Raw genomic sequence first — 236,787 nt, forward strand, 5'->3', positions numbered from 1 at the left:
GAGGTGTGCCTGGGTGGTTCAGTCAAGTTGGTTAAGCATCTTGATCTCAGCTCAGGTCTTGATCTCAGGGTTGTGAGTTCAAGCCCCATGTTGGGCTCTGCTGGGCATGGAGACTACTTAAAAAAAAAAAAAAACCCAACGACAACAACAAAACCATAATGAGATACCACCTTACACCTATTAGAATAGCTAAAATCAAAATACAGAGAATAACAAGTGTTGGTGAGGATGTGGAGAAAAAGGAGCTCTCATGTACTGCTGGTGGGAGTGCAAACCGGTATAGCCATTGTGGAAAACAGTACGGAGGTTACTCAAAAATTAAAAATAGAAACACCATAGGGTGCAATAATTCCAGTATTTGGTATTTGCCCAAAGAAAATGAAAACACTAATTCAAAAAGATGTGTGCACCCCTAAGTTTATTGCACCACGATTTAAAATAACCAAGATATGGAAGCAACACAAGTGCTTCCTAGCTGGAAGTCTGTATCTCCCACTCCCCTTCACCCACTTTGTACAACCCCTCCTTCCCCATGGCAACCATCAGTCTAACTGAGAAATACAAATACCATATGATTTCACTCATCCATAGAATTTAAAAACATAAATAAATGGACAAACAAAAAGCAGAATCAGACCTGTAAATACAGAGAATAAAATGATGGTTGCCAAAGGTAAAGGGTGTTGGGGGGGGTGAGAAAATGGGTTTGCGGGGGCATGAGAGATGCAGGCTTCCAGTTACGGAAGGAATAAGTTACGGGGATAAAAGGCGTAGCATAAGGAATATAGTCCACGATATTGTAATTGTGTTGCATAGTGACAGATGGGAGCTACATTTGTGGCAGGTATAGCATCACATAAAAACTTGTCAAATCACTATGTTGTACACCTGAGACTAATGTAACATTGTGCGTCAACTACACTCAAATAAAAAAGAATTTTTTTAAATAATGATTTAAAGAACCTTCTCACCTATGTTGAAAAAAAAATACCTTTAAGAACTTTACGCCCATTTACACCTTCAGCAATAGAATAAAATATGCCTTTCCAGCCGCCCCTTCATGGGCACTGACTATTAGAGTCATTTTGAATGACCTGTTGTGCTAACTTGTAAAGAAAAAAAAAATTGCTAATATATGGTTTAATTTGTGCCTCTCTAGCTTACTAGTGAGAGTAAACATTTTTCACATATTTAAAACAAAACAGTAAGAACATGATCATGGTGATGGTAATGATAAGAAAAGACATTAATATTCCAACATACCAGACACAAGTCTAAGTACTTTATGTACAGTAATTCATTTACTTTGAAGCACACCACTGTGAGATGCCTGCTGTTATTATCCACATCTCAGAGAGGAGGAGACAAAGACAGTACTCCCATGAGATCACAAGGCTAGATGAAACCTGGGGTTCAAGTCCCCTGAAGACTGGCCCCTCATGGGTGGTAGGCTGCCTCTCTCCTGTGGAGGTTGGGTAGAGCATTAGTCAGAGTTACCGAGGAAAAGAACACAGGCTTAGCAACCTGGATTCAAACACCCATTAACTAGTGATGTGACCTTGGGCAAGTTATCAAACTTCTCTCCATATCGATTTCTATGGCATCAAATGAGACAACACTACCTGCCTCGGGCCACTGTGAGGGTCGGAGATAATGTGTGTAAAGTGCCTGGCACATGACTAGAAAGAGGGTCTGGGAATGCCAGGTTAAGGAAGTAATATCTAATTCAGTACATGCTCTTAAAGGCCTTCTGCAAGTGGCAGGATTGCAGCTGAGCTCTAGGAAGAATCATTTAAAAGAGTTTATTAGAAGCACAGGCTCTTAATTGGAATGTTCTGGACCTTGAAGGGAATTTCAGACTCCTAGGTTTAGCTCATCAGAAATTATGGGCAGGGGCGCCTGGGTGGCTCAGTGGGTTAAAGCCTCTGCCTTCGGCTCAGGTCATGATCTCAGGGTCCTAAGATCGAGCCCCACATCTGGCTCTCTGCTCAGCAGGGAGTCTGCTTCCCCCCTCCTCTCTCTCTGCCTGCCTCTCTGCCTACTTGTGATCTCTATCTGTCAAATAAATAAATAAAATCTTTAAAAAAAAAAAAAAAAGAAAAGAAATTATGGGCATATCATCGAGGAATTCATCCCATTGAAATACATGTGCACTGAAGATAACTATGCAAGGGCGTGATATTTATAAACAAACAGAAACAACTGAAACATTTTTTACTTAAATAGAAGATCCAGGTTATATAAATGATACAAGGTATATAATAGAATGTTACAAAAGACATTAAAAATACTATTTTGGAGGAGTATATGAAGACTAAATGCTGCAGTATAGTCCACTAAAAAAAGAAGCAGATTGTAAAAAATATATATATTGTTTTATATATATATATATATATATATATATATATATAGTATGACCACATAAACTCTCATATATCAGTCGTACATGTCCATAAAAAACCTGAAAAGCTATAAAACAATGCTAACAGTATTCCTTCACCACTGGAATGAGGCATTTTTGTTTTCTTCTTTGTATACTCTCTATTCTCCAAATTTTCTGAGGGAACATTTATTTCTTTTTATATTTTAAAAAGGAATTATATATTTTTATATATGTTTAAAACCTTGGGTAAATAGCTTTGATTAGGAAATTTTTAATTACAGTAATAAACCCACGTGACGGAGAGTGATTCTGAAGTACCCGTCTGGTCAACATGGCAGGTTACCAAGGGCTTTGTTTTGTTTTCATACTGTTGTTAACAGCTAGCTTTTTTGTTTTTAGGGTAAAGCTTCAGAATCTGAAATAATTTAACATAAGCCCGACCACATGCAAACGCCGAGATCTTTTTTCTTTGCTATAATTTTTCGAGAATGGAGGTTCACATCCCAGTGAATCAGGGAGGCGACGGGCGTCCCCAATCAGTGCATTGGTGTGAAGAGACTTTCCACATGGGCACGGTGAAAGGTTGCAGAAGAGGCATTAGTTCCGTTGAAGAGCTAAGGGGAAGATGCGGGCTTCATCTTACCGCTGACTTTCTTTCTGTTTCGGAAAAATCTCTGTGTCACAGCAAAAAAAAAAAAAAAAAAAAAAAAAAAAAAAAAAAAAACATTAAATCATTAAAGTCTGTGCGCAAGGAGCTGAGGAGAGGTGTTTTACGAACACTGTCGTGACTATTAAATCCATTTTACTGTGGACTATGATTTTATTTTCTTAAATTCACGGTGACATGCTCCTTTGACTCATGTAGGGGGGCAGGCACATTGCTTTATGAGGTAGTTTCCTGGTTTAAAAAGTGCCCTGGAGGGCGCCTGGGTGGCTCAGTAGGTTAAAGCCTCTGCCTTCGGCTCAGGTCATGATCTCAGGGTCCTGGGATGGAGCCCTGCATCAGGCTCTCTGCTCAGCAGGGAGCCTGCTTCCCGCTCTCTCTGCCTGCCTCTCTGCCTGCTTGTGATCTTTCTCTGTCAAATAACTAAATAAAATCGTAAAAAAAATAAAAAATAAATTTAAAAAATTTTAAAAGTGTCCTGGAACCAAAAGGAGAATGATCAGCGAAGGGAAGTTCGCCTTTCTGGAAAATAGTCCCAGCAGAGGGGCCATCTCACAGTTAGGTATGCATGTGTGCTGAGGACTCAGCCTAAGAAGGAGTAGAATTGTCACAATGAATGACAGTGTGTGTGGCAGAGGATGGGAGGGGGGGTGCAAAAGAGTTGTGGGGAGGCGAGTTCCAAGGGAAGTTAGCACGATACTATACGTGGCTGTGCGTCAAATTTCAATGAGACCGAGGGCAGTGATTATAAACTTTCACTGGAGTTTGAAATGCTAACGTTCATTTGCTCTTTCTTAGGTATCTCTTCCAGTTGTAGGTATATACTGGGTTTCATTAAAGCAAATTTGGGTTCATTTCTTTTAAGGTTTTCTTTACATCCCTTGATATAATTTAAGGCACTTTGGATGCCAAGACTGGGTTGGTCTGGGCTGTTATATTTGGAAGCAGTGAGTGAGGTCATGTGGGGATGTCATCAGTCACACCCAGCATCCTGAGGAGCGCAGAGGACTGAAAACAGAAGCATCTCAGCGAAGACCAACCTCAGGCAGAGGAGCTTGGGGAGAAAACCGAAATGAAGCAAGAGGTGAGAGCAACCCAGGATACAGGGAGATTAAGAAAGCCAGCAGAGAAAGCCTCAAGAAGAAGGAGTGATTGAAAACGTAATATGACAGACAGAGCAGCTGGAGGCTGAAGGTAGAGGCAGCTCATGAAGCTGGAGAAATTCTTAGCAGAAAAGTGAGGGCAAAACTAATGGCAGCGTCCGCTGAGCTGTGACAGGGGGGACATGAAACATGTGTCATGCATTTGTGTATGTGTTTTCTAATCAGCTTTACTGAGATACTATTTTATAAATAATAACACATACCATTTCAAAGCATGCTTTTTGATGAATTTTGGCTAATGTATACAGTCGTAGAACTGCCATGCTATGGGACAATTCCATTATACCAAAAAATTCCCTTGTATTCCCTTCAGTCCATCCTGTTTCTACCGAGGTCCCCCAGCAAACACTGATCTACTATGATTTTCTGTCACTATAGTTTTGCCTTTTTAAAGAATTTCGTGTAAATGGAAGTATACACTATGTAGTTCTGCTTCCGGTTTTCTACACTTAGCATAAGGCTGTTGAGATACACCCTTGGTATTGTGTCTCAGCTATTTGCTCATTTTTCCTGCTCAATACTATTCCCTAGTATACCAAATAATATATTGTATTTCTAATATACCAAAAGGTGCTGACCCATTCATCAGTCGGTGGCTATTTTGTTGTTAACAGTTTGGGACTATTATGAATAAAACTGCTAGAAACAAATAAGAACATGTGGACATACATTTTCATTCCCCTTCGGCAAACACCAAGTAAAAGCAAAAGATTGGGGCGCCTGGGTGGCCCAGTGGGTTAAAGCCTCTGCCTTCAGCTCAGGTCATGATCTCAGGGTCCTGGGATCGAGCCCCACATCGGGCTTTCTGCTCAGCAGGGAGCCTGCTTCCTCCTCTCTCTCTCTGCCTGCCTTTCTGACTACTTGTGATCTCTGTCTATCAAATAAATAAAATCTTTTAAAAAATAAATAAAAGCAAAAGATTTTTAGGCATAAGGTAAGTTTATACAACTTTGTAAGAGATTTCTAAACTGTTCATCAAAGTGGCTATATCATTTTGCATTCCCACCAGCAATGGGTGAGAGTTCCACCAAAAAATGGCAAGTTTTAGCAAAGTTGCCATGCATCTTTGCCAAAACTTGATATTGACAAGTTCTTTAAATTTAGCTGTCCTAATGAGTATCTGGTAGAATGTCATTGGGATAGTGATGTTTATTTCCCTAATGACAAATAATGTTAAACATCCCTTTATAGGTTTATTCATATACCTAATTTAGTGACATGTCTGTTTAAAATATTATCTACATTTTAGTTGGGTTGTCTTCTTGTTATTGAGTTGTGAAAGTTCTTTATATGTTGTTCTAGATTCAAAGTCTTTATCAGATACATTTTTTTACAAATATTGTTTCTCTGGCTCTGGCTTGTCTTTTCATTTTCTTATAGCATATTTTGAATAGCAAAATCTCTAATGTTCATGATGCCCAATGTATTGATTCTTTCATGTCAATGATTTTCTGCCTGTTTCTTTTCTCTTGCCTTTCTAAAATTCCCATTATGCTTATATTCATATGTTTGACAGTAACCCACAGTTCTCTGATGCTATTTACTTTTCTTAATTTTCTTTTCTCTTTCTCTCTTTTTTTCTTTTCTCTTTCTCAACCTGAATAACCTCAATGGGCTTACTGTCAAGTTTGCCCAACTCAAATTTTTAGCAACTCAAATTTGCTGAATTTGCTGTTGAGTTCCTCTTACCCTTCATGTTAGGCACTGTACTCTTTGACTCCAAAATTTCTAATTTCTAATTGAGCATATATGCATATATAATTTGTAATAGATATATATATATATACATAATTTATAAGTATTTTATCTTTATTAGTATTCTAATAAAGTATTCTCTTTGTTGAGGCATTATTTTCATACTTCCCTTTATTTCTTTAGATATGATTACTTTTAGTTCTTTGAATTATTCAAACTATCCGGCTTGAAGTCTTGTCTAGTAAGTCTAATGTCTCTACTCCATGTATGGTCTCTGAAATCTTTGCATGAATAACTTAGTGCTCAGCTTATTGGAAATTTCCTGAAATGCTTGGAACCAATGAGTTTCCCAGTCTTTGTTGTGGGGCTCTGTGTATATAGGGAGGTACACATACGACCCTAGTCAGTCTATATTTCTACCCTGGCCTTCACTTATTGCTTGCACACAGCTTCAAGGTCAGCCAGAGGTGAGGGTGTAAAGCCTTCTCAGGTCCTTCCTGAGGATCCTCATGGCCCTGGGCATGAACATAGCCATAGTTATACTTATGAACTTCTAAATTCCCAAGCATATCTCAGAGCTTTCAAATCTTCCTATAAACATCTCATTTCCCAATGCTTATTTTTAAGCTTTTGGGTAACTTTTGTTTTCCCAAAATGCTAATCCATTGCTTCAGACAGTTGCAAGGTTAAGCAATTGCCTCTGACTGTTTCCAACAAACACCCCTTGAGAAAAGACTTTTCACGTTTTGGCAAGCTCCCAGTTAAGTCAAATAAAGAGAACTCTTGAGAGTAGTCTCTTTTAACGAACCACCAAATGGGTCAAATAATGTCAGTTCTCTGGGAAAGGGGCTTCAGGGAGTTCTAATCTGGTTCTGCCCCCTCTACTGGTTAACAGGCTGCTGATTTTCATGTGACTGGTGAGCTGTTTGTTTTCAAAGCTACTGCAGAGTTGGGGAAATGGGCATGGAAATAGGACAAGTTAAAACACCACAGACCTCAACGTCCTTACTGAGATTTAGCTGCTTTGCTTGAATAAAGACTCCCCAGTTTGTTCCAAGGTTTTGGGTAACTTCCAGAGATCAGAAAATGTTAAACTTCACTGATTTTTTTTTTTCCCAGTGGTCTCATTGCCCTAATGGAAGAGGGCATTTTCAGAGGTCCATACTCTGCCATTCTTGCTGAAACCCTGTCCCTTTGATCTTCTGTCTATATACAAATACCACACTCTCTTTAATACTGTGTCTTTATAGTAAATCTTAAAATCAGGTAGTCTGAGTATTCCAACTTGGATTTTTTTTTTTAATTTCTTTTCAGTGTTCCAGAGTTCACTGTTTATACACCACACCCAGTGTTCCATGCAATATGTGCCCTCCATAATACCCACCACCAGGCTCACCCAACCCCCCAGCCTTTTCCCCTCCCAAAATCCCAACTGGTTTCTCAGAGTCCTCAGTCTCTCATGGTTCATCTCCCCCTCCAATTTCCCCCAACTCCCTTCTCCTCTTCATCTCCCCATGTCCTCCATGTTATTCTTTATGCTCCAGAAGTAAGTGAAACAATATGATCATTGACTCTCTCTGCTGGAATTATTTCACTCAGCATAATCTCCTCCAGTCCCATCCATGTTGATACAAAAGCTGTGTATTCATCATTTCTGATGGAGGCATGATACTCAATAGTGTATATGGACCACATCTTCTTTATCCATTCACCCGCTGAAGGGCATCTTGGTTCTTTCCACAGTTTGGTGACTGTGGCCATTACTGCTATGAACATTGAGGTACAGATGGTCCTTTTTTTCACTACATCTGTATCTTTGGGGTAAATACCCAATAGTGCAATTGCAGGGTCATAGGGAAGCTCTATTTTTAATTTCTTAAGGAATCTCCACACTGTTTTCCAAAGAGGCTGCACCAACTTGCATTCCCACCAACAGTGTAAGAGGGTTCCCCTTTCTCCACATCCTCTCCAACACACATTTTCTACTGTCTTGTTAATTTTGGCCATTGTAACTGGTGTAAGGTGTGTAACTCAATGTGGTTTTGATTTTAATCTCCCTGATGGCCAACAATGATGAGCCTGATGTGGGACTCAATCCTGGGACTCGAGGATCATGACCTGAGCCAAAGGCAGTTGCTTAACCAACTGAGCCACCCGGGCGCCCCTTCCAACTTGGATCTTATTTTTTAAAATTATTTTGGCTTTTCTAGGTCATTTGCATTTACATATAATTTTAGATTTGGCTTACCAATGTTTACCCAGTGAACCTGCTGGGATTTTTGATTAGAATTCTCTAAATCTATAAATCAATTTGGGGAAAAGTGACACTAAAAATATTAAGTCTTCCAATTAATGAATATATCATCCCATTTATATAGGTCTTCTCTAATTTTTCTCAGCATTAGTTTTTTAGTGCACAGATCTTGTGTATATTTTGTAAAATATATCACTAAATATTTTTTATGTAATTACAAATAGTATTACATTTTTTAATTTAATTGTTCATTGTTACTATGAAGAAGTACAATTGACTTTTGTATATTGATATTGCTAAACCCACCTAATAGTATAGCTACCATTTTTGTAAATTCATTAGTATTTTATACATGTACATGTCACATCTGTGAATATCATTAGTTTAATTTTTTGCTTTTGAATTCTGTGCACTTGGCTTTTTTTTCTAATTCATAGAATCAGTGAATGCCTCCAGTACAAATTGAAATGGAAAAAGCAAAAGCAAACATTCTTGTCTTGCTCTAGATCTAAGGGGTAAAGCATCTGTCTTTCATCACGACATATGATGTTGTAACAGACTGAGAAAATTCCCTTCCATTTCTAGTTTGTTGAGTTTTTAAAAATCATAAATAGGTATTAAATTTTGTCAAATACTTATTTTTGCAATTGCTGAGATCATCATATGGTTTTCCTTTTTGAAATCTGTTGACATGGTGAATTACATTGATTTTTCACTTGCATTCTTGGTACAAACTCTATTTGATAATGATATATTCTAGAGTATGTTACTAGACTTGCATTCTTGGTACAAACTCTATTTGATAATGATATATTCTAGAGTATGTTACTAGATTTTAATTACTAAACTTATGCTAAGAATTTTTTTCTATATTCCTGAAGTATCTTAGTCTGCCATTTTCTTTTCTTGTAATATCTTTGTATGCTTTTGTTATCAGAACAACGTGGTCTCACAGAAAAAGTAGGAAAATGTTCTCTCCTTTTATTGTCTTGAAGAGTTAGTATAAAGTTGGTATTATTCTTTTTAAATGTTTCATTGAAATCACCACTGAAGCCTCCTGGGCCTGGGGTTCTTTTTGTAAGAAGGGGTGTGTGTATGTGTGTGTGTGTGTTTTAAGAATTTATTTATTTTTTTTAAGTTTTTATTTATTTATTTGACAGAGAGAGAGAGAGCACACACAAGCAGGCAGAGCAGCAGGCAGAGGGAGAGGGAGAAGCAGGCTCCCCACCAAGCAGAGAGCTGGATGTGGGGCTCAATCCCAGGACCCTAATGATCATGACCAGAGCTGAAGGCAAACACTTGACCAACTGACCCACCCAGACGTCCCTGTGTGTGTGTGTGTGTGTGTGTGTGTGTGTGTGTGTGTTTAATACATATACTCCAGTAGTATTTTGCACTGACTTTTGTTACAACCATTAGCTGATACTGGGGTTTTTTTTGTTCTTTGTTTTTGTTTTTGTTTTGTTTTGATCTGGTTTTGGTTCTAGAATCCCATCTAAAGTACCACATTAGCTCTAGTCATCATGTCACCATAGGATTCTTTGGGTTGTGACAGTTTTCAGACTTCCTTTGTTTTTGGTAACCTTGATGATTTTCATCAGTACTGGTCAGATAGTTCATAGAATGTCTCTCAATTTGGGTTTGTTTGAGGTTTTTTCATGATTACGCTGGGGTGATGAGTTTTGGGGAAGAAGACCACAGAGGTAAAGTATCATTCTCATCACATTATTCCAAGGGTACATGCTACATGCTACATAACATGCTATTGATACTATGACTATCTAGCTGAGATAGTGTTTTTTAGGTTTTTCTACCCTAAATTTTCTTTTTTTTAATTCTTAGGAAGTTTGAAACTATATGTTTCTTAAAGATTTTATTTATTTTTTTGACAGAGAGGGAGAGCACACACAAACAGGGAGAGCCACAGACAGAGGGAGAGGGAGAAACAGGCTTCCCCCTAAGCAGGGAGCCCAATGTGGGGCTCAATCCCAGGACCCCAGAATCATGACCCGAGATGAAGGCAGATGCTTAACAGACTGAGCCACCCAAGGTTCCCCTGGAAGTTTTAAACTATATATTTAAATCCATTAATAGATATGGGGTTATCTAGGTTCTCTAGGTTATCTTCCTAAGTGAAGTTTGTTTTTTCAACAAGGCTTGTGTCCATTTTATTTAATTGGTTGACTTTATTGACATAAATTGTTCTTACCCTTCCCTTACATCATCTTAATGTTTGCAGAATCTGGAATAGTGCTCCTCTCTCATTCCTAATATTAGTAATTTGTGTTTCCTCATTGGTTTGTTTCTTCCTTTAGCAGACACCGAACAATTGTGATATATTTCCTTTTTTGGGTTCAAATATTTTCTAATTTTCCTGTGACTTCTTCTTTGGCTCATGGGTTATTTATAAGTATGTCATCTCATTTCCAAATATTTCCAAATATTTTATTGGAAATTGACCCAAATTTCCATCTAGTATCATTTTCTTCTTCTTGAAGAACTAACTTCCTATAATATTTCTTGTAGTGCAGGTTTGCTGGTGATAAATGGCTCAGCTTTTTTTTTAACCTGAAAAGTTTTCATTTCCATTTTACTTTTGAAAGTTATTTTTGCTGGGAGTGGAATTCTAGATTGACAGGGTTTTTTTGACAATGCCATCCCATTGTTGTCTGGATTATATAGTTTCTGGCAGGAATTTTTTCTGATATTCTTGTTTTAGTTTCTTTGTGTTGTTTTTTTCTGGTTGGTTGCAAAATTTTCCCAGTATCTTTGGTTTTCAGCAATTTGATTATGATGTTCCTCAGTGTCATTTTCTCTATGTTTCTTCTGCTTAGGTTTTGTTAAAATTCTTAAAGCTGTGGTTTATAGATTTATCAAATTTGGAAAAGTTTTGACCATTATTTCTTCGATTGCTTCTTTTCCTCTCTCTTTTCCCAATTACGTGTTTATCAGACTGCTAGATATTTTCTCACACATCACTGATACTCTTACTTCTTTTCCTCAGCCTTTTTTTCTCTCTGTAATCAATTTTGAGGAGTTTCTACTGCTATGTCTTTACTTTTACTGATATTTTCTCTTGCTGTTTTTAATCTACTATTTATTATAGTATATACTTTTTATTTCAGATATTGTATTCTCCATCTTTAGAGGTTCTATTCAGGTATTTTTTTAAAAAATCTTATTTACTTATCTGACAGGTACAGATCACAACTAGGCAGAGCAGCAGGCAGAGAGAGATGGGGAAGCAGGCTCCCTGTTGAGCAGAGAGCCCAATGCAGGGCTCAATCCCAGGACCCTGGGATCATGACCTGAGCCAAAGACAGAGGCTTTAACCCACTGAGCCACCCAGGCTCCCCCTATTCAGGTATTTTTATATTTTCCATTTCTTGCCTCATCATGTGTGCTTTTTCTGTCTTCCTTGAACAAAGAAGTTTATTTATAACAACTATTAATATCTTTGTCTGCTATTTCTATCATTTCTGTGTCTGTTTCTATTGATTTCCCCCTAATATTCGTTCATATTTTCTTGCTTTTTGTATGTCTAGTAATTTTAATTACTTAATTAATTTTAATTAATCAAATTTAATTAATTAATTAATTTTGGGGATGCTGGATCCTCTTGTATTCCTTTAAAAAGTGTTGGGCTTAGTTTTAGTAGGCTGTTAAGATACTTGGAATCTCCTTGCTCCTTTCAAGACTTGCCCTTTTTTTGTTTTGTTTTGTTTTTAGGACAAGCCTGTGAAGGCTTTAGTTTAAGCAAATCTATCCCACTACTAAGAAAGGATTTTCCTGAGGGTTCTACCTGATGTCTGGTGCAGCACTACAACATCTCTTCACTCTGGCTAGAGGGAACACATGTTAATCCTATCCATGAGTGAGCTCTAGGAATGTTTGGCCTTCTGTTTTTCAGAGTGTTTTTCCTCCAAAATTCAAGTAACTTCCTTTCACACATGGGCAGGTCAGTATTCACGGAGAGACTTGTTCCTTCTAGAAATATCCAGAATTCCTTGTGAAGTTCCTGTTTTCCCCAGTATTGTATCCCACAAATTCTAGCCACCTTGGCCCCCAAGTCTAATCTCTTTTTCCTCAACTCAGAGTGATCACCAGACTATTTAGGAACCCCATCCCAGCCATACAGCCAGGAAATTGTCTCCAGACACTAACGTGGAGCACTTACCGGGCTTATCATGTCTGTTTCTCTTCTCTCAGCAGTTCAGTCATGTACTGCCTGTGTCTAGTATCTGAAAAATTGTTTCTTGTAATTCTGTCCAGTTTTCTATGACCTTTCGTTTAAGGGAGGAGGGAAAATTCAGTTCCTGTAGTCGATCATGGGAAAAGCAGATTTGTATGATATTCTTTCAAGTTTTGTGGTGAGGGAGGGGAAAAAAGGGAGTAAAACAGTAATTCAAGGGTTATACAGAATCCAGGGAATCTTTTTCTTTAGGTTGGAAAAGATACTTCCTCTCACACACAAGAGAAAATGAACAAAGGATAAAGACCATTAGGACTAAAGTTTGCAATTAAAAAGAAAAAAAAAAACAACTGTTTTTCTATACTTTCACAATATTTCTGATACCAAATGTGTGGTGGGCGTTCTCCCTACATCAGACAAATCTTACAATAACTACCTCGAGTTAGCACAGACCCCACCAGTTAAGGGCTCAGTCCCATAAGACTGTCACCTATACTAGACATTAACCTCCAGTCACAGTCTGTAACCTGTACTTCTGACTAACCAACTATAAATCATGGTCCCCAGGACTCCTTCCTTGGGTTTAACAACTTGCTAGAATGGTGTACAGAACTCAGAGAAATGTTTACTTATATTTTATGTAAGATACAAATCAGGAACAGCTGACTGGAAGAGATGTATAGGTCAAGGTCTGGGAGTGGGGCTGCTCAGAACTTCCACACCTTCTCCAGGTGCACCATCCTCCTAACACCTCAGTGTGAACTTGGCAGCTCTCTTAACCTTTTGGTTAAGCTTGTTTTGTTTTGTTTTGTTTTGCAGAGGCTTTATTACATGACATGATAGATTAAAGCATTAGCTGTTAATAATTAGCTCACCCTTCAATATCTCTCTCCCTTTCATGGAAGTAGGGAGTGGGGCCAAAAGTTCCAACCCTTTTGTCATAGGTTAGGTTGTCCTGGTACATGGTCTCTCACACTCAGAAACATTCAGAAAACCACCTTATTTTCGTGTGGATTACAGAAGCTTGTCATGAACAACAGAAGATAACTATTTTCATCTTTGTCACTCCACTCTTGAGCTGAGATAAAAACCAAATATTATCACGAAAGAGGCTCCGATGACTCTTATCACTTAGGAAATTACAACGGTTTTAGGATCTCTGGTCAGGAACCACAGACAAAAATATGTATTTCTTATTATATCACAATGTCACAGCAACATTGGGTAGAAAGTTTCAAGGAGCTCATTTCTGGAGACACTTATTTTCTCTGAAATGTGGGAAGTTCAGTAATCCAGTAAAAATGATGTACACCTTGGAAAATGGGAAGATTTAAAGAATAGCTGGTAGGAGCAGCTGGGTGGCCCAGTTAGTTAAGTGTCTGCCTTCGGCTCAGGTCATGATCCAAGGGTCCTGGGGTTGAGCCCAGTGTCCAGCTCCCTGCTCAGTGGGGAGGCTGCGTCTCCCTCTCCCTCTGCCTCCTGCACTAGTGTGTGCACTCTCTCTCTCTCCCTCAAATGAATAAATAAAATCTTAAAAAAAAATAAAATAACGAGTAGCTGGTAGAGGCAAGGGGGTAAAGTAGAGTTAATTAGGGGGAGAAAAAAAGACAAGTGACCAGATTAGAAGACCCATACATTTGTAACAATGCTGATCTGGAAGAGAGGTAGCCTGAAGGGCAGGAGTCAACCCCATCGGAGACCCTTGACCACGAGACCACTGCTCACCACAAAAGGTCCCATGTTCATCGAGCCTTATCGAAAGTCACTCCTCTAGGCTCTGTCGGCCACTGGAAATCCAAGCAAGATTGACACCCCAGAGCTTAAACATCATCAGTGCTGTCTTTCCAGCCCCATTCCTCAGCCTGGCTGGAAAGCCTTCCTGAAATCCTTGGCTCTTATTACTCCATTAAAAATAGAGAAGAGTTCATATGTGGCCAGACACTGAGGTCAGAACCACGCCGTTAACTCTTATGAAAGAGTACCACAGGGTGGACACTCAGAGCTTTCAAAGAGGCAGTGTTTGAACAGGGCAGTTGGCTTCACCTGTAATGACTACAGATGAGGCCCTTTTGCTGTGTCTTATTTGCCTGTCAATCATGGCCAGCTCTAGATTTTGGATTTGCCTATAGTCTCAGCTTATGACCCGAGTTTTGCCCAAATGGTTTATGTCAAGTGTGCTAAGTGACCCCAGTCAGGTCCCCTTTCTTCTTCCACTTTGCAAGTAAAGGTTTCACTTCACACTCAACTGGATATCTTAGATTTTGGATAAATTAGTAACAAATACTCTTTTCTATGAGTACACATAGTCCAAAATAAGGGTTCCTAGCTTTGCAAGTAGATGTAGGCTGATTTTAGCACACCCCCCCACCTCCTTGACTAGTCACCCTGGTACATACAGGGTGTGTACCAGCTGGCATGGTACCCTTGATCTTCTTACCTTGGTTCCCTGACTTTTCTTTTGGCATTAACAATTAATAGCTCCTTTGCTGTCACTATTGTTAATTGATAATGCCTTCCAGGCTGGGTCCTGGACTCTGAATTTGCTGGATTTTATAAGTCAGTGCAGTTGCCCCCCGAGGTTGGCTTCAATCCCACCCAGGCAGGTTATACCTGCTGGCTATTTGCTCCCTACCACTAAACCCTGAAACAATGAAGGTCAAGACAAGGTGATGTATTCAGAGAAACTACTTTTCTGTTGGGTCATGGAATCTAGTGCCACGGTCTGTTAGCGAGGTTGTTTAAGGTGAATGGAGTTTCGGGAGCCCCTTATGGGAATAGAGGTTTGGTTTCCCAGCCACCCCAATGAAGGAGGCTGTCAATGTACAGGACCAACTGGGCCTTCTTTTTTTTTTTTTTTTTTTAAAGATTTTATTTATTTATTTGACAGAGATCACAAATAGGCAGAGAGGCAGGCGGGGGTAGAGGAAGCAGGCTCCCTGCTGAGCAGAGAGCCCAATGCGGGGCTCGATCCCACGACCCTGAGATCATGACCTGAGCCTAAGGCAGAGGCTTAACCCACTGAGCCATGCAGGTGCCCCCGCAGCTGGGCCTTCTATCATTTCACATTCCTGCTGGTCGCTCCTGTTTCCAGAAGAACGTGGGCCACACTCTTCAAACTTTTCAAACTATTCAAAATGCTCTCCAAACTAAGCTGATAAGCTGGCATTTTGTTTTGACCCCACACCTGGATGCTACCAGACTGACCCTGGGCCTGACCTGTGAGATATTTTTAGGAAGCTCTTTATTGCGGGTGGGGTCTGGGCACTCTCTTGACTTCAGTCTTGGGGATCTTCTGCTGTTCCTCGGGGCTGCTCCTGGAGCGTGAGACGCATGAACACAAACTGTGAAGTGGTTCATTGAGAAAGGTTTGGTAGGAGAAGAGTCTGAAGCTGATGGCCAAAAGGTGACCTTGAAATGGGCCAAGGCAGTATTTCTCAAATTATGTTGTATGAAATGCTAGCACTACAGGCATTTAATGGGTAAAGAAAAAAATTGTCTGGACACATATACTTGAGAAATCTGGGATTAGAGGCAGCTAAATGGGTTCCTTTGTTGCAGGACTTCTCAGGGCTTTTATCACGCCAATGTCTGTAGTATACGTGCAAAGGAATTCAGAGTAAGGAGCATTTCCCAGACTTACGTGATTACGGAGCATTGCAGGATACAGGGACGTCGGTGTGTGGATTTTGTCTTCTGTCTTTCCCGTTGCTGCTCTCTCTGGGATTTTCAAGAGGGATTGTGGGCTTTCAGAGGTGAAGAGGAAATGCCTGAGCCCCTCTGCAGTCGTGCCAGCTGCATCTGAAACTGAGAAATAATTATGGAAAATGCCTGCTGATTATGTCTCTGAATCCAGCCCCTCCAGCCCTGAGACCTGATTGATTTCTATTTAACATTCGGCATGTGGTTTTCCTGCTCGGCTTTCTCAAACCTGCCTTACCAACGCTGTTCCTGAAATATGCTAATAATTTCCTTTGAAACAACTGGCCTGCTCATTTAAAAGTGACAGGCTTTCTCTTTCAGCCCTGCTACTGAGTTCTCTTTGATGAAAGGTGTCTTAAAAATAAAGTCGTCTTCTCTGTTCTCATCCTGACATGAATGACTGAGGGAAGAATGTGACAGGGAGAAGTTTCTCAATAATGACCCACCACCTCTATTTCAAACTGCTTACTTAGTTGATCCAAGGGGAGAGCTTCTTTCCACAGCAAAACCAGGCCTTGACCACTCTCCTATCTGACTGCTTTTAGTCTTTAGTGATCAGGGAAGGGCATCTGCTTGTCGGGATGAAGATTGTCCATGGTGACCGATAAAAGATGGGGTAGAAGCCATAGCAATGGGACAAAGAGGACTTGGCAAAAGCCAGAGGCGTGAGTCCCCAGCACCTTGCAGCTAACTGACTAACTAATCCATGCGTAAGCAAAGAGTTGAGCTGTTCATGTTTTCATAGGGCAAGTTCCCACAGAACAGAGATTCTGGTAGACCAGGACAATTCCATCTAGGAGAAGATGGAATTGGGGACTTTGAGGAGCTCTTCATTCAGCAGCCGCTCTCTGCTGTCAGGAGCAAGGCAGCGAGCCATGGTGGGGGAGGAGGACACTGACACGTGTGAGCGGGGCCTTGACCTCTCTTCAGCTCACAGTACAATCAGGGAGATGCATAGGGACGGAGAGAATCATCATAGGTTAACAATGTATGACACAGGTGAGTGTCCCGCAGCAGGTGGGCAGCAAAGAGCCCAGAGGAGAAAGAAGCCCTGCATGCTGGGTCTGCAGAAGGCTTTGTACAAGAGTCACGGTGACCTGAAGCTTCAGCTTTCACGGGCAGCAGAGGCAAGGGCCCTCCCGGACGACACTTGCTCCGGCCTCTGCAGCCTCCACTTCCCCCCACCTTTCCATTTCCTAACAGAAAATCGATTTAATTCTGAGTGTGTCCTTCTTGCCAGCATAGTCCTTGTCCTTTGGGAAACATTTAACTCAACGGAAGCCAATTGGCACCTTCTGTTCCCAGCCATGTCACTCTTGTGGTGGGGACTATGGCCTGAGTCAGTCCAATCAGAGTGATCTCCTGGAGTCTTGCTTGGGATTCCAGGGCAGAAGCACTCTCCCCCGCTAGACACCAGTGAGCGAGATCCACAGCCCTTCCTGCGCGGGCGCTCACCCAATGGCCCAAGGGGAGCCACCTGAGCCGGACAGCTGATTGGAGAAATACACTAGGATTTGATGCCATCGAGCCTCTGATCAACGAAGTTTGACAGCCCTGTGTCCTGTCAGTGGCTGAGCTTCCTCTAGCTAGATCGGGAGAAGTGACATGGAGGAGAATGTTCAGAAGCCCAGAGAATGGCTGGAAGGAGGCTCTAGGTTGCCTATATAGACACACAAACACACACACACGCGCTCCAAAACATACATGCGTGCATGCACATACCGTCTCACAAACACACATATGTGCGCACACTCACAAACACACACTCACACACATGTGCACACACACAAGCTCCTCTGCAGAACCAGTATGAAAGAAGGTGCTGCCATCTCTCCCCAGGCCAGCAAAGAGGATGCCCCAGCCCAGCCCATTTCTGGATGTAAGCAGCATCACATGGGGTGACCGATTTGGTCGGGTTTGCCTGGGACTTGGCCAATTTTAGCATTGAAAGTGTCATATACCCTTTTAGGACCAGGCAAACCAGTAGGGCTGGTCACCCTACTTCCCGATCAAAGCTTCAGGAGAATGCAACCGATTGGCAGAACCCATGCTACCCAGCAGCAAGGGGGCGGGGCCTCCCCATCGACAAAGTGGCGGTTGCCAGGTGGCCAACGACCAAAATTCAGGGAGGTTGTTGACGGGGTTTTGAGCAGCTGAGATGACAAACACACTGGTAAGCCACTATCGCCAACCTTGCTGACATAATTAGCCATTTCTAATCAGACTTCTAACTTTCAGCCAGAGCATCCTGCCTGATCCAGGGGGCTTCTAGCAGCTTCTGTGAGCCCTTGAGCTAAACTGGGAGTGAGCGCCCTCATGTTATTCACAAAGGTGTGGGGCCATATGTCTGGGGCTTCCTGCACAGGACTACAGATCAAGCATGTTTTGGCTTGAGGTGTGGGGGACAAAGGAATGAAAAACTGTAGAATAGATCGAAGGGAGAGAAACAAAATTCATTGTCTTTGTTGAATGAAACAATGGATTTAACTTATCAACCTTGATGACAGTGAGCTGCGCTACCTTGCTGTGAATATGGTCTTTGGACTCTGGCGCCAAGGTCCAGGCTAGAAGGTAATAAACCTAGATCCTGAATGTCTTTCTCCATGAACTCCCGAACAAGCAAACAAGGGTGTAGAAGATGGTGGTTTCACTAATCGTTTATAAAACTGTCTCCACTTCAGCATGTGGAGTTCTGTCAACGTCACTTACAATTGATGCTGGAATCCATGTGACAAGTCTCCAGTGGGGCTGGGCTGCCAGCCAGCTGGCCTGTCCCACAGCAATGCCCAAGTAGAAGAATGGGCTTCCCGCACCTCCACCCACCATGGCAACTGAGAGCCACAGTGGTAGAGCAAGACCCCAGAGAGTGTCCTGTACCTCCCTTCGGGGGCAGGAGAGTGGAAGGACAGATTAACTCTGCTCTTTGCAAAATCCTTCCCCACACAGTGTCTGGTAAGCCCCAGGCAAGTCTCAGGTAGCCCAGAGAGGTAGGAGGACAGGTATAATGATAAAATTCCAAGGAGTGTGGCTCCCCTATGGTCTCATGGTAAGTAGGACAAGGCCCCGGAAGAAAAGATTTGTCACCTGTGGCTCTCTGGAAAAGATTTGTCACCTGTGGCTCTCTGCCTTGGATGGATGAGAGAGGCTGAGAGCAGCAGCAGAAGTAGTCTTATTTGTTAAATGTTGATCATCAAAAACAAAGCAGTAATTTTAAAAGGTTTAAATAGTTCCACAATTCCTGTCTTTGGGCAGAATCATTTCATTCTAGACTGGATTGCTTTCTGCATTTAGGCTGAACTCGATAGACACAAGCTGTAGGGTGTTTTTCCTCTTTACTCTGCACAGAAAAAATTAAGTTGTCTGAAGTTGCCAGATGTATTCGAGGCCCGTGAAAAGAACAATACCACAATAAGTAATTTGTAGCAGCCCCTTGAAAGTGTCTAAGCCTCATTCAGCTCCCTACTGTTCTGCCTCATTATACACAGTCACACTCAACAGAGCAATACCCGGGCTGAATTGTCCTTCTTTGGGGAAATCTCACTTTCTTTCTTGTGTGTTCCTGATCCTCACACTCCTGTAACCTTCACACCCAGTCTGGGCTTCCCTTGTTCTCATCTCATCGGACATGGGGCTACTTCTGGCTTTCTGCAAGCCCCCAGCTCTGACTCCTCCCTCCCCACCCAGCTCAACTCCCACCCCGCACCTTCTCCACGAGCCGCCTGGGTGGGCCTGCGCGGGCCCTCTCCACCGGCAGCCTGGAAGGGTTAGCCATGGTGCCCCACCTGCCTCCAGGCCTTAGCCATTTGGCGAGGGAGATACACTTTACTCAGTCCAGCAAAATCGAATGTTCAGTTCCTGGGGATCAGGGGTGGAACCTCAGAGAGTATCTCTACAATCTGTAGGTGGTAGGCCTGGGAAGACAGAATGCAGATGCTTTAGAGAGAAGAGAGAAGCAAAGAGCCAAACTGGGGGCTCTGGGAAGGGGCAGGGAAGCCAGTTCTCATGGAAATCTTAGTTCTGAGAACCAGTTCCTTTGGGGTCTGGCCACATTTCCTGATCTTCCTTTTTGTGCTTTAAAGCAGAAAGGTTTCTGTGGATTACACCCCTAACCATTGCCACTCTTGACCTCACTCTTAATTTGTTGGGGACACTTAGCTGACAGTTTCTGCCCCTAGCTCTACGGCAGCTTTATTCTGACGCTAGCTTTACCATCTCGAGAGGAAATATGATCTAATCTAATCTCTATGTGTTATGGCCTGAATCATGTCTAAATGTACTAAAATTTGTACACTGAAGCCCTAATTCCTAGTTCCTCAGAATGTGACTGTGTTTGGAGTCAGGGCTTTTCACGAGGTAATTAAAGTAAAACCAGGTCATTGGGCTGGGCCCTCATCCAGTGGGACTGGTGTCTTTTTAAGAGGACATTAGGACGCAGACACACGCAGAGGGAAGATCACACGAGGACATAGGGAGAAGCCAGCCATGGGCGAGCTGACAAAAGAGGCCTCAGAAGGAGCCAAGCCTGCCGACAGCTTGACCTTGGACTTCCAGCCCCCAGAACTGTTGCTGAATGACTTGTTGAAGCCCCAGGTCTGTGGTGGTTTGTCATGGCAGTCCCAGCTGACCAAACACCATAGATGTTCATCTTGGCCTAGTGCTTCCTCACATCCCCCTCAGGAGGCCAATCTCCACCCCTTGAAGGACTTCCTGGCCCGGAACTTCAACTCACATGGTGAATATCTCTTGCTGAGGCTTTCCTGCCCTCATCTCAACCCTCCACTTCCTTCCACAGGCCAGGCATCCCTTCCAGCATCTCTCCATTCACTTCTAACTCGTTTCCACTCCTCCCACATGTCAGGGACCCGCCTACCACCGTTGCTGTCTCAGGAAAGGAACAGGTGAGCCCCAGAGTGTGCTGAGGCCGATTGCTCCATCCCGGGGAACCCCAGGGGCCAGACACATCAGAGGTCTAGGTCCTGGCTGGATTTTCCAACAGTGGGGCCAAACAGACTTGGATACGCTTGTCCCAAGACAAGCCAGTGATTCAAGAGATGAGGGTTTGGACAGGAGAAACAGGGGAGTTTATTTCAGGTGCCAGCAGCCTGAGGACATGGCAGGCTGAAGCCCTTACCGACCTCCCTGTCTGCAGGATGGACACCTAGACTTTTCTGGGAGAGGCTCAGGGGGTATGTGCGAGACAGCAGGCAGAGAGGGTGTGATCACGGCTGTGGGGCAGGACGAGTTCAGCCCATGGTCATGGCAGGGAAACGGACATGGGGGGGGGGGGTCTTCCATGCATTTCATTGCTATCAAGGCTTATCTGCTCCGGAGGCTGGGACGTTCCAGTCATTGCAAAACACCTTCATGGATGCATCCAGAAAGTGTGGCAAGAAGCAAGCACGAGGTGTTTAGTTAGTGCGTGAGTTAATCAGTCTGGTCTGTTTGTGGTTTTAACCTTGGGGTCCAAGATCCAGCCAGACTCAGATCGGCTGAGCAGGCGTCTGTGGCCTCACCTGTGTGATGTCCTTTCCTCAGCAGTCCCCACGTGGTTGACAGTGACGGGCGTTTTCACCAGATGGCCTGCCATTTCCTCAGACTCAGACTCACCTCGCCGTCCAATCTGGTCCCCTTCACAAACTTCGTGTCCTCAAACAGTGTCCGTTTCTTGATCCCTATCTCTCTGGTCGCCCCATTTCTTTGCTCCGCTTTGTAGCAAAACTCCAGAGAGCCCACTCAGTTCCTGCCGTCTGTTTCCCTTCCTCCCGTTCTCTTTATGCACGTGTTAGACTTACAGGGTATCTTACTGTGTTTGATTTTTACGTATCGTTAGAGAGACCTCTGTCCCTGGCCTGCCTCTTGGTGTTGTCCAACGTGTCTCGGCTTTACACACCCTCTCCACACCCAGGCCCTCAGACGTCTGTCTTCCTGTGCCTCTCTCCCACACTCCAGGCACGTGCCTCTAAACTGCCTCTCGACTTCCTCCCTTGAGAGTCCCGACGATGGCTCAGACTCTACACATCCTGCCATGAACTTGTGATCATGATCGTCTGTCAAGAACCAGCTCTGGCTGTCACCTTCCTTTCTCAGCCGAGGCAGCTCCTGACTTGCAGGGACTCAGGGCCAAGTCCTTGGGATCAACCTTAGCTGCTTTTTCCTCCCATACTCCGCCTCCCACCTCGCAGGAAAACTTGTTGGTTCTACCTTCAAACTGTGTAGGGGCTGAGACTCTTGCTTCCTCCACTGTTCCTACCCTGGTCTGAGCTACCATCTCTTCTTGGGCCCTTCCTGAAAGATCTTCCTGCTTCTGCCCCCGCCCCTACCTGCCCCCTACAAAAAAATTTCAGCACAGCCATCAGTGCCACACACCATGTCACTCTTTTGTCCCAGCCCCCCTGCTAGAGGCTTTTTGTTTCTCTCAAGAATAGAAATAAAATCCTTATGATAGCCCATGGGACCTTCCAGTCTCTACTCACTGTGACCTTTGGCCCATCTGTGACCTCTTCTCTTTCACTTTCATTTTGTTCCAGCAACACTGAGCCCCCCGGTTCATCTCACAGGCCAGGTTAGCTCCTGCCCCAGGCCTTTGCACCAGCCATTCTGGCTCCTGCTTGCGATCCCCTTCTCTCAGGTACCTGTTTGGCTAATTCTCCATTCTAGGCTTGGATCTCACGTGTTGCACGGGGCCTGCCTGACCGTCCCCAGTGCACGCACATCACCTACTCTCCCTTCCCTTGCCCTGCTGGCCTTCTGTCTGGGGCACCTTCTACCTCCCGGTGTACTGTTTACTTATTGATTATGTGCAATGTCTCGTGCCCATCACTTCCCTTCCTGGTCTCATGGCTCTGCTGGAATAGAAACTCCAGAGGGAACCAAAGTCTGTTCTGTCCCAGATATAACCCAAGTTCCTAGAAGAGTGCCTGGCCCCAGGCACAGGCCTAATAGATATTGGTGGAAGGAAGAAATAGAATTCTCCCATAAGGCCATCCACCATTGCCCTGCATTCTCTAAAGTGTGAGGCTTGGGGGGCATCTTTCACACGGAGCCTCCTTCCCTTCGGAAACATCCTCACGCCCCAGGTCCCATCTGCCATGCCAAGGTGGCAAACAGTCCTCTCCACCCAGCACATCCTGGAATCATCTATTAAATTAACCTTTTTGAACACCCTGTTTTGGGTCGATCTTGTTCCCCGCCACGGCCTGTTGGACCAAGTTTGATGTGGGGCTCACACAGAGGCCGGTGTCCCTTCTCTGACTTCTCATAACTGCAGTTGAGGCCAGCTCTTGATTTAAGGATCTCCTGATCAGTAACGAGATTAAGCACAGTGAACCTTTTTTCACTTGGAAATCCAAAAGAGACTTGGGTCGAAACCTGGCTTGCTCTCAAGCATGTATATTCTATTTTAAATTTTCTGTTGACCCCTTAATTGTCCACACCCCACATTTTGCCGGTTTATTTACAGCCTTCCTATCCCTTCCATGGGTGCATGCTCTGTCTTTCAAGTCAGTCTTTCCTTGAGGGCAAAGGCTGTTTTATACAGTGACACCTTGATTAGAGATTCCTCTGGAACAAGGATCATTTACTCAAAGTCAACTGTGTGCAAAAGTGAAAACAAAACATCTTCATAAATCATTCTAAGCAGAGCTGCCTGCCTACAGCTGCGTGTCAAAAATACTTCAACGTGGTTTCTGTTTGTCTCTGTGGGTGCTGAGGTCGACAGGGCCCATGGCTGGGGCTGTCAGCAGCCGGGAAGGTTTTGTCCCTGAACCTGCAGTCTTTTCCCTCCGTCTTGGGCCTCGGCAGCGCCGTCTTCAGGCTCCTTGGGTGACTTTTCAGGACGTACCCGCAGCTCCTGGCTCCCACTGCCCCCTCCGGAGAAGATGGGTCTAGGAGCCTGTCCTTCCTGTGCACTGATGAATGGTTGTATACATGACACCAGACGCTATGAGGTTATCCTCTGTGTTCCTCCTCAGCATGGTCCAGGAATCTAGAACAGAGGCTGGCACCAAACACAGACTGGAAAATGTCTTTGTGGAACACGTGACTGTGCACTCAGGAGGAATTTATGCTTTGAAATCTTGATTCCCCCCATTACTCAAAGAAATGTTCAGGAGTTCTCCATTATCTTCATGGAGAGAAATGTGCTCCCTCCCTCTACCCTTTGAAGCAAAAATACCCCTGAAATTACTACTAGGCTTGTTAAATGGATCCCATAGCTGGTCTGGCCTGCCCCAAGGTGACTTCCTCACCTCCTGCCTTCCCTGCTCCTTGCTGGTCCCTGGGGCTGTGTCCTTCTCTCGCGGACCATCCTCCTTGTGTCTATGGGGTGTTTAGGCCTCCCTCGAGTTCTCTTCTGCCCTGGCCCCCCTGTGTCCCTCATCCCGTTTGAGGTAAGACCTTACTTCCATTCACCCTGAATGCTGACCCCGCTTGGCTCTCATCGACTTTCTTAGGATTTCCAGACACTGATGTTTCCAGAACATGTGGCCCTATTTGGGATCTGGTCCAGGAATTTTCTTAGTATAACCTCTCATTTCTGACATCCTGGAACATCCTGTATTGTTTCCCTTGCCCATGAAGTTTCTGACAAAGACATTTTCCCTGGGACTGAGACATCTATGCTCACAGAGGTATAACTTAGGTGTTTTTTTAGAATCTCCCAAGGAATTAGACCCAGAGCAAAGCAAGTTTCATGACACGGAATTTAATCATTAGGGCCTCAAGGACAGGAACCCCATAGCATACGACTCCATTTCCCTTTCACTGTTTAGGGAAGTTGTAGACCCAGCACAGACCTGTAATAAACACCTGCTGAATAATTGATTGAGTGACATCCAGCCAAGCATGCCGGATGTTTCTGTCTGGCTACGATGTCTGGGATTTTTTTTTCCCCCAGGAAAAATTGTGATTATTTTCACAGCATTTATTCACCAGTTCTCCCTCATTTGTTCTTTTTCCTTTCCTTTTCTCCCAAGTTTTCATTTGAAAAATGTTAAATAGAGACAAAGCTGAAAGAATAGAATAACCTTATTTATGCTTGTCTCTTGGATTCCACAATTAACATTTTTCTACATTTGTTTTTTTTATCTCTCTCCGTGTAGTTCTCTCTATGTATCATAGACCTATCTACACTTGTATTTTTATAACTCTCTCTATAAATATAAAAACTTTATTGTTGGCTATTCTGAAAGTCAGTCGCAGACATCATGACCCTTCACCTTCTCAATGTTACCTGCATTTCCTAAGAATGAGGACACTTTCTATATAACCACAACATTATCACAGCTAAAAATTAATAATCATTTTGAAATGGAATCCAGTGTCCTTTCTTTTCTTCTCAAGCTGGAGATGTTTGCTTTTGGACTGCATGATGACCCTGCTTTCCAAATCTGAATTCCGGTCCTCGTTCCTTATGGATGCCTTGGGTTTGACAGGTATGGTAAGGTGCTATAGTTCATAGAACTATATGAACTATAGTTGGTGATAGAGAGCTGTTTGGGCTCCAAAGATGGGTTGTTTCCAGAACACACCATGTCCATCCTCAAGCAGGAGCCGGGGTAGGGTTTTTTGGGGGACACTGAGGTCTGCCCTGGGTCCCAGGGCAGAGCTCCTCTGCCCATACAGCTATCCACTGTATGATCTCTCCCTTTTTTTAATCTGTCTCTAGCCTCCTTTATCTCTTGTATTGTGGAATAAAAACACTATATACAAGGCTCTTGGCAATTCTGATTCAGTAGGTCTGGGATGGGAATCTTAGGAAATTATATTTTTACAAAGCTCTCCAGGATTAGAAATCTGGCAGGGGGAAAAGGGGAACGGAAAATCCCCCATTACATGGTCTGCCTACACAACACTTCTCTGTACATCTTATGTATGTGTGTTTGTGGGTTTTGTAAGATGACTCCAATTATCTTTGGAAGTGAGTGGAGTAGAAACTATAAATAAATCAGAGACTTCCTCAGAACATCCACGCGCACCGGAGCCAATCCTGGGACGCTGCTGCTGGCGTGGGCAGGCGGCAGCGGGGGCAGGTGGCGGGAAGGCTGGGGACTTGGGGGGAGGTGACCTGGCTCTGACCTTGGTGCTGCTGTCTGCTAGCCGAGGGATGGTTTGGGATCACTTACCTGAATTCTCTGAGCCTCAGGCCATCCTCCAAGATGTGCAGAGTACTACCGGCCTCAGGAGGAACCCGATGGGATGGTACGTGTGAAAACACTGAAATTCACAGCAGGAGGCTAGTTGAGCTGAAGATAGATTCACTCGGGAACCCAGATCTATCTGGGGGACTGCTGGGGCAGGCACACTGGGGGTTCATTTACCCAATAAACTGAGAGGCCTCCCGGGAAGAAGCTATCACAAAGGAAGAGGTGGAGGGGGAGAGACATCTGAGCTTAGGGAAGCATCTGCCCTTCATCCAGAGGGTTCTCCTGGCTGTCTGGGACACAGGGAGGGACAGGCTATCATACCAGAGTGTACCAAAATGAAAGGAACTGGGTCTTTATTATCCCTGGGGAATGTGGGCAGGGCAGGGGGCCAGGCAGCCTTCAGTGGACCTGACCCTGGGTCCCTGCTTCCTGGGGCGGCTCTTCAGGTTTTGGGCATTAACAGAGGTCATACTGCGGGGGGCGCCAGGGGCACCGCCATGGAGAGGGTGGACAGGTTTTCTGGGAGTCTTGGGTAAAGAGATGTACAAAAGGGGGAGCTAGGAGCATGAACAGCACCTCTCAGCCGGTAGCAGAGCATTGCCAGAGAGAACAGGAATGACTACGGAGGACTTGGAGGGGCTGGGGGTCACTTCAAAGCCACCAACAAGAATTCCCTTTTATAGGGCTGTTGTGGGGATGTTGTGTTTTCCCCCAGATCCCTGTGGCCTACGACCCCAAGCATTTTGAGGGGGGAAAGAGCTATGCGGGAGTGAGGGACTATGGTGCTGACATCCCAGCTCTCGTTGGGAGCTCCTTTCCCCAGTCTGGAGCACGAGAGGCTGGGACGAGGCCCGGGCGGAATGATCCATGAGATGAACCGTGAGAATCAGGTGTGTGAGCAGCCCAGGTGGCCTGTTCATCATCCTCAATGGCCTGACATTCCCCTAATGTGAGGTGAGGAGCTCCGTGTGCACAAGCCCAGGAGGCTGCCTGGAGGCTTCTGGGGATGCTTCCAGCAGTGTGGGCTGCAGGGCAGGCGAGGGAAGGAAGTGGTGACAGGAAGTAGCTGGGCGGTCCCTTAAGGCAGAGGCTGGTGAGGGGGCGAGTTTCACGGAGCATTTATGGAGACTGAGAGGAAGTCAGTGATTCTTCATCCTGATGTTTTTTTTTTTTTTCCCTGAAGTATAATTTCATGTAGAAAGCATATCATAGGTGTACAACCCATTGACCTTTTCCACATACAACACAGTAGGGAACCAGCACCAGCACCAGCCAGAAGGTCTCCGGCATCCCCGCAAGCCCCTGCTGTGCCATTTTCCTCAGACCCATCCCTATCCATCCAGGTGACCCATTTAGCCTGCGGTGCAGCCAAATGTTTCCTTGTCACTCACATGCCCAGGCTCTGTGGCCCTTGAAGTTGCTCTGGGCGAGGAACAGTCAACGGTGTTGAGCCTCCATATAAAAGTAGAATAATAATGGCATTTGCTTCATCGGGCTGTTGCGAAGATTAATAATAATCACATAAAATAATACACGAACGGCATTTGGAACAGTGCCTGGCATGTAGTAAGCACATCGTTAATGTTTACATTTTTAGGCAATTGAATTCCTTAACTTAAATCACGGTGATGAATTATTTCTCAGTCTTGAGGCAAGTGAGGAAATTTCTGGAAAGACGGTGGCAGGTGGTCAGCACATGTCTCCACGGGGTATGTGGGGTTTTGAGCTTCTGTCACTAAGAGTGGCACCTTTGAGGGCCAGTAGCCCTTGACTCACATAGACAGAAGTGTTCTGCTCCAAAGTGTCCCTTCCCATTAAAGCCATCCTGTGGTGGGTCTTGGGACTCTGATGGGACCTGAACAGTGTTCTTTAATCTCACCTTTTGACAAAAACCCTCTGTGTAAACACATTTCAAATTTGGGAGTGGGGGAGAAAGACTTCTGAGAACCCAATCTTAGCGTTTAGCATTTTGGTCCTACTGACAGCATTATAATTTTGTTCTTCTGTTCTCTCTTAGTTGCGTATTTTGCCCTCATTCAAATACTGGAGACAAAGGGAAATGGAGCCATCAGATTATTAAAACGGTTCCGTGGTATAAAGACACAAATATCATTCAATTGTACAGGGTGCCTGATCTCTCTGATGATAGTAACAGGGACGGTGAATTAGCAGGAGAAATATCTAAGCTTTGTTTATGTGTTGCTACAAATATGTAGCTCTTTGTGCTGTACTATACAGTCAAGAAAAAGGCTCTAAGGGCTTCCAGCATGAAAAGATTACCTTGCTAAATGGCAGTCACTGTTCTGTACATGCCAGGGGCTGAATGAAGGGCAAGTCCGTGCTCCTGGAGACTTTGCTACTCAGCTCATTTCCTATAAAAATACAGAAACCATGCACGTGTGGCTGAACATGTGAGTGGAGGCATGGTAGGAAAGGAAGAAAACATAAAAGGAATGGAAAGAAGGAGTTACATGTGTGCCAGCTGCCTAGGGAGAAGAGATGCGAGGGTTGTAAGAGAGTTAGCCAATCAACGTTAGAGATTCCGGGCTTCTCACCTTCCCCTAATTTGCAGAATAACACTAATAATCAGGGTCCATGCACTGTAAGTTAAATTACTTTTTAAATAAAACAATACTAATATCAATAATATCATCCTTACGGGAGAGTCGCAAAGGTAATTCCCATATGCGCTTTACCCAGACTCACTCCTTCCTAATATCTTGCCATATCTGTTGCATTAGACCTTTTGAGAGTAACTTGCCCCTTGAGCCTTTGATCCTTCAGCTCATGTTTCCTGAGAACGAGAATCTCCCTGTGTGAGGACAGTGAGGTTATCAGCATCAGAAACTGCAATGCTGGGGCGCCTGGGTGGCTCAGTTGGTTAAGCGGCGGCCTTCGGCTCAGGTTATGATCCCGGCGTCATGGGATCGAGTCCCACATCGGGCTCTTTGCTCAGCGGGGAGCCTGCTTCTCCCACTGCTTCTCCTGCTGCCTCTGCCTGCCGCTCTGTCTGCCTGTGCTCGCTCTCTCTGACAAATAAATAAATAAAATCTTAAAAAAAGAAAAAAACTGCAACTCTGGGTGATATGCTAAGGCCTGCTATAGCAGGTAACACGATACTCTCTCCTAATCTACTGGAATCTAACGAATCCAGTTTCGTTAATTGTCCTATCCCCATCCTCCACGGCATTCTTCGGTCCCCGACTCAGGATCACATACTGCATTTAGTTCTCATGTCTCGTTCCGTCCATTAACCTGCAATAGTTCTTCACCCTTCCCTTGTCCTTCATCATAGTAATGTTTTGGCAGAATACAGACCAGTTATTTTTTACAGACTGTCCCTCAATTTTGTTTTTGTTCCAACATTTATTCATTATTAGACTCAGGTTATGAATTCTTGGCCAGAATACCGAAATACTGATATGTCCTCCTCGGGGCATCTGCAGACACAGGCTGTACGTCTGAGTCTCCTGAGCGATGGTCATCTCGATCACCTGGCCAAGGTATCTTCCTGTTTCTCCTCTATCCAGTTACTCAGTTCCCCCTGCAATGAATAAATATCCTATTGAAAGGTATTTGAGGATGCTGGAAATATCTTCCTTCCCATCAAACTCCCCTTTCGCCAACCAATCGCTATTGCGATGGTTGCAAGGGGGTGAGTTTCAGTTTTACCCTTTCCTTCACATTTACTGGTCGGCATGGAAACAAAGATCTTTCCTATCTCCTTCATTTGGTCATCTAGTTATTATCAGCGTATACTCAAAGATTCCCAATTTATTTAGTATTGATTTTGATACATATATTTCTAGATTTAGCCAGTGGGGGCCCTTCAAGCTGCCTCCTGTGATGGTTTAACATTCCTCTACTACTATTTCTTACTTACTATGACAACAAGGTCTTCTAGGTTCCTTCAGACCTTCGAGGCTCTGGTCATTGAATCAATGATCTCTCCAAGCAAACCTCCTTATGGTGGAGAATGGTGTTAGAGACCAACATCTTGTTGCAAGATGTGCTCATTGCTATTGAGGTATCATCTTTTCGGTGGACAGGTCTAGGGAACATACATGAGTGTGTATATGTATAAACATATGTATATATTTACAGCTCATACTACTAATTCTGATTCCAAATCTACTTCACAGGAATCTTTCTTGCCTTCCTCACCCTTTCCTTGTCTTTCATTATACATCATTCCATATCATATTCCCTTTCTTCCACAGTGAATATCCTAGCTTCCCAAAGCAATACATTTTCTTACATGTCCATTGCACAATATGCATGAAACATTTTTTTTTCAAAGGTTTTATTTATTTATTTGACAGACGGACATCACAGAGAAGCAGGCAGAGAGAGAAGAGGAAGCAAGCTCCCTGCTGAGCAGAGGGCCTGATGTGGGGCTCGATCCCAGGACCCTGGGACCATGACCTGAGCCGAAGGCAGAGGCTTAACCCACTGAGCCACCCAGGTGCCCTGCGTGAAACAGTTTAATTGCCACACTGTAACACTATGAAAATCACATGAAGAAGAGTTCAACAATTGTTTGAAGTTCTTTCATTCTCTAGGCTATGGTTCTATGGCCCAAGTAATTTGTTCAAAAGGTGGGTGTGTTAGATCTTTTACCCCCGCTGCAAGTGTGGTAACATTATTAATTTGCAGTATAGTTGGGTTCAGGTCTTTCTCTTTGGATTACATTTTTAGGACCCCCATCTTTGTTGATTTTATTTTATTTTTGGAGGCCATTAACATGTTTCCAAAAGTCAAACCTAGGAAAAAGAAGGTGTCACCCCTTCTATCCTCTCCACCTTATCCTCTTGCCCTTTACGGGTATCTCATTTCATTGTTTTCTGGTAAAACATTATTTTGTGTGTGTGAATGTGTGTGGATGTGTGCATGTTGCCCAAAAAAGCAGGCATTTGTATGTTCTCGTGTTTTCCCTTATTTCTTACAAAAATAGCATATAATTTATACTCTGTCCCAGTTTTTTTTTAAAATTTAATATCATACCCTGGAAGTCACTCCATACCTGTTCACAGAAGTCTTCCTTATTCTTTCTTACAGTCCAGCCAACAGTGTTTTGTTAAGCTTTTGAATTTTTGCCAATTTGTGGGGGCTAGGGGTGGGATAAATAGTGTCTCTGTAGTGTTAATTTGCAAGTCTACTATGAGTGAAATGGAATACCTTCTCATATGTTTACAGACTCTTCAGATCTTTGCTGTGAATTGTCTTTATATGTGTTTTTGCCCTTCTCAATGTCTGAGTTCCTTCTATGTTAGGATACTACCCCTTTATCTATGATGCATGTGGAAATATTTCTGTCCAATTAGTCATGTCTCTTTTCAAAGTGAGGTAAAATATAGATAACATAAAATTTACCATTTGAACCACTTTTAAGTGCTCTGTGGCATTAAGAACTTTCACAGGCTTGTGCAACCGTCCCCACCATCCATCTCCAGAACTTTTTCTTCTTCCCAAGCTGAAACTTTGTACATAGGAATTGTCCTGCTCTAGGTACCTCATATTAGGGGGTTCTGTAGTATTTGTCTCCCTAAGACTGGCTTATTTCCTTGGCCTCACATCCTCAAGCCCCTGTGACTTCAATGACTTCAGACCACCACATCTAGCATCTAGCACCACATCTAGACCACCACATTATTATTTTTGGACTGCCAGGTCTGAAAGTTACAGTGACCTCAGATTTGTTGCTACACACAATGGAAATAGACTTCTATTGACTTTTTTTTTGTACCCCCAACACTGTACAAAGTTTAAACTCTATCATATGGCCCTTACTCTACAACATTAATAATGGTTTTACTCCTCTGACCAAATCCTAACTGACACATACTTTCATTGGGACTTGATGTTTTAGTTATAAATTGTTCTTCAATGTTCTACTTTAATATTACAATCACAGTTCCTGCTTTTTTTAGATTTTGGTTTTCTTTCCTTTTTTTTTTTTTTTAAGATTTATTTATTTATTTTGGTGGGGGAGGAGCAGAGGGAGAAAATCTCAAGCAGACAACCTGCTGAACACAGAGCCTGACAGGGGGCTCCATCTCAGGACCCTGAGATCATGACCTGAGTCTAAACCAGGAGTCTGACACTCAAGTGACTGAGCGACCCAGGAGCCTCTAGATGTGGGTATTCTTTTATAAACAGATTTTAAAATCTTTTTTTTTTTTTTAAGATTTATTTATTTATTTGAGAGAGGGAGAGAGATAATGAGCAAGGGGAGGGGCAGAGGGAGAAGGAGAGAGAATCCTCAAGCAGACTCCCCGGTGAGTGCATGGTTTGACTGGGGGCTCAATCCCAGGATCCTGAGGTCATGACCTGAGCTGAAATCAAGTCAATGATCAACTGACTGAGCCACCCAGGCGCCCTTTGAAAATATTTTAATATGTAAATTAAACCCTTTTGTAAATGATATTATAATATGATTTAGTCTCAGCTCTGTCATATTATTTTCTTTGACAATTGCCACATGTACTATACTGTACTTACTACTCTTCTTCCCCGCCCCCCGCCCCCCCCCCCACTATCTGGTATGTATTCTTTGCTATTTTAAAATTTTTTGTCTTATGGTTTTAGAATAGGGTTTCTGATTTTGGAGAATATATATATTTTGCTTTGTGGCCAAGTTTTATATTTTTATATTACCCTTCCTTCCTTCCTTGTTTCCTAACCTTTCAACATTTGGCTGTGAATTTTATAGGGTCTCCTTTGACTTCCATTTACTGCCTGTTTAATAGTCAATGATATGATTCTGTTTTCTCTTTTCTCTTTCCCTTCTCCTTCAACTACTTTTAGCTGCTGGTGTTTTACTTTACCAGAAAGTATAATGTCTACATACTATTCTTCTGCCAATTAAATATATAAATGGTCTCCATCGGTCATTTTGTTGGTTTTTCTCTGTTTTCTCTTGGATGGGGGGAATCTTACTCCCCAGGAAAGGCATATACTGGTCTCTGAATTTTTGCACCCAGTTCCTTTCTGTGTGTTTATAGCTGCACACAAAAATCCTTGGCTGATATTTTCTCGCATTGAGCTTCTTGGTTCTTGTAAATGGTGCTCTGTTGTTCCCTGGCTTTGTGTAATGTTCTTCAGAAGTCTGATACCAGCCCAAATTTGTGATCTCTATAAGTAATTTGATCTTGATACCTTTAAAATCCAATAGTTTTACTAAGATACGTCTTGGAGTTTTTCAGGGTACATGGAAGTTACTTCTGATATACAATTTAGTTTTTTTCGAATTCTATCTTCGAATTCTCTTCCAGGATTACAGAATTTCCCCGTTTTAATTTTATAGTTGACATCACTGTATAAACACCATAGCAGTGGTACAGCATAATGACTTGACAAACATATATTGTGAAATGATGACCACAATAAAGTTAACATTCATCACCTCGTGGATAAAAAAAGAAAAAAAAAGTTGTTTTCCTTGTAATGAGACCTACTCTGTTAATAACTTTCAAATGGGCCAAGCTGTATTATCCATCATGATGTAGTTACATTGAATATTCCATCGGAGATTATAGTTTTATTTATTTATTTATTTATTTATAAAGATTTTTATTTATTTATTTGATAGAGAGATCACAAGTAGGCAGAGCAGCAGGCAGAGAGGGAGGGAAGCAGGCTCCCCACTTAGCAGAGAGCTCGATGAGGGGCTCGATCCCAGGACCCCAAGACCATGGCCTGAGACAAAGGCAGAGGCCCAACCACTGAGTCACCCAGGTGGTCCTATTTTTCTAAATTTTTTTAAAGATTTTTATTTACTTATTTGACAGACAGAGATCACAAGCAGGCAGAGGCAGGCAGAGGCAGGCAGAGAGAGAAGGAAGGGAAGCAGGCTCCCCGCTGAGCAGAGAGCCCGATGCCCGATGCCCGGCTCGATCCCAGGACCCTAAGATCATGACCTGAGCCGAAGGCAGAGGCTTAACCCGCTAAGCCACCCAGGAGCCCTGAGGTTATAGTTTTAATACTAATTCTGCTTCCATGGTGCTTCTGTGTTGAGGACTCTGGTTATAGGCGTTTTGGTCCTCATTTCCATTCATTCCAACCACTTCTCTTTGAACACTTTGCTTCTTTCTTTAAGTTATTTTCAATGTCTTGATTATTTTCTTGCCATTCTTTAGTGTCCTTTTACCTATTTTTATTTGACTCTATTCTCCCATGGGCACTCTGTAATTATTCTCGGTCTTTCAGGGAGTTCTGTCTTATTTTCAACTTCTTCCCTGAATTTGATCAACTTTTGTTGCATTTCTTCCTGTTTGTCTAGTTTGTTCTTAGTTTTTAAATTTCTCATTGTAGTTGTCCCTATGTGTGCGTATATGTACGTCTGGATGTGTGCACGTGTCCACATAATGCTTTGGTCAGTTTGGTGGTTTGCTGGGTGGTGTTACAATTCCTCCTGCTTCCTGGTTTTAGGGGTGTGTGTGTGTGTATTTTCATTAGCCGAAAATGCTACGATTCTTTTTTTTTTTTCCCATCAAAACAAATGTGATTCCTTTTTCGTTTTTATTTTCTTTTAATGGTAGCTTCGTATGCTGCCAATCAGATGCTATTCTGTTACTGGGAATTTTGACACAGGGCTCCCAGTTCAGGAATGTTCTCTTCTATCTGTAGAGTGAAGTGCAGTTTTCAATAGGTCACGGTGTCTGGGGGAGGGACTGGCTGTCTTTTATTTCTGCAGGATCTTTAATTTGCCCTTTTTACTTCCTTCTATCCCTTCACTGCCAGGCCTCCAAAGGGCATTACTCTTTCTTTATTTGTTTGACTCTTCCCAGAAGCAAGGCTTCTTCAAGGCTGCCACCTCCTGTCCCATTCTCTTTCAAACCTATTCCCTGTTAAGTACCTGTGTTCTGTTTTAGTTCTTGGTGTTGGACTTTCTCTTTGTAGAGGTTTTAAGCCAGGACTTCACTTAAGTCCTTGGCAACAGCGGAGGGAGCTCTGCTGGAATTTGATGTCTTTTCTTTCTTCTACTTAAGAAGTAATTAGAAGTTCAGTTCCTGGCATTCCCTCTCCCAGTAGTGCTGAAGGCTTATTGGTGTTTGCATTTTGTTGAAGATGCGAGTGGAGATTCAGATTCATGAAGCTGCCATCATCCTCCAGACTGGGAAGCTCCTGGAATCACTTTTGAAATACCAAGTGCCAAGCAACATTTACTTTCTTTCCTAGGAGCACGGGAAACTTTGAGTGTGGCAAGGGCATCATCAAGGTTACCCAGATTCTGTTACAAGACAGATGAGTCTCCCTGAGATGCTTCTGTGTTAACTCTTCTTTCTTCTTTTAAGAAAGCAACACATTAAAAGGGAAAGATTGAAAAATATATATATTGCGTCCCTTCTTCCCCTTTCATGATTAAAAACAAAATAAAACAAAAGAATCCTGCTATTCAGAGCTGTCCATTCTCGGAAAAATATTCTCTGGACTTCTCTTATTCTACCTGGAGGCTCCCACCTGTGACTAAATAATCACATGAAATGGGCAGCTGGGGATCAGGGATGTTTTGCTGCAAGATTAGTAAGAAAACTGCAGCGAGCAGCTGCGAAGTCGGGTCCGGCAGGCGGGTTTGCAACCAAAACGCTCAGGTGGGCCGGCCGCTAAGGGTCCGAGTCGGTCCCCAAGACCCCGGACCCAAGAGGTGACAGCCTAGGCGGGGCGGCGCGCGGCAGCCTTGACCGCCAGGGTCCCGGGTGCGTGTGCACGTGTGTGTGTGCGCACGTGTGCGCGCGCTCCGCCCGGCGCCGGGCAGCCACCTGTCACTCAGGGGCCGCGGCGGGGAGGACGCAGAGGGGGCGGGGCGGCGGCCGGGCTCCCGGAGGCCCTCCCGGCGGAACCCCCGCGTGCCGCAGCCATGGAGACGCGGTAATCCCCTCCTCCGGCCCGCGCCTCGGCCCCCGCAGCCGCCGCCGATTGGTCGCCCTTTGCTCCCTGACCCGCCCGCCGCCTCCGAGGCCGCCGCTTCCTGCTAGGGCGCCGCGCCGCGCTCCCGGCCCGGGGCGGAGCTCGGGCGCTGGGCGCGCGCCGCCTTCGCCGCCGCTGAGCAGCTGCCCGCGCCGGAGGAGGAGCCGCCGCCGCGCCCTTCCCCTTCCTCCGCTCCTCCCCCGGCCCGCTCCCCGCCCGCGCCGGCCCCAGGCAGCACTCGCGAGCAGCGGCGGCCGCGGCCGGCGGCCGAGAGGGGAGAATGCGGCGGCGTTCGCGGATACTGCTCTGCTTCGCCTTCCTGTGGGTGCTGGGCATCGCCTACTACATGTACTCGGGGGGCGGCTCCGCGCTGGCCGCGGGCGCGGGCGGCGGCGCCGGCAGGAAGGTGAGTGGGGCGCCCTGCCCGGGCCCGGCCCCCCTCCCCCGCCCGACTCCGCTTTCCCCGCCGGCCCCTCCCGCGCCGACGCGCCCCCTGCCCGGCTGCAGACCCCTGCTCCGACGTGGCCGGCCGGGCGCCGAGGGGCTCTGCTGCCCCTCCTGCTGGCCTCTGCCCGGACCTAGGCTCGGGCCCCCGCTCCCCTCCTCGGGCTTCCCAACCGATTCGCCAGGGCCAGGGGTGCCCCCGGCCCCTCTACGCTCGCCCGGCTCGGGAGAGGGCGACCCGGCGCCGCCCCGCAGGGGCTGGGGACCCCGGACGCCTTTCTCGTCGCCCCCAGTCCCCCTCCGCAGACGTCCCCCTCTGTCTGCTCCACGTAATTGAAGTTGAGTCCTGTCCGGCCGCCGGGAGCCCCGTCCCCTGCAGCGGGAAGTTTCGCCGCGGGGGTGTTGGGACCCACAGAAGGGGGTGGGCAGGAGGGGAGGGAGAGGCGGCCGCCTTTGCGAAGTGTCAGGTACCGGAGACAGGAGTCCAAGTTTCTTCGCCGCCCTTTGGTACAAGCCGCCGCAGTCCTCACCCTGTTCCCCCTCGTCACGGGGAGTGGTGGTCCCGGGCAGGCCGGGGACGCTGCCCCTTTCTCTCCGTACGCTACCTCTGGGGGCGCGCTGGGGGGTGTGCGGTGGGGGGTGTGCGGCCGGCCCCGGGCGGGACTGAACGGACTCCCAGGGCGGGTGCAAGCGGACGGCCAGCGCGCCTCTGCGCGGGGAGTGAAGCGGGTCGCGGACATCCCGAACCGCCCGTCCTCAGCATCTTCCCTTCTCGTCCGGGTGTTACGGCCGGGTCCGCTCGGCCCCCGCCGCCCGGCCGTGGCCCCCTGCCCCGCTGCCCGGTTACGCGGGGCCGGTCCCTGGTCCATAGCTGTGCTTGGAGCAGGCTCCCAGGGGCCGAGTGGTTAGGCCGTGGGGACCGTGCAAGCCACCGGGACCGCCCAGGAGGAAATCGAGCGGCCAGAGACGCCCCAGCGGCAGGGTTCTGCGGTCGGGCGCCCGCTGGGAGCCCAGGGCTTTGGCGGTGCACATGCCGCCCGCGGGGTTGAGGTGTTTGGTGGGGAATCGGCTTTGAAAGCCGCGTTATCTTTTCCGAAATCCTGTAACCCTCATTACTGTGACGTTTAGTGGCTCGGCAAACCCAGGAAATACTGAGTTAATGGAGGTGGACCGCGGGTTGGGCTGGGACTAGGGAATGGTATTCTGGAACAAGGCAGACGGGATTGACAGTATGAACAGACTTCCTAGCCTGAGAGTCAGAAGTCGAGGCTTCTTCAGGGATTTCCCCCCTGGTTTGTTTCTTTCTCTTACTCTTTCATTCATTCATTCATTCATTCTCACCTGAAGGTATTAGATGAGGTAGGTATCTTGTTTGAGTCCTGGGTTTGCTCTGTCTGGCGGGGGCAGAAATGAAAAGTCTTTCCATGTGCTGGATTGGCCTAGCTTAGTCCTGAGCCAGCAGTGTGCTCTTAGCCCATTTTTTTTCTTTCCTTTTTTTAATGCAGGGAACTGCTGTCTGTGTACCTGAAGTCTCTTGTTTGCTTTTGAAGGGCAGCGAGCAGGGCATCCAGTAGGAGCAGTGCAGCCCTTTGAAAACTACGGTCATGTTAAACTGGAATTATTCTCAAAACTTTGCTTTGCAGAAAAATGGGCCTTGGCAGGTCCACATGGCCTGGTGTGCCGGTAGGACCTGGCAAAGCCTTCTGCCTTTCATGCAAAAGAAAAACAAATAAGCCACACTGGTATTTCTCTTTCCTTGGTTTGGCACTTGCATGAGTACATGTGCTTAGACATAGCAACAGTGTGGCCTTAGCATCCAGAGAGACTGATTTCTCCCTTGTGGGCTTCAGCTGCTGGGTTTTGAGGGGTCCTCTGTGTTAACCCCTGAAGTGGTACCCTTAATTTAAAAAAAAAAAAAAATGCAAGAACTCTTTGTGACCTAGTGGCAATGGGAAGGTACAGAGATCAGGTAGGAAAAAAAATGCATGGGCAATGAACAATTATACATGGAGTGGTGACTTGGGATTCTATTCTGTCAACGAACCATAAAATTTAATCCTAGCCCTTAGAATGGTTTAGTGATTTGTCAGTTGAGAAAGAGGTGTGTAAATGCAATAGCTTTTGAAATCGCAGTAAAAGACTCATTAACTTAGTGTTGTGGACCCTGGTATAAAACTCGAAGCTGTGAGATTGTTCTGAAGGGCTTGAATAGAGCCCTACTGTCCTGAATTTCCGAATCCAAAGTATAAAACTGCGTCGTCTTCCTTCCCCCTGAATTGTTTTCATGGATTTTAAGACTCAAGAGTCTTCAAATTTAGTTCATCCTTATGATAAAAGGAAATATGTAGTTTTTTTTGCTTTGTTTTGTCTTTTTTTTTTAGCTTGCAAAGTATGGACATGAAAAAAGATCACGTGGTATGCAAGTTAAGGCAGAATTTAAATACTAGTGATAGTTTTTTAAGATGCAAGTGGAATGGATGTTTCTTCTCTTGCTCCACGCAACGCTATAGTAAGTCAAGCCTTTCCTTCCATATTGAGCCAATTTCTCTCTGCCCCGGCGTTTTTCACCGGGGTACCAGTCTTCAGGATTAGGCTTTGGGGGATTGTCTGACGGGTGCGGGCCTGGTGTTTCTGCTGCTTCAGCAGCCCCTCCCGGCCTTGTCACTGTGTGCCCTGCTGTTAAATAACTCTTCTCGAGATGGTTATTCTTCACTTGGCAAAACCCAGAAAGCCACCCCACCTCAGGTTGCAGATCTAATAAAGGAAGACAGGAGCAGGTGCTCAAAGGCAGTCGGGCCATTGCTGCACCATCTGGGACGCAAGGCTGAGGTCTGGGGTGTGAGGTCAATCAGTTTCTGCGTAATATTGTCAAAAATCAGTGCATTTGCATTTGTGTAGATCTCTCCACTCCTCCCATAGTTTGCCCCCCGCCCCCACAACTGATGCTTTGCACTCCAAGGATGCCTTTCCTTTAAGCATCTTAAATGCTCTAAAATTTTAATCATGTTAAGTCTCCCCCAGGCCTTGGCTCCTTGGATGGAGCCGTAGAAAAGAAGGGATTTCTGTTGCAGTGAACCTGCCTCTGGATAAAGTGTGGCTGTTGAGGCTGGAAAGGGGAGGATTTCCCAGTATGTGAAGCATGATTGCTCCTGAAAGAGAGTGTGTCCAGTCTGAGACCCCCCCTTTTCTGTGCTGCTCCCACCCTCGGGAAGTGAGGGAAAGCCGTAGCTGAAGGACAGGACCAAGGGCTGGGCGGCCCATTTGCTTTCCATCTCCCCTCCCTGATGAGCGGGCACAGGGCTGCCCTTACTCTGGGGGTGCGAGAGTGGAGGACTTTGGGGGTGATCTTGCAGGAGGCTTTTGGGGGGAAGAGGGAGTGATGAGAGACCCCACTTGGTTGGGGCATGGGACACGTATAGGGGGACAGTAGGGTTTGAAACTGGAGAAGGAGTTGGGGACTGGGCTATAGAGAGGGTTTCGCACACCAAGCTGACTTGTTGGTTTTTAATTTGGTCCATCATGGGAAACAGCAGGGTGTTTTGAGCTGGGTGGTGGACATTCACAGGAAGAATGGCACGAATCCACTTATTGGCACTGAGTGACCTTAGCTCTCCACCCCCTTTTGCTTAGTGACCTTTATTAATTTAACGAGCTTCTCTGACTCTCCGTTTCTCCTCTTTACAGTGGGGATCATCATTTTCACCTTGTGGCGGTGAGCTAAATGCCAGCAGTAGGTGTTGGGGAACAGTAGACACGGAATAAATGGTTTAGAAGTTTGGGGGGATAAGGAAAAAGTAAAAGGCAGAAATACTCCTTGAAAATATATCGAACCAGGAATCTGCAGTGTCTTCTTGCTCTCTGGAAAATCGTTGACGTTTTTATTTTGTCTTTTATCCTTCATCCATTCCTCTGACATTGATTTGTTCAGTGTATCTGGGCTCGGACTGAAGAACCTTGAATGACATTAAGGGCTGCCTTTTGGGGGAGGGGTCCAGACATGCCAACTCTCTGGAACCCCACTGCGGTGTCCCACCTATGGGCAGCCAGCAGGAAAGCTTGGGTGGAGGCCACACCTTTCTCTGTGGTTGGGTAAGCAGTGGGGGTATCTCTGTGAATGTGGCCCGAGGTGGAGGTTTCTTGTGGCAAGGAAGCCAGCCTGCTCCATGCCCCCCCACCCCTCAGATCTGGGCTCTCCTCCCCTGCCCCTGTAGCCTTGCCTCTTCGGGCAGGGGGGGAGGTGGCCGTGACTGCTCTCCTGTGACTGCTACGAGATGGGACGTGAAGCTGCCACGTGCTTGGATGGGTGTCAGTAGAGCTGGGAGTCTGTGCGTGGACCTCGCTCCCTAGAGTCAGTCTGCAGTTTAAGGAAGTTCCATTGGAGATGAGAGCCTGAAGCTGAGGTAGGGAGGGCATTCGTGGTGGGAAAGCACTATAGCTGGAGAACCTGACAAAGGGCGCTGGGATGGAGACTGTTCTGTAAGGAAAACCAAGTTTCCTTGTTCCCTAGTTATGTTGTGGCTGCCTCCGGGTGCTCAAACGTAAGGGGACAGATTGTGACTGATAAACAGTGCTGGTGTGATAAGTGCATCCCTTCACCTCCCAGCAAGCATGCAGAAGAAGCTGCTGGACCCCGTACAGGGGAGGGTCAGCTTGCTTGGGCTGTCAGACCTTGAGGTAGGGTTGGGGGGACCTAGCTGGTAAAGGGTGTATGTGGGCTTCAGGCCCTGTCTGTCTCTGCACCGTACCTTCTCATGCGTGGTGGGATTCCTCTTCGGAACAGGGGAGGAGGTCATCGAGAGGTGGTCGATAGGTTTATGGCTTTAGATTCTATAATATCTTGTTTTGCCCTTCATGTTTTCCAGATCTCTGGAGGGCAGGAAGTAAGTTTGGGAAGAAGTCGATTTCGAAGCAGGCAGTGCTGGGCTGCCTACCTTCTAGCAAATCAGAGGCAGTGGGCTTGGTGGAAGGAGGAGGAGGAGGTGGTGAGGGTGAGGCTGCTGGCGGCAGAGACCCAGGCACATGTAGGAGTTGACTTTGAGGTTGTGGCTGGGATCCTGGGAAAGGCACAGGGTATTCCTGGGGTGGTGGTGAGGGGGAAGAATCTGTGAGGTCTCCTAGCTGGCCCAGCAGAATTCGTGGGATGAGAAAATAGCCATACCTGGCCAAATCCACTCCCCCTTCTTGTTCTTCTGCTTTTCTCCTTGTGAATCCTGTTCTGGAAGGTTTGCTGAGACATACAAGCCGTGTGGATGTCCACATGGAAACACACCCATACGGGGCTGTTGCACAGATTAGAACAGGGGGATGCTTCCGTGCTGGTTATTAATTAAGTACCCATCTAAAGACCCCAAAGGGCTCCCAGCCCCTGGCTGTCCAGGTCCCTTCCCTTGGGCTCCCTCCTCCATGATCAGCAACCAAAGAATTAACACCTGCCACTGCATGGCCCTTTTGGAGCCTGGGTGTTGAGTAGCACTCCTGTAAGTGTGCCACTTGGACCCAAGGAAGCGTTGGCCTGGGCTCACTTCTCTGACCTGAAAGGTCACCTTTCCTTTGAGGCAATGTTCGATTCTCCTTACTACTGGGGACCCTGGTTCCCTTCCTGTCGTCTTGGAGCCTTGCCTCCAACTGCCTTATTGGTGAAGTTTTTGAAGGCGGATCTCCTGTCTGGCACTCCCACGAGCAGACTCTCCAGAGTGGGTTTCAGGATAGGCTGGCCCTGGTGAGAAACAATCCTTCGAGAACTAGATTGAAAGTGTTGGAGGGGGCACCCCAGTGGACACTCATGCCCTCGTAGAACTTGACCTTGTCTCTTAGCTGGCAGGAGGATTTGTGAGCCTTAGCCATGTGCTTGACCTGAAGGACTGACTCCAGGTGGTCTGGTTTACCTGTCCACTTAAGAGAGCCTTCTCCACCTTTCTCCTTGCTGACCACGTGCCCCTTTCCGGGAAATAAAAAGTCAGATGCATCAGCAAACAAGGCCTTCCATGGCGGAGCCCGTCCTCCTCGCCCTTGGTCCCCTGCCCTGGGTGAGTAAATCTCTGTTCCTGGCCTCACTTTTGCCCCTTGCTGCCTGGGGTGAGACATTCTGTCATGTCCGGTATTCCGGGCCCGGGAAACGTGGCATTTTAGACACATCGGGTTTCTTAGCGTGCCGGAATGTGGAAGGCAGTGATTCACTGGGACTGGGTTTGAAGAAATGGTCACAATTAATCTCCTCCTGGGCCTACATGGAAACAGCTTTCCTGGGCTCTCGTGCAGCCGCAGCCGAGGGGCGGCTTTCTGGGGCCGGGGAGCGGGCCAGTCCCTGGGGCTCACTGAGGTCTCGTGGGACTACCTGCCTTGGCAGACTATGGCCTGGGCTTCTGCCCTCCTTAGTCTCCCAGGTCCTGAGTGCCGGCCACCTGGTCCTGCCGAGCTGGCGGTTTCTTGCCCACTGACTCTTCGGAGGAGGCAGGGTCAGCGTGGCTAGGACAGAGTTGCTGGATTTCCAGAGCCCAGAACTGGCCACATGGTTTGTCAGGGTTAAGGGGCCTTCTGGGGCGTCATCAGCCCAGAGGGGGTTGCTCAGTCTTGACCTGGTTGACATTTGGAGCCAGATCATCTTGGTTTTGGGTGTTGCCCTATGTGTGGTGGTGTTTAGATGCTTTTCTACCCCGTAGGGGACCACACTGCCAAGTGTCGTCAGGAGGTCAGAGTCCCCCCGCCCCTCATTTAGAGCCACTGCTCTGTCTCTGTTAACTTTGATTTCTTTTCTTCTCCCTGCAACCTTTGCAGCTGGACCCTTGTAGAACAGGACAGCCTCTCTGTGAGGTCTGGGGTGGATCCCCCAGGTCAAGGGTTTTAATAATTTAATAAATGTGTGTGCTGTTTGCACCCGCTGTGTGCCAGGCTCGGTCCTAAAGCTGCCGTATCCATATGAACTCAGCGACTCCTCGTAATAGCCCTTTGTTTCCTCTCATTTTGCTGATGAAGCCTAGAGAGGGTAAGTCACTTTCCCAAGGTTGCAGAGCTGGCGGATGGCAGACCCAGACTCGTCTGTGTGCTGGGACTGCTCTCCGAGGTCATAGCATGCTCTCGGGCCAGGCTTCCCCTGCTCCCTTCCATGCATTTTGGCAGAGCTCTCATCCTGCCACATCGCGTCAGAAATTCCTGGAAGGCATCTTGGACCACGCTCAGGAATGCCCTGATGATAGCCTTGGTCTGTCTTGCTCTTTTCTTCCTTTTCACCTTTTGCGCCCTGAGAGGTTTTGTGTGTTCTTACCCTCCCCCCTGCTCCATGTCTGCCTGTCCGGAAGATGACATCCTCGGCTGCCCCTCTGGCAGGAGCAGAAATGACAACAGGCTCTGGTCCCTTCCATTCATTCTTTCAGTGACTGTTTCTTCAACCCCTGCTATATGACAGGCATTATTGGGGTACTTGGGAATATGGCAGCAAATATAACAACCCTTTGCTCATGGAACTTTCATTCCCAGGGGGAGTTAGCTAGACCAAAACACGAGGGGTAAAGAAATGACCCAGTGTGGAAACAGGTGCTAATAAGTGCCTTGGGAAACACAGCAGTGTGGGGGGCTTAGGAATGGGGTGGGCGTCGTCATGTTACTGCGGTGGTCCCCCAGCTCGATGCGGAAGGGAGGTTTGAACAGGTCTGAGCCCACGCTGGAAGCAGGTGAATCCCTGGGGCTCCTTCTACTTCCCATGCAGCCCCTGGTTTTAGCTGTGCCCTGTCTTCTGGTTGTAGGTCCTTTTGGTGGCTTTTGCCACATAAATGAGCTGATTTTCTTTCCTGAAGATTGTAGCTTTTGATTTGTTACAGGTGGAATTTCCTCTGTGATGAGGCAGCCTGGGGTCTTCTTGTCCCAGGGGTGTCGTGGGTGATGTGTGTACTCCTCTTAGTGACACTGGTATGCATACTCCCGTGTCCCCAGCCCCCACCCTGGACCTGCAACAGCCCTAGGTGCCCGCAGGTTAATTTGCTCATTGACTTGACTTGGTAGAATGTGCTTGCTGAGCAGTCTCGGTGCTTGCTGTCCGAGCTGATCTCTGTGAAATGCTGAGTTGGCCTGGGGGGCCGTCTGCTCTCCGTTGTCAAGTACGCTGTTAACTGACATTGCACACTGGCGGAGTGCTTTCCACGCATGTCATCATTCAATGAGAAACCCTCGTGGATCCCCGGGCACCTGCTTGGGGCACAGGATTTCCGCTGTGATATGATCTCCCTGAGTTGCTATGGGGGTTGGGGCTTGTTGATTCCTGCAGGACAACCAGCCTGTAGGAACCCAGATGTCAGAAGTCTGCCTGACACCCGGGCCTGGGAGAGGTTGTTCTCGGCAACGTGGGTGACGTTGAAGCCCCGCATCTTGGAAACTAGAATGGACATATGACTTCACTGCCCACGCACTTCGGAGTGAGGTGGGATGGTAGGAAATTGCAGGCCCTCCTGGTTCTCAGGGGGAGCCTCCGGCTGCTTTTCAGAGACAATGTTGGCATGTATGAGGGCCTCTTAAGTTTCTCTGCGGGGTTCCATTCTATGACGCCAGTGTGAGACTCGATAGAGCGACCGGAACACTTGCATGGCAGCAAAGGAGAGGTCATTTTAAAGATCTACAGACTGAGGGGCAATTGTGGTTTCTCTGTCTCTGTTTCTTCAGAGGCCAGTGTGGGCAGTGAACTCTTTCTTGGTGGAGGGCTGCTGCCCCAGAAAGATGACACACTTCAGTGCAAGGGTCCGTCCTAGCTGAGTCACCCAGGAGAGCGGGAGCAGCTGATGTAAATTAGAGGTCTGCATTTGGGAGATGCCCATAATCGAAGCGCTCTGTTATCAGGCAGAGGCGAATGGCGGTGACTCTTGTCCAGGGGGATGTCCAGGGCTGTCCTGGATGACGGGCAGCTTGGCCCAGCTGGGACGCCTTCAGTCTCACTGTCTTGGTGCTTTCCCCCTCAGGGGCTCTCCTGTTGACCTAGATTTTGAGCTTTTGCTCTGTGACCTTCATGAGGCTTACCCGCTTTCCCTCTCTTTCCCTACCCCTCTGCCCACTCGGGGCCCTTCCCGGCTCCCTTGTACCACTCAGCTCACCCACTTGTTTTTTTTTTGCCACTCATTTTTGATAATCACTGACTTTCCCCTTCGTGTAGAATATACACCTTTTTATCAAATCTAAGATGCTATTACTCATAAAACCATTATTTTATGTACCACTAGGAAAAGAAAAGGAACGCTGGTCATTGAAATGTGACACAACGGTTTCTTTATCAGTTAACATTTTTATTTGTCTACTTATTTAAAGAGCTCTTTTAGACTTAATTAGACATTGATTTTTCCATATATCACTCTTGTGCATAGATAAAAAGGAAAATACACATGAACTATATTGGGTAAGGTGTTTCTAAAACTTTTCCAGTGTCTAGTTTTTGACTCAGAGATATTTGTGCCTGTTTTCCTCAAAGTCATCTGTGCCATCAAGACCTTTGGTGACATAGCATTTAAAAAAAAAAAAAAATCAATGAAACTGCTAAAAGCTCTTGGTTCTAGGCTCTTAATGGAGCTTGTTAATTATGTAGAATTAGACAATTTTTGACTCATTTGGGAATTTTCCCTAATTCCCCAATTCACCATCCGGTTCTAACCCCCTTGATTTGGTTTCTAATGATCGTGAGTGCTTCTGTGTTGTTTCTAGGGTTTTCTTCCAGGCCACTGATGCTTGTCATGTGAGCTTTGCTGCTAGTGTGTTGTGTGTTTGGGCACATGCTGGTCATTACAGTGCATCATGGCCCTTGCCCGACCTTCAGCATCACACGGTATCCTTCATTGTGAGATGCATCCCAGTTTCACGTCAAACTGTGGAACATAGCGCACATTAGAATTAATGGGTTATGGTCTTCTTTTTCTCATGTGTGAGGTTCCTCACCTTCAGGAGAATGCGGCCCCGGGGTCCTGTCCCTGATAAAGGAAAATGGTAGCCCGTGTTAGAACATGGCGTTAGAACGTGGCCAGCTCTTCACTCCTGATTCCCAGGATCCATGTAAATAGATGTTTTCTTCTCTTTATTTTTTCTCTTTTCTTTTTACTTTTGAGAGATGAGCAGCGAGGAGCAAACCCATTCAGAAGCTCAGTGGAACATTCTCTATCCGTCAAGTGCTGGGATCTGTGGAAGTCAGCAGGGTGCTCGGTTTTCCTTCACAGAGCTCAGACTCACTGACCAAACCAACTAGAGAAAGACCTAAAAAGAAAAGAGAAAAAAAGAAAGAAAATTAGGGTTAAGTTGAATAGGGACTGGAGAGTAGATGAAAGGAAAAGCATCATCATTGATTTTATTAGTGGCAGTAATGGTCTTGGGGTTGTTTTTTGAAAATCCTTATCTTCTGTAGACCTAATCTAAAGTATTTATGGACGCAATGATACCATGCCTGGAAGGAAAATTATGGAAGCATAAGAGAGGGCAGATGTGTTATTGAATATGACTGATGGATACATGGGGTTCCTCCTACTATTTTATTTTTGTGTCCTTTTAAAAGTTTCTGCTCAGTGGGGAGCCTTCCCCCCTCCCCTCCCCCGCCTGCCTCTCTGCCTACTTGTGATCTCTGTCTGTCAAATAAATAAAATCTTTAAAAAACAATTTCATTAACTTTTAAAAAAAAGTTGTTTGTAGATGTTTTAGCTAAAACTAGCAAACTGGGTGAAAACTAATATTTTTGAAAAAGCAGCTTGAAGGCTGAGTGATAAAGTCGGTGCAAGGTTTCTGTTCCCAGTTTCCCTTCTCCCAGGTGATGCTGCCGCACAGCCAAGTGTCTTCCAGTCTGGCATCAGGTGCCACAGGTCAAAGGCTCCGACCTACAAGATTGTTCTCTGCTTCTGATACCAGGCGCAAGCCCAGGTTGTTCCCTTGCTTCTGACTAACAGGCTAGACATCGGAGGTCCCCACCACCCTTTTCTTGGGTTCAGTTAGTTTGCTAGAGCAGCTCACAAATTTCCAGAAACCCGTTTACTGACTAGCTGACTGGTTGATTACAGAGAATATCAAAGGGTCTGAACGAACAGCCGTATGAAGAGAGGCACAGGGCAAAGTCCCAAACAGAGAAGCTTCTGTCCTCGTGGAGTTTGGGGCCTGGCACGGTGGCATGTGGAAACCTTCTGGTTCTCCAACCTAGAAGCTCTCCGAGCCCCCTCCTCTGGGGTTCTTACTACAGAGGCATGATTGATCAAATCATTGGCCACTGGTAGTTTATTCAGTCTTTGGCTCCTCACTGGTCCCCAGAAATCAGGGGTGGGACTGAAAATGCCAGTCCCCTCGTCAAATGGTTGGTTCCTGTGGTGCTTTCCAGAAGTCATCTTGTTCGCATAAACCCAGTGGTGGAAGGGGGCGTGTTAGGAATAAGGAGACACCCATTTCACCTTTCTGGCTTTAAAGAGTTTTCAGAAACAGGGGACAACAGACCACATATTATGAGAAGAGACGCTCCTGTTGGCACTCAGGAAAGTCAAGGGTTTGGAGAGTCATGAGCCAGGAACTGTGGGTGGAGAGTGCGCATGCGTTTCTCACAGATCATAGGAGCACGGTCAGCAAAGATTCGCGTCAGCCTCGCATGTCCTCTGTAATTGAGGAATGTCCGGTGGTGACTCTTTCCAAAGGATGCTTCAGAGGTTGCCCAAGATCCTGGAATTGTCGCCTGTGTCAGTATGTGATTCCACTTCTTCTCTACAGATGATCTCGGGGTGCCTGGGGGGCTCAGTCAGTGAAGCGTCTGCCTTAGGCTCAGGCCGTGGTCCCAGGAGCCTGGGATGGAGCCCCACATTGGGCTCCCTGCTCAGTGAGGCGTCAGCTTGTGCCTCTGCCCTCCTCCGCCATCTGTGATGCTCGCGCGCGCGCGCACTTGCTCTTTCTCTCAAATAAAATGTTTTTAAAAAATTATCTAAACTCTTAGGAGATGGCTAATCTTGGTGATTGTTTTGGTGGTAGAGTGTCACTTTAGGGTGTTTGGGGAGTTTGCCTACACCTCACCAGCCTGGAGAACCTATCGCCTGCCAGAGTCTGGTGTGCAGAGTCTGTTATACCAACCACACATCTCATTTGACAGGTGGGAGTGGGCAGGAGACGTGTCTTGGTGTTTAGTCCTCCTGCCGGCCTATCCATTCGTCCCAGGCAGTTCGCTTGTTGTCGTAAACAATCCATTAGGAGCTGCGGATGATTTGGGAAGCTGGGATGGGAGACCTTTAAATAACTGTATTATTCCTTTTTTTTCTTTATTTGTTTCCCCAGCAGAATATTATTGCCCGCACCTCGTGTTTGGCCTTGGCTTTGTAAATGAGCGACTTGTGACAAACGTATGATAATTCGTGTTTTCTGGATGGTGTCATTCCCGGTACTTCAAACTTACATCAGTCTTGTCGTAACACTTCAGAGACATTGCTCATTTATCTTTCATTTCTGGAGCTAGTTTTCTTCCCGCCCTGATGCGTGCGGTTTCCAGTGGGCCCCCGGGTTATGAACTTGCCCCCGCCAGGTCATGCAGGAACAGTGTTGGGGCTAGGATTGTCATGGTCCCCTGGCTACCCAAAATGCACCTTTGGAGAAGGTCCACCACGGCCATTCTGGTTTTGGAGGTGCAGGCCTGGGGATCATCTCAGTGATCTTTTTCACTTCGAGCTGCCCATGAGCCAGGATGGGGAGCGGTCTGGGTTTTTAGAGCCCGAGGGCAGCACAGAAGGAGCCTAGCTGTGGTCGTCCAGGCTGCACTGATGGGCTCCCAGGGAACATCCCTGCATGAGGGCTGCCTAGTTTCATCCTCTGTCTACACTGCACTGGCCCCAGAGTGGGATTTCTGATGATCTAATCCATCTAGTTTTTCACACCAGGCATCGGAACATACTGGTGTCCTTTCTACCTGCCCCATAGGTGTTTTCAAGGAAAGTGCTCCTTGGTACTGTAAGATCTTATTTTAGGATTCAGCGGTGACCAGGAGGCCTCTGTGGAGGGCTGGAGGGTACCCAGGGTCTGAGCTACCTGTAGAGTGGTGTCTTGATGACCCAGACTCCGTGTGTGTGTGACATGGGGAGACTTCGGAGCACTGGGAGTGTAGCCTGCTTGGCTCCCTGAGCGCTGGTGTCCAGAGGGAGACTGATTCTCAGGGGAATAACTCAGGAAATCCACGTTGGGCTGTTGGGAGACAGTCTTGCAGAGCCCAGAGAGATCGTGCAAGGAAGCCTTTGGTGGGGTGTGAGGCGCTGGGGTAGGGTGGCTGCTGGGGTATGTGGCTGGGGGGCCACAGGCCCAAATTTGAAGTCTGGCTTCTCCAGTTAGCTGTGGACACACAGGCAGGTTACTTAATTCTCTGTTCCTCGGTTTCCTCATTCATGTATGTCATCGGGTTGTTGAGTGAAGACTAAGTAGTCAGAATGAGGTCGGTATTCAGGTCATAAGTGCCCCAACCCCTGGTGCTGATGTAAAGTCTCAGGCTATCAGAGGGATGGGTGCTGGCTGGCACCCCGAGCTAGGCGAGGCTGTCCTCTGTGGCCAGCGCTCACCAGCCCCGGGGCGCCTGTGCCCCCTGGAGCTGGCCTCCCTCTCCCCTGTTGAAGCAGACTGGCCTGTGTTCCCAGACAGTCCCTCCACTTCCGTGGACCCTGCCTGGAACCTTCACCTTGGAGGGAGGGTAAGGACATAAGAGATTCCTGTAGCCCTTCTCCTCTCCAGTGAGAAAACTGAGCCTCAGGGCCGGTGGGTGAGCTACGCAGGGTACCCAGGCGGCAGGGGTCTGCGGACCCGAGGCAGGAAGCAGCAGGCTAGAACCTTCTCCGGTGCCTGGTTACTGAGAGCTGATTTCCTAATTTTACCCCTTAATCTCTCATCTTTGCAAATTACACCAGGATGTGGGTTTTAACTATGTGACTGTATAATTAATTTTTTTAACTCTAATTGGCAATTGGTTTTTTTTCAATACCTTGAGCTGTTATTATCCGAATGCGGCGTGTTATTTGAAAACTTTTCCACAAGGTTTTAATTAGTAAACGTTCTGTTAGTTTCATTAGTTCAGTTTCTGCCTTGCTTTTGAAACTGTAGGTGAGTGACAAGTGGAAGACAAATTAATAACTGTGGCAAGGCAACAAAGCCCCCCACCCCCATGAGGGCCGAGGACTAGTTCTGTCAATTAGCACGGTGTTCATGTGGTTTTCTCTGATGCCTCTAATTAAGACGACTTACAGCTAGACTGCAGATTAATAGATACACTGCATGATGATTTCAACAAGAATGTCCGTGCAGAGCCCCGGATGTTTGGTGATGACCACTCAAAGAGCCAGGGTTCTGACACCACTGGTACTCAGGCCTCCCTTTTCTCATCTGTGGAATGGGTTGTTGGAAGTTGGTGAGCTGCAGTGGGGGCTGGTGCTGACCGGTCGGTCGCGCGAGGGCCTACTTCTGTTTTTCCTGGCATGTGGGCCTCCAGCAGATGCTTCTGGGGGTCGACTCTAGGCTTCCCTGCTGGACAAGGGGGCTTGCTTGGAGGAAGACCCCCTAGTGGGTGGTGACCTCCTGGTGTGATGGCTGCACTAGGGATTGGGTATGAAATCAGGGAAGGAAGACCCTGGTGGTGGGAGCTTTCCCTTCCTGGGTGGCCTCCCTCCCTTTCTTGGACCACGTGGAGTCGCTGAGCATAGGGAGGTCCCTGTCTTTAAGGGGAGGCCTGGTGCTGAGCAAGACCAGAAGTGTCACATCGGGGTTACCGTCTAAGGTACCAGAATTGGTCAGAGTGCAGCGTGGTTCCCAGGGGCAGGGGAGCCGAGTGGACCTAATGGATTAATGGCCTGAGGGAGTGAGCTGGTGGGAGGGCAATTTCATGGGTGTCTGCCTTCAAGTCCTGCCTTCCCGGTCCGCAGATGGTCAGGCTGGGTCTCTCCTCCCAAGACCCCTGGAGCTGGCCCACCCTTGGAGATCTGCCAGTGCCCTATGTCCCCAGAGGCGGGCTCTCCTCATGCCTCCCCAGCTCTCCTCGTGCCTCCTTCTCCCTGTGGAGCTCGGAGCTCGGGGAGAGTCTGGCCCGGCTGTATTTATTTGTTCCAAGAAGGGAGTGTTGCATTGTGAGAAGGGGAGTCTGGCTTTGGAGGTCTGCACACAGAGAAATAGTGGAAAAGCCTAGAAACCAGCCCTCACAGTGCCTGACAGTCAGGAAGCCCTGTGCACAGAACATCCCCATTTAAGTGCTAATTAGGCATCTGGGGCGATGGAGGCGGGGAGCCAGGCTAAGAGATGACCTTTAAAGGTTGTCTGCAGCCCTCCAATACTTGCGGCACATTGAGATGTCTCGAGATAGAGAATCCCCATTCTAAGGCACTGCTCTTTCCTTTAAAAAGGCTGTCTGGACGGTTAGGTGGTGCCCAGAGAGTTTAGGAGATGGACAGCACTCAGCATTTCATTTCCTCTGCGTGGTAACAAGGGGGACACTGTGTTTGTGCTCAACCTCTCTGCACTGCCTGGGACCAGCTGTACCTGTGTGCCTGTGCGGACTTGAAGATCCCCCGGGGCAGCTCTTAGCCTCCCCCTGCCCCCAGAGGGGACCCTACTGCTCCCCCTTTGAGGGAGGGAAGTGGCGCCTGGGACAAAGGAGGAAAGGGACTTGAGCTGGGGGTCGGCCTGAGCTCTTCTCACCACCCTCTGGCACTGGGCTTTGTGCCGACAGGGGAGGAGGTCTGCATCCCCACAATCCTGCTGGTCCAGCAGGGAGGGAGGCACAGCCTTCCACTGTTCCAGGGTCCCTCACCATGTGCCACTGTTGACACCTGGGACCTCCCCCAACCTGCGGAGCAGTACGGTGTGATTTCTGATCGCCTGCATCCCAAAGGCTATTGAGTGTCTTGAGGACTGGCATGCGCTTAGCTGCTCCCCTTTCTGCCCTCCTCCCTCTTGCAGAGGTGCTGTAGCAGCCATAGACTTTGAGGAACGAGGCCCTCTGCCTGGGAATCTGCATTCCAGGAAGGGTGCAGGTTGAAGGCCACCCAGCCAGTACTGGATAGCCGTACGCGTAACTCCAAGGGGGGCTCACATAATCAGCAGAAAGGACTGGAGTGGGGGGCTTACATTTGGAGAAGAAAGATCCAGCCATGAGGATGTAGTAGAAGACTGTCCAGGCATGGAGAGGAATTGTGTGCAAAGGTCCTGGGGCCAGAGTAAATTTGGTGTGGTTGGGCAACTAACAGCCAAAAAGAAGGCAGGTGAATGGAAGCATAGTGGGCAAGGGAGGCAGCGGCTCAGTAAGCATTTAGGGACTTACCCATTTGTGTCATTGGGCTCCCGGGTGTGGCTCAGCACCCCGCACCCGGTTGGTGATCTGTAAACACTGGTCCGTGAGATGAGTGTCAGACTGCTGGGGTTGCCGTGGTGAGGACGGCCACAAGCCCAGACTCGTGGAGGGTCTGCTGTTTGGTAAACGAGGCCGAACTATTGTGACACATGCTGGTCCTACCATGGCCCTTCCCTGGGCTTTTCCCCTGCTGGGTGACCTGGCCTTGAGTTCTGAGTCACTTGCCCGTTCATGCACCGGCTCTGATCTGTTACAGCTGTGGTCTGGCAGACGTGGTCAAGGGAGGGAGCCCCTTTCATTTCTGGGTGTCAGTCTGGCTTTTCCCCCAGTGCAGTGCATCCTAGAGCATTTTTTTCCTCCAGAAAGACTGCATTGCTGTTGTGGCCGAACAGGCCCCGGCTGTATCTGTGTGCTATTAAATCAGCGGGGCGGGGGGGGGGGGGGGCTTCACTTGTGGGAGGAGTGCGAGGAGACACCATGCCGGGCTGCTGAAGTCGAGGCGAGAGAGATAATGAGCAGTAGAAATATCAGTTGTTTTTAAACCCTCTTAGTTCCTTCCAGCTGTACCTAGCGAAGAGGTTTTCATTATGAGCTCTCCCTCGACCCGTTCATCGTCATGAAACTGCTCTGCGTTCAGACCGTAACTGAGGCAGTCACCTCGGCTGAAGTAGTGTCCGGGCACTCAGGCTATGGAGACCCGCCCAGAAACTCGGATTAAGCAGCCTGTGTGCGCTAGTTCAGCACAGGGCTGAGTTTCGGGAGCTCCCGCTGACTGCCTGTGTTAATGCTCTGTGCCTTCGATGACCATAAAGAAAAAACTGTGTGGGTAACACCACCGCCCTCTTCCCTAGAGGCTGGGAGATGTAGGACTCCAGTCGGATGGGATGGAGGTAGACTCCCGTTATGAAATGTGGGGGCGCCTCTACACAGTACTGTCGGAGGCCTTGGGGTGGGTGCACGGGCCGTGCGTACCTTACTCAGCGCCCTAGCTGCCTGCAGCGACTTGCCGAGTGTTCGAAACCAGCTCCCAAGTTCTGGGAGGAGCGCAGGTGCCGCCGGAAGCATGCAGAGCGGCAGAGGCAAGCCCTGTGCGCCTCTGTGGGATGTCGAGACCCAACAGTAGGATTCTACCCCAGAACTTGGCCCTCTTAGGAATTGAGGAAAGTTTGCCCTGTGTTATGTGGAGAGTTTGGAGGTACAGAGTAATGAGACTCGAGGGGATGGCATCTGCAGTCATTGGAGCAAGAATTTAGACTGGATCGTGGTGATTAGCTGAGAAGGGATCAGTTCAGCCTTGAACCACTAGTGGGTGTATGGGGCGCAGGTGACTGGAGGACCGCCTGAGTCAAGGGAGGAGGGATGAGCAGGGTGGCCTGGAGGAAGAATTTCCGTGCAGCACAACTCCCTCCCTCTTTGGAGGTTGGAGCTTTCTGTCTCCTATATTTTGAGGGGTGATCTTCCAGGCCAGGGAGGAAAACCGCTGTAGAATGTGCTCTCAGTGTGCGAGGGCATTGAGCTTCCTTTTTGCTCCTCGTCCCTCCTCGGTTCCACCTTCAGCATAGGACGTAACTTCTGCAGAAACGAGGATTCAGTTACTGATGGAGTCTCCTGCGTTGGATGTCTTGGAGCAGTAATAACTAGGATTAATCATGTGGTTTTAGGGCCAGCACTTTCTGCCCAGCTGTGTGTCGCCCGTGCTGCTTGTGCTTTTGGGGAACCCTGAGAGCGTGTGTGGGAGGTGGCAGGGGCAGCTTTGGAGTCCTTGGCTGGGTCCAGTTTCAGCCCCTCCTATGGCTGTCTGTCCCTAGACAGGTGCCTGCCTTCCTTAAGTCTCTGTCACCTCCTCTGTACGATGGACATAACAGGACCTTTTTTTGTTATGAAGATTAAATGAGATGTTCTCTGGGCAGGACTGTTAACGTGCCCTGGCACATAGATAGAAGGTGCTCACTGTCGTGTGTCTGTGTGTGCATGTGCGCGTGTGCATGTGTGTGTGTACATGTGCGTATTGTCATGAGCTCGGCGGACGTTCATGTCTTGTCTGCAGCTGCAGCTGCAGGCATGTGTCCTGGTGCCCGTGCTTGTACGCACATGCACAGCCACGCGCTCCCACGTCTTTGCTTCTTCCTGGCTGAGAAGGTGTGTACATCGTTCCGTTAGAGATGCAGACTTACTCTGTGTAGGTCAGCGTGCTCTTTGTCCATCGCAGGGAGAAGCGGATTTTGCCAGGGAAGGTGGAAATGAAGATCTGGTTTGGAGCTTGCTCTGTCCCCTTCTTCCACATGGTGGGCCCCAAGCAAGCCTCTGGCACCGCATCTTCTGACCCATACGCGGTGTTCCCGGAGAGGCAGGGATGTGGCCTGTTAGGGCATGCGTATTGTCCTTATCTCAAGAGATCCCTCATCTGATGACAATACTAATTAGTGAATTTCGTAAAGGCAGGATATGCAGACTTGAAGGAATTTGCCCAAGGATGGCACTCGACTTGCTGCGCTGAAATGAAATTTCAAGGACTGCGGTAGCCTGGGATCCCGGCTTTTACTGTCTTTCTTCTCTCCCCCGTCTTTATTGGTTTTCTTTGCAGCTTACATCTCTCCTCTGCGTCCCACCCCCAAACCGTGGTCCAGTGTTTCTCAATCTGGGCACGTGGGCGGAATGCCTGGGGAGATGTAAAAGTACGGATGCCCAGGACCTACCCCAGACCAATAAAACCGGAATGTTGGGCCACAGCACTGAAGCACGTTTTAGAAAAAGCTCCCCACTCCTGACTCTCAACACAGTCAGGTTTGGGAACGGTAGTTCAGGAAGGCATTACGGAGAGGTTCCATCTTTTGGCCATAGCCGCGAAATGTCACAGAGTCCTTGCCTGTATGTTTGGTCCATTTTGTGGACTTTGAATTTGAGTTGGGTCTTCCGTTTGGGTGCTTGGTTTTATATTCAGAGTTGAGTATTGATGAATGTATAAGGGATTGCCCACCGGATTACCGAATGAGACTCTTAGTCTGAGTAGTTATTCTGGAATCTCCAAGAAGCTTGCTGTTCACAATGGAAAATAATGAGACAGTGTAGACCTTAAAGAAAATACAACTTTTCTTAGAGGCTCTGGACTGAGTGAGTTGAGGGAGGGGGCTCCTCATAGTTCAGCAATCATGGATTTTATTCTTCTGTATTTTTTTCATCTGGGGTTTGGTTGTTTTGTTGTCATTGTTGTTGGGGTTTTTTTTTTTGTTTGTTTGTTTTTTGTTTTTTGAGGAGGGAGTTTGACCCCATAATGTTGAGTGTCAGTGACCATGTGTTTGTAAATCTCCAGACAATCTATTCTGGATCATGTACCAACTGATTCATGAGAACTTATTCATGATCAGAGGACACTGACATTTGTCCTCAGCCTGCCTGTGAGCCCCTTATCTGCTGGGAGGACGTAAACAAAGCTGTCTGTCCCGGGCTGACCTGGCATTGGTGGGTGCCGCTCAGCTCCCTACACAGCCGCATTTGCTCATTTGAATGGAAGGTAGAGGACCTGCCAGGAGCATGTCTGTCCTTGTCTCCCGGTTGTCCCCTCTTGGGATGGGTCACGTGCACGCTGAGAAGCAGAGTCGGGAGGGAACGGCCAGAGGTACCCGTGCATCTGAGGTTTCTGAAATCCGTGGGCTTTGGCTGATTTCTCTGTTGTAAGATAAACTGGCCAGAATTTAGGAATGGCATGAATAGGTTTTTATCCACTGAGAGGTTGAAGTTTTGTATTCATTTTCTTTATTCTGCCCAGTTCTGTGTGTGTGTGTGTGTGTGTTAACGTATTTGTAGAAACAGTTGAGACCCCCACAGTTATTTTCTAAAGAATACCTTATAAATCTTCCAGTGTGTAAATCATGTATAGTAAACACACAGTTAAAATAAGAGCAGCCCTGGGGTGCCTGGGTGGCTCAGTCATTGAGCGTCTGCCTTCTGCTCAAGTCATGATGCTAGGGTCCTGGGATCCAGCCCTGCATCGGGCTCCCGGTTCAGTGGGAATCCTGCTTCTCTCTCTCCCACTCCCCCTGCTTGTGTTCCCTCTCTTACTGTCTGTCTCTCTTTCTCTCTTTCTGCCAAATAAATAAATAAATAAATAAAATCTTTTATAAATCAATCAGTCAATCAGAGCAGCCCTTAAGCTGGCTTGGACAGAGCTTTGCAAGAGGAATTGCCACCAATTCAGGGTCTCTGGGTTTCCCAGGTTTGGAAACTCAGTTGTATTAGTTCACCTTGGAGGTTATCAATCAAAGATTGGGGTTTCCATGAATCAGAGTTGTAAAATGCTGGTAAATCAGATTGACAGCTCATTAGCTGATGATGAGAAGCAGGCGTTGTAAGAAGGCTTTTGGGGGCTCATGTGCTCAGGAAACCACAGCAATCCTGGGTGAGCAGTGGTGTTTTCTGTAGCCTGATTTCCCTCTGCCTATGATGCCTGATGCATTGGCCTTCAGCATTCTGGGGATATTTCTGTGGATAGAATCAATACCCTCTCCCCAGAGTAGCAGTGGAGACTCATTTTTCACAAAAAACCAGTGTGCAATTTATTAAACCATTGTCTCAACCCCCAGTCCTTCCAGACTTGGCTCTGTGATGCCCAAGCTTGGACTCTGCATGTCAGCAGCTTTCTGCTATTGCCAGCAGCTCCCCAGCAGGCCCTCGGCGGTGGGGGAGGGGCAGGGGAGCTGCAGTCAAGGGGTCAGCAAGATGGGCAGCAGAGAAGGGACTTGGTCCTTCCCCTAGGCTTCCTCTTCCCATGAACAGCCCCCAGGGACACCTGTTGGCTTCACCTGCGGCAGCTGAATCCAGTTCTCCCAGTGCTGGGGAAACCGCCTGCTGGCCCCGCCCATCGTAGCGTCCCATACTCAGAGCTCTGGGCATCAGGACCCCATCTCTGAGTTTATAAGGGTCAGTCCTTCCACGTCTCCCCTTTGTTCTCTCTATCGTCTTCCCCGGTTGTTACCTCCCTGATGCCTTAGTGGCCTGGTTAACAACTTTACACCCAGTGAACGATTTCTGTTAGAGCCCCTCTCTTCAAAAAGCTGGTGTGGCGTCTGAATTCTACTTGGGCCCTGACTGATACATCTGACTTTCTTTTCAACATTCTTTAGTATTCAGCTGGCAGAACTATTTCCTGAGACATATTGGTACTTAATTAGATTACGGTTTATGCTACGTTCCTTAGATTTTTTTGCCCAAGTCATCCTGATGAGGTTTTTGTTTTCGATTCCTCTCCGAGATTTGAGACACACTCTCTTCTCATCAGTTACACTTCTAAATCATCAGCTAGAGTGAGCTGTTTCCTGGAAAGATCGCCCCAGATGGCTAATGCCATTCATTCTCTTGGTTCTTTTCGGCTTTATTTTCAGAGGGTGGCATCTTCCAACCTTATTGCCAAATTCTACGCCCCTTATGTGACAACTCTGAGATTTCCTTCAACTTCTAGATGATGGCTCTTGTGTATTTAAGCCGTATCCACTTCTAGAAAGCTTTGAGGCAGCACATTAAAAAAAGCATATATTGTGTGTAAACAGAGACTCATTAAAACAAGGGTTGAAAAATCTAGGGCCCAGTAATTTGCAGGGGTGTGGAGGTGGCGGCATAGGGTGGGGAAGAAAAAGGGGGAGAAAACAGAAGTGCTCAGGGAATTGAAGGATGAAGGAGAACGAACCCTAAGCGTCTCCGTTGGGCCAGATCCCGGGTGGTTGTTGCCCATCTGTGTTGAGTTTCATCCCAACGTAATCCTGCCCGATGGGTGTTATTATCCCTCATACAGAGCAGGAGCCTGAAGCCCAAAGAGTTGACCAAATAGGGCTCCTGTGCCCCAGAGCCTTTCAGCAAGTCCACTGACACCAGACCGGCAGCTGCACATGAGGTTGGATCTTGGTGCCCAGAGGAAGTATGTTGGGTTGCTTAGCTCTCAGTTTCTAACAAAATGAAGCACTTCCTTGTGAGAAACTAATATTTCGTGGCCTTTACACTTGATGAGAATCTGCTGGACTTTTAAAGGTCACTGCAGAGCATAATGGATGGTGTCAGTTGGACAAAAAGAATATCAAACACCAAATGCAGGGTCACGCACGTGGCGGTTTATTTAAGTCAGTGCCCAAAGCCGAAGCAAGGACCTGGACTTTATCGCTGGGTAAAGGCTTTCTATGAGAGAGAACCATGGCCTCTGTGTGGAGCCCGCCTTCCACGGCTCTGACCCAGGGGACCGTCGGCCGCCATGTCATCCTGCGTGTCTCTTCTTTCCTGAGAGGCGGCGTAAGGCGGTGTGAGGCGGTTGCCAAGAGGGCAGGCTTCCAGTCTGTACCCTTTCCTGGCCACGTACACTGGAGCAAGCCCCTCATTCTGTCTGACGTCAGACGTCTCTCAGTTCAGTCCCTCTGAAGATGGGGGTAATAATGGTGTTATTGTTCTTTTGATTTAAATCCACACAGTTTCCTGGGGCTCCTGGGTGGCTCAGTGGGTTAAAGCCTGTGCCTTCGGCTCAGGTCATGATCTCAGGGTCCTGAGATCGAGCCCTGCGTCGGACTCTCTGCTCAGCAGGGAGCCTGCTTTTCCCTCTCTCACCGCCTGCCTCTCTGCCTACTTGTGATGTCTCTCTCTGTCAAATAAATAAATAAAATCTTTTAATCATCATCATCATCCACAGTTTCCCAAACCATCTGCTGTGAAAAGGAATATATGTAGTAGAAGTCAAAGCTGTCTGAAGGGAAATAGAGCCAAACAGTTTGGGGAAAGGACATAAAGAGCCAGGTGGGTGGGGACTGACCTCCAGTACCGTTAGGTGTCTGTTAAGTATCCGCACCATCGGCAGGGGGCTGGCGATGTCCCCCTTTGAGAGGTGCAGCAGATTTCGATGTGGAGCCCAACCCGTGTTAGGGGCACTCATGACTCCTGCTGGGGTGGCAGGGATTAGAGTGATGGGGACAAAGCCCTCGCCACAGGGCTTAAGTCACACATGCTTCCTGGTCCCTGGGTTTGCACTGTGATTGCCTGCCTGCCCCTCCACTGGAGGCGTTCTGCTTCCCAGATTGCCGCTGTCTGTCTCTGATCGAACAGCATGAGAGAGGAAAAGCAGTCGGAGTGAGCTGGGAACCCAGAGCCTGGCCCTTCCTCACGCATCCAGCCTGCAGAGGACTGGCGCAGTGTGTGGCCATGGGCAGCAGGTCTGTGGGTCTGTGACTGTCTGTCCTGTAGCTTGGACGGACTTTGGCTTGGCTCCTCCAGTGGGGAATAAAAACAGTGACTATCCCCCGTACTCTTCTGAGCATCTTCTAGAAACTGCACGAGGCAGTTTTAGCCTCTCTGTGGACGGACTGCCAGGTAAAGAGGGGTTAATCGAGTTGCTTTATGTGAGAGACCTGGAAGTGGGGAGGTTGGAATTGACATCTGCTTGGGCTGGGCCTGGCCTTTGCCGTCATACACCATTGCGACCCATGCTACCGGTTTTAGTGCGTACTTCTCAGACCTGCACCGAATAGTTCTGGCGTCCGAGATGGTAACTCCGGTGTCCTGTTGTGAGGGAGTGTCTCCAGTGACATCTGGCAGGTCCCCCTCCCTGTTTGCTCTGCATGTCATGTCTCCATCAGGTGCTGTGTTTATTCCAGCCAGTCTGGTGGCTTACTGGACCACTGAATGGCCAAAGTGGGGTTGGGGGGAGACACTGGGCTCTGGAGGCCCAGCCTTAAGAGGCCTGGCAGGCTCTGCCTGTCTCTCCTAGAGCCGGGCTGCTGTGTTTTGAGATGTCCCAGCGGCCTGCTAGAGAGAGCAGCCCTGGAGAGCTGCCCGGAGGCTCGGACACGTCATGGGGGAGATGGCGTGGAGGAGAGCCATGGGCCTGGGCCTCAGGTGACAGAGGCCCACCGCCCTTATGCCCAGCCCCTGTGGCCTCCTTCTGGGGGCCCTGGTGGGCAACCCAGAGTGTCCCAAGATGGCCATAAGTCATTGCCATCTAAGCCTCTGAGGAGGGCTTCCTGGGGAGTGGATGTCATGGGCTTCACCACGGGTCCGAAGTGGGTTGTTGTCACGTTTCTTCTTGCTGAGCCAGACTGGCTTCACTTCGGTTTGCTTTCAGTTTTAAGAAAACCTACAAACCAGCCTGCGTTCATGGCATCTTCTCATTCTAGAACCTGCCAGTGTGCTTTGAGCCGTGATAGAAAATGTTCACTCTTCATATTTTAATTACTGAAACTGAACATATTAAATATGTACTTATCTGTGATAATTATGACGGAAGAATTCCTTATCAGTGCAGCTTAGTCATTTGCTTAAGTGATTTAAATGTAGTTGTTAATCTGCATGCCTTGTCCAAGGGGATCCTGAGCAGCAGGGTGGTTAGGGGAGATGCTGGCTGCTTTCTACTGAGAGGGCTAAGAGGGCCTCAGGACCCCATAACAGCTGCTCCTTCCTGCCCTCACTCCTCTTCAGGACCTCCTGAGTGTTTCTGCATTTGACTCTCCTCTTATTTGAAAGATTATATTTTCTACCCATTAGGCAAAGTCTTTTTTAATTGATAATTAAAACAGATTTTTTTAAAGATTTTATTTATTTATTTGAAAGAGGGAGATGGAACTTGAGTGGGATGGATGGACAGAGGCAGAGGGAGAAATAGCCTCCCCGTTGGAGCAGGGAGCCCGATGTGGGACTCGATCCCAGGACCCTGGGATCAAGACCTGAGCTGCAGACCGACTGAGCGACCCAAATGCCCCTCTTCATAATTAATTCAGTTTTCCAGTCTCTTCCCCATAATCCTTAGCAGCCCGGGTGTCCTAGGTGGGGAGCTGCTGTCGATGTTGGATCTCCTCTATTCGTGTATTTCTTCTCAAGGGAGGAATCCATTCGTTCTGAATTATATATAGTGTAGAATCAGTGGGACCTGAAACCTGGAAAGGTTTCATTGACTCTGAGGTCCTCCAACTCAGGCTCCCAGTCTGTTGCCTTCAGCAACAGATGGCAAATGGATTCTGCAGAATGAGTAATTCCTTCATTTCTGTCTGAATGGTTTGTTTAGAAGCAAACAAAATGATTCCCTCTTCCTATTAAATTTGTTGTGAGAACATCAGGATCATATCGAGTGACTGTCCAAAGCTGTCTCTAGGAAGAGGGGCCGGAGATTTCACAGTTCCGACCCGGGATTGTGCGGGACCTTGGTAACATTACCTGCTGGACTCTTAATTTAATCAGCTGTTAATCCAGATTCTTTGAAACACTAGGTACTTTGCTCAGGAGATACGATTTTTATCATGTTGACATCACCATTTTTTTCAGCATCTTTTCAGTGTATTTCCTTTTGCATCATGACCATTTTTAACGAGTGGTGGTTCGGTGGCATTAAGTCCATTCACGTGGTTGGGCATGCGTCCCCATCATCCATGCTCCCCTAGAACTCTTTCATCTTGTAAAACTGAAACTCTGTCTCCATGCAACACTAACTCTCCAGTTTCCCCGCCCCCAGCCCTTGGCCAGCACCATTCCGCTTTCTGTCTCAAATGAATTTGACTCCTTGAGGGGCCTTGTAGGAGTGGAACCATGGAACGTTTGTCCTTTTGTGATTGATTTATAACTCAGCATCCTGTCTTCCACGTCCATCCTCGTGGTAGCAAGCGTCTGAATTCTCTTCCTTTGTAAGACTGAGTTATATTCCGTTGTATGGCTATAGACCACATTTCGTTTATCTGTTCCTCTGTCAATACATTGACACTGGAGTGGCTTTTACCTCTTGGCTGTTGTAAATTATATTGTTTTGTACATTTTAGCTTTAAAAAAATGAGACAGTTATCTATCTCTTATATTTATAAATTTTGAAATATCTTTTCTCTTCTCTCTCTTTTTTTTTTTTTTTTGAGAGAGCGAGAGCGAGAGCGAGAGCATGCCTGTCTGTGCACACAAGCAGGGAGGAGCAAAGGAGAGGGAGAGAGAGAGTTTCAAGCAGACTTTGCTCTGAGTGTGGAGTCCGAGTGGGGCCTCAGTCTCACAACCCTCAGATCATGACCTGGGCTGAAACTATGAGTTGGAAGCTTAATCGACTACGCCACCGAGGCACCCCTTAAATGTCTTTTAATAGTAGAGAATTACGGTAACATGTACCAAGTTACCAAGTACACATTGTATCCTACTTAACTGGTTGGCAGTTTAGGGTGACGCACGTACCTGAGTCTTTAAGTTGGCCTCTATAAAACTGATAATACTGCTAATTTGGCTTTGATTTCAGACATCAAAGATGAGTTAATATGTATGACTGCCCCTCATAAAAACAGAGTATGTAAATGCTAGTAGTTAATACCGGAATAAATTCTGAATGTCCTTGTTTGCATTCAGGGTAAGCAGACATTTTAAACCGCATTTTTCTGGAAACTTCAAACACTTTACACTCACTCTTTTTAGCATGGACTTAAACTATAAGGGGTTACGTGTGGAGTTATGAGGTTTGAAGGCATATCTAAATATTATGCAGGTTTTCTAGAGTCAGCGTGGCAGGACATCCTGTCCTCCCAGAGAATGCCAGTGTTTTCTCTTTTTTCTCCCCTCTTCTCTCTTTGCTGGGCCCTATGTGTTCCTATAAGATCTGAGGGTCTTAATGTACAATAGCATACTTTCTAGACTGCATGTACATGATTTTTTCCTTTTCTTTTTTCAAGCTCAGTGTAGACCGTCTTTATTGGCAGTGCAAAATAGTAACAAATCCAGCATGATGGAAAAGGACGTGAGGCACAGCTCCCCTTCCCCTTAAGGGCCCTGTAACCAGGCATGTGGTGCCCGGGCATTTGACTTGACTGTGACTACTTTGGGCCCAGCAGAGGCTTCTGGAGAACAAATTCCTGGGCAGGAGGGCAACACCTCAGAAGGAAAGGGAGAAACACCCCAGGCATGGGCTATGTCCTGCCCTAGGTTCCTTGGCCCCTGCCTGCCGCACACCTTAACCACTCGGCTCAGGGTGGGGGTGTTAAGGGACTGGTCTAAACCTGCCTCTCTCCAAACTCGTGTATGTATCTAGCCACCTTATACCTCAGTTTCTTTCCCCGTAGTGTTGATCCCGTTTGGACCACCAGGCCCTGTTGGCAGCCCAGCCTGACCCGAAGTGAGATGTTCCCATAACGTAGCATATGTTAGTCCCTGTGTGGGTTGCAGACTCTTGGAGGCTGCTCAGATCACTGAGGGCTGGCCCTGGCCGAAAAGACCCTCTCCAGACCACAGAAATTAATCCCAGAGGATGGGCATCGAGGCCACCAGCCAGATGTCTTGCGGATTTGCCGTGCCCCTCCAGGGTGTATCGGTAGTGCGTCGGGACTGTCTAAGCTGGGGCTGGAGATACGGGGGGTTTCAGTGCTGGGTGAACCTGGGACATTGGCTAGAAATTCCAGCTGGTCTGGTGTTACAGACCCGATCGTCTGTTGGGTTTCAGTGTCCTGATGACGCAGTCACATCCATGAGAGAGGGAGATTCAAGGCTTCAGCAGTGTCGTCTCACCGTAGACTTTTAGTTGCCTCTTGGGAGGACTGGCTTTCCATGTCCTCCTGTGTCCTCCTGGCTGTCTTTGATGGTGGCGTTTCTGCAGAGGACAGCGACCCACCCACCATGTGCTCTGGGCCTGCTTGCAGACCTAGAGCCGTCTGAGTGCCCCCCACCCCCCCGGCCCAGGTGTGTTGTCCTTCCTGGCACTGTTTTGTCCCTTTTGCTAATTGCCAGTCATGCAGCAAGGCTATTGCACGATCCTATGGTAGCAATACCAGGGTTCTCAGAGCCGCAGGCAGGGGACGGCTGGAGCACGTCACTCGGATGTCTCGGGGAGTCTGGGACAATCAAGAGAGGGAAGACGTCCTCTTTGTTACAAGTGTCTCGAAAGCAGTGGTGTCTTACTGCGTTTGCCGAGTCTGCAGCAGGTCCGTACAGCCTGGACTCTTCTCCCCTGGCAGAGTGCTTCACGTGTCCCGCACTGTGATGCCCGAGACAGGCCGGCGGGGAGACCCGGCTTGGAGGTGGCCAACATGACGTGTGCCCGCCGCAGGTCTTTTGACGACTGCCACTGCCCTCAGAGGGTTCACTGTGGATAGCTTACTGGCATTTTGGCCTTTGTTCCTGGAAGGAGGCTTTTTCTTCCCCCATGTCTGTGAGGCCGCCAGGTGGGAGTTCCCGGAGTCTTCCTCCATCTGGCCATGCAGATGGCTTTGCAGACCCAGGCAAGAGGGCTCCGTCCTTTCTCTGGGCCCGCGCCTGCAGGAAAGGCCAGTTGCTCCTGTCACTCTCCGCTTCGTGCCAGGGCTCTGAGACGTCTGGCTCTAAGGAGCTGCTTCAGCCGTGGCTTCGTGTCCCGACCCTGTGTGTGTGAACATTTCATTAAGAGGGTTTACTTCTTCTCTGCTCAGACCCGGGTGCCTCGGGGGCAAGGCCCATGGTTTGTCCTGGCGTCTCAGGCCATCTGTGGTGGAGAGTGGGAGTTCGGTGTGGTGTTTGTTCCATGAGCGATGGGAAAAGGAAGGGTCAAGTTCTGGAAGCTGTGCTCACGTGCCCCAGTTCCAGGCCACGTGCCCATCCCTCTGCCTCGGTTCTCTCAACTCTAAGGTGTGGCCGATCTTCCTCAAATGGCTCCGGAGGACGCTGGAGAAACTTCCTTGGTTCCCTGCGTGCCGTGTGCCTGCTACCGTGTGGAGTGGGGACATCCAGGGTGACATCGAGGGCTTGTTTTCAACCTGAGAAATTCTGTAAGCTGTCACTCACCTGATCCCGCAAATGAGCGGGCACAGAGAGCTGCATAACCCGCTCATGGTCACAACACGCTTTTAAGTTAGTTAAGTTAGAGGGTAACAGGTGTGCAGGCTGCCTCAGTCCACAATCCTTGTGTTTGTGTGTGTGCATGTACATAGAAGTATATACACGCTGTACCCGTGTGTGTGTATGTACTTGGGAGGTGGGGGGGATACACGTGTACATGCACATGGTGTATGACACACTTAGGTCTGTGTGTGGGAAATATGCACACACACACACACACACACACACATACGTACTGTTCACCCTTGAACAACACACTTTTAACTGTGCAGGCCCACTGACACGCAGATCTTTTCCAAGAAGTAAGGCCCAGTATTATATAAATGTGTTTTCCTTATGATTCTCGTAATGACATTTTTCTTGAACTTCACGGTCAGTTAGAATACCTCTATGGAGTATGTGTCCTTCGGCTGTTTATGTTCCCTGTGAGGCTTCTGGTCCACCGCAGGCTGTCAGGAGTGAGGTTTTGGGGGGACTCTGAAGTTAGATGCAGATTTTCGACCACTGCAGGGGGTGGGTGCCCTTAACCTGCCGCGGGGTCCCAGGGACAGCCGTCTCTGTGCTTACAGATGTTGACATTTCCCCTGACACCTCCTGAGTGTGCTGTACACTGGCAGGCGGGGGGGGGAGCTCGTTCTGATTTGGCTTCAGCAGTAAATGCTGCATGAGCACTGCCTGCCCCCCCGCCGGGCTTGCCTTCCTTGAGGGGCTACGTGCGACCCTCTGGCCCTTGTGGTCAGCTTCCACCGCTGCTTCTGGGTCCAGTCGCTGCTGTACCTGTCTTCTCCGATGGTCTGCTTCCCCTGCAGTGTCTCAGGTGCCCGAGTGGGTCTGTCGACCCGAATGCCCTAAGCCTGCGGGGTGTACTCCCAGCTGGTCAAGACAGAACAGACGCCTTTTTTTCAGAGGACGTAAAAGGTTCTTGACATGATCCTCATGGTGTTCATACAAGTTTTCAAGGCCTGGTCAGCCAGACTCTGGGCCAGGAGTGAATGTTGACCGAGCAGTGTAAGGGCGATGGAGGGAAGCCCATGGGTCTGATGTGGAACCACGGTTCTGTGACTCTGGGACAGATTCCTGCTCCTGCTTTCCTGGGTGCGGTGATTTCTGTTCTTCCTCTGCTCAAGAAGCTATGTGGTACGAGTTTCTTTCCTGGCCTTTTGGAGCAGGGTGGCCTGGGTTAGAGGGCTGATGCATGGTGAAAAGTTCCTGGGGGAGGCTTGGGGGATGGTTTATGTATTCCCTTCCGGTCCCTTTGCCAAACAGAAGCTCATGAAGTGGTCGGAGCGAGAAGTCGCCTCCTGAAATTAGTTCTCTTCGCTTCCCCCGGCGCGGGGGCCGTTTGTCCTTCTGGGTGAGCCATCCATTTTGTGTAAAAGTGCAGAGACAAATTGTCCACTAGAGCAGCTAATTTTAGGTGCTAGTAAAGTTTAAGGGCTTACGAGACTCAAACCTGTTTCTGTTCTTCCAGAAGCACTTGTTTCCACCTGCAAAACAAGCCCAAGTGTTTTTTTTTTGGGGGGGGGGGTTATTTATTTGAGAGAAGGGAACGAGAAAGAGAACACAAGTAGGGAGAGAGGCAGAGAGGGAGGGAAAAACAGGCTCCTCATGGAGCAGAGAGCCCGATGTGGGGCTCGATCCCAGAACCCTAAGATCATGACCTGAGCCGAAGGCAGAGGCTTCGCCATCTGAGCCATCCCAGCGCCCCAAGCCTGAGTGTTTTAAAGTCCGGAAGGGAGAGCCCAGATGAAGCCCCCTGAGGGCAGATGTGTCTCATTTGCTGCTGCGGAGCACCTGGGTGGGCACCCGGGAACCCCCGGCTGGCAGCTGGGCCCTCCCTGCCATAAATGCAGGGTCGGAGCATGCTCCTGGGAGCTTCCGCTGGGGAAGGCAAGTGCAGCTCCAAAATAAATCAGTAATTTTGGTCTCAAGAGTGAAGTGGTGTCTCTGAAATGGTACGCCCAAATGGATGAATTCCTGTCTTAGAGTTCCCAGGTTCTTTTCCCGACGAGTTCGTGGCAGATGTGGTTCTATGGAGAAGGTGTATACCCCGTTCGGGGGTCATTGTAATATTAGTATCTGCAAGAGTGGGGTGGACATTGCTGGTCGATCTGACCTAAGGCTGCACGGGCTTCTTGGTCGAAAGGACAGGCACGGGGTGGGAGAACTTGGGGGACAGCCTGTGACTTTTTTTTTTTTTTTTAAAGAGAGAGCTACGTTGCTTGCAGTTTTTCCACGTAGGCATTGGTGGAAACCCAGATTCCGTGGGGGCAAATAGCAAAGGGACCCTTGGGTGGTACAGAGGTTGAGCCGTGGCCTTGGAACGCTGAGGGGCTGTTCTTGGGTCAGCAGTGGTGAGGCTGGGTCAGAGGAGAAGAGCCGAGAATCCTCAGAAGTGGCAGGGAGAAGGGTGTTACCCCAGGACTCCCTGCAGTGGAACCAGAAGTGACTTTCTGCTTCTTGGAGGTCATACCGAGGCTGAGACCCAGGTCTTCCTGAGGCGGTGCTGGGAATACAGCACCTTGTGGCACGGGGATCCGACAGCCCTGGTCAGGTTTTGGAGACATTTTCACAGGCAAGGCTGTCCAGAAAAAACAAGTTTCTAGAAAGAGCTGTTTCCAGAGGAGAGGGTTATGGCCCTTTGTAAGTCATCGGAATTGTCCCTTAGATTTCAAGGAGCCCCAGACCCCCTTAATGGGTGTTAATAAGAGTTATGGACTCTCTGTTTGCACATCCTGGGACCTCATGGGGCTTCTGTTCTCTCCACCTTAGTTTATCTTGTTCTTGTGTGTGGACATGAGTGACTGCGGCTCTTGTGCAAAGGGAATTATTTTTCATGCAGCGGGAATTGGGTTGAGTGTGGAGATGCTCTCCCACAGATGCCTCCTTCTCTCAGGCATGAACACCCACAGCCAGGAGCAGGCCCTGTCCTCAGCCTCCAGGCTCGAGAAGAGATGCAAGCCGGCCTCCCGGTTGTTCGGGGCAGATGTGTGCTGGTTGCCGGGGCCTGTCTTTATCCCTGGGGCTCATAAGGATAAGTGGCTGCTTCCAGGAAAGAGCTTCTTGCAGGATTTTCTGTGTGGCTCTAAGGAGAGGAGGAGGTGGCTTTAAAAAAAAAGAAAGAAAACAGAACACCAAAGCCCGCAAACCCTGTAATTATCACGTAGACACTGTTGCAGTTAACCCAGATTTTGGCCTCCATTCTGGAACAAGTTCGCTGGTGAGACAGACCCCTGATTAGGTAATGGTTTGTCATTTATTCCTTTCCTTCCTAGTCATTTACTCGGCGAGAGTTGCTCCTACCTGACCTGGGCTGATTGCGGAGCTGCCTGTCCTGGAGTGAGCCAGCCTTCTCGGCAGGATTCCCTACTGGGGTGTTGGGCCTTACCCCAGAGAGCCATGTGTGGGCTTTAATTAACTAATCGACTCACTGGTACCGTGTTCCTTTATGCCGCGTACAGCAGCATCGGGGCACAGCACCCTGGGCTTCTGCGTGTTCTCCCAGCATGTGGGACTGGGATCCCGGTCCCGCTGTGGCCGGCCGGCGAGCTCCGGGGCTGGGACCTGCCACAGGAGGCAGGGCAGATAGGCTGGGACTGTGTCTGGCACAGGGCCCTCTCACCCAGTGTCACCTTGGCCCCTTTCCCCAAAGCTTCGTGGAACCACTCTCTGACAAAACCCTGCAGTCCTGTCTTCGGGGGAGTTGGGCATGGCTGGCCGGGGAGCCCCTCTCCTTGCGTGGTCGTCGGAACCAGCTGGTGGGCCTCAGAGGGTGTAGCTGACATGTTAGCCTGAGGATCTGGATTCTCAGCCCCAGGCCCCCGGCTGGTGCTCTAGCATCAGAAACGGGAAGCTTGTTAAAACCCCTGCCTTGATGGCTGCATAGTATTCCATTGTGTATATATACCACATCTTCTTGATCCATTCATGTGTTGATGGACATCTAGATACTATGCAGCCATCAAAAGAAATGAAATCTTGCATATCATGCTTAGTGAAATAAGTCAAGCGGAGAAAGACAACTATCATATGATCTCCCTGATATGAGGAAGTGGTGATGCAACATGGGGGCTTAAGTGGGTAGGAGAAGAATCAATGAAACAAGATGGGGTTGGGAGGGAGACAAACCATAAGTGACTCTTAATATCACAAAACAAACTGAGGGTTGCTGGGGGGAGGGGGGTTAGGAGAAGGGGGGTGGGGTTATGGACATTGGGGAGGGTATGTGCTTTGGTGAGTGCTGTGAAGTGTGTAAACCTGGTGATTCACAGACCTGTATCCCTGGGGATAAAAATATATGTTTATAAAAAATAAAAAATTAAAAAAAAAAAAAACCCTGCCTTGAGTCACAGAGTAAATATGATGTGCCGAGTGGGGGTGGGAGGAGGGAACAGGTGGCTGGAGCTGCTTCACGCTCGCTGCCCACTTAGGCTCCCCTCTCTTAATAGGGCTTCAGGAATCCTGGAGCGCCTCAGTTCCTGGCCCTGGAGTTCCACCCAGGTCCCCTGTCACTTCAAAATGTAAATGAAACTTGCAGAGCTGGGAGGGAGGGGCCCCCATTCCCACTCTTGCCTTGGGTCCCTCGGCAAAGGCGCCCCTGAGCGGCGATTGGCCTGTTATGTGGGTCTTGGCTGCTCGCTGAGCTAATGAAGGGCCAGAAGGAAGCTTCTATACCGGCACTTGGGGCTTTGCCAGGCTGAGTCACAGCTGACTTGGGGAAATGCCACTCAGGACGCCTTCAGCTCCCCCCTGTTCTAAATGGAGGTTTGCAACTGCATACTCGGAAGATGAATCAGAGTGGGGGGGAAAGTGTGCAAGACAGACTCAGCAGAAATGGAAGTGTGGGTGGGCAACGGAACAGTGCTGCGTGTGGAGACCCACACCTTCAGCCCTGCTCAGTCCTCACTGATGCCAGAGGTAGGGAGGAGGATGGAGTAGGGGTGTTCCGTGGTGGAGCAGGTCCATTCTGTTGGTCTGGCCAGGCTTTAATCCTCGCTGGCACAGGGTGCCCTAGGCACAGAAGCCTCTCCCCACCTCCTCAGCCTCGGGCATGGCAGTGGGGTGGGGTGGCGAAGGCCAGCTGGTGGGAGGCAGCGACCCTTTCAGACTGTGTGACGTGTCACCTGGGGAGCTTTGAGAAAAGTGTCCCCAGGCTCCAGTCCAGACCCACTGAGTCAGAATCTGCAGGAGTGATGGGGAGTCTGGAATACGGGCAAGTTCCCAGGGGTTCTCATTCTCCAGTGGCCGTCCACTGCTCACTGGGCTCACACTGGCCTCAGACCTCATCCAGGCAGGACCAGAACCTGAGTTCCCGGCCACCCTGGGTTCTCCATCAACGCCGGGTCTCACTGATTCCAAAATGCACCTCTTTTTCTCTCACATTTTAACATCTCTGAGATCAGGATGTGTCTTAGGAGGGACAGTGTTTCATGGTTTGATACCATTTTTCTTCCTAAGTGGCATGTAAAATTAATGGTATGCCCGGCAGTGGATGGTGGCTCGATTCAGTGACCCGGGTTGCTCTTGCTTGAGCTCTTGGGGAGGCACACTCTCTCTGGCCTGCCTCCTGTAACTCACGGCGGTCGGCATGGAGGAGGTGTTGACGCTTTCAGGAACAATGACATACAGCAGTGGGGACTTCTGCCCCTGTTGTCACAGCGGGGCTTTACAGGAGACTAATACCTGTGGTTTACTCTGGGGAATCGTGTCCCATTGACTCATGAGGATGATTATCCCCATTTTCCTGGGCACTGGCCCCGGGGCAGTCTCCGAGCAGCTTGGTCAGGAGGGACGGTCCGTAAGTGACGGAGGAGCGCTGACACCAAGTCCAGTACCCTGTGTGCCTGTCCGTGTACCCGCTGTCTTTCCGGCCTTTCTTGCTCACCTTTGTTCTCGGCCCTTCCTGGACCCCAAGAGCGGTCCGGGTGGACACAGTAACTGTGATTCATTTTTTGAGCCCAGTCTTGGAACCTGACTTCGGAGTAGCCAGTGTTGTGCGATAGTTGCCCTTAACCACTTGGAGACTCTGCTGTCGAGGGCACGCAGGCTGCTTCGGCTTGGGGCTGCGCGCTGGAGAGTTGCCAGCCATCGTCTGCTCTGGGTCCTGGACTTGGAGTGATCGCGGGGTTCTGTGTTCTCTGTGCAGATGAGCCAGGGATCTCTGTGCCACAGGCTTGTTCCTCTGTGTGAGCTTGGCTGTGCCTTTCAGGGCGGGGGTTCTGTTGCCCATGGATCGGGGCATGAGGAGTGGCCTGGGCAGAGAGGGGAGATAACTGACCCAGTGCCTGCTGCCAGGAGCTGGTGCATCCTTGTGACCCCGGAGGCGGGTCCCTGGACACCCCTGGGCTCCATGTCCCTAGACACCTGGGGCCCCGTGTCCCTGCAGTGGCTGAGGCCGCTGTCTGGGGACCTGGTCGCGGAGGTTGTGACCTCCATGCTGCTGTTTTGTGTTTAGCTTTAGTCCTTGTTCCTTTTATTTTACATCGAAGGCTTTGGGGCTTGAGATGGGAATCAGATGGTGTAACAGTAAGGATCGGGCGCTTGCTGTAGGCCAGGCATCGGTGAGACTGTGTTTGGGGTACCCCTCATCAGCCCTCATTTAAACAGTCTGTCTTAGTGGGCTGGCCACATGCCGGTGTCCCAGGCAGTCCTGGGACGCTCGCTCTGCTGCCCCAGTGTGGCGATGGCTGCGTCCCCTTTCACTTCCACGGAGGGGGGGGGCTCCCATTCAGAGGAAATGAGTTCATCCTGTTCACATGCATCATCTCATTTAGTCCTTAAAACAACACCGTTATTCTCTCCCGATTTTCCGCACTGAACGGCCCCACATCTGTGAGACTTGCCAGTGAGCACGTGGCAGCAATGTGGGGTCACCGCGTGGATCCAGGCGGGCCGAGCCCCAAACCCCACCCTCAGGGTTGCACAAGAATAAGCTGGTTCCGGGAGCTAGACCTTAGTGCCAGGAAGTCTGGGCTCCCCAGGAGTACCCATCCTGGTGATGGAGATGGGGGATGGCAGCCTCCCTGCAGAGATGGAGATGGGGGATGGCAGCACCCCCCCTCGGGGGGGGCTGAGAAGGGCTGAGAAATGCAGGCCATTTCTTCCTCTGCGGGGGGGGGGGGAATGACAACACATCAGCTGCTTGTGCAGACAGAGAGGTGGCTGTCCTTGGGAGAAAATGAACTATAGTTCCTTCTCACAGACTATGTGTGTGTTCTAAGTTGTTGATTAAAGAAAAGAGAATTAAAGAGATCTTCTAACTTCCAGGTAGATTTTCTATGATTGAAAGTAGTTTCCATATTGCTGCCAGAGCAGGAACTTCAGAGGGTGGTTTATATGAATAATTAAGACAAAATATTTTCCTAGAAGATGTTCCTAAGACTTGAGATGTTAAGAATCAGAGTGCAGGTTCAGGGAAGGGAGGAGCAGAGCCTGAGCAAGTCCCTTGGGGAGCCGTGGTGGGGAGGAGGCTGCCTCTTGAGGGCGGTCGTGTTGTGCGCCCGGATTCCTGGACTCGGCAGCCTTGGGCAGGTCTCAGACCACCATTCTTTGTGCAGGTGCGGACAGGTGGATGTTCGCGGTGTAAACTGTAAGGTGCTGTGCAAGGTGTTGCTGAGTGCTGCTGAGGTCTGGGCAGGCTCGTTTCTCGGGCTTGCGGGGTTGGGGTACACACGGCGGTAGAAGACAAGCTCGCAGCCGCCGGGAGCTCTCGCCCTGAGCCATGTGGAATCACTCAGCCCCCCGAGCTGATTCCATACTCAACGGCTGGCCTCCCGCGACTGTTGGAAACACTCTCCTAAGATCCGTGTCTCCCTAAGAGGAGTGGCTGCCGCAGTCCTGTAAAGGGGTTCTAGTTGCTTCGGGTGGTTTTTCTCAGAGGAGTGAATTCAGGTCAGATGCTTCGGGAGTAGTGGGTGAGCCCACCCAGGTGTTCCTGCTGTAGGCAGGGGAGGAGCAGGTGGGTGACCTGCCATGCAGTGGGCATGGGGTCACACTGGCTCCCCGGGGGTGTGGCCCAAGGTCAGCAGGAGGCCCAAGGTCAGCAGGAGGAGGACCGCCAGGCCTGCCAGGCGCACAGGCGTCATGGTCCTTCTCCCTGGGACCTGTGTGTGTGTCTGAGTCACCTGGGCCTTGGGGCTACCAGGCGTTGCTCCTGGATTCTCTGGCCCAGTTGGGGCTTATTCCCATGTACAGACTGTGGCTTGATTACCGTTTAGATCATGACTCCCACTGCAACATTATGAAATGACTGCATCTATAAAGTTTAGACCCACCAACATTTAGAGACAGTGGTGAAACGGGTCAGGGGGAAGCTGTTCAGGTTGGAACTGAAGGGTTAACAGCAGAACTATAACCGGATCCTGCTTATTGAAAGACAGCTCCTGGGGCACCTGGGTGGCTCAGTGGGTTGAGCGTCCTGACTTTTGACTTTTGATTTCGGTTCAGATCGTGATCTCAGAGCCGTGGGATCGAGCCCCACGTCAGGTGCTGTGCTCAGCACAGAGTTTGCTTGTCCCTCTCCCCACTTTCTCTCTCTCTATCCCTAAAATAATTTTTTTTTAATCTTAAAAAGAGTTAGCACTTTCCATTTAGACTGTGCACTTGGTTTCATTCATCAGGGTTCAGCAGAAACCAGCCAGTGTTTATGCCATGATCGTCCTGTGCTCTGTGGGCTACCAGAGACGGGTAACATGCTCTAAGACCATATTCACCCTGAAGGAACAGGCATGACCCTGCTCCTTTGGAGCTGCAGGCTTGTTCTGTGGAAGGCCTGATACCACGTCAGCCCTTGTTCAGGCTCAGAATCTCCTGGGGTAGGGGGACAGGCATCAGCAGCCAAGGTCAGGAACCACTGTTCTCAAATAAATCGCCCCTCCACAGCCATTTTCTCATGTCTCTGAGAACGCTTGGTTCCTTTCTCCCTGGCGCGGTTGTGTGGCTTGTTTTTCCCACCCCAGGTACTGGTGAGGCACATATGCTGCGCCTTGAGGAAGAGCATGTGCACACGGGCAGCCGGGGCAGGAAGCCCCAGATGATCCTTCCAGTTCACACCCCCTTGTGGCCCACTCCCATTCACTGTCACCTTGCCACTGACCTTGAGGGGGTCGGGGGCGGGGTGGGGGGCTCGGAGAGCTGCCCTTGAATTCTCCTGCCCAGATCTGAGCACACATCTCTTGCTTCAAGTTCTTGTAACGCAGCTGGGTCCCATCTGGATGTTCTGACAGCTCGGCAGCTAGGGTGCTGGGTAACCAGTTTAACTAGATCTGACCACCTTCTTGCAGTTAGGGGTGCTGGCTTGGGTAGCGCCTTGGGCCCTCTGCCTTCTTCCATTTCTTCCATGGGGCGGCAGCCCTCTTGCTCACTAGTGGACTAGGAACTGACCGGCTTTGCTTGGTTTCCCTCCTCATGAGGGGAAGGAAATAACAGACATCCATCTGCTGTGAGGCCCGCAAATGCTTAGCTCAGTGCCGGTGCCGACCTAGCACAGTGAACACGAGTTGTTTTTCTGGACACCACCTGCCTCGCCCCTCCTCAGGCCTCCAGACGGTCCCCCAGAGTCCTAGAGCACAGAGAGCCCAGGGAGAGGCGGGAGGACCCAGGCTGCCTATACCCTGTAGGCTTTCTGTTTTTGTGTTGGAAGACCTTTCTTCCCCAGATGACCCTTCCCCACTCCCCCATAGGAGGAGTCTAGGAGGAGTCTAGTAGCAGTGCCGGCATCTGCTCAGCAAGTATTTTTCGACTGGCAGACGGTGCTAGAGAAGTTGAGTGCTTCACAGTTGTGAACTTGGGGTCCATGGACACGTAACACCAGAGGCAAGGTCAAGGAGATGCCAGACTGGGAGCTGGTTTCAGAGAGGTGGTGGAGATTTCTTCCTCATGAGTGCCCTGGGGCAGGAGGGTGTGGAAAGCCCCACCCGGGCCTCTAGGCTTCTTTACCCATAGTCCCTTGATGACCTCTGACCGCAGCGGAGGCTGCACTTTGGAGCTGCCCCTTGGCCCCCAGGAGCAGTGTGGCAGGAGTGATCCTGGGACTGGAGTGAGCAGAGAAGCCTCTGCTTGCAGTGTGGTGGGCGGCCCTCCGAAGAGGCTGAGCCCTGCCCAGCATGGGCGGCTTGGGGGCCAGCAGTGGAAGCGGCGTGGGAGGAGTGGTTCTCAGCAGGAGGAGGACCTCCGAGGAAGAAGGGGCAGCCCGGGTTTGGGAGACGGAGAGGAGAGGCGGTGGGCGGGGGCCCAATGGTCGGGGGGTGGTTCTTGGGGTGGGAGACCTCCGGTTGGTGGCAGTGGGAGAAGTTCCAGGGGTCCTGAGGGAGACCACAGACTGGAGTGATTTTAGGAAGCTCAGCGGCTGCTGGTGCCCCTCGGGACCTGGGCAAGAGGACTGGGGACACAGGGTCAGCCCCGGCATGCAGGGTGATAGGATGGGGGTATGCTTAGGGAAGAGCTTTCTGGCAAGCAAGTGGTGAGCCCCCAAGTCAGAAGGCCACACAAGTCCGTTTCATGAGTGTGCTGGTCAGGTACCTCACTTTGGACATGGGTCACGCATCATTCCAGGTCCGCTTCTGTCTCCATCATGGATCAGAGAGAGAGAGACGCCCATGTGGCCTGTACCCTGTGTGCCTGTGACCTCACCTTCTGGTAGGCACTGGGGCACGGTCTCTCCTGCTCAGAGTGCCACCGCAGGACCCTGACTGCCCACTGGGTCGTTCCTCTAGTCCCTCTGGTTCCCTCTGTCTGGCCAATGGCTCATATTTTAGACGCTATGGTGGTTTTTTTTTTTTTTTTTTAAAGATATTTATTTATTAGAGAGAATGAGTGATGCAGGGAGAGAGAGAGAAGCGGACCCCCTGCTGAGCAGGGAGCCCAATGTGGGACTCTATCCCAGGACCCCGGGATCATGACCTGAGCCAAAGGCAGACCCTTCTCCGACTGAGCCATCCTGGTGCCCCTCAATGGTACTTTTTAAGTTCTGTGCCTCCTTTGCCCTCTCCTTTGTGTTTTTCCTGTGTGGTAGGGACATTTTAAGGGAAGAAAGGGTCTCTGTCTCTGCTCTCCGCACACTCTTGAGGATGGAACACAGAATGTTCTGGGCTGTTCTTGTCTGAGTCACTGGGCTGTCCTGAACCACGGGGGCCAGGATGCCCCATGAGCATCACATAGGGACAGGACTCAGGGTGACCCCAGCATGGCTCACTTGGATGTGTCCCCAGCCCTGGTGTCTGCGGAGTGCTTGACTTCTGCCCTCGGTTTCTCCTCTTACACTGTGGGGATGACCAGAGGCTTGCGGGAGGACTGAAGGAGCGACTCTGATGGGGCCTTGGATACAGTATAATGCGATAACCCGCTCACCCTGCTGCCCTTCCTTATTTATTTGGTTTCTAGATGTCTGTGCCTAAGCCCTGAGGGTTCTTCTCAGCCATGCTTTTCTGTTTTGGTTTTGTTTTGTTCCATCTCCAGGATTTTTCTGGGGACTCCTTTGGTCTGAGACTGGGAATGCAGCTGCATTGAGTGGGAGTTCACAGGGGTTTGGACCTGAGCCTGGCCTTGCAGGAGTCGGGAGGCTGAGCTGTATAGTGTCCTTCAGGCAGGTGGCTGGTGCCACCACAGGACCTCGGGGGGAATCCACGCTCTTCTCTTTAATGCAAGAGGCTCCACGACCAGGCAGAAGCTGATCGTGGCCGAGTTGACGGTGTTGTGAGAATGTGTGTGGGGGGTGGGTGTGTATTGTACGTAGGTGTGCGAGCCCCTCTATGTACACATGCGTGTGTGTTTGCGTGTTACACGGTGAAGCTTCCCCACTCATTTCTGACCGATGATGCTCTTTAGTCCTCAACAGGCTGTCCCAAGAGAGCAGGGTGGAGGTGTGGGGGGGCCCAGTTAGGCTTTCTCTAGCCGGCTGAAATCTGATTTCCTTTTAAACCCCAGAACCAGGCCTTGAATGGAAACAAGTTGGCTATTACGCCTCTCACTGTGATTAGCTTGTTGCCTCAAATTAATTGTCAGGTTGCCTGGAACCAAAGCTCCCTAAAATGAAAAGTGTTTCACTCTGGAATGTCTTACGAGCAAAGAGAAAAAAGTACCGTGAACGCAGAGTCTTAGAGCTAAGGACCTGAAATCTGGGCGCAGACTGCTTCTTGCTCCTTTGCTGTGTTGCTGGGAAGGACCACCGAATTCACGTGCGAGCCACCTGTTTTTGTCATTCTTTGGTTTTTATTTATTTTTTAATTACTTATTTTTAAAGATTTTGTTTATTTATTTGGCAGAGAGAGACACAGTGAGAGAGGGAACACAAGCAGGGCGAGTGGGAGAGGGAGAAGCAGGCTTCCCGCCGAGCAGGAAGCCTGATGCTGGGCTCGATCCCAGGGCTCTGGCATCATGACCTGAGCCAAAGGCAGACAATTAAGGACTGAGCCCCCCAGGCACTGGTGTTCTTTCATTTTTAACAAATGTTTTAAAAGGTCCTCTTGGTTATAAGCAAAAGCAGCCTGCCGTGGGCTAGCTGGGGCAGAGAAGGGGATTTGTTGTGTGTGGTGGGGGTGTGTCCTGTGACTGAGAGTAGGTCGGCTGCTCTGGCCTCAGAAGGCCAGGTGGGGAGCAGGATGTGGATGGACTCCGCCCAGAGCACAGCCTGGGTCATGGCTTAGAGTGCAACAGCTCCCCGAGGTCACTGCTTCCTCCTCTCTCTGCAGAGGCTTTCCTCTGCCCCGGGAAGCCTGCGTCTGCTCACAGTGGGTCTGGCCTCTCAGCCTCGATGGAGCCTGCCCCTCCCTGAGGAACCCAGTGGCTTGACCGAGCGTAGGCGCCCACTCCGGGTACATATGGAGGGGGCAAAGTGTGGCCTGTGCGCCCGGGCTGAGGCACTGCTTGAAGAAAGGCAGCGCTGGCCCTGCCTGCTTCTGGTGTCCAGGAGTCTGAAGAGTCTGAAAGCACTTTGTTTCCAGCCCTGCTGGAGATGTTCCCCGGCCTGAGCTGCCAGGAGGCAGGTGGGCGGGTGTGGGGAGAGGTGGCCGCAGGGCCCGGGGAGCATGTGGTCTGTCTGGAGGCCCAGAACTAGCCACTCTGCCCAAGCCGGCCCGCTGTTGGTCCTCTCCCAGGTGATTCCGTGTAAGCCTTCCCTCTGGTGGGTGGTGTGAGGGTGGTGCAGGGAGGGGAGGGGTGGGCAGGGAGAGAGGAAGCGTGGCTCTCTGCTGGGGGTCTCCGCACTGCAGATGACCTACTGTGGGCTGGCCCGGGGAGCAGGTAGCCCACGGAGTATGGGGTCAGTACCCTCGTACGTGACCTAGTCACCTCTGAAGGCCCCACCTCCTAACACTGTCATAGTCGATGTTAGAGCTTAAACATGACTTTGGGGACAACACGAACGTTTGGACCCTGTGTGGCTCCTCCCCTCCTGACCTCAGAGCCTTGGGTCGCGCCGTCTTAGTGACAATGCCATCCCAGCCTGGGTCCTCACCCTGTGAGGCTTGATTTGGAACTCCCCTCCTATGGGAGGCCCTTGCCCTCAGCCCAGGCTGATTTAAAAAATCATGTGGAGAAGTTCAAATACACAGAACTAGACGGAAGATAATTATGAACTCCACGTCCTGTTCCCCGTGTCCCTGCCACCATCAGCCTAGGCGTGGCCTTGCCCCATCTGTGTGCCCTCTCAGGCCCCAGAAATCACTGTTTTCCTCTGTCCGTATTTTACTGTATTTCTCTGAAACATAAGGGCTCTTAAAATAACTCATAGTACCATAAATCATACCTTCAAAAATTAGTACATTTATTAAATCATCAAATATTCAATCGTTCAGATTTTCTGTTGGTTCATAAATGTCACAAATTTATCTTACAGGTTTTTTTCTTAATTCAAGACATAGAGAAAGTCACCCTGATGATTCATTTGCCTTTAAGACTTTCTAAATCACACGCTCTCTCTCTCTCTTTTTAAATCTCTCTTGTTTATCATGGTTTGGTTTGTTTTTGCAGTTCATTTGTTCAGGGAGCTGGGTGTTCGCCCTGCACTTGCCCAGAGTCTGCGTTTTGCTGGTCGCGTCCCCGTGGCGGGGGTTAGCCGCTCCCTGTGTGCTTTACTTCCTGCGGATTCGAATCTGGTTCTAGAAGTACGATCAGATTCAGGTTTGATGTTCGATCTTTAATTTCTGGGGAGGATGAGCAAGATAATGTTCATCGTTTGTGGGGTCACGCTGTTCAGTGGGCGTCCGTCTGTGATGTTGGCCGCTGTGGCTATCCTGTGCCTGGTTCCCAGTTCGCAAGGACGACAACATCATGGCGTTTTCATTCTGGAAACCATTTTTAATCTCCTTGCCAGAATACTTCTAGAAAGGAAGCCTCTTCCTCATCCTCGTCTGCTTACCTTGGGGCACTGCCCCTGTGGGAGAGACTGCGCCCAGCTTGATTCTTTCTCTTTCATTTATTGGTTTTCAGGCAGTTGTGACCAAATTGAGTGTTTTGTTGGGTTTGATTTGGGTTTGTATCATTATGAACTCATGGATTTAAATTTGTGTTTCAATTTGTTAATAGTTTCCGTTCTGTTTAACCGTCACATTATCCCCGCCTTATTCTAGGAGCCCTTCTCTGGGCGGCTTCTAGGTCCTTCTGGTGTGATCCTGGTCGCCTTTCATCACTGTCTGGCTATCTGGCATGGAAAGATTTCTGGGGTCACAGTGTGCATTTCTTGCCCCAGACCTGGGATCAGCCATTTTCCCAGAGAGCCTTGGTTCCTTCTATTAGGAAGTGGTGTGTTTGTAGCCACTGTCCGGGCCTTGGTGTAACTGGCTTCTCATGCCCCTTCCCTGTGCTTTCGGATGCCTGGCTTGTAGTTCTTGCCAGTACCGCCACCATATGCTGCAATTATCTGTTCCCCCCGTGGTGCCTTCCATTACCCAGGGGATGGGAGTCGCAGGGTCAGGATCTGGCGTGTCCTCCTTTGGACGCTTAGCCTCCAGCTCCCGTCTTGCTATGTAGTACATCTGAGTGTAACACCTGCTGACCTCTTTCTTCTTTCTTTCTTTCTTTCTTTCCTTCCTTCCTTCCTTCTCTCTCTTTTTTTAAGATTTTATTTATTTGACAGAGTGAGCATGAGTGGGAGGGGCGGGGAAAGGGAGAAGCAGGCTCCCCACTGAGCAGGGAGCCCAGCACGGGGCTTGATCCCAGGATCTGGAGATCATGACCTGAGCTGAAGGCAGACGCTTCACCGACTGAGCCACTCCAGCGCCCCTGCCAGGGATTTCTAATGCCTCCATCTGAGTTTCTCCGGGTCCCACTCCCAGCCTGAATTATAGTGAAGTTATTACATGAGTCAGGGTAACCTCCCTCTCTTCCCATAGTCTCGTCCACTTGGTTCCGAGTGGTCTAGGGCTCGCTGCTCAGGAGCTGCCTTTTGATGTTGTATATCTCGGTCTGCTTTGTGGGCGTCGCCTGTCCCGTACTCAGCCCAGGACTGTCGCTGCCAAGGGTGTAGCTCCTGCGGCTGCCACGCTGCAAACCCTCTTCGTGCCTGCGTCCTCTCAACGCGCCCCTGGAGTTTCACTCTGTGGAACGCAGTGTTCCGTGTTTGGATGGGACCCACGCACCTCTCCCCTCCAGTGGCACCGTGCCAGCTGGACACCGCTGTCCAGACCCTCGTGGCTCTGAGCTGGATGATGTGGAAATGCTCCTTTAGCTTCTTTTTTGCCCTTCCTTCCCCAGGAGCCAACCTGCCTCTCTTCTCCAGGCTGCCTGGGAGAGGAAGCTTCTCTCTGACACACACACACACACACACACGCACACACACAACCTTCATTGAAGTTGTTTCCAGGGCCCATAGCCCAAGGTCATCACACACAGCCAGACGTGCTTGAGTCTCAGGCTAGGCCATCTTGGCATACCTTCCAACCCATTGGTGAAAATAAAATTTCCAGTGACTAACTTAATTTTTTGATAGCCTGAATGGCTCATGAGCAAACTTTGATGTGGACAGCAGGCTAGAAATCAGTTACTGCTGGTTTGGACCTCCCGTCTTTCTCCAGATTTGTTGAGAGCTTTCCCGAGGACGAGTATGTAGCCGGTGTGTGTCCGTGCTCCCTGCGGAGGGTGTTCTGAGAGCGGTGAGGCAGCTAGAGCCTGTGGCTCTGCTTCCGGACCCCGCTGTCTGCCTCCCGCTCTTCCCTCTCTTCCGCGGGAGCATCGGTCCTCTGTGGGCCTGCCATGTGCTGGCAGAGGCCTGTGAGGCTGCCAGGACCTCTGAGCCCCTCCGAGCGCTGGAGAAGCAGCTCCCGACATTGGAAGACGCACCAGCAAGGTGTTCACACACAGACAGGCAGCTCTGCTGTGCTCACCTGTTCTTCCCTCTTCATGGCCTTGTTTTGCCCCCTCGCATTCTCTGCTCCTGCCTCAGTCCCTGTCTCAGCTCCCTGGATCTCGCCTTCCTTTAGTCCCTCTCTTTCCTGACAGCTACGTCCTTGGGAAGGAGAACTCCAGCCCTGTTTCTGAATACTCCAGCTTTGGGCAAGGAGACCTTTGGCAAGGCTCTATTTCTCCTGTAAGAGAACACCGGGATCTGTTTTTGTTCTGGGCAGATGTCCTCTTTTCACTGCGGTTCTCTTGAAGATGGATGGTGTCCCCTTTAGAACCTGCTATTGCTGCGTGTGTGTGTGTGTGTGTGCCCCGCCCCTTGGAGGAGGGCACACGGGGTGGGGGGAGATCAGTTGACTTTGTCTTAAGGAAGAACAACCGGATAATGTCCCAGCCACCGCACCAAGCACTTGACATACAGAGTCAGGCCTCCCCATCGCCCTGGGAGGACCCATGCCATCACGGGAGCCAGGTTGTGTAGCTCCTCAAAAGGGGACACTGGGAGGATAGCAACTTGCTCAAGGTCACACAGCTGCAGGCAGGGAGGGGAGACTGAGAATTTACACCCAGGTCTCATGGATTCTAAATGTTTCCCCTTCCTTCCTGGATGGCCCACCCTCTTGTAAACAGCGTAGCTGCCAGGACTTGGCGGAAGGCCATTTCCTTCGCGGACCTCTGTCCCGCAGGCGTGGGTTGACCGTTGTTGACTCTCACAGGTACATTTGGTTAAGCAGAGGTGGGTACACCGACTCGTTCATAGCCGGGTGGGAAGAAACAGGGTGCAGCCCTGCCTTAGCCAGGTTCCTTCTGCATTCGGTCAGGGTTTAAAGAGTATGAACCCCAAACCTTGAGGCCCCCAACCAGTCGCGGCACACAGATTCTACGTCTCCCCCAACCGGGTCTGTCTGGGAAACTGATGCTTTCTTGGGTTGCCCGGTTGGCCGGGAAACGAGCACTGTGGGGACGTTCTGCGTCTGTGTTTGTGCTTGCACTCTGTCTTACGTTTCTTAGTTGTGCCTTCTTAATGCCCTCTTACTCTTGCAAACTCGAGAAACCAGAAAACCACAGTCGATCAATCCGTGCAAGGGGATATGGACAATAGCGCCATGCGTGTTTTCCTCCAGAGGAGTTTGAAGGCCTCAGCTATTATTAACGTTGAATTTATTATCTATATTTAGGATGAACCCACTAAAGATGACTCGGGGATGAGCTATAAATCTGCGCGTGCTTCCACACACACGTGTATGCGTGTGCCCACTTCGGGGCGTTGGCGCACACCCAGGGATGCTAACATCTCCGCAGGGTTGTGGCTCATGCTTTTCTTGGTTAGCAGTTGGAGTGCCTGGAGTCCCTAGTTAATAGTGACTTATTTGGGTTTGTGTTGAGTTGGGGAATGCATTGTAGTGGTGTGTCAAGGGATGGCTATAAAATCAGGAGACTGGATATTTTTTTTTGGGGGGGTGTTATTTATTTATTTATTTGAGAGCGAGAGAGTGCTGGTGAGGGGAGGCGGAGGGAGAGAATTCCAAGCAGACTTCTCACAGAGCATGGAGCCCGACGCAGGGCTCGATCCCACGACATCAAGATCGTGACCTGAGCCAAAGGGCACTTAAGGGACTGAGCCACCCAGGCGTGCCAGGGAGACTGGATTGAACAGACTCATCAGTAGGGGTGTGTTCAGAGGGGGTGGTCTTCAAAAATGTTGTTTTGGGAGGGGGTTGACGCTGATTGACAGATTCTGTCGTCTTTTGGAACCGTGTTGGAACCCCACCTCCAGTGTTGTCACCAATGGCTGGTTAGGGCTGGGGCCGTGTGCAAAAACTGGGCTTGCTGAGTTTCTGACCAAGAGTGAAAGGACCGAGCTTGACGTCCCGCCCTGTTTATCACTCTGGGCTCCGAGTGATGGGTAGCCATTTTCAAAAATCAAATATGCCTTAAAGGATGAAGATTATGCCGTTTGCTCTGGGGGGAGCCCATCCATGAGAGGGGCTCCAGGAATATTTTGCATAATGGCACCCTCATGGGCAGATCAGAGGTCTCCCAAGGGGACTGTCTCGAAGGGTAGCCTACACGGCAGTTGTGAGAGATGAAAGGTTGACTTTCTGTGTTTGGATTGTGAGTCTTTCAGCCAAGACTGTTTCTTAAATTTTGTGTCTATAATATCGCACCTTTGGAAAGGCCAGTCCCATTTTTAAAAACTCCCAAGCTGTGTGGAGGGCTCGTGGGAATGTCTCATGAGAGCTTCTAGAATGTGCTAGGCTGGAGAGCTGGGTTGGTAGCTGTCCAGGCAATGGGGAGATTGTACTACGGCGTGAAGGGTCCCAGGGAGCTTTGTGTTGGGTGACCGGACTCTGGGAGCTTCTTCCCTTGATATTCCCGTCTTCCATTTAAGTGAACTGTGAGGTTGGTTTTAAACATCTTGTCCTGCTTTGTGTTGTCCATCCTTCAGCACTGGAACGTGTGTGCCGGTCCTTCCGAAAGGGATTTTCGGCAGAGTTCCCGATGTCCCCCTCCTGTCGGTCTTCCCTTCCTGCAGTCCTATGTTTCAGTGACCAGAATAGGCCAATGTGGGTAGGATCGGGGCCTCCCAGGCGCGTGGGGTCCAGGTGGAAGCCATGTGGTGACGGAGAGTGGCCCTGCGACGTGGTGAGGCTGCGTGTCAAGGGGAAAGAGGGAGGACCCCTAACGGACTGGGGCAGGGAGGCCGTGGGAAGGCCTCCTGGTACAGGGACCGCTGAGCCGTCCCTGAAGACTGGTGAGTTCCCCAAACGAGAGTGTATTGGCTAGTGGGTGGGTGGCTTCAGGGACAGCCTGAGCAGAGACCCCAAGATGGGGAGCTTAGTGGAGTGGGGCTCCTGGAGGGGTGGGTGTGGGACCGTGCTGAGGGAACACACAGTCTGAAGCCTGGAGTAGGGGCACGGGCAGGGCCAGATCGTGCGGTCACACGGAGTGCAAAGAGGTGCCTGGTGAGGAGTATAGTCTGGGGGGAGGTCGGCGTGGGCTCTTGAGGCTCTTGGGTGCCGTGAGGAGGTGGGTGTGAACGGGACAAGGAGCTGCTGGTGGGGGACCCGGGTGCCTCCTCACTTTGGCTTGTGTGGGGCTGTGGTTGCGGCCGAATGTGTGCTGATGCTTTGGGAAGGTTGGGGCAAGGAAAAGAGGGTCCCTCACCCTGAGGCGAATAGAAATAGGTCAGCACCCCTGGGCCAAAGAGCAGGAATGAGGGCAGTAAGTTAACGTCCACACTCCTGGCCAGGCCAGAAGGTGTCACGTCTCTGAGTTGGACAGGAGCCGGCTTGCAGGCTTCTGTGGCCTCCATGGGACGCCGTCATGGAAGCCATCCAGAGCGCCACGGGCTGACGGCGTTTAGCACTGGACGGCGGGTGCCCAGGCCTGAGCAGTCTGAGGGCTCTTTCCCTCAGGGCTCGGAGTGGGTGGGGAGGATGGCCACAGCTGATGTTTGTTAATAGACGTAAGCCTTGAGGTTGCAAACTCACAGCCTAATTGCTCAGTCGGGGGTTTTACATTCCCAGTGGTCAGTTAATGGGATGGATGTTAATATTTTGCAGAGTGCCAGAGCCTGAGAAAGACCCGTAAAACAAATGCTGCCTCCTGTGGGGTGCCATGCGGCACTTTGTTTGGAGAGAGGGACGGGGTCACAAGGTCGTCCTCCATCCCGCTGTGAGCGACACACTGGCCTTGGGTGGGGGTGGCGGGGGGACTCCCTCCCTGTTCACCTCTGCGCCTTTCCTCTTTCGGCTGCCCGGGAGGATGGCCTGCATGGGTTGATTTAAAATTCATGAGAAGTTGCTTTTCAAAAAAGAATCAAATCTCTTGGAGCACCTTGCTGGGTCCCTTAATTGTCCCCAGCGACGTGCCCGCGCTCTCAGTTCCGCAGGGCTGTTTGTGCGCCATCCCCTGCACATCGCTGGGCGGGTGAGCCTCTCCAGGTGTGAATTAATTGTGCTCTAACTCACTCCTTGTTGCCGGAGTATTGCTTCCAGGGCGTGTAATGTCGAGTGTCTTTGCAGATCAAGACAGAGTGTCCTCATGGTCCTGCCCGGAAAGTGGGCAGCAGTGGCCCTCCATGTCTCTGAGGTTCCCTAGCCCTGTGGCCTTCATGGGCTGTGGGCTGCTGGAGCTGGGCTATTTGCTTTGGGGGTCGTTTTTCTCTTCCTTCTCTGGAGGTTCTCCCTGCAAGCCTGATGGTTGCAGGAATGCTCTGTGGGTCCTTGCAAGTTGCCATGGGGGCGGGAGCATATGGGCCCCCAAAAGGCCACCGTGCAGCACGGCTGTGACTTAGCGCCCTTCCAGCCCATCGGAGGCCATCTGTCCTGCCTTCCCAACAGGCCTCCTGTTATAGCTGCTCGCTCACACCCCACTCACCATATGCAGCTCGTTCTAAATGCAGGTGCACTTGTGGATCGGGTACGTGGGGTTATGGAGAAGAGCGGTGTCTGCAGAACCTCCATCCAGGCATCGATGGGGTCACGCACGTTCTCGGGTATGGCTAATGCAGTGGTTGTCTGCACTGGCCTCTCTGGCCCTGGAAGATGGTTCGTGCCTCTCCCCTTCCCCCGAGTGCTCAATCCGTCCAGGCATCCGGGTTCCGTCTCATTTATTAAATAAAGATCCTCAGCTGGTTCTTGTACTGGGGTTGGAAACACTGGTTTCTGGATTGGTCTCCGTCGACTCACTCCGTCTTGGGCAGGGAAGTGCCTGAGAAAGAAAAGCAGGAACTATCTTAGAGTAGAGAAGGGACTTTGATAAGGATGTTTACGGGATACTTTTCTCTTTTCTGGGTACGTCTTGCCTGAATGGTCAGAGTACCTGAGCATTGGCAGGGAAACATCTTCTGGACCCCTCTGTGTCCCCGCCTCCCCTTCTCCTGGAATCCCCCCTGGCCTCTGCCAGGCACACTCTTCCGTTTGCCCCGAAGGTCCCAGCCTAGAAGAACCTTCTCGAACCTCTGTCTACCCAAATCTGGGTCAGTGTCCCTAAACTCCGTCCCAGGACACCTTGTACTTTCCCTGTCCAGGACTCCCTGTGTCCCCGCGTCCTTCCGTGCAGCGCAACTGGGCACAGTCCGGATCGTGGTGAGCACAAGGAAAGGAGCTTCTGGATGATCGTACCCTTTTCTGCGGCACCCGTCACACGGTTTTCCCTCCGGAGCCGCATGGCCGCTGTTCGCGGTGCATCTGTAATGCTGTGTATTTTGGGCATTCTCATAGTTTTGTGATGAGTTTGCTGTTCGTTTGTAGTCTGTTTCTAATCTGGCTCATTAGGAATTAGCAAACGTCTCATGCTCAAAATAGATTATGTTGCCAGGATTTAAAGCCAAATTCTGACTGCAGATATGCTGTGAGTTTTTCTATTTCTTAATACTTTTTTCCTTTCCTATTCTCTAGCCCATGTGCTATTTAGGGAGAAAAGCCACAAATCTAAATCTTTAGAGAGGAGACCGTACGCACACCGAGTATCCTTTGGGAACAGCCTCGTGCCCTGGTCCTGAAAGGTTCCTTCCTTCCGTGATTCACTTAGCATCAGCATCTTGGAACAAAAGTGACCCCCCCTCCTTTGTCCCAGTCCAGGCGCTGCGTCCCCAGTGTCCCTGAGGACAGGCCTCGCCTTCCTGTCGGGATTCCCTGCAGCCTCGGGCTGTTGTCTGAGCCACAGGGAGTGGTCTGGGGGACCTCATTTTCCTTCTGTGTGCAGTGCCGTGTTAGGGTGCACAGTCCCTGAAGGCACAGCCCCTGTGTCTGAGGCTTCTAGTCAGCTGATTCCCACCAGTCTGGTCCTAATACCTCTCTCAGGGTCCCAGTATTTGAGATCTACTCTCCTACCACCTTATTCTGCCCCCCCGTAAATGACAGAACCCCCTCTTGGCCGCCTCGGGCGACTGTGTGCCCCTTGGACCTTCCCGACTGGCGCTGTGTTCCCTTCGTGTGCGATCTCCCCGTCCACCCTCGTGGATGTCAGCCGAGAGTGGAGGCTGCCATTGCTTCCCTTGTTAAGTAAATTAAGTGGCTTTGGAAAAGCACTTAACACAGGGTCTGGCAGTTAGAAAGCACTCATTAAATGCTCGTTTCTAGATACTGCTGTGTGTTCACTTGTGCAGAGGCTCCACTGTGCCCAGAGCCCAGCGGGGAGGGGCCCAGCGGCCCCCGAGGTCGCCCTCCATTGTTGGCTGAGCTGCCTGAAGGCGCACCCGTTTTGCATGCAGGGGTTGTTTGGGGCTCACTGAGAGCCAGCCAGCACGAGCCACATGGTATCTGGAGCGCGACGGGGCCAAGGCTGACCCTGCCTCCTCTCCCAAGTAGGGTGCCTCTGCCTGTGGTGCCCTGCGGAGAGACTGGGACTTCCACTTAGACAGGTTCAGTCGTCTGAGAGACAGCTCCATGCGTTCAGGGTCAAGCTTGACTGATGATGGCTAGATCACTGTTGTGAGTCTGTGGGCCACCAGCAAGGCAGCAGACGGGGTCAGGAGGGCAGCCAGGGGGCTGGATGGACCTACGGTGGGAGCAGGAGGATGAGCTAGGGGTGGAAGCGGGCAGGAGCTGCAGCGGGGCGGACCCTCGCTCCTTCCACACCCAACGGCCTTCTTTTTCTCCTGGGACTGGAAAGCCGGAGGGCAAGCCCCCAAGAGGTAGGAACGCAGGGACTTGGCCGCTCCAGGTGTGGGGTCCCTGGGGTAACTCTTCTGAGCTGGTTTTTACAACCCCAGAAGGGACAAAGATGGGGGACATCAGGACCTCCAGCCCTGGAACTGTAGGCTTACTGGATTTCTGGAGAAAGAGCACAGTGACACGTCTCCTAGGAAGGGCTTGATGGCCATCTGTCTGGCTGGACTCATGCTGTGGCTCCCTGGTTACACACTGAAGCTCCTGGAACCCTGGGAAAGCCCATGGAGTGCTTGGTCCTGGGCCCCTGCATCCCGCCCCCCCAGCATGGTGGTGAAAGGCAAGCCTTTGAGCTTGCCTTGCCCCTGCCCCTGGCCTTTGTTGTCGGGCTGGGTGTTGCTGGTCAGTGCAAAGTTAGGAGTCTTAAGGAAGGTACCACCCTGAGCCGCTGGGAGCTGCAAACCATCTCGGAAAGAAGTGCGGGATGGCAATCCTCAAATATGCTTTTCTTCCATCGCGGACAAGCCAGAGGTTGAAAGGACTAAGCACGCTCTGAGCATTTTGTTGTAGAGGGAAGGGCCTGCTGTACCAGATGCTTCTCTCTTCTTTCTAAATACCTCTAGAATGTGCCTGCTGCCCTTTGCTTTGGAGTTGTGTTTCTTGAGCTTGGGGTGAGAGGGTGAGAAGCTTCGTGTTTACTGCCCCCCTCTTTTTATAGAGCTGTCGCACTTTCATGATCGAACTCCAGAAGAGCACAAGAAGCAGGAAGAAATGATATGGGATCCATGCATAGAAGCGACATGGGTGTGGTTCCTCCTAAGCTTTGATCTCTTTGTTTCTTAATATATTTGAGATAATAACACGTTAGGCTTTTTCTTTTTCCATACTTGAAAATTTTAACAGTACATCATTAGGTATTTTTATGTGACCTGAAAAGTGTTTCTTTATGAAGATTGTATGGATATGTCCTAGTCTACTTAGCTAATTCGCTGCTGGTCATTTAACCTACAGTAACATGTTTTTTCCCAAACCTTGGCTGCATTTTTCACTGTTTTCTTAGAATAAATTCCTGGAGTGGAACCACAGGGTCAGAGAGTTTGAGCCTTGCTAAGACTTGATAGGTGTTGTGAGCTCCTTTCCAGAAAGGTTGTACCAGTCTATGCTTGGACCCAAAGCCTCTTTTGTACCTTTGCCGCTGGGAAATGTTAACATTTGCAAATAAAATCTTTGTTCCTTGCCTAAGGGTGGTTGACTTTGTCATTTTCAATACTTTAATTCTATTGAACACCGTCTTCCCCTGTGTATTCACTGATTCTGTTACCTGTTTTTTTCATTACTTTGTATCTGCTGTTTAATAAGGGTTACAAATTATATTCCTTTGTCTATTTCTGGGGCTAATATTTTTCGCAACTTTTTTCTTGTCTTTTTTAAACAGGGAGGACCTCACTCAATGCATTTAAATCCTCATTCTTCTCCTCTGTGGTTTCTAACACTGCTTTGAAGCTTAGACATGCCCTTCTCATCTAGAAATCAGATAAATAATAATTACATATTCTTCTGGTGTTCGCTTTGTTAGCTTGATTTCTGTGTTTAACTCTTCATCCATCTGAATTTCTTGGGCACCTTTGAGAAGTGGAAGTCTGAGCTGCTCCCCGCCCCCCCCCCCCCCCCCCCGTCTCCTCCCGGAAGCTGAGCAGTGGTCCAGGCGTGACTGCCATTCACGTTTTCTTCGTTTCCAGGGGAGCAGTTTTTAACTGGCCCTCCCTCATCCTCCCTTCTGGGTTGGGGCCAGGTGGAGGGCGTCCCAGGCTGGGTGGGGAGGACTAGCTTCCTTGACTCAGCCTCTTTCGATGCCAGTGATGCTCTAGTGACAAAGCTCTTGCCCCGAGTCAGCTCACGGGACATCTCCTGGTTGGCGTCCTCACCCTCCTGGCCACGTGAGGGAGAGGAGGAGAGGCGCAGGGCAGGGGAGTGGGGGGAGGAGCTAAGTGAGTTCTCCCCTTGTCCTGGAGCCTCCTAACCTGCGTGGTCTGCATTTGAGTTCCAGGCTCCTCCCCGTGGGCTGAGCTCCAGGAAGACTCAAGTCCGGTCTTGGGGCCTCCACTTGCTTGAACAGACCATTGAGGAGTCTGCCTCAGTTTCTCCATTTTTATTGACGTGAGAAGAGCAGAAATTAAAAACCCCATCTGGCTTATTACCTCTTGTGAAGCTCAAACAAGACAAAGTATTTAAGAGTGTGTTGATGCCTCTAAAAGTTAAATAATGAAACGTTACATAACTTCAAAGCATGGCAGGCATCTTAAATTCAGTCTGAGGTGCTATGGGTTGTAAGGGATGCCATCATCTTATTATCCCTAGGAAGACAAAACAAAACTGTGACCAGGGTGTTCTGCCATCAGTTTTAAGACTGACTTCCGTTTCAGAGATGTCAGGATAGAAAAAGTCATGCACCTCGGAGCAGATGATATTTGGTGTGTGGACCTGCATCTCCTGAGGGGTGTCCTAGTCGCAGGCCTGGATTTTGGGTGCTCGTGTGCAGAGCACAGGGGAAGACGGTCACTGCGATACTCATATCTTATTCTCCAAAACCGAATTTTCATTTTGCACTGATTCCTGAGGCTCGTTTTTCCTCTTTACAATTCCACTTTGTGGTGCTTTTCTTAGAGAAGATGCGATTCTCCAAATTTCTCCATCTCATTTCCATTGTGCTGACAGAGAAACTCTGAATTCAGCCCAGGTGCCTTCCTCTTGTCTTTCTTTGAATCTTCAGGGCGAAGCCACAGAAGCCATCAGCACCTGCCTTCCATGTGGAAGCCGGCAGCCCTTCATCCTGTCCCCTTGCTGAGATGCGGAGGCAGGGGGGCCTTTGCCGTCTGGCTTTGAATTTGAATTCTGTCTCCGCCATTTATTCTTCGAGGGATCTCAGACAAGTGCTATCTTTCTGATCCTCAGTTTTTTTCTTTTAGCAAATGAGGGTGAGAAGATTTTTTTTCCCCCCGGAGGAGCATTGTCAAGAGAATTAAAGGAGCTGATGTGGGCGGAGCCCCAGGAGCGCTTCCCGGGCGCGTTCCAGCTTCTCCGTAAACATCACTTTCCTTCTTGCCTCTCTTAGAAGTCGGGCTACAACAGGGTGCAGGGGTGTGTGTTTCGCTCTGTCGGTCGGGGGTCAAGGGCGTGCACTTGAGCCAGCACGTCCATTTGCGTGCCCTCTTGGATTGAGCCTGATCCGTTCGCTGCTTTCGTCTTCCCGTCCAGGGTCCCCATCAGCAGCAGTGTCCAGCCGTGGGCTCTCTCTCGAGGACCCTGCCACAGACCTCTCCGCAGAGAGTAGGGCCCGTGCTCTGCTTGCCTGAGTTGGCGAACTGTACTTCTTACCTATAACCTAGCATTTCAAAACACAGTTGGGCCCATAAGGCCTGTGTCAAGTTCTCTTCCAGATGTGATTTCTAGCTCAGTGTGGCCCCCTGACCTTCCCCGGGGCCAGACACACCGTCTTCCCTGTCCAGATACGTGCGTCCCTGAAGAGGGAGGCATTTCCTTCAGGTGGTCAGCGCATCGGGCTTCGCCTCTCGAGTGCTGCACGGGACAGAGACACTTCAGAAATCACGGGGCAATGCTCTGCTGTGAGGCTATTATTAGACTCTTCAAGCCCCTGCTTGTCCGTAGCCTCACAGGACTTGGAGGAGGCAAGTGGGAGGAGCTTCCTGGGAATGTCATTTTGCAAGAAATGACAATGTTGATTATGTGCTCCAAGGTCATTCAGCAAGATCATACAGTAACCCTCAACCCGAGAGCCCACCAGCCGCGCGGCTTGCTTTCCCCACACCTTAGCCCCGGCTCTTCTGGGCTCCTCTCTTGGCTTCCTTTCTCCTCGGGCTTCTTTGACAGTGTGTGTCGTGGGGCGGTGAGACAGGTCGGTGGGGACTGGGGTGGGGAGAGCAGCTTTTAGCAGTCGGCCGGTTGTCCCTAAGCTAATAGACCATTTCGTGGAGACAGAAGGCTGATGCTGCCCTCCCAGCAGCTTCTGTTTTGTACCCCACTTCCCTAGAGGAGCAAGGGGGCTCCCCCAGGGTCTCTGCGGTGGAGCCAGACGGTACTGCTCCTTCTGGCATGAATGGGTGCTAGGAGGCACGAGTGCTTTGTGGGGAGGAACCACATGGTCCGTCTTGCTGCCGTGGCTCCATCATGGAACAGAGTGTGGGCGGGGTCTGTGCTGCACGGCAGAAAGCCTGCGTGGACGTGGCAGACGCAGCAGGAGGATCTTGCTGGGAGCCAAGTCCATGTCTGACTCACGCCGCGCTCGGCGTTGTCTCCCGGCAGTGTGCGTGGCCAGGCGTGGAGGCTGGGAGTGGGTCTCACGCCTCCTCACCACCGCTACCCGCGAGGGTGCCGGCACGGTTCTGGCATCGAGGGAGGACTTCCTTGCGCTTCCGAGGCCAAGAAATGGCTGTGAATTACTGAAATCGTTGGCGGAAGGGTCTTGACCCCTCACGTGAATGCTCCTGGCCCCAGGGTGGGAGCCCGCTGCCAGACTCCTGCACCCTGCCACCACTGTGCTGTCCGCTGGGCTTTCTGGACTCATCCTGTGCTAGACTGCAGCCCAGTTTACTAAACACACTGAAAGGAGGGAGAATCAAGAGAAAGTAGCATTTGGCTCAGGGTTGCAATTGTATGTGATGGAGCTTTGATATTCCTTCATTAATGAAGATTGAAACCCAATCTTAGACTTTTGCTCTTAGAAATAAAGACTTCAGGACTTTAAATGGTGTTGTTATTTCCTAGCTTTTTAGCTCTGATTTGCTTTACATGTTTGCTGGCTTCATCCCGACCCTCTCACGCATCCCTTTGACCTTTTTCTCCTTGGATTGCGTTCAGTGACCTTCTGGTAGAAAGAAGTGACCTTGCTTGTCACTGCTCGCATCTCTCCCACGTCCCCTGGCTGCGGCCCCGACCCACCACCTTGTCAGCTGTTGACCAAGCACCTGCTGGGGACTGAAGCCCAGGGCACCACCCCCCGCATCTGCTCTCTGGGAGTTACGGTCTGCTGAGACCAGCTAGAAGCTTCTGGCTCTTTCTAGCCACTACTGGCCACCGACTGCTGGCAGTCACCGCTTCCCTGAGCGTCGCTTTCCTCGCTGTCGAAATCAGGAAGGTTCATCCCCATCTCTGAGTTTTCATATTTAAACCAGGAAGTTTAGGTGAACACTTAGGAAATTTTATATGTAAATGAGGAAGTTAGGTGATGTTTAAGCATAGGTATATGTTCTGTTTAGAACACTGCGGTAAACCAGGGTCGGAGTGGCAAATCGGAAGAGCCTTGGTTTTCGCGTGGAAGCCCATGTGCTTTTTCTTGTCCGCGTCTGTTCCTTCCGATGGAAGGTGCCTCTGTGTGTGTCCTGGATTTCCTCGTGCGGCTCACTTCCATGGCGAGAGGCTTTTTTGCAAACACATTACAGTTCCATCCTTCCCCTCCTAGGCCTGATTCAGTCTGTGTCGGTGTTTAGATATCATCGTGTTTACAAACCCTCCTCCTCAGCCCCCCTTCCCTGTCTCCTCAGGGAGAGGCCTGTGCGCATCTCCGTGGCAAATGAATTGTCTGAATCATTTAGCATAAAGCAAAATGCGGTGCCTCCGCTAGCGTGTGCCTTCACACAACCCACTTACACAGTGTTTAAATGTCTGCAGAGGACCTTCTTTCTGATTACCAAATGATGGTGTTAAGGGGAAGGAAAAAAAATAAGATCTCCACTTTCCTGGGTCCTTTGTGGTTTTGGAAGAGCTCTCTCCTTATTTCTCTGGTTTTGTGTCGTTCTGGGAAAATGTCAGCCTTCCTTGCAAATGTATATATTTTGGAACAAACCACAAATAAAAATGCGTAGCTATGTAATAAAGATTCTTAAAACCATGAAAGCAGATGATGTGTTTTTTTTCACGTGTGAATTAGGTTGCCCTAAGGAGAACCGCAGGAATCGGCTTGTTTCAGAGACGTTCACGGTGTTTCAACAGTGTCATGGGGTCTTGCTATGACCACTGAAAGAAGGGGCTTACACTTCATTTAAGACAGCCCCAGGCTTCAGGTTTAGACCTTGGCTGTGCTCCTTACTTTGCTTAAAAACGTTTTTTTTTTTTTTTAAATGGTAGTAAAATACATAAAACATAAAATTTGCCATCTTAGCCATTTCTCAGGTTACAATTAAGTGGCATTAAGGGCATTCACACTGTTGTACACTCATTACCCATCCAGCTCCAGAAGTTTTTCGTCATCCCAGACTGTAATTCTGTCCCATGAAACACTGACCTCCTCTTCCCCCGTCACCCCCGGCCTCGGGCCGCCACCGTTCTATGTTCTGTCTCCAGGAATTTGGCTACTGTTGGGAACGCCATGTAATGGAATTGGTCCTTGTGTAACTGGCTTATGTCACTTGTGTGATATCCTGAGGGTTCTTCCATGTTGTAGCATGTGCCAGAGGTTGTTTTTTCCCTTTTAGGGGAGTTTTGCCTTATGTATGTATCATGATTTGAAGATCCTTTCATCTGTAGGTGGACACTTGGTCTGCTGTTGTGACTCCGCTGCCGTGAGCATGGGTTTTGGATTATCTGCTCAAATCTGTGCTTTCCATTCTTTTGAGTCTGTACTCAGAAGTGGGGTTGCTGGGTCATCTCTGGTAATTCTCCTTTTGGTTTTTTGAGGAACCACTACCCTGTTGTCCTTAATGATTGCACTTAACCGATTGCACGATTGCATTTTTGCATTCCCATCAACTGTGCACAGGGGCCCCATCTCCTCATTTCTCTACCTCCTTACCCACACTTGTTGTTTTATGGGTTTGTTATTTGTGTTTTGTTTTGTTTTTCCTGATAGACTTACTTTGCTTCTTGACCTTGGGTTGTTAAGAGAATTGAATGAGTTGACACTTGTAAAGGCCACCGAGCCTCCTAAATGCTCTGCAGCTCTGGCTAAGTGATTCGTGTCGTTTAAGTTTATGGACAGGGAAGCTGAGGGGAGACCCTGAGACCGACAGCAACACATGCCGTTCCTCAGGGCCACCTGCTAAAGGGCACAGACAGCGCCGTGCGTCACCCTGGAGCCACGTCTAGATGGTAGATTGGGATAAGTCTCCTTTTCTCTTATTTCCCACTGTCATAACAGGTCCTCCCCTTGTGTTTGGCACGTGATTTCAAAAGGACTATAAAACATTTTTTGTTTTCTGTCAGCTCATTATGTGGAACTTCAAAAATCATTATACTTGGTGTTCAGGTCAGTCCAAGGGGCTGGGCTGTTGCAGGATCAGGAGCCCCCGCAGGGGCAGAGAGGGAGGGCAGGGGAAGAGAAAAGGGGGAGAAGGCAGGCATGTGAAGATGGGCCAGGTCTTGTGAGTCTGGGGGTCTCCAATGTAACTTCTATAAACTGGGCACTGCCTGTTCTATTCAGTCCCTTAATAAAATACATTTGCTTTTTTGCTGATGCTCTCTGGTTACTTACTGGTCAGCTGATTCTCATCCCCCTGCCTCACCTGGGTGGCTAGGTAGGCTGTTTTACATGTTTTTTCTCTGAATACTCACTTAGAAATTAACCTTTTAATGTTCATTTTAAGCCCAAAGCATGGATTGGCCTCTGTGCAAACTGGGGGGAGATGGGGGGGTCCCCAGCTGAGTCCTAGCAGTGGCTACTCTTCAGAGCCCCCATGTGTAAGACAGCCAGCCCCAAGGCCCAGCTAGTTTTAGAGGAGGGGGCTGGAAAGCTGCCTGCGTGTGAGCCGCTGGCAGAGAGAATGGTGCAAGCTCAGTTTGGCTTCTGGTATTCCTGGAGCCTGAGTCCAGAGACGGAATCCTGGAGTCTTTTCTAGTAGTGGACCCTAGGAATCAGGGCACTGGGGCATCCTCTGGCTCATCTCCAGTGGGCGTCGTGACCTGGACAGGCCCCCACTCTTGGCTTCCAGTTTCTGCATCTGAATACTCAGGGGAAGAGAGCATGTGGCTGGCTCTGTGGCAGGTAGTTATTTTCTGGTAAGAGATGCAGAGGGGCCCCCTGTCCATCTGTCCATCTATCTGTTGTAGCAGCAGCAGTGGGAATGAAACGCAGAAACTGGATCATGAGGCACGTTGGAAGCAGTCACAGTGTGGGTGTGTGCAGGTGGGGACATTTCGCACAACACGTCAGCTCCTACCCTTCAGGTCACCCTGACATTCCATCAGGACCTGCCATGGAGGCCAGCTGCCTTTTCTGTGAATGCCGCTGTTGCTCTGCAAAGAGATGTGACAGATGCAGAGGGGACCAAGGAGAAAGATCTCGTCGGGCGCTGAATGCTGTCTGTTTTTCCTTGGCTTTATGCAGCATATGGTTTTCGCGTGGGAAAGTGTCAGTCCCACACCCTTACTGAAGCCTCTAGTTTTCCCAGGCCTCGTTGCTGCTCTGATAATTCAGAGGGTATTAGGCCTGTCTTTATCTGTGATACCACGTGGGTGTCATCCGTAAGATGGCTAGACTTCCCAGCTGTGACAGCTGTTTGTTGACGTTTCTTTCAGGCAGCTTTCCACTGTCACCGTGTTCGGTGCTAAATGGCTCATTTTGTTTCTCCCAGATGATGTTCCTCCTGTCATTTGGGCATTTGTCAGATACCAAGAATTTTGTTTTTAATGGCTTTAATTGCTAACCTTTGAATCTTAATCGGTTTTAAAATAGCACCCTTTCAAACACAACTGCGCTGCTGAAATCTGCAGAAATAGGCTCAGCTTCCCAAAGCATTGCCCGTGAATGCTTTGCAGCCCGGTGCCTGCAGCGAGGAGGTGTGTGGAAGCAGATCTGGGTCAGCGTTTTGACCTAGATCATGATTTAGAGCAGGTCAGGGGAGTAAATGTTACTATGCTGCTTTTGGGCCGCGTTTCAAAGACATTGCCCTCTTACGCCAGGCTCATTGCTCCCTTATCTGGTGTGACTGCAGTTAGGGTCCAAGGGTGCTTTGGGGAGTGAAAGCGAGGGAAAGTTAATAATTATAGGGGGACATAGCTCCAGACCAGGATGCTTGGGGTCACTTGCATATCTCCAAATGACCACAGATCTGGTGGCCTCCCCGTGGTCTCTGTTCCTTGCCACAAGAGTTATGGTTATGATCATAACAAATATATAGACTTTCAATAATTTTTATTTAAAAATTTTTTATTATGAAAAACCTGTGGAAGTAGATGGAATGAACTGTGTACCGTCTGTCCTGTCGGTAGTCACCGGAATTTTACTGTGCTTGATTTGTTTATCCTATATGCATTTTTTTTTTTTTTTGCTCCTGTACTTTCAAGCAAATCCCAGGCATTGTTTTTCTCCTTGTGATGCTTACTTCAAAGGAAGTATTACTGGCCTTGTGTCCCTATTCTCAGGAGGGGTGGAAGGCAGAGGGATTAATTAGAGGCTAGAGGACAGAGAAAAGCTGCATTTAGAAGGTGTCAGACGCCCTCATGGGAGCTGGCTGATTCGGGGCAGAGGTTATGGTGAGCATTTGTGAAATCATGGCTTCCAAATGCCGAGGGGGCTCTGTTGACCTTTGGCAACCTCCGGCTATCTCTCCACAGGCCTTTGGGAAAGTTCTCTGAGTGAGGTCGGGCTCCCTTTGCTCTCCTAAAGCAGGGAGAGAAGGGGCTGAGCACCCCCAGTGGCTCCACGGCAGCCCCTCCATAGTGAGGGCGTCTGTTCTGCTGGGACATCTGCAGACTTTCTCACTGGTTCCCCTCCTTCTGTCTTATACCAAGACTGTCCTGGACCACCATTTCTCAGAGTGTTGCTTGAGAATGGGCTGATTCTCGTCTTGACCCTCTGAAGCAGAATCCCTGGGGGAAAGGGTGGGTTCTGAAATCCACATTTTAAGCCCCTGCCCCGGGCCCGCAAGGCTCGGGGGTCTCTGCGTCAGGCCCAGGCCTCGCAGGGTGGTTTCTCGTGGAAGCCAGGTCTCTGGTCTGTGCACATCAGTTCCCTGTTTGTCTGGTGTTCAAAGCCAGGCTCCAGTTCCCTTTGTATTTTGTTTTTAAAACACTTTGGTGGTGGGTGAGAAAATGCAGCTCAAGTCCATGGCTCTCAGCCCCCCTGAATCCCTTGGAAATATCTGGACCCCAGCTATCCAGGGGCTGAGGTTGGGGCTTAGGGACTTACACATTTAAAAAAAAAAAACAAACAAAAATTATGCTTCACAGCTCGTGTGGAAGGCCTGGTGTGTGTGGGGCATGTGGGTGCTGGTGATGGCCCCTGCGTAGCGGGCACCGGAGGCAATCGGGTTCTGTCTGCCGGCCCAGGTGGGACGTGCCACAGAGGACCAGCTCTCATCTCGGTGGCAGTGGCTCTGTCTGGGCTTGGAAGGATCACGCTGGAAATGAGGTCTCTGTTAAATAACTTCATTACAGAGAAAACAGGGGTTCACACTGCTTGTTTTCTTCCCCACTTGCCCAGCTCCTCCGGGACGTGTGTTTTCAAGAAGCTTAGGGCGTGCGTCTTCGCTATCCTGGGATTAATTATCTAGAAAAGAGGGAAGCCGGGCCAGTCCTCTTGCAGGCCACTCCAGGCAGCCACTGCCAGTGTGTCTGGTGCTACTCGGGGCTTCGGTTCCAGTTCTGATCTCTTGTGAGATTTCTTTCTTCTCCTTTGCTCCTTATTGATCTGCAGATGCTTATGTTTTTGGGCTAGGCTAAAAATAAGCACTTTTTCCTTCTTCCTCCTGAGCTGGGAATTAAAAAGACAGTCATTGTACTTCTGGTCTTTGGAGTCAGGCGTGAGAAGCCGATCAAGGCAGGCTGGTTATTTTTGCCCACCGTGTTTCATGTGACTGGTTGGGGAGCCCCAGAGGAGCAGGGCAGGGGCGGGCTGGGGTCCTGAGTCAGGTCTCCAGCCACAGCGGAGAACTGGACCACACTGGTTCATGCCGTGTGCACAACTACCCCTCCTGCTCCAGTACTTTTTGGTTAATAATTTAATCATGTTTTGGAATCTGTCCTCACTCTGAGAAAGAGCTTCCTTTTCTATCTAAGCATTGATTGGAGGCCATTGCCTCTCTCCCTTCCTGGCCCGGCTGCGGTGAGAGCAGGTGTACCTGGCCTTGGCGTTCCACCGTGCCTCAACCATTGGATTCACTCTTCCTGTGCACGCGGTACATGCAGGCTATCGCTGAGGACCCAGCCCTTCAGTTGGGGAGCTGGTGTTTTTAGGAGAAGGAAAGACACCAGAATGATTGATTATGATGCAGGGCGACCAGGCCTGAGCCGGAGGTGTGGTCCATGCTGAGGGGAGGGGGCCATGCCTGAGAAGTGGGATGGCAGGTCAGGGAGCTGCCCATAGCTCGTGCTGCCTTGTGTGCTTTGGGGGGCAAGGGTATGTCTGGAGAGGCGCCTGTGGGAAGCGTGTAGGGCCCTGCATGTGGCTGAAGCGTTGGCCTGGCAGCACTGGGGGGAGGGGCGGGAATCCAGGCTAGAGGCAGGTGGGCTGTTAGGAGGGAGGGGCTGGAATCAGAAACGGGAGGCAGAGTCCAAAGAGCCGGGGGCCCATGGCAGTGCTGGGGGCAGTGACAGGGAGGGTGGTGGCAGCACTGAGTCCAGGGAGGTGGCCAATGGTGCTGTCCTGTGATAGGACACCATCCCCTGTCTGGAGGAGTTACTTTCGTGCTCCTTTCAGCATGTTGACACCTGACCGATACACGTGGCAGCGAGAATGACCACCCCGAAACTTCTCCCTCTGTCATTTCCGGGGTGCAGGGATTTGTTTTTTATTACAAATATTTCTTATGGTGAGGCACCTGGATGGCCCTGTCAGAAAGCATCTGATGCTTGGTTCCAGCTCAAGTCATGATGTTGGGGTCATGGGATCAAGGCCCAGGTCAGGCTCTGCACCCAGCAGAGGGTCTGCTTGAGGTTCTCCCTCTCCCTCTGCCTCCACTCCGCCCCCACACTCGTGGTTGCTTGCTCTCTCAAATAAATCAATGAATCTTTAAAAATTTTTTTAAAAACCACCTTTATTATGGTGAAAACTTCTCACAGACAGCAGCCTGCTTCCTGGCGAAGGTGCGGTTTCGCCTGGCGCTCACTTGGCCTGTCCCCAGCTCCAGGCAGAAACCGAGGGAGAGCCGGGAAGGCTGGGAGCCAGGCAGGCTGGACCCTGTGCTGTGGGGGTGGGTGAGCACCTCTCCCCTGGGACAGAAAAAAAGAGACACACAAAGGGCTGGTTCCCCTTTCCTGGCCCCATGGTCCCTCGTCTCCCCCTCTCTCCCCTCTTCAAAGGCCCGTCTCTCTTTCAGCATAGCCCTTGCCAGCTGATGAGCTCGCTGCACCCTGGCAGGGGCTGAGGCTTTGGGGTCACTGTTGGGAGAGGCCCCGCCTCCCTTGCACAGGAGGCTCCTGTCTCTGCGCTGCCAGGACTTTGCGCTGAGCGGTATTCCAAGGGGCGTGTGTTCAGTGGAGGCCTTTGTACAAAGCGCTTGGACGGAGGGAAGCCCATGTCCCGGGTCTTCATAGCGGCCGCCACCTGGTGCGTCGTCCAGTTTGCTTCTGAAACTCTTAAGCTGCTGGTAACCATGCAGGTGCAGCCTTTGGCTTCTCTGTGTGTCCAGCCCAGCGGACACGGGACAGACACCCCCGCTGCCCCCGACTTAGGCTCTGAGTCTTAAAGGCAGAGGCACAGACCCAGCCGGCAGAAGCAGCAGCCTGCAGGTGAAGGCCGCTCACCCCCGGCCCCTGCCAGCCAGGTCAACCGAGAGAGCCCCACACGGGCCAAGGGCTCATGGAGGCAGCGCACATGGTAACCAGCTACTTTCCTCCCGCGTTGACATTGAGGACCCTGATCCCCTCCAGGGGCCTTCTTAAGATCTGGACCATTTCAGTCCAGTCTCCGTGATGGTGCAGTCGGGTGCCCCAGGCCCGCTGGACTGGGAGAGCCCACCCCTCCCTGCTACCGAGACGGCCCGACACCTCGGTCCTGCATGTCTCTCCAGGAGGATGTGCCTCGCTCCCTTGAAGTCTGTTCCTGGGCTTCAGCCCCTCCAGGGGCTTCCTTTGTCTGAGTCTGGGTCATCTGGTCGCAGGAGCTGCTGCCGCTGCCCTTGGCTCCTGAAGTCGTCTTGTTGCCTTGATGTCCTCTCTGCTGGCAGGGAATCAGTGTGGGGCCGCTGAGGCTTTGGGAGCTCTGGCCGGGCTGCTGCCTAATTATAGGCTTCTGGGCCCCGCCACGGCTGGGCCATCTGCGATTATGGCGGTCCTCGGGTCTGTGTTGTGGAGAGGGAGGTTTCCAAGCTGAACACATCCCCTCTCCTTCGTAGCGATTCTGGGACGGGCCCCCGTGGGACGCGCGTGCAGGAGTCCTTGGTGTGATGGGGTGCAGCCCCCGTTTGAGGATGCTTGTCTGTTTAGAGGACTGGAAACGTGTGTGCACGTCCTGCTCCATGGGCCACCCCGGCTGGCTGAACGAGGCGGGTGATGGGGTTTGTTTGGGTTTTGTTGTTTTATGTCTCAGTTGTACATATACACAGACGGGTATATCGAAGACTTTCACATCCAGAGCCGGAAACTGTAGCCAAGCGCCGTTCCCCCATGGAATAGCGTGGCATGACGTAACACCTGCGAAACTGCCCTCCAGGCTCCCCTGCTGCATGGGGTTGTTGTGTCTGGCGCTCGTCACTGAGTCATTCCAGCGAGGCCGCGCTGGTGGCCGTCAGAGCAATCCACTCCTATGCGCCGGGAGGCCCCTGATTTAATCCTCACCGCCACTTCCCACCATGCCCGCGGCTTTCCTAATTATGCCATCATGCAGAGCGATGGCCACACAGCGTGCCAGCCCCCGGGATGGGGCTGGCTGCCCATGCTCGGGGACCCAGCCAGCCGGGGACCTGCCGGGTTGCTCCCCCTTCCTGGGCCGCGGAGCTGGGGACTCACCAGGTCATCTGCGGTCTGGGCAGCCCGCCCGCCAGCATGTGCTGCTGTTTCTTGTGTACGGAAGACTCACTTCTTTGTTTCCCCAAAGGAGGCCTGAGATAGAATGCCCAGAAGAGACTTCACAGGCTTGAAATGAAAGGCGGTATTTGCTACATCTCCCAAGGTGGCATATTTGTGCCCAGAAACTTATGTTTGGATAAAACAAATAAAAATCCCCTTTTTTCTTCCTTTTTTTTCTTAAACTTTGAACCTATTTCTGAAAGCGACTTTCAGAAGGTAGACTAAAACAGCAACTTCAAGCCTCCTCTTTTCTTCTGCTTTGTTTTTGTCAACAGCCTCCCCAGAAAAGCGAATGTCTCCATTGGAGTTTGAGTTGGGAATTGGGGAGGGCTGCATATCTTACTTTATTCTGAAAGGAAAGTCTGATCTCTTCTGTTGCAAAAACCTTTCTTACAGAGATGCCTCCCCCCTCCTTATAATGGTTTCAGAGTTTTTTTTTTTTTCTTTTCTTGTCTCATTTTGAAACTCGGGGTTCTACTTATAATTCTGCCCAGGGCACCCCTGTCAAGTTAACAAGGTGCTGGGCCTTACAGAAGAGGATGTGCTGGAACACCAGCCTTCCCGTCAGCCTTCCAAGATGGCAGGAGGCCCGAGAACGGCCATCTTCCCACCCAGGGGCTTGACCTTCCAAATGGGGGCTCTGCTGCTCGCCTCTGATTTGAATTTTCAGGATGGACGCCTGCTGCCTTCTCAGCCTGTCTTCTCAGCCCCCAGGAACCCATCTTTGCATTTCCTCCTGAGGAATCTGGCCTTGTAGTCCCACAACAACTCAGAGAGCCCCCAGTTCGGGGGTGGGTGTTCGCGACTCTTAGGGCTAGAGTGGATGCCGCAGGAGTGCTGGTGTGTTTGTGCTTTTGCGTGACGTCATTCACCTCTTTTCGGTTTTGGTTCCATTACCTGTTTTGTGTGGCCGCCTAGATTGGATTTTGTAGCTTTGTCAGCATCGTGATCCCAGGGCCCTTGATGGCTGGTTGCTGTGGCCTTCTCCTCCCTCCTCCTTACCCCTGTCCCTGCAACCTCTGGGAGGCAGGGGCCTGAGGGTTCGTTCCAGTAGCACCTTCTGCTGGAAGCTCCTGCTCTGTTTCCATTCAGGCACAGGGCTGCGTGTTTGGGTCCAGGTGAGGGTGATGAGAGAGGCGGGGCTTGTCCATCCAGATGCCTCCAGGAGGCCAGTGGGCATGGCCCAGCCAGAAACGGAAGCCCCTCTCAGAGCCTTTAGATGCTAGACAGGTAGTGCAGGGCCCGTGTTTCCTTCCCAAGACCCTGACCGCCCATCCTCCCTGGTGTGGCCCCTGGAGGAGGAGTTCCGGTTCTCTGATCTGCTCAGAATTACCGTCCCCTGGGGTCCCTCTCCTCCTCGGCTCTGCTCCTGCTGCGCAGATGTGAGGAAGGAGCTCACAGGCACAGCTCCTGGACTGCTTCCGTGCCTCAGCTACAGGTGAACAAAAAGAAGGCCCTCAGAGGGTCCGGGCTGTGGGTTTCCCTTTTACTTCTGTGACTCGGGCTTGAACTTGGGGCCTGTGAGTGTACCTGACACCAGGCTGGAATCTTGAACAGGACTCTTGCCAGGACCAGGGCAAGGTTTTTCAGATTTTAAGTCACAAGTCATAAAGCAGATCATGAAACTGCTTTGGGAGGATGGCATCAGTATTTAAAAGAAAAATTAAATAGAAGATACTGGAACACATCCCATACAGCAAAGTAGGTAGTATTGTTTTTGAAACTTGCTATATATATATATATATATATATATATATATATATATATATATATGGATGTGTATGCATATATGTGTGTGTGTATGAATCTATACTATATATAAAAATATGTGAATCGTGTACTGGGTCTCCACATCTAATTTAGTTCTTCCAGTTGAAACTGCTGGGCTAGTGCGTAGACAGGAAGGAATAATGGGAGAGACTGGGGAGGGGAGAAGCTCGCTTCTCTGGTTTAGAGCACCTGCTCGTGTTTTGGGTAAGTGACAAGACAAGCATCGTTGTCACGTGCAGCCTTGATCTGCTCCTCCTAAATCCATAGTCTCCGGGGGGCAGGGTCTCTTTCTGCCTGCCCGTCCCCCGCATGTCCCTGAAGCGCCTGGTCCCCAGCCCCCAGGCGCACCCCCCTGATGGTAAGAGCCTTCTTACCCCGTGACCCGCTTCACTACCTCGTGCCTGCCTCTGGTTCGGGACAGAAGATCACTCCCATCTCCCCGCACCCTCAGTTTGTTTGTGAGCAAAACTTAATACTTGGTGACCGGACATCGGCGCATTCAGTCTCTCTGAGTACGTTTCAAGGAGGTCACACGAAAACAGATAATGAAAACCGATAGCTCCACACTGAGCCGGGGACATGCAGCAGATCCTCGCCGGTCGTCAGTTCTGTTCTTACATGGGAGAGTTTCTCTGTCGTTCGATTTGATAGACTCCCTAAACAGCCATTTAGGAGGGCTCAGCCCCTAACACTTTAAAGATCCAGCCATCTTTCTCTTCTCTGAATGTCACAATCAGCGCATTTTGGTGCCTTCAGGAAACAAACACCCCCGTTTATACCCTCTTCATCGAAACTGGTTCATTCTAGCAACCTTGGTGTTGATTTACCCTGTCCTTTCGGAAAATCCTTCGCAGAGAACGTCGTTTTGTCTGAGGACGTCTTCTCAATTCGCCAATCTCCGATCCCCCAAAGTGCCCTCCTGACCCCCCACCCCTGCTGTCTTTTCATGATTGCGACCCCAGAGGTCTCGGTCGTGAAAAGTCCTTTTGTCAGACACAGTGAGCTCAGCCTGTCTGGCCGTGGCCCTGCGCCCCACTCCTGCGAGATGGATTACAGCCATTGTTCTGCTCTCCCGGCCTGCCTGGCACACCAGCAGCCCGCAGGAGGCAGTGGGGCCCTGGGTGGGGGGGCTCCCGCCGGTGGCCCTGAACAGTCCCTCTCCTGGCTTCACTGGAGTCTGGTGCAATTAATACGTTCATAAAAGCTCCAGGCGTCTTACCAGCTTCTGTGCTGGTTGATTGTGTGGCCCTGTCGGCCTGGGTGTCTCTCCCATAAAGACTCAGAAATGGTTTCTTTTTTCACCCATTATTTGGAGAGCATAATAAGTCTCTGTCAGATTAGCTTCTTGGAGGCTCCGGCTTTCTGAAAAGAGCTTGCATAATCAGAGTGTCTGTTGAGCTGTTACGCCAAGAACTTATCCCCATTGTGCAACGGGAATATATATATTGTACATTTTAAATATTTCTCCGTTCAGTCCTGTTAGAAATCACGCTGCCTGTGCTTGGAATCGAGATGTCACATGGCAGGTGAGTTTTTCTCCACAGCAGATGAACTCTTTCTTGAGTAGGACCACAGGCCTTTAGCTTGCTGACCTCCACTCCAGCTCTCCCCTAGTGGTTCGGAGCCCATGCTTGCCGCCTTTGTAGGAAACAGTCTTGAGCCTGGTGGAACTTGAAGAGATAGCTGCAGGTCAGTGGGGAAACCAGCAGCTGAGTGACAGGTATCTGGGTCTTCCCATTTGTGTATTCTGCCCCCGCTGTGAGATCTCTGAGGGAGAAGTGGTATTAGAGGCGTCCCCCCCAAAAAGATACAATGAATCTGAACCCCCAGTACCTCGGAATGTGACCTTATTTTGAGGCAAAGTCTGTACATGGATGGTGCCCTTATAAAACGGGGAAATTCGGACTCAGAGACTGGGTTGGGTGGGGTCTGGGGCTGGGGCTTTCTTTTCCAGACCTCAGGGCTCTCTCCCAGGTAGGGTTGGCTCTCCACTCAGTTTTACTTTTAAGTGCTTGAGTTTCGATGTTGAGCCCGTGGCTGGCTTCCAGGCAGTGTCCCGGATTTATGGGTCCCCTCCTGTCAAAGAGCGTCACTGCCCCCCACATCTGGGTGGGGTGAGGGTCCTCCAGTTTCTGCCCAAGGATTCTTCAGGCCACATAGGCTGAACTCTGGCTGTCTCTGTCTCCCTCTCCTGCTGCCTCTGGCTCTCTGTCCAGGATCTCTGTCTGGTCTCTGCGGTTGGGCTCACTGCCTTAGAGCGGCCCCTCCCTGCCTTCCTCCTCAGAGCCCACATCTCACTCCCAGTCAGTGTTTTAGCCAGGCTGGCCCTGAACCGATCCCTGAACCGGTAAGTGCTACAACTCAACCAGGAGCTTTTCAGAGCGGCCATTAACTCAGATGTTTAAGAAAAAGAAATGTTAGCTTATTTCAGGAACTTCAGAAACGGATCTGAAATCAGAATGCGTGGGGATAAGTCATTACGGTTCCCCCCACCCCACATGTTATGATGGGGTACAAGGGTAGGGTGTATGACTGCACAGGACCTCATTTCTCGGGCTGGTGGCGATCAGGCAGGACTCTCACAGCGCAGTCCTGTGGGCAGAGCCAGGCTTTGTGGGTCTGACGCTTTTGTAATCTGAAGACCGTTCCCAAGAGAAAGAGTGATTATAAACCCAAGACTGAATTCCCAAGTAAAGAGCACAGACAGAGGAAATCACAAAAGGTCGAGAATCGCCCAGTCTCCCGGGGCACAGAGTGGTGACCAGGAGAGGTTAGATCAGGGGCCAGATCAAGAGAGGGCCTGAAGCTTCTAAGAAGCGAAACCTCAGCATCCACAGATTGCACTCAGGCTCTGAGCAGAGGACGAAGGGATGCTCTAAAAAGGCACATTCCCCAGTGGCTTACAGTGGCGAAAAGAGGGAAGCGTTGAGAGTCAGATCAGGAGACACCGTGGAATTCATGCCACACACTTGGGCTCCCTGGCTGTGCAGATTGCCAGCGGTGTGAGCCACGCTGGGGTAGGACCCTTGGGACACAGAGGATGGGGTGTGGGGTGGGAGGAGATGAAGGTGACTGGGAGCTTTCTGCGGGTGACAAAAAGGCTCCCTCGAGATGGATTACAGCCATTGTTCTTCTCCCCCCGGCCCGCCTGGCATGCGGGAGCGGGGGTTGGGTGGCCGGTGGCCCTGAACAGTCCCTCTCCTGCCTTCATTGGAGTCTGGTGGCTTTATTTAGTTCTCTAGCGTGTTGGGAAGGCCGGTGCCCTGGCCTCGGGACACTGAACATTCCTGTTTGGGAGACAAGAAACAGACGTTATTTGAAGAATACTTTGGTTCTCTCATTGGAGATAAATGCAGTAATTGGGGACTTGATCAAGGACAATAGAAAGCAGGGTCAGGCTGGGCTGGCTACGTTACATTATGATTTGGAGACACTGTCACACCAGAGGTGAAATTGAAGCCAGAACCCAAAAGCTGGCAGGGAATCCGTGAAGGCATTCATCAAGTCATCCTGGGAGAGATCTTATCGAAGGCCATGAACTTTGTAGTCACGTGACCCTGGATCCGTGCCGCCTCAAGCTCTGCGGATAGAAGCAGAGAAAATGCAAGAACTTCCTGTGCAGAGTTGGAATGAGCATTGACTGAGGGACTGAGGTGGGTGTGAGCCACGGAGCGTGGTGCCTGGTCTGTAGTGAGCACGCTGACATCAGACAGGAAAGCCACGCAGCGTCGTGTGCACCTGTGTAAGGCGACTTCGTAGAATACCGAAATGGTGATACCAAGTCCTGGCGAGGCTATAGAGCAACTGAAATCCTCATGGTGCTGCTGGGGAGGCAAAATGGCGCAACCAGTTTGGAAAACGGGTTAGCAGTTTCTTACGAAGGCTGACATGCGCTCCCAAGCCACCCAGCTGTCCTGCGGCGGTGGCTCTCCAAGGGAAGTGGAAATCCGTGCGCTCCCAGAGTTCCTGATGGCTTCATTCACCCTCGTCCCGTATGGGAAATGACTTGGCCACCCCTCAGCTGGAGGACGGGTGGGCGAGCTGTGGCACCCAGAAGGCCACTTACTGCCTGATGTTCCTCACGTGATGTTCTAGAAGGGCAAACTGCAGAGACAGAAGGCTGATCAGGGGAAGCCGGGGAGCCAAGTTAAGGTTCACGGGGGAATTCGGTGGGTGATGCCGCCGCTGTGTGTCTGGCTCCTGGTGGTGGTCCTCGGATGTGCACGATGGCCCCAGCTCACAGAGCTGCACACTAGAAGGAGTTTCCTGGAGGAAAGGACACCTAAATTGAAAACAAATCATGAGCCAAGTCAAGGGACTAAGGGAACCTGCTGGAACAGGCCTGGAATTGGGCAGCTGGGGGGTAAGTGTGAAGGAAGCTGGGTGGGGAGAGTGGAGCCTGGCTGCAGGGGGTTGATGGTGTTTGTAGCTGAGGAGATGTAAAATGGTGAGCCTTCAGGATGTCAGTGGCATTTTGGGGGTTGCTCTGGGGACTGATAAGGGCCTGGCCAGAGGCCAGTGTGTTTCTTCAGCATGAGGGTGAGGCCAGGGCACAGCGGATCTGCCAAGGGATTGTAGAGAGGGGCTTGAGGCCATTGCTAACATGTGCTGCCTGTTCTAGTGATAGGGTCACTAAGGTACAAAGCCAGAGACTTTTGTTTCAGAAAAATGCCCAGTACAGACATGCAGGCCGAGGCCTCCAGTGACACTCACAGACTTAGCCTCCCAGGGCAGTGGGTGCACTGGAGAATATTTTGAGCCAGAGATCCCCGACCCCTGCACAGGAGAGCAGAAGCGGCCAGCAGCCGGCCTGGCCTGTGGGAAAGCTTCCCACCCTTTCTCCCTCCAGGGAAATCAAGTCAGGTTGACTCTTCCTCGGGAGCTCTTGGGTTCTGCTGTCCTTGTACATGTAAAGATTTTGTACTGGCCGCCTCCAGGTTGGTCGGAAGAACGCTGCCAGATGGCTTTGTTCATGTCCACGCAGAGCGCTGGGCAAGCAGCCACACAGAGAACCAGCCTCGGAGGCGGCCTTTCCGCGAGCCCCCCCCCCCCCCCCCCCCCCCGCCCATGCCGCTCAGGTCCGGAGCCTGGGCAGCCATGTGTGTCCTCACATCCCGTGCCTACAGTGGGCGAAGGGGCCGATCCCGTGGGTCTGCCCAGGCGCTGACACTGCCTTCCGGTGGGGCAGAAAGTCGGGGTTGGACTAGAGCTTCGTGAGAACCACTCTGAAACCGTAAACGTGCGCGCTCACCCTGCCCGGGCCCAGCACCAGCCACCCTGCGCGTCCAGCTGCTGTCCATGTGATGCTTTATTTCCATGGGCAACGGTCTTCTCTTCTCCTACTGGTCGCTCCTGCCTCTGCAGAAATGTCCAGTCGCGTGATTTGTGCTTGCACGTGATGCCAAAGCATTCCACTGCCTTCTATGGAGATGTTGACCTCTCCCTTAAGTTTACTAGGAGCGTCTCAAGAGGGGAGATATTCAGTGTGATACTGGGGGGGGGGTGTCAGCAAGAGAAGTTCACCTGATTATTTTGTTTCTTTATTTGTACCCCCGTTTTGCGTTTCTGCCGGGTCTGAAGGAAACATTTGGAACTGTAGTCTAACTTGGGACCGCATGGGCCAGATTATCCAGTGGGAATGGGATGGTCACTTGGCTTGGCGCGTGGCCCTGGGGCTCCACACTGCTGTGGCCAGCCGCAGGATCACACACCAAGTCCACAGGGAACCGTGGGACGAGCTGTGACCTCAGGGTGCCAGCTCGCCCAGGGCCATCTTGGTTCCAACGGGGTGGGCTGCGCCAGTGAACACGGTAAAGGCTGGGAATTGGGTGTCTCCTGCAGAGCAGGCCAGGTGAAATGTTGGTCAACCCCAGCAGTGGAATGCAGAGCCTCCCCACCACCTGCAGGCACCTTGGCTCCGGCAACAGTGCTCCTCCCCTTCGCTTCATCCCTTTCTTACCAGGGACCTGGCAGGCCAAGGTGCCTTGAGGGAACTGGAATCCTGGGAGCGTGCCAGCTTTGTGAAGCCCTCGGCCAAGGCCTGTTTGCCAGTTTATTCCTGGCTCTAGAGGATTTGGCCGACATGCCTTTCATTCCTGCCTTTTGACCCAGAATGACTACTGAGAGTTTGGAGGGGTGTGTGGGGAGGCTGAAGTCACAACCCTTGGGGTGTGTTCTTTTTATAGGAGCTGCCCAACCAGGTGCTTCTTCCCCATCTTCTGGGCCAGTGTCCTAAGCCTCTGCTCACTGGTCAGATCTTCGTCTCTTTTCTCCAGGATACCTGCTGGCATCTGAAAGTCCCTCTTCAGTTGCCTGGGTGGCTCAGTTGGTTGAGCGTCTGCCTTTGGCACTGGTCATGATCTCAGGGTCCTGGGATCGAGGCCCTCATTGGGCTGACTGCTCAGCAGGGAGGCTGCTTCTCCCTCCCCCTGCTTGTACGTGCACACTTGCTCTCTCTCTCTCTTTCTGTCAAATAAGTAAATAAAAATCTTTTAAAAGAAATTCTAAAGGTCCCTCCTCATTTCATCCCAATGAAGAGTTCTCCAGCCCATCTTCCATATCACAGCAGAGGGCTGTTGTATTAGTTTCAGGATTGCAGTATTAATAACAGTGTTAATAACAATAGTAAGGTAATTAAATACGTAGTATGCATCAGGTATTATGCAAGAAATCCCGTATGGCGACCATCGGCTGCTGTCCCCATTCTTCAGATAAGAGCTGAGCCTGAGGGAGGGCGTAGATATGCCCATGATCACCGGGCACACCTTGTATTCAGCAAGAATGCTGTGTGATGTTCTTGAGGACAGGCCCTGACCATGCACTGTTCTCTCTCCATCTCTCCTGGCTAGCAAAGGACCTGGCCTGCAGTAAGCATTCTAAACCAGACTTGTTATGTTTTTTGGTTTTTTTTTTAAGATTTCATTTATTTATTTGACAGACAGAGATCGCAAGTAGGCAGAGAGGCAGGCGGGGGCGCGGGCAGGCTCCCTGCTGAGCAGAGATCCCGATGTGGGGCTCGATTCCAGGACCCTGGGATCATGACCTGAGCCAAAGGCAGAGGCTTAGCCCACTGAGCCACCCAAGCGCCCCTAAACCAGACTTGTTAAATGAATCCACTGGCTCTATCTGAGGTGGCTGCAGAAGCTCAGAAACTCAGACCTGCTGATGCACTGGCTTTCCTGGATCCTTTTTTATACTGACTGAAGGGCATGTATGATATTTCAAATGGGGGCTGTTAGCCCCGACGGTGTGGACGGCAGTGGCTTTGCTCTGTCTAGAATCCTGTGACTGAACGGCCCTTCCGTGTGCTTCCACAGTTTTATGGGCAGCAGCTATGGAAAATTGCTTCCTGTTTTCTGTCAGCTGTCATTGAGGATTTCCTGTATTATTTCATTCCACATCCTTGTCTGTTATCTGTTGCTGAGGCATAGTGGCCTAAACAGGAATGATTTATGACTCCTGATGACCCTGTGGGACAATGCTGCAGCCAGTGTCTCCAGGTCCGGGGCTCACGTGTGTCCCTGCAGCCAAGTGAGGGCTCGGCTGGCTGGTCCGGGATGGCCTCACTCACGTGTCCCACAGTGCTACTGGCTGTGGCCTGGGGTGTTTCCGTATCCAAATGGCCAGGTTTAAGTGCCGGGAACCTCAGTCAGCTTCCTTGCAGCCTGGTGGCCCCTGGGGCTATGTCCTGAGAGGACAAGTATAGGCACCTGCACTTACAAGCCCCACCTCTTTCCTTGTGGTTGCAGCATCCGATTGGCCAGAGGGGGTCACAGGGCCTCCCCCAAGTGGCCAGGAGGGGAGGGCCCTTCTCCTCCAGCTTCCTCAAGAGGAGGAGCCCAGATGTGTTACCCACCGCAGGCCATTTCTCAGATCCGTGACTTTCAAGACAGATTTAGGATTTTGCCGCAGAAATTAGGTCTCTCTTAAGGTACTTGTGACTTCATTTGGGAGCTGAAAATGCAGTTTGTTGAAGGGCAGCCTTTGGATCTGGGCTGAATGGAGACACTGACTGGATCACCTGGCGTTTTGCCTTTGACAGGTTACTTGTATCCATTTTTCCTAGCTGGTAACTGATGCTTATTACACCCTAGTGTTCGTTCCTGTTACTCCTTTTACATCTGTCCCTGGGAAGCTCAGAGTTGTAATTCAAGTCGACCTCAGCATCTCGCTTCCCCATTTCCTCAGTCTCTGTGTCCCAGCTCCTTTGTGTTGCTCATTAGGTCTTTTGTTTTAAGCTACCCAATCCGTTTTGGAAGAAGATGGGGTAGAAACCTTTGGTAAGACAGACCCACTAGCAAAATCACTTAAAAAGTTAAAAATTCCCGGCACTCGCAGATCATTGGTTTTGCTGGTAAGCCTCAAGGTTCTAGTACTATTGCATTAACTTGTGTACACAGGAATGAAAGTGAGTTTGCATGTCCTGCTTGATTTTGACTCAGATGGACTTTGCCGTTTGTCACAGCCACATAAGCCAGCCAACTTCCTAGTGCATTCCTTCCAGCATGTCGGATGTCGGTACATCTGGTCCACCACATCCTGAAGGTGTTGCAGTGAGGCTCCTGTGTCTAAGCATCTGCTCTGTTTAGGTACAGCTGCTCTGATCCTCTTGGAGGCTAGCATTCTGGATAATGCTACCAAGAATTAGAGAGATGGTCATTTAGAAAGTTCTAGAAACTGGATTTGCATCTAGTTCTTTCTTGTTTCAAAGACAATGGGCACATGAATCTTTGGCCTCCAGAGGGTAAATTAGCAGGTCATAAGGCTCTTTGGAATGCAGCATTTAAAAAAAAAGAAGCCATGTCAAAAGAGAGTGTTGAGAGTTCCTGGGTGGCTCAGTGGGTTAAATCTGCCTTCAGCTCAGGTCATGATCTGAGGGTCCTGGGACCTCGCATCGGGCTCTCTGCTCAGCAGGGGGCCTGCTTCTTCCCTATCTCTCTCTGTCTGCCTCTGCCTGCTTGTGATCTCTCTCTGTCAAATAAATAAATAAAATCTTAAAAAAAAAATAAAAGAGGGTTAATATCTCAGACCTCAGTGTGCAGTAGAGGTGATCTACAAGCACCACTTGGAATGAGTTCTGTGTAGTCGGCACAGCTTGGTGGCCATTCCTGATTCTCACAGCCTGCAGGTCTACAGTGGACAGAAGGCTCATGACAGGTTATCAGTAACAATGAGGTCATGGGTAACTCAGGTGATTTCTTGGGCCTCGTTTTTATTGAGAACCTGCTGTGTGTCCGGCCCTGCCGATATCATCATCATCATCATGCACGTTATCTCATTTAATTCTTGAGCATCGCCGTGGGTGGAAAACATGACTCCTGTTGCTGTGAGCTCCAGAGCAGGAATCTGGAATCTGAATTTGCCTGCAAAGCCCAAGCCTCCCGCAGATGGCCTTCTCCCCAGCTTTCCCATTATGATTAAATGAGATAAAGCGTGTGAGTAGGGAAAGCAGCCTTTGAAACGGAATGTTAGTGTAAGATTGTAGTTTTCTGAAATTTAATGAGAGTAAGAGGAGGATGGGCATCGCCGGTTCCTGTCTCACAGACTGCGAGCCGGACGCTTTACCTAGATGAGCTGGAGTTGCTTCCATTCTAACGACCTTGGCGGGTGCCAAGTCAGCCAGGCCATCCCAGACCTAACCTGGGGTGTGGATGGAGCAGGGAGCCTGGGCTGGTCAGACCCTGGTGTGACCCTAGATGTGCTGCCTGTTTGCCACAGACGCTCAATTCTGTGTTTGTTCTCAATTTTCCTGTCTTTGAATGGGGGCGTTTATAACTACCTCTCCAGAATGATAGAAAGAGTGTCCATGTAGCGACCCTACTGCTCCTGGCACCTAGGAAGCTCTCTATAAATGTCTGCTCTGTGGAGGTGTCATCACTGCCATTGTCATTCCCATCCCCTTCGAGTTCTGCACTAGAGCAACGGGCAGGCGGGCCGTGGACGGGCAGCGGGGGGGAAGAGCCATGCTTTGATTTCTCTCTGCGCATGAACTTGCCTCTGAACTGCGCGTTAGGGCCCAGCGTGCCCCTTATTCAGAAGGTTGGTGCCAGTAGTGGCCGTAAGCACGCAACCTTCTGTTGACCAGTTTCTGGAAGGAACACTCAGTAGGGAAAGAGATACATGCAGAGGAGGTGGACCCCTCCATAGGACTGGCAGTGCCAACACCCCTGCCCCCCCCACTCCGCCGCCCCCCCCCCAGAACAGCAGGGACTCTTCGCATTCTTGGGGGGAGGGGCTACCTCCCAGGCTTCTAGAACAGTGTGTTGACCTCAGGCCTTGAAAGCAGAGGCCAGGTCACACCCATTTCTAGGAACAGCTCCTGTATCCCCACAGATATCCCCAGGCATTTTGGGTGGCATCCTTACCCTCTGGCCAGATAAAAGCCAGCCGCCACAGTGCCTTTTGTGATGTAAAACAGTGGATAGGTTTAAGGTTCGAACCTCAAAACGTGTCTGTGTTTAAATTTATTATTCATGAAGGTAATTTAAAAACATGCCAGAAAGTTTGAGAAGAAGAGACAAAACTCATTATTTTTCACTCTGCCACAGCCATTTTTATTTTAGTGCATTTCACTCCAGGCTAATCCATATGGCTACGTCGTTTCTTATAGTTGTTTCATCGTGTACATAAAATTTTGTTTCCTGCTTTTTCGTTTAACATATTATAAGCATTTGCATATGGCTGTGTGATCCTTATAATTATAATTTTTAATGGTTGTATAATATTCTTTTGAGGGGCTATAACATAATTTAACCAATCTCTTATTGGTGAATACGTCCTTTTCTTTTTTTTTTTCTTAGACACAATGCTGCAACATTTGTATCTAAGATTTGTTCCTTATTCCTGGTGAGTTCATTAGGATACGCTCACAGAAATGCGGTTTCTCAGCTTAAGGTTGTAAGTGTCTTCCTGATTCTTGATATGTGGTGCCCAGTTGCTTCCCCGTCAGGTTGGACTAATTTACAGTCTCTCCTTTTGCTCTTTAAGAAGAGAGTGGGACATGGGTGCCTGGGTGGCTCAGTGGGTTAAGCCTCTGTCTTCCACTCAGGTCATGATCCCAGGGTCCTGGGATCTAGCCCCACATCGGGCTCTCTGCTCAGCAGGGAGCCTGCTTCTCCCCTCTCTCTCTCTGCCTCTCTGCCTACCTGTGATCTCTCTTTGTAAAATAAATAAATAAAATCTTTAAAAAAAAAAAAAGAGAGAGAGAGAGTGGAACATCTGCAGCCCGTGTTGTAATACCACATACTGGAATAGTGTGGAAAATGTCCCAGCTGTTGAAGGCAGAGAATGAACGTGTAAATAAATGTGACGGGGTCGAGGGATCAAACAGCTTGTCCCTGACCAGAGCTGTCCATCCTGTCCCAGACAAAACACAGAAGGGAGGGAGGTTCTGGAGGCAACCAGCCCCCATGGAACGTGCCAGCAGATGGTGCCCAGCTGGGCTGGGCTTTCCCTGTCCTTGGGGGCAGAGTATTGCTGCGGAACCCCTCACACCAGGGGATGGATGTGAATGCTCCGCATGGCTTCTGTGACCTGATGGAAGTAACGTCTTAAGAAAAGAGCCTGGAGCTCCGGGAAGAAACACTGTTTGAGGGGAGTCTGGAGGGGTCTCGCGTCAACCACCTTTCCCCCCATATTTGCTTGTCTATAAAATGGGCTAATGATGGACGGTGCTTTGTGAAAGAAAAACTTGGGATTAACAAAATGAGAGCCTGGTGAGAAAAGCAGATTTCGGGCAACCATTCTAGGGTTTTGGGGGTGTTCACAGGGCAGGCAGAGAGGCATCGAACCCCAGATAAAGGGAATGTTAATGAGAACAGTGAATTTTAAATTACTCTAGGTAAATGCTGCATCGTTCCGCTTGCTGTTACTCATTTGTTAGAAACTTCCGAAGACTCCTTCCCACTGTCTCACTGAGATGCTCTTGGGCTCATTTGCCTTCACTGCCCTGACGTGCGTCTTCCGAGCTGTGCCTCACACGTGCTGTCTCTGGTCCTCTAGCCACATGCACTGATTTTCTAAAAAGACCCATGTGGGTCCCCGTCATCTACCTACTGTTCTTGACATGAATCATGATATGTTTTCCAAGCGTTCAGGTTGCCCGGTCTTGGCGTTGGTTGTGGCGGTGTGCAGGGCTTGGCTCCCCGTGCCGCCTTTCCCAGGGTAGCTTGGGGGAACCGCCTCCTCTCCCCTCACTTCTCCCCTGCTTTCCTTTTTCCAACATCAGATCTCTCTGAATTTAATTGGCCCCAAAGAAAAGGGAATGGAAACCTCATTTGTGCTTGGATGGAGAGAACTTCCGTCGAGGGGCACGGGGAATGTACTATAAGGGGAACCCGGGGCTGGGGGCAGAATGGCTATGTCCTGCTCGCTGGGCAGTCAGGAGAAGACCAGCCCACCGTGCTTGGTGTGGGTGAGGCTTTAACAGGAGAGAATCCCTCCCGCTCATACCTGGCCAGGTGTCCCTGACCTGGGCTACCGGTGATTTCTGACTCTGATGACCTGTGATTCCATAAGGGGGAGGCAAGAAACATAATTTCAAATTCTCCATTTACTTCATAACCCCAGGCCCCCTTGGAGCCCTTAATAGATATACGTATAGATCTCTCTCTTTACCTCCTCTCCTCCCCCCCCCCCCCCCCCCCCCCAGTTCCGACTCCGGTGGTTACAGAGCTGAGCGAGGAAGGAACCAGTCGTAAATGGTTCAGCAAATGGGCCAGGGGGCGGCACCTGCTGATGACAGGGGAGCATTGGGACGCGGTTCTGCGAGATGAGATACATCCAGGAGCCGAAGCTACCAGGGTATCGACACCCAGGTCAGGGTGCTGCCGAGCTTGGAGGAAGCCTGGTGGCCACTGTGGTGGGGGAAGGCGGGGCAGTGGCAGGGGTGTGGGACGTAGCGGCGAGGGGGGAATCTCAGCCGGACAAGGCTGACCGGGATGCCACCTGTCTGTCCCTGCCGGCTGCTGCACACCGTGCCGTGCCACCTGCCTCCATAACCTTTCCGTTCCCACTTTTTTCTCGTCTACTGGAAATCAGGATTTCCTAACTTTAATATACAACTGGTCTTTGCAAAAGTCACGGGAACATAATTTTCTTTTATTTTTCAGATTTTATTTAGGGCGTGGGCGCGTGACTGGGGATGGGGCGGAGGGAGAGAGAGACTCTCAAGCAGACTCCCTGGAGTACAGCCCAGATGCTGGGCTCGATCCCATGACCCTGATCATGACCTGAGCCAAAATCAAGAGTCAGACGCTTAACTGACTGAGCCACCCAGGCATCCCAGTAATTTTCTAAAATACATTTTCGTTTTGTTAAAAAAGACATTTTCTTGTCAAGTTGCTGCAATTCATCATTTCCCTAAAGTAAGAGAAACTGCTTTAGCTAATGTTGAAAATTCCGGAACAAGAAAGAGAGCAGCCATGAAGAAGGGGCTTTGTCTGAGACCCCCTGCCCCCCACCCAATAGGAGAAGTTGTTTCTCTGTTTACAGGAAGAAAAAGGTGGAATCAGATCAAGTGATAAAAGATGAGGTCATAAACAGCTCCTTAAAATAGCAGGTGCTCAGCTAACTTATGGGCTCTAATTCTGCCAGCCTGTGTCTCCGTATTAAGAGGCCTGCAGCTCCTGCGTTTGGGAATGTTTATGACCTGGCCCGAGAGCCGAGAGCCGTCTGGCTTCATAAACTCTTACTTAGAAGCAGGAATGAGGAAAAGCTGCAAGTTAATAGTCTGCCTTGTGCTTCCCACCTGCTCTGGGCCACCTATTGCTTTGGTCATCTACTGTGAGCATGGGAGTTTAGGGTGGATTGATTGCTCTTGAAAAGAGAATTGTGGTGTGAAATAGATTGCTCCTGGGCTCTGTGTCTCATTGCAAAAATTGGCTCTAAAATCAGCATTTATCAAGAGATTCACACCTTAGCTCCCTGCAGGGAGAGGGAGTGGAATTAAAATTGCTGTTAAAAATTGACAGGCACCCTAGAAATACATAGTTGACAGATGTTGAACCAGCAGTGTTTAATGTAATTATTTTCCTTTTATGTAAATAAGATCTATGCACGCATTTAGTTTAATATTTTTTTTTAACTTTTTTATTTTTTTATTTTTTTTTTTTTTTTAAGATTTTATTTATTTATTTGACAGAGAGAAATCACAAGTAGTCGGAGAGGCAGGCAGAGAGAGAGAGAGAGAGGGAAGCGGGCTCCCTGCTGAGCAGAGAGCCCGATGCGGGACTCGATCCCAGGACCCTGAGATCATGACCTGAGCCGAAGGCAGCGGCTTAACCCACTGAGCCACCCAGGCGCCCTATTTTTTTTTTTTTTTAACTTTTTTAGAAGAGTTTCAGATTTGCAGAAAAACTGGGAACACAAGTGCAGTGATTGTCATATACCCTGTACCCAGTTTCCCCTGTGGGGACTATCTCAAATTAGTATGGTACATGCATTATAATTAAAGAACCAATACCGATCCATTATTATAAACTGAAGTCCCTACATTATTCAGATTTCTTGAGTTTTTCCCTAATGTTCTTTCTCTTTTCCAGTACCTGCCCAGATCCCACGTTACAATGGGTTGTCCAATCTTTTTTTTGGCTCCCCTGGGCCATGACGGTCCTCAGCCTTCCTTGTTTTTGATGACCTTGGTGGTTTTGAAGAGTCCTTCCTGGTCAAGGATTTGGTAAAAAAAAAAAATTTTAAAAATCCCGCATTTGGGGTTTATCTAGTGTTTATTTATCTAGTGTTTTCTTCATGATGAGACTGAGGTTTGGGGTTTAGGGAAGGAAAATCACAGAAGTAACATGTCTACATGTTAGCAAGTCAGTGAACGAGCTAATGACCGGGAGGAAGGAGGACGTTCAGTAGCCTGAGTAATGAAGGAGAAAGAGGGGCGAAGGCAGGTCCCTCCGATTGGAAGAAGGCAAGTGTGATGTTCTCAGTGATGGGACTTGGTGTCTAACTTGTTTAATGCCTTACAGTCCACTGGAGCCCTGTTAGATCTTGTGGGGTGGGATAGAGAGGTCTTTACATTTCTGTGTTGCGTATTAGAAACTCGAGGGCCCTGAGCTGCTCAAGGTGATAGGGACCAGGGTCCATTTGCCCTGCCCATGACCCATCCCAAACCTTTCCTCATCGCATCTTAGGCTCCAGAGTTTCTGGATTGAGTGGGCGGGGTCACCAATGGACATTTCATCTGCACGTGGCCACAGGGCTTCCAACGGAAGATTTTTGACTAAGTTAAGGCAGTTGACTGTGTATGGAATGAGTGTTCAGTCTGGCGGCCCTGGCCCTCTGCACGTTAGAGAAGCTAAAAAGCCAGGTGAAAATCTCATGACTTCAGTCCAATTGATCGTCATAGTTCCCAAATAAAGGGTAGCCCCGTGATATTTCTCACCCGCCCACGTTTCTCTGAGACTCCACTGGACCATAAACAAAACAGTGACCTTTATCATATTGTATTTCTTTATTTGTGAGCCAGTGATTATGTATGAAGCAGCCTGTGACTTGAACCTGCAGTAGAAATTTGCCCCTTACATTTTAGCAGCACTGAGTTTCGTGAACTCGGCTAAAGAAATGAGTGGGAAAACTTGTAAGTACCTCAGTGAAGCTAATGGTTCTCCACCCTGACTGTGCATTAGAGCTGCCTGGGGAGCTTCTGAAAAATGCCCGTTTTGACTCTCATCCCCATGCTGGGGCAAGGACCAGCCTTGGAGAAAGCCGGGAGACTTGGCCTTTCTGTCTTTTTTTTTTTAAGATTTTATTTATTATTTGACGGAGGGAGATATACAGCGAGAGAGGGAACACAAGCAGGGGGAGTGGGAGAGGGAAAAGCAGGCTCCCCACTGAGCAGGGAGTCTGACACGGGGCTCGATCCCAGGACTCTGTGATCGTGACCTGAGCCGAAGGCAGACGCTTAAACCACTGAGCTACCCAGGCCCCTGCTTCCTATCTTTTGATAGTTAACCTGAATAAAGGTTATGGAAACTGTCAGGAGGCTGCCTTTGGAAGGTCCCCTGAGCTTTTCCTCCTCATCCAGCTTGTTTGACTTGCTTTCCCCAAGTGATGAAATATGGCATCAGGGATTCTCATTGGTGCGTGTGTACAAAATGCGTGTTCAGAAATGGTCGAGTGACTGAGCCAGCATTGTTCTGGTCTCTACAGTATATTACGTCCCCTTCCTGTTCTGATGACGATTAGGAAGGAAGAGAATACTCTTCAGGTTTTCAGTGGGAACTCTTACTTAGAAATAGAAATCTTTTGTCCCCCCCATCTGTTTTCATGCCTCATTGCTTTGATTTAAAAAGAAGTTATTAAGCATAGTTGATATACAGTGTTCTAGAAACCGTCTCTTTTATAAATGCATTGATGTCAGTGTTTGTAGGGTAGAGGCTTCTGGTTTTAACCGAAGTTTGGTCATGGTTCACAGTGACTTGACTCCTAGCCTAGCTAAGGAGGCTTCCCCTGAGCATTCTGTTTCCCAGTGAGTTGAAATTAATTTATCATTTTCTTAATGGGTCACAAACCCTGTCTGGAACATAAAGTTTCATCAGTGACACCTTATATCAGCAGGTTTTTTCATCCTCTTGTAAGAAGACCTAGGAATTATTCCTCTGTGCTAATCTGGTGGGATACCCACCCTGAAGAATTAGAAACAGTAAATAGTCCTTCTGTCTCTGGCTCAGTTCATCGTGAGAGTGCTGAGGTTTGGGAGGTCTTGGTCTTTAGCAGGAAACGAAGTCTGCTCTTTAAACAATTTGCTTTCAAGTAAACAATTTAGTGGGCTGTGGAAATATAAATGATCACATCTTTTTAACAGATCTGGCAACCTGGCTTCCCCCCTCCCCTCATGGAACTCGAATATTCCAGTACGGCTGGGTTGTGGCGGTCATGATCTCTAAACAGTCATTAAGTAACAGTAGGAAGTAGACAGTTGATGAGGAAAAAATCAAGTAGTCATTCATATGGTATTTTTGGTTACTTCATCTGCCTCTGAGCATATGGTCTAGTTGGCTGAAATAATTTAACAGTGACAAAATATATTTCAGTAACGGGAGATTAAAAACAACCTATTTATTTTCTTTTTTTTTTCCACCGTGATATTTTTATCTCTGCTAACAAATACAATGTTAGCTATTTAAAATTTATGGAGACAGCCTCTGCTGAGTCCGCAGTATACCCCGACCTTCATCATCTGTTTTACGTGTGTAAGCGTGTTTGCTTCGGCTGTGGTTCATGATTCAAACATGTTACTACAAGTGGTGTTAGTCTGTATATTGGCCCATAGACAAGAGGTCAATGTGAAATGAAGTAACATTTTTTACTGGGCTGACTTGACCCTGCCGTGACTCATCTCTTGGACCCCCGACCCTTCGCGGCTCCCATGTGTGGGTAACTAACTGACTGGGTCCCAGCAGTGTCCTGTCTCCCCGTGGAATATTCTTGCCTCGTCTCTGCCACTCACACACATGGTGGTTTTAGAGCCACCAAACAATCCTCACCAATTGTTTGGCAGTCTTTTCCTCAAAATGTGGGATCTCATTCCTCTCCCCTTGACTGTGGGCTGGACGTAGTGAGGCGCTCCTCCTAGTCAACAGAATGTGATGGCATCTGGTTTCTAGGACCAAGCTATGAAAGGAGTCCTGCTGTCTGCCCCTCTCCCTCTGTCTGTCTCCCCCAGCCTTCCTGTCTTACCAGATCTCTTCCTCTGGGGGAGGCCAGCTGCCATGTTGTGTGGGCACTCAAGCAGCCCCACGTGTGACTCCGTGGTAAGGCACTGTGGCCACTAACGAGCAGCTGTGTGAGTGAACGATCTTGGCAACAGCCTCTCAGCCCATTCAGACCCTAGGACAGTGGAAGCCTCGGCTGACATCTTTTAATGGCAGCCTCCCGAGCGACCATGAGCCAGACCCACCCGGATCCCTGACTCTCAGACGCGCTGGGAAATAATAAATGTTCCTTGTTTTGAGCCTCTCGGTTTGGAGGGAGCTTGTTTTGCAGTGGCTGATAACACGATAAGTCACTTAGCCCTTCTGGGTCGCTTTTCTCATCTGGGGCAGGAAACAGGGATGAAACAGTGCCCTGAACGTGCCGATGACAGTCTGTTCGCAGGTGAAAGGCTGACCCTCTCTGCTCCCCCTGCTCGGGCTCTTCTGCTTCCTCACCCACCTCCGCACACTGACGTCTGTCTCTAGCAAAAGCCAAGCCCACTTGGTATTTATCTCTTCTTGTTTTGAAGCACAGATTGATCAGACTGGGAATATGGTGGGAGAACCGTCTTTTAATAACTAAAGCTGTATTTACACTTAATTAATTTTCGTAACTACTCAGTCAGCCAACCTATTGGAGCTACTGTTTCTGCAAGGAACACCGTTTTATTAAAACTCGTTCTTTTATCTTTTTGGGAAAAGGATGATTTTGGCCGTTGTGCTCTCTAATTGCGGGAGGTCAACAGACGTCGCTCAGCCCTTCCCTTCCATCCGATCCGTCTCCCGGCCTGATTTAATTTCATCTGTGCTCCAGGCGATAATAGACCCTGTCTGTCGCGCATGTTTGTAGGAACAGTGCGGGCAAAGTGCTCATCTCGAGCTTGTGCAGACTGTACAAGAACTCACCGAGTTCAAGTACGAGTAGTAGGAGGCTGCGAGCGCAGGTCGGTCAGTAAGTAGGAGGACAGGAAATTGGGTTTGCGCTCGCTCTGGCTCACACGCCCACTAAGAGGGCCCAGAAGGTCTCATGCCTTGGGCGAGGCCCTGCAGGTCATCCCCATGGTGTGCTTTAAATGGCAAAGTCGGGTGGGGGTGGCGGCTTCCTCGGCTCCCCGGTGGCTGGTGGGGTCGGCCTGGTGGGGTCGGCCGGCCTCTGCTCAGACATCCCAGCCAGCGCCCCGGGTGGGGCCAGAACCACCCAGCCCACCCTTGCCCACGCTGGTCAGCAGCATGGGCTGTCTGCGGGCTAGTCACTGTGCATGCGGTATCACAGCCCCCCACAGAGGGCGGGAGGGGACCGTGTGGAGATGGGCTGCGGCCTGGGCAGAGCAGGGTGACCAGATCGCGGGCTCTGGATTCCCTGCAACTCCTGACCCGGCATCCCTCACATCATTGCTCCTCTCATCTCAGCAGTTTACCCTTGCCACTGGGAAGAGGACCTGTCTGCCACCGCGTCATTTGCTCTTACCGGGGAACAGACAGACGGATCAGTTGGTGGCACGTCTTGGCTGTCGGCGGGCCTGGGCACGAGAGGCCTCTCCGAGTGTCCGTCCCACACGTTCCCCTGTGAAGCGAGACTCCGCGGGTGTACATAAGTCCTCCAGTGTATGTGGCTGTATGGCGGGGAGTTGCTCTAAGGAAATGCTTCCTCTGCAGAGTGGACGAGGCCGGGCCTATCCGTCTGAGCGAGCAGCGGGGCGATTTTTCCCAGCTCTGTTGTTAGGAAACTTACAGGAGCAGTGCCACCCTCAGAGCCCTCCTGCCCTCCAGGGACCTCAAGTGCTTTCGGACCCCAAATGTATGTGTAATCGGTAGAATGTATAAGAAGGTGCTGGCTCCATCTGGTCCCCAGGAATGCTTAGGGCCAGCAGGAACTGTGCGACCTTCAGCCCGGTGGCCCAGTGGACAGAGGCTAGTGGCTTCCTCAGACCCCCGTGGCTAGACCCCGAGGCTCCAGCTCCTGGGTCCCGGCTCTTCCCAACACGCCGTGTGTCCTGCCTGCCCCTAAGGTGTTGGCATCCCCTGCCCCACCCCCGGTCTGGGACCCCGTTCTCACTCGGCCCACCCCTCCCGGATGCTCTCACACACTCACCAGCAGCTTCCGTGGTCTCCTGCTTTTCCAAAGCTGCAACCACGTGTCTTCCTGTGTTTGCCAGCTACCTCTTGGTATCTCGCAGGAACCCCCAAATTTCCCAAGCAGACTCATTCCTCTTTCCCGGCGCCGCTCCTTACCCCTCCCACACCACTTGTTCGTGTTCCTCAGCAGGAGTGACCCTCCTGTCCAAACATGCAGGAAACCTGCAGCTCTGACTCCTTCCTTCCTTCTTGCTCTCCCCTTCCAATCCCTGCCCCACGGCTGTGCTGACCTCCTCTCCGCATCTCTGGGACCCAGATCCGAGCGGCTCACCATGGTCCTTTGCTGCATTGCCCTACTGGCCCCCTGGCCTCTCTTCTGTCCCCTCCATGCGCTCACTACACTACAGCCAAAGCGATGTTTCTGGAACCAAGTCTCAAGTCTCAGTATCTTGCCACGTCCGTGTCTGTTTTCTATCTTCCACGCTGTTCCCTCTGTCACAACTTTCATCTCCCCGACCCCCATCATTTCATCTCACCAGGTCAATTCTTGACCCCCTCAGATCTCTGCCAAGGTGTCACTTCTGGCACACAGGATTCTCAGAGCCTTCTTGACACCCCCAGCTTGCCCTGCCCCCGCAGTCTTCAGGGTATGTGACCCTGTGCCATCATCGTTGGATGCTTGTCTGCACCCCATCAGGCACGATTGGCCAAGGTAAAGCCACCTGGTCCCCACCATGTCTCTGGAGACTGTCTTCCATCCAGCAAAGGCCATGGGTCAGGGTTATGGGAAAGAGTGGAACATGACAGGTGTCTGGAAGGGTGAGCTGTTGACAGGTGGCAGGTCCTACACAGGCAGCCGCTGTCGTAGGCAGTGAACCAGTCAGTGATCTGAATGATCAGGCATTTACAGTGATCAGACATATGTGAGATGCATGGTTAATATGTTGTTTTGCTTTACTTGTGTATGTCTGCTTGGTAGAGGGGGAAGATGTTTTATCTAAAGGTAGTACAGTAGAATGATTGAGACCACGGAACCAATACTAAATCCCCTGGGTTCGAATCTAGCCTTGTTGTGTCCTTTGTGCTACGTAAGCTCTCAGTGCCTCAACCTCCTCATTTGTAAAATGGGGCTATCCAGAGCACCGTGCGGAAGATCAGGGTGTGTGCAGTGTCTAGATTGGGGCTTGGCACCTCCCAAGCACTCTGAGTTTTAGCAGCCTTGGCGGGTCCTTTTCTCCCTCTAGCTCCTCACTCTCCTCTAGGAGCAGGCGCTTACCATGGTCATTCTCAGTTCTTGACTCGGGAGTCCAGGGTAAAAGAGTCCTTTGAGAAAGACCTCCTAGAAACGTATCCTTGGGGTCGTGTGATATTGTGAGACTCGGGCTCTTGTCACTTGGTTTAAATGGAGTCCCGACTGGGAAGAAGCCACCTTTAGCTTCTCGCTCTCCGTGTGACCACCGTGGGCAGGCTGCGTAGGTTTGCTGACCTCCACATGCCCCTCGTGAAACAGGACTTGTAAGCAGCCGGGTGACCGTGGCAGGGACGAGAGCACATGATGCACAGTAGGGATCTGTCAGCGGGGCTCAGCATCATTTCACCCGCTCGGGACATAGCCTCTCGGCGCGTTCTGGGCTCCCGCTCTGGCTTTGTGGTGGGGGTGCTGGATCGGCAGCAGGAGGGGAGGTTAAGGAGTGTTGCATGTGGACTAGTCGGTCCCGCCTGTGGGAAGAAGGAAGCACTTACTTTCCACAGAAGCGTGGATGGCTGACCCCAGTGTCGATTCTGCGAACCATATAGCCGGTGCCTTGGTTCTCACACGTGGAAAGTAAGGCACTGGCCCCATGAGCAACTTTCACTTTCGATTTTGTTCAAGTACAAGGTTAAATGGTTTGATCCATTAGCTAGTGTAATGCCCCTGGGGGAAAAAAGTTATTAGCCACGGAATGCTATAAGCAAGCTGCAAAGTAAGAATTAATAATGCTTAATTAAAAGTCTGCACAGCGTGACTCTGGTTACTTCATTACTTACTGAATTTGTATCCGCATGTTTCCATATATTGTCAAGGTTGTAGGTTAGATTCTCTCCTTCCCATGCGTTTGCCAGGCTTGCTGCGAAGTCATAGCAGGTAGTAAACCGAAAGTTTATTTTTAACCAGATAATCTCAAAGGCCAATTTATGAATACCTTTGAAAAAAAAAAATTTGCAGCAAAAGAATACTTGAATTGGGACACAGATTCATTTTTAGTACCTTTGTTAAAATGCAGGGTAAAATCTTCAAAAGTCCCAGCAATTGGGGCACCTGAAGGACAAAGGCCTTGTGATGGCTGGGTGGGGCTAGGACTGCCAAGGCATGAGGGTTCCTCACCAGCCCCCTCTTTCTGCAGTGGGGTCATCCTCCTGGGTGCCCCACCCATCATTTCCGTGGTGATCGAGCCAGCTGTATCCCCAAAGAAGCTGCTGAAGGGAAAGCTGGCTTCAAGAGGGAGAAGCTTAGGCATGGTTTCTCTTTGATTACTGTACCGTTTGAGTAAAAATGCAGATGATTGGCAGAGCAAGTTGCATTTGGAGAAAATGTCAGCTTTGGCCCAGCCCCCAGGGATTGCCCTCCTTGAAGATCTCACTTTACATTTTGAAGAGCCAAAATGTCTCCGGTGGTCAGCTTTTGCACAACACGCAGCCCGTGACGGCCCAGAGGAATGCTAGCTGGACAGACCTGTTTGGAAGTGGTCTGGTCTCCCCCAGGGGAGGGCTTAACGCTGAGGATGGTGCAGGTGGCCTCTGCTGGGGGGCACGCCCAGTCGACAATGCTGGACTCGCAGAAGTCTGGGTAGGAAAATGACTAGCCATGGGACATTTCTGATCTGGGTTATATACAGAAGGCTTTCTTACTCGATTTGCCGAAATTGGATTCCAAGTGGTTGCGAAATATATTTAGCTCTGTGGTCATGGCGATGTTTTTTAGTTTGATTTAATGTTGATGGATTAGAGTAAATTGTTGGTCCAGATGAGCTGAATAAATTCTGCCAGAGCTTATATCTTATTCTGGTTTCACATTAAACCCTTAATTTACAGCTCTGTTCTATTGGCAGTCTTATTAGAGTGAGCCCTAGGAAAAGCTTGGCTGGCCCTTCCTCTTCCCTCCACTGTTGCTCAGTGGAATTAAATCATTTAGCAACCTCAGAGGAGGGCTCCGAGGGGCCTGGAGGGAGAATTTGCATCCTAGGGTGTCCTTAAACCATCTTAAGATGTCTGGAGAGCTACCCTGATTTTAATGGCTTTAATTTAACCACTATTGAATTTTATTTAATCTACTCTCCCCATCTCCCTTCCCTACCTTCACAGATCCACAGAGCCCTGGGAATTTCCGGAGTATTTCCTTCCCACACTTAGGCAGTGCAAATATTAAAATGAAGAGGGAAGTAGAAATCCTTCCTTGGAAAAGGCAATTCCCATACTGTTGTCCCTTCATGTCGCCAGTGTCTGAGAAGTCCTGGGATGCAGGTCCTGGAGACGGGAATTCTCTCTCCCTCATCATTTGCATCCCCAGGGCCCATAGACATCTTCCCACTTACTGTTGATTGAACTGGTGAATGCAGATATGCTTGAGAAACTGATCAACTCATATGCTGTCTTTGTTCCCCTTAGGAGGACTGGAATGAAATTGACCCAATTAAAAAGAAAGACCTTCATCACAGCAACGGGGATGAGAAAGCACAGAGCATGGAGACCCTCCCTCCAGGTACTGCAGCTGTCCTCAGGGACCTGTCCCCCCCCTGGGCTGGTGGCTGGTGGCTGGGAAGTCCTCTTGCTCAGAAACTGAATGAGCTGACTGTGGCCACTGGAGCCTGTGGGATAGAGAATGGATTTCATAGGGCCGCTGGAGACACTGCCCTATAGCAATTTTATTAATTCTAGGAGTCTTTTATTCTTTCAGGTTTTCTATTTAGGCAGTCAAATCATTTGCAAACATCTTCCTTCTTAATCTGTATTATACTTTTTTGTTTCCTTGTTTTATTGTTATTGCATTAACTGGGACTTCTAGTATAGTGTTGGAAAGTGGTGCCATATTTCTGATCTCAGTAGGAAAGCTTCTAGTTTCTCACCATTAAGTATGAAGTTAGCTCCAGGTTTTTTGTAGATGTTCTTTATCAAGCTGAAGAAGTTTTCTTTCTGTTCTTAGTCTGTGGAGAGTTTTTATCATGAATGAGTTGGATTTTGTCAAGGGGATTACATTGATTGATTTTCACATGTTGAGCCAGCCTTGCATATGTTAGATCCTACTTGATGGTATAATTCTTTTTGTACACTGTTGGATTTAATTTGCTAATATTTTACTGATTTTTGCATCTATATTCATAAGAGATATTGGTTTGCTATTTTCTTGTAATGGCCTTATCTGGTTTTGTTGTTAGGATAATGCTTGCTTCATAGAATGAGTTAGGAAGTATTCCCTCTGCATCTATATTTTGAAGGAGATTATAGAGAATTAGTATGGTTTATTCCTTAAATGTTTGATAGATTTCACCAGAGAACCCTTCTGGGCTTAGTGCGTTCTGTTTTGGAAGTAGATTTCTTGTAGATAACATATAGTCAGTTGGGTCTTGTTTGATCGATTCTGACAGTCACTGTCTTTTAATTGTATATTTAGACTATTGCCATTTAAAGTAGTTGTTAATATAGCTGTCTTGATATTTATTACTCTTTTCTATTACTTGCCCTTGTTTTGTTCCTATTTTTGTCTTCTACACATTCTTCTGCTTTCCGTAGCTGTCATTGAACATTTTATATAATTCCATTTTTCTCTCCTATTTTTTCACTTTTAGTGGTTGTTCAAGAGTTTGCAGTATATATTTACAATGAATCCAACTCTAATTTCAAATAGCACTATCCCTCTTCACAGTTAATGTATCTTATAACAAAATATTAAGAATCCTTCCCTCTCGTTCTTTGTATCATTGCTGTCCTTCATTTCACATATATGTGTGTACATAGACATGTACATAAGCATACATAATCAAATACATTGTTGCTATTATTTTTTTTGAACAAACTGTTCCCTACTAAATAAGAGTAGGAAAACTAAAGTTGTCATTTTACCATCACTTATTACTTCTCTGATGTTCTTACTTACATTATGGAGATCTGCCCTATACCATTTTCTTTCTCTCTGGAGAGCTTCTTTTAAGAAGCTGCAAGACAGGTCTACTGGCAACATATTGCCTCAATTTTTGTTGTCTGGGAAAGTCTTTATTTCTCCTTCACTTTTGAAGATTATTTTCAGAGTATAGAATTCTAGGTTGGCATTTTTTTTCTCTCTCAGCACTTAGTTACATCATTCCACTCTCTTCTTGCTTGCATGGTTTATGAGAAGTTAGATAGAATGCTAATCTTTGTTTCTCTAAAGCTATTCCCCCCCTCCTGTCTTCTTTCAAGAGTTTTTTAAAAATCATTGATTTTCTACAGTCTGAATGTGCTATGTCTAGGTATAGTTTTTGTTTTTGTGTTTTTGTTTGTTTGTTTATTTGTTTGTTTTTGTTATTTATCCTGCTTGGTATTCTGTAAGATTTCTGGAGCTGTGTTTTCGTGTCTAACATTAATCTGAGGAAATTCTCAGTCATTATCACTTCGAATAATTCTTTTATTCCTGTCTCTCATTCTTCTCATTCTGGTATTCCCATTACCTGTGTGTGTACACTCTTGGTAGTTGCCCACCATTTCTTGGGTACTCTGTTCTGATTTTTTTCAGGTTTTTGTTTTTTTTTTTTAATCTTTGCTTTTTCATTTGGAAGTTTCTGCTGACTTATCCTCAGACTCAAAGAATCTTCCATCAGTGGTGTCTAGTTTACTGATGAGTCCATCAGACCCATTCTTCATTTCTGTTGCAGTGTTTTTGATCTCCAGTAATTCTTTAAGATTTTTTAAAGACAATTTTCATCTCTCTGTTTACATTATTCATTTGTTCTTCCATGTTGTCTACTTTTTCCATGAGAGCTTTTAACATACTAATTATGGTTGTTTTAAATTCCTGGTATAATAATTCCAACATCCCTGCCATATCTGAGTCTTGCTTTGTCTCTCTTCAAGCTATGTTTTTTTAGCTTTTTATTATCCTTGTAAGGTTTTCTTCAACACTGGGTATGATGTGCTAGGTGAAAGGAACTCCAGGAAATAGGGCTTTAGTGATGTGGTGTTAAGTTCTAGAGGGGAGAGGGGACACTGATATTCCTATAATAGGTCTGTGTCCTGGGCTGTCACCTTCACAAATGCTTCTCAGTTTCTCTCCCACAGAGGTGGGACTAGGTGGCTAGAGGTAATTAAAAAAGATTAGTTCCCTTCCTCCATGTAGAAGGCTAGGGGCAGGCTGAAGTTGACTATTTCCCTTTCCCCAGGTTAGTTAGGATCTGATAAACTCCCAGTAGGTTAGCTGTGGTAGAATAGTTTCCCTTGAGGGCAGGCATTGTTAAGAACAGAATGCTCTGGGGGTGCCTGGGTGGCTCAGTCATTGGGCATCTGCCTTTGGCTCAGATCATGATCCCAGGGTCCTGGGATCAAGCCCTACATCGGGCTCCCTGCTCAGCAGGAAGCCTGCTTCTCCTTCTCCCACTCCCCCTGCTTGTGTTCCCTCTCTCACTGTGTCTCTCTCTGTCAAATAAGTAAATTTAAAAACAAAAAACAGAATGCTCTAGCATATTTCAAAATGATTCCTTTGCCTTCTCCCCCTGCTGGAAGCTGGAAGGGATCTGTCTCGCAGTATTCACAATGAGAAACCTAGTGAAGCTTCTGGAGGTAAAACACAGACATATGGGACCCCCCACCTGTGGCTGATACCCCTGGAGTCTTTATCTCTTGGGCTCGTCCACAGGACCTCCAGTTGTTCATCCCCTACAGCTCGGGCTTCATTACCCAGACGGGGTTTCCCCAGAGCTTGTTGCTCCAGTAAATTGTGATTCTCTGTATTCAGCTATTGGTCTCTCCAGTTTTGGGGGTGGCAGGGTGCTCTCTGATCTCGCTTCTCTGAGCCAGCTAAGAAGAGTTGTTCATTTTTAGCCTTGTGTTCAGCTTTTTGCTTATTATTATGGTGGAGTGATGACTTCCAAGCTCTTTACACACTGGAGCAGAAACCAGAAGTTGGTTCATGGAATTTTTACTTTGGTGGTGCTGAAGAGTTTGTATATTCATGTTTCTTACCGAGATTGGATAAGCTTCATCCTGGGGGAGTATAGGCTGTCCTTTGTCTATACCCTTCCTATTGTCCCAGGTGCACTAGATGGGAATGTGTATGTGCTCGCAGTAGTTGTGTCTGTTAGGATGGTCTCCTCTCTCCTTCCCCAAGTCCTAGGTGAGTCATGCTGCCTGAGCCACAGCTCCTTCCTATGTAAAACAGGCATTACCCACGCAATGGGGGAACATCTGAATGGAATACTTAGCTAATAAGGTTTTCTTTATCATAATGAATGAATGCTTCTGCTGTGTGGATTAATGAGAGATTTCCTGTGAAACATGTGTTCTAGTGGATTTTAAGACCTATACAGAGAGGGAGGAGGAAGCCATCTTCAGGGCGTATCCTAGACTTTACTAGTAAGAGTCCCGCCCTTGTCAAAATCAGCTCAGTGGTGGTATTGACCCTGGCTTTCATGCTTTCAGCTGTTATACCGTTGATTTTCTTCAGAAATAGGAAGGCACTGATTCTCCTCTTTTTTGAGTCATTACCGATAACTCTTGATGAAGGCCCCATGTCCTTTTATTTTGCCAAAGGAATTTATCTGTTTTTATTGTGACCTTTTTTTTTCTCACCAAATCAGCATACATGTGAGTTTTTCCTTTAGAAGTTATTTTGCTATGGTTAAGAAGCCCATTTTCCACAGAATTGATGGGCACTGCCAGAATTTTGTGGTCTGGAAGGAACCACTGTTCATCACACTTGCCACCGTGTAAAGTGGGTTGCTCAGAAACTCAGTAGCTTCCTGTGTTCTAGGTGTTGGCTATCTAGCAGTTGTAGACAGATGGGTGGGAGGAGGCAGCACGAAGCTCAATATAGGAGTCTTGTGTCTTCCAGCATGGCTCCCAAACCCACTGACGGATGTAGGAGCTGGAGTAAAGAAAGCAGTGGTGCATCCCAGGCAACGGCTGCAGCTTCTTTGACCAAACACCCTATTAGCAAAAAATAGTTGAGTATAGATCACTGCCTATGTTAAAATACTCCTAGATTAAACACATATTACCACTCGAATCTACTAATGCATTCCAAAGCATATTTTAAATATGGTAGTGAAAGGGATTAGGAAAAATACTTGAAAATCTCCACCATTTCTTTACCCCAGAAAGGTGTCTGACCTCTCCCCTCTTTGGACACCTCTGCTCTTGGGTCAGTCATGACCACGAAAGCCCAGGTCATTGTTTTAGCTCGATTTTCTGTTTTAGCCCAGCCTGCTTTGGGGTAGAATCTGGAATTTCAATAACACATGCCAGGCAAGTAGCGTGGCCGGAGGGAGGCCTGGACACAGGGGCCTGTTGGAAGCTCGGTCACACGTGCTCCAGCTGTAGATTCATGGGGCTTGATGTGTATGGACCAAGCTGCGCCCTGAGCCAGAGCACAGCCGAGAAGGGCTCTGTGAGTGCCATGCGGGAGCAGAACCATCTAGGTGAACACCAGCTGCCAAATTTATAAGCAGCCCTGTCCGACATTTGCCTTTAGAGACCTGTGATTTCCTCACCAAGTTCTCCAGTCGAAACCCTGTCCGTGAAGGAGGTCTAGGAACTGGGAGAAGAGATCAGTCATCAGGGAGACCAGGTGTGGCTGTGACACAGGCCACTCTTGACCTTGCTCAGGTCATGCTGGCCGGGAGTCCTCCTGTGGAAGCTCCCTAAAACCCCCGGTCCCTCTGTGACTCCTCCGTCTCCCTCCATGGAATCGCACCTGGTCTGCAGCACAGGCAGCTTACAAGTCCTACAGTTCCCTGCTGGTCGGCTGAAGGAAGGAGGTTGTGCTGTTTCCTTTGCTCCCAGAATGGGGCTTCCTGGTGCCCTGCAGAGTAGGCCGTGGTCACACTCTTGGGGAGAGTCCTGTTAACCCCCGCCCCTGCCCCCGTGCTGCCAAGGAGTCCGCTGGCTTCAGAGAGGGAGCTCAGCATTCTCAAATGAACACATTCTTCCAGGACGACTGCTCTCTAGAAGTTGAGGAGGAGCCTCAAGGTTCGGGAACTCCTGAGCGCGTTGAGCCAGCTCTCCCCATGTCCTGTTTCCACCGTTTCTGCCATTTCTGAAGTAGTGGCTGCATAGCAGCTAGAATGTGAGAGCGGTCTTCGAGAAGCACAGGGAGTGGGCACAAGAACAGGACAGCATCCCGAGCCCATCCCTGGGTCTCGGGATTCAGCACCACCCCCAGGTGTCTGGCCTTAGAAAAATGGTGACTATTTTGCTGTTCCATTTTCCTGCTGTATGAAACAGAGACACTTTTGCTCTCTGAGGGCCCTTGATTCTGTTGTTTTAACTCTGTCTTTCTGTTGCCTTTCAGTCTCTCTTCCCAGATTAGGATCACCAGTCACCCTGCTTGGAGAGGGGCTACGTCTTTGGGTTCTCCCCTCCCTCCTTGCAGATTTCACGTCTGGAGTGGAAGGCCTTTGGCCCCAAGGTGTCCAGACCAATTCTTTCCAGTTCAGCCTCTGAAGTTTGTTTCTGATGCTGATATTCAAAGTGTTGTTTCAAAGAGAGTGGATTTTTTTGTTTGTTTTTTTGAAAACTTGATGGGGACGAATTTTATCTTTTCCCCCCGCCCCTAGGTACAGAAGAATTTCTGTTTTGAAAAATTAGTCTTTCCCAGTAATTGTCCCTCCTGCATTCTCTTCTCTTGTGTCCTCGGCTGCTTCTCTCGGTCTGGTTGATGAGATTAGCAGGCAGGATGTCCGGGTATGCCAGACGGTAAAGAACAGAGGCAGGACAGGGTGGGAAGGCCCGGGTCTGTCTTTGGGGCTGGCTGGGGATGGGGTCCTTCCTAGGAAGTGCTTGTTCTCCAGATGGTGACGTGTCCTTTGGGAGGTTTGGGGGATTTTTTTTGGCCTTTCTGAAATCGTGGTGTCATTCCCATGTTCCATTATAATGTTGTGTAAGGGGGCGAGGCCTCCAAGAGACACGGATGGGGAGAGAGTGGAGACGGGGGTGCGCCGATAACATTTTGGCTTGTCTGGGAGGTCCCCCCCATCCGTCGCGCTGTCTTCTCCCGCCCCTGCCCTGCCCACTGCTGCCTCATTACCTGAGACAGTAGATTTCTCAAAACAGAAATTGCTCACGTTCAGGCAAAGATGAATGGCACGGGAATGGCGAAATGTGTCATAGAGCCTCCTTCGCCGTGTGAATTGTCGCGGATGCTAATGGAAACGTTTTAGCTTTCCTGCTTCCCACCTGCCGGAAGAAAGATGAGATGAACTACTTGTGTGTTTATCCAGCACGGCTACAGAGTCGGGAGAAATACTCCCTGACCTTTGCTCCTTCTGAGGGATTTACTGGGTTCCAGCATTGTACTTTTTTTTTTTTTTTTAAATCATGGTAAGATACACATACCATAAAAATTTACCATTTTAACCATTTCTATACGTACAGTCGAGCGGCACAAAGCACACTCGGACTGTCATGGAACCATCCCTCCATCCATCTCTAGAACTTTCTCATTTTCCAGACTGAAACTCTGTGCCCGTGAAACACTAACTCCCATTCCCCCTCCCCCAGTCCCTGGCGGGCACCATTCTACTTCCTGTCTGCTCCGCTCCTCCCGACCCGTTAGATAAGTGGGATCATACAGTTCTTGTCCTTCCCTGACTGGCGTCTCTCACTCGGTGCAGCGTCCTCCAAGGTCATCCATGTTGTAGCCTGGGTCAGGGTCTCCTTGCTTCTGAGGGTCGACCACTCCTCCCTGGTATCTTTCTGTGCCATGTGCCCTGCGAGCTGCATTGTCCAGGGGTCCCTGTGTGACGGCTGTGGGACGGCAAGCTCCATGCGCCTCACTGTGACCCAGGCCCAAGGCCCGGGGCTCCGCACAGCATTGTCATTAGGAAACTAAGTGGCTGAGTAGCCTTCTGGGAAGCATCTTTTTAAGCAATGTGTTATTTGTAGAAAAGTTAAGAAATTCAGATAAGCAAAAATAAGATTATTCATAGGTGCCCCACACCCCACCAGCCCACAGTGACTCCTGGGACTCCTCCACTACCTGTTACCCACACCCGTGCTGGGCTTGTGTCCAGCTGTGCTTACCCACCTGGCTAAGGTGGGCCAGATGGGCCAGGCCCAGGTATGGGAGGCCTGGGGCCCCAGACACCATGTCTGAGTCAGCTCCGGGGCTTTTCAGTGTTTTTGTGAGACGTTACAAAATGTCCCGTAGTCCTCCAGGCAAGTAACACTGCTGAGGATTTGGGGGATTTGCTGAGACGTTTACCCACATGTGGTCCTCTGTCCCGGTAATAGTCCCTCAGTGTTCTCCCCGAGTCTGTCATGGAGGATGCCACCCTCCTCCCTCCTCCTGCCTAACTCCTCCCTCAGCCTCCTGGGATGGCTCAGGACAGGACAGGCCACAAGCAGCCCCTGCCACCCACTTAAATCAACATTTTCCTCCATGCGGCACCATACTGGATTTCACCTGCCTCTTCCTGGGAGTGTCTTATCATAAACTCCTCCTCGTGTCCATAAATGCTTCCTGTACAGCATTTTTAATGACAGTGATGTAACCAGTTACCTAAGCCCTTTGAACTTATCCCGCATTGTAGGACCTAGAGAGGGTTTCTAGCAAACATCCATCGAGGTAAATCGTTATATGCCCCTAATTACTTGTCTGAAAAAAATCCCTAAAAGTGAAACTGCAGGGTTAGTGGCAAGGCATGTGTTTAAGGGCTTTTCTTTTTATATCAATTGCGAAATTGTCTTCCAAAGAAGGGGACTGTTTCCTTGCCCCCCAGCCAACGTTAAAAAACAAACCTTCTAATGTCCTTCCCCCAAACCTTCCAACAAGGAGGAAAGAAAAACCGAGGACCTAAATCAGGTCAGTAGCCAGGAGTGTGATAAAGCTATTAAAGTAGAATGGTCTTGAACTTGAATCTGTCGAACTCGAGCATCCGGAACCATTCAGACGGCGGCTCGGCGCTGTCTGCGCCGGCATGCCGCACCTGAGCTCCTCTCCTCCGCTCCGGGCACAGGGTTTTCCAAGATGCTCACAAGCTAGAGTAGGTCCAGATGATGTGACTCAGATGTGAGGGGGCCGGAAACACATCTGATGAGGAGGACTTAAAATAACGGCATGTTTTTACAGAAGGCCTTAGACGGGGGAAATGGAATCGTGATGTCCAAATATTTGGAAGGCGGCCACAGAAAAGAGGCTGAAGTCTCATTTTTTTCTCTCTGTTGGAGACTTGGGAGAGTGGAAGTCACAGGCAGGCAGTTTCTGTTATTGTATAAAGAAGCTCATGCCAGCAATTCCAGCTGTCTGGTGAAACAAGCTCCTCTTGAAACAATGACTTCTCCATCACTGGAAACTCCCAAGCGGTGGCTGGAGGCTAGGGGCTGTGCTGAAGAGATCTTCCCACACTTGCAGAGAAACAGTGTCCCTGGTTCCTTCTTCCTCCAATCACAGGGGATGTCCGCGTTCAAGAGACAGGCACACGACTTCAACTCAGAGACTCCATCCCACCAGCCACCACGATGCTGGGGAGGTGAGAGGGTACTTGCCAGCAGAAGTGGGACCTGCACAGACCCTGGGGTGCCTTTGGTGCTTCCCTTAAACGCCTTTAAAGTGAGTTGTTGGCCACAGTGGAAGGAGCACGGCATTGGGAAGAAAGAGAGCTGAGTTTGCACTGTGGTACCATCATGTTTCACCTTAACCTCTAAGTTTCCATTCCCTGATCTGTAAAATGGGCACAGTAATAATAATACATATTTTCCAGGGTCATGGTATGGTGTGGCTTGGGTTTGGGTGAAGCGTCTGTCCTGTGGCCCTGGTTAATAGGCTCCCTTTTTCTCTACCTGTACCTTCCGTGTGTCAGTTTCAATTCTCTTCACTTGGATACCTCTCCTAACATTTGGGATAAAATAGGTGATCCGTAGAGACCACGTGCAACAAACTAGAGTCATTATAATTAGACACTGTCACTTAGGGGGAAACAGAGTTTCTGTTTAAAATTTGGAAAAGAGATAGACGAAGATTCCGTGGTTTGCAGCCAGGCCTAGGCCTCTTAATGCAAAGCAGAACTGTCTCACGGCGTTTTTTTAGCTACTTTGATGGCACCAGTCATTTTAAATAAATTAAGGGTACGTACCCTCTAACATTGATTTTTTTTCTTTTATTTTCATTAAGTGATTAAAGGACTTCTAATCTCTTCTTCGAATTTCCTCTTTCTTCGTCCTTAAAAATGAGTTGTGTAGGATTTCTTATTCCAGGAGACAGCGTCTCATGGGTGAGCAAAACTTCCTGTCCTACCAGCTATCCAGTGACAAGAAATAACAAAGTATTATTTACATGTCTTTGTCACTAAATGGATATATTTGTTTGTGGCCCCAGCCTTGCCCCAGTCTCCCCTTTCATGTTGCAGCATTATGACCTTCTAGAGGAAAAATATTAGGGACTTTTTTTTTCTCTTAAGCATAGTAAAATTACATTCCATTTGAGATCAACCAGGAGGTTAACGTAAATCTGAGAGCTTTGTCCTTTGATTTAAAATACATTCTATTTCCCTTCTTGGCTGCTTTCCCGGAAGGGGGCTGCTCTGTTTTACACAGACTAGCTTTCAATTTGTTTAAGACGTCCTTTCCGGGGAGGATTGGAGCGAAGGACTACAACACAGCATAGCCATGATAGAGCAGCAGTGAGTGCAGAATCCAGAAGCTTCCTGGCCCCTGGGCTCCCCACCCCCCAAATCGCCGGCCTGGTGGGACCCACGCCGGCCCAGGCACTTTCCTTCCCCTCGTACACCTGTGGGTGTGGACAACCAGGCTGTCCTCGGGGACACATGGCAGCCAAGTCCTGATCTGCCCTATGTCACTGACATAGGGACCATGTGGGTATGTCCCTGAGCACTCGGGTTTTCATATGTTTTGTGATATTAACCCTTTGAAGGTTCCTTTTCATAGATTGACGTCATTGTTGCCTTAAAGATGAGGCTTAGTGAAAGGAAATTTTTACAGAAGAAATGGTGTCCTTTGGCAATGTGGCACTCTTTTAAATCAAATTTAACTGAACGAGTCACCCAAATGCAAGCAGGTCCCTGGTTTTAGGGTTGGTGATTAGGAGCCTCGAATGAGCTTTGCTGTGGAAATGCCATCCTGGGTGGCACTTAAGACCCCCGCGGTAGCTGGAATGGGTCCCCGACCTCAGGCCACGGAGCAGGGCCTCCCGTGGGCTTTGGCACCTGTGCTGCCGGCGGTCTCCGTCTGGGCCCCATGGACCATGTGTGCTTATGATCACCAGCTGGTCTCTGCACCCAAGGCCGCCGTGCCATTCCGCAGTGTGGATGAGATCTGGGCAGGTGGTGGCGGGGGGACGGGGACTGCGGATGTCCACTTGGAAGAACAGGATTCAGAAAGGTTAGAAGTAGCTCGGGAGCCTGCTGGGGTAGATGACGGGGAGAGAAGACGGTCTGGCTTCCAGAAGCATCACACTGCAGAGCCTGGTCTGTGAAGGAAGCAGGTGTGGCAGAGGAAGCGTGGAACCACGTCAGTCAAAGGCGTGAAAAGAAAACAAGAAGAAATTGTTGGGCCTGAGGTTGGTGTGACTGGGGAGCAGGTGGTAATGGCTGTGGGGTAGGCAGGGGGACGTCTGCGGCGTGGATTGGCAGGGATGAGTGGCAGGAAGTTGTCTTCTCACTACCAGGCTTAAGACCCTTTCCTGCTGGGGCTGCAAGGGGACACTCATGAGATCCAGGTAGGGGTCTGGTCCATCCCTTCTGCTCTGGGCTCTTCTCCCCTGAGGTGGCTGCCCTGGGCCTCACCCTCTCTTACCTCTGGATATTGGTTCGTGTGGTTGCAAGGCTAGCAGGGGACTGGCCCCCCCAGACCCCCAGGAGGCCTCAGGGTGATGATCTGAGGGTGCTGGGTGCGGAGCAGTCTTGCTTCCTTCCCTGGACTGGCCTCCACTCCCAGCAGAGACCAGATCAGGCAGGAGAGGCGGGCCTCTAGCACCGCCGTGGACCTGTGCGAGCAGTCACAGAACGAGCCAAGGCTGTGGGCACTGCTCCGGTTGCAAACGGCTGCACTTGTGCGTTACTTCTTTGCATTATTAAACATACACCATGTGGCAGGTTCAAGGCTGGGCCCCGGGTAGAAGCAAGAAGAGCAAGCAAACAAGCAAACAGACCAGACAGCAAAGAGAGCTGCGGGCAGGCATTGTGCATGCGTGTGCAGGAGCACGGGGGTGTACCTGGGCCTGCACAGGGCCTGGGGAAGGGCCCGCAGAGGGAGGCCAGCCCTGGCCCTGTGCTCAGAGCTAGGGCGCCAGGGGGAGAACGCAGCGCTTGTCCCTTTCTTGGTTTCTATCACCTCCATCTAGGCACTGATGTCCACACCAAGAAGGGTGCATCTGATGTGGCAAAGAGGGAAATTGCAGGCAGAAGCTAGGTGAAGGGTCTTTAGTGAATGCGTCCCTGGGTGCAGACGGACATAGAGACAGGCACCGCGAGGTCTCGGTGAACTCTGCTGAACCCGCTCAGCACTTCAGCAGGGCATATGCGGTGGTCTCTGTTTTCAAGGGGGAACTTAGTTCCTTCCTCGGCAGAATTTTGAGTTCAGTTATCAGAGGGTAGGAGCTGTGATTGAGGAAGAGGGAAGAGGAATGCTGTAGCGAGAGTCCATAGCGGGGGACACCGGGAGGGCCTCCTGGAGGAGGTGGCCACGTTGAAAAGCAGCCCTGCCTTGCAGTGTTATGAAGTCTCATTTGTCAGTACACACAGCCCGGGCTCTGCGCAGGTGGGTGGAGGGCTCAATTTACTGAGGGTTCACGGGTAGACTGTAGAAGGCAGAGGAACGAGGCTGGCAAGAACGGGAATAAGATCTCAGCCATAAACAAGTAAAGCCACACTGGGGCCCTGGGTTCTGCTGTGGCTCCTTGTCGAGAAGACGGGACAGGCTCGGGGGACAAAGCAGGGCCACGCACAATGGAGGAGAGCAGAGACTCCTCACAGGTTCAGGGCCACGAGCAGTAGGCTTAGATCAGAAAAGATGTGCTTCTGGGGACCTGGGACTCGTCCTGGGGAGTGGGCAGGGTCTTCCTGAGCAGGGAGCAGAGGGGGCAGGTGTTTGGGGAGTCATCTCCCCCCTTACTTTGGAGGCTCTCCCACGGAGCGTCCGTCCTTCTCCCCACAGCCACAGTCACTTCCTGGAGTGCAGGTTTGGTCAGCACTCTCCTGCTCGAAGCTTCTGTGCTCCTGGAGCACGGAGAATGCCATGGGAACGCTTGAGCTGAGGCTGAGACTCGGTGCTGGGCACAGGCTGGCATTCTCCTCTTTCATCCCCTGTCTCCACACCCCCTTCCCGCCATCCCACTGCAGCTTCCAGTATAGCCCTCCCAGGGCCTAGCAGGCTCCTGGTCATGCCTCAGGACACAGCCCAAATGCCCCTTCTCTGGGGCTCTTTCTGGCCCTGGGTCACAGACTCATCTTGTCCGCATGTGTAGTTCTGGACCAGAGGCCGCGTTCCTTCTCGCATGCTCTCTCAGGACTGGCATCCTCTCCCTGCCGGCCTGTGGCACACAACTTGGGGAAGACAGAAGGCAGAGCATGTCTCCTCCAACATTAACAACTTCCTTACAGTATGTTGGCCCAAAATAGAACGGCTGTCGTAGGCAGTGAGCAGTCCCCCAGGACTGCATGTGTGAGCGGGGACAAGATGCCGAGCGGCCCCTAAAAGAGAGTCTTCCAGCTGTCAGATGCGACAGGGTGGGTTCCGGGGCTCACCAGGACGTGAGAACCTAGAGATGGGGCCAGAAACCCATTCCCACCCTGTCCACATACACACAGCCTACACGGCGGCCCTCCGTCCCCATCCCCTTCTGAGCAGAAGGAGGGCGTCTGTGTCTGCGGCTGGCACCCGCCGGCCCTCAGGGTGGGACGGGGACAGGGCGGAAGGGTAGAGGGAGGGACCCCCTGGCCTGCAGGTCAGGCTGCTGGGCGCTGTGCTTCCTGCCCCCACACTTCTGGGGGATCTGCCTCACCTGAGAAATTCAAAACCAATTTAAGTAAGAAACTGAGGGGCCTCGCTGATCATAACCCACAGTGAAACTTACACGATCTGAGAACAGGCCGCTCCAACTCCCGTGTTCCAGCCTGAGCTCCATCCTGACCCTTCCTCTTGCCAGCATTGGTGCCTGTGCTTCTGAGCAAACCTCCCATCCGCTCTCCCCTGCCCCCGCTTGGGAGTGTGATGGTATCACACCGTCCCCCTGCTTGAGGCAAGCAGAGACTCACCCTGGGCTTATTACTTTTTCCAAGTGTTTCCTAGGAATCACAGACACAGGTTAACTTACCCATGCCCCCCCCCCCCGTCTCGCGGGTGGAAGGGGGCTGCAGTGAGGGGTGAACTGCCCTCCTGCGTGTTCTCACCTGACCAGGTTCTCGCAGGGACCTTGGAAGGCAGGTGAGGTGAGTTTCCCTTCCACTTCTTCCCGCTCCTGCCCTCGGGTCAGCTGCAGAGCTGGGACACCCGGGGAGGCTGTGGGGGGACTGGAGGGGTGGTGTCTGGGCGGCTCCCAGCGACCCTCCATGAGGAGCCTAGGTAGGGGTTTAACACCAGCAAAGTGGGGGTAATTGTGTTTGTGTTTGGCCCGTTCTGCCTGTGAAGTCAGTGTTGTACATAGTCGGTGGCTTAGGAATTATCGTTGCTGTCATTATTTCATTTCTTTTTCCAAAAACTTCTGCAGTGAAATATCATTCTGATTGTGCCCAGACTGGAGGGTATCACACCGAGCTCACGCCTGGGTCTCTGTCCCGGGGCCCTTGCTCCCCCTGGCCGCTCCTCTGCCTGCATTCCGTGATCGCCGGCTGTGGACCTCCAAGCCCCATCCAGGAGCCCGACGTTGGCGCGGGACCACCCTTGACCTCGCGTCCTCAAGGTTCTCTGCGCAGCGAGCGCAGATCCGCCTGGCGGGCTCGCGAGGGCAGCGGCGTCGGCAAACAAATGGAAGGGGCCACTGTCCGGCCTGGGTGGAGGGCACTGCTCAGAGGCAGGTGCCAGCAGTGCGGCGATCCCACTCTTCAGAGCCCATCCGGAGCTGTGTGGCTTGGGGCAGTGTGCAGGGTCTGGGGTGTTTTTCAGGATCAGCCTCAAGTGCCTTAGACCAGGTGGAGACCATCCGCAGTAGCTGGGTCAGCAAGCAGGTGTATGCCGCCCGCACAGGGTGTTGGGGCTCGTGGGGGAGAAGCAGCAGCAAACTAGGAGGAGGTTTGGCTCTTGGGTCAGGGGCTCCTTCCCAGTGCAGCTGGGAGGGGAAAGCCTGTGCCTGGGGCGATGGGACACAGGTGGGGCAGCACTGGAAGCCTCCCACTTCAAGGAGAAGCTTGACCTTGAAGGGCAAGCTTGACCTTGAAAGACTAGGTGGGCTTGGGCTGGCCTCGTGTGTTCTCAGAAGGCACAGGGGACCGAGGGAGGCTGCCTGAGGGCCGGGCTGGAACGGGGAGGGGCTCCTCACCCAGCCGCATCGGTCAGCATGAGGGCCCCAACAGGTGCCTCGTCCTGTCTGCACAGCCACCATCAGGAAGAGTCTCAGTCTTTCAGAATCTTAGGTTTCGGCACTCCCAAGGCCAGTCCGTCCCTCCTCGGAAAAGTCTATCTTCTGGAAATCGGTTTCTTCCTCAGCATTTTCATGACCTCATTTGATAAAAGAGCCGTTTTCACGGGCCTCCTCGGGGTCATGCCCACTTTCTGCTGTCGTGCTCTTTAACTGCCAGCTGTTTTCCTATTGTCTTTGGGGATGAAGCCGGTCTCTGGCTTGTCCTGTAAAGTTCTCTATCTCGGGGGTATTTCCTGCCCACTGCTTCTGGCTGGCCCAAGTGCATGGTCTCTAGATTTGCTTCTGTGTGCATGTTTTCAAAAGCTCTTAATTTGCAATGTGCTTTCTACAAATTTTAAAGAGGCGGTGGAAGTACAAGACGATGTATGGATGGCATTTTTTAGAAGTCGGGATGTTCAGACATTATGTCTATTTTTTTGGTTATTTCACTCCAGCCTGTAACTTACGCCCCTCCTGTTCTGTGCTCTCTGCATCTGGGGGATTCCCTTGCTGCCTGGGGCTGGCCTGGGGCATATGTCCCCTTTGGAAACCCCGCCCGCTCTCTGTCTTGCCTTTCCTTCTTCAGGCGGCTCCAGCCCAGGGAATTCTATATAACACAGAGTATCTCCTTTCTATAATGGTTCTTCAGCCCTGCGTTTTTCAAATTACAGGTTGTGACCCTTTATTAGAGGATCTGTCACACCCACGTAAGAAAAATAGACTGGATCTGTTCACACGCAGGAAGGGTGAAACCGTCTTCTCGGTTGTGTGCATACATGCACATCATGACATCTGGGACACAAGAGAAAAACGCATGTCCGTTAGTCAAACATGTCCCTGCTGGCTTCCAACATCCTGCTAAATTTTCATGGAAGAGAAACCAGTTAGTCTTTCTCCAGTAAAATGGTCTGATGCCGTGGGAAAATTGTCACAAAATTGTCGCAAGGCACACCCCCAGGAGTCCCGTTGAAGATGTTCCCGAGTGGGCAGCAGTCACGGTGTGCTGCCTCTGAGTGGTTCCTGCCGTCTCCGGAGGATATGTGTCTGTCACTCCTACTCATTGTTCAGAGCTCAGCTCAGACGGTCCTTCCCCAGGGAAGCCTTCCCTGCCCACCCCCCCATCTGCATCAGTTTCCTCTGTTAGATGCCACCACAAACTACATTTCCTGCCTTTCAGAGCACGTGGCCCAGTTTTTAACGACACATCGATCAGGATGGTCACTGTATGGTCTGTCTCCCTCCATCTTCTAGAACATGACCTCCACGGACGGGTCTAGTTTTGTTCATTCAGGAGCCACTGCCAGGCCTAGCATATAGTCCACACCCTAGTACAAACCAGTGGCCTCAGGCCACATCCCCCCCGCCCCCCGGTGACTGACATCTGGCATCCCATAAAACCCTCTGCTGTACTCGAGTCTTTTCCAGAAAGGGGGTGGGGGTCTCCTAGCCCCAAGATGTGCAGGTGGGATCGAAGCCCCAGGAGCTCCTTGGAGGCCTTGGCCCTCAGCCACTGCTCTTTCTACACACACACCCACCCCGACCGAGAGTGAGCGGACCTTGTGCTTACTGTCCCCAGTGCTCCTGGTGAGACTCATGTAGGGTGTAACCATTAGTGACAGACCATCTTTTGGGTGACGGTCTCCTCTCTGGCTGTTGGTGGGGGACCCCACAGTTCCCGGTTCCATCGTGCAGACTCATCGTTGCAGTAAAGGGTATTCAGGCCAGTAAGCATTGGTGGGAACCAACTCACTGAGATTCCGCAGTTAAGTGTCACAGGTATGGATTCTAGCTGAGGCACAGGTGGGGGTTTTTTCCTCCTCTGTCCCCAAGAGTCTATGAGGCAGAAGGCAGAAAGATGGGGAGAGAGGAGGACTGGTAAGTATTTCTAGGGTTGCCTTAGTGTGCAAAACATGTTTCCCCCAAAAAATGTTTGGGAAACATTTTATTTTAGGTGGGAGAAAATGCTGCCACTCTGGCTAGCTCCTGTGACCCGACATTTATCGGGGGCGTGGCCTTGCCGTAGCCAGAGCGCTCGTGAGTCATGAAACTGCTTTTCCATTTGAGAGACCGGACCTCTGTGACCCCAGCCATCATTTCCACGGCAACCAGCTGCGATGAGATGGGGGTTTTGACCTCGCAGGACAGTTGTAACAAGAAGCAGATGAGCTTTTGGATGGGAAATTTATTCTGTGGCCTTGAACAGATCTGTAAGTGAATCTCAGTTTCCTCATCACTGACACAGAGAAAGGAACCCGTTGTCCTTTTGATTGTACGTGGAGAGATCGTGTTGGAAAAGCACGTGTGCAGGTATTGTCAATCATACCTAACCAGCCCCACCAACGCTTGACATGGGGCAGAAGGACAATCACCTGCACCCACGGGTCTGTCCCGGGTCGCTGTCAGCAGGCCTGCTGTCACCTCTCTGACCAGCATCTCATTGTTAAACCGGCTTCCTGGCTGGTCCAGGACAGGTGAGCTCACTGCCACCCCTGGGCCCTTGCACTGCGGTTCCCTGAGCCTTTTACTGTGTTCTTCCCAGAGGCCTATGTGGCCCAGTCCCTCCCTTTGTCTGGGTGTCTGCTCAGAGTCCCCCTATGAGAGAGCCCCATGGGACACCCCATATGAAATAGCAACCCCAGAACAGTCAGCCCCTTCGTGCCTTTTCTTTACAGCTTCTGTGACCACCTGGAATTTCGTGAGCTTCATGAGGCAGGGGCGTTGTCATAGTTTTCTTTTCCTTTCTTTCTTTCTTTCTTTCTTTCTTTCTTTCTTTCTTTTTGAGTTTGCTGCACATAATAGGCCATTAAGTCCTCCTGAAGAACCTTTTTTCATTGTTTTAAATTTACTTATCTTTAGGAAAGTGTTTCAAAGAATAAAACCCTTGACCGCCATCCTGAAGGCAGCCCGCAGCCATCTGAAGCCAGAGGGGACATCAGGTCCTGAATTTTCTCTTTGCTTTGAATCTGTCTTCCTTCCGCCTCTTTCCCTGAGAGTGTGGAGGCCATCACCTGCTTCTCCAGGTTCTGCCCTCATTACGCCCAGGCTTGCCCAGGCCCACCCCGCCCCACAGCACTTCTGCTCCTAGATCCCAGGCTACTGCCAATACGGTCCCTACGCCAGATCCCAGTCGAAGCCCCCTGCGCTGCTGTTGTGTTCCTGGAGAGCCCGTGCTTGGCCCTTTGGGGCAGCGGCTGCATATCTGGCCGTGAGCCCGGCGCTGCACATGCGGACAGGCTGCCATGCCTCATACCCTCTCGACACGTGTGCTGCGTGGTGTATATAGTAGGAGCGGCTCTGTGTCCCCCTGGTGGGGTCGGACACGGCAACAGCTGCAAGAAGAATCCCTCGGGGCGTCTCACCGAGGGGTGTTTGGACAGCCTGTGCTCGGGGGCGTCATTGTTGGTTTAAATGTTTATTTCTTTGGGGCACCAGGGTGGTCCCATTGCTGAAAGCATCCAGTCTTGGTTTCAGCTCAGGTCCCAATCTCAGGGCCGTGAGATCGATCCCTGCGTTGGGCTCCACACTGAGCACAGAGTCAGCTTGAGAGTCTCCCTCTGCCCCTGCCGTTGCGATTCATGTGCACGCATTCTGTGTGTCTCTCTCTCCCAAAATTAATTAATTAATTAATTTGGACATTATCTCTTTCACCGTATCTGAGGTATGTTGGGGCATTAGTAATCCCTGGAAAGGTGGGACGAGCAGACGTAAATCTCCTCTCTCACAAAGTGTGCACAACACCGTGCTTACGCAGGCTTTGGTTGGCACAGACTCTTATTCGCAAGACAACACCTGAGGTCCATGTCTCCGACTTGCAGGTTGCACACTGTCCAGTGGACGGACATGACAGCGCTCACTTGGGCTGTTTTCAGCTAGTTTGCTGATGACGGTTGCCAGGAGAGGAGGCCCCAGGCACTAATTCCTAAGGCTGCCCTGTTCCTGTGATGTGTGCTGGCCCCCCAGGCTCATTTCCCCTGGTCCCACACCCTCTGCTCTGTCCTTGCAGGAAAAGTGCGGTGGCGGGACTTCAACCAGGAAGCTTACGTCGGAGGGACGATGGTCCGCTCTGGACAGGACCCCTACGCCCGCAACAAATTCAACCAGGTGGAAAGTGATAAGCTGCGGATGGACAGAGCCATACCCGACACCAGACACGACCAGTAAGTATGGAGCTGGGAGTGGGCCGGGGCCTCACTTGCTTTCTCCCCACAGCCCAGTAAGTAGCTTTCACTGGGCCATTCACATTTTCCTGTTCCTCTGGGCAGCTGGTCGTGTGTTGTGCCTTCTACGGGTGGTGAAGCTGGAAAAGTTCTGGGGCTTGCGGCAATGGGACTTCACCCGTGGGAAGTGATAGGTCCATTTGGGATCAGATTCTAGGCTTTTGGATGGCCCGAGGCAGCATCTGGAGGCTGAGGGTTACTGGCCAGAGCGTGGGAGTCAGCAGGGGAAGTTGTGTTCCTGGTGTCATGTCCACTCATCACTTGTCTTTTCTAAAATCCGTGCACACACAAGCATCATTTTCCATCATTCAGCAACTTCGTCGGCAGGAAGAAAATCTGAATTCTTGCTTATTAAGACAGTGTAAGTCGGAAATGCTGTAGAGACTAGAAAAGGGAAAGAAACAGCCTAGCAAGGTCGGTGTGAGACTGAGACAGGAGGCACAGGGTGACCTTCGACCACACCAGGAGCTCTTGTCTGCATCCTTCTCTTGATTCTCCGGAGATCTGGGAGCTGCAGGGGGAGGGCACCCCAGGGTTCCTCAGGCTTCGCCGTTGAGGTCTCCAGACATCCTAACGTGCGTGTGTTCATCACCACTTACCAGGAAAGGGATATCCCTGGCCCTTGCTCTGACCTTCCAGCCTTGCTGCTAGGAACCTCTGATTGGGAGGCTGTTCACACAGGCTTCACTGGGGAATCATCTTGTTTCAGATCATTAGAGAATAGGCAGCTGCATTTGGAGGGCAGCTGTTTTCCTGGGGGCTCTGCGGGCGTTCCTGCTCACTGAGTGACTTGGGGAGTCCTCCCTCTGTCAGGGATGGCACATCACGGATGTACATTTATTGTGACTCAGACGCTGTGTCTGGGTCCTGGGACTCCAGCCAGAAAAGTCTTGTCCTGTCCTGGTTGGGGGGTGCGGGGTGTGGGGGACTACCTATGCACCAGGAAGCAAGGGGGTTCAGCCCCCTGAGGCTTGAATAGTGTGTTGCAAATCAGTGCGTTTGGGCCCCCTAGGAGGTAGGAAGGCCAGGAAAGACCCCAAGGAGGGACAGGTCCTGAGCTGGAGGCCTCTGGAAAGAAGGACAGGGAAGAGGCTGTGACAGCCCGCTCTAGGCTTGCAGGGAGCCAGCCAGGAATCTGATTGCTCTGGGTGAGCACCGGGGATTGAGAGGAGGGTAAGCTGATGAGAGACGAAAGTCAATGACATCACCCACGGACACATCTTAGAGTTTGCCCTTGTTTTCTAAGTCTGTAGCATATGTGGAAAGTTTTGTGGTTTTTTTTTTTTTTTTTTTTTTTTTTTTTTTTTTTTTTTGGTCTCCTCCTTTCAGGGAAACTTGACCTAACTGTGTAGACACAGTTAACTGCCAGGTGGACCGCGCAAGTAATAAGCATGCAGTGTACGTGTGTGATAGATTGAATGTAGTAAACATTTGACCCATGTGTAAATGTATGCGATATGTGATGTTAAAATCTTACCATTTTTTTAGATTCAGTCCAAAATACTGTTTAATGTCTACTGTGATCCAACCGTCCTTTCTCGGGGCAGTCCTGACCCTGCAGCCCTCGTTCAAGTCAGCTCTTAAGTTAGCACCCTCTCTAAACTAGGGCTTGCTGCCGTGGGATCCAAGGACCCTGGGGAAGCCACATGGAGGCTGTGGGACCCTAAATGTCCCAAAGCTCTGTGTGCCACCCTGGGGCATGGCCATGCCTGCCTGTGTCGAGAGAGGTCCTGGGTGCCTGGGTCCCCACCACCAACCATCTCCAGGCTAACTGGCCTGTGTCAGACGCTCCTTGGGACACCCTCGTGCCACCCACCAGCCTCGTGGCGCTGGACACAAAGGTGGTCCTCATGGCACAGAGAACAGGGAGGCTCCCATTGTGTCAGAACTTGCCCAGTGCCTAGGAGCAGCTAACTTAAGGCCAGAAAGGGGCAATGTGGCTTTTTAAGAGGAGCTGGGCCTAAACCCAAGAGAGTGGTTAGAGATCGAGTGGACTCACACTCGGAAACCTCCCCTGGTGGCTGGACTCGACTGTTTGGAGCCCCGTCTCGCTGAGGTGGTACGCTGTCACTGCTCCACTTGGGTACGAGTGTTTTTCTCTGGGGCTCTTATTCCGTAGTCTTTTCTTTAGAGCCGCGAGAAAGTGTCTCTCTCGACTGCTCATCAGAGTCTGGACAGCGGTTCTGCCGCCAGTGCAAGCCCCTGACAGTCCCCCAGACCATATATAGACAGACGTCCCTCCTTTACAGTTTTTGAGATAGGACTTCGTCCGAACAGGTGTTTGACACTTGGTCTCAAGGTGGGATGTGTTGGGGGCCTAGGGGGGCCAGTTTGAGTTCCAGCTACTGTGTGACGTTCGTTTGCATGTGTTCAGGGAACAGCTGGGATGCCTTCCCCGTTTGTTTGACATCGGCTACATTAAAGTCTGCCCAAGTCCAGCGGATGCCTGGAACTGAGCCAGTGCGCTGTCCTCAAAGTGTGAGCTTGAGGAGAACTGCTCCTATTAAATGTCAAGTTAAGGAGATCAAGTTACGTCTATGACTCCCCCTTCCCCACTCCCCGCTGTTTCTCTAATAGCAATTAAGGCATTTGACCTTCTACACAAATGTCGCGTTTTTTGTTTGTCTGCCTCTGCAGTATCCCCCTTGGTCTGGGATTATGGAAACCTTTGGATTCAGCCTTCACTTGGGATAAATCTGAAAGCAACGGGCATGGTTCATTATGACCAAGGTGTCTGGAGTCCCACAGATCTTGGTCACAATCCCAGACTCTCCGGTTCTTAATTTTGTGGCCTTTATCATTTGTACGATGATGTCACACAGTCACCTCTGGTTTCCGTGAGGATTAAACAGAATGTTCACAGGGGCTGGTTCCTCCTCCCATGAGATTTTTTTCAGGGACCACGTCAGCAAGGAGGCCCTTGACCTTGATGGCCTCCCCTAGGAGTGCAATCTCCTGGCCCCATGCCAGCATTCCTAATCCCCCACACCCTTGACTTTCTCCACAACTCATATCACCCCCTACACACCATGCATTTGACTTATTTATGCCTTCCTCTGTCTCTGCTCCTCAGAATAGTGAGAGCGCGCCCGGACAGGACGACTCTCGGCACCCAGTGAGCTTGGCGCATATGTGCTGAGCCAGTGTATTAGTCAGCACAGAGCCTGACATATGGTGAGCGCCCACTGAGTCATTACTGATATTAACAGTCACAAAAGAATAAAGGAGGGTAGAAGGGAGAGTTTTAAACAGTGGAAATCAGATGAACCCTAAATAATTCCACCATGTTTATGTTCCTCCTGGATTGGAAAGCACTGCAGTTAGCATCCTGTCTGTCGTGTGGGACAGATACAAGGGGTCAGGGGTTCAAAGCCTTGCAAAAACAAAAACAAAACAAAACTCCACACATTTGGGTAGGTCTTCATTACGTTTTTATGTGTATAAAAAAAAATTCTGTGCCAATAAAATACAGAGAAGCAGGAAGCCTTGAAAAGCTTGCCAGGAGTGAAATCCTAGATCTGACATACAGGAAACCCTTAGAAATTAGAAAGTAGAAGCCCATGCTGTCCTTGAAATACAGTTTCTCCAATCCAAAAAAAAAAAGCTTCTCTACCTCATTTGATGTTACTTGAAATCTCAAATAAGCTATTAAGACCAAAATAAATTTTAAAAAACCAATGGCAATTTTGAAAGTGCTGTTTCGGACTCTTGGTTTCTTCCCTCTCCCGCCTCTGGGAAGCTGTTGTTACTGGCCCGGCAAAAGATGATGCCGGAGCAGCCTGGAAAAGATCCAGGTACACGCGCACTGAAGGGGGAGCCAGCGGGACACGCTAATGGATTGGACGAGGGGTGGCGCGCCAAGGTTTATGCTAGAACAAAGGAAGAGACGGGATGCCTTTACGTGAGATGGGGGAGGCTGAGTGGAGCCACTGTGGGGGACGCACCCGGAGCTAACGTGTGCAAGTGTTCCATTCCTGACGCAGTTCTAGATGGATGTGTGTCTGGTGTGTGGGAGAAAGGCCTTGGTGGCAGTGTGAATTTGGGAATGGTCTGTGTGCAGATGGTGTCTAAAACCACGAGTTGAATGTCATGTCCAGCGAACACAGACAGAAATAAGGAGAGGCCCAAAGACCAAGCTCTGGTCCACCATAGACATTTTGGCTGTAAATGCGAAGCCGGTGCTAACACTTGGAGGACGGTCCAGCATGGTAGACCGCTCGCTGTTTCCTGTGGGCCATGAGAAGTGGAGAAGTACTCTTGTTGCCTTTTTAGAGGAGGGGTATGAAAAAGCCTTGCCAGCACCCAACTCAGAAGGGTTTTGTGGTGTTTGTTTTTCGTTTACATTTGAGTGTGTGTTTTGTTTGCCTTGCAATGCGTCTGATGGCAAAGTCAAGTCCGGAAATCAAGCGCAACCCAAAAAGTTTATAGAATATTGTTCTGTCTGCTGGGGAAAGCTGGAGCTGGTTTGCTTTAAAATTGTTTATAGAAGTAAAATCAAATAAACCTTCAGGGGGAGAAACCTTATTATCCTGTTTTCTTCTTTTCCCTGTCAGCCAAACACCATTCCTTTTCATTTATTTATTCAAGTTGCCGAAAAACGAGAGGCTCTTGGAAAAAGAACAGGTTTTGTTCAGGTTGCAAGAGTTTAACGATCAGAAAGTTTCTCTCTGTGTCACCGCCCTCTCCTTTGATCACTAAGTTTAAAAATGAAGGGTTTTGAAACATTTTGAGTCTACCACTGGAACACTGCTCCTGAGAACCGGGCTGCCTAGACTGCATCCCACAAAGGACCCTTCTCTCAGAGAGAAGTGTATCCAAGCTGCCCACCTAATGGATTCATCTGGCAGGCACTAAATCGAGAAAACACTGTTTTTACTCAGTCCATAAATTAAGAGTTGTAAGGTTTGGTTTGGTTTCCTTCAAGATCATCCCTGAAGGGCTGTGTTTTGAACCAGTGTTTTAAGTGTTTGGCAGTGATGCTGCCCAAACACAAAGATCAGGACTCTGGGGGTGGGGGGGGGGGTGGGGAGGCATTCTTCCTTCCTTTCTTTTATTTATTTATTATTATTATTTTTTAATTTATTTATTTAATTCATTTATTTTTTTGCAAAATTTCAACAAGAGGCAGGCCTTTAAGTCATGGGCTGTGCTGTTTATCCTGGCAAGAACGTCCGCATTCCGCATTGATGTCAGCTGTTTTAAGAGCCGATGATCGGGATTAAGGGTTGTGGGGAAAGATCCGATCTGAACTTCTCATTGTGGATCCGTAAGAATAAACAGAGTGGAAGCCAAGAAAAAGTTTTCTACATAAACTCAGCCGCTTGGAGGGACGCTCGGCTGCAGGCGATGGTCACGGGACTCAGGGTTTGATTTTTAGGAGAGCAGAGGGTCCAGGGAAACAGGAGAAGTGCGTCTCTGCAGGGACTCTGGCTCCTCGTGAGTGGGTGCTTGAAGGTGGGGGCGTTCTTAGGCGGGCCCAGGGCTTCGTTGTCATTTCACATTCTTCTTATAAAACGGATATCTTACAAACACACGCAGCTGACTTCCCGACGTGGTAGCTGCCTCCTCAACAGCCCGGCAGGACTCAGACCCCTGAATGTCTGGCCACCTGACTTGCAGATCTAGCTGCACCACCTCTGTCCCGCCGTCCTGGCGTGCTCTAAGTTCAAGTGCCTTGGGGGCATTTGTGGCCAGTGGGACTGAGGGAGGATGGCTTAGCGCACCAGCAAGCCTTTAAAGTCTGTTCGATAATCTCGATAGCAGAATATTTATTGGGCATTTTATCCGTCATGGCCTGTGCTCGGCCTTTTATGTGCACTGACTGTATTTAATCTGCTAGCACTCCCGCCAAATAGGGAGGGAGAGCATTCCGTGGGTGATGTCATCCACCAGTCTCCAGAGAGCTGGCTCCTGAAAGCCCTGGGGCCTCACCCAGCAGGCAGAGTGGCTGACCCCATGCTGGCTGTGGGTGGTTTCCTCCTTCGTCCTGCTGTCAGCAGGAGTACCCTTAGGGTGTGGCAGACAGTTGGGGTACCCCAGCCCCCACCGAGGCACCACCTCTATCTAGCGCCCTGAGCCCATGGAAGTCCAGGCACATTACCGTTGAGAGGCCATGACATTGACCGCGTTTCCACAGGCCGGATGGTGAGCTGAGCCTCAGAAGCTGGGTCCCTTGCCCGCGGCCGCGCACGCCGGTTGGTGGAGGAACCGGGGTTGCGTGCACCAGACTGCCCACCCAGAGTTCGATCTCCAGTGTGGCCACCTTGTCATCGGTCTTCATGGGTGTCTTTCTCCTGCTCCTGGTTTTCAGACTTAAATGCACCTAAAAAGCAGTCAGAGTTGGAGACTCAGAGCCAAATGCCTGAGCCACATTGGCCCTCCGCCGGCCACCTGCTGATGGAGTCCGGCGTCTTCAGTTGGAGAGAAGCAAGGTTTCTGTTTCTCTCCCTCCGGCCTCAGGCGCCCCACAGGACGTCATGGAAGAACGCGCCCCATGTCCATTCCCACCGGAGAGGTCTGGGTGGGCAGTCGGGGGCGGCCGGCGGCAAGGCTCTCCGTCACCTCATCCTGGGGCCTGACTTGCCCCTTTTTGTGCACAATTCCAACCACAGCCCTGCCACTGTTCACCAGCTTCTTTTGTCTTATGTTTATTTGTTTCTTTTTTATTTTTAGTGTTTTGTAAAACCAGCTCCAACAACAGGCTACTCTTCTTTTCCCCTTTGTGCATTCCCCTTTTTTGTCTATTTGAGGCCTTATCGGCATCTAAAATAAAGAATGCCCTAGACTGGGAGACAGTATAAGGCACAGACAGTGAAGATTGTCTGCCTCTGTTAGCGGCTCTGATGGCCCTGGTGGAGATCTCCTCTTAAAAGATCGGTCGCCAACATCTTGAAAGCTGAATCCCCGAGTAGCTGTACACGCACATGGCTGCGTTTCCCTGGCTATGACTCTGGGTTATAGAGATGGCATGGTCCTAAATGAGTCATGTAATTTTGTTTCTTTATTCTTTGGTTCCCTTTCTACCAATATCCTGGGACTACGGTGATGAACACGAAGGTTCTCCCTCCCGGCCCTCAAGGAGTTAGCGGTGCAGTGGGAAAGGCTGGCGGAAATACAGTTGCACAGTCCAGGAAGGGCAACCAGCCAGCTCAAAGTTGTGTTCCGTTGCCCTCTCTTCTTTGGGTTTTAGACCCGTTATAAGAGGCCGTTATCCTCTGGGCAGCCCGGCCCTTTTATCATCATGAAATGCCCTCTTTACCACTAGGAATGCTTTTGTCGTGCTTAGTATTGGTAGAACTGCCCCCATCTTTCTTTGGCTTATGGGTTTATGTTGTCTGTTTATTCCCATGCTTTCATGTCCAGCCTTTTTTCGTCTTACATTTAAAGCGTGTCTTCTGTAAGTAGCAGCTAGTTGGGTTTTGGATTTTTATCCACTTCAATAATCTTGTCTTCTATTTAGACTGTTTAGTCCTTTTACATTTAGTACAAGTTCTGACGCATTTGGGTTTCATGCTAGCATCCCTCTGTCAGTGTCCTCTTCTGGCCACCTGCTTTGTATTCCTTTTCTTCCTCTTTTCTGCTTCTTTTGATGTAAGTATTTCCCTCTCTATTAGCTTGTTGCATTCTTTACTTAAGAGAATCTAATGTAAGTGAATAATTGTATTATTTCCTAAACAGTGCATGGGCCTTATAGCTCTTTCTCCCATTAGCTTTCCTCTCTCCTGCTTGATGGTCTCTTTTGTCATATGGTTTTGTTCTCTCTTTATGTGTAACTCCACAGGACATCTTCTGTTTTTTCATGCAGTAAATATCCTTTCAATTTATTTGCATATTTGAGTTTCCATTTTTCCTCATCTCATAATTTTCACTTTTCCCCCAGGACCGCTTTTCATCTGCCTGAGAACTTCTGTTAGTACCACTTTCCTGGCAAGGAAAGCTATCCTTTTATGTGTCTGAAAGCACCTTTATTTCACTTTTAGTTTTGAAAAGTATTTTCACTGAATTTAGAATTCTAGGCTGACAGTACTTTGGGTACCTTTATGTGGTCTTTCTGTTGTCTTTGGGCTTCCATTGTTTCTGATAAAATATCAACTGTTGATCTTACTGTAGTGCTTTTTTTTGCAGGCATTTTAACTTTTTCCCTAGCTGCCTTAAAGATTTCTCTGTCTTTCGTTTTCAGAAATTTCACTGAAATGTGCCCAAGTGTTTCCTTTGTATTGAACCTGTTTGGGTTTGTAGATTTCCTGAATTTGTAGCTTCATGTCTTTGATAAGTTTTGTTTGTGCTCCATGTTCTCTCTCTCTCCCCCTCTGGGCCTTAATTATGTCTTCATTAGAGATTTCTAAATGTCCTTGCCCCTCCTGTGCTCTTTTCCATATTATTTATTCTTTTTTATTCCTGTGCTTTAATTTAGGTATAGTCCTATTGGCCTTGCTTCTGGTTCACTAATTCTTTCCTCTGCTCTGTTTTGCTTTCAAGTCCGTCTGCTGGTTTCTTAATTTTAGCTAATGTTTTTTGTTGGGTAAGAACAAATATAGAAATATTTAAAGGCCTGAGCTGGTGTTTTCATCTCCAAAAAGGAGTTAGTTTTGCTCCTGGAAGACAGTTAAAATAGGGCAGGTCACCTGGGTCAGGTCTGAAACTGAGCTAGCATAAAGCTGGGTTTCAGCCTTTCATAGACCTCTGCTGAGTTTCCAGTTCTCTTTTTCTACTAGGAAGTAGCCCTTTGGGATGCCACCTGGAAGCCCAGGATGTTTATTTGAGCCCCTTGGCAAGACCTGAACTCCAGTTCTGGGCTCTTCAGCTCCAGGCCACCTGCAGAACCTTGGCTTCCATCCCCACCTGCAAAGCCCTCACTTCTGCTTGGCTTACCCAGTCTCATGGCTTCACACTGCTTGAGGGGAAGAGGATCAGAGAACACTGGCCTTACTCTGGGGGCCTCTCTTCTTTCTGAGAACCTGGCCCTGTAACACCCAGCTGCCTTGTGAACTCTCCAGTGCCTTCAGAGACATTTTTTGATGTGTTTCATCCACAATTTCTAGTTCCTTTTAGCGGGTAGATTGGTCTATACCAAAGAACTTTTACAATCACTGAAAACAGGAAACAAACAAACAAACAAACCTGAGTGTCCTATTTGTAATCCAAACTCAGTCTGAATCTTGACAGTTCGTAAATTTTGTCCTGAGCAGCATTGTCAATCACAAATGAGAACAAGTAAAAATAGCTGTGGACTTGAGTGGTTAATGGCTCTGTCATTTAACTCCCCAACTAAGGTCAGAATAGTCTCTGTAACCTCTGGGTTTCTTATCTGAAAAAACACGATAATGCATGCCCTCTCCATCTTACCCTTTGCTATTAGGCTCAGACATCTGGGAAAGACTTCATAAGCTGCAAACAGCTACACAGATACAGGCTATTATCGTATTGTTATTTTACGTGACCAGCAGCTTGTATATATGAGAAGTCAGCTTTGAGCAAGGACTGAATTGTTATTCTGTTAAGCTTTACTCTTGATATGTGTGTGCCATTGAGGGCAGACCTTCAGCCTTCTCTGTATGAATGCCTCCGTTGTGCTGAGGGGTAAGTGGGCCTTCTCGTGCAGATGCGACATTGGAGAGCGTTGCTGTTGACCAAGAATGGTAGAGGAAATAACTTTGAAACGGTGATTCCACCTATTTTAGAAAGAAATTAGAGCAAGAAAAATGGGGGTCATCAGCAAGTTGTTGGTAAATGAGATGAATCTTTGGGTCTGAGCCAACCCTTGTCTGTCGGCCACTCACTTGAACGTGTCGCTTCCCATCACCATGTAACTGGTAAAAACTTTTCTTTTTAAATAGGAGGATTTTATTTATTTTAGGAATTAGTCAACACAGGATAAACTGTGTTTCAGCCTTCTCAGTCCCTTGGGCTCTATATTTTACTTTTCTGAAACAATACGATTTCAGAGATTACTTGCGACTTTTTGATGAGCTGGAAAGAAGCAGTGTCACCCCTCGATGTCACCTGTGTCCTTACCCATCAATGCCTGCCCGCTCAGCGATGTTACTGACCACTTCACATGCGTCCTGGAGTGTTAGGTGTTAGTGGTGGAGCCTATGAGAACCCACATCTCCATCCCAAGCTGTAAAATTAGAAGTACAGACTTTTAAAATAACACGCATCTTAACTATACCAAATCAATTGGGATTTCCTCCATCTGACAGTGATGAGAGAAAAAGAAAATCCACATCTTTGGAAATTTGAGTCTATTAAAAGAAGGAAATATCCCAATAGAAAAATTGCACTCAGGTTTGAAATTTTATATTCAGCACTGATTTCTTTTGATGCTTGCATTCATGCAGTCATTTAGCAAAGCATTTGAGGACTTGCTGTGTCACAGGTATTTTTCTGGTCGCTGGGGAAACGTGGTTGAACAAAACTGATTTTTTTTTTTAAATGGCTGCCTTCCTAGAGCTTACGTTGCATGGGGGTGGGGGAGGTTAGAAGACAGTAACTAAGTGTTAAAGTCAATAACATGTTAAAGGCATTACAGAGAAATAAAAGAAGGGTGGGGTCAGAGAGTGTGATAGTCAAGGTCAAAGGTCCATTGAGTGCTTAGCCACAGCAAAAGAAACAACCAACAAAATGAAAACGTACCAACAGAATGAGAGAAAATATTTGCAAATCCTATATCTGATAAGGGGTTAATATAAAAAAATAAAGAGCTCATACAACTTAATAGAAAAATATTTAATAATTTATATATGTATAATTTAATATATAATTTAATTTAAAATGGGCAAAGGACTTGAATAAATATTTTTCCAAAGAAGATACATGAATAGCTAACAGGTGCATGAAAAGGTGCTCAGCATTTCTAATCAACAGGGAAATACAAATCAAAACCATAATGAATTATCATCTCATACCTGTTAAAAGAACTGCCACTCAAAGACAAGAAATAAGAAATGTTGGGCAGGATGTGGAGAAAAGGGAACTCTTGTGCACTGTTGGTAAGAATATAAGTTGATGCAGCCACTATAGAGGACGGTGTGGAGGTTCCTCAAAAATAAAAAATAAAGGGGCACCTGGGTGGCTTGGTCAGCTAAGCACCTGCTTTTGGCTCAGGTCATGATCCCAGAGTCCTGGGATCGAGCCCCGCATCAGGCTCCCTGCTCAGTGGGGAGTCTGCTTCTCCTTCTGCCCATCCCCACTGCTCGTGTTCTGTCTCCCTCTCACTAATAAAGCTAAAAAAAAAAATTTAAAAATAGAGCCACCCTATGATCCAATAATTCTTTTTCTAGATATTTATCTAAAGGAAATGAAATCACTGTCTCAGAGATAGCTACACCCATACACCCCTATGTTTTAGCAATATTATTTATAAAGCCAATACCTGGAGCAGTGTTAAGTGTACATTGATGGATGAACAGATAAAATCTCTCTCACACACACACGAATATTACTCAGCCATAAAAAAGAAGGAAATCCTATCATTTGTGACAACATGGATGGACCTTGAGGGCATTATGCTAAGTGACAAAAGTCAGACAGAGAAAGGCAAATATTATCCGATCTCACATGTAGGTGGAATCGAAAAAAAAAAAAGGAAAAAAAGGAAAAGAATAAGAAAAACAAATAGATAGAAAAGAGATCAGATTTGTGATTACCAGAGGGTGGGGGTGGGGGGAGAATTGAAGGCAGATGATCAAAAGATAGAACACCCAGTTAGAAATAAGTACTAGGGATGCGATAGACAGCCTAGTGAATTTGGTCAGCACTATGTTTATTTCTTAATTTAGTCAGTATTTTATGAAATAAATAATTATTTAAAATGATTATATTATTATATTTTATCTCATTTATTTTATGTTTATATTAATTTATTTAAAAATTTTATTAAATCATTTAGTCAGTATTTAATTAATTTATTAATTTAGTCAGTATGCTATGTTTGAAAGGTGCTAAGAGAGTAGGTCCTAAGAGTCATCATCATAAGGAAAACTAAATGTCTTCCTTCTTTCCTTCCTTTGTATCTATATGAGATGATGGATGTCAGCTAAACTTACTGTTGTAATGACTTCACAATATTAAGTCGAGTTATTGTGCCATGCACAGGTTATGTCTCTGTAAAATGGGGAAAATATAAATAGGTTATTGGGGAAGGTTCTCACTGACAGGAAGGCATTTAGGCAAAGATCTGAGGGAGGAACAAGGCAGCGTCATCTGGATAGTGGGGAAAGGGTTCTCTTCAGGGGACATGGCAAGGGAAAGTTCCTTGACGAGGGAGTGCGCCAGGCACATCAGGGCGGCCAGGAAGCCAGCGTGGCTGTGCAGGGGGAGTAGGAGATGTGGCGGGAGTCAGGGCATCGAGGAAGCCTGGAGACTTATGATAAGGACCCTAGGTTTTCCCCTGAGAGAGATGGGAGCCACTGCAGGTTTTAGAGCAGAGTTACATCATCTGAATTAGGTGTGTAAAGGATCCTTCCTTTATAGGTGGCCGTGTGAAGACCAGGCTTATTGGGGGTGGAGTGGAAGATGCAAAGACAGAATCCAGGAAACCCATGGAAGTGACCCTGACAGTGGCTCAGAGCAAGGGGTTAGCAGAGGAGCTGGTCAGAAATGGTTGGATAATGGATGCATTTTGAAGGTAGAGACAAGAAGGAGGCTGAACAGTAGCCTGCAGAATGCGAAGGTTGAGGCCAGGATCCTTGTCTGAGCTGCCTGAAGAAGGCCCTTTACTGTGAGGAGGAGAGGGAGTGCTGGGGGGTGCCGCCACCAGACTGCCTGAGTTCAAATCCTGGCATTCTGTTGGCGTATCCCTGAGCCCCTTGGGCCACTTCCGTCAGGTGTAAATTGGGACGATGGCGGTGGGCATTTCATGGGACCGTGGTGAAGGGAGAAAGAATTAATCCTTGTAAGTTCCTTAGCACACAATAAGTGCTACAGGAACGTCTGCTGTGGTTATGGGAGCCTTACTGCAAGGACTTGGGGGGGACCCTTTGATCCAAGTGGAAGGGTCAAGTGAGCAGTGGAGATATGTGACAATCTGGAATTCAGGGCACAAGCCTGGATAGAAGTTACCCATTTGGGATTTTGAAACAGTTCTCTGTGGTATTTAAAGCCACTCTGCTATCCATCCCTGAATGTGTGTCACTAAGCCCAGAGATACTTCTGATCACAAAAATGGCTTCAATGTTAATAGGTTTGTTCTTCATGGAATTTTTCTCTCTTCTGGTGATTATTGAATTTCCTCCAGTACTTACACTGTGACCCTTGAAACCAACACCTTTTTATGGTTGATAATTTTTATATTCTCTTCTGTTAAGTGCGAAGGCCAACGTGGTTCTTCCTCTTGGTACTCATGCAAGTACTACATTTTAGCCCCAGAGAAGTTCCCAGTTGTTGCTCTGAGCTAGAAGGAAAACAGGGCCCTGCCTGTCTGGTTCAGGCTGTCTGACATGGACAGGCCCCTGGGACTGTGAACAGCCCACATGGCTTGGAGTGCCTTTCTCTTCCTCTGGCCTCCCTCTCAAATGAACTCCTTCCTCTTCTTGCCACCCTCTGCCTAGTCCCTGACTCCTCCCCTCAGACCTGCTGCAAGCACCTCCCTCTGCTGACTCGGGGCATTGCCTGGACCCACCTCCCCAGGCATCACTCCTGCCTGCTCCTTCCCATGCAAGAAGTCACAGAAGACCCCAACAAGCATAATCCCCTTCTGACCCCCGCCCCCTGGCCTGGCCCTGCCTCCTCCCCCTGCTCATCCTTCAAGACAGCTCACCTAGCTTCTTCCAAAAGACCACCTCCAACCAGGCCCATGCCAGGGACTCCCTGCCCCCAGCTGACATCCCCTGCAGCCCATTCTCCTTGTGTGCTGGAGGGGCTCCCTCATTTCAGAGCTCACACATTCTTCCCCCGGTATTTAGTAAGTTTCTTGGGGATAGAGACTATCCGTGCTTAGACATCTCCCCAGTCCCTCACTTAAACTCCTGAGGAATTCAGATTTTTTTTCACTCCAGATAGATATTACATGGATTTATTACATAATATCCTTAATTCTGGGGCAATACCTTGTAATTAAATGCTAATATTTTTGTGGGAAAACTTAATGAGCAGTCACATAAAGCGAGATTAACAAAGCTGGTATATCTCAGTCCAGGTCACGCTTTACTTGCCAGATGAATTCAGGTGGGCTCAGGTTTTGCCACAAAATAGGATATGAGTTGGTTTTTTGGTTTTTGGGTTTTTTTTTAAGAGTTTCAAATTTGGGGAGTGTAGCTCAGGGATTATGGACTCGTAGGTCAATAAAGAAGAGTACAAAGTAAGTGTCCTTCTGTTGCCACATGATGACCAGCACCTAGACCTGGATGGACCAGAGCCTGCCCTCTTCTGCATTACACAGTGTTGAGATGAAGACAACCCAGGTTATCAGACGTATTCGCCCTCAGGTCTATTAGATGATGGAGGAGAGGTTGGAGAGGGGAATAGAGACCCTGGGAACAGTCTTCAAGCAGCTTGATCTCCTGGAAGGCTTCTGGAGTTACCCTGGAGATCAGCACTGAGTGCAGCTGCTGATACACTTCTTAACTCCCTTCCTCTCCGCCGCTTGCCCGGGGAGCAGATCTAGATCTCATTGGTGGCTCCTGTTAAAAAATGGCTCCATTGGCCCTGTTGACTCTAGAATCCCATTTGTAAAGAGGGGTCCAGCAGTGCACAGTGGTGTCATCATCTCAGCACTTTTGTCAAAGCCTCCCAAAGGGCAGAGGGCACTAGGATTTGTCTCTGCTGGGATATAAGCAGTCCCAGCCCCGAGGAGCTCAGAGTGAGACACAGATGACAGGGCGGCTGCTGGGGGTGGCGGTGACAACACCCCCTCCCATGGTTGGCAGACTGTCTTCAGCAAATCTGCCCCTGTTTCATCTAAATAGTAGTGAGCCACTCAGAAGGCTCTTGCAGAGGACAGCTTGTATCAGACCTCCTCAAAGGACTCTGAATTTCCTTAACCATTTCCTTTCCTTTTGACATTAGCTTTTAAAAAGTAGATACACGTTTGCTTATATTACTGCCCCCCCAAAAGAAATCATACCAGAAAGTTAAAAGGAATTTAACCTGATCTAAAAATCTCAGTAGGCAGGGATAAGCATTAGCATTCTTGTGAATGCCCTCCCTGATCTGTCTTTTATATTATCCTCCGATAGTTAGATGCATGTAATTATATAAAAATACGTTACTATATTTGCTGTTTGGCATTTCTCCTTTCTTTCACTCATTGATCCATAGGAAACATTTTAAATAGAGCTTTCATTTTTAATGGCTTTATATATTCCATTTTATGTTTAGTTAGCTAGTTCTCTGGTGACGGAAGTAAGGATTGTTTCTTTTCGGTTTTAATGGTAACAGTGTTGGGGTGAGTATTTTTGAATAACCTTTTTGTGCCCACTCATTTGAAAGGAAGTCCTGTTTTAAATGTCACTGTATTACTTGGTTCTGAGAATCTACCAGAATGTATTCCCTATATTGCTGAGTTTGGCGACTATTTTATTTTGGGTTTTGGATTAAGATTCCTAATTGAAAATGATCTGTGGTTTCCCTCTCTCCCTGCCTCCCTTCCCTTCATCTGGCTTTAGCTTCATGTTTCTGCTAACTTTGTAAAATGAATGTTAGAACAGTCATCTTTTAAAAAGATGCTTAAAAAAACTTATTTACAAAGGGATTATTTCCAGAAGTTCACCTATAAAAGTCAAAACCTAGAACCATTTTTGTTTTACTCAAAGCAGCCCTTTGGTAACTTTAAAAAATTCTCTCATGGGTGTTGACATATGGTGGGTTTGTCTATGTTGTATTTGAATTAATTTTGATAATTTGTATCTTCCCAAAAGATCATAAGTTCCGCTCCGTTTTCAAATTTATTGGCGTGTCTGGTGTGCATATGCACTTAAATCTCTTCTGTTTAGAAGTGCCAGGGGTTTGTCTCTCTGTTTTTTTTTCCCCCGCTTTCTCTTCTTTGTCTTTTACCCTTTCTTGCTTTGATCCTTAGGAACCAAGAGTTGGGATTATGCGTACATTCTAAGATTTATCTGTTTCTAGCACATTCATGTCAGCCTTTGTTATTTTATATTTTCTTCCCTCTGCTTTCTTCTGCCCTCCCGGTCCCCTCCACCCCACATTAGAACTGGACGTTTACTTTATGTCTGTTACATTTGTTTGCGTACAGCGCTTTGGCTGAATCTCCCCTGTTATGAAATGTAGCATTATAATTTTTGTTGTTTATGCTTCCTTTTAAATAACCTTTTATTTCTTACTCATCTGGAATTCTACTTTTGGATGATTCTTTAATACTATGCTTATTTCAGAGTTTCAAAATTATAAGAAATTGATTTTTTTTCTTTTTTACCTGTTTAAATTTAAACTTCTTTCTTTTCTTTTCTTCCACTTTATTGTGGTGTAGTCAGACATTGCAATATGGTGATTTGACTTGGAGGTCACGGAGGGCTTTATTTGTGGTGTGAGATCAGGGATGGCCGCGGCAGCTCACACAGTCGAGTGTTTCAGTCCCTGACACTATGCTCAGCCCTTCGCAGGCATGGCTCATGTCATTCCTGTAACAGCTCTGAAGTAGGTGCTCCTGCTGGTATGGGGTTTTATACTTGATGAAACAGAATCCCCAGGTTGCATACCTTGGCCATTGGAGATTAGGTCTGACTCCAGAGGCTACAGTCTTTCCTTCTCATTTCTATAAATATCTGATTTTTATTTTTTGAAGGCCGGTAGTATCTATCATTGTTTCAAAGTTCAAAATTCACCTCTTAAACCAACTGGATTAATTGCATTGGAAACCTCCTGATCCCTATTACCATCTACTCAGTAGAAGAATTTGAAGCTCCTATTATAGTTTGATGGGTTTCTGTTTATTTCTAAGAGTATTTGTTTGATGTGTTAGACTGCTGTGATTTGGGACCTAGAAATGATACATTCACAATGGGTTATACCTTTATTAACATAAAATTATCCTCTGGCATTGCATCTGATGTTTTTCTGTTTTGCTGGGCATTTTACTATTTATGATGTTAATATCCTGCTTGTTCCTACTTCTGCTTATTCTTGATATATTGTCTTCTGTTGGTTTTCTTTTTGTGTTGTTGGTGTCATTTTGATTAAGGTTTGTCTTTTGTAAGTATGCAGCCAGCACTGTATTTTAATTTTTAGGCCAACTTGATTGTCCGAAGTGTAATCAAACACTGTGCCATTTTCATGGTAGATCTGTTCTCTGATTTTTCATGTCACGCTGTTTTTTTTTTTTTTTCATGCCTGTTTTTCTCACCATTTTCTTTCCTCTGTCACCTGGAAAACATGTTGTGTTTTACTTTGCTGGTCTTCTGTTTGTTGGTTGTTTTTCCCTCCCATGGCTAAGAAAGTTTGTTTCCTACATGGGAGTCTACTCGTTGTGCCTTTTCATATTGATAAGAGTTCAACAAAAACACTGAAGTTAAAGGAGTGTTGGTTTAATGGCAAGAATAAAACCCTATGTATTTCCAGGTGACAAATTAATGTGGTTTTACTCTCTCCCACTCACTTTCTGGTTTTGTTGATTTACCTGGAATTCGACACAGATTATTGTCAAGATTATTTTATATAATCATTTAGTTATATTTTATATAATGATTTTTTTTAAGTGGTGTTTCGTTTGAATCACCATATATTACCCAAGCCTGTTAGACTGTCCTGCTGAAGTAATTTTCACACGTCCTACCGTATTCTGCTGTAAGTTGAGTCTTGTTTTGTTTTGGGGTTTTTGTTTTGTTTATTTATTTATTTATTTATTTTAGAATAGAACTTCAAATGTATTTTCAGGCAGCTTAGATAACTGAAATGCTGTGTGAGCTTACTCAGTGTGAGAATTACCTTTCACTCCCTGGGTACACAAATGGTAAATTCACAATGCCCAGAATTCCTTTGGCAATTTTTTTTTAAAACTCTTCTATGTTGTTTCATGGTTTTCTGTTTAGTATTCTGATCAGGTTCACTTACTATGTTTGTCTGTTAGGACACTTTAAGCAAAAAAGACATTTTATTAAGTTATTTAACAGGAAGTCTGGAGGCAACCCCCAAGGCTCCTTCAGCTGGCTGAGAACTGATGTCTTTGCCAATGTAGTCAGCACTTTTTTTAACCTTCTGGTTGTAAAAAGGCTGCAGTAGCTCCATGCATTGCAAGGACTTTGAAGACTTTAAAGGGGTCAGAAGTGCTCTTTTCTTCAGTGGCTTATTGCTTTTCTGGGCCTCTGCCCAGCAGACTTTCTCTGATAATCCCTGGGCCAGAACAGAGTCGTGGCTCTCTGTGACCACGATGACTGAGGCTGGGAAAATGAGTTCATCTTGGGGCGGTGAGGACTTACCCCAGGGACCAGGCACTGCACCCAAAAAGAGATCTGTCAGAAAGGAGCAAGAGAGGGTGATTTTTTGCAATACCAAGAAGAGTGTACCTCCTTCAGGTGTGCCTAGTGGCATCCCACTAGGGGTAGGATGCCAGAGTCCAGAGGACTGAGCATAAAACGTAGTTAACTGTCAGTGTCCAGAAACATCAGACAACCTTATCATTCTTTACCGTAACATGCCATTCTGTCACTAACTAGAAGTCGATGTGTTTTTCAAAAATTGCAGAAATTGCTGTTACATTTGACATGAGCAGGGATTTGGGAACCAAACAAATTACCCTGACATTGGTTGGAAAAATGTGTGCATGCCACACTGACACAAACACGGGGTGTTTGGTTCTCTATTTGGAATACTGATAGGCTGAGGCCACAGGGGCAGTTAAATTAGTGAATCTTTTACTTCGAGGTTACATACTTAACATCTTTTTTTTTTTTTAAGATTTTATTTATTTATTTGAGAGAGAGAGAGAGAGAGCATGCACACACATGAGCAGGGGGGAGGCACAGAGGGAGAAGCAGGCTCCCCACTGAGCAGGGAGTCCAATGACGTGAAGCTCGATCCCAGGACCCTGAGATTATGACCTGAGCCAAAGGCAGGCATTTAACTGAACCACCCAGGCGTCCCTATTACTCTTGCCCAAGGGCATCACGGGCTGTGTGCCATCAGCCATGTAAGGGAATGGATCTGCCTCAACCTGCAGTTATCAGTCATTGTATCATTACAGGAAAAGCTGATCTTTGTCCAGTAGTCAACAACACAGAGCCATTAACTGTATCTTTCAAAAGAGTGGTCCTTCCAAGTGTCATCCTTGACGGCACATAGCTTTCTTCTACCAAGTTCAGAAAATCCGACCGGCTGCTCAGTAGCCACCCAGGCTCCATTATTTTGAGGCCACGGCTGCAAGACAAAGATCCGCGGCAAGGAACAAAGCCCACTGCCTGTATAATCCCTAAGAGAGACGCTCTTCAAGTTTAGTCACTTTAAGACAGCAAGGAGCAGATAAAAGCCTGTCTCTGCACAGAGCAGTGAGAACCAAATCTCAGTCCTCAGCAACTTGGAAGCAGAGTTGGTGTCGCTGGGTGGGACAGTTGGTGGCTGGTTCCCAAGGGGGACAGGCAAGGGGCGAGAAATGGAACATGTGGTTCTTCTTGTCTGATACGCAGTGTGGGCTTCCCTTCAGAGAGGACAGCTTCTTCCCTGGCCTCCAGAGGAACGAAGTGTGAAGTCCTGCGCTCTCCGTCTCTGCACAGCCTCCGGGCGAACGGCAAGCTGGGGCCGATGGCAGAAGCGTCCTTGGCCGCTTCAGGAAGCTCAGACAGCTTCATCCAGGGCCATAATTTTCACAACTTGCAATAGCTCTTGACTCCTGAGAAAGTTCTTGGTTGAAATTTCATGCCTGTAAAGCTGGAGGCAAAGGGCAGATGCTGGGCTTTGAATGAAAGAACAGTTTGACTCCCATCACATGGTACTTGCTGCTGGTGGCACGTGGAAACCTCACACTTTCGATCCCTGGGGGAGGACACCGTGGGTCCCACGTGGCCCTGTCTGTGGCCAGCGCCGAGAGGGGGTGTTCAATGAGCGAAGAATGTGTGTTCACGCATCGCCCGCTGCCCGGGGCCTGTGTGTCTGCTTTTGCCTCTGGAACTGCTGGCTTTCCAGGGCCATCAGAGGACTTCCCGGCGAGCCTGGTAAATAAGCCTGGCTTGAGTGTCTTGTGCCACAGTGAGGACAAACATGTTGTTTGAGGATGGGCTCCTGTTTCTATGCAGTTCAGGGTACAAGGACCTGCCATCTTCGAGAGTTGTTTTAGACTAATAATTTCAAAGTGAGACAAACCCATGGTGATTAATGGGGCTTATTCCCATCTCCTGCCAACTAGATTTTTAAGAAGCTTAATTTCAGATGGGTCCTGTAGAGGTTTTTAAATGTCTTAGGATTTGGTTCTCTTCCGCCTTAAGAGACCTCTGTACATGAAGCTCTCTAGCTATTAGGACTGATCAGAAATTAGTTGATTAGGTGGAATATGGTGCCATGATCACGGTTTGGAGGATTACTCAGAGCATGTTTTAATTAAATGAATGCTATACGACAGTGAGTTAGCTTTCTTCTTTTTCTTCTTCCCTTTCAATTTTTACTTCCGTTTCCAACACCCCTTCTACGCCAGGGTCTGTCCAGCCTTCCTAGTACTCTGCAGCAAAACTTGGCCGTGGGAGGCTGATTATCAGCGGGTGCCCGGAGAGGAAGTGCTCAGGGTGCAGGAGGGGTCCCACCCAGGCTGGCCTGGACAGGCTTTTCATGCCCTGAGGGTAGAGGGCCAGCCTGTTTCAGGCACATCCTACCTCTTGAGTCCAGGCCTCACAGGCAGGCTGGGTCTTCTTCCACAGGACCCTGGCTGTGTTGGGGCCTTATTCAAAAGGCCTTAGACTTGACTAGACATGTCGGGCTTCACAACCATGGGAGAGAGTGAGCAACACAGCCTAGACCGGGTCCTTACTTGATAGACACTGGGACTCGACTCAGCTTGAGATGTGACAGGGAACGGGAAACCAGGATCTTCTAGAGAAGTAGTTTTTTAACCTCTGTGCTCTGTGCTTATCAGAATCCAGTGTCTAATTCCAGAGCTCCCCGGATGAGTCTGATAAACCTCCCTAGTAGAGGACTGACATCCCTCGGTCTTCTGCAAAGTTTCTTAAAGTGAGGCCTAAGAACAACCTCGCATCAGCTTCACCTGGGGAAAGGGGGAGCTTCTAAAATCAGGTCCTCAGGCATCACCCAGACCTACTCCAGGGGGCAGGACCAAGGTGTGTTCACCTTCTCTTCAGAGAGTCTGACACTGACTCTCCAGACTTCGGGGGGATTAGGAGCCAAAGGACACTGGCATCTTGAGTGACGTGTATGTGCCCAGCAGGTGCCCGCACCCAGTTTGGCTGCAGCCTGGCAGGTGCCCAGCTAGACCGCTTGTGTGGGAAATGGCAGCTCCTGGGGCTCCACTGTGTCAGGCCTCCGAACACTTGCGGACAACAGACCCGCCGTTTTTATCCCCATTGAAATGGAAACCACGCAAGCATATCTGTGGGTGAGCACAAGGGGGCCAGCATGCATTCGGGGCCTCTCTGGGGTCACCTGCTGGTCAGAGCCTTCGTCCCAGTGTCCCGTGTGTTAACGTCTCCTGCTCACACATCTACCAACACAGGCAGCGAGCGAAGGGGCTGGGAAGTGACCGCTTGAATCTATTTAGAGGTTTTTGAAACATCCAGCCTCGGTCTCCCGGTCGGTCTCACCCAGCTAGCAGGTGTGCGTGGAGGCTGACACACCGTCAGGGGCTTGGTGTGCAGGATACGGTGGTCCGCGCAGCCCTGGGGCTCCTCCCTCCGCGGTTCAGTCTCCCCGGGCCCGTGGTGTGTGCTTTGACAGAGGATGGAGACGTGCCACGTCCCTCTTTCCTGGAGTTAAAAAGCAAGTCGTGACACCTCAGGCCACTTCTCCCCATCTCACCCCGCCCTCCTCTTGGTTGAGGACAGAACCGCCTCTGTTTCTGCCTCTGGAGAAGCTGGTTGGATTTGAAGCCGCACATTTGCTCCATAGGGGAACCCAGGCCCACTTTGCGACTCAAAAAGGAGGGAAAACACAACCGGGAAAAACCTCAACAGCAGAAAGAAAGACATAATGCAGGGAAAGAAACATCTAATGAGCTAGAAAAACACAAAGTAGAGAGGATTATATAAAGCTTGATCTTCAAAAAATAGAGATCTCCAAGAATACTGATTAACCGAAATAAAAACCATGATTAAATAGTATTAGGGGAAGAAAGCACAGACATTACTCCAGATCCAGTAGAGCTCGGAAAGACCATAAGAAAATTGTAAGTACACTTTTATGCAAATAGATGCGACAGAATTATGTGGAATGGATATTTTTTTTAGGAACGTGGAAATTGAAAATTACCAGAATCACTCAAGAAATAAAAAATAGGAATAAATACAAGCCACGAAAGAATGTTTCGACAATAAAAAATTTGCCTCCCCTGTGTAAAACACAGGCTGGTTTAAAGAACAGGAAAAGAGGGCACCTGGGTGGCTCAGTGGGTTAAGCCGCTGCCTTTGGCTCAGGTCATGATCCCAGTGTTCTGGGATCGAGTCCCACTTTCGGCTCCTTACCCAGCCGGGAGCCTGCTTCTCTCTCTGCCTCTCCCTACCACTTCGCCTGCTTGTGCACTCTCTCTCTCTCTGACAAATAAATAAAATCTTAAAAAAATAAAAACAACAACAACAAAAAAAAAAACAGGAAAAGAGGGAAATCTACCCCATTTGTTTCACAAGGTCGGGAGTACCTTGCTGTGCAATTGGAAGAGGAAGGCATAAGAACAGAAACTCGGAGACCAATCATGGATATGGTTGTAGATTCAAAAGATGTCAACCAAATACTCACAAATCTAATATAGCTCTACTTAAGAATAAAAATCACAGTTAGAGTTTATTTTAGGACTACAAGTACGAGCAGTGGAAACTTTTTTTTCTTTTTTTTTTTTTAATTTTATTTATTTATTTGATAGAGATCACAAGTAGGCAGAGAGGCAGAAAGAGAGGAAGGGAAGCAGGCTGCTCTCTGCTGAGCAGAGAGCCCGATGCAGGGACTGAGGACCCTGAGACCATGACCCTAGCCAAAGGCAGAGGCTTAACCCACTGAGCCACCCAGGTGCCCCTGGAAACTGTTTTAATACAATTTACCTTCTCAGTGGATTAAAGAAGAAAAGCTAGGGGCGCCTGAGTGAGTCCATTGGCTGAGTGTCAGACTCTCAGTTTCAGGTCAGGTCACAATCCAGCCGCCCACTGGACTCCCCGCTCAGCATGGAGCCTGCTTGGGATTCTCTGTCTCTCTCCCCCTCTGCTCCTCCCCCTACTTGCATACATGCCTATGTTCTCTCTCTCTCTCTCAAATAAATAAAATATTTTATAAAAACAAAGAAGAAAATCTATATGACCACCTTAATAGATGGAAGGAGAAAAAAAATCAGTAAAATTTAGCACTTACGAGGGAATTTCCTTAACCTGATTAAAGGTATCGATAAAACATCCTCAGTAACATTATGCTTAATGACGAACATTACTCACATGGACCTTGAAGATGGGATGGAGGCAGGGATGTTCTCTACTCCTGTTTTCTGAAATCGCATATCATGCCGCAGGCCATCACCTGCGCCTTATTAAGACAGGAAATGTGATACAGGTAAGAAATGGAAAGAAAAGGACAAAATTCGGATGAACTGATCCATGGAAAATCCATGAGAACCTACAAACTGTCAGCAGAACAAAGAAGGGAGCCCAGTGAGGTTGCCGAGCCCAGCATCCATCTACAGAGACAAGCAGCAACACTGTCCAATTAGGAAACAGGACGGCAGACCCCAGTCTTTAGAATGTAGTTAGGAATAAAAGCAATGCAAACTTTACTGGAGAAAATTAGAAAAGTACAAAACACTAACGAAGAAGGGGGTGCCTGGCTGACTCCTAATCTCGGATCCTGAGTTCGAGCCCTACACTGGGTTGTAGACATTGCTTAAAAAAACAAAACAAAACAAAACAAAAGCAAGCCAAAAAAACATACTTGGAGGTCGCCAAAATACTCTACTTGCTATTACAAAGACATGAATTCTCTTCAAATTAACGTGGGAATTGAGTAAAATGTCATACAGTGCTTTTCTCGGGAAACCTCAAGAGCTGATCTTTAAATTCAAAAGGAAAGGCCCACGGCCCCAAAGAGCAAATAAAAGTCTTGAAGAACAAACACGTGGTTGTGGGCAGCCTCCCTTGTCAGACGTGAGGACTTACTTCCTGATAAGGCAGCGTGGCATGAATACAGGGCTGCTCGAGTAGGAGCAGAACAGAAGTGGAACCAGAAATAGAAGCCTGCACATAAAAAATGCCATGTGACAAGCAGTGACATTACGATTCCAGGAGGAAGTAATGAGCTATTAAGTAGTGCCGAGACAATAGATCACCCGTGTAGGAAAGATGAGACGCCTTCATCCTGCTGTTCAAGGGAGCACATGTGAGTAGGCGGAGAACGTAAATGTGGAAAGTATTTGTAAGAGTTAAAACATCTGGAAGAACATCAACATGCGTACATCGGTGACCTCGGGCCCCGAGAACATTTCCCGAGGGCCACAGTTTGAAAAGCCAACTTAAAACATACGTTTGACAGAAGACGTCACGAACAAAACCAAAGGATCTGCCACAGGCTTGGAAAAGAGTGTTACGGGGCATCCGGTGGACGAGGATGATGTCCAGAATATACAAATAGCTGTCATCAAGTAATAGTGAGGTGAAACCCTAAATCGAGAAGTTAGACCAAAACTATGAGCAGGCAGTTAACGGAAGAAACCCTCCACCAGCCTCTACACATACGGAAGGATGGGAGGCCTCTAGTGACTGGAGAAATGGGAATCGGAGTCCTGAGCTACTCATTTCATACCAATCAACCTGACAAGATGAAAGCACGCCATCCGGACCGAGGTGGGGGCGGTAAGACCGTGGAGCAAGACGAACTTGTCCTTGAGGGAAGGAGTTAAGCCACTAACAGCCGCGTGAGAGTGCGGTCCGGCTCTCTCGTGCCCAGTTGACGAGGGACGCCATCTACAACAGCAGTCCCACCTGGGGTAGACAGTGCGGAGAAGCTTTCTCATGCCCGGGAAGAGACAGTGTCTGCTGCCGCGACATCCCTGATGGAGAGACGCTGGCGAGCCGCCGAGCAGGGCCGGGCCGTGCTGCGTGCCTGCTGTGGGAGGCTCCAGCGGGGACCTTGCGGTCAGTGGAGCGACGCAGATCAAACCGGGCGTGTTCCCAAAAGGTGCACAAAACAAGTCACCGGGCAGTGTCACCCGTATAAATTTCAAATATACACAAAACAAGACTGTGTATTATTTATGAATATGGACGTGCATAGACAATTGAAAACATAACGTAGGGATAATGGCAGGACCAAATTCAGGAGGGTGATTACCCCTGGAGAAAACGGGGTTGGAGGTGGGGAGGACACAAAGGGACTGAACTACTACCTGTCACATGCCAATGTTGTAGAATAGGTTTTGGGTTTTTTTGGTTTGGGGTTTTTTTTTTTGTTTTTTGGGTTTTTTTTTTTTTTTTTTTTCAGATTTATTGATTCATTGCGGTGGGTTGGGGGGCAGTGGGAGAGGATCTCAAGCAGACTCCGTGCTGAGTATAGAGCCTGACTTGGCTCAATCTCACGACCCTGAGATCATGACCTGAGATGAAATCAGGAGTCAGAAGCTCAGACTGAGACACCCCGGCGCCCCGTACAATATCAGAGAACGGTGAGCGAAAGGTGCGCGGCTGGGCATGTGGCACTCTCTAGGCTGCGTGTCTGAAATGGTCCTCACGCATACGTACACTGACGGTGATGGTGCAGAGGCTGTCTGGGCCGAAGCAGGCCGGCTGCCTCTCTTCCCAGGAGGCCGCGGGGGCCTCGTCACCGTGGTGACTGTATCATGGTCCAAGACTTGACCCTTAGCTTTGCAAACCCAGAAACTTCCACTTTTTGCTTGTTTATTCACTTTCCTTTGTTTTATTGTCAGCAAACCAAAGCTAGATTTGTCTCTCAGGTGCAGACTCCAACTGAATTCGCAGACTGAGTCAACCCAGAACAGCAACTTAATAATTTATAAAGAGGAACACATAGGACAGCACTCAGAACTCTGAAATCCCATGGCCCTGCCTGAGCCTGGTGGTGATCCTCCCTGAGCTGGTCCACAGGAAGCAGAGGCACAGCTGGAGGGTGGGTTGTGGGTGCACGGAGAGAAGTGTCCGCTGCAGAAACAAACATCCAAGGTTTCCTCCGGCTCAGGACTCCAGCCTGTTATCAGAATACAGGCTGTGTGTTATGTTCAGGGTCGTGGGGTCTACACATCCCCCTTTTAGGACTGGCCGGAAGTGCCCCGCGGGCTTCGCAGAGGGGCTGGGCAACTCTGAGCACCCGGAGACCAGACAATGGCTTGACATGGTTGGAAACATTGCTTTTTTATCTTTTAAGGTGTGTCTCTTCCATCCTAGAAATCAGTCTTTAGGCTAACATAGAGTCATGCTTAATTACTAATTTAATTACTAAATTAATTGCTATTCAGCCAACTTGCTCAGTATTTTCCTTACAAAATCTGAGTTGGACAGACATATCAGGGAGATGGAGCATGTTAGCCCAGCGTTTCTTCTTTCCTGTCCCCCTGAGTTTGGCCACCATCCCCGCCTCACTAAGTGCGGCTCTGTACCTTATAGACGTCCCGGAACTCTCTCGCGCGTATTGAAGCCTCCTCCTCTGCCCCCTTCTCTTCCATCCGCTGAGCTTTTCCTGCAGCCCTAGGAACCCTTCTTCCCCTGAGTGACCATGCTGTCCTCCCCCAGATCGCCACGTGCGTTAGTCTGTCTCACGCCTGTCACACTGGCCTCAACAACAAGTTCACAGGGAAGACTCCATGCTGACCGCCACATGCCGATGGCCGGCACCAATGGTACACAACCACCACATGTGCATTACACCCCTGAGTTAGAATTACAGTGGCCTTCTTTTTCATACATTTTTATTTGATTTTTCCAACAACCGTGCAAGATTATGAGAGCCATCTTTGCAGATGACACAGTTGGTAACCAAGGCTACCATAGGCCCTTTGCGGAAATACCGGACCAGCCGGGATTGTGGGGAGCAGTGGCATACTGGGGGGCAGGAGAGCAGAAAACACGCATGATTCAACTCCTGCATTCCCAAACAGAGCCCCTAGCTTCCCCGTGCATTGGGGGGTACATTCGAAGCAATGCCCAGGGTTCTTTGATCTACTTTGTGTTCAACCCCAAATATAACCCCCACGTCAGAACAATCTGCCCCGGAGACAAATTCATTCTTAGAAGGGCTCAGGAGCACGTGGGCATGGAGATCTTTAAAGTCTGCATTTTACCGCTCGGAAGTCACCCGAATGACCACTCTAGTACCAGACCCGTGGACACTCTGGCGATCTTGTATCCCCAGCATGTGACCCAGGGCCCCGTCGTGCATCCCCGGGTACCCACGGCTTCCACCTCCTGTCGGCGGCAAACCCGTCCCACCATGGGCTTGCAGGGAGCTGCAGTCCGTCCCCCCACTCCCCGGGAGAGCTCCAGCCTGAACATCCCCAGCAGCCGAGTCCCCCAAGGAGCTGCTGTATGGGGCCTTGTTTCACTCGCTCTGCAGTAGTGAAGACAGCTTGGCACGGCTGGGAGTCTTTAAAGGCGAGATTTATTCCATTTCTTTTTAAAGAAATTCTGCGCTCCCCCCTCCCCCTTCTCTTGGCTCTGCGTGAGGAGTTGGGATCTGAATCCATACGCGTCCGTGCGCACATACCCTCGCAGCCGTGGGGTGTAAGATACTTCTCCGTCGCTGCTCATTATCCCTTTTGCCTTAAAGAACGGGATGCCTCCTGGCTGCCAAGTCCTAGCGGAACTTGGAGCCTTATGAATATGCAGGGGACTTTTCATCAAACGATGTGGAAGCAGCAGCCCTTTGTGTTCTGGAAAAAACGTTCCCAGGGCCCCCCTGAGACTTCCCAGCGAGCATGAGACTTCCCGTGGAGAAGAGGAAGCCGAGAGGGTAGGACATGATTGGATTGATGAAGGGGACGATGCCTCGAGAAGCAAAGGTGCTTCCCTGGTTTAGTCCCCCCATGCCCCGGCGGCCCGTGCTCAGGGAGCCGGGGTGCACCTGGCCTGCCCCGCTCAGCGCTGCGCACTGGACTGCGTGGCCCCTCACCGCGGGGGGCATCACTCTTCTCATGCATGACAGATTGCATTGGGGGAAGGACTGCCGTCAGGAATGTGTTCACAGCTGAACCTTGCACACCCTCCCTTAATCCAACAATTGGCTAATTCTGAAAATGGAAAGAAAAGGAGTGACAGTAAAACTAGCCTATCTGTCTCCTTGTCATTAAAGACGCGGCTGCCGGGAGCCATAATGAGGTACCATATCAATTCCAGAATGCGTTTTTGTCCCCCGGACGGCAGTGACGGGTAGATGATGCGGTTTTCTCATGATTAATGACAGTCGGGCTATCCAGATAACCAGAATAAACAAAAGAGGTCCATCTTGTGATTCTGACCTAATTGCTTCTTAATTGCCTGGCTTTTCTTGCTTTTTTTGAGAATGTGCTCCTCTGAAGTCGTTTTCCCAGTCAGGAGGGAAAACGAGTGTCTCATTTTCCTCTCAGATGTCCTCGTTTGTGTGGAACTGCTGACCGTTGTCCATGAGCCACTCGCGCGGCCACTTTAGTCCCTAACTGCGTAAATGCTTTTAGCCGTGGCTGAGCTCCAATGGTGACTTTTTAAAGAAATCTTTGCGCTCTTCCCACCGATTTGCCATTCAAGATAGATGCCTTTAATTCTGGAAGTGGATCCCTCACAACGGTGGTAAGCTGCATTAAGGGCTAACAGGTAAAACAGGGTTTTCAGTGTCTTGGCGCCGTGGAAGGCTTCCAGCGCCCTCGGTGCTGGTGGCAGCAAGCATCCCTGTGTGAGGGCAGGACCGCCTGCAGGTGCCAGAGGCCAGCATGGCCAGACCTCCTTGTGGGTGCCACAGACAGCTCCCGCCCTGCTGCAGGCTCACAGCAAAAATCTCTCACTCTTCCCACCCTGACTACAAAAACACGGAGAACGGTTTCCCTCGGGGCAAAGATGCTTGACGGTCTCCCCAGCCTTTTTTCCAAGCAGGTGCCACCATTTTGGAAACTCTCCAAATGCACTGAAACCCCAAGTTGATGGCTGCCCAGTGGTCCTGACAGGCGGTGAGCCTGCCGCAGAGTTACCGCTCCGTGTCCGGCACCATCCCCGCCCCGCCGGCATGTTCTCCGGGTCAATGGGAGCCCACCTCAGAGGGTCCCCTAGGAAGGTCTCTGCTGAGGTGGAGCCCCCTTCCTGGGTCATTCTGCCTCTGGTGTGGGATACTCTAGCGTCTTCAGCCTCCGGCTGGTAGAGTCCTGTTTTTCGAAAGAGCCATTCCGTGTCCTCACAGTCTTGCATCTGTTTGTGGAGAACAGACTGGATAGATGCCTTGCGTTGGTCTGCCCGTAGTTTCTCCCCGGCTCCCCCAGATCCGCTTTGCAGTCCTGGGGTTCCTTCGGCTCCTTAAATGAAGGGTGAGAGCGGGCAGGCTCAGGAGCCCCCATACCCTCACCCTGCCCCAGCCTGGCAGGGTGACAGACATGTGTCCCTGCTGCCTTGGTAGAGGGGTAGGAGGAGAGTGGTCAGCGGGGCAGTGGCAGGTTCCACACACAGCTTTGCCAAGAACCCCAGAAGCCCCGTGTGCTGCTGAAGAAACGAGAAAAGAACATCGACCCGCAGTTGGTTCCAGCCCTCAGAAATACCCACTGCGGATTGTGAAAAGCACATCTCTGAGGTGTATCTGTATGTGAGAATAAGTGGGACTTCACTGTTTTAAAACACGCTTCTTTTTTTTTTTTTTCAGCGTTAGAAAGATGTTCTCAATATGTTACTTTCTGCCGAAATCATCTTTTAAAATGTAACTCTGGTTGTGTTTTCCTGTTTCCTTATGTCCCTTGTCACTTCCTCTCAGAACAGGCCAGTCCCTCCTACGGATCACCAGCTCATCCGAATATGTCTGCCGTGGCCGTTCGGGCTGCCTGTGCTCCCCAGAACCTTCCCGAGGCCGGGCCGTGCTCCCCAGAACCTTCCCAAGGCCGGACCAGGTTCTTGTTCAGGGAATGATCTTTGCTCTTCCCTCAGGTGTCAGCGGAAGCAGTGGCGTGTGGACCTGCCGGCCACCAGCGTGGTGATCACCTTCCACAATGAAGCCAGGTCGGCCTTGCTGAGGACCGTGGTCAGGTGAGGGCTGGAGAGCCCCCCCTCCCCACCATTGCCTGCCTGCTGCACCGTATGGGAGGTGTTCCCCGGGAGGGGTGCTGGACACGGCCCCACGGCCCCAGCTGTCTGGGGTTGGGGGATGGGGGGAGACAGGCAGGTCACCTGACTACAGCATGAGCAGTGGCTGGTGGCTTCTCCAGCCAGGGTCTGGGACCAGCATGTGAGAATTCCCCACCCCAAATGGTAGTCGTTAAAGACCTCCAATCTCTATGTTTGTTTCCTCAGTGTGCTTAAGAAAAGCCCACCCCACCTCATAAAAGAGATCATCTTGGTGGATGACTACAGCAATGACCGTAAGTACCAGGTTGGCTTCCTCCTCCATGCCTGGCCGGACTTCCGAACGCCAGCTTCCCTTAGCGTAGCTGCTAGTGACGCATTTCCCGAGACAGCCAGAGATCAGAGCCTGCAAAAGAAGGAGTGCCTCTTTGATGCCCCAGGAGAGTCTCTGCCCACAGATGACCGAGATTCACGATACTTGAGTGCAAAACCCTTGTAAATGGGGTACCACATGTTCCACTTCTCTCTTTCCCTAGCTGAAGACGGGGCCCTCTTGGGGAAAATTGAGAAGGTACGAGTTCTCAGAAATGATCGGCGAGAAGGTAAGACTCTTTTCTTAATTCCATACCAAGACTGTTGAATTCTGACTTTTCCCGAACCCGGCAACGACTTAAAGAAATATTTCAGCTCAAAGAACAATTAACTTTCCAGTCTTTTTGTCTGTCTCTCTCAACCAGCGCCTCTTGGGAGCCTCTCCCGGCAAAGCCTACGGAGGATGTTCAAAGCTTAATTGAAATTGTTTGTATACTAGAGCAGGAGTTCAAATTACATTTTTATTTATGTATTTGGGAAATTGGCTCCTCTCTTCCTTTTACCATCGAGGAAGGCTTATCAGTCCCTGGAGCAGTAGAGTTTAGAAGAAAAACAAAGATTTAGCAATGAGAAGTTTAATGACTCCATGCTCCAGGCATCTGATAAAATAAGGGGTTCGAGTTTGACAGCCCACTGGAGGTGCGGCATCCCGAGAAGGAAGCTAGCGCTGCAATTACATGCTTATTGGATTTTGCAAATACCAGCTTCAAAACCTGCTGTCAGTCTTATCTGCCGGAGTTGGCCTCATCAGTCGACTTTATTGGCAGTTACAAGACAGACTCCAAAGGGGAGGTATTACTTTGAAGTGTCTGGAAAGGAGACTAAAATCGCAGGGTAATGACCATCCCGTGCATCCGTGCTGTCGGAGGGCACGGCGGCTGGATTCTAGACTCCACCGTAGTCCGGACACAGATGCTTTAAAACAGGCCATTTTCATTATTTGAGAAGGACTCTGTTGATTCTGCAGCGGTGGTGCTTGCGATCCCTGATCAATATGCGCTATTTCTTCTGGTCCCCTGGACAGTCCAACAGTCAGTTCGTCTTAGCCCGAATTTCATCCGTGTTAAAGTGGCTGAGCCTGTTAGGACCATGCCATCAGCACCGTATTTTAACCAACAAAGGTCATCAGTCCAGATGTTCAGGATACGTAAACAAGGGGACCAGCTTGCTCCGAAGCCAGCTCCGTTTGCTGGACTCCCCATCCGTCTCCCAAGCTTAGAATAAGCCCAAACCTTGAGATCAGACTGAAAGTCTTGCCTTATGTTTGCTTCCACACAAACCGCGTCATAACTTTTTGAATTTAAGCCCGAAGTGTTTGCTAGCACAGGGGGGAAGAAAAGAAGAAGAGGTGGAAAAGAGAGAAATTATTTTTCATGTCGGCATTTTATCCCTGACTGATCACTGGCTGGCCTCGTCAGGGAGTGCCATTAGCCTCCGAAATGGGTCCTTCTCCATGCTTTAACTCAGCATCTTCATTTGGGTGAGAGCCCACATTGACACTGTTTCGGAACAGGGCCAGGAGGGGCCACCGGGGGAAGCAGAGGGTGGGACACTGTTCGAAACAAATGAGTGTGCAATGGGTGAGCGAGAACACCACACACACTAATGTCTACGTGTGCTTGGCTGCTGGTGTGTACGTGCGTGTGTATCCCATATATTTGAACGTACAGACGGGTCCCTACGGTACTGCTGCTGGATGAGATAGAAAATCAGTCATATAAAATACTATGGCAGCGAAGGAATGGCTTAGCTTTAGTTAGTGCCGAGGGTTGTAGTGATTCTTCATCTTGCTGTTTATTAGAATCAGCTGAGGAACTTCAGAGATGACCTTGGTGCGCAGGACTCCTGTGCCAAAGTCTGCGTCCCTGGGGTAGTCACCAGCTGAACCCTTCGATGGTTCCCTTTCACCCACTGCTTGGGGTCTCCCCTGTGCCTGAGGATCCGGCGGTCAGCCGAGGATTTGTGGGGAGGTGCTCTGCCAGCCCGGGGGCTGCCCTCCTTTCCGGGATCTCCTTCCGTTTCCAGCCACTCTGGAGACCCCCGACTCTGTCCTCTGACACCACAACCCAAAAAGGTGGTGTTGCGGTGGGTCATGGAGTGACCTTGCGGGAAACGCCACCAGCACGGGCCCTCCACTTCACATGATTCTCTCCTTCTAAGGGTTGAGCCCCATCCAGTCTGACTGTTTCTGCCTGCTCCCTGGCCCTTTGCAGTACGAGAAGCCTCATCTCCTTTCCCTCCCGTGGCACGCAGCTCTGTAAGAACCATGGAAAACCCATTTTGACTACAGTGTACAAAGCAACTGAAAACACTGGCCCTCCCCCAGGGGATACCAGAAATCATGGGTCATACGGACCCTCTTTAGACTGTTTCTTAGGCACCGTAAGAGACGAACGACAATAATGGTAAAATAGAACAGTCACAGCAGTATACTACAGAAAAGTTAGGTGAATGTGGTCCCTCTCAAAATACCTGATCCTACAGCACTCACCCTTCTCGTGCTGACGGGATGATAAAATGCCCATGTGAAGAGGCAAAGTGACGTGTGTGACAGAGACATAGTGACATAGCGTCAGGCTACAGCTTGACACTTGGCCTTCTGAGGAGACATCAAAAGAAGGGTCATCTGCTTCTAGACTACAGTTGACCATGGATAACTGACACCGTGTTATCCACGTGGAACCACAGGCAAGGCAGGGGCCATCTGGAGCCCGGCATCCACGGCAAAAGCCACTGATGACGACCGCTCTACCCTGTGACGCAGACAGCACTTGTGCTAAGACTTCGCATGATCGGAAAAAAACTGCATTAGGCACAGTCACAAGTATATAAGTGGTATTAATTTGACTGATATGGAACCAATTTTGTTTAAAAGCCAGTCACCGGGGGTTCGTCCCAGGTGCTGTTGGGCTGCGCGAGGTCATAGGAAGACAAAGATACTTGCAGCTCTGCTCTCACTGCGTTACTGCCCCCGACATCGGCCCCTTCAGCCCCTGGAAGTGTCTGAGTAACACCTTCCATGGCCCAGTGAATTATAAAACCCTGTGGCTGTGTCAGGGGAAAATAGTTGTAAAAGTCCCACACCCAAGTGGCTCAATGGAGGACAGCTCATTGCGTAAAGGCCTGTCTCAGAGGGCAGGCGTTCTGAGAGGGTCGTGCTCCCGGGCGCCCAGTTCACTTCGGAGGAGGAAGTGCCGGCAGTTCTGTCCCAGCATGGATCCTCCCGCCCCGGTTCGCAGGGGCCTGCAGAGCCGCACGGGGTGTCCACGCCGGGGGCTGGAGGACACCGCGGCCTTTTTCTCAGATACCCTGACGCTCTTTTGAAATCCCTTCCGCAGGCCTGATGCGCTCACGGGTCCGGGGGGCCGACGCAGCCCAGGCCAAGGTGCTGACGTTCCTGGACAGCCACTGCGAGTGCAACGAGCACTGGCTGGAGCCCCTCCTGGAGAGGGTGGCCGAGGTGAGGCGTGGGGCTTGCGCTGCGGTTTGCCTTGATGCCAGAGAGGGGAAAAGTCCGCGCTTGGGCATCTGTTCAGAGAGCGTTTTACTAACCGTGGGAATCTGTGGCTGGGGGGGAAAGCACCTGGCAGGCGGGGGACAAGGATCAGCAGAGGCTGGTGAGAGCCTGACTCGTTTGATGCCTTTTCTTTCCCTTCGGAGGACCTTCCTCCCCTGCCTGCCGCTTTGTAGCCAACCCTCGGAACGCAGACCAGCGCCGGGCCTCCAGCAGGTGCAAGCCGGGCGTTGGCTGCCTGAGCCCTGAGGGCCAGGGTATGTGTCTCCTGCCTGCTGCTTGCTGAGAAACCCAGCCTGTGGGCTTGCAGTGGGACGGGGGCCCACGACCACCCCATTGAGGCTGTCAGGGTGACCCAGGCTTGCTCTGTGAACCTTTGTCTCTAGAAACATCACCAGTGGTATTCCTTTTGGCCTGTTGCCATGTCTCTTGCCTTTTACTTCTTCTGCTGCCTTTCTTTCCTCCCGACTGAGAAAGTGTTTCTTAGGAAAGTGATGAAACAAACTTAATGAAAGTACTAGAGAAATAGGAAATGCACAAGTCATACCTTTTGCAAGTCAAGCATGACGAGGATGTAGCCGACAGATAGTAAGTCATGAGATACTAACTAACCACCAGCTACTAGTAATTACGATGTGATGGTAGTGTGGCTCTGTGCACTCATAGTAACAGTACGGTATTCAGACCTCTTTACTAACCACACGTTAGACACGTTATCTATTACCTGGGATCTGGCTCTTACCCCCATTTGACACAAGAGGGACTGGGGATCCAGGGAACTTGAATTACACATCCAAAATTCTTACAGGTGGCAGAGCCAAGAAGGCAAAGCCGGTCCTAGCCCATCCCACACTGAGCCCTCTGGCACGTCACACCCACCCAGCTGAAGGAGGAACCCCCTGGAAACCCCACCCTCCTGTAGCCCCCCACCCAACCTCTCCCAGGTCGGTCTTCACAGCACAAGGCTGTTCCCCGGGTGGCAGAGGACACAGAAGCCACAGCCAAGATGCTAGCATGTGCGGAGACCCCATACCTCCACGGCGGGGACCATCACAAGCCTTTCCAGTACCCTCTCCCCAAGTAAGGATGGAAGGAGTGGAAAATTATAAAGCTCACTAAGTCCCGTCCTATCAGAAGTCAAAACAAAAGAAATGGACGTAAAAGCCGAGCACAGTGTGTTCTTCGACTCCCATCCCTAGGCCCAGGCGGACCCGAGCGAGAAAGATTGGACTGTCCATGCCTAGGGCCTGCACGGGGGTTTCTACCCCGTAAACTTGCACCTGGGGCTAGTGAAACTTGAGATTCTTCGTCCATCTTCCCCCGACGTGTTCTGTTGCTAGCTCTGCGGATTCTGTTACTCATTGTTTCTCACAGTCTTTCTTATGGTGAACACGGGTTCTATAAGCGGCTCGAGGAAAGCATTTACCCTTTTTTGTTAACAAGCCACGTGGGGCAGGGCCTCTCACCAGCGTCAAGCATCTGATTATCTTGTATTTTTTTTAAGATTTTATTTATTTATTTCACAAACAGAGATCACAAGTTTAACAGAAATCACAAGTAGGCAGAGAGGCAGGCTGGGTGGAGGGAAGCAGGCTCCCTGCTGAGCAGAGAGCCCAGCGAGGGGGTTGATCCCAGGATCCTGGGATCATGACCTGAGCCGAAGGCAGAGGCTTAACCCACTGAGCCACCCAGGCGCCCCAAGCATCTGATCTTAAACAGGGCAGGAAAGTTGAAAGACCGTATGTTCCCAGACCACCAGAGTAATGACTGTGGCAGAAAGAAATGCCTCCATCTAAGGGGGTATATGTTTTGTCAGGTGGACTCACAGGTGAGATGTGCTTTGAATCTGGGATTTTTGAGTTTCCTTGGGTTACCTTCAGCCATAGCCATATCCATGTGCTCCCCACCACACACACACAGACGGGTTCCCAGCATCGTTGCGTGGCTCCCTCCGCCGAGAGTCCTTTCTCAGCACTGACTGCAGCTCACAGAATAGGACGCTTAAGGACAGCTGAGCTTAGATTCTGTCGGAAGGAGAGTAGCCCTGTGCCTGGAAGTTTGGGTGCCTGGGGAAGCAGAAGAGAATGCGGGGGACACACGGGGGCAGTCCTGGCCATCAGCCTAGGCAGCAAACACCGGAGGTGTCCCATGGCCACAGCTGTCTGCTAGCAGGGAGCGATTCTCTCTGCCTGCTCCCTGTTGACGTCACTTGGCCCAGAACAGACCCCGTCTGTGACGGCAGAGGGTGGGTTTCGGGGAATGGGGAGCCCCAGCGCCCCCACCTGCCTGGAGTGGCAGATGGTGGGAGGGGTGGCAGGTGTCCCTGACGCTGCCGGACGCCGATGCCTGCCCCTGGCGGGGCGGGATGCTTTGTTTAATTTGTGATACTGACCCCCCCCCTCTGTTGTTGATTTGTTTTTCAGGACAGGACACGGGTAGTGTCCCCTATCATTGATGTCATTAATATGGACAACTTCCAGTACGTGGGGGCGTCCGCTGACTTGAAAGGCGGTAGGTGCCACTCCTGGTCCAGCCTGCCTTGCCCTGGCTGTCCACACGATGGCTGGTGACTGCTCCCGCTCAGTGTCACAAGTACAGTGATGCCGCGTGCTCACCTCCAACGCACTTGCCGCAAGCACAGATGGTCTCCATGCCCGACAAGTAGACTTTCACAAAGAGAGGAAAATGGCCTTCTTTCCCTTAAAGAACTTCCTGCACTTCCTGTTCTCCTCTTATCTCTTTGACCTTCTGTGGCTGTGACGACATGTGGGGCTTAGTACACAGTTCGGGTGTCATTTTTATTTATTTATTTATTTATTTTTAAAGATTTTATTTATTTATTTGACAGACAGAGATCACAAGTAGGCAGAGATGCAGGCAGAAAGAGAGAGGAGAGGAAGCAGGCTCCCTGCGGAGCAGACAGCCCGATGTGGGGCTCAATCCCAGGACCCGGGATCATGACCTGAGCCGAAGGCAGTGGCTTTAACCCACTGAGCCACCCAGGCGCCCCCGGGTGTCATTTTTAATCAGAGAAGATGAAGTTTTCCCAAGTCAGAGGCTGGGCCGAGGCGTCACCCGAGCTGACAGGCGGTCTGTGCTGAGCGTCACAGAGCTCGGGGTTTGCAGAGGGGAAGGGCTGGGCTCGCCTTCGCCTCCTCTCTGACCCCGGCGCCCCTGACAGCCTGCGTCTCCCTAGTGGCAAAGCCAGGTCACCACCGGCTCCCGGCGACCACCCCTACCCACTCGTCACCCCTGCACCCGGCTGGCTGTGGACACCTCCTCCCCACCTTGCCGACCCCCCACATCCTGCTTCAAGGGGCCACACCGGCTTCCTGTCGGTCCCCACAGCCTCCAGATGTGCTCCTTTACGCCCCTCAACCCAGGCCCCTTGAGTCACTTGTCTCACGCGCTCCGCCTTCTCAAAAACCATCAGAGGCCCCAAAGAATGTCTGCTCACGTGGGCAGTATGTGTCAGCACTTGCTGTATTAGGGAGTAAAGCCAAGGAATTGTTAAAACACAAGACGCTGCAAGTGCCATGTCCTCTTGTCCACCAGAGAACCGACACCACGCGTTCTGTAGCTTCTGGAAAACCCCATCATGCGCTTTTGAAGGCAGGGCGTGAACAAGGCATGCGAGGTCTTAGTGTAAATATCAAAGTAGCTTTGGTGGGACGGACCCACGAAGGGACCAGCCTGGAGAAGCCCTGAGCTCACGCCGCACTTCGTGGTGCTGAGAGGGGTGCGGGGACCACATTGGCCCCCTCGAAGGAACTGGTCCCGTGGTGTCTGGCTCTTACGAGTTGTCCTTGTGTCCCTGGGGCTGGGGGGCTGGCGGGGCCCAGCGGTGAAGGCTCTGTGCTCTGAAACCCCACTGGTGGGCAGCCACGCCTCTCAGAACGCGGCTAAGAGCCAAGAGGGCAGCAAAGATGGCTCAGGGCAGCTGAAAGAGAGATCAAAGCCTTTGCCTTCTGTTGGTGTAATCTGTTCACTATTAATTCCTTATACCTGAGATCCGTGGTTTCTTTCCTAGCCGTCCAGCACCCCGGTTTCTTTATGTGAAGCAAGGGGCTGCTTTCCCCACCACTAACACTTTGAGCTGATTAGAGAAGGACGGACGGACGGTAGTCACACAGACACACAGACACTTAGTCTAGCATCAAAAATAGAAGACCATAAGACTATAAAACTGGGCATGACCTCAGGAAACAGAGTGCTGAGACACTCAGGGAGACCCTGACCTACCATGTCACTGAGGGCTGGCCAGGTCACTTCCGGGCCTCAGCATGCCCATCCGAGCAGTGGGGGGATAGGAGCGCCAGCCACAGAGGGTAGTGGAGGGATGAGAGTGGCCAGCGTGAGGTCAGCGACGTGCGTGAGCAGCTCCCCCATCCCGAGGCAGCAGAACAGGGCGGTCGTGGTTGGGGGACACTCCTTACATCAGGACCCATAACATTCAGAAAAGATTCTTGCAAATGGTGAGAAGCTTTGGGGCTTTAATTAGCAATAATCACGCCTCGGATAAACCTCATTGGCTATGATACTGCCACTGCGCAAAGCTGAAGCTTTGGGGTTTTAAAGAGGACTGATCCCTAGTTATCAAGAAAGCAGTGTTCAGAATGTTTTCTTCCCTGAGGATTTAAAGAGCTGAGATTTGACGGCTCTCTTTTCCCTTAGCAGCTGCTTATTTGAGAGCCGGTGCAGGGACATAGATGCCCTGGGGTGGTGGGGATGGGGAGGAGGGGGATAGTGCAGTCCTCCTGCTGGGTCAGAAGAAGAGGAGGTACAGATTTACTCCAGGAGCATTTTCTCAAATCTCTTTAGGAAGAAGAATCAAGGATGATGTTTTTAGCAGATCCTCAAAACCTAATAAAGTTTGTCTCTTTGGACCAAATTAATAAAATAACAGTGATCATTCAAAAAATGCAGATAACATTATGTCAGCAGGCCCACTGAGGCCTTTGCATTGTCTGTTCATACACAGGCAGGACGCTTGTTGTTTCCCTGGTTGAAGCAGGCCTTCTGCCTCAGGGAGAGCCGAGCTCTTCAGGAAAAGCCTGTGTGGGGCCTGCCTCAGTTTCCCCTCTGTGCTGCTGTCCCTGCCACCTGGGCCCCCAACGGCTCACTGCCTCTTTGCTAGCCTGCTGCACTTGGCAGTGACAGCCGGGAGACCTTTTTAGTCCCATGCACTTGGTTGGGCCATAAAGGATCCTGTGTGGGTCCCGGAGACCTTCCAGCCCACGCCTCCCAGCCTGCCCTGTTCGGGCTGCAGACGCGGGGGCTGGCAGGGCAGAGGAACATCGACCTCAGAGCAAACTGAAGTCCAGACTTAGGCACTGCTCAAGTCCTGCCTACCAGCGGAAAGCCTGGCAGCACAGAGCTCAAGGTCCAACGGCCCTGGAGTAGTTAGGTTTGGCCGTCAGACCTTTGGAAATGCAGTGAGCCATCTGCTACCAAGAATGGTCTCCTCGTGCGTCCTGAGAGCATCAAGTGGGGTGGACTGGCTCGATGCGGGGTGCCTTCTGCATAAGGGCATACCCGACAGCTTGGGCCAGGGGCCCATGGATGTCAGAACCACGTCCAGGTACTCGGCCTAGGATCTGCTGCCCCGAGGTGCCTGTGGATTCAAAGGGTGAATGAGGACAGCTGCCATCTTAGAAATCACAGCCTGCTTCCCACTTTGCCACTTCCTTTGGCTCGTTTTCACCTAAAAGGGTCCCCTCTGCCACCTCACCCCCTATGGTATAGTGGCAGTCAAGGGTCCTGAGGGGTCCGAGTTGGCTGCCCAGGGAACCTGTGCTTTCGTCCCTCCCCCGGGTACTTTCACCGGGGATAGGGTAGGAGGCGTGGTGGCAGACTTGAGTTTGTTCCCTCCTCAGCAGCTCTCTGTTCCCTGTCAGAGAGATTCTCAGGCATTTTACTGTAGGAAAGGCTGACCCACATTTTCCGTTGGGGGTGAGCTTTTTCAGGAAGGAGTCGGTGTGCGTCCCCCCACCACTGCTGGACCCCCCCCTTCTGCTGCTACTTTAGCGGTGGTGCTTTTACTTCATTGTTTTGCTACATGTGGTTTTCAGTGAGTCCAGTCCAAGTATCAAATACGTCTGAGCCGTAAGGGACAGAGCTGCCAGGAGCGCACTCCGTTCTCGCCAGCACCCTAACGTTTTGTTTCTTTTCCGGCAGGTTTTGACTGGAACTTGGTCTTCAAATGGGATTACATGACCCCAGAGCAGAGGAGATCCCGGCAGGGGAACCCTGTCGCCCCCATAAAGTAAGTGCCAGGCATCCCTTGGGGTGCCCCTCCCAGGTAGGCCCTGGCTCTGGCCCCGGGTTTCCTAGAGACGTGGTTTGGCTCTTCATCTTCCTGCCCGCCGGCGACACCGTTTCCCCTGTCCTGGCTCCAGGAAGAGTTTCTGCCCCCGGGTTATAGACTAAAGTACCATGAGTTTTCCTCAGACGGAGCCCATAGATGAACTATATGAGGCAGATCTACGAGTTCTGGGCATTCTCTCATGTTTGTACGGTAGAACGGTTTCCAGCAGGACGGGCTCTTCAAGTTGAACTCGGGGACCAGGGAAAAGGGCAGGGCCGGGAGAGCGTGATTCCCCCCTGCTGCCCTAACTGGTCCACTGCCTTCCTGGGCTACCTCTGCTTGCCTGCTGGCCCATCGAGGAGAGCGCTTGGAGCCATTAACACCCGGCTTTCAGGTCCTCAGGCCATGTCCTGCTGAGGAATTCAGGCTGGGAGTTAGGAGTCAATCCTCTGTGGCTGGGCATGAATGTGGGGTGTCTCTTCAGGCTAGGCTCACAGTTAAGTGGCAGCAGTGCCACAGACTTCTGCCACTGACTTCCAACACCGACTCCAGCACTGACTTCTGGCAGTGGCCACCCACACTGGTCACCGGCACCAACAACACAGTGTGCTCTAGACTGCCAGCACTCGACACTGAGTTCTCAGGGCATCTAGGGGGATGGAAGTGGGGGCTCAGTTGACTCCCTCCCAGGCTGAGGAGACACAAAGGTGGTGGGTCCCAGCTAACAGGAGGAACGGGCTCCAGGATGAGGAGGAGGATGGCTGACGTCAAGCATTTCCCAAGTGTGCTAAGAGCTTATGTGCATTGTTTTTGGTAATCCTCTAAGGAAACTGAGGCACAGAAAAGCCAAGTACCTGCTTACGGCCGCTTGTCAGGGAGTGCCCCCAGCTCCAACAGTCACTCTCCCGGAGGGGACACTGTCCAGCCCCTTGCACTGTGGGAGTGTCCGAATAGGGCAGGGGGGAGGCATTAAAAGTCAGCAGTGGAAAAGCAGAGTGAGGGCATCCTGAGCTCTGAACAGGGCGCCATGGCTGCGCCATGGTTTTTAAAGTTAGCTCATAGAACTGACCTTGGCATTAAAATGCAGGAGCTCTAACCTTGACCTCTGGCCTGTCCCCCTCTTCCCTTCTACCTTCTCTGCCTTTCCAGAACCCCTATGATTGCCGGCGGGCTCTTCGTGATGGACAAGCTCTACTTCGAGGAGCTCGGGAAGTATGACATGATGATGGACGTGTGGGGAGGAGAGAACCTGGGTACGTGAGAGCCTGGGTCTGCACTTTCCCGTTCTGAGGAAACCAGGGCTTTTTCCTGCCCAACAAGGGCATCGAAATGAGAAGTGGAAGCTTTGAAGAGGCTGTTAGGCCAGAGCTGGCGGTGTTCGGGAAGCCAGTTGGGAAAAGAACCACAGAACTGTAAAGGCCTTCACTGTTCCCTGCTCGGTGTCAACCCCCAAACAAGTATAAATAGCATCCCTTCCACCATGGTGTCTGGGGTTGGGCGTTAAATCCGTCACCCTCAACTAGAGCACAGGATGCTAGAAGACAGGCACTGTCCTTGAAGGGAAAGGCAGACTCGATAACATCTTCTGGATCCAAGCGTTCGGACGCAAGCTTCCAAACATGGGGAAGCATTACCGGCCGTGGGCTCCATGTTCAAGCCACGTGAGGTGGGAAGCCAGCCCGGGCCGGCCTCGTAGGGTAGACGGCACAGTGACACTGGGAGTCCCGTGACGCCGAGAGGCTGTGGCATTTAAGCCCTTCTTGACTGTTTTGTGAGTGATTCTAAATTGGTTGATTTTTTTTGTTTTCATTTTTAATAACCCATGCCAATCAGCCTTAGGGATGTTTAGGGACGATGAAATTTTGTAGACTTCGGTCTACATTACTAGCCGCATCATATTTATCGCGGTAAGATAAAAAGACTCTTCTTATTTTGTTCTATTGTTGGTTTAGAGTTTTCTGCCGGGGTTCTGAGCAGAGTCTCGCCAGCCACTGATGCTGTTGAATTAATCACCCCGGCCCTGGGTGGGCGTGCCCTGGGAGAGAGTGGGCAAGGACAAGCAGGGAAACATGATGTCACTGTCATTTTTAGTACTTCTACCTCTATCAGAAACTTGGATTTTTTGTTTGTTTGTTTAAAAGAAAAATCTAGACTAGCCTCTTATTTTTCTCTGTTTTATGATGTTAAAGTTGGTGATAACATCTCCACTGTGGAAAATTTGTCTGCCGTTGTTTGATATTGAAACCTTCTCTAGGCTCAGTAAGTACCCTGGGACAAAGGACCGTGCCTCCAACTCCTTTTATTTAACGACACGTTGACAGGCAGGGAGGACTTGTATTAAAGTCGTTTGAGCATGAAAGGCTTCAGAAGAATTATTAACCTTCTGAGGAGAATTTTGAGTCACCCTTGCTCCGCACACATCTCCCCATGCCCCGTGGGGGCCCAGCCAGCCAGGACCCCAGTAGTAGTAGCCAGGACCTCCCAGTAGGACAGCACGTCACTTGGGTGACCATCTCCTGAAGCCGCTGTGTGGTTTTCCAAAATGTGTGCTGTTAGCCGAAAGCATGGATTCGGCACATGAAGTGACAGCCAGCTTTGTGTCACAGGGTGATTAGTGTTGATTGTAGCATCAAAGGGGACATCGTAATCTTAATCATCTTAAATGACCTGGTTTGTTTGGTGGTGGTAGTGGTTTGGTTTTCTATTCATGCAGCTGTTCTATAAGAGAGGCTCCCCAGAAGGACTTGAGGGGACTGGGGTCAGGGTGGGGTGGGGTGGGGCAGGGCAGGAGGGGCTGAAGCACCCCTTCCTGGGCCCCGTCTGGTACCTTCCCTCCCCTTGCCTGGCTCGATAAAGCTGCTCTGCTCCCCACTATCTTCAGAGGTCAGCAGGTACATGGGTTTCGGCAACAGGAGTCCCCGTCTGAGTCTTTCTTTCTGAAACCGCTCCGACTCCGTTCTCTGAGTGCCGGGTACACACTGGCAGTGTCCAGCCTGTGTGACCTGCGCAGGCGTGAGTCAGGAGAGATGGAGTGCAGGGGTGCGGGAGTGACATCCAAAACCTTCTCCAAGCACACCCTCTGCCCCACCAAAAGGAAGCACTGCAGCTTCCGCTTTTCCAGCTGGTCAGACAGCCTCTGTAAGCAGTTAAAAAGACAAAGAATCGGATCCTGAGCCCCTGGGAGATGCAGGGCTCAGGCTCCTTGGGCATGTTTGTCCTCTGTGCGTGTCCCCGCAGCTTTGGGATAGAGGCTGTTTTCGGCTTCTGGTACACCTGCTCATCTGATGCTTTCTTGGTTCTTTTTTTCTTTTTTTCTTTCTTTCTTTCTTTTTTTTTTTTTTTTTTTTTTTTTTTTTGATTAGAGGATGGCTGACATACAGTATTACAGTTTCATCAGTGTCAGGTGCACAGCATAGAGATTTCTGACAACCCCATATACTTCCTTTCATGAAGGACCAGGGTCTTGCCTAAGATCCCAGAGCTGGTCGTTAGCAAAGGCCAAGATGCCTAATTCAGAATCTACCAAGTTCTCTTGAGGAGCCATTCCCTACATTGTAGCGACCCCAAGTTCAAGTGAAATCAGAGCTGAACGTAGTCATCGTGCGTGGTCTTCAAAATCCCCCGCCCAGATCCCTGAGTGGACCCCGCTCCTTTCAGGGCTTCCCCCTACAGCAGCCACAGGACTTTCCTCCCCGCACCCCAATTTTGAATGTTCCGGTTAGACAAACATACGTTTAATTTTATGTCCTGAAATACAGAGAACTTCTTATTCAAAGTGTTATTGGACACGAAGAAAGAAAAGTCAGAAGCCCTTCATTGCAGAGGCTGGGGTGGCCATGCCCCTGCGTTTTTCAAGGCTGAGAGGGGATTGGTTCCAAAAGGCCCGGAACGGCGGCCTGGGTCACTTGTTTCCAGCCACTGGGGTGTTTCCTCTACGTCAGCTGTGCAGTCTGGGCACCTGCTGCCGCAGACGAGGCCTGGCCTAGAGGATTTCCCAAGCACCTCACTCGGGGTCTATTGTAGTCCCCCGACCCCTGACCTCTCCATACTTGCAGCAATGACTACTGGTTCTGTGGATTCCGTCTGGCCTCCTCACTGTGTTCTTGATGTCGAGGAAGCGCCTGTTCATAACAACCACGACGTTGGCTACGGCCACTCGGATGGCTGGCGATTACGTCAGGTGCCTGGTCAGCGGATGCCAGGCTGTTCCAGATGCCAGCGCGTGCCAAGCTTTGTCAGAGGACAGATGCTCAGGGCGGTGAGTGTGTTGGTGTTGGCCTGAGCATCGCCAGCCCTGGGCATCAACGTACTCCTGCAGGTGGCTTCTGTGTCCAGGCAGGTGAACCACTGGTGACTGGCTGGGGAACTCCGTGGCCAGCTTTGAGGGATCTGTGACTAACTCAAGCGTCTTTGGTCACTGCTGTAGTCCAGGAGGCACCTATGAACTCCGCAGGTGACTGGAAGCCTGCTAATAATGCACAGTAATGGATAAGCATAAATTGTGAAGCTTAAGGGAAGCTTTTTTTTCTCCCAGGTAAAGAAAGCCCAGGTGTACGGTAGCGCTCAGTGCATGGAAAGGAAGTTTAGAGGAAGATGGTGTGTCTGGTGGCCCACTGCAGTTACGATCAAAGCTTTACCGTGTGGCCATTTCGTGCCTTTTGATGTTTACACACCTTCAGCGATCGCTTTTCTAACAGTGTATATGAAGCAAGTGCCAATGTCATACTCCGTGGTCCCAAACCAGCGAGTGAAGGATTCAGTGCAAACATTTTGTTGTTCGATACTGTGATGCTATATGGACATGTGTGGTCTTATGGCCAGGGTCCTTTATAATCAGAATAGACCAAAGATGCACATTTTTCTCAGGGTGACTCCTCTGAATCTGAAAAACCGTTTCCACGTGCTCACTCTCTTTTGAACTTGGAATAGAATCATTTAGTGGAAACAAGGGATTTGGTAACATTGATCTCATTGACTTCCATAATTCAGATCTGTCCTAAAATCTACGATTGCGCCTACCCCAGCTTAGGTAATTTGTATATTTCTCTCCTTTTTGTCTATATCATTTCACATTTCTGTCAAACAACACCGTTGTAGAGACCCCCTCCTGGTGAACCGAGTGTGAGTGTTCATTCGCTCTTTTTTGTCTCTCCAACTCTGTTGAGTTGACCGTTTGAAGTTGTACGTTTAAGGTCCCCGACTTGATGACCTGACAGACGTACTTTGTGAGATGCTCCCTAGAGCCAAGCTGATTCCCAGATCCGCTGCACCTACTTTCTGGAGTATGACACGGAGCCGGGAGCCCGGGGTGTGTCGGATGTCTGCACCATAGAAAGTTCCAGAGTGTGTTCTGGAGGGAGTCAGCTCCCTTATTCCCACCTCCTTCAGCCGTTGAGGGCACGAGCGCCCTTTGATGGGATGGTGGCGGGCGGGCGGGCGGGCGTCAGGGCCCCACCTGGGGCGAGAGCAGCCCAGGGCTCTGTCAGTCACCCAGTCTCATTCCTCCTCTCAGAGATCTCGTTCCGTGTGTGGCAGTGCGGTGGCAGCCTTGAGATCGTCCCCTGCAGTCGCGTGGGACACGTGTTCCGAAAGCAGCACCCCTACACTTTCCCGGGTGGCAGCGGCACGGTCTTCGCCCGGTAAGTGTCGTGACCAGGCCATCGGTGACCGCCACCCAGACACTTAGCCTTGGGCTGCACAGAGACAGGTGTCCTCCACCAGGATACCACACACCATGGACCAGGGTCACTGGTACGCACAGCAACGTGCCTGTCTCCTGAGGGCAGTATGCTGAGAAGTCGCACCCTAGGACAGTCTCAGAGAGACACAGCCGCAGTGACGGAGGGCGGACGGGGCTGGGCTGGGGCGTGACTGCAGAGGGGCTATCCGGGCTGTGGGTGCCGGGCCGCGTCCTGATGGGTGGTCACTGCACCGATCTGTACACGTGGGAAAACGCACACAGCGGTGCACCCCCAAGAGCTTATGAGGAAACATGATCGTGGAGAAGACGAGCTTATTTTTTTTGTATGTATTGCCATCCAAGGAATAAGTGTGAACAGCGTGTAGGTTAAGCCGTACTGAACTCAAGCCAGAAAATCTACACAGCATGTAGATCAGATTTGCGGTAGATTCTAGGTATGTCTCGGCAAGCACGAAGCTGCCAAATGAAGAGCTTTCTGAAGAAAACAGGCGAATTACCAGTCTTGGGCCCACGGCTTTTTCTAGGGAATTCTCTTCATGCTAAAGATAGAACAGCATATAAGCCAGCCTGCCTGGCCTCCGGAGGGGGGAGTAGTCAGCCTGGGGTATGAGCTGAATAAGATGTAACCTCTGATAAATGCTGTGAACCAGGCAAGATGTCCTGTGGCTGAGCATGAGAGGGACGGGGACAGGTTTGCAGGGGGCCCGCAGCCAGGGGAGGAAGTGGCGCCCAGTTCAGCCCCTGCAGGACGAGCAGGTCCCTCGGCGCTGAGGTCAACGTGACTTCAGAGCGGGAGGACCCCAGCAGGACTAGAGCCGAGAGAAGTAGGGCAAAGTAGACAAGCTGCTGTGTGGGTCGTGGGAAACCGGATGTTATTCTGAGGCCAGGGGAAGCTGCTGGAGGCGCCTGACCTTTGAGCAGGTACCTGAGTTCTCTGTTTTAAGCTCTAACGAGCAAGGTGACACCAGGAGGAAATGCTGGTGTGAGTGTCCCTCCCCTCCCCTGCTCTTCTAAGAGCTGTTGCGGTGGCCCAGGCCAAGGAGAGGTGGGGTAAAGAGGGATCCAGGTCCCAGCCACCTTCCAGCAGGCAGCATTGACCGTGGCCTGGCCCTGGCCAGAGACCAAGAGCCAGGAATTAAGAGCGAGTCCATGACCTTCGGTCCTAGGACTTTGCTGACCTGCTGCTCCACAAACTAGGAGCACTTGAGAGAGGGTGGAAGCGAGCTGGGGAGAACAACTGGCTTATCTGTTGTGTCGTATTTTACACTTGGATTCCAAGTACAGATCGCACAGTATACACATATCACACAGCAGGTAGTTTCAGCGTAGAGATTCTGAGTTCTGAGAAACTTGAATGATGTCAAACATCAAGTTACTTCTGACCAAATGGTCTTCTTTCAAATTCTGACCTTTCTCAAGTGTTGTCTGCTTTGTTACTGTTCCTTATTAGAAACAAAAGTATGTTCTTATCCAGTGAGCGCTACAAAATCAAACTATGATTAGTTTTTTTTTTCCCAAGGACAATGCAAGATTCCCCCAAAACCTCCTGTGTAGACACATCAAATACCCAAATCACATTGGTCGCTACTAGCACATGGCAGGCTTTTAGAAAAGAATGTGTTAACACAGAGAGAATATTGCTTTATACTCTTCTTTTTTAAAAAGCACTCTTCCTTAGATAGGAAATGTCCTCACTGTGTTTTGTGGCCCAGGAGCCTGTCCATACACTAGAGGCCTGGAGAGAAGACAGACCCAGCCTTTCTGTATTTGGGGCAGCAGAGATCTGCTGGCCTTCCATGAGGCTCCACAGCCCTCTGCCTCCAAGGACTCTGCTAAAAGATAAGGAGGTAGAATCATATTATTTCTGAAGTCCCCCTCCAGTTCCAAGTTCTCTCTGATGTCCTCCAACCTGTGGCATTTTGATTTAAGTATTTCACCATTTAAAAATTGGGCTTCAGAAATAGCTAATATTCCTATAGTATGTTGTGTGTGTCTAGCTGTTCTGAGTACCAGGCAGATATTAGCTCACATCATTCTCATAAAACCTTGTGAACTAAGTGCCATAAAGGAAACTGAGGCATAGGGAGGTTCAGTCCCGCAGTCCAAGTTCACACAGGCAGAAAATGCCAGAGCCGTGTGGTCACGTGGGCAGTCGAGCTCCAGATTCCAAGTCATCCCCACACGTCGAACTCTCTAATCCAGACCTGCAGGGGCCGCTAGTGCCAAGGTGGCTGGAACTTGTCTGTTAGGTACAGATTGAAATGGGCACCAGAACAGGTGTGGAGGCTGATCTCGTTTGTGTGGGTTAGTCAGTGAGTAAGTGATGAATGAATGAATGGAGCAGGTAGCCCCATGGGGTCTTACAGGCGCTGTTTTACCACCCCAGCTCTGCATGTGGGCACCCACACTCAGTGGGGTAAGGTGTTATGACGCACCTGTAGCTTCTTAGTTCAGTCCCCGGTGATGGTGGCCACATCCCCTAAGACCGGATGAGAGGGATCCCACTGGCGTGTTTCTCGCTGCATTTCCACTTAGCGTCCCACAAGCCCCTTAAGAGACTGGAGGGCGCTGTGAGTGAGCTTAAACACATGTGCTCATTAGAGCCCCCGGGGCGAGGGAAGGTCCCCGTCAGAACCGTAGCACAGTGGTGCAGTTGAGCCTTAGACAGACGTTTGGTTTTAAGGTTAGAGTTAACAGCGACACTCTATTAATATGATTGATATTAAACAGAGGAAACCAGTGTTTCGAGTTAGTTTCTTACCGGACTTTCTTCGGCTACCTCCACCAAGCCGTAGAGCTGGCCCATGCGAGCCACACCTTCTCTCTGCTGCCCGCTTCCTGGTGGAGCTGCTTTGCGCTGAGTATGGGAGTGGGCGGAGGGAAGCACAAACGAGGGGAACCAGGACACATCAAAGCGGACCCTTCTGGGGGCCCCTTTCGCCACACACCAAGAGGACTGTCGGGCATCTCATAGGTACCGAAGAAATGTTTGAATGAATGAACCGAACCCAGCATCGAGCAGGGCACGGCGCTAACTCATTGAGGCTACGTACGGGTCTTTCTCTAGTAACTGGACAGAAAGATGGTGCTTCGCATTAAGAATTAAGAAATGACTTAATTACTTAATGACTTAGGAGATTAAGAACCACTATGTAAGCAGAATTCACAAAAGCCATTGAAGCCATCAGGGCTAAAAGGGACCTCCGAGATGCATGGGTGCAGTCCTTTCGTCTTACCCACGAGCGGTCCAGGTCCTTGCACACCGGCCCTGTATGCCAACGTAGCTTGTTCCAGTGGCCTTAACTGATCACGCGTCATGGTTTTGAGCTGTAAGGAGGTGCGGTTCTGAGATTTAAGCATATGGTGTTCTTGACTGTTCCATCTGGGTCCCTCTAGCATGGTGTAGTGGGCGGGAGCCCCGGATGTGGGGCTGCAAGCTTTTCTCCCCTTCCCAATCACCTGTCCTTGTCCAAACCAAACACTCTTTCAGCTCAGGTCTGCAGGGGGAAAAGTCTTTTTAATAGTACTTACCTATTTTTACCTTTTCCCCAGAGCTGTCTAGTCACGTTGCAGCCATGATGAGGAGGGCCGCAGAGGCCAAGGATTCCTTGGCTGTCCTCCCCTGTGCCAACCGCCCATGCGTACATGATGCAGGTTACCATGGTGACGCCCTGTATCCTTCTTGCTGGTCCAGCCTGAGTCTTTTCCTCCCAGGACCTGCCTGTGCTGCAGGTCTAACTGCCTTTTGCTCTTTGACAATCTGTTTCTGTAAAAGACGAGAAGGCGAATTCCGTTTGCTCAGTAAGCACCCGCTGACTGCCCACTACCCACCAGTCTGGGTGCTGAGCGGGGACAGCCTGCTCTCTGCGTCCGTGCCACCGCTGCCTGCCCACCTCGGGGGCCCTTCCCAAGTAGCCCTCAAAGCAGACAAGTGCACACAGAGTGACGCTGACGGAAAGAAGGCAAATCCCAGCTCAAGAATCCTTATTTTGTTTCTAGAAACACCCGCCGGGCAGCAGAGGTCTGGATGGACGAATACAAAAATTTCTATTACGCAGCAGTGCCTTCCGCCAGAAACGTTCCTTATGGAAAGTGAGTGTCACTTGAGCCTCTCCTGCCACTTTGCTCGGGATCCTGGCGGGGGGTGGGGGAGCCTGTGCTCAGCCCACACCCCACGAACCATCCTGCTGCCTGAGGTGAGAACCGTCGCCCAGGCTTCAGAGCAGGGGCCTCTGCTCAAGGCTGGGCAAGGGCCCAAGGCAGGAGGCATGTGGGAGGTGGGCCAGGGCCGCGGGGACAGGAGCATGGATGGTCCAAGCTCCACTGTCTGCCTCTGTCCTCTTCCCCTCAGCAGCTTTCCAGATATGATGTAAGGAGATTGTCCGTTCTCGAAATTGGTGAAGGAATCTTGTTTCCCTCTTTTCCAGTATTCAGAGCCGACTGGAGCTCAGGAAGAAACTTAGCTGCAAGCCTTTCAAGTGGTACCTGGAAAACGTCTACCCGGAGCTAAGGTAAGTAAACTGCGGGGGGTCGGGGCCTTGCTCTGCGAGGGCTTAGGAGCCATGAATGTCAGAGGCAGGAGGCCCTGAGAGGTGACCAAGTTAAGCTTGTGGCCCTGGTGAGAGGCCAGGAGCTGGGGCTTCCAGCAAGAGCTGTGTGTCCTCACCCCGCAGCTGTCCCTAAGCACTGCTGAGAAGTGCTCCCCGAATGGTGGCCTCCTGCTGGGTGACCTTCCTGTTCTCCAGAGGCGGAAACAGTCCCAGGTGGCACCTCGTTTAGCTCACGCCCTATTGGCTAGAGGACAAGGGCTGTTGTCTCACCCTCTCTGTAAGTGGCCCAAGGGGCAGTGCCCAGCCCCCCCCCCCCCGGCTCCAGGCCCTCCCTGTGCAGCAGGTGCCTCTGCCCGGCCTCCCTGCGCTGGAGCCGCGCGCAGCGCTGACACACAGAGACCAGAGAATGAATCCGCTCCCTGCCCCTCTACCACCCTCCCGCTTCGCTCCTGCTGCCCGGATGCCGGTGCCCATCCTGTGGTCCTGTGAACAGAGGGCAGTACCCAGCAGAGCCTGGAGACCAGACCCCTGCCTCCAGGCTGCGTCGGGCACTAACACCGGGCCCCGCTTCCCTCCGGGAGACTTCCTGGTGGCAGAAGTGCTCTTCTGTGGCTTCTGTCTACACCCGCTGCTTCCTCTTGGGCTAATGGCCGCTCCGCTCCCTTGGGGAGCCCTTGAGACCCTCCTCAGAGGCCTGCAGGTCTGCGGGTTTCGGGACCCATCCGAACGTCATCTTCGTAAAGGGATTGCCAGACGGGTTTTGCTTTAACGTGGCACATTCCTCCTTTCCCAGCGATGGCGTTGCTCCCACGCAGGGGCAGCTGGAGTCACCACCGTTATCCTTCAGGCTAACGGCTCCTTCAGAGCCCTTTGTCCCCAAGGTTTGTTTGAGCGTTCCCTAACGCAGCTGTGCCTCCCAGCTGCTCTTCACAGCCATCCAGCTGTCCCCCAGCAGTGGGGACAGCAGGCCTCCTCCTCCCTTGGGCCCTGTCTGTGTCAGGCGGCTTGCTCTGAGGCCCGAGAGCAGACTTGGTCACCCGCGGGCAGCCGCTGCTCATTGTCTCTCGCCCAGCCCGCGCGGCGCTTCCCACTATGGCCTGCAGCCCCGTCATGGGGACCACTGTGCTTTTGCCGTCATGGTCATCTGTAATGTGGTGGGTAGTGCTACCAGCCAGAGTGAGTGCAGCTTCGCATACCCCTGCTGTGGGGTGCTGGGGGCCTGTGCCACTTGTCTAGAACACTGAGTCCCACACTGGCAGGGGACGCTGACACCTCCATCCGTGCCCGGCAGAGGAGACACCGACCTGACATTCATGTGTGTTTGTAGTGCACACTGCTACTCACTGGGCGCCTCCCAACCCCGTGCCCTGGGCCCTGGGCTCCACGTGCTTGCAGTGAAACGTGTTCCGTGATACTTGGAACAGATCTGCTTCACAGTTGCTGTGCAGTAGGGTCCGCGGTTTGGGAGGACAGCGAGAGATGGCACAGCAGGTGTGGGGCCCAGGCCGAGCACAGCCCCGGGTGGAATCCTGAGGCATGTGGCCCCGCCCACACGTGCCAGTTCTGTCGGTGGCTGGCTGCCGGACACAGCCACGCGGGTTCTCCCCTCTGCCAGAAAAAGGTCAGATCCCAAGTCTGCCGGAAAGCCCAGGGCCGTGGGGTCTCACCTCATGAATTACTTTTCTGAAGAACTTCCAACAGGCTGACAGTGAGGAGTGGAGGAGCTTTTCCTTTCCAGAAACGTTTTCCTGGTACGGAAAGAATGCTTCTCCAGCTTGAAGTCTTCACTCCGGGTTAGAAATCCAGGGCATTCGAGAAATGCTGCCCTGCTGACACAGCCCGCCTGTGGGAGGGGTCCCTCTCCTCTCAGGGTTCCTGCTGCCAGAGACGGACTCGCCGAGTAAGGGGGTGCACGGTGGGAGTTGGGGGACCTGTGGAATTAAGCAGATGGTTCTCCTCTTGCTTTCCAGGGTCCCTGACCACCAGGATATAGCTTTTGGGGCCTTGCAGCAGGGAACCAACTGCCTGGACACTTTAGGACATTTTGCGGATGGTGTCGTTGGAGTCTACGAGTGTCACAATGCAGGGGGGAACCAGGTATGTGTGGGGGGTGGGCTGCAGCCCCTGCAGGGGCAGGCCCCGAGCTTGCAAGTCCCTGCTGCTGCTTCTCCTGTGACCCATGGTGTCTAAGGTAGCCTGCGGCCCCGGCTGGTCACCCACAGGCAGGCAGCCCCAGGCTCGGGGTGGGATGTGCCAGATCTTGAGCGATGCGTGGAGCCTGCCATCGGCTCGGGCCGGCCTCTGCACCACAGCAAGGGACACTGCGGTCACCACCGACATCCAGCATCTCTCATCAAGGCAGGCCTGCAGGGCTGGTGGCCTTCCTCCTCTTCCTCCTCATCTTGCCACCACCTCTGTCATCCCTGTGGCATGTGCTTGTGCCCAGAGCACCTGTTCTGTGTCCCCATCTGTGTCTGGTCTCCAACTAGCTCATAAACACCTGCTCAGGCCCCAGTTTTAATAGGCACGGACCCTGCAGCTGCCGCCAGAGTCATTATCGGCCCCTGCCTATTAGATAACACAGGCTTAGGTAGAGAATATTAACAATTACTAGCTTCAGTCTGACACACACACACAGCTTGTCCTGGATGCATAAAGCCCCACACCTTCTTGTCCTCACTGAAAATAAAACAGAGAAGTAAAGGTCTGTTGGGCCTAACATGGCCTATATGTTCCAGAAGACAATGTTCTAGAATAGCAGTTTTCCCTTAAAAAAAGATAGGTATTTGGTAAAATGTGGGCTTTGCACCCAGAAGAGTCTCTGGGTCATGCTAGGTATTCTTATTTCCTTGAGAATGTGCCAAGCTCTCTGAGGACCTACAGTTTAAATGGGGCCATTGGGGGATGGGGGATTAACTAAGTGTTTCCCAGATTTACTGATCACAAAACCTCCTTTAAATAGAACTCTCTTTAAGAGAGGGCACCTGCTTTTACATAAAGTTGGTTGTTCCTAATCCCCCCAGGGAGTATCTGGGTGGACTGCGACCCCCAGATGTTTCATCCCCTCTCTTCACTTGGTGATGTCATCTTAACAGTTGTTTGGACCGGTCTGGACATCCTCAGTTAGACAAGGGAGGTGGAGGCGGCTTCAGGTGGCGGCCAGGGCTGGCCCAGCGCAGACATGCCACTCCCGGGCTCCCAGGGTCTCACCTCTGTCCTCAGAGCCTGGCCTCTCGGTCCCGCAAGTGCTCCCCGGGGACAGGCTGTGAGCTTGGAGTGAGCCCCCAACCAGCCTCGGGGTGCAGCCTGGTTTGTGGATTTTGAGTATTTCAAAATGTTAGGAGGTATTAGGAGTCGGCCAGAAGGAAAAGGTCTAAGTAGGAAAGAAGTAGAGTAGGAGAGAAGACTCGAGTCAGGCCAGGTTTGTTGGGTGGGGATAGGAGGGACAGAGGACGCCGTGCCTGCCAAGAGTGTCTCTGCGTGTCCTTGTCAGGCCTTCTGTCTGAAACTCACCGTGGGTGCTCACTTCGGCAGTGCATATACTAAAATTGAAACACTGTGGTTCCACTTTCTGCTGGGGACCACGTGGCTTGGGGTCCCACCGATGCGCACGGCAGTGGCACATGGTGCAGGTCTGCCTGCAGGAAGCCATGCAGGGACGCAGCGCAAGGAGGACTGGGGCTTTGGTGTGAGGCGGAGGCTGAGGGCGCCGGGAGACGCGGGGTTTTATCTGTCTCTGGCCAAGCCGGAATGAAAATACTGAAGTGCTGCCTTCCAAAAAGGGAAGCTTTGGATGGCCTGGAACACAGTGGATCCAATGAGTCTCCGGAAGCAGGGCCGTGCTCCTGGGCCTGCTAAGCCCTGGGGCGCTTCTGGTCCTCGTGGCCGAAATTCAGAATTTGGCTAATGCACCGGTCTGTGGGTCAGGATTCAGAGGCGGCGCGGCCCCACGTTACCTGCCGTCTCCATTGTTAGACTTGTTCCTGTCCCAGGCTGGCCTCACCCTGCCCCCGGTTAGTCACCGGGGTTTCCCCTCGGTCACGTGTGCAACGTTCTGATGATTCAGTGACCATTACGGGGTCCTCCCTTACAGCAGCTCTGACCAGTGCTGACTCCATGCATTTGGAAGGTATGTACGGTGGCCGATAGGGATTTCCCGCTGCCCCCACCCTGCCCTCCCCAGGCACCAGCTTCGGTCCTGGGTGCCGTGTGTGGCTCTTGCCCATGTTGCACGGCCTTGGGGATGGATGGTACCTTTTACCCCGTGGCTGGTCACAAAAGCTTCCGTGGTCTGCGTGGTCGCCCCCACCTGTGATGACTGGTGGCCGTGGCTCTGGATCCCCAGATCCTGCCTCCAGGCTGGTCTCTGAGCCCACGAGCCCCGCTCTGCAAGCCCATGGGGAGGCCGATCAGCCTGGCCTGCCGGGCACATGGCTCCCTCAGGCCCGTCCCCTGCGCGGTTTTGCATAGCTCCCCCTTTTTTTCTCACAGCTGTCCTGGTTATAGTCCCCTTGTTCGTAGGCACAGGAGTTGATTGATGATGAGCTGCCCTCAGGGTGCCGTGTGTGGGGGAGGAGGAGATTGGGATGGTGCAGGAGGCCACCCGGAGCTCCCGGCTGTGTGCGGGGCTGTGTGCGGGGCTGACGGTGCTGGGCCATGGCCACGCCCAGACTTGGGCTGTCCCAGTGCTGTGCCTGGGGCTGCCAGGGAGAGCAAACAGTATGGCCTGTGCAGAGCATTCCGTTCCCTCTTTTTTTGCCTTTTGCCCTTGTGAGACCCTGGCTGTTCTCACACTGGGCCGGAGGAGCTTTCCCTCCCCACAGCAGATGTCTGCGGAGTCCTCGCTGGGCCAGCTGTGGGGCGCTCGGGGACCCTGGACGGGAGCACCCAGTCTTGCCTGTCCAGGGAGCAGGTTTCTACCATCTCAGCCTGCTTCCTGTGGGTTTGTGCTGGAATCACCCCGAGAGCTTTCCGGAAATTCTGATGTCAGGTCCCCCATCCAGAGAGCCTGATTTTATCGGCCTGAAGTCCCAGAGCATTGGGGTTTGTGAAATCTCCCCAGGCAGGTGATTCTGAACAAGCCACTGCACCATGAGGGTTTTCTAGCGGAGGAGGCCACACCAGTGGGCGACGGGTTTCTCCCACACCCTGGGGGCCCACGTTCCTCCGTGGACCAGCCTGTGGCCTAGAGAGCAGCCTAGACCAGCCCCAGCAGCCTTGCCCGGTCTGCTGAGAATGTCCTCCATCTGCAACACCCGGTGAGGTTCTCACGGACCGCGTGTGGCCGCAGAGCACTCAGAATGCAGCCGGTGTGACAGAGGAGGTCAGGTGTTCAGCCAAGGTGGGTGGTGGCCACCACATTGGGCAGCGAGGATCCGAGGCAGCAGGAGGCCCGGGCTCAGGCGTGCTGCTCACGGGTGTGCCGACGCGTGACCCTCCCATGAGGAGGCCCGTCCGTACCGATGGAAAGCAATGTTGTTTGAGTGCTGGGCCGCCTGGGTGAGAAATGAGAGGGTAAGTGGCATTTCCTAACTGTAGACACCGTCCTTCTTATCTGGTTTCTGGCGGAGCCTCAGCAGACACCCAGGAAACGGGGAAATTAATGGCCGTGCTTTTTTAAGAGTGGCAGCTCAAAAAAGCAATTCTTAAATATTTATGAACTTTATTTTACAAATTCAGATCATTGAAATGCAACAGAAGAACAAAGTGGCAGCCAGCTCTGTTGTTTGCACAGCTGAATTAGTTTTCCTGGAATTCAGTGTAAAGTCTGCTGTAAAATAATTAAACACACAATAGCAAGGAGGTTGTAGAAACATTTGTACGTGAGCTTTCCCTGAGTATCTGCAACCCTTCTAGTGTCTTTTAGACACCTGCTTCCAAGAAGCATCTAGAAGCTTACCCACGAGTGGGGGCGGGTTCGTTCCGGTACTTCACGCGAGCCGCGCTGGAGGCACGATGCGTATCTCAGTGACTGAAAGGTGGGGTGCGCGTGCTCCTTCCTGGGGGGCATCGAATGCCACCCTGGGATACAGGTGACTCTTGAGTGCCCGTTGGGACCTCGGAGGCACTGGCTGTGGGGGGTACAGCCTGACGGTAAGTTGGAATCAACCCTCAAGGGCGGCGTGGGGCCCTTCCCAGAGAATGCTCTGCAGAGCTCACTGCCAGGGACCGATGGGGACAGATGTGACAGGGCTTCATGCTCTCCAGTCTGAGAGAGGCTGAGGAAAACAGTGAGAGCAGGTTCTTCCATGCTCAGCCTTCCAGGGCCTCGGAGAGCCTATGTGTGACTTCGCAGAAAGACACGTGGCCCAAACTCACTGTTCCCCAAACTTACTTGACCTGAGACAGACTTCTCACAGAATCCCTCCAGGAGCACACTTTGCGAAACAGTCATTAAAAGGTGAGAACAGTGAAGCCAAAGAAAAGGAGGCAGCCCGGTCCCAGTCTGCCTCCCTGCTAGGAGAGGAGGAAGCTGCCAACAGCCCAGGGGGCTTCTCCGGAGCCCAGACTGGCGGCCTGTCTCGGGCAGATCATCTGTTCCAAGGTGACTGGGGCACTGAACAGTGAGGCTCCTTTAAAAGGTAATTTATTCCCTCCCTTACCTCTGTCCCCTGAGAACAGAAAAAAGAAAGAAAAATAATTTCTCTGTTGCATTTAATTATCCGTGTACATTATCCGTGGGTGAGCCTTTCTCCCCGCTGGAGAGCCAGCCCCGGGAGGTCGGGGCCTTGCCTGACTGTTCACGGCCGTGGGTCAGGCCCTGGGAGGGCACCTGAGGCATCTCGGGACACCGTGGACCGTCACAGGAAGGATGGCTGAGTCGTAGCAGCTTTCCTGGGCAGAGAGCAGAAAGACATACGCTGGTAGGGAGTGTGTCCCGGTGGAACTCTGGGTTGGAAGTTGCCTGGCTGCTTCTGGGTCCTGAAGGCTCACTTGGGAATTGACCCATTTGAAAGGGTCGGGTCCTAGAGTGGAGGTTGGAAGCTGTCTCCTCCTGTCCCACCCGTGGCCCCTCCGAGAACCTTCTGCCTGGGGCCTCGTGCTTCCTCACCCATCTTCTCCATGTTCCCCCGTCCTGTCCTTTTAGAGTGTCCTATAAGTGGTCGTGCTCTCAGCCCTTAGTGTGTGTGTGTGTGTGTGTGTGTGTGTTGTAAAAATCATAAGCAAGTTATTTTAGCACTCTCTGGCTCAGTTTTCCATCTCTGAGATGGGGTAATAACAGTTTCTCATGGGGCGTAGTGTGGGTGCCTGGTGTTGGCACGAGGTATGTGTGTGTAAATACCCACATCCGTCCCTAGGGAGCTCAGGCCTTAGGGAGTGTCAGCAAACCAGCTCACTGCGCAGTGAGGCCGCATGCTGCGTATTTCGCTACATGCTCCGTGTGTAATTTCCATCTTCACACATTACAATCCACATTCGTAAAGGCTGTTTCCAAGCCACACTGCAGGGGGGCAGAGTCTTTCCAAAATGATGCAGGCGGGAACGTCGACCCTGACCTGTCCGCCTTGGGGGATCCACACGTGGGCCGCCGTGTTCCCAGCTCCCAGTCCATGGTAGAGCCCTGGGTGTGGCGCTCAGACACGCGCTCCGGGCTGAAACCGTTCATACCGTTTACCTTAGTTACTCGTGTTCTCCGAGCGCTTTTGCCACGTCAGTCGGTGAACTTGGCGCTGCCCTGGGCAGCCCCCCACTCCCACCCCCCAGCCCTGGCATGTCCAGGTGGAGACCTGCACTTCAGCAAGAAGTCACGTGTCGGCCCTGAGGCGGCTAGGGGGGCTCGGGATCTCTGCTCGGCGGCAGGACCCTGTCCCTCTCGAGCCCCGTCACTCCACCCTGTGCGTGGTGCGGCCCTGACCCCCTGCGCTGTGTTCCAGGAATGGGCCTTGACGAAGGAGAAGTCAGTGAAACACATGGACTTGTGCCTGACGGTGGTGGACCGGGCGCCGGGCTCTGTTGTAAAGCTGCAGGGCTGCCGAGAGAACGACACCAGACAGGTAGGGCGCCCCTGCCCCTCAGCCCAGCCTTCCCGCGTGCCCCCTGTGGCCTCGACCACCTGCTCCTTTGTCCCATCGGGCTGCCCTGTTGGACCTCGGCTCCGGTCGGCCGCCGTCTACCACCAAGCTAGGAAGCTCCTGGCTGGTGGCAGGTATCCATGAGCCCCGTGCCGGGCAAACGTGGGGTCGGGGTGCTCACGCTGCGTGCGGGATGTGCATGGTCGTGGGCAGCTCCGTGAGTGCCCTCATCCTGGGGTATGTCTCTCCATAACTTATTTTCTCCAAAGATTCATTCACTTTTTTTAGAGAGAGAAAGAGAGCAGGGGGAGGGGCAGAGGCAGACGGAGACTGGCAAGCAGACTCCCTGCCCAGCGTGCAGCCCGACACGGGGCTCGATCCCGTGACCCCAAGATCATGACCCAAGCCGAAATCAAAGAGTCGGAGGTCCAGCTGGCCGCCCCCTTCCACAGCTTCTTGATTGATCTGCTTCTGTCTGTGCCTCACCCTCCAGCGAAACTGAGGGGAAGGGGCCACATTTGTGAGTTCAGCTCCTACGAGGGTCTGGAAGCACCTTCACTAGGTAGGGGCCTCAGCGCCTCCAGGTCAGTTCCTCCTCCCCGCTGTGCAGGTAAGCGGAGCCGCTGGTCCCTTCTCCAGTCCTTCTTTGTAGCAGCCCCTCGTACGTGCGTGTCCTGAGAGTGTGTGTCTGGTGGTGCTGGCGAACACGGGAGAGAGGCGGGTGGCAATGCGTGTGCTGGTCTGAGTGCTGGCCATGACCACGGGAAGCCCACCGCGTTCTGCCTCCTCACATCCCTGGCGAGTGGAGGCGCAGACCTCAGGCCCAGGAGCAGGGAGGCCCTGCCGGCTCGTGGCTTCTCCACAGAAGCAGAAGCACAGGGGGCCACGCAGGTGTGCGGCCTTGGGGGGTGGGAGGGACTACGGCAGGTGGGGACCTCGGCCCAGACGCAGAACCCGCCGAGAAGTTAGCACAGCACTGACCTACAGATAAGTACTAGAAGAGAAAGCAAGCTTCATCACCGTGTCACCGAAGGAAGGTGTTTTCATTCTGATTCACTCCCTGTACTGATGAACCCACGGCCCCAAAGAAAAGACCTAGCGACACACCTCTCTCGTCAGCCACCAGTCGGCTGTTGCTTATTTCTGGTGACGTTCTCGTTCTTTCCACTCTACCGGGTATTTCAAAGAAAAATTGCCTGTTCTTATTTATTCATTAAATTTTCTGCTTTTTAAATTTGCAAAAATGCTAAACGAGGAAGTTCAAGTGGGTGAGACCTCATACACATACACACACTCTCTCTTTCCCGAGTGTCTGCGGATTTATATCTTCCGACATGCCACCGTGGGGAGCACTGGCTTGTCTCTGTATGGTCCCTTTTTATGGAATACATAGATGTAGAGAAATGGAGGCACAGAGCCAACCACAGCCCGGAGCCTGAGTGGGCTTCTTGTCCGAGACATTTTACCAAAGGAGAGGTGGGACCCACGAAGTCAGCATCTCTCCGATGTCACCTGGGAGGACGCAGGCCGCGACCAGGTCCCTGGCTTCAGGGAAGTACTTGCATCTGTCCATCCCTGGCCTGGTTGTGGGGTCTGTCCCCGGCTCTGTGGAACTCCAGCCTGGCTTCTGATGGACGCTTGAACCCCTAGAGGAGTTCATTCAGTAGGAGCTCACCTTATTTCCAGAGCGGACAGGTGTTCCTGGTGCGATCCCGGTTCTTGGGAAGCATAGGGTGCCACGGAGAGGCTCCCACCAGGGGAAGGGAGTGTCCTGCAGGCAGCTCCTCTGACCCTGAGACCTCACCAGGTGCGGAGCCCTGTGGTCCTGTTCCAGCAGAGCCTTAAGGGCCCAGAAATCCGACCCCTGATTAGAGACAGAGCTGGAGTTGGATTATTTTTTTTAAAGACCTTCCATTTAGCTGAGGCTTTGACACCTGACAGGCAGAGCCGCTCCAGAGAAGGGAATCAGATTCCATTCATTCCATATTCTTTGTCAAGCCTGATTCCTGGCCACTCAGAGCAGCACAGGGCTGTCTGCACCACAGACACACTTTACGTGACAACAGCAGAAGCCCGAGTGAGGACTGACTGACAGCCAGGGAGCCAGAAAGGAGGGATGACGGGCAGGCAGCCGTGACCTCCCTGTGCTCAGCTGATTGCCCTGAATTTCACTGTTGGCAGAAGCTCTGGGTTTGCAGTGGCCTGAGTGAGTATCACAGGGCCCCCGTGAGAACATCCCAGCATCCTGTTCTCGCGCAGAAGGCCGGTTCTCGGGGTGCCAGGTTCCTCTCTGCCTGCCCTGCCTCCTTGCCCCCATCCACTTGCCCTCTGAGAGGAGGCCCCTCAGCTAATTTTATCTCAAAGCCGCACCTTCTTGCCAGCTGGACTGTTTGGTTTCCAGGCACGTGTGTGTGTTCGTGTTGTGTGTGCATTTGCTGAATCGGGAAGGGGAGGCAAGAGGAGGTGAATTCAATTCCGTGGTGTCAAAAGGATTTGCAGAAATACTTATGGAAAGGAGCTTGAGTGCACACAGTGTAAAAAATTAATTAGAATCACAGACTCTATTAATGAAAGGAGAGCTTTGGGGAGAAAAAAGTGTGATCTTTTTTTTTTTTCGTTTAAAGAACAAATAGACTTTTACATGGGGTAAACAGCAGGGGGGGGCTTAGACTTCCTTTAGGCAAGGCTGTGGGCTTTGTTTTCTTTCTTGTTTGGTTGGCGGATCGGTTGGTGAATTGGTGAGTTGGTTGGTTTACTCATTGACTGACTGAGTGTGGTTAGCTGGTCAGTTGAGGGTGGGTTGGTTGTTGGGGTTGGTCTTGGTTGTGGGGAGGGCATACACGTTCGGATAAGGAGATGTCAGGCCCTGTGCTCACAGGAGTTGCATTTGGAACTCAGCAAATATTGCTCGGTCCCTGCCGTGCAGAGTGCCGGGGGCCCCGGAGTGGCTGAGACAGGTTTCTCAGACCCACCAAGGAGCTCACAGACTCGCAGAGAGAACAGACAGTATAGAAACGGGTTCCTCAACATGGTAATTCTGTCCACTCAGGCATCTCTTTCCCTCTCGGCTGGCTGACACTGTTCCCCTGGTTTAATTGAGCCTGAGACCCTAAGTGGGAGTGTGGAAGTGCTGCCAGGTGACAGCCTCCAAGCGGGGCTGCCTTCCAGGAGCCAGGGGCGGGATCGGGGTCCTCTTTGAGCTGACTCAGCTTCCTAGGGCTCCTCTGGAGGCAAAATAGCATCAGATGAGGCCTTCTTGTGGATGAATGCACATCTCCCCAGGAGGCACTCTAGCTCCAGTTCTCGGGTTACTGACCGAGGATGGGCAGGTGCCCAGAGTGCTGGAGCTTGGATGAGGGGTGGGGCAGGACACTCAGGCCCTGGCAGGCACAGAGTGGAGGTTTGGAGTTGCGAGCCCGGCAGAGAGCACAGGTTTGTTTCCCGGATGCTCAGCCGGCCCCGGGGCTGCTTGGTCTTGGCGCAGTGGCTAACTCCTCTGTTGTGATCCAAGATCCGCCCCCCACCACCAAAAAAGAAAAAAAGGCTTGGCGTTTTTTTTTGTTGTTGTTTTTTTTTTTTTTAAAGATTTATTTATTTATTTATTTGACAGAGAGAAATCACAAGTAGATGGAGAGGCAGGCAGAGAGAGAGAGGGAAGCAGGCTCCCTGCCGAGCAGAGAGCCCGATGCGGGACTCGATCCCAGGACCCTGAGATCATGACCTGAGCCGAAGGCAGCGGCTTAACCCACTGAGCCACCCAGGCGCCCAAGGCTTGGCGTTTTTGCTCTTCATATAGTTAGGAGACCCTGCCCATGGGTCTGTCCCCTTCCGTCTTGTGTGCGCTATGACCGTAAGGCTCTCTCCTGTCTCCTGCAGAAATGGGAGCAGATCGAGGGCAACTCCAAGCTGCGGCACGTGGGCAGCAACCTGTGCCTGGACAGCCGCGCGGCCAAGAGCGGGGGCCTGAGCGTGGAGGTGTGCGGCCCCGCTCTGTCTCAGCAGTGGAAGTTCACGCTCAACCTGCAGCAGTAGGAGAGCCCGCCAGGCGGCCCCCACCGGGCCCCCACACCGGCCGGCTGAGTTTGGAGATCCTGTTTTCGATTATGTTTCTTGAACTTTCTGCGAAACTATATACCTCAGTATTCCATCATGGTCGGAACGTCGGAGAACGTGTGCGAGGCACGGGGCCTGGGTGGACGCCGAAGAGGCTGGGAAAGAGACCCGCTCTCCTCGTCCCATGGGAGGCAGCTGGGCCCCCTTTCGGAGGCCGCCCCCTCCCCCTGCCCACAGCGACCCCCCAGGGACGGCCGAGGCGCGGGCCCCAGCGCGGCACAGGGAGAGCAGAAGGGGCATCGCTGCTGTGTCACCGTGAGGAACACTCTGGAAATCTCCATTTTTGATCCCATCGAAATCATGTCTGGTTTCTGCAACGGTGACCCGAGTCATTTTGCAGGATTACGTCATTCGTCCCTGTCCCCACTTCTCTGTTCCTGCTGTCTTCCCAGCACAGACCCCCCTCTTCCACATGATGTACTTGCTCTATTTGAATAGGAACTTTCTACGGTGGGACAGTAAGTATAAATATATATAAAAGAAAGAATGTACGGTCAGTTCCCTATGGTTTCTATAGGTCGTCCTCATCTTGTAAATTCCCCACAAAGCAGTTAGTTCACAGCCGTAAGGAAGAGGGACGGGACCCTTTGGGGGCGGGGAGAAGATGGCCTCCAGCGCCTCCCCCACCCCGGAGCCCCACCAGTGAGCAGGTGCTACAGGGGCCACGGGGGGCTTCCCTGCCACTGACTGGGCCCCAGGAGGCTGGGGTGCTGGGGGCCCCTCCACTGGCTCAGCTTACAAGCCACTGCTCGGTATTGGAACCTACTTTCTGTGCCCTTGGTATCTGGAAACCAGGATGGGTTATTTTTTTTGACAAACATTACTTTGGGTCTTTTTAATTTTTTTTTTTTTCTCTTAGGAAACAAAAAAAAAATAAAACCAAACCCAGGCTCCCAGCTCCCAGTAGGCGACCATAGGAAGCTGTCCTGGGCTGTCATGGGGCGAACTGTGTGTGTCCCAGGAGCTGGTCCCTGGGCTCTGGAATCTGGCCTGCTCACGGGGTCCCTCCCTGGCCCAGGGGCCTGCTTTTGGTCATGGAGGATTCTGGGAACAGAGCAGGAGGCTTGTGTGTTAGGAAGCAGATGTCAGTATAAATCACAAGCCTGTTAGGAACTAAAAGTCATGACAGGAAGAGATGCCCAGGAATGTCCCTACAGCAACCCCCCTTGCCTTTGCGGTGGCCCCACGGTGACAGGGCAGTCCAGGCCTCCCACGGAGGGGCCCCGCCCTCCCTCCTTCTCCCCTTCCACATGTGCGCCCAGTCTCAGAGAGGCTGGCCACCCCGCGTGGTGGGAAGTGTGTCAGAAATGCACCTCCTTGGGCCCCGAGGGGAGGGCCCGGGAGGTCACAGAGTGAGAAATGGCCCAGAAGATTCTGCTGGGCTGATAGTCTGCAAAGTGCCACTCTCTTCCTTGCCTGTTTCCTGTTTCCAAAAGGGAGCGCTACTGTTTTTTCTTCCTTCATTGAAAAAGGCCCATGTGTGTTTGCTATGGGTCACCGGGATCAGGCGTGGAGGTGTGGCTGGGGGACTGTCCTGCCTTCCTTTTGGCCTCTGCCCAGTAGGCAGACATACGCTCAGTGGACAGGGAGGCCGTGGCTGGGTTACCGCTGCACACCCTGTCTCAGAGACCGGTCTTGACTACGGGAAGGCCTTGGAGAGAGGGCTGGGTACCTGTGTAAGGCTGTTGAGTGCAGGTGGGGCAGGAGGCAGTCTCAGCCCGGGCACCTGGGTCCTCCTCTCAGACCCTGTCCCCTGTGAGCCACGGCCCATGTTCACCAGAAATATACCCCATGGCCAGCAAACACATTTGGCTTGGATGTGCAACAAATTCGAGTCGGGTCCTTGACGCGTCCTTTCCTCGCACACCCCCACCCCACCCAGGACCCTCATGGCGCCTGTCCCATCAGGACGGGCCCACCTGGCTCCTTCTGGGGTCTCTCCTCGACCCTGAGCTAGGGGTGCAGGGGAGTGGGTGCAGCAGTCTGGGACCCCGTGGGCCTTGTGAGCAGAGGTGCGGCTGGGCGGGTTTCCTGGAGGTGAGCTATGTTTACAAGACAACAGTGTGCCAAAGTGACTTCCTGTGGTTGCGTATTTCTTAGTCAACGGGACGATCCCACCCTCGCACTCCGGTTTTTACAAGTACAGATTCTCTCTCCTAAGAGCCCTTTGAGCAAAGTGTGGCGAAGCTAGTTGTCCTCTCTGTGGTGGTCTTTCTTACGTCTTCATCAAAGCTAAAATGATGGTCTCTGTGAGTATGTTTTGCAAATTCAAAATATAGTTTGGTAATTTTTTTTCCAGTTGATTTTTAAAAAAGAACTGCTGTACAGAGCTTGTACTTTGTCCATTTTATAGATGGAAACCATCCTTGAAAATTGTTTAACTTAAATAAAGAGAAGATACTTTATAGATAACACTCTCTGGCAATGGCTGCAGTCATTCTTGGTGCGTTACGGGGGGAGGGAGGGTGATTAGCATCTGGGGGTGTGGGGAGACGGTCTGTCTTCTCTGGGGCCCCCCACTCCATGACCATTTTTTTTTAAGATTTTGGGTTTTGGGGGGGTTGGTTTTTTTTTTGACAGAGAGAGAGAGGACTGGCACACAAGAAGGGGCAGGCTTCCCACTGAGCAGGGAGCCCGATATGTGGCTCGATCCCAGAACCCTGGGATCACGACCTGAGCTAAAGGCAGACGCTTGACCAACTGAGCCACGCAAGTGCTCCTCCATGACCATTTCTTTTCACACTTTTAAAAAACATTCGCTGTTTACTGCTGGGCCCTCATGGTGTTTATTCTTACTTGTAGTACCGTTTCTGTCTGTGGAGTATTCATGATGTGCCGGGCACGGAGCCAAGCCCTGGAATGCGTTCCCGCGTCTGCTCACAGTAACCTGTATGACAGTGCGACAGCCTGCCTTCCACAGCTGGCCCCAGAGGCTGCTGCCTGAAGCCCTTAACCTCCTCAAGGTCAAGGGCTCACCTGCTCAAGGTCACACCACTCCTGAGTGCTCACCTGGAGTCAGTCTGGGGTCCGCCCACCCAACTGGGCTGGAGGGAGGGGGCAAATATTTTCAGTGCTTTTATGGTATTTAAAATCCATACTTGTTTACCAGCTATGGGCCGCCCAGCTCCATCTGAGGCTGGCTGAGGTCCTTCCCCCTCATGCTCAGCCTTTTAAAATGCCTGCCCTTGGGGCTCCTGGGTGGCTCAGTGGGTTAAGTCTCTGCCTTCGGCTCAGGTCATGATCTCAGGGTCCTAGGATCGAGCTCCGCATCGGGCTCTCTGCTCAGCCAGAAGCCTGCTTCTTTCTCTCCCACTCCCCCTGCTTGTGTTCCCTCGCTCACTGTGCCTGCCAAATTAATTAATTAAATCTTTAAAAATAAATAAATTAATTAAAACTTGGTTCTCCTGACATCTGAGAAACCAAGAAAGCTCTATTGTGCAATGTCCCCCAGAGCACTTCAGGAGTGTGTGTTCGTGTGTGTGTGCGCGCGCGTGTTGGTGTGGTTCCTGCTTTGGCATCAGGAAAACGTTTATTCATTCACTATTTATTGAGAAACTCTGTGTGGTCCTGATCATCCTGAAGACCCAGGAGGGCAGGAAATATTCGACTCCAAGCAAGGGGACAGGGGCTCTGCAGGCTCCGAGTGGGGACTTTGTAGAGACATGACTGGGTAGTTGAGTCAGGTATGGGCTCCTGAATGCTCCAGAAAGAATTTCCACTGATGGGGGGGGGGGGGCGTGCTGCTCTATGAGCTCTGGCCTGGAGTGAACAGGATCCGAATTGCAACTTTTTTAACAACAAAGTGTGTAACCTGACCCAGCTGTTTGATTCTGCAGGCCACTCCACACTTTTAAAAAATATTCAGCCACAAAAATAAAATCTCTTGGGCGCCTGGGTGGCTCAGTTGGTTAAGCTACTGCCTTCAGCTCAGGTCATGATCCCAGGATCCTGGGATCGAGTCCCACATCGGGCTCCCTGCTCCTTGGAGAGTCTGCTTCTCCCTCTGACTTTCTCCCCTCTCGTGCTCTCTCTCACTGTCTCTCTCTCAAATAAATAAATAAATAAAATTCAATAATTAATTAATTAATTAATTAATAAAATCTCTTCTCCTGCTCTTCTCTGCCTGTGGACCTACCTCAAAGAAAGTAAGAAAATTCTCTTCTTAGACTAATTTACTCTTATTCCTAACCAACTTACCAAAAATACGTTTCGGTATTTGATATTCTGTATTATGGGTGCTGCAAATGATACATATCGTTTCCAAAAACCTGTGGGATCGGAGGGTCCCAAAGCAGTGATGACCGATGGCCCAGCAGCCCCTGCCTAAGCCCCTGGGGACCCGCCGTGGGACAGGGCTGCAAAGTAGACGATGTGGGCCTACCCCCAGGTTCCACCCGCGGGGGAGCCAGACTCTGAACCAGACCTTGAATGCAGTGTTGAGACTAAAGACTGTCCCAGAAAGGCACAGGCCTCCTCGGTGCTGCGTGGACAACCGTCTGGGGGAGGGGGTCACCCCCCGGAGGCTGACACGTGAGACCTCGGTGTGGCCGATGTGGGCTCCCTGACTGACTTCTGGAAACGAGCTGTCCCGTTGCTCTTGAACTGGAGAAGAGTCCGCTGGAGCACTTGGAGTCGAGCGTGAGAAATCGCAATTACGTGCGGTTTAAATTAAAAGAGACATTTACTATCTGGTATAACAAGGAATCCGAAGGTGACAGGGTTCCAGGTCAACCCCGGGGCTCGCCATTGTCAGGAACAAAACGAACAGCTTTCTGCCTGACCAGCCCTGAGCCTGAGCCTCCCGCGCAGGCTCTTTGTCCTGGCTTTCTCCCCTTCCTTCCTTCTTTCCTCCTCACGCCCTCCTTCCCTCCTGTCTTCCTTTCTCCCTCCTCTTTTCCTTCTTTCTTTTGTCTCCTCAGAGAAGACACATCTTTCCCAGGGAGCACCCCTCCCTCCCAGACCTCTCAGGCCCCACAGCCCAGAACCCGGCACTCGGGTGCTTAGCCGACGGCCACCTGTCCTCTCCTGGGGCCTCGTCCTCGGTCACGGACGTGGGTCCTGCTGGCAAGGACAGGGAGGGCTTGGCTACCCACTGGGCCACCACCGCACCCGCCACATTCGCCATCCCTGAGAGAATTCTGGAAGCAGCTGGCTGGGCCCGGGCAGCCCCATGGGTGCGGGATTCCTGTATCCTTGCTGAGCAGTGGCTTCCGGGTCTCCTGATGTCTGCTGGCAACGGGGGGTTTCTTCTGAGGTTTTCAAATGAGTGAAACACATGGCCTGGGATTACGGAGACGACTAATTAGACTGAGACACAATTATCAAAATATTCCTATAATATGTGCTTCTCAGTGCATTAAATAACAAGGCCTCACATCTAATAGCTACCGTAATTTCAAATTTGGGATGAGCATGAACAGCATTTTGAAAAATCTGCCATAATTAATGTAATATGAAAATACCTCTGATTTCTTTTTTTTTAATCTAAACTGGTGACAGAGTTCCCAGTTTTGTAATCACATGGAAGTTCGTGGAAATAAGGACATCATTTTTTTTCGCATCAGAGCTTCTGGACCCCCTGAATCCTAAGCACCTTCGCATGTATGACATCTGTGAGTGATGTCTGTGGTCTGGGACCCTCCCTCAGCTGGAGGGGCTCTGTCTCCTTGCTGCGACATCAGCTGGAAGTGGCCTGGGCGGTATAGCGAAGCGGAGGGGGAACCTGACGTTGACCTGGACCTGGGCTCCCGCCCTGATTCCAAAGGTCAAGTGGGAAGAGGCACCCCGTGAGCACAGACTTGCGTGAGCCGCGCGCTCTGAGACTCCTAGTCACTGACTTCGCATTTGAGAAATAACCGCTCGTCAGTGCCTTGGGCAGCGGGTGGGCAAGGGGCCGAAGAGGGGCTGCTGCTCCTCAGAACATCCAAGACCCGGTTCAACCTCTGACACGCAGGCGATAAAGGGCTGGGATTTTCTGACCAACTTCTGTCCCTGTTGGAGCCACATGAGAAATTCAGGGAGCAGAAGACTGTCCAGTGAGCGAGGAACCAGAATAAAGATCTGGTCAAAGTGCCCCTGATAAGAGAGCGTTATTTCCCAACGGCTGCAGTCCAGAAACCCGTCACATCCAAGTCCGCCTCGCGTGGACTGCGGATCCAGACGCGCAGGGAGCACGCTGCCCACCTGCCTCCGTGGGCCCCTCCCCCACAGGCCTGCGGAGAGAGGGGGTGGGGAAGGAGCAGAGGGTAGCCTCCCTCCAGCACCACTGTTGGTGGCCACGCGGGATAGCAGTGCAAGGACAGGGAGGAAGGCTGGAGGAGAAGCGAGAAGCAGGAGGGCGTGCAACTCGCCAGACCCTGAAATACATGCGCTGCCCTCCGAGTCACCTCTAGCCTTTACAGCCCACAGAGCGGTTGTTGCCCATTTCACCCTCAAGGAAACTGAGGCTCCCAGAAACCAAGCCATTTGTCCAGTTCGCTCGCGCAGCACGGGGTGAAGCACTGATCATGCCCTGTCCGTCCTCGTCCTCGCCCCGTGGGGGGTGCCGGGAGCTGTGAAGGGCACAGCCAGGGGTCAGAGGGTGGTTAGGGGGAGCCCGGAGCCCGGGTGCACGGCTGCAGCGGGGGCAGGCGGCGGACGGAGGGGGCTCGGGAGCAGGCAACTGGTGCTGGCGGGAAAGGCTGTCAATGGCCCCCCGAGGCCTGGCAGAGGAACGATTCCAGAAGGCTCAGGGGACTTTCAGTGAGTGAAAGGTGAGGCCCAGGGCATTGAGACATGATCCTTCCACTGATAAATGTGGTATTTCCACATTTAGCCGGGTCTGTGAAATGGGCACAGTTAGCTCACCTCACAGGGCAGTCATCAGGGAGCAGTGAGATGGAAGGGGAGCCTCCCTCCCCCTGCGGGCTTGTGGGCACGTGTGGGCCCCAGAGTGAAGGGGGCCTGGAACTGGGGAACCGAGGCCATCTGGGTTAGAGATCGAGTTCTACATGAAAGGTTACTGTGGGGGCGAGAAAGTGAGAGGTGTGAGGGCCGCCGTCACACGGCCCGAAAGTAGCACCACAGGCCTCCGAAGAGGGACAGCTAAGTGCCTTTCGATTTTTTTGTTAAAGTTTTTAATTATTTGAGAGAGAGAGAACACGTGCCCACGCACATGTGCACAGGAAGGAGGAGGAGGGGTGAGGGGAAAAGGAGAGCGGAGGTGAGGGGCAAAGGGAGAGGGAGAGAGAACCTCAAGCAAACTCCCTGCTGAGTGTGGAGCCCAAACTGGGGCTCCATTCCACAACCCCGAGATCATGACCTGAGCCGAAATCAAGAGTCGGGACGCTTAACCCACGGAGCCACCCAGGCACCCCAGATCTCTCAGTTCTAAGCGTTCCCCTCCCCACAGCCACCTGCCAGGAGCGAGGCAGGGTGAGAGTGTGGCCTCGTCTCTCCAGTGGGGACAATATTAAAGGGTTGGCAGGGAGGGGTGGGCAGGACACAGCCACAGAGTGCCGTCACTACACTGTGTGGACCAGCTCTAGGAGGTGATAAGTGTTTAAGGCTCATTGTGGAGCCTCCGTTATGCCCCCCATCCCCAAGAAATGCATGCTGAGGTCCTGACCCCCAATCCCGCAGGATGTCACTATATTTGGAGAAAAGTTAAAACGGGCTCATTGCGGGGGGGGGGGGGGCTCTAATCCACTGTGACTCATGTCCTTATAAGAAGAGGACATGAGGGGGCACCTGGGTGGCTCAGTGGTTTAAGCCTCTGCCTTCAGCTCAGGTCCTGGTCTCAGGGTTCTGGGATCGAGTCCCTCATCGGGCTCTCTGCACAGCAGAGCCTGCTTCCCTTACCCTCTCTCTCTCTCTCTCTCTGCCTGCCTTTCTGCCCACTTGTGATCTTTATCTGTCAAATAAATAAATAAAAATCTTTAAAAAAAAAAAAAAAAGAAGAAGAAGAAGAAGAGGACATGAGGACACCGAAGGTCACATGAAGACACAGGGAGAAGACGGCCGTCTACACACCAGGAGCAAGACCTCTAACGGAACCAGCCCTGCCCACACCCTGACCTCTGGCTCTGAGCCTTCAGAATTATGAGGAAATACATTTCTGCTGAGAAGCCACCCGTCTGTGGTACTTTTCTTGGCTGACCCAGCAAAATAATGCAGATTCTGGTGCCCGGGACATGGGTGGTTATGCAATAATACCTTAAAAAAGTATGGAAGTGGCTTCAGAAGGAGATAGTGTGCAGAAGCTGGAAGAGACTCGAGAAGAATATTAGAGCCTCGATGGCCTTGAAGAAACTGTCGGTGGAAACACAGACACAAAATACAAGTCTTTGGAGGCTCCTCGAGAGAAGAGGAGAGATGTGTGCAGCATCACAAACACGAGAGCACCCGAATCTGGACACTGGGGAGCTCCCGACCCGTTCACAGATGGGCGTGCGGGGCCAGTGACTGGAAGTGGGAGGAAGGCAGACCTCGTCGAGAAGCGGCCGTGAACTTGGCTGGAGTGTGTTCTAGCTCCTGTGGACAGCAGAACGCGTGAGTGACCAGCTTGGTGCACCGCTGGCTTCCGAGCAAACGGTCGGAGGGACCTGGTTTCCCCTTACGGTTTGTAGTCAAATGGCAGAGAAAAGAGACAAATTGAAAAAGAAATCAGAACTTGAAGAGTCGGAAAATTCTCAGCCTGTCTACACTTTGAAAAATGAGAAAGAGATTATGGGTGTCACTTAAGGATCCGATCCGCCGTGGCCACGGCAGCCAGGAATAGAAACGAGCTTATCCAGGGAAGATCCAGGAAGAGCCTCCCGTCTGACGGCTGGGGCCCATTAGACATCACAAGTGTTGTAAGAATGTTATAGCAGCAGAATGCCAGCTTAGCCCAAGGGGACAGGAGAGAGGACAAAACAAAGGACGGCCGGTGGGCTGCTGGGATCCTGCAGGGCTGGCCACCTGCTCCTTCAGGCAGACAAGAATGACCGTGAAGGCAGCCCAGAGGTCCCGGGGCTGCCCCTGCCACACTGACCTAGGACACAGGCCCCAAGGGATAGAGCTGGCTCTGCCCCCATTCCAGGTGGGTCAGAGCTGAGAGTTGGGGCCAAAGAAGATCATTCTGGAGCCTTAAAATCAAACAGAATTGGCCCTGGTAGGTTTCGGACTTGCGTGGAACGCTCACCCCTTTCTTCTTCCCAATTTCTGCCCTTGGGACTGGGGATGTTGAGCCTATGCCTGACTCATCATTACATTTTGGAAGTCGATCGCTAAGCGCAAGAGTACCTGGCCTGAGGGTCCCAACAGACCAGGTACAGCCGCTCACCACTGACCAAAGTCGAAGGCAGAGACACAAGAAATCCAAAGGGGGTGAGACAAGGAAGGAATTGATTTCAGGGAGGCCGACACGGGCAAGGCTAGCATCTCAAAAACCATCTCTGAAGTGCTGTAAACACTTCTGGGTTTCTGTCAGGAGAAGGCAAGACAGAGGCCAGTGGGTCCACGCAGCTGGCTGTGAAGGTCAGGTGCGTCACCGTCTGGCAGTCAGTCACATAGGGTCTTGCTGGCTCCGGAGCTGGTTTCCTTTCTGGGCCTGGGATGCTTGCCTGCGTTAAGAGATAAGCTGGGAAGAGTTTACCTAGTACAGATGGAGGTCAAAATCAAAGTCCTCTTTCAGCTTGTTGTCTGGTTTGAGACGGTCTAGAACAATATTACCTCTAATCTCCCCTGTACCTGCTTTATGTTTAGATGAGCTTTGGGACCTTATGGTTATGCTGGAATGGATCCAGACCTGTGGGGTTGTTGGGATGGGGTGAATGTATTTTGCATATAAGAAGGACATAATTTGGGGGGTCATAAAGCAGAGTGTTCTATCCCTCCCCAAAGTGAATGGTCGCTGGGGAGGGCCCTGATCCAATGAGACTGGAGTCCTTGTAGGAAGAGATCAGGGAACACACACACAGGGAGGGTGATGGCCTTCTGCTAGCCAACCAGAGGCCTCAAAAGAAACGAACACCTTGATCCCTTGGAACCCAGTGATCTCAGACTTCTAGCTTCTAGAATTGTGAGAAAATCAGCTTCTGTTCAGTGTGGGGTACGTCGTGATAGCTGTGGCCCCGTGAATTCATACAAAGGCTCAGGTACCCTTAGGAACCCCCAGGTCCCCACGCACAGCTGGGCCCAGCCTCCTGCCAGCTCCAAACCAGATGGGCATGGAGAGAATACACGGGAGCACATCCCCGGGGAGGCCTTCCCAGGACAGGGCCTCAGAGGCCCCATCAGAGGGCAAGCTTCCCAGCATCCCAGACCTCCTGCCAGCACTCCTACGCCGCGCTCGGGCAGCAGCTGGGGGGCAAGACGAGGCTGCTGGTTTGTCCGGTGAGAGCTCGCTTTTACTGAGAGCCCGCAGCTGGCCAGAAACCGTGCTCGCTGCTCTGGGAACGATCTCATTCAGCGGTCACATCTGCCTTGTCACCCGGTGCACAAAGTGGGGCTTCGTTAAGCCATACACATGACCCGAGGCCAACAGAACCAGACCCTGCTCTCTGTAGGACGCTGGCCAGTCTCACACCCAGCGGCCTACTGCAATTCCTTGGGGAGCTGAAAAACAAAAAAACCAAAAACGGTGACCCACCCAACCCTAGAGTGACGGGGCCAAAGGGCTGTGTGTCTGTAGAGCTCCCCAAGCCAGACCGTGACCCGGACCCCGGCTTCTCCAACTTGGAGCTTCAGGATCACTGGGGCGGGGTTGGGGGGCTGTAGTTCATGGAAACAGACTCCTGCCTCCACCTCCAGAGCTGCTGATTTGGGAGATCCCTGGTGGGGCCTGAGAATTTATGTCTCTAGGGAGCTCCCAAGTGACACTGAGGCCTCTGGTCCAGAGACTGCACTAGAGGGAGCAAAGCTTGTGATTAGAATCCCACACTTTTTAATTGAAACTTCTGCTGCCAGGTCCCAGGGCAGCACTGAGAAGCCATGAGGTGGCCAGCGTCCATGAGCTTGAGCTTGGAATCATATGCTCCCGGGCTAAGTGCTCTAACCTCTCTGCTCTGTTTTGTCACCGGCAAAATGGGGACATGATATGAACGGAGCGGTGCAGGCACGATAGTGGGGATCTCGACTTTGCTTGTACTCTGACCTGCTTCGTCAGAAAGCCATTTTTCCCACCGTCTGCAGCTCAAAGGATTTAATGTCACAGATCGTCACTTCGCGATTTCAATTTGGAATCCTTGGGTTCCGAAGCCTGTGAGTGACAGAACTTCTCTTGACAATCAAAGCAGAGGATAAAAAGAATCAGAGTGGCATCACGCACTCAAGTACGGACAGCGAGAGCTTCATGGGAGTCAAGAGTCGGGTCCTGGGCCGAGTGCGTACCCAGAAAATCAAATCCCGTCTGGCCTCGAGCTGCGGGCTGAGACAGGCTGGCTGCTTTCTCAACTTCGGGAAAGGTTTGTGTTACAACAGAGCCGGCTGTATCACAACTGTTCTTTTCCTCTTGGATCAGGGATGTGGAGACCAAGAAAATGACCGAGACTGGCCTAACTTCCACTACCTCCCTGGAAGGAGAAGGAAATAAAACCCAGAAATGTATCCCAGAAAGCGTTTTAGCACAAACTCTCCCTTTTAATCTATATTAGGAGTTTAATCGGTTTGTTCGTATCTGCTTCTGAAGGAAGTAGATGGGCTTTGGGTCCATTCTTTAGAAGCAATAGGGATCCAATTTGGACACATTCGCTTCCCAGGCAAGTTTTGCAGCACCCCCCCCCCCCAACACAGGAGCTCCCCAGTCTGTCCCTTCCTTACTACAATAAATCCTCAAGGAGCAGGGAGGGGAAGGGGAGGAAGCGGGCTCCCGAGTCCTTGCCACATTCAGTAAGCAGACTGCTCCCTCCAGGGACAGCCACTGTGGCCTCACACTGCTGGGGACAGCAGCGCTCCTGAGAGGACCCATGGCTCCCGCCAAGGCGGGGCATGGAGCAGTCGCCAGAGTGATCAACACTGCTGTCTGTCAGAAGTCTCTTCCCATAATGATAGCTGTGGGGAAAGAGCTGCTCAGGCCGGCGCTCCTGTCTCAGCGCCTGACCGGAATTCCATCAGCTGCACCCGTCTCTCTCGCTCACTCGGGGGTCACTCAGTTTTCTCTCCTTTCTCTTCCACTGCTGTCCTGGTCTTTCAGCCATGTTAGCCCAAGAGGCAGAAAACCCAACTCGTCGGAGGCTGCTCCACATGCCGAAGCCCGTTCGGGCAGGGACGGTCTCCGGCCCCTGGGTGGGTCAGGGACACAGCAGGCCAGCTGGTGGCCGGGGCCCGAAGCCCGCGCTGAGAGGTGGCCTGGGGGACGGAACAGAGAAGGCCCCTTCTCCAAACTGGCACTTACCCGTCCCTCTGTCACACCACCTGAGGTGTTCTCATGGCAGTCATTTGTCCCACAGAGGCAAGTGTCTTCCAGAGGAGCGAGGATAGGACCTCAAGAAAGCCAGGTCCACTGTCTGCAGGAAGACGGGGCACACAGGGCAGTGGGCAACCCTACCGACAAGCCTGAAGCTCCTCGAGCTTGGCTCCGGGCTCTCTCTTTTTTGTTGTTCTCCGTTCTTTTCTTTCCTTTTTAGAGAGGGGTTAGGGACAAAGTGGGAAGAGAGGCAGTGAGAGAGAGAGAGAGAAAGATAATCTTAAGCAGGCTCTGCCCAGTATGGGGCTCGATCTCACGACTCTGAGATCATGACCTGAGCTGAAATCAAGAATCCGAGGCTTAACCGACGGAGCCCCTCCCCCCGCTCCCCACCCCAGGCGCTCTCCAGGGCTCTCTCTGTTGTGTCCCACTGTCACTGTGGAAATGAAGACCACCCCCTCCGCTCCACCGTTCCCATATGCTCCTTAAATGCTTTCCCCTAATACACTCTGTACTAAGGCATTTTCCTGCTGGAAAACATGCGGGTTCTCCCAGCGCACAAGGTTAGACCAAACACCACCATGCTGCCAGCCAGGCTAGTGGGCTCCGAGAACCTGGTGGACTCCGAGGGCGCGGGCCAGTTCTGAGACTGGGACAGGACATGACAAGCACCAGAGGAGGCTGGGGTTCCAGGGAGCCGCACGAGGCTGCCTGAAGGACGTCCACAGAGAGCTGGGATGGGGGGAGTCGCCCTAGGCCAGAGCCCTCCTCCGTGCTCCCACAGACCGCGGCCCTCTTCACTTCCTCAGCCTGGGGACACCCTGGTCATGGCAGTCACTGGAGGAAGGAGACCCATCTGCGACTCCGAGGGAGGTCCTGTTACTCCCAGGAACCTTCCCACCACGAGGCCACTTCCCAGATCGCCAGCCGAGAGGGGCCCCCTGCCCTGTTGCGTCACCAGGTCTGATCTCTTCTGTCACCCTGTGCCCTCCAAAGAGCGGGCTGTCCCACAGGGAAACGCCACAAATGTCTATGTGAACGACATCCCTGTCCATCCATCTTGCTTGGCCCTTCCAGAAAGCCTCCCACAGACTGGCCTCTTGTGTTGCCGTGAGCAAACAAGCAAAGCTACTTTCAGGAGAGCCTGATGCCCTCCATCCGGTCCTGCTCCTCAGCGGCCAGCGAGATGCCTGGAGAGTGGCCGGGACGACCTTGTGCTGAGGGGATGCGGGCGAGGAATGCGCCAGCCCTGAGTAGCCCCCGGGGGGAATGTGAATCCGTTCAAAACCGGCTCTGCCTGTCCTCGGCACCACCCCAAGCACCAGCCATCAGCCAGAGCTGACCCACAGGCCAGGAAGAAAGAAGGGCCTGGGAAGTTTCGTTAAGGAAGGGCCGGGGGCCTGAGTGGTGAGCCTGAGGCAAGCTTGCCGGCCCCGAAGATACAGTTATGCTGTAGGTATTATACTCAGAACGAAAAATGCACTTTGGGACACAGAGTAAGTATCAAGAATGGCCACCCATGGGTATTAGGGCCCAATCCCTGGTACCCGAGCCCTCGTTCCACAGGCTTAGCCTCAAGCCACAGAAGTTTCTCCCAGACCTTCAGGCCTAACGGAATCCACCCTGCTGGGTTTCCAAACTGCTTGGGACTGGAGATCACTTTTCCCTGTCACTGTGCTCTATTTCAGGATGAGAATCCTGTAACTCTTATTCTTTGCCTGCCCACTGTGTTTTGGGAACGGATAACATAGATACGAGTCTTCCCCCAGGATGGGGCATGTCCAGAGTCTCACGGTAGCCAGTTTCGATGATGGGATTTGGGGCTTTGCGTGAGTTGGAACTGAGATTCCTCAACCTGATCTGAAGCTGTAATGGGTTGAGCCTCTCAGGGACAGGGCGAGTTTATTTTGCACGTGGACCAGACAGGGATCTGCAGCTGCCAGAGGGTGGCTCAAGAATCTTGATGTGGAGAGATGATCCGAGATGGTCCAAGGGGAACCTCCATCCGGTCCCCCAGGGTCCTTATGAAAGGGAAATTTGACACACACAGAAGAGAAGCCTTGAGGAGACAGAGTCGGAAACCAGAGTGACGTGACCACCAGCCAGGGAGCGCCAGCGGCCACCGCAGGTCACAAGAGACAAAGAATGGACCCTCCCCAGAGCCCCCGGAGGGAGCACGGCCCTGCCGACGCCCCGGCTCCAGACTGCTGGCCTCCGGGGTGGTGAGGGGACACATTTCTCTTGTTTGAAGCCATCAGGATGTTGGTCATTTGTTACAACAGCGCCAGGACACGAACGCGGGACATACAGAGCACGTCGTTCGCAGACTCTGTTTACAGCCCTCGATGGCGCCGCGGAGGAACCGCTCAGCCACACCTGGAAACCGCTGGCCGTTGGGCTTTAAGACGAGACCCTTACAGTCACCGCTTGAGCTGGGCCATTCTCTTCCTGTAACCGATGAGGAACCCCAGGCTCGAGGTCACAGCAGATAAACGGGGCCTGGCCCAGGATCCAGAAGTCCCCATGGGCACACTTCCCACCACACGCGAGGGTCTTCTTCCTCCTGCCCATCCGAGGCCTGTGCCATGGGCCCAGGGCTGCCTCCAGCTCCCTGGGACAAGCTCAGCCCGAGGGGAACGGGGGAGAGGCAGGAATAGGGCTGGAGGGGCCCGCCCTGCTTACAGCCGCCTTGCCGGGCCCGGAGGTTCCCCTGGAGAGAAATCCTGCTTTCTACGTCCTTCCAGACCGTCCCCTGTGTCTCCATTCCGCAAATGAGGTCCTATCCCAGCCATGGCCCTTCCGGACCCCCCGGCCACCACGGACCAGCTGGCGCTACCTCCCCCTTTGCTTTAGGAGACAGAGAAACTCTGAGGCACCCACGCAGCGGCTTCCCTGGAGACCAGGTCCCTGATCACGTGGATTTGCCATTTGCCAGGTTCTTCTAAAATCTCAGTTGGGCTGATGCCCTCCCAACAATGCCAGGGAGGAACTAGAGTGAATTTCCTCTCCTCGGAAGCACAGAAGGTGGTCTGCCCACAGACCTCAGTGCGTGCCTTGGGAGGGGACCCGGAGATGCTCGTGCATGACCTATCCCTGAGTTCTTGCTCTTTCCATTAAAACCCGCTCCTTCCGTCCTCCTTCAGGGCCAGGCCCACAGGCGTCAGGCACCAGGTACCTGTCAGCCCTGCCCCAAAGGTCCCAGCTGCCCTGAAATCTCTCCGGGGCCTCGAGTCCCCACCCCAGCGGTTTCCTGTCGCTGCGACACATGGCCTCAAACCCACAGCTGGGACAGTAGGCAGGTGGTGTCTTACAGTCTGTGGTTGGGAAGCCTGGCACGGGTCTGGCGGGGCTAAAACCAAGGTGTCCGCAGGGCTGTGCCCCTTTCTGGAGGCTCTAGGGGAGGATTCCATAGCTGAGGCTTTCCCAGCTTCTAGAACTTGCTCCTGCCCCTCCACTCACAGCCCCCTCCACTCACGTTCAGCGGCCGCAGCCCTGCCTCTCTCACCCTTCCCCCTCCCTGGTGAACACACGTGGAAAAGGGACTCACTTACAAAAACCCCTGTGACGACGCCAGCTCCCCTGGATAACCAGAGTAATCCCGCCCCTATCCCGCTCCTGACCCCCCGCTCAGCCGGGAGCCACCTTGGTGCCCTCTGCTACTTAAAGTCCCGTTTGTGACAGGTGGTGACACGGTCCCAGGTTCAGAGGACAGCTACCTTGGAGGGTCTTTGTTCTTTCTACACCTCCTTCTGCTAAGACATTGTCTTAACAGTGTCTTTATTTCTTAAGATTTTATGTATTTATTCATTTATTTAGAGCATGTAAGCAGGGGGAATGGCAGAGGGAGAGGGAACCTCAAGCCGACGCCCCTCTGAGCCCAGAGCAGACCAGGGACTCAGTCTCACAACCTTGGGATCACGACCTGAGCTGATATCCAGAGTCTGGAGGCTTAACCCACGGAGCCACCCAGGCGCCCCGAGACACTTGTGTCTCAATAGGCGTGACTGAAAGGGAGGTATCCCCTGGGAGGGCTGCCACTGTCACCACCCACGCACGTGGGCCCATGAGAGGGTGCTGGCAATGGGATGGTGACAGACTGGACAGAAGGGCTGCAGAGGGCAGGGGCCTCACCCCTCACAGATGACGGACTGTCTGTAAATCTGAAGAATTCTATGCACCAGCTGCCCAGTGCTCTGCACAGAACCATCCTGTCTGTAACCCATGGCTGCTGGGGAGGCAGGGACCGGGGCCTCACGGGTCTTCCTTCCCAAGCTGACAACCAGGAAAGAGTTAAAACCTGCCTCCCTGATTTATGCAAGATTCTTCTGGAAAGACTGGCTGAAAGAATTCGAGTGAATGATAGCAATTAAGTATTTCACATTAAACCATGAAAGGAAGACAGTTTATCTGTCACCCTCCAAGGGCTGAGGCTTTTCTGTCCCATCAGAGATGCTCTGAAGACAAAGGACGGGCTTTGTAAGGTGTGAGTGACCGTTCCAGACCAGGAGCTGCCTCTTACGGATGAGCAAAGAACGCGGTTTCTCGAGATGGAAACTCGTCCTGGGGAAGACGCTATGGAGTTTGCTGGAAAGCAAACAAAGGATTTAGAATATCGCAGACGCTGAGCTGAAAAGGCAACATCAGGGCTGGAGAGGACAGACTCCACTTCTCGAAGAAGTTTTGCTGTGGGCAAAGTGCTATCAAACAGCATCGCGTGCCATGGAGAAATCGTCCTTGAAAGGACGGGTCTGTTGACGCGACAAAGTTCATTGTCGTCTTAAGAAATGGCCACGGCTACCCCACCCTTGAGTAGCTACCGCCCTGATCAGTCAGCCTCGAGGCAATGTGCACCTGGGTGGCTCAGTCCGTGGTGTCTACCTTGGGCTCAGGTCATGATCCCAGGGTCCTGGGATCGAGTCCTGCCTGGGGCTCCAGGCTCCCCGGAGAGCCTGCTTCTCCCTCACCTTCCGCCCCTCCCCCACCTCCCGGCTTGTACTCTCTCCCTCTCTCATAAGTAAAATCTTTAAAAAGAAACAAACAAAAACATTGAGGCAGGACCCTGCAGCAGCAAAAGGATTATACCTCACAGAAAGTTCAGATGATGGCATTTTTAGCAATGAAGTATTTTTAAATTAGGGTCGCACGTTGTGTTTTTAGATAATACCGTTGCACATGTGAGACTCTAGTGTGGTGTAAACATCACTCGTATCTACACTGGGTGTGTGGGACACCAGAACACGAGTGGACTCACTTGTGATGCGCGCTCCATGCTGCGGTCCCAGAAGAGAGCCCTCCAGATCTCCGAAGTGTGCCTGTAGGACTGGGACCCTGACGGATTTGCTTCTTCTGTGTCCTTATGTCACTTCTAATAATGTTCACAAGGTTCAGCATGACATTCTCAGGGTTCCTCCACATTGCCACACGGGGCAGTTTTCTTCTCCTTAAAGACCGAATAATAGTCCAACTTCTGGGTGGCCCACATTTTCCTTATGCACCCATCTGCTGGCAGGCCCTTGCTTTGTGCCCCATCCTGGCTCCCGTGATGAACACAGCATTGAATGTAGTGGGGGTGGGGGTGGCGGGTGCAGTGTGGCACGAAGCCTGAAGACCCTGATTCAAATCTTTGTATAAATACCCAGGAGTGATGGCTGGATCATTTGGTCGTTCTGGTTTTAATTTCTCCAAAGACGACATGCAAATCACCAACGGGTATATGAAAACGTGCCGAGAGCCTCAACATCAGGGAAATGCCGCTCAGAACCACAATGGGATGTCATTTCCCACCTGTCAGGAGGGCTGTTGTCAAAACAAGAGAAGACGGAGAGGGTTGTGGAGTGTGTGGGGAAGTTGAAACCTTGTACTCAGGCTGTGAGAATGCAAAATGGCCCAGCCATTGTGGGAAACAGCCCAGAGACTCCTCTGTTTTCTTCCTTTTTGTGGGTCAACATGGCTTGAATCATAAGATCTAGTAAAACCTTCAGTTTGGCTTGGAGGTGATCCCTCTTCTAAAGCACTTGGACACCTCTGGCCCGCTTTGGGCCCTCTGGGTGCTCTCTACCCGTCTCCATAAAATCTGCCGTGTTTTGGGCACTCATCCCCCGGCTGTGAGACTTGCCTACGTGGGCAAACCTGAGTAGAAAGTGTCTCTTATTATCAGAGGGAATGGTGGGCTCTGCCTAAACAGGGGCGGCTAGGAAAACACACAGATTCCCAAAGGTACTTTCTTAGGGTTCAAGCGGTGTGCTCAGGAGGGAGGTGGGGGGATGTGGGGGAGAACTTCAAGCTGTTCCGCCCCTCCAGCTCCTCAGATCTGGATAGGAATTGCTCCCTACAAGTTCCCTACAAGGCCACCTGCCCCTTCTCATCATCCCCCTCCCCAATTCCCCGGATCTATAATCCCTTCGTTCCCCCCACGCCCACCACACTTTAAGCTGGACCATCTGTCCATGTTGGGTTCTTGTTTTTCCCCCATTGGGTTCTCTTGTTGCTTGGGGGTGGAGTGGGCAGGAACAGGGAACGTGGGAGAGGCCGCCTGTGGGATCTCCTCTTTTAGAGGGTCTAACTTTTGCCCCAGAAAGCCTGGCCTCTCCCTACAATGTGTCCTGCACGTTCTGTGTGTTCCCTGCCTTCTACTTGGCCTTCCGGTACCAGAGGGACCCATGTGTCCCTGGCCCCGGGACGGGGGGAAGGAGAAGCGGGCCGCATCTTCCTGCCGAGACACTCTGTAACACAAATTCACTGTCTCTGTTTCACAAGTGAGAATAGTGAAGCCCAAACAGGCTAGTAGCTTGCTAAGTAAAAACACCCAGGCAGGAACCCAATCCAGAACTTACCTTCAGAAACGCCACATACCACAGGCCACATGACTCCTCTTGCTCTCTTTTTTTTTGGAAAAATCTGTGTGTCACACAACAGGTCTTCCTGCCACTACTACACACAGCACACCTGGGATTGCTCTCAAGTCCTTTTCACGAACAAGCTGCGGTTGCTTGGAAGCTACCATCAGAGGGTCGCGGCCCGGCCTCCAGGCCCCTCCACCCCTCTGCACCGGGCACTGCAGACCACTAACAGGCAGTGGGAATGGAGGGCATCCAGGGGACCCCCAAGGTTTCCCTGTGCAGGTGGTTCTCCCTGGCCAGACCTAGGTTGCTTCTGATCCACAAGATGCCAGAAAGCGAAGGATGAAAACTCAGAGACAGAAAAGATCCAGACTGGGATGTCCAGGTTGACTTATGGCACAGTTTATTTTAGCAAAGACATCTATCTCTCTATTATCTATCTATCTATCATCTATCATCTGTCTATCTATGCAACATTAGCAAGCTGATTAGGGAATTAATGTTTCATGTGCTAGCCTTTCCTTGGCTAATGAGGGGACAGGTGCACCAGCCCTGGAACACCTGCAGACCAGGCAGCGTGCTGGGAAGCAGGGCTCAGGCTGGCTGGGCTGCACGGCTGTCTCTGGACTGGCACCAACGTCCTCCCTGGGTACAAGCAGCGGGGGGATGGAGAGCAGGTGGCCTGCAACAGGGCTCCCCTCTGTGGGCCCCGGCATTGTCACTCAGTGGGCTGAGCCCAGGGCACTGTTAATGAGGACAGTGGTGCCGGGTGCTCACCTCTCCAATGTCATCCCAGTGTCCTTGGGAAGGAAGCCAAGCAGGTGTCCTTATCTCCGGAAGCCAAGGGCCAGAGCTGTTGCTGACCTGCTACCATGGACAGTCTGCACCTGGAGAGGCTGAACCCCGAAGTCAGGTCCATGGATCGCAGTCTGGGAGCTTTCGGCAGGCAGGAGCCTCCTCCCCGAGCGGCTGCGCCTGAGAGACACTGGGGAGCCACACGGAGGGTAAGGCTGAGTGGGCGGAACAGGACCCAGAGGGGTTTCTGAGGATTGGGTCTGCCCGGCTCCCTGCCCTGGGGTGGGGTTGGGGGCTGACGGGGCCCTCCCGTACCCCTCCCCTCCTGCAGGCCTGTCCCTGCCTCTCCAGTGACCTGGACCCTGTGTGGGGCCCATCCCTCCTGGGGGGACTTTCCCAACTGCTTCAGGCTGCCCTCTCCCGGGAAGCGTGTGGTACTACATGGCCCCGCTGCAGGGACACAGGAGGGACCTCAGGGAACCCAGCACCATACCCCCTGCTCCCGCAGCAGCTCTCTGGAACCTCCAGGGTGTCCAGGCCCCATGCAGAGCCCACCGACTCTGCATTCCCTTGGGTTTTTCAGGACTGCTCCCCAGATGGAAGCAGGCAGAGCCCCGTTTTCACACCCTCCCGAGTCCTAATCAGAAGCCGGGGCCCACTGGCCTCCTCCAGGTAGGGATCCAAGGGAACTGTGGAAAGGAGGGAACAGTTCTGGAAGCTGAGCTCCTCTAGAGCCCAGTCCCTAAAGGACCACAGCAGCTTGTCCGCTGTCCCCGTGTTCTGGGGAGGCTGCCGGTCCCCCGAAGGTCCGGGTTTGGCTCCTGGGGGCATGGCAGCAGATGAGGAGATGGGTAGGAGAAAGATAATGGCTACTTATTCCCCTGGCCCCCTGCAGGGTGGGCTCCAGGCTGCTCCTACCCCACCACACCCCTTCCTCTCCTTCTCTGTCTCTGCCTCTCCCCCACTCTCTTCCCTCGTCCAGGAACCATTTCCTGTCCTCGGCGTTGCTCAGGCCAGGTCACCCCCTGCCCACTACTCCTTGCTTGTTTGTCCCCAGGTCTCCTGCCACTTGGGCTGAAGCATCTTTGTCCCGCTGGGCTGCTCCTGTCCTCTCCGACCCCGCCCCCGGCTGACATCCTCCCCACCCCACATAACCCTGTACAGCCACGCTCTCCTCAGACACCCTTTCTCTAGACCTGTGGTCCCTAACGTGACAGGGGTGGGACCTGCGTCCCCACGTGATCCCAGCACGCAAGGCTGAGATGGGCTACAGAGGGTCCCCGATGCTGCTGGGCTGACTCCCTACTTGGAAGGGGTTCCCATCTGAGCCTCCGAACCTAAGCTGACCCGAACCTCTGCCCCATGCCCCCACATCCCACAAAACCGATTTCTTCTTTTCCCAAACACCTGACTTTCTTTTAAAATACTGCTCAACCACTTTTGTCTTTCTTGGGTTCCCTCCTTACTGCTAGAATGTAAGCCACTGGAGAGCAGAGATCTTGGTGCTATTGGTTGTCCCTAGACCTGCCTGGAGCCTAATCTGCCCCCGGGGGAGTGTTTGCTGGAAGAACGCTGATTTCAGCCGCAGGGCCTTTCCCTTTCCGGGCCGGTGGCATGGTCTCAGGTAACTAGCTTATTCTCTCTGCTGGCTCAGGGTCAGTGACACTGTGTGTTCTGTTCACTTTGTCTCCTCGGTACCTAGAATACCGCCACACCCCAAACTCAGAACTCGTTTGTTGACTGAACTCTGGGCCCTCCTCTGAGGCCCATAAGGTGTACTCGGCTGCCCTCTGCTGGGCAGATGTGGGAAAGGCGTCACCTCCAAGGAGGTGGACATATTTCAGGAAGGCGGGGGATGGACCAAAAATTTGGTTGGGAAGGTAATTGAACCAAGGTCAGACCAGGTTGTTAAATATTCCTCTTTGTCATTGGAACACTGTCGAATTCAAGCCGACTGGACTACATCGTCTCGTTCTTCCCGCCCTTCTACAGTCTACCGCGGGGCAAAAATCCTTCTGGATGGCTGTTCCTGTTACCTGTTCCTGGGTTCCTGTTACCTCCAGGAATGCGCTTATCTTACAGGTCATGGGTCTCGATTTGGGGGCTTGATTACTCATGGTCGCTAGACTTTTAGCCCTGATGGACAATTAATGTGCCTAAAAGTGACCGCTACCACAAGGAAGGCTTAACACAGGCTGCCCAAAGTCAGGTTGGGGCTGAGGGTTGGGAGCAGGGTCAAGGAACCCCTGACAAGTCTTACTCCATCTTTTTCTAGTTCCTGGAACTGGAGAGATGTGGGGTGTGTGTGTGTGTGTGCGCGTGTTACAGAGAATTGTGTGTTCAATTGTCTTTGACTTCTTCAGGAGCAAGCTCCTCCCTCCAGAATGGTAATTTCTCCTTTAAGCACACTTTTTCACATGAATGGACCTCACATTCTCTGGCCCTGTAGTATCGAGGTGATTTAACTGGGGCACAGTTGCTAGGCTTGTACCTATTGGCCCAACATTCTCCCAATGGCAAATCCCACAGCCTTTGCCCTAAGAGGAACCAGCACCACACAGGTTCGCTCCATCAAACAAGCACACTCCTTCTGTGAAGTGACCATCACACCTGACCTGTCTCTCCATACAGATCTCCTGTAACAATTCCTTTAAAAACATTCTGCCCCAGGGACGGAATGTGGTTTAGCCAGCATATCCTCATTTCTCGGTGAGAAAACTTGGTCATTGTTCCTTGACTACTCTTTCATATACTATTATTATCTGATGACATGAGGTAGTTGTGTGTGTGTCTCCCACTACTTGGCAGTCCTTGACAGAAAAGACCCTCCTTGTTCATCCCCGGTGTCTAATGGGGATGAACTTTTATTGAATAAAATAAAGTTAAATAAAATAAAATAAAATAAAAGTTTCTTTAATAAATGGTCTTTGGTCCACTTTCCTCTGCTGACCCTGTCTCAAACCAGAAGACAGATGTTGGATTTTCTGAGTATTCCCATGAGCCCTAAGGGATGGACTGGGCCCTGAGGGTCAGTAAAATCAATCTTGTCAACTGTTCCTGGCTATAAAGGGTCTTCCGTCTCCTTATCGAAGCCTCACCTCTTTCTTGGGTGCCTCTGCCCTCGTGATGTCTTTGATACAAAGGATCATGTCCCCCACCCCTACTTGAGAGGAGATAAGAGTCCCTGTGGGGCCGTGAGACTTCAGAACCAGGATGTTGGAGAACAGAAAGGAAGAACCCAGATGGCAGAAGGAATGTCCCAGACTGCCCCCCCCCCCACACACACACAGAGGAAGGTCAGGGAATGACGGTGGGGCTCACCAAAGTTCTGTGGGGAAAAGGGAAAAGGGGAAGGCCAGAGAGGGGAGAATGGGACCGCAGATGAAGGTGAGAGAAAGTGAGGGAGGGAAGAAAAAGAGAAAGGTAGACAATTGCAGAGAGAGGAGTCAGAGGCAGAAAGATGTAGAAAGAAAAAGCAGAGAGAAGAGACAAAGATGGTGGTTGAGGGAAGTCACCAACTGTAGAAAACGATCACCTCAGGGGCCAACAACACACAACGAAGTAAAGATCAGTTCATCACTTACTAAAAAGCTGGGCAAGCAGAGATTGGAAATCTTTAAATTTTGAAGAGTGTTTGAAAATTCGTTTGGGGCAAAATCAGAGAGGGAGACGAACCATAAGAGACTCTTGACTCTAGGAAACCAACTGAGGGTTGCTGGAGGGGAGGTGGGTGGGGGACAGGGCTACTGGGAGATGGGCATGAAGGAGGCCACTTGACATATGAGCCCTGGTTGTTACACGCAGCTGATGAATCACTGACCTCTACCTCTGAAATTAGAAACAATAAAAATTATTTTTGGCGTGCAGAAGAACTTAAAGCTTTGCCAGTATGTGCTGGAGTGTTTTATTTATTTATTTTTTTAAAGATTTTATTTATTTATTTGTCAGAAAGAGAGAGAAAGAACACAAGCAGGCAGAGAGGCGGGCAGAGGCGGAAAGAGAGGCAGGCTCCCCGCTGAGCAAGGAGCCTGATGCGGAACTCGATCCCAGGACCCTGGAATCCTGACCTGAGCTGAAGGCAGTGGCTTAACTCACTGAGCCACCCAGGTGTCCCTGTGCTGTTCTGTTTTAAATCTGATTTTAAGTTGAAAAGCATATGCTTCTCTAAATCTTTTTATTCTTCTGTAACGAAGTGTAGAAAGAACCCTGGAAAGCAGGATCTGACATTTCACTCTACATAAAGATTTTCCACATTAATGACAACTTCCACCTTCTGGTCTTTTAGGATACTGCCACCAAAGCCAAAGTCACAGGCACCCCCTTTGTTTCGTTGATGCCCACAAGCATTTTTGCTTGCATCTTTCGCTTTGCTCAGAAGGACCTACCTTCTGACAGCAGACGCTCACCCCAGTTTCATGCTTCCAGTTCCAGAAGCTTCGGAAAAGGGGGACAATGACAGGCAGTGGGGATAGCGGCAGCTGAAGGAACATCAGGCTGCATAATCGGCCCTCAGTGGTGGAGACCCTTTGTTCCCACCTGCCCCACCCCCACCCCCAAAATGAACAAGATGGGAGGCGGGGGTAGAAAAGGGCTCCCACAGGAACCCCCTCCCCCGACGTTCCCCAGGATTGGCAGCAGAGTTGAGAAGGCTCAGGTGTCTGGACATGCAAGCGGCACCTGGGGCCCCCCTGACCTGCCGTCCCTCTTTACATGTGAGAGAATCTGTAAGGTGGGCTCGCCAGGCTTTTCATGAATTTCCTTCATCATCTCCTCCCTCCCCAGAGGAACCCACCAGAGAGAAGCAAATGCAATATATCTGATTGTATTACACAGTTGTTGACTGGAGACAAACGTTGCTGAAGAAATAAAAATCTAGGAATTAAATTGCGTATATAGGAGTATGTGTGTGTGTGTGTGTGTGTGTGCGCCATACTTCACGTTTTAGAATTCAGAATTTAGCTCATGATATACAAAATCTGTAAAACTTTACTGCAAGCGTGTCTTAGTGTGAAGTCAAAATCTTGATGGAAGGGTCAGCTTTATCTTCCCAGAAGGGATGGGGTGAACGTGGGGGAGATCCCCTGAGGGCTATGTAGGCACAATTCATGATGAGACTAAAATTTTGCTCCTGGAGATTCTTGACCAAAAACTGTAAGGAAAAGCAAGACAACATGACAGTAAAAAGAAATGTCCAAATAAAGTCGCAATCTTTCCGGATTCCTGGACACGGACTTCCGTTGCCGATGGCCACTCCCCCTGAACTGAGAGGAAGTGGGAACCTCCCTCTGAGGAAGAGGAAGGAAGGGGGCAGCTGGGAGCGAGGACATGCTCTGGAGAGAGGCAATCGTCTCCACACTTGGGTTTCTGCATCGCCAATGGCCTCCACCCAGCAGCACGGGGTCAGGACTTGGCTTCCCTTCAGGGAAGGTCAGGAGGGCGGCCAGCAGGGGTGGCCTGCTGAAGCCCACAGCTGGGGCTAAGACCACCTACTGCCCACAGAACACCTTCTGGAACCTTCCAATGTTGTGTCCTGACGACACAGGAGCGAGCAGAGAGGTCCCTGCTTTCTGAGTCCCATCCTGACGTCGGGCAGGTCTATACACTGGAACTCGCTCCCCCCACTGAGCTGAGGTCTGACTCCCGTTGACGGGCACCACACGGAAAAGGAGACTGGGTGTCTGGAGAGAAGTGCCATGCTCCCTCCTGAGTCAGGGCTTCACCACCCAAGCTAATCACCCAGTTTTCCCAACGGCCCCTACCATTTTGTTTCTATGTGGACCCACTGTCCCACACTCCAGGACCTCCTAACCGGTGGTCTCTTCCTGGACGATGATGGCCGGGGCTGGACTCATGGCTGAACTGGCACAGGATCGAGTAGAGCATTTGTCCCACTTTGGGCACCGTCCTTCTACTGAGAAGTACTGATAAGGGTACACACTTGAAAAAGCCACGATGAACTATAATGGCATTAGGTTGAAATGCATGAAAGTGACTCCAAAAATGCCTCCATAAAAAATTCCCACAATCCCACAACTCCGGATCTTAAATTTACACCTAAAAAATGTGTGCAACTGTTCTGTTCTTTCTAGTTTATTGCAATACAAGAAACCACAGTCCCTGTTTCCTTCTTTTGTTCATTCCTCCTACATTCTATTCACCGGGAGGAAGTTCTCAATTATAGAACTCCGATGCATTTTTGTTTCTTTGGTATCAATCTAACTTAAAAAAAAAAAAAAAAAGGCAATTCACTCCCACTTTCCATCCCTTACTTCTGGCAACTACCTAGGTCTCTAGTTCTATGATCTAAACCCCTAGGTATGAGCTTAATTATATATATATATATATATATATATATATATATATATATATATAATTTTTCTAGATTCCACATATTAGAGAGATCATACATGTTTACTTTTTCTCTGTCTTGTTTCATATCTAGCATAATTCCCTCGAGGTCCAACCCTGTTGCCACAAATGGCAGGATTTCTTTCCTTCTTAAAGGCTATGTAATACTCCATTACACACACACACACACACACACACACACACATATGCGCCACATTTTTTAAATCTATTCATTCACTGATGGACACTTAGGTTGCTTCTATGTCTTGGCTGTTGTAAATTACACTGCAACGAACATGGGTCTGCACACACACTTTCAAATTAATGTTTTCATTTTCTTTGGATAAATACCCAGACAGGAATTGTTAGATCATATGGGAGTACTTTTTTTTTTTTAAAGTAATGTCTATGTCCAACATAGGACTTGAACTCACGACCCTGAGATCAAGAGTCACGTGCTCAGCTAACAGGCCCAGCCAGGGCACCCCTGGTAGTACTATTTTAAATTTTTTGAGGACTAGTGCATTTTATAGAAA

General features: G+C 50.5%; 1 protein-coding gene and 1 pseudogene across 2 annotated transcripts; one reads left to right on the top strand and one right to left on the bottom strand.

The window, feature by feature from the left end:
• The first annotated feature begins 36,248 nt into the window (after window positions 1-36,248).
• GALNT2 (polypeptide N-acetylgalactosaminyltransferase 2) lies at window positions 36,249-212,316 on the top strand. Of its 2 annotated transcripts, XM_059170535.1 has the most exons (16): window positions 36,267-36,507; window positions 127,715-127,808; window positions 146,806-146,959; window positions 177,199-177,297; window positions 177,562-177,629; window positions 177,870-177,935; window positions 181,044-181,165; window positions 183,643-183,730; window positions 187,397-187,484; window positions 188,676-188,779; window positions 193,039-193,165; window positions 197,227-197,319; window positions 197,655-197,738; window positions 199,748-199,874; window positions 205,652-205,771; window positions 209,666-212,316. In XM_059170535.1, the coding sequence occupies exons 1-16, from the start codon at window positions 36,382-36,384 to the stop codon at window positions 209,819-209,821; spliced, it is 1,716 nt and encodes a 571-aa protein (XP_059026518.1). In that variant the 5' UTR covers window positions 36,267-36,381; the 3' UTR covers window positions 209,822-212,316. The 2 variants fall into 2 exon arrangements, with proteins under 2 accessions (XP_059026519.1, XP_059026518.1); XM_059170536.1 differs by lacking the exon at window positions 205,652-205,771 and having other exon boundaries at window positions 36,249-36,507.
• On the bottom strand, window positions 185,650-185,777 carry LOC131830883 (U4 spliceosomal RNA; annotated as a pseudogene).
• Window positions 212,317-236,787: the final 24,471 nt, after the last annotated feature.

Source organism: Mustela lutreola, chromosome 4 (genome assembly GCF_030435805.1).
Source record: "Mustela lutreola isolate mMusLut2 chromosome 4, mMusLut2.pri, whole genome shotgun sequence".
Taxonomy (NCBI): Eukaryota; Metazoa; Chordata; class Mammalia; order Carnivora; family Mustelidae; genus Mustela; species Mustela lutreola.

What these genes read in the sequence shown, in the direction of transcription:
- GALNT2 (XM_059170535.1), top strand. Translation starts at nt 36,382, where the DNA reads ATGCGGCGGCGTTCGCGGATACTGCTCTGCTTCGCCTTCCTGTGGGTG. An exon ending in TCCTGGAGAGGGTGGCCGAG is followed by an intron (nt 181,166 to 183,642) that starts GTGAGGCGTGGG and finishes TTTGTTTTTCAG; the next exon opens with GACAGGACACGGGTAGTGTC. An exon ending in ACAATGCAGGGGGGAACCAG is followed by an intron (nt 199,875 to 205,651) that starts GTATGTGTGGGG and finishes GCTGTGTTCCAG; the next exon opens with GAATGGGCCTTGACGAAGGA.